The 288,358-nt window shown below is 42.2% G+C and overlaps 1 protein-coding gene across 1 annotated transcript; it reads left to right on the top strand.

Moving 5' to 3' along the window:
* The first annotated feature begins 135,508 nt into the window (after nt 1-135,508).
* On the top strand, nt 135,509-288,053 carry KCNT1 (potassium sodium-activated channel subfamily T member 1). The gene is made up of 24 exons (XM_033962267.1): nt 135,509-135,535; nt 148,925-148,999; nt 163,782-163,865; nt 169,893-169,987; nt 189,099-189,279; nt 193,871-194,035; nt 197,630-197,766; nt 206,318-206,381; nt 212,720-212,828; nt 217,807-217,915; nt 218,608-218,757; nt 222,102-222,340; nt 229,347-229,560; nt 236,086-236,191; nt 239,937-240,109; nt 245,441-245,575; nt 245,981-246,092; nt 247,809-247,910; nt 248,617-248,700; nt 258,949-259,077; nt 260,196-260,216; nt 261,596-261,896; nt 282,566-282,650; nt 285,618-288,053. The coding sequence occupies exons 1-24, from the start codon at nt 135,509-135,511 to the stop codon at nt 285,736-285,738; spliced, it is 3,018 nt and encodes a 1,005-aa protein (XP_033818158.1). The 3' UTR covers nt 285,739-288,053.
* Nucleotides 288,054-288,358: the final 305 nt, after the last annotated feature.

The raw sequence follows: 288,358 nt of genomic DNA, 5'->3' as shown, positions 1-288,358 counted from the left end.
TGCATTGGTTAATTTCAAAATTTCTCTTTGCAGTTTAGAAGTTGGATTAAATTTCAGTTTCTCGTACACTTCCACATTGTTTAATTGCTGACTAATCTCATTGTGGTATGATTTTTTATCAAGGACTACGACCGCGCCCCCTTTATCTGCCTTTTTAATGATGATATTTTCATCTTTTTGGAGGCTAAACAAAGCATTTCTTTGTCCAACAGATAAGTTGCCTTTAACTTTGTTTCTTTCATGGTTCCATGTATTTATGTCCCTAATTACACATTGTTTAAATGCATTAATAATAGGATCAATTGGTCCTGGGGGGACCCATACTGAATGGGGACTTACTACAGTACGATCAAAACCCACTTCTTTACCTGCAAAAAATGCTCGTAACTGTAGGTTTCTCAAGAATCTTTCAAAATCAACTAAAAATTGAAACAAATTAAAATGGGAAGATGGAACAAATGAAAGTCCTTTAGAAAGAAGGTCAACTTCATCAGCAGTTAAAGTTTTATTGGAAATGTTAATTACCACTGGTTTTGTTTCGACTGGGACCTCGTGTTCGGTCGTGTTCTCGGTGTTCCTCTCCTTCCTTTTGATCTTCCCCTTCTTTGTGGTTGGCCTGATCTTAAAAAAGACTGATTAGTACTCCCTGTGGATGATATCGAAGAAGAAGTGCCTTCAGAACTGCTAGCATCTCCTGTTGGTATCTTCTGTGTGTTATCAGTGTACATCCATGGATAAATCCTCTGATTGACATAATCGTTTTCATCTCGTATGCTGGAGACCCTCCATATGTGGCTGGAGCTCATCAGGGAAGAAGATAAGGCTTTGAGGGGGTGGGGCTGGGGCAAAATGGGGCAGGACTTGAGGCAGAACTGGGCAAGGCTAGAGGCAGAACAAGGCGGGGATGGGAGCGGAATGGGTTAGGGCCATGTGTTCGGGTTTATGAGGCTCCAAATATGGTAGCCCTATGCCTTCTCAACATGGCACAGAGTCTTTCAAAGGACCCTGAGATGCGGTTTACCTCAATGTGGCTTAACATATTAACAATTCACCGCAAACATTGGGTCCAAATGTTTGAGAGCCAAGAGATTCAGCCCTTCTGAAGGGATCCAGATATAGATTAGGAGGAGCTCAGAGGCATGCTAATTCTGATTCCATTGTGTCTGGAAGGTGTTAGTGAAGTATGTTCCTTTAAATTCAGGAAATAACCTCCTGCATTAAAACACTCTCTTTGAATTTCACAGGTTGCCATGGCTGCTTTGTACTTGTTACTTTCCTGTCCTCCCTTCACAAACACCCACTAATATGCATTTTTGTCTGAATAACTATTATACACAGCATCTGCAGTACTCCGTTACCACGGAAGAATTTTTTTATTGTACTGTATAAGTCTTTGGGTTGACATTGCCTTATCTTTTTCTACACCAGTCATTTGGGTTGAACACATTTCTCAGATAGTGAGAGGGAGAGGCTGACTCAGGAATAACGGTGAGGGTGATAGATGCCTGGAATGTCCTCCCAAAGGAGGTGGTGGAGAGGAAAACAGTAATGGAATTAAAAAATGCATTGGATAAACACAAAGGAATCTTGTACAGAAGGCATGGAACCAAACAAGCTTAGCAGTGATTAGATGGCAACACCAGTAATTGAAAAGTAAAACCAGCGCTTGGCAGATTTCTACAGTCTGTGCCCTGATCGTGGCCTAAGGGATCTGATCATGGCCTAAGTGATCTGGCCAATCAGAATCTTAGGCCATTCCCAGTGCATCCCAAAAAACACTGGGAGATAGGCCTAAGATTCTGGTTGGCTTAGGCACTTGGGCCAATCAGGGCCATAGGCTCCTCCCCAGTGCATCCCAGCCATTCTTTGGAGGCATGCCTGTCGGCTGGAGGAAGTAAGCATCCCTTTGGCAAGCCAGCGAAAATAGGTACTGGTGGGGTCCAGGTGGGCTTGGGGAGGGAGGGTTGGGGAGGTTCCGGCAGGAGGGACTGGGCATCCTTCCTGCCAGGGGATGTCTCGGGGGGGTGGGGGGATTTCCAGCAGGAGGGATTTGGCATTCCTCCTGCCGGGGGATTTATCAGGGTGGTAGCGGCAGGAGGAATTTGGCACTCCTCATGCTGCAGACAATTGGGGGGGGGGGGGCTTCGAGGATTCCATCAGGAGGGAGTGGGCATCTCTTCTGCTGGTCATCTTCGCAGGTGGGGGGTGCGGACGAATGGGTTCCCTGCCAAGGCCTCTAAACTGATTGTGGCAGGGAGATTCCCTTGCCGCGATTAGCTCAGCAGCAATGCAATTTTCTAACCGGTGTCTGTGACATGGACACCGGTTAGAGAATCAGGGTGGTTAGGCGGGGTTAGGCCACACAGACGTGATTCTATATAGGATGCCTGGGTGCGATTCTCAAAAGCTGCTTAGGAAGCTTCTGAGACTGGGCATCCTATATAGAATCTGGGCCAAACTGTCCAGAGAAAAAACCCAAAACAAGCCGTTGGCATGTAGGAGGGGCCAGCATTTGTAGTAGACTGGCCACACAGACATCCTAGCAGAGTAGTGGGGCACCTTAGGGGGCAATGCAGTGAATTTCACATAAAGGATCCCAAGTACACATCTCATCAAAAACCTCTTATGATGTATGGTGAGCCCCCCAAATCTTACCCAAAATTTACTGGACTCAACTGTGCACCAGAACAATAACCCTTAGCCTGCAGGTGTTACCTATATATGGGTACAGTAGGATTTGGGTGGGTTTTTGAAGGCTCACACTCTACCACAAGTGTAGTAGTTAGAGTAGGATATAAGTCTGGGTCCCCTTCTTTGGAGTCCACTGCACCAATCACCAGGCTACACCAGAGGCCTGCTCTGTGCTCTAATAGGATTTGTCATAACATCTGCAGCTGTCATACAGACAGGTACAATATGTACTGTTTCATTCACTTCTTTGTGGGGGGGGGGGTCATGCTTCCATCCCTCCAGTGATCTTCTGGTTAGTTTGGGCATCTTTTTGGCACTTATTGGCTTTAAAACAGGTCTAACCCAAAATGTCCAAATTGTGCCCTGGATGTTTTGTAAAATGTTTTGATTATGGCAGAAAAACATCCCAAGTCATAAACCCACCCTAGTCCCACCTGTAACATGCTCCCTTGTGATCTAGATGAACTACAGGGAAACAGCATAAAAATCTGTATAGAAAATAGGTTGCATAAATAGCGATTTGGACAGTTTGGCAAGAAAAACGTTTATCTGCCACTTTTGGTTTTTTTTTCCTTTGGTAAATGAGTCCCTATATCTATTTTGAGATACAGCATCCAGAATTGCATGCAATACTCAATAGAAATATGATGGCAGATAAAGGCCAAATGGCCTATCAAGTCTGACCATCTACAACAGTGGTCTCAAACCTGTGGCCCGGGGGCCACATGTGGCCCGCCAGGTACTATTTTGAGGCCCTCGGTATGTTTATCATAATCACAAAAGTAAAATAAAACAGTTTCTTGATCATATGTCTCTTTAGCTATAAATGACAATATTATTATTAAGACGTAGCCAAAAGGAGAGATTTATAAACTATAAAGAGTTTTACCTCATGCAAAATTGTCATTTCTTTAATAAAACATTAACTATTTTTTCTGAGGCCTTCCAAGCACCTACAAATCCAAAATGTGGCCCTGCAAAGGGTTTGAGTTTGAGACCACTGATCTACAGTAACCATTATTTCTTCCTCTCTCTAAGAGATCCCACATACCTATCTCACGCTTTCTTGAATTCAGACTCAGTCTCTGTCTCCATCACCTCTACCGGGAGACTGTTCCACGCATCTACCACCCTTTCTGTAAAAACAGTATTTCCTTAGATTACTCCTGAGCCTATCACCTCTTAACTTCATCCTATGCCCTCTCATTCCAGAGCTTCCTTTCAAATGAGACTAAATTCATGTGTTTTTACATCACGTAGGTATGTAAACATCTCTATCATATCTGCCCTCTACTGCCTTTCCTCCAAAGTATATAGATTGAGATCTTTAAGTCTGTCCCCATATGCCTTATGATGAAGACTACACACCATTTTAGTAGCCTTCCTCTGGACCTACTCCATCCTTTTAAAATCTTTTTGAAGGTGCTGTCTTCAGAATTGTATATTAGGTAAAGTTATTCTCCATGGAGTGTTACAGAGGCATTATAATATCCCATATCTTATTTTCTATCTTATTCCTAAAACTTGTTCTAGAGCAACCACCTGAAAATGTTCCTAGGTAACATCTGGTGGCACAAAAGATGTAGTGATCTTTTGGTTTTATTTTTAACTCTTCTTTTTTTGGGGGGGAAAAATAAGACACCATAAGAGTACATTCTTTGAAAGGATATCCTGCTCATAACATCCAGAAAAAAGTCCATCTCGCAGCCATTTTTGAACAGGAAATAAGTTGTGGTTACCTATTTGAGAATACTTGAGAATACCCAAAATGGGCAGCCATTTTACAAATTAAAACATCCAAATTAAGAGCGCTAAAAATTTAGGGACGAGGACGTCTTTCTGGCAGTATTTTTACGGAAATGGCCACACAGACATCCTTGCAGAGGATAGGGGCAGCCTAGTGGTTTTTGCACTGGATAGTAAACCTGAATACCCAGGTTCCTATCCCACTATAACTCTTTTATTTTAAATGCTGAGACCTATAAAAACAGGAAAATACCTGTACACCACCTCAAAAGCTTTCAGGCTTGCAGGTGTCATAAATAGACAATTAGACCCGGATCCAGTGGCGTAGTAAGGGTGAGCAGTGCCTGGAGAATTGGTGCCCCCCTCTGCCATGCTCGTGCCCCCTTCCCTTTCCCCATACCTTTTTTACTTCTCTGGCGTGAACAGCATGCCCACGTTAGTGTCGGCTTGCCCTTTGACGTCTCTTCCTAGGCATGGATCCTGGAAGTGATGTCAGAGCCCACTGATGCTGACGTAACCTCTAGCCGGAGAAGTAAAAATATGTACAGGGGAAGGCAAGGGGCATGCGCGGCATGGAGAGGAATGAGGGGGCAGAGAAAAGAAGGGGTGCCACACCCTTATGAAGACTGCGCCCGGGGCTTACTACTCTCCCCATATCCCCCTTACTACGCCACTGCCTGGATCCCCTTGTTTACAGTCCACTGCACAGATCACTAGGCTACACCTGAGACCTGCTTTTTGCTTTGCTCAGAATGCCCACAATACCTGATGGTGTCAAAAAGCCTGGTATTCCTTTTTGGTTTCATTTTCAGGGAAGAAGGAGGGGGGCAGCAACATCTGGGAGTTTCATAAAGGATCATGCTTTAAACCAGGGGTGGCCAAAAGGTCGATTGCGATCGATCAGTAGATCGCAAAGGCAACATGAGTCGATCGCGGAGCCCATCCCGGGCTCTGTGATAGACCCGTGTTGCCTTCATGTTCTCCCTGCTTCCCGACGCCGTAAACAGGATAGCAGAAGCGCCAGGCCCACCAGGCTTCCCCCGCCCTCCCCCCTCCCCTCCCGGATGTCAATTCTGATGTTGGAGAGGAAGTTCTGGGCCAGCCAATCGCTGCCTAGCTGGCCCAGAACTTCCTTTCCGATATCAGAATTGACGTCAAGGGGAAGGCTGGTGGGCCCGGCGCTTCTGCTGTTCTGTTTACGGCGTCAGCAAGCAGGGAGAGCTCAGAACTCAGCGGTGATGGCTTGGGGGGCCTGTTCCCCGTTGGCGGTTGCATTGGCTGTGAGGGCAGGGAAAAAGAAAGTCAAAGAAAGAAAGGTGGCAGGCAGGGAGACAGAAAGGGGAGGGGGCAGGGAGAGAGAAAGAAAGAAAGAAGGGGGCAGGGAGAGAGGAAGAAAAAGTTGGGGGAAGAATGAGGTCTGGAGAAGAGGAAGCATACAGGAGGCTGAAAGAAGGGAAGAAATATTGGATGAACAGTCAGAAGAAGAAAGTGCAACCAGAGACATGAAATCACCAGACAACAAAGGTAGGAAAAATGATTTTATTTTCAATTTAGTGATCAAAATGTGTCCGGTTTGAGAATTTATATCTGTTGTCTATATTTTGCACTATGGCCCCCTTTACTAAACCGTAATAGCGGTTTTTAGCGCAGGGAGCCTATGAGCGTCGAGAGCAGCGCGGGGCATTCAGCGCAGCTCCCTACACTAAAAACCACTATCGCGATTTAGTAAAAAGGGAGGGGGTAAATTTGTCTATTTTTGTGTAGTTGTAACTGAGGTGGCATTGCATAAAGTCATCTGCCTTGACTTCTTTGAAAAAAAACCCAGAATATAAATGATAATTTACATTTTCTCTGTGAACATGTGTGCTTTGTGTTTTTTAAAATTTTATTGTTGGTAGATCATTTTGACTTGGTCATTTTAAAAGTAGCTCGCAAGCCCAAAAAGTGTGGGCACCCCTGCTTTAATCTATCATAGCACCTTTTTGTACCCTGGACATGACTAAAACAGGTCTAAATAAATTTTTAAAAATCCTTCTTTTTGCACTTGAAGTTTCTTTCTGTTCAATTATTGCTGTTGGATATCCTAATTTTAGGCCATCCCTAGTCACACCCAAAACACACCCACTACACGCCCTCTTGCTTTATGGATGAATTACATGTGGAACAACCACATTCTGCCATTCCAAAATTGTAGATGGACTTTTTTTTGTCATTATGAGATGTCCATGTGCTTTGAAAATGAGTGCAATAGTTACTCAGGAACTTAAGTGTGTAAAGCACCCCCAACTTAAACATATGTCAACACTAAATGGTGCTTATGCAAATCTAATTATATATTAATTTCTCATATAATCATGTCTATATATTGTTGTTATTATAATCGTGAGTGTGCTTAGTACCCCAACACACACCGGTGTTGTTGACTTTGAAAATGAGTACCACAATCTTGTCAGCAAAATCCTGACTGTTAAGTGGCACGCAGGAATCTGCTTAACATTTCTATAGCGTTACTAAACATACGCAGCTCTGTACATTAGAACATTCAAGACACGGTTCTTGTTCAAGAGCTTACAATCTAATCAATAGAAAAACATGACAAGGTGGGGGTTGGGGAGTTCATCAGACATGAGTACCCTACAGCAGGGGTGTCAACGTCCCTCCTCGAGGGCCGCAATCCAGTCGGGTTTTCAGGATTTCCCCAATGAATATGCATGAGATCTATTTGCATGCACTGCTTTCATTGTATGCTAATAGATCTCATGCATAGTCATTGGGGAAATCCGGAAAACCCGACTGGATCGCGGCCGTCAAGGAGGGACTTTGACACCCCTGCCCTACAGCGAGTGGGGGTTAGGAGTTAAAAGCAACCTCGAAGAAGTGGGCCTTGAGCCTGGAATTGAATACAGCCAGGGACGAAGCTGAAGATTAATTATAATATATCAACTTTTTAGACTGTCAAATAAATAAAGTTCTTTAGGGTAATTAATGACCAGCTGAATCTCATTATAACAGTAACCTTTCCTGGCAGCTAATGGTAAACACTGGTAATGAGAAAGTGAGATAGACAGTCACAGTACTCTATGAAGGTATAAGCAGCAGGAGAAACCCTCCATTGCCTCCCCTTTTGTCAAAGTTGGTTTTATTTCCCTACAGCTGAGATGTGAACAAGGGAAGCTTTCCCCAAATTCTATAACGTTCGATCAAATTTAGGTTTCCTGCTTTGGGTGCAGATCCCAGAACTGTGTGCAAACTATTTAGTTAATGAACTGTTAACAGTCAATTGACATTATTTGGTACTAATTAAGATTTGTGCATTGAACTGCTAGGATTCATTTCAGTAATTCTGCATTCCTAAATTGTCTCATGCTCAACTCATAAGGGTGCCTGTAATAAGAAAGGAAATGGAATCTTATACCAGGTGTATGTCTAGGGCAGGGGTGGGCAACTCTGGTCCTTGAGGGCCGGAATCCAGTTGGGTTTTCAGAATTTCCCCAATGAATATGCATTGAAAGCAGTGCATGCAAATAGATCTCATGCATATTCATTGGGGAAAACCTGAAAACCTGACTGGATTCCGGCCCTCCCCTGGTCTAGGGAGTTGCCCACCCCTGGTCTAGGATTACCAGACATCCGGGAAAACCCGGATATGTCTTCATTTTAGAGTACTCTCCAGGCTTCCGGATGGACTTTCCAAAACCCAGCATTTGGCCGGGTTTTGGAAAGCCTTGACCAGCTCCGGCCGCATCTGGAGGACGTCACACACAGCTGCGCATGTTCCAGGCCCTCCAGACATGGGCAAAGCTCATCGGGGAAGAGAGGCTTTGTGGGGGTAGGTCTGGGGACGGAGATGAGGGGGGGGTAGAATGGGTCAGGTCTGGAGGCAGAACTGGGAGTGGCTGGGGCAGAACGGGGTAGGGCTGGAGGTGGAGCAGGGCGGGGTCATGTGTTCGGGGCTTTCTGGACTAAAATATGGTAACCCTATGTGTGTCTTCATATAATACTAGAGTGTATTATGTAATGGGGCCTGAGATATATAATATACATTATAACACAGTAATATAATCAGTACTGGCCTATTAGTAATGTATTGTGCCCCTCATTCCTCATGGAAGAAAGGCTCTTTGGATTATACATTAAATCTGATGTGCTAGTTTAATTGCTCCCATGTTGTATTTCGAAGATGATCTTTTATGGACCAACAGTAAAGTGTGTGTGTGTGTGTGTGTGTGTGTGTGAGATAAGGGCACAGATCAATTTATGATATGCATATATTTATTGCCTACTCATGCTTCATGTACTCTACTGACCCTTTAGCCAATTGTTTTCAGCTGAATGCAGTCTACGTTTTTAAAGCATTAACAAATTAATGTTTTCCCTGTCAGTGATTTAGCAGTAGAACTGGTCCACATTAAAGTTATTATCTCAGCTGAGTAGTAGCAGAGAAAGTCCCTCTTACAGTAATTACATTACATTTGCTCAAAGCAAGACAACAGAAAATCTATTAGGCCCATCACAGCTAAGAGCTCCAAAGTGTGGTGATAGGTGCCATCTACTCGTGCTCAAGTCCTAGTGACTTGATGAATTGCGGATCTAAAAAGAAATCAGTTTTGTGCTAGTCCGGAAAGGTCCTCCAGCCAGTGGCGTACTAAGGGTGAATGGCACCTGGGAGGTGGCGCTCCTTCATGCCCCCTTCCCTTTCCCTGTACCTTTTAAACTTCTCCGGCGTGAGAAACATGCACTTTGGTGTCATCTCGCCCTTTGAAGTCACTTCCTAGGCACGGGTCCCGGAAGTGATGTCAGAGGGTGCCAAAAAAATACTGGGAAGGCAAGGGACACGCACAGCAAGGAGAGGAGCGAATGGGCGGGAAAGCGGGCCGGCCGAAGAGGAGGGGTGCTGCCACGCCCTTAGATAGATCTCACTCAAGGTGGACCGCACCCTCCCCCCCCCCCCCCGTACTATGCCACTGCCACCAGCATCATCCCCATGGTTGTTTTCAACGTGCCAAGCCATCTAATTGCAGGTTGCCCTCTTTGCCCGGTTCCTTCGATCTTCCCAAACATAATGTCTTTCTCTAGTGATCTCTCGCTTCTGATGGTGTGATTAACTTTTTTTTCCAAACATAGTGTTTGGACTAAGCTTTACTTTTGACTATTTACTTATGAGAAGTCACTTGTTTTGGGATCGGCCAGCCCAGTCGGTGTTCCTCATTTTTTTTTTTTGTGAATCGCTGCCTGCCTGCATTTGCATGCCGTTCCCCCTCATTTGCATGCGCGGATCAGATCGGGCGCGGATATGCTCGGGAGAAAGGTTAGTGAATCGGGTCGGGATTGCAAAGGGGTCGCTAAGTGGTCGGGACATGATCGGTGGGCTTAGTGAATCTAGCCCATTGTATTCTAAACACTGCCATCGTAACTTGAATTGATTTGTGACTCTTTTCCCCAGCCCGCCCTATCAGCTGGTCAATCAGAGTACCATGCTGAGCATAGGATCACTGTTTAATCTCTTCAGGCCTTGAGCCGATTTGTGCATGCAACTTAATTGTTTAACAAAAGTAGTCAGTGCTGATAATTGGCAATTAACACCTCACAATTGACTCCTTTGCTTTTGAGTTAGAGAGTTGCGCGGGAACAGAAATCCCACCCATCCCCGACCGTCCCCGCTAGGATCCTCTCCGTCCCCACCCGTCCCTGTCAGAATCCTCTCCGTCCCCACCCATCCCCATAAAGAATTATCTCCATTCCCGCCCGTCCCCATAAAAAGCAGCAATTACTTCTGACAGGATCATCGATTCCACAGTTTCTTTTGTGTTTGCGCTGCTGTTTTCCTTGTGGAATTTCTTTGGTGGAACCCTTTTTTTTTTTCTGTTCAGGTAATTAACTTATAAACCCCCTCTTTTACTAAGGCTGATATGTCCATTATATTATATGGACGAACCCTGCTTCCAAAGCCTTCCATCCCCGTGGGAGTCCTGTGGGTTAGGTGGGATTCCCGCGATCCCCGTTCCCGTGCAGACCTCTATTTTGAGTCTCCATTGGCTCCCGGTTTATCTCGGAATCCAGTTTAAATGTATATGTATTATTTTTACAATTTTATATGGTATTTATTTTCCTCATGTTCCTCTTCTATGGAATGTTTATAGATTTTCATATGCGAGAGGCAATCGACGATTTAAATTTTCCCTCCCTTCTAGGAAAGGAATTAAAGGAGTCAAGAATTTCAGCCTTTCTCTGGCTTTTAAATTTCCCTAATTATGAAATGAACTTCCTTTAATTTTGAGGTGTCCCAGCTCTTTCCAATCTTTTCGTAAATCTTTAAAAACTTTTCTATTTGCTAAACATTTTGAAAATTAATCCCTTTGTATTTTAGCATATTTCTTAACTTATTGTTAACCGCGTCAAGCTTCCTCTGGTTGAAGACCCGGTATATAAAGTTAAGTTTTAGTTTAATTGGTTGGATCATTTTTATAGAGTAGTGAATGTCAGTTCTAGTGCGCGATTCTCAAAAGGATCTAGGGAGGAGCATGGGTGGATCATGGGTGTTCCTAAACGTTAAGCTCATGGTTATGGAATATACCTGATCCACGCCCAACTTAGGCCTGGTTTTTCTTGGCCTAAATGGGTGCACTTAAATGTTAATGATGCATACTGCTGCTAAGAATGATTCTATATATGGCATGTGTCTTCTATAAATTGTGCTAAGCAATGGTCTAATTGGTACCAATTTTTTAGGTGCTATATATAGAATCAGGCTCTATGTGCACATAGGTGGGAATTCTATAAATAGCTCAAAAATGGGCACCGAGTAAAATGAATGCTAAGCGCTATTCTGTAAATGCCAATTCTGTAAATGCTGTAGTGCCAATTCCCACACCCAAATTTGGGTACCAGACTTGTACCTGCTAAAACCTGGTGTAAATGAGAGCACCCAAGTTAGGTACGCTTACCTAGTATTCTAGAACTATTTGTGTAACCTTTTGGGAATGCCCCTGACATGCCCAAGCCCCTCCCCTTCCATGGCCATGCCCTCTTTTTTTGTATATGCATTATAGGGGTTAGTCACCCTGCTTTATACAATAGTGCGCAGTCAGGCATGACAATTTTTATTAGTGGTGTAGTGAGGGAGGTGGTACCTGGGTCAGTGGTGCCCGGCATTGCCATGCTATGTGCCCCTCACTCTTCCCCACTGCTTGGGGGGCCTCCTGCCCCCTGTGTACCTCTTGAAATGTTCACTGGCGCGATCAGCATCTTTCACTCACTGCTCGCGCCATCCTCTACTCACTTCTGATGTCACATCCTTGTCCTGTGACCAGGAAGCGACATCCAAAAGGAGCTGAGGCTGGCACGAGCAGCAAGTGGAAGATCCTGCTTGTGCCAGTGAAAATTTAAATAGGTACACGGGGGCAGAGAAGAGGTGAGGAACAGGCGCCCCCTGCAAAGACGGTGCCCGGAGTAGTCCGCCACCCCTTACTATGCCTCTGATTTTAATGAGTACCAATTAACATCAATTACATTGAGAGCTTGTTAGCCAATTAATATGCATGCGCATCTTGACAGAGTGCTCACATCAGGATGCCATCAATAGAATCCAGAAGATGGTGAACACTCTTTAAGAAGAGGGTGCGTTATTTCGGAGAACAACTCATTCTGAGTTAGTGATACATTAAGAATGACAATGGTCTTTTTTAAGAGGATGTTCTATGCCCACTAATAGTAACAGCTGTAGCAGTTTGGCATTTTCAGGGTATAGCATCACCCCCTAAAATGATGTAATAAGATAGATGTACAAAGGAGCCATAAACACTCATCTTCCAAAACCGTAATAATAATCTTTCAACCTTTCTAGCTACCAACTGATTGCTGCTACTTCGGTGGGGATCCTATTTTTTAATACAGCAATCTTGAGTTGAGCTTTTATTTCCTTTATTTATTTATTTATTTAATTCGTTTTATATCCCGTTGTCCCCAAATAGCTCAGAAAGGGTTATAGATTAATCTACATAATTTCAGTAGAAGTTAACAATACAAGTTTTTATCCTAGCCTGACACATACTAGGAGGGTCTAATATTAATATACGTGGAGGGGCATAATAAAAAAACACAAGTCTAAGTCCATTTGGGGCCTAGGGCACCAGTCACCCAAAGTCGGCAGCGTCTAAAGTTCATTCTCAAAAAATATGTCAAAAATATATATTTTTTTTCAAACATCATCTACAAATACATCCAGCCGTTAACCACCAAGTCGTCTGTCTTTATATCACATTCTCAACCAAAAATTTGTCCAAGTTCCAAACACTCAAAGCAAGACTTTTGGATGTGGGAGGGTCCAGCAAAGTGATGGACTGGGCACCCAGACATGGCAGCAGAGTAGTGGTGTACCTTACAGGGCACTGCTGTAAACTTCACAAAAAGGGTGCCACATAAACCTCTCACCACAACTCCCTTGCAGGTCATGATGACCCACCTCCAAAAAAAAAAACCCACCCCCCAAACCCCATATTCTGCCTCCCTAGGTGGACTTGGAGCCTCTCGATATAATTAAGTAGGTTTGGACTTTCTGGTTGATTTGGTCACCTTAATGGTGTATTTCTTTTGTTTTTTATATATTTGAAGCTGGTGCTTGTCTTTATTGTATAAGTATTATGACACTCATCATTTTTAGTTATATACTGTACATCTCACAAATACATTTTTAATGCTTGTTATTTTTACTAATTTGTAAACCGCCCTGTGATGGTCACGGGAAGGGCAGTATATTAAGTTTTAAATAAACCATACGTTATCTGCTATATTTACAAAATAGCATACATGAAATCAAACTCAATCAGAAAACATATCGGCAAAACGAAGTATCCAAAAAGTTCAAAAGCCTAATCTCTCATTTAAAAACTTGTCCAAAAATGATGCCTTCGATAATCTACAAGAAGTAAGCTTACTTCTCTGGCCTTAGATAGGTAGGATGGCATTAGGTCATAAAATGAAAATCTCGACTTCTTGTAATAGATTTTTATCCCCTTGTTTTAAAGAAAGGACAACCAATTTATTCTAAGAAAGAGACCTTCATCTGTGATCCTAATTTTGCAGTGTTAGCAGCAAGGCTCCTGCATATTGTATGAGACAATGAATAAATGAAAGACTCGTGCTGGCAACCCAATAGCTAACTGCTCTCAAAAGAGTGTGAGATTTAGCAAGTTGTCAAAGACTGGAGGTCAACAATGCTTTCTGCATGGTCACTGTGGAACAGCTTAGGAGGCTAGGGGAAGGAACCTGGAAATGCATTCATAATTTAGTTTTTGCCAAACAAGATTTAAGAACAGGAAACAATATATCTTTTGAAACAGGAATACACATTCATTGGCCCCTCTTCTTGATATTAGTTCCCTCAACATTCTGATCCATTCACTCGTTATATCAAAATTAGACTACTGTAACTCACTTTTAAAAGGAATCTATCATAAGGACTTAAAACATCTGCAGCTTATTCAAAACACGGCCATTAAGATAATCTTGGGAGCAAAGAAATATGATCATGTTACCCCTCTGCTTCAAAATGCCCACTGGTCTCACATAGGGTAACATATAAAATCGCCCTTCTGACATTCAAAACTATGCAGACTAATACCCCAGCTTTCATAGATAGATTATTGATTCCATACGACCCACCGAGGTCTTTAAGATCTATATCTCAATTTAATCTTAATATTCCTTCTCTAAAAATTATTGGTACACGCCGCACCTCCACTTTTTCTGTTACAGCCCCTACGATCTGGAATGCTCTTCCGCTTTACTTAAAAATGGAAAAAAACTTAAAAAATTTTAAAAGTAACTTAAAATGCTTTCTTTTTAAAGATGCTTTTAACTGAATTATTGTATTTTAGAGATTAATCTATATCTGTTCTTTAACCTACATCTACTTTCCCATTTCCTTTTGTGTTAACCTTAAATGTTTCTCTCATTTACTTTATCAATTGTATTTCTCCCCCCTTTCCCACTTGTGTTGATTGCTTGTTAGTCTATAATAACCTAGTACGTATTGTTGTCAGTCTCGTAGTTTATAGAAAGTATGTTTTAATTGTTACATTTTTTGTTGAACTGTTATTTTATATTCTGTACAACGCTTTGAAGAAACGAAAAAGCGTTTAATCAAAAACTAAATAAACTATAAACTATATAAACTATTATGTAAGAGCCTTGAACAAAGATTTAGCAGCCTTAATTGACACCTATACTTTCTGTCTGATAAATCTTTGTTTGTTTAAGATTGCTGTTTTAAACCTTTAAAAATATTGAATAACTGAAGGACCTGAAGTCATTATGCCACTGTATAGATCCATGGTGAGACCGCACCTGGAGTACTGTGTGCAATTCTGGAGGTCGCATTACCGCAAGGATGTGCTGAGACTGGAATCGGTCCAGAGAATGGCCACCAGAATGGTCTCGGGACTCAAGGAGCTCCCGTACGAGGAGCGGTTAGGGAAATTGCAGCTCTACTCACTCGAGGAACGTCGAGAGATGGGAGATATGATCGAGACATTCAAGTATCTCACGGGCCGCATCGAGGTGGAAGAAGACATCTTCTTCTTCAAGGGTCCCGCGGCAACAAGGGGGCATTCGTGAAAAATCAGGGGCGGGAAACTGCACAGTGTTCTTCTTCACTGAAAGGGTGGTTGATCACTGGAATAGTCTTCCACTTCAGGTTATTGAGGCCAGCAGTGTGCCAGATTTTAAGGCCAGATGGGATAGACATGTGGGATCTATCCGCAAAGATAGATAGGGAGGGTCACTGGAGTGGGCAGACTTGATGGGCCGTGGCCCTTATCTGCCGTCTATTTCTATGTTTCTATGTTTCTATGACCTCAGTACCTGAAGCACTATCTTTTAACAAAGAAGTTGCTAATAAGTGTGTCAAGAAAATTTCACCACCTGTACAGAGAAAACTAAGCTGCAAAGGTTCTCCTAGGATGTCACCTACATCTTCTGCCTTCTTGTCTCCTGCCTGCAGGGGGAGCACTCACTGGTGCCCTTTAGAACCTGCTGCCATTTCCCTTCAAATTGGTCCCGCGTGGGGTCAGCTGTTCTGTTGCCCAACCCATGGGCCCCTGCACAGCTCTAACTTCGTCAGGACACTTGTGTACTGTATAACGGTTGAGACTACAGGTACCAAGTTATTGCTCTTCAGAACAGAAAAATAGGATGGACCTTAATATACCAATTGTCTTAGATGAATGTAGACACAGCACAAGTAAACTGCAATGAATGGATAAAAACCTCAAGAATATACAGTACTGATATATGAAAAATATATACTGATGTTTAAAAAAATACTAAAAAAAAAAAACAATGAAACTCCACAATTCAAATCTTCATCAAAGCTTCATAGATATCACTCATTTGCAGTAAAGAAACTGTGACTGATGATATGGAAAATGACGAATTATGCCACAATATTATGATTCTAAAGCTCACAATAGGATATGCAAGATAATAATTTGTTTCAAAAATGCTCTATATGCCAGAAAAATGATGTTAAACATACATACTGACGCTTTAATGGTGAGATTCCTCCATTCAAATTAAGTGTCAGCAAAACCATATATAATTAAACGAATGAGTAAATAAATAAACAATCCTGTCATTGTAATACTAATACTATATTATTTGTGAGAAAACACTATCATTCCTCCTTAGTGGATTCAAATATAAAGTGCTGAACATTAAAACAATTTACCAGTATGAAATTGCACAGTTTCAAACATTAAAACTAAAAATATGCATTAGATATCATTAAAAAAATCTAACCTTTGTAATCAGACAATCTAAATTTGTATATGACTACCAAACAGCGTGCTACCGCCTTGGAATAAAAACTGCGCAGGTGTACCAAAGACTCTTTAGCAGGAGTAGAGATTGAACCAATAGTGTTGTGGAATAGATAACAGCGAAAGCGGAAATGATACATGTAGATAAACATGCCTAAAAAATGCCATCATAAGGATGCACACATGAACACCATAACTCACATTAGTGTTGACTCAGTGCTCGGGCATTTAATGATGTTGCACACTTAGCACTCTCATGCCCGCCTCCTGCATAGCGCAGGTTTTAGCGCCAGCAGCGGCGATAACTGCTCCAACGCTCATAGAATTCCTATGAGCGTTGAAGCAGTTATCGCCACTACTAAATCTCACGCTATGCATTAGTATAGGAGGGGGATAGGCATTTGCCGGGTCTTAATACTGTTCAGTAACTAGACCTCAAGACATAACATAACATAAAAATCAACTTCTAGACCGCATAATCTTGATCTATGCGGTTTACAAAAGATTACATTGACTTATAACCGAGCGATCATCACGGAATTTAATTACCCAAAAATCTGGAGAATAAGTAAGTTTTCAAACACCTTCTAAATTCCAGATATGAGAAAAACATAAAGAGATGATTGTTTGAATTCTTTGTCCCAAATGGCAGCATGATATGAAAGCATGCATTCATGGAATCTTTTGAACTTACAACCTTTCACTGATGGATAAACAAAAAAAGCATGAGCTTTACGTGAATGTTTTTGAGTAGCAAAAGAAAATGAATTAATCACATAAGATGGAGCTTGACCCAACAAGACTTTATAATAGACACAACCCAACTTAAAAATAATCCGTGCCTCAACCGGCAACCAATTCAATTCACGATAGAAGGGGATTGAAATGAGGAAAGACAATCCCTTGTGAATGTCCAAACGCAGAACATAAAAAATGGGTTCCAAAAAAGAGAATATCACAGTAACATTTTTTATTTCATCAGCTTCTACTAGAGCACAAATATAGGGTTCCTTTAACAAAGCCGTGGTAGCGGCTGCTGCTGTGGTAATTGCTCTGACGCCCATAGGGCTTTAATGGGTGGCGGAGCATTTGCCATGCAGCAGCCGCTACTGCTACTTTGTAAAAGGAGGGATAGTCATACGCGACACAGATCTGTGTTTTGGTGAATCTACGCCTGCTTCAGGAGTCACGACTTATTGAAGCAAAGACAGGATACAAATAAATTAACATATGAAATAACTAAACTGTGTATATACTTTTGAAAGTATAAAGAAACATGTGAGAGACAATCCCTGCTCAATAGAGCTTGCAATCTAATTAAAAAAGACAGTATATACGTAATATATACATTGAAAATATCACCATAATTGTTGTTATATGTTTCTGTTTTCTATGTTTAAGCTTATTAAGGGTACCACTACCAGATTTAGCACATTCAAAACACTAAGACACTCAGGAATAAAATGAGTTTCTTGGCATTTAACACAAGCACTAATGATTAATGTGCTAAGGGAGGGAATTCATCAAGGGGCACTAACTGATTTAGGGCTCCTTTTGCGAAGGTGCGTTAGGGCCTTAACGCGCGGAATAGCATGCACTAAAATGCTACGCACGCTAGCCGCTACCGCCTCCTCTTGAGCAGGCGATAGTTTTTCGGCTAGCGCGGGCTAATCCGGTGTGCTCTAAAAACGCTAGCGCACCTTCATAAAAGGAGCCCTTAGTGTTCGCTAAATGCTAAGACACTCATAGGAATGTAATGGCCATGGCAGCAATTCCCCTTTTACAAAACCACAAGAGCGATTTTTAGCGCCGGCTGGTGAACTGAATGCTCTGCGCTGCTCCTGATGCTCATAGAGTTCCTATGAGCATCGGGAGGAGCATAGAGTATTCAGCGCACTGGCCTGTGCTGAAAATTGCTTCTGCAGTTTTGTAAAAATGGGGGTTAGTGTGCAAGTGATAGGGTGATGTTCCTGTCACTAGGCAGCAGAGGGATGCCTCAGTAGTGGGAATGGAGCTCATTTACATATAAGGCAAAGGCACCTTGGAGCTGTCCACTTACCCTACGTGGAAAAGGGTGCTGAAAAGGACAGCTCCAGAACAAAGAGATGAGAAGAGCTTCTTCGGGAGCCAGGCAACCCTTGAGGGGAGAAATGCTGGCTTCAGCCTAACCCTCAGTAAGCCTGACCTAGACCGACCTGTCCAGTAGAGCTTGGAGTGACCAGAGAGGGCTCAAGCTTGACAGCTGGCAGAGGACCTGGTAGAGTGAGTCTGAGTGACAGAGGTCCTCAAGGAGAGTGAGTGATTGGGAAAGTCCTCACACAGAGCAGCTGAGGGACCGGAAGAGTCCTCGGGGATAGACTGAGCAACTGGGAGAGTCCTCAGGGAGCTGTGGAGTAGCTGGAGGGCTCGGTAGAGTGTCAGGCAGTGGCCCCAGAGTGACCCAGTGTATGGACAGAAGAAAGAAGCTAAAAGAGTTCAAGGGCCTGATCACAGTGTGCTAAATTGATTAGTGTCCCTTGATAAATTCCCTTCTAAATCTGTTAGCACACCTTAGTAAAAGGAACCCTAAATGAGAAAAGTGAACATGAATGCTTTAGGAAATCTAAATTGTGCAATCTTAAAAATACAACTTTGAAAAAAGTTTCACTAAGAGCACAGTGCTCAAAAAGACTTACATGTGCCACAGAATTGCATCATAGTGCTTTTTCAATGAGCTTGCAGTGTTTATGATTCTTGGACACCCCTGGTCCTTGGCAGAGAAGGACTAACTTCCTTCCTTCTCTCTGTTGTGTTCCCAGTGTTTGCCACAGAATTGCATCAATCATAAGTAACATAGTCCATTCAGTCTGCCCAACCGTACATGCTCCATAAATTAATCATTTAATTTAAATGGTCCTTTTTCTTAGATATTTCTGGGCCAGAAACCCAGAGCCCTGCCCGGTAGTTTGCTTAAATTCTATCTACTCCAGCCCATCTTAACCATCCCAGTCATCGAAGCTCTTCCCAGCCCGGCCTCAACTAAATGTCCATATACGGGACACAGACCGTGCAAGCCTGCCCAGTACTGGCCTTAGTTTCTTTAATTAATAACCATTATTTTCTGATTAGAGATCCTCTGTGTTCATGATGATGTATAAAAACAAGGATGAAGCTTTTTAGATTAAAGTGAATCTGCGAGCACTTAAATATATATTTCTTTAAATATGTATTATGTAACCTGATTTGAATGTATAAATGACTTTTTAGCCAAAAAGACTTTACTATAAATAGGCCTCATCATGGGCTCTCTTTTCAACTAGATTTGTTCATAGCAAGTTGAAATCTTTTCTGGTGTCATTTTTGGCACTATTTGACTAATTTTCAGCACCTCAATTCATTAATAAATTACTTATCCCTTATAGCACTTCGCATTCTCTTCGGTCCACTAATCAAAAGCTTATAGTGGTTCCCTCTTTGAAAGTTATTGGAACTCCACGACATGATATGTTTTCAGTGATGGCTCCACAACTTTGGAACACTTTGCCTCAACATTTAAGAAAGAAAAATGATTTGAATTGTTTTAACATTAACTTAAAAAGTTTCCTTTTTAAATATGCTTTTAATCTTTAAATTATGTCCAAATTTTATATTAGTTTTTTTCTTGGTTTCCACTTCTCTCTCCCCCCCCCAATGTTCTTTCCATTTATGGTTCTCCTCTGTTCTTTAAAGCATTAAATTTTAGTTCTTACCCTTTTTATCTTGTGTATCGATTGGTCTGTAAGTCTGTTTGTCCAACCCACTATTTTAAATTTTAAATGTTATGTCTCTCTCTCTCTCTCTCTTTATATATATAAATATATATATATATCTAATATAATAAAATGGTAGGACGCGCATGCGCACTAAAAAAATCGTGTTCCCTGATCTGTCGTGAAAACACGATAGCGCATGCGCGGGTTTTACGTCACCACTTGCTCGCGGCGGCTTTCAAATAATTAAAAAAAAATTACACAGCTGCGGCGGCCTTCCTCACCGTGAATGGTAACGGCTCCTCTCTCGAACTGCACCAGGATCGAGAGAGGAGCTGCAGCGCCGGCTTTCAACTTAAAACAAAAAAAAACCCAACTGGAGATCGGCGCTCTCACCCGCTCCCACTGTGCAAACCCCCCCCCCCCCCCCCATGGGAGGATGCGCCGCAGCAAAGTGCTGCACAGGTACTGGAGGGGGAGAGACATATCGCTTCTGCACCGGTACAAACATCCCTCCAGCGTTGGCAGTCGCTGCACGTTAAACAGGCTGCTTCGGGCTTTCTCCTGCAGTTGAGTCTCTTTGCCGCGTCACTGATGACGTCATCAATGACGCGACAGAGAGACTCAACGGCAGAAGAAAGCCGAAGCAGCCTATTTAGCGTGCTGGAGGGAGGTTTGATATTAAAGTCATCTTGCTGGGAGGGTCGCACAGTCACCGGGGGTTGGGCTGGGAAGGGAGAGAAGCGTCTGCCTCGGGTGCTTCAGGCAGCAGCAGCATTTACAATTCGCTGCTGTTGCTGGCTTCAGGCCTTCCTCTCTGGCCGGTCCTGCCTACTTCCTGTTTTCATGAAGACAGGACCGGCCAGAGAGAAAGACCTGAAGCCAGCAACAGCAATGAATTGTGAATGCTGCTGCTGCCCAATGAAGTAGTTAAATGAAAGGCAAAAGGAAGGAGGAGATGGAGAGAGGCCATATGGGAGAGAAAGAGAGAGATGGAAAGAGAAGAGAGGGCAGTGAATGGAAGGGGCAACATAGAAGGTGAACAGTATTCTAGCACCCGTTAATGTAACGGGCTTAAAGACTAGTATATATATATATGCTTATATTTTTTTTAAATGTTGTATCTCACTTAGTAAAACTAAGGGGTTGTTTTATCAAGCCGCGCTAGCGGGGTTAGCACGTCGGACATTTCATCGTGCGCTAACCCCCGCAGCCAGCTAAAAAACTAATGCCTGAGAAATGTAAAGTATTACATGTGGGAAACAGAAACCCGAGGTACAACTATACGATGGGAGGGATGTTATTAAATGAGAATACCCAAGAAAGGGACTTGGGAGTAATGACAATGAAGCCAACGGCACAGTGTGCAGCGGCCGCTAAGAAGGCAAACAGAATGCTAGACATAATCAAGAAGGGTATTACAACCAGAACGAAAGAAGTTATCCTGCCATTGTATCGGGCGATGGTGCATCCGCATCTGGAGTACTGCGTCCAGTATTTGTCGCCGTACGTTAAGAAGGACATGGCATTACTCGAGAGGGTTCAGAGGAGAGCGACGCGTCTGATAAAGGGGATGGAAAACCTTTCATACGCTGAGAGATCGGAGAAACTGGGTCTCTTTTCCCTGGAGAAGAGGAGACTTAGAGGGGATCTGATAGAGATTTATAAGATCATGAAGGGCATAGAGAGAGTAAAGAGGGAAAGATTCTTCAAACTTTCGAATAATAAAAGAACAAGAGGGCATTCAGAAAAGTTGAAAGGGGACAGATTCAAAACAAATGCTAGGAAGTTCTTCTTTACCCAACGTGTGGTGGACACCTGGATTGCGCTTCCAGAGAATGTAATAGGGCAGAGTACGGTACTGGGGTTCAAGAAAGGATTAGACAATTTCCTGCTGGAAAAGGGGATAGAGGGGTATAGATAGAGGATTACTGCACAGGTCCTGGACCTGTTGGGCCGCCGCGTGAGCGGACTGCTGGGCACGATGGACCTCGGGTCTGACCCAGCAGAGGCATTTCTTATGTTCTTATGTTCAATGCAGGCGTTAACGGCTAGCGTGGCAGGCGGTTTAACGTGCGGTATTACGCATGTTAAACCCCTACCCCAGCTTGATAAAAGGACCCCTAAATAAGCGATTCAGCAAACTAAAATAAAACTTGAAACTTGTACCACTAGAGGGGCAGTCAGTTTCTATTTCACGTGGTAGCAGTAGGTGTTCTCTCGTACCTGAGAGATGTAAGCTTGCTACTTGAATTTTATTCTGCAGGTAATGGTGAAATAGAACCAAGTAAGGAAAAACAGAACCACATGTAAAAAGATTTTTTTTTTTTTTAAAGTAGGGGCGGATCAAAGAAATTCCAGAGACCAAGGAATACAAAATAATTTTAATAACAAAGCACCAACTCTACAAGGACTCGACATTGGCTGTGTTTCGGCAGGGTTAGCGCCTGTCTGAGTGGTCAAACTATATTCTGCTAGATGTATAAATGAATGTGTATAAATGAATTGTAGCAATATCTAGTGTCCAATATCCAAAACAACTAGTAGGAATTGCCTAGAGATGTCTTTCAACAGAGTCAGAAAAGTACGGGAAAAGGTAATGGTGACTGCAACTGAGGATCTGTTATAGTCACGGCTGCGTATTAAAGAATCAATGCATATAGATCCTGTTCCTTCCCCTCAATTTTCATGCAAATACAAATTGGTGCTGTCAACAACACAATGCTTTAGAGCTTATAGACCCTACAGAGATTTTTCTTCCCAAATAGCAATTCATTTTCCTCCATGTTCATTGTTCAGGCCACTCATTAAAAACCTTTTAGGATTTCGTTATTTCATTTTCCTATTGTGCTGGTAGTTATTCAAGCGAATGATTTTCCTGAAATATATATTATCCATTCTTCTCTTTAACATGGATGCATTTCTCGCTTTGTCTTTCTGCATCTCCGTTTTCTTTTTTATTGTAACACAACCATTAGTGGATCCAAGCTTTGCTTGAATCAGAGAATCAGAATGTCTGCAAGCCTGTGTGGCTGGTTCTGGCTATGCCTTACAACAGAAACCGCAACCTTTTTACATACTCGAAAATCACAGGCTGCAGATTTCGAACCTTCGTAGACAGAACATTCAAGTTCCAAGCTGGTAGACAGCAAACTTGGCTAGGCTACCTCATTGATGCAGCCAGATTGACCTACAGTGTCTTTCGGAAAGAATTAAAAACCGCCTTATTTAAGAAATTCATGTCCTAGACAGATTTTTCCCTACACGATCAAAGCTACCACACCTCACCCATATTCCTTTATTCCTCTTAATTAGAAGCCCCATTTTTTTCCGTCTACTATTATGTCTTCCTCATAATTGTACCCAGCTTTCAGCTGATGCCCAATGTTTTTCAATGTAATATGAAAATTAAGATAACTCTTTTCAACAACCTATGTACATCTTTCTCCTAACCATTTGGCACCTTCTAATTCACTGATCGCTGAATGTTCTCACTTCTATCTATACTCTGTAATTCGCTGACTGTACAGCTTATCTTCATTGTGAACCGCCTAGAAGTCGCAAGATTATGGCGGTATAGAAAAATAAAGTTATTATTATTAAAGTTATTATTAAACTGTATGCCAAGGCACAGTGATGTGCCCTCAACAGATTCTTAGTGTGCCATGAGAGTCCAGAATTTTACTCTAATATTAAAAATTCCCTTCATAAGTAGAATAGATGATATATATGTATGTTGAATGCACAAGTCTGTCAATGTTATAAATGTCTGTGTGTGTGTAAGGATACAACCGCCCAGACAAGCATCATTCTTTAATGTGATTGGCCTTTGAAAACTAACGGCAAGTAATTTTAGTTTTATTTTGTATGCAGTAGTTATCCTAACTTGAGCAACAAAGCAATCAAGGCTTTGTTACTTTTTGGATCTTCTTATCTTTGCGAACTTGGATTTTCAGCTCTGACAGAAATTAAATTTAAAAAAAGAGAACTGCAGATGGTGGATGATGAAATGCGTGTTTGCTTGTCGACTATCAAGCTATGTTTTGAGGTAATTTGCACTCAAATCCAAGCACGTCCATCGCATTGATGAGCAATTCTATTCTACTTTAGTTTCACCGTTGTTACAATTACCCATACATAGCTTAAAGCACTTTAAATAAATATCTCTCAAATTTAGGGCTCCTGATACGAAGATGCGCTAGCGTTTTTAGCGCACGCACCGGATTAGCACGCGCTATAGTGCACGCTAGCCGAAAAACTACCACCTGCTCAAAAGGAGGAGGTAGCAGCTAGCGCGCAGCATTTTAGCACGCGCTGTTCGCGCATTAAGGCCCTAACGCACCTTCGTAAAAGGAGCCCTTCATTTTATGTTGGGTTTTGCAATCTTCAATTATAAAGGGCCGCGAAAAACATTTGCTCCGTTTAGTGTGCCAGAGGTAAAACAAAGTTTGAGACACTGCCCTACAACAATTGACACCTGCGAACTAAAGCTTCCATTTTTGAAAAAATTCAAAAGAAATCAAACCTCCGCTGTGGGTTAAAAGCTCTGGCACAAAGAGGACAAGGGTTATGGTAACGCCAAATGGGAAGTTCACTTTAGTTCAGTGGTTCTCAACCAGTGTTTCAAGAGGAGCAGGAGGTATGTCATCATAAATTTAAAATGGACAGTAAGGGCCATATTTTATATATAGGACCTAAACAAATGGTACCAACTAGAATGACACTAAGGCCTTCTTCTATCAAACTGCAATAGCTGAATGGCCCGCACTAAAAACTGCTGTCGCAGTTTGATAGAAGAGAGCCTTAGTGCGATTTTGCAAGGTGAATGGCCTTTTTACAGAATTGCGCTTAGCACCTATATACGTCACATAAGTTAGGTGCATCCATTTAGGCCAGCTAAAACCAGGTTTAAAGTTCCTGCACCTAAGTTATGTGCACATTGGGCATATTCTATAACAATATGTATAACTTTCAGGAAGGTCCACAATCTACCCCTGAACATGCCCCATATGCAAATTTGCAAACTGCAACTGGCGCATACTTTTTATAGAATCGTGCTTTCCCAGTTATGGGCATAACTTTTAATTAATGCCAATTAACCTCAATTACAAAGTGTTAGTTGCCAATTATCAGTGCCAATTAAGCCAGTCAATTAAGTTGTGCATGCACATGGGCTATGCACACCAATGTGTGCGCACACAGATGCCATATACAGAATTGGGGAGGGGGGGTAAAGCATGTATTTTCTTTTAACCACATGCCAGCAGGCTGAGGAGAGTCAGAGCAGGAAACCAGGTACTTGAACTCTCCATAACTACTCAATAGCTCTGTTTTCTCCCAAATCCACTAATCACTGTTTGCCGTCAACCCAAGCTGGAAAAGCTGCAGGTCTGCTTATCCCTTCCCTTCCATCAGCAACCAGTGACACTGTATTCTGAACCTCCGTGTGCTTCAAACAGTCACAGTTGGAATGCCGCTAGCCTAGTCCAGAAATATGGGCTTGTATTTCCTCCCCTGTGGCTACAATTAATGCTGCCAGCTTGGCCTAGAAATATGGAGTCTTGTTTTATCTCTTAACCATGGTCTCACCCCTTTGAACTTAATATACTACTAGAGGGAGAGGGAAGGAGAGAGAGATGCCAGACCAGGGAAGGAGGGGAGAGGTAGGTGAGAGGGGGAAGAGAATGACAGGGAGATGCAAGACCACAAAGGGGGAGGAGGGAAGAGAGATGCTAGATAGTGGGAAGGAGAGGAGAAAGATACCAGACCACCGGGAAGGGGGGAGGGAGAGGGGGGAAGAAGCTGCAAAGGGAAGGGAAGAGAAATGCAAGAAATGCTGTTTAAGAAAAGTTGGGAATAAGGGAGAAGAGGGAGGGAGGGAGGAAATGGTACATATGGATAGAGGAGAGGAGAGGTGAAGGGCAGAGGGAGGAGATGCACATTGATAGATGGGAAGGGAAAACATTACAGTAGATTTGAGAAGGAAGCAGAAAAACTGAAGGAATTTGAATATTAAAAGTTAATAGGCAAAAATTGAAGGAGAGAAAAACAGCAAATGGATAAGAAGGTCCTGAAAACACAGTTAAGAGCACAGAGAGAATTCAACCAGAGACTGGGGAAAGATGATTAGAAAAATAAAAATCATCAGACAAAGGTAGGAAAAATGACTTTATTTTCAATTTAGTGTTTGAAATATGGTGGTTTTGAGAATTTACATCAGCTGTCTATATTTTGCATTGTTCAGGAAGAAATGCATTTGTTTATGTTTCTCTAGTGTACTGTTTGCAGAGTCTGGCAACTTAGGGTTTCATTTGTGCATATTACAACTTTTAGTTTGTGGTCCTGTGTTTGCATAGCATTTACCTGTGTGACTAAGAACAGGTGTTCTGGTAGGAATGAATGTTGAGAAGCACCATTCAGTGTGCTTTGTGTAGTTTAATTTTGTGGTTAACCATTATGTATTGTTAATAAGATTATATTGTGTGTGTATATATGAAAAATGAATTGAAAAAAATGGCATTACAATTAGTACTATTATTGGGCAGGGTCTTGGGTGGAGTATGGGCAACCCCAGTCATTTTAAAAAGTTAGCTTCTATGTGTGTGAGCACAATGGATATTGTTATCCCCATAGAAACAAAGTAGGAAAAATCTGTACATCTGAATTTCCCAGGTTTTGTCACTCCATTGTCCTTTAGCTCTGTGTCCTAATGTAGTATTTTGTTAAGTGTGAACATAACATAAGAACATAAGCAATGCCTCTGCCGGGTCAGACCCGAGGTCCATCGCGCCCAGCAGTCCGCTCACGCGGCGGCCCAACAGGTCCAGGACCTGTGCAGTAATCCTCTATCTATACCCCTCTATCCCCTTTTCCAACAGGAAATTGTCCAATCATTTCTTAAACCCCAGTACCGTACTCTGCCCTATTACGTCCTATGGAAGCGCATTCCAGGTATCCACCACCCGCTGAGTAAAGAAAAACTTCCTAGCATTTGTTTTGAATCTATCGCCTTCCAATTTTTCCGAATGCCCTCTTGTTCTTTTATGTTTTGAAAATTTGAAGAATCTATCTCTCTCTACTTTCTCTATGCCCTTCATGATCTTGTAGGTTTCTATCATGTCTCCTCTGAGTCTCCGCTTTTCCAGGGAGAAGAGCTCCAGCCTCTCCAATCTTTCAGTGTATGAAAGGTTTTCCATGCCCTTAATCATTCGTGTCGCTCTCCTCTGGACCCTCTCAAGTATTGCCATATCCTTCTTAAGGTACGGTGACCAATACTGAACACAGTACTCCAGGTGCGGGCGCACCATTGCCCGAAACAACGGCAGGATGACTTCTTTTGTTCTGGTCGTAATACCATTTTTAATAATACCCAACATTCTGTTTGCCTTCTTCGCGGCTGCTGCGCATTGCGCCGTTGACTTCATTGTTGTATCCACCAGTACACCCAAATCTCTTTCAAGGTTACTTTCCTCTAATACTAATCCCCCCATTTGGTAGCTGAACATCGGGTTTTTTCTCCCTATATGCATGACCTTGCATTTCCCTACATTGAATTTCATCTGCCATTTATTCGCCCACTCCTCCAGTTTGTTTAGGTCCCTTTGTAGGTCCTCACACTCTTCCGTAGTTCTAACCCTTCTACAGAGTTTAGTATCGTCCGCAAATTTTATAACTTCACAATTCGTCCCCATTTCCAGGTCATTTATAAATATATTGAACAGCAGCGGTCCAAGTACAGACCCCTGCGGAACTCCGCTCGTGACTTTCCTCCAGCCCGAGTAGTGACCCTTCACTCCAACCCTCTGTCTCCTGCCTGCCAACCAGTGTTTGATCCATCTGTGTACGTCCCCTTCCACCCCGTGGTTCCACAGCTTCCTAAGTAGCCGCTCATGGGGTATCTTGTCAAAGGCCTTTTGGAAGTCAAGGTAAATGATGTCTACAGGTTCCCCTTTGTCCAACTGGCTGTTTACCCCCTCAAAGAAGTGCAGTAAGTTTGTTTGGCACGATCTTCCCTTGCAGAAGCCATGTTGGCTCGCTTTCATCAGCCCATTTTTTTTGATGTGCTCACAGATGCTGTCCTTTATCAGTGCTTCTACCATCTTGCCTGGAACCGATGTCAAACTTACCGGCCTATAGTTTCCCGGGTCTCCTCTTGACCCCTTTTTAAAGATAGGTGTAACATTTTCTATCTTCCAGTCCTCCGGAATCTCTCCAGTTTTCAAGGATAGGTTGCAAACTCGTTGGAGTATTCCCGCTATCTCATTTCTTAGTTATTTTAGTACCCTAGGGTGGATTCCGTCCGGGCCTGGTGATTTGTCGCTTTTCAATCTATCTATCTGTTGGAGGACATCCTCATGGCTCACCTCTATTGCTGACAGTTTTTCTTCTTGGTCACCATGGAAGATCACGTCGGGTTCCGGTACACTGGATGTGTCCTCGCTTGTGAAGACTGACGAAAAGAATTTGTTTAACCTGTCGGCTACCTCTTTTTGCTCCTTTATCACTCCCTTTTTGTCTCCATCATCCAACGGTCCTACTTCCTCCCTCGCTGGTTTCTTCCCCTTAACATATCTGAAGAATGATTTGAAGTTTTTTGCCTCCCTGGCCAGTCTCTCTTCGTATTCTCTTTTCGCTCTCCTAACCACTTGATGACATTCTCTTTGGCGTTTCCTGTGTTCATTCCAGTTTTCCCCAGTTTGGTCCTTTTTCCATTTCCGGAATGATTTTTTCTTGTCTCCTATCGCTTTCTTCACCTCATTGTTTATCCATGCGGGGTCTTTTGTTCGGTTTTTTTTGCACCCTTTTCTAAATCTGGGGATGTACATATGTTGTGCTTCTTGCACTGTGCCCTTGAATAGAGACCAGGCTTGCTCTACAGTTTCTGTTTTCCTTGAGCTGTTTCTAAGTTTTTTTCTTACCATTGCTCTCATAGCATCATAGTTCCCTTTCTTGAAGTTGAACGTTGTCACTGTGGTTCTCTTCCCTTTTGCTGTACTTACTCCTAATTTGTATTGGATCATGTTGTGATCGCTGTTTCCTAGTGGTCCTACTACTTCCACTTCTTTTGCAGGTCCCCCTATTCCATTGAGGATTAGGTCAAGAGTGGCATATCCTCTTGTTGGTTCCTTGACAAGCTGATCCATAAAGCAGTCCCTCACAGCCTCTAAGAATTCTGTTTCCCTCGCACAGTTTGAGTTTCCAATATTCCAGTTTATCCCGGGGTAGTTAAAATCTCCCATTACTGTCACATTCCTGTTGTTGCCTTCCCGCCTCAATTCTGCTGCCAGATCTTTGTCGTTTGCTTCAGTTTGTCCAGGTGGACGATAGTATAGACCCCACCCCGGATGAGGGAATGGAGTCTTTTATGTATAGTGCTATTCCTCCACCCTTCTTGTGGGTCCTGTCTCTTCTATAGAGTTTGTACCCTGGCAGCACTACGTCCCATTGGTTATCCTCATTCCACCATGTTTCCGTGATTCCAATGATGTCTAGGTTTTCTTTTTTGGCTATGGCTTCTAATTCTCCCATTTTGGTCTTTAGGCTCCTTGCATTAGCGTACAAGCAATTTAAGTCCTGGTCTTTTCTTTTCTCTGCTGGTTTTACATGTGTTTTGCTCCTCTTACCATCCCCTAGTTGGGCTGCCAGTCCCTCATTTCTGTTCCTTTCTTCCTCATTTTTTGGTGTATCTTTTCTGTTCCTTTCTTCCTCATTTTTTGGTGTATCTTTTTCGTCTGCAACCTGATTTCCTGATCTCTCCTGTTCCTCTAATTTTATCTGTTTGCCCTTTTTGTTGGTCAACAGCTTCTGTTGTTCGTCTCTTGCCTGTTCCCAGCATTTTTCCCGCTCAGTATCTTCTTTGGATACTCTTGTCCGAACCGTCGACGTCAGGTCGACTATCTGCTTTCCCCTTCTTCTCAGTTTAAAGCCTGCTCAATTCCTCTCTTGACGTTGTTTGCTAGCAGTCTCGTTCCTGCCTTGCTCAGGTGTAGTCCGTCCCTCCTGAAGAGCTTGTTCTTCCCCCAAAATGTTGTCCAGTTTCTTACAAAAAGGAATCCTTCTTCTTCGCACCATCTCCTCAACCAAGCGTTTATTGCTTGTAGCTCGGTCTGCCTCTTCACGTCTGCCCTCGGTACTGGCAGAATCTCTGAGAATGCTATCTTCTGTGTCCTCAGCTTCAGTTTCCTTCCTAGGATCTTAAACTGTTCAATTAGCGTAGTCCTGCTGTAATTTCTCCTGTTGACATCATTTGTTCCCACGTGGATTATCACTGCTGTCTCTTCTGCTTCCGCGCCATCCAGGATCCTCTCGATTCTGTCGGTGATGTCCTTCGTTCTTGCTCCTGGGAGACAGGTCACTAGCCGATCCTCTCTCCCTCCTGCTACGTGACTGTCCACTTCTCTCAGGATTGAGTCTCCCACGACGACTGCAGATTTCTCTTTCTTCAGCTTCCTCACTGGTCTCAAATCTGTATCCTCGGCGTGGTTCAGTCCTTCTCTTCCAGGGTACCCACCAGTCTTCACCCTCTCTGCTTGCATGAATCTTCCATGTGATCCTTCATCCTCGGCGTCCGTTGGCCCCTGTCTTCCATCTGTTGGCCCATGTCCTCCATCTTGTGTAGCCGTAGCTTCCTCGCTCCAGCGCTGCTGATGATCCTGCTCTTCTACCTGCCTGTAGGCCTCCTCGATGAATCTTTCGAGCTCCCTTACTTGCTCCTTGATGTGGCATTCTCCTGCAGGGTCTTCAGTTGTCTCGAAAAGTGCTTCTGAGATGTGGAGTCCCTCCAGCTCTTGAACCCTGCACTGCAGTCGACCAACTTCCTTCTTCAGGCTTTCCAGTTCCTGACACCGACTGCATATGTGCATTGAGCATGCAGGATATACTGTATCTTCTTGTGTTGGGGGATTACAAATTTTCAATGAATATTAATCACACCTTGAAAATCATTTTTTAAAGGCATTGGAATTTACACTACAAAACCTAGTTTAATGAGATGTTTGGTTTTTTTTAAACATTTCCTAGTATGAACTATCATTTACTTTAGAGAAATAATCTTGCTACTGACCTGTTTTATTAGAATATAATAGACCAGTAGCAAATCAGTCTGGGATTTTTTCACAATTCATAAGTCATTTCTTTTATGATGTCTTGTATTGTTGATTTTTTTTTTTTTTTTTGCAAGCAAGCAATTTATTTTCCTTTCAGAGACCCTGGGGGCCTGAAATTGAAAGCGAGTTACCGGTATGTTCTTGCTGGCAGGAAGTGCATGCTTGACTCGCTGATGTCTCTGTTTTCATCGCTTTGGTAGATAAAATCAGGCTCCTTAAAATGAATAAAAAGCAAACTTTCATCCATAGAAAACTGGACCAGAACTGAGGTGGGAGAAAGGACTTAGGGGCCCTTTTACTAAACTACTAAGCATTAACACATACCTAATGCAGCTACAAATAGAGTACCATGGGATATGCTCAGACATCCTGAGGTCACTGTGAAATCTGCATGTGCTAACTATGCATTAAAACATTTTTGAATTTTTATTTTTTATGAATGGGCATTCCTGCACTTACTACTTAGCGTATCTATATTACCATGCACTAACTGGTTAGTGCATGGATAATGCAGGATCCCTTACTGCCGCCAAATGGGGGGCGATAAATGGCCATGCACTAATGCCCCAAATAGTAAAGCTTCATTTTTATAGTGAAGGTAACAATGGCCTTAGCATACAGGAAAGAGTGCACTAAGTTAATTATTTACTCCAGCTTAATCATGTAGAGCCCCTTTTACAAAGCCACAGTAGCGATGCTTCCTCGGTAAATAATAATAATAGCTTTATTTATATCCCGTCAGACCTTTTCAGTTCAAGACGGTGTGCAATAAAGGAGAGGTACAATGTGGATAGGATACTGTGGGTGCACCAAAGCCCATTCAATTCCTGGATTTTTTAGATGGACACATTTTATATATATATATTTTGTAGATTGACACCTTTACCTCTGAGAAAGGGTTTTCATTTGAAGCCAAAACACGGACCGTGTTGGGTCCGGCAGCAAAGAAAATGGACTTTGTATTTGTGATATGTTTTAATACATAATTATATTTAATTAACCTCATTGTTCCTAAGGCTGATGTGCACACAATCCCTTCCCCACTTGTTTCTTTGTTCTGGTTAGTCTGACGGGGGGTTGTTTTTCCTGTTCTTGTGGATTATATTTACAGCGGCAGCATCACTACCATTTTGGCAGCATCACTACAGTGGCTTAGTAAAAGGGACACTCGGTGGTGATATTCAACCACTAAACTGATAAATTATTACTCCCTTCCCCCTCCTCCCCACACACACACACCAAGAAAGTCTGTGGTAGATGGCTGCATTTTTTTTAATGCCAGTCACCATGGACAAAACAATTTTGGATATTCAGTGGTAGTAGTGACTGCTGCTGAACATCTGGATACTGTGCTGGGTGTCCAGCCCTCCAGGTGGCATTCAGCCGCTATCCGGATTACTTATCTGAATACGCTAAGGACAATTTTGCTGCCCCAACTTATCCAGCTAGTTATCTGGGTACGGTGCTGAAAATCATCACCACGCAGCGACTCTGGTCTCCGTCCCAACCCCACCCACAGACCATCATTTTGATAAATGCTTCTAAATAGCGCCCCTTCGCATTTAAAGTTAGGCCAGATTCTAATGGATAAGCCTCTGCATGTTTCCGGGTCAGAGGTATGTTCAGTGGCATTGGTAAATGGATAGTGTCACTGAATACAGGATTAAAACTAAGCTGGTGCTGCCACTTAATTGTAGAGAGAGGCAACTGAAATGTCGAGCCCTAAATTTCTAACCTGACTTTTGCAGTCATTCTGACCCTTAATTTTCCTTGATCCGCAAATGTTTTGTTTGTTGGGGTTTTTTTGTTTTGGGGTTTTTTTTGTTTGTTTGTTTCCGTCTGCACTTTTCCATCATTGGTGTCTATCCTCCTCAATGTGTGATTATTGCTGTTTTGTCTTATCCCCCTCCCCCTCTTTGTCCATAGGCTGTTTGCAGAAGATTTCAGTGTGGATTCCTCCTATACACAGTAAGTTAGTCCTGCATGAACGCATGTGCTTCAAGCATACTCCTGGAGTTGGAGAAACGAGGGAAAACTTTTGCTCAACTATAAAACTTAAAGAGTCCTTTTACTAAGGCGTGCTAGCCACGTCCAAAGACTATAATGGACGCGTTAGCGTTTAGCGTGCGCTAAAATGGCTAGGGCGCCTTAGTAAAAGGACGCTTTAATGAGCTGGCTTAGGAGAACGTTCTTGCTACTGAAGCTGCATGAAGAGCTCTGCAAACAAAGCAGCTCAAACCAAAAGCAGAAAACAAGTCCCACATTCCATCAGCAAACCTTCAAGAGATAATCCACAGCTCACTTGGATACATATTTATATCACAAACTATTTAGTGGGGTTAGGACTAAAGAGGACTGTGAAGATTTACAAAGGGACCTGAACAAACTAGGGGAGTGGGCGACAAGATGGCAGATGAAGTTCAATGTAGAGAAATGTAAAGTCCTGCATGTAGGACACAGACACCCGAAGTACAGCTATACGATGGGAGGGTTGTTATTGGGTGAGAGTACCCAAGAAAGGGACTTGGGGGTAATGGTGGACGAGAAAATGAAGCCGTCGGCACAGTGCGCAGTGACCGCTAAGAAGGTGAATAGAATGCTAGGTATAATCAAGAAAGGAATTACAACCAGAACGAAAGAAGTTATCCTGCCGTTGTATCGGGCGATGGTACGTCCGCATCTGGAGTACTGCGTCCAATATTGGTCGCCGTACCTTAAAAAGGATATGGCGATACTCGAGAGGTTTCAGAAGAGAGCGACACATTTGATAAAAGGTATGGAAAACCTTACATACACTGAAAGATTGGAGAAACTGGGACTCTTTTCCCTGGAGAAGTGGAGACGTAGAGGGGATATGATTGAGACCTATAAGATCATGAAGGGCATAGAGAAAGTGGAGAGGGACAGATTCTTCAAACTTTTGAAAAATAAAAGAACAAGAGGGCACTCGGAAAAGTTGAAAGGGGACAGATTCAGAACGAATGCTAGGAAGTTCTTCTTTACCCAGCGTGTGGTGGACACCTGGAATGCGCTTCCAGAGGGTGTAATAGGGCAGAGTACGGTACTGGGGTTCAAGAAAGGATTGGACAATTTCCTGCTGGAAAAGGGGATAGAGGGGTATAGATAGAGGATTACTATTCAGGTCCTGGACCTGATGGGCCGCCGCGTAAGCGGACTGCTGGGCACGATGGACCCCTGGTCTGACCCAGCAGAGACACTGCTTATGTTCTTAACCCATTAAAAACATTAGTCTTTGAAAGTAAAATCCATGTAGCCAGACTAAGGGCTCCTTTTACTAAGCTGTGATAGCGTTTTTAGCACGTGCAGAATTTTAGCATATGCTAAACCCGCGCTACGCAGCTAGAACTAACGCCAGCTCAATGCTGGCGTTAGCATCTAGCATGCATGGCAATTTAGCGCACACTAAAACCGCTATCGCAGCTTAGTAAAAGGAGTCCTAAGAGATGTTGCAAGCCTCAATGGGGATTTTGCACTGAAGGAACTTGAATATGAATCTTAGAGAGATGCATACCCAGGGAGCATGTGATTGGCACATACTCTATGAAGCCAAATAAGTACTTTCCTTTATAGAATACTAGTGTAATTGAATATATAATCACGGCTTCAGGACAAAAACTCTTTTTTTTTTCTCTTTTTGTTATTTTTATATCAATATCATCAAATATTCTTCCACAAGTCTTCAAATATTCTTATTAACTTCACTTCACAATCTTTAGTCGTTTGTATAAGCAATATTCTTATGCAAAGATATTAATAGTGGAGGATTAACCTCAGTGGCTACACCTGAACTTACTATTTCATTTTAGTTCAGGCTTAATGTAGCTAGCCTCCTCATCAGTTGGCCTCCATCATCCATATCAGGGATCTCAAAGTCCCTCCTTGAGGGCCGCAATCCAGTCGGGTTTTCAGGATTTCCCCAATGAATATGCATTGAAAGCAGTGCATGCACATAGATCTCATGCATATTCATTGGGGAAATCCTGAAATCCCGACTGGATTGCGGCCCTCAAGGAGGGACTTTGAGACCCCTGATCCAAAGGACCCTCAGCCACAAGAGGGCATCCGCTCAAACTCAGGGGCGGGAAATTTCATGGCGACACCAGGAAATATTTCTTCACCGAGAGAGTGGTTGATCCTTGGAACGAGCTCCCGGTGCAGGTGATTGAGGCAAACAGCATGCAAGAATTTAACAGCAAATGGGATGCCCATGTGGGATCCCTTAGAGGGTTAAGCCAAGGGAACCTGTCACCAGGAGTGGGATCCCTAGGATAGTAGACTTGGGGGTGGGTCATTAGAGTGGGCAGACCTGATGGGCTATGGCCCTTATCTGCCGTCATCTTCTATGTTTCTATGTTACATACTTATTAATTTTTTTATATTATTTTTTAATCTTAAATAGTGAGAAAACTATAACTTATCTTTCATTTTATATATAAAAGCTGAAAGCTGCACTTATAAGGGAACACCTGCGCCAGCCATAAAGATGATGTATATGCTCATCAAAAAGAAATTTAGTGCAAAAAGGACTGGGACCGAGGACAAACACCTATTTCCTCTCTCTCAAAGTTTTAGAATATGACCTTAGGAAAGCCTCCTCCCCCCTCCCCCCCTTGAATCAGAACTGTCCCAGTTATATTTCCAGTGTCTTTCCCGCCAGAATTTAAAATTGTGGCCGACGGACTTCCTTGCCTCAGTCACCTCAAGCCCCAGCTAATCAGGTTTGAGGACCCACTATATATAAAGACAGACTGCAGACCTCACAGCACACTCCAAAGAAAGCCACAGCATGATGGCTGAAACATCGGTTCTACTTACCCAAACGCGGTTCAACTGCAATAATGATGTATATTCTTATGTTTATTTTCAGAGATAGATGCCTAACTTAGAGTATTTTATAAGCTCTCTCTCAGATTCTGTAGATAGCACCCAAACTGGGGTATGTTGCTGAGATGTGAATGCAAATTAATTGGTTAATGAGCTCCTAATCATTAATGAGTGGGTGCTGACAGCCAATTGTTGATGTTTAGAAACATAGAAGATGACGGCAGAAAAGGGCCATAGCCCAACAAGTCTGCCCACTCTATTGACCCACCCCCCTTGATTTTACCTCTTTAGAGAACCCACGTGTGTATCCCATTTCTTTTTAAAATCCGGCACACTGCTGGCCTCAATCACCTGAAGTGGAAGTTCATTCCAATGATCAACCACCCTTTCGGTGAAGAAATACTTCCTGGTGTCGCCGTGAAATTTCCCACCCTTGATTTTCAGTGGATGCCCTCTTGTGGCCGAGGGCCCTTTAAGAAAGAAGATATCATCTTCTACCTCGATACGGCCCGTGATATATTTAAACGTCTCTATCATGTCACCTCTCTCTCTCTACGTTCCTCGAGTGAGTATAGATGCAATTTATTCAGCCTTTCCTCATACTGGCACTCATTAAAATACTGGCACTCATTAAAATTTGAATGCATATCTGGCTGCACACTATTCTATGAGGCATGGCGCCTAACTCTAATAGCATATAACTCAAAAACGGGTGTAACCATGGGCAAGTTGGGGTGTTCTGAAAAGTTATGCATGTTGCCATATTGGAGCATCAAGCCCAGTATCCTGTTTCTAGCAGTGGTCATCCCGGGTCACAAGTACAAGGAGAAAAAAAAGATTTTATGTTGCTTATCTTAAGAATAAGCAGTGGATTTCCCAAGCCATCGTAATAATAGCTTATGGTCTTCTCTTTTAGGAAATTATCCAAACATTTTTAAAATCCTGCTAAGCTAACTGCTTTCACCACATTCGTTGGCAACAAATTACAGAGACAAGAAATATTTTCTCTGGTTTGTTTTAAATCTATTACTTTGCAGATTAATTGCATGCTCCCTAATTCTAATATTTGTAGAAAGAATAAAGAAGCAATCCCTGAACAGTAAAGCAAAACAATACCTGGTGGTCTAGTAGTGCCCAGTGCCCACCTCCCATCAACATACCAAAATCCCAGATGATTTAGTGCGTCCTCTCCCTTCCCCATCCCAACATCTCCACCTCTGACTGTAAAAGATACCTTCCTGGTGTTTAGTGGCACCCACTTCCCCAGGTCTGAAGGCAGGAGCAATGCCCACTCACTCCTACCTCTGGTGCCATCATCTTCAAAAGGGCGGTTCTCTGCCCCCATTGCAGGATATTGTGGGATGCATTGAGCAGGTCCAGTTACCCATATAAGGGAGGGATTTAATTCTAAAATGGAACCTTCAATATTTGGTTTGCATCCTCTTATTAAGCAAACTTCTGTTTATCCCACTGTTCAAAGGAGACATAACATAGTAACATAGTAGATGACAGCAGATAAAGACCCGAATGGTCCATCCAGTCTGCCCAACCTGATTCAATTTAAATTTTTTAATTTTTTTCTTAGCTATTTCTGGGCAAGAATCCAAAGCTCTACCCGGTTCTGTGCTTGGGTTCCAACTGCCGAAATCTCTGTTAAAACCTACTCCAGCCCATCTACTATGAATATTATGAATTTTTGGAAATCAATTTGGGACCAAATTAATAATTTATTAGAGAACCCAGTGGCATTATCCCATGATACTGTGATATTTGGTATGGAAATGAGAGCAAAAAGTCAGATTTCTGCTAACAACAATAAATTATTACTAATAATGACTGGGGTTGCAATTCAGCAAATTACATATAATTGGAAGGATTGGAAGAGATTAAATTATAACTTTTGGTGGAATTCTTTATGCCATATCTATAAAATGGAAAGATTTATTGCTTTACAAAGGGGATACTTTAAGAAATTTCAGGATGTGTGGAAACCATTAACAAAATATTGTAAGGATTAAGTAAAATTATTTCCCTTTTAATTATCAGTTCAGGATATAGGGAGGGGAGTATTTTTCTTATTACATATATTATATAATAATGGAAGATATGGATGGGAAAGGGGAAGGGATAAAATTTATATAATGTACCAATGATTGTTTATAAGTGATATATTTATTGTTACTGTGAATGAATATATTTTACACTTAATGTAATTTTGAAAATGAATAAAGAATATAAAAAAACAAAAATAAAACCTACTCCAGCCCATCTACACCCTCCCAGCCAATGAAGCCCTCCCCAGCCCATCCCCCACCAAACGGCCATACACAGACACAGACCGTGCAAGTCTGCCCAGTACTGGCCTTAGTTCAATATTTAATATTATTTTCTGATTCTAGATCCTCTGTGTTCATCCCACGCAGTTTTACTCTCCACCACCTCTCTCGGGAGCACTTTCCAGGCATCTACCACCCTCTCCGTAAATGGAGAAAGCTAGGGTCCAGTTTACAATGGAAGTCTTATGGCACCCATAGTTATGACTTGCCACACTCATTTTTCTAAGAAAGCAGTAGGCAGTGTGTGCATGCTTGCACTCAGGACAGCTTGCACATAGGAAAAATTTCATCTGAAACTGCAGTTAAAACCATGTTAAAAATGAGCTAGTACAGATGCCAATATGCAATCACAATAATGAATGACTTCTGCACTTCGTGAAATTAAAACTGTGTAAAATGTGGCTATGAGCAAACAAATATTGATTGGTACAGCACCGAATTTGCATGAAATTAATAGAGTTCTCTCTCCATGCTTGCAGCCAGATCAGAATTAAGGCATAGGCAAACTAGGCATGTGCCTAAGGCTTGGAGTTTTAGGATGAAACTTCTCAGATTCAGATATCAAGTTTCAAGTTTATTTATTCTTAATGAATCGCCTATTTTAAATCACTAAGCGATGTACAAAGCCTTAATACATACAAATTGATACCTTAACACATACAAAATAAATGTTATTGACAATATAAAGTAAAATTTTCTTAAATATTAAACATACTTAATTACATACATATATTAAAATGGCTTCCAAGTCAGATTGTTGCCTTAGTAAGTCTTTTGCTGGCAGAAAGAATTATGGGGAGGGGGCGCCAAAACCACTGCTGCCTATCTATCCCCCTCCCTTCCCCCTCATCGCCTGTGCATCGTCTTCCAGTTAACAGGAGGAGTTGGCAAGCACAGATTCTTGCCAAAGCTTCCTGCTTTACCAGTTTTTCTCTGTAGTGAGAACCATGCAGGTCTTCATTTGAGGACATTTTCAAATGTATTGATTGATTGATTAATTTTAATTCATTTTTATATCCCGTCCTCCCCAGAGAGCTCAGAACAGGTTACAAGGTAACATACGTAACAATTAAACAAAAGCGAGATAGAGAATTAAGGCAGTGTGGGCTACAGTGAAAATCGTCTAATATGCGCATGAGTCCAGTCTTTCATTTGAAAGGAAGCTCTGGAATGAGAGGGCATAGGATGAAGTTAAGAGGTGATAGGCTCAGGAGTAATCTAAGGAAATACTTTCTTACGGAAAGAGTGGTAGATGTGTGAAACAGTCTCCCGGAAGAAGTAGTAGAGACAAAGACTGTCTGAATTCAAGAAAGCGTGGAATAGGCACATGGGATCTCAGAGAACGAGATAATGGTTACTGCGGATGGGCAGACTGGATCTACCATTTGGCCTTTATTTGCCATCATGTTTCTATGTAATACAGTTGTTCATCGTAAATTAGCAAATACAGAACGACGAGGATTTTTAACATACAGATAGTTCATCTTACATTAGCGTGTTTATATTATGATGAGAGCGTAGCGTCACAAAAGGATTAATCCTGCTTTGCTTTACCACTGAGGTTTTGCAGACTGGGCTCAGTGCATGGGTTCTTACCATTATGCCCTGTTTTTTTTTGCCCATAAATGTTTTTCTGTTTTATTTCCTTCCTTATGCTCAGCTGCTAGAGCCAGCAGGCCAGAGGCATTTCACTCACATCAGAAAGCTGACTGTGGATTGTTCGACATTACAACAGTTAAAAGCTTTGAAATAATTTGTGATATTAGCATGACAATACAAGCTTGGGAAAAGGGATTGGAAAATGAAAAAAATAATGCTTTAACACTGTAGAGGTTTCACACCTGATGGATAATGAGCCTCTTTTGCTAAGCTGTCTGTGGGTTCCTTTCTACGTGCTTGAATCTGAAATATCTGGGGAGCAGGCACATAGCCAGACCTCCAATTTCAGGGGGCGGCAGAGCAAAAGGGGGGGTCACAAAATTTTGCCTCACCCTGCCACCTCTCTTTGTCCTCCTGCTGGTGAGAGTTCCCAACCCTGCCAACAGAAGTGGTGCTCCCACCTGCAACCTCTTCCCCCAGCGCATGAATGGCAGAACCCCTCCTCCTTTGCATGCTCAATTTAGCAAAAACTGAGCAAGTGTGGTGTAAGGGAAGCTTGTTGCAGTGGCAACAGTGGTTGTGAGCACTTCTACTGGAGAGGTATGGGGACCCCTGCTAGCCAAAGGTCCCAAATACAAGACCCCCTTCCCCCATGGTTGCACCTCTGCTGTGGAAAGTGCATCTACACACATTTCTGTATCCACGTATCTTCTAAAGGTAAAAATCATACACTCATGCTTATCACAAAATCTACAAGATAAAGCATGGGGTAAGGGAGACCCAGCAATGTTTTTCCTTTATATTTTCTCTAGGCTGTGATTTGTTTTATGTGTGTAACAATTAGCAAATAGAAGAGCAGGATTTATAATACATAATTCAAGGACTGGTATGATGCTTCAGAATTAATGAAAAACTCTTCACATTCACCTGGGATGTAGCTTGAATGAAATATTTTTCTGCTTTTGGAACTTATGGCTGTACTCAATATGTGTTTAATTCAGTGAAATCTGTTGTTATGCAGAATCTGGTTTGATTTGTTCATTATGGTTTAGAACTTACTTGCACAGAGAGAAATCTGAGAAGAAACCTTGCATTCTCCTATATCAAACAACAAAAGCCATGACTTTGATGTTCAAAAGGTTTGTCCCACTTACATTGGGAGTTGCCAGACAAACCTTGTCCTTTCAAATCTCCAGGTTGCTCAATGCTTAACTTTTGCCTGTACAAATTTATTCCTGGATAGGAAAGTGATTCTGGGGGGTCATTCCCAGCACATAATTCAACTTTGACATGTCAGTGCTAATAATAATAATAATAGCTTTATTTTGTATACCGCAATACCAGAAGCAGTTCAGAGTGGTTTACAGAGGAAGAGACTGTACACAGACAGAGAATGTTGTACACAGACAGAGAATATTGTCAATTACATTGGTAGAGTAGTCGGATATGCAATAAGTATGTTGGAGAACAACAAGGCAGGGAGGAGTCGGAGAAATTTGTCAGAGGTAGGTTTTGATTGATTTCTTGAAGGCTTGGTAGGACGGTGCATTAGGAATGAGGGTGGATAGACATTTGTTCCATTTGCCTGCTTGGAATGACAGTGTTCTATCAAGGAATCTTTTGTAGATACAGCCCTTCAGGGAGGGGAAGGCAAACAGGTAGGTATTACGTGTGCGGGAGGTGCCTGGAAATACAAAGTGGTGCGACAGGTAGATCGGGGATGAACCTGTAATCGTTTTGAAGCAAAGGCAGGCGAACTTGAAGATGACCCTTGCCTCCATTGGCAGCCAGTGAAGTTTTCTGTAGAATGGACTTACATGGTCCAATTTTTTTGAGCTAAATGCAATCAACCCAAGTGGTCAAACTATCCTGTACTCATATATAAAGTAATTACCACTTCATATGAGGAATACACTATGTATATAACATAATGCTATTCAGAAACATGGCCTCAGATTCGGAGCCTACGCATAGTCCTATCATGGACTGAGCGGTCAGCGTATTGTTACAGCTCCATACTCCAGTCATAGGCGTGCTTTAAGACTGCCAAATTTTCTCAATCACCAGTGAAATGGCGCCAGCGTTCGTTTTATACATCCAACAACATAATTAATCACGTGTTACTAAGACAGCACATCATAACGCATTAAAGAGACAACACATCAAATGTTCATAAAAAAAAGATAAATAAAACTATCTTATCAAAATCTACTGGCAAAAATGGGCATGGAATTTTTTCATTAAAAGTGATCATCATTGAGGTTGTTACCCAGAGCAGCAGAGGGGGTGATTTTAAACGTTATTTAGCCCAGCATGAACAACGCTGGATAAATCGTTTAGGCACTTTAGATCCTGAGGGCCTTAATATGAATTTAGAATGGCAACATTTTTGATAATTGTCTTGATTTACTCAATACTGATGCCCATTTTTGCCAGTAGATTTTGATAAGATAGTTTTATCTATCCTTTTTTATGAACATTTGATGTGTTGTCTCTTTAATGCGTTATGACGTGCTGTCTTAGTAACACGTGATTAATTACGTTGTCGGATGTATAAAACGAACGCTGGCGCCATTTTACTGGTGATTGAGAAAATTTGGCAGTCTTAAAGCACACAGTGAGTATCTTTCTGTTTTCTGCTCAAATTAAGTTTGGATGTAACACTAATTGCTTTATTTTGTTGTCGATGCCTTAATGCCTTTTTGCTAGTGGCCCTGACGCAGTGGACCTAAATTGGTGTCCACGAAACGCTGGCCGCGTCGGCTCAGATAGGCAATGGCTTATATAGGCAATATATCAACTAAAGAACGGGATGCTCAAGCTACAATGAAAACTGCTTGAGATAAGTAACTCAGTTGCCTATTAAGCGAGTAGTACACTTTGTATATGTTTCAAGCTAATAGTCTAAACTTTGTAAGATTGGATTTTTATCACTATATTTAAAGTGCACTTAAGAATAGTTTGGACTTTTAGTACAATATTTAAGCTTCACTTATAAAAAATTTTTTTTTTAAATTTAATCTGAGATGTGTGGCCTATGACTGGAGTATGGAGCTGTAACAATACGCTGACCGCTCAGTCCATGATAGGACTACGCGTAGGCTCCGAATCTGAGGCCATGTTTCTGAATAGCATTATGTTATATACATAGTGTATTCCTCATATGAAGTGCCAATTTTTTTGAGGCCAAAAATAAGGTTGACGGGAGTATTCTGTATGATTCTCAGACATTTGATGATTTTCTTAAGGGAACCCAAGTATATGATATTACAGTAGTCTAAGGTGCTTAGGATTAGTGACTGAACCAGCAATCGAAAGGAGAGGAAGTCGAAATAGTGTTTGATGGTGCGGAGTTTCCAGAGAATGCAAAATCATTTTTTAATCTAGGCATTGGTGTGCTCTTCAAATGTCAGGCATTGGTCCAAGATGACTCCTAGGATTTTGATGGTAGGGTTGATTGGGTAGGTTAGCCGTTTAATTTCAGAGAGGTATTCGTTAGTTTGTGATTGGGACTTGCCAGGAAAAGCTTAGTTTTTTCTGGATTTAGTTTTAGTTTGAATTGAGTGGTCCATTGTTCTACCTTAGTGAGAACAGAAGAGGTGAGTTGTTCAATCTCTTGTGTCAGTGAGGTTATGGGGATTATGATTGTAATGTCATCTGCATAAATGTATGATTTCAGATTTAGATCGGATAGCATATGTCCCAAAGATGCCATGTAGACGTTGAATAGAGAAGGAGAAAGAAGGGAGCCCTGTGGGACTCCGCAGGGGTTGCTCCAGGATTGGGAATAAGTTTCATTGCTGTAGACTTGGTAAGTGTGATTTTTTTTTAAGAAGCCTGTGAATCAGGTTAGTACCTGGCCCGAGATACCAATGGAATTGAGGCATCTGATCAGAATGTCATGATCAACAAGGTCAAAGGCACTGCTTAGGTCGAATTGGAGGTGATCAGTCAACGACGCTAAGACAGTTTTTGTGCTGTAATTTTTGCAAAATCCTGATTGAGAGTCATGAAGGATGTTAAACTTTTCTAGGTATTCCATAAGGTCAAGACCTTCCATTAGTTTAAGGAAGATAGGAATATTGGTGATGGGTCTATAGTTGGCAGCTGAGGAGGCAGGTTCTTTGGGGGTTTTGATGATAGGAGTCACAAGAATATGGCCGAGTTCCAACGGGAAGTAGTCAGTGGACAGGCAGAGAGAGATCCAGTTGAAGAGTTCAGCTTTGAATGGGAAGGGGGCTGTTGTCATGATAGTCGGTGGACAATTATCTAGTAGGCAGTTGGATTTTGCTTGAGGAATTGGTTCCAGTTTGGGTTTTTGAAATGATTCCAGATCATATCTGAAGCTGAGCCTTCGCTTTCAGGGGCAGATAGATTGATTGAAGGGTCAGTGCTTGTAGTTACGAGAGACATTTTCAGAGTGCGAATTTTTTTGGCGAAGTGGTCGGCTAGGTTTGCAGCAGAGGGTGGGAGATCTGTGTGGGAACATTTATGTAGATCAATATCACATAGGGAATTGACTATTTTGAAGAGTTCTTTGCTGTTCAGCGAAGGAGAATTGATTTTTTGGGAGTAATGTTTGCAATGCTTTTCTTTAAGTATTCTTTTGTACTCTTTAACTTTTAGATGCCAGTTGTACCTGTCATTGTCTTTTCCTGATTTGCACCATATTCTTTCTAATTTATGTACTTCACGTTTTAGAGCTAATAGGTTGGCATCAAACCAGTTGACTGATAAACGATGTCTTTTTTTTTACATGCTTTCAGTGGTGCAATGTCGTTGAGAACCTGATTACTGAAATTTTTCCAACCTAGGATGAAATTTGGGTCTGAATCAGAGATGGATATTAGGCTGTAGTGTGACCAAAATTCCACTGGGTTTAGTTGTCCTCTAGTCCATATCATTTTCTCTTTGTGATTGATCCTAGGGTTCATTTTGGTTAATTTTTTGCGCCACTGTAATTCAAAATTACATAGGAGGTGGTCTGACCAAGGAGTGTTGGCCCAGGTTACGCCATTAAAGCTTACACTGGGGGTGGTTTGGGCACTAGAAAGAAATGTGATCAAATCTAAGTGATGACCTTTCCTATGAGTTTTTGTCGGGGGCGGTTTGGAGAAACCTAGAGATGTGAGGAAGGAAAGTAGATCTGCAACATTGGTGTTTTCTTCCTGCTCGAGGTGTAGGTTGACATCACCGGCAAGAAGATTGTAGGCACCGGCTACAGAATTTGTAAGGAGGAATTCGTAGAAATCTTCTTTAGCTAGGTTCCATTTGTTGGGGGGGGTATAGAATATTGTGACGATCAATATTTAGTGATGACCAGAGTTACCTGCATAACTCCAGTTGGCCAGACTGCAGGCCTAAAATTAAACTTTAGACTGGATGCTCAGCATGAATTTATTGGAATAAATTAATTTTATCAGGGTAAAATTAATAGGAAATAGTTCTTGGTCTGACTTGAGGCCAGAACTCAAACAACAAGTCCATTAATCCCCAGAGAAACTGCATAAATGAACCCAAACTGACCTACAATGCATTCCGATAATCAATTACGGTAATTCGACAAATTAATTGACTAAAACAGATGACCCTCTCTCACTATGATATTCCCCGCTGTAAACGCTAATTCAGTTTCTCAGATAACTCCAATTTTCATGTATTCTTTACCCATGGAACTCCAATTAGTATGTTAACTTTTCAATTTTATGCTTCCCGTTATTCTCTGACTGGCCAGCCTTCTTTCAATGTGAACCGCCTAGAAGTCGCTTGACTATGACAATATAGAAAAATAAAGTTATAATTATTATTATTAGATATAAACACATGTCTGCACTATGGGCTCCTTTTACTAAGGTGCGCTAGCGTTTTTAGCGCGCGCTGCAGATTAGCGCGCGCTGCCCCCCGCGCTACACGTAAAAATCAATGGTGACGTTAGCATCTAGCGTACGCGGCAATGCAGCGCGCACTAAGCGCATGATAAAACCGCTAGCGCACCTTAGTAAAAGGAGCCTCTATGTCTCACAAAAAGATCTGAGGTAGAGAAAGCCACTATTGACGTAAGCTTCCTATAGGTATAAATCTACAGGGCCATTTATACTCATGGGACTGCTCTACAAAATGGGTGGAGATAGTGAATCAATAGGCTAAATCACAGCTTACTTTAAAAAAAATGCCATGTTGGGACTGCCAGATAGATGTTCCTGTCCTTGTTTGTTTTTTTTTGTTATTCAGAAACTGGACTTTGCAAAATATCCATCTCAGAGCCATAATTGAACAGGAAATCTAGACGTTTTTCTGTGATTATGCCTGGGGGTGGGGTTGGATATTATGAGCAAGAGGGTTTTTTGGGGGAGGAACTTCAATGTTTTTTTTGAAAATGCCCCCATAGTCGTCTTCTTTTTAACCTTATCTTGCCTTTCCTCTCTCATGTGATTTGACATTCTTTTCATCTATAAATATATTATTTATTGTACAAAACTGTAAACTGCTCTGCTGTCGTGGACTAAGGGTGGTATATACAGTAGCAGCCTTTACGCCATAAACCATGTGACGCTTCAAGATGCAAGAAAAGGAAAAGCTTGTTCCATAATATAGGGCCTACAACATAGAGTTCCAGAACTTATCGAACAAAACACGTCAAAATGATAGAATACTATGAGGTTCTGTTGAGATGAATGGAAAGTAGGTGAGGTAGAAGAGAGAATTAAGTAGCAAGAAAGAAAGAGTGGTAGTCCTGTGTGATGGATACAGCGTACTAGTATCAGTATCTTGTATATTACATGAAATTCAAAGGGCAACCAATGTTCTGCTTTTAAAAGTGGAGTGATATGGTCAGCCTTTTTTTTTTTTTTTGCATCAGCGATCATTTGGCAGCAATATTTTGCATCAGCTATAAGCACCTAATTTCTCTTGCACAAACTCCTTTGAACAAGGCATTGCAGTAGTGTACCATAAGTATTTGTTTATTAAAACTTGATATACCACCTTATCTTACAAAAGATAAAAGCGGTGTACAATATACAAGAAATACAAAATAAGTGGAAAGAAACTACAATTTAAAATAGGAAAGAAAACACTCATGCATTCAAAAGAAGCAGAGGGGGGATGGGGGAGAAGAGAATAAAGAAAAAGAAAATACTGAGAATTGTGGGCTCCTTTTACAAAGGTGCGCTAGGGCCTTAATGCGCAGAAAAGCGCACACTAAAATGCCGCCTGCGCTAGCCGCTACTGCCTCCTTTTGAGCAGGCGGTAGTTTTTCGGCTAGCGCGCGCTAATCCGGTGCGTGCGCTAAAAACGCTAGCGCACCTTTGTAAAAGGAGCCCTGTGTACCAGCTGAGCTTCACACAGGATCAGGCCCCATGAGGACACGAGATTAAAGCCCAAGCATAGAGAGTGGAATTTTAATTTCTTTTTAAAAACCGGGTCAGACATATCTACTAATGAATGTATGAGAATTTGTAAAGCCTTTGGTTTGAGTACATTTTCACATAAGTTTAAAAAAGCATTTTCGTACTACAAAGGAAAGGTGTGGAAGAAAGTTCAGTTTGGAATCTATAATGCCCAACATTTGAAGTTCTTCTTCACCCAGAGAGTGGTAGAAAGCTGGAACGCTCTTCCAGAGGCTGTTAGAGGGGAAAACACCCTCCAAGGATTCAAGACAAAGTTAGACAAGTTTCTGCTGAACAGGAACATGTGCTGGTGGGGCTTGTCTCAGTTAGGGGGCTTGTCTTAGATCAGAGGGCTGCCACGTGAGCGGACTGCTGTGCATGATGGACCACTGGTCTGACTCAGCAGTGGCATAAGAACATAAGAAGCGCCATCTCCGGATCAGACCTTCGGTCCATCAAGTCCGGCGATCCGCACACGCGGAGGCCCTGCCAGGTATACACCTGGCTTACCCTATAGCCAACCATATCTCTATATGCCTCTCTCAAGGAGATATGCATCTAGTTTGCCCTTGAAGCCTAGGACTGTCGATTCTGCAATAATCTCCCCTGGGAGCGTATTCCAGATGTCAACCACTCTCTGTGTGAAGCAGAACTTCCTGATATTAGTCCTGAACTTGCCCCCCCTTAGCTTCATTTCATGTCCTCTTGTCTGTGTCAAATTGGACAATGTAAATAATCTTCTCTGCTCTATTTTGTCGATTCCTTTCAGTATTTTGAAGGTCTCGATCATATCCCCACGCAGTCTCCTTTTCTCAAGGGAGAACAATCCCAGTGTTTTAAGTCGATCCTCATATTCCAGTTTCTCCATACCATATGTTCTTTCTGATGAGGATAGGGTCATGCGCAAGACTGACAAAGTCCAATACGAGTTCATTCCACCCTTTAGAGAATAATAAGGCCTTTGTTTTATTTAAATGTATTTGCATCTAATTAATGTTCAATCAATTGGCAATGAAAGACAATTTTGAGTTTGAGTGTTAGGTGCTGTGAGTTACTGGGATTTATAGTTGCCTGGGATCTGTAGGTGCCAAGATTTGTATATCAGCTGTGAGGATGTATAGAGTTAGTTCTAGTCTCTTGAAAAAAGAGAATGGGATATTCACTTTATGCCACAGTTTATTGCTGAAGTCAAATATCGAGGGCTGATTTTCAACCCCAGAATCTCGTGCACCACAGTTGAGGAAGTGGCTAATATGACCCAAATGTACTATATGAAAACATGAAGACGTGAAAGTGCATTTATAAAGAATATATTGGTGGCTCTGCTCTTCAAAACCTCAGGGTTACAACAGAGAATTTTTATTCCAACAGAAAATCCTTCTGGCCTATTTACTTACATAGCTCACAGCATTTTCAGTAGTACTAGCTCAAGATAAGTTACACATTCAGATATAAGTGGTACCTCGGAATCCGAACGCCCCAGAACTCGAACAATTTGGAATCCAAACCTTTTTTTTCCTTCATTTTTGCCCCGGAATCCGAACTGCAAGCAGTGCTCAGCCCAAAGCTTCCCCTCTGACACAGCTTCCTGTTTCTGCCTGGGAGGGAAGCTTTGAGATGAACACCACTTGCAGCTGCTGTTGCCGATCTTGCTGCCTCTGCTGCTGGGGATCCCCATCTGCTGTTTCTGCCAGGTAGGCCTGATCTTGCAGAGTTTGGAACGGATTAATCCAGTTTCTATTCTTTTCAATGGGAAAAATTGTCTGGGAACTCGAACGGGGTTCTGGAACGGATTAAGTTCGGATTCCAAAGTACCACTGTACTAGATATTTCACTGTCCCTATAGGACTAATAATCTGTTTGTATCTAAGGCAATGGAGGTTTAAGTGACTTGTTTAATATCACAGGAGCAACGGTGGGATTTGAACCCTGGCTACACCAGTGTGCAGCCCCACTGCTGTAACCTCTAGGCTACTCATCCACTCCTATTGTGAATTTGCTCATTTTAATATTGGGTTCAATTTTTGTTTCCTGAAGTAGAGATAAGCATTAAGGGCCTCTTCTATTGAACTGCGCTAGCAGATTTTAGCACAGAGAGCCTCGCTGAATGGCCCGCACTGCTCCTGATGCTCATAGAAACTCTATGAGCGTCGGGAGCAGCGCAGGCCATTCAGCGTGGTTCCCTGCGCTAAAAACTGCTAGCGCAGTTTGATACAAGAGGCCCTTAGTATAGCCTTTCTAAAATTATATTCCAGGGAGTGGGAGCTACTCAGGAGAATACTCATTGTCTGTTTGCTGTCATGTTTCTATTTTCTAAATGAAAAAAAACAAAACATGATGTCTTTTTTTCCTGCCTGTTTTCATTTGCCAATGACAAGAAATGTCATTGATGTTTCTTCTGTTATTGTCAATGATTGCCCATCCCTGGTAATCAATGGTTTTCTTTTCTCTACTGCAACCACAATAGAAGGAGCCTTGACCTATATAAAATTTCTACTGCAAATATCCTTGAATTCTTTTGAGTTAGACATATTAAGTTATACCTTCTCCATATGCAGTCTATTTAGATTTAGTATCTGTTTAGTAGTGAATATCACCACTTAGATCAGGGGTGTCCAATGTCGGTCCTCAAGGGCCGCAATCCAGTCGGGTTTTCAGGATTTCCCCAATAAATATGCATGAGATCTCTATATATGCTAATAGATCTCATGCATATTCATTGGGGAAATCCTAAAAACCCGACTGGATTGCAGCCCTCAAGGACCGACATTGGACAACCCTGACTTAGATGCATATAAGTTAAGGCAATGGTCTCAAACTCACGCCCTGGGGGCCATATGTGGCCCGCCAGGTACTATTTTGAGGCCCTAGGTATGTTTATCATAATCACAAAAGTAAAATACAACAGTTTCTTAATCATATGTCTCTTTAGCTATAAATTACAATAGTACTCTCGTATTATTAAGATTTAGCCAAAAGGAAAGATTTATAAATTATAAAGAGTTTTACCTCATGAAAAATTGTTATTTCTTTAATAAGACATTAATTATTTTTTTCTGAGGCCCTCCAAGTACCTACAAATCCAAAATGTGACCCTGCAAAAGGTTTGAGTTTGAGACCAATGAGGTAAGGTGATTGAGAGTCACCATCCCTGGAGTGCCCAAAATCTTATCCCTTTTAAAGGAAGACAGTTTTAGCTAATTTATACATGCAAAATTATCTATTCAACTGGCCTGAATTGTTTTAAATGCATTTACATGGTTGATATGTCAGCTGCATCATATGATTTCCTTTGGAGAGGGTGTAATTGGGGATATTCCTTGGGAAGACCTTAGCAAACTTCCAAGTGCATAAAGTGAGATCCTTTTCTTCAAGTACTCATGCTCCTTTCTTTCTAGGGCCTTGATGATCTCATGCATAGGTTTAAATTTAGCTCTGTATTGTACTGATGACCAGTAAAGGTTTTGCAGGAATGGTGTCATGTGATCATGTCACCTACAACCTTCTATCAATTATTATGCAGCATTTTGAATCAACTACTGTAATTGGAGCTGATGGAAACTCTTTGCAGTCACACCAGTGTAGAGTAAATTACAGTAATCCAACTTTGACAAAATGTGCCTTCTTGCTATAAGGAGAGAGACTACTTAGTTGTTGCAGATGAGGGAAGCATCTCTTGAAGGTTGCTTGGATTTTAGGGATCAGCATGTGTTGAGTTTAGCTGTTACCCAATGTTCCTGACCTGTGATTTAAGGAGTTCATAGCTTCCAAAAGGGATTTTGATGTTATGACTGCTTTGTTAGGGATCCACAGGAGCTCAGTTCAGACAAGTTTGGGGTTTTTTTTTAGCCATTCTTGAATTGGTTTTCAATGGGTCATCAGTAGGTACGGGCAGCCAAGAAATGTTTGTTTTGTTTCATTTCCAGGAACATTTGCTGTGTGCCCCCCCCCTCCCAATCATCATAGGAGATGACTTAAGCACAAATTTTCAGAGCCCCCTCCCCGCAACTCCCCTAACCCTCCATAGACTTCTAGCAATATCACAAGACTGTTACCAATGGAATTTAGAATTAAATTTAAAATCCTGATGCTGGCACATAGGGCATTATTTGAGTTACAACCATTGTATCTCTCCAATCTAGTGTTATTTTACATACCTAGTCGCTCGTTGAGATCTTTAAATGACAATAGAGTAGCTATTCCCCATATCTCAAAGGCTCACCTTGCCTCAACCAGAAATGGTGCATTTTTCTACTTGGTTCCAATATTGTGTAACAATTTACCAGTAGAGTTAAGGAAGGAAGACTCATTTCAAAATTTTAAGAGACATCTAAAAGCACATTTTTTTCAAATGACTCTCCCGAATTGAATAATGAATGGGGGCCGCAATCTGCCTTAATTTGTATTAATTTGTACTGATTCGTGTTGATTTGGGTTTATATATTTCATATAACAGTTTTAGTGGATATGTTTTAGAAATGTTAATTTCTTTGATGCTCTCAAGCTCTGCCAGTGACGGATCTTTGAAGTGTGCTATGCCTGCACTAAAATATGACTGTTTGCTATCAGGCCACTTCAGAGACTTTTCTATCTCTTAAATTTGTTTTATTTTATTTTTTTATCTTCTTTCAATATTTCTATTTCTTTGATATTTCATCTTGGAAATGTATTACATATTTTTATTTTAATCAGGTACTTTAACTAGATTGTGAGCCTTCGGGACAGATAGGGTAGTTTTTCTCAAGTACCTAATTTCATTTTAGTTTGAAACATTGTAAACATCTTAGGTCAGTAAAATGCAGGAGCGGTATATCAAATCTTAAATAAACATGAACATAAACTGTAGTGAAAGGCAGTATCTACCGTATTCGCTTCAGTATGGCCATGGATAGGCGTGAATGGACATCTCTAATGTTTCTTCCTGAATGGACTCCATTAGACCTCAAGGATATTCAAGTAGGCCTGGGGGGGGGGGGTCCTATGGAGAGGGGCAGGAGGGCTGGAAGGGGGACCTGAATCATGGGGATAATAGGTGCCCCTGGATCACAGGGGAGGGGGAGGGGTTGTCCCACATCTCACAACAGCTGATGCAGCTAAGACCACTGCTCAGTCCACCATGCACTGGTAGGCTGACTAGTGGCTGTGGCTACATTGTAAGGTGGCAGGCAGCCTCGTTTATTTGGCAAAACTGGCATAAGAGGGCATAGGATAAAGTTAAGAGGTCATAGTTTCAGGAGTAATCTAAGGAAATACTTTTTTACAGAAAGGGTGGCAGATGTGTGGAATAGTCTCCCGGTACAGGTGATGGAGACAAAAACTGTGTTTGCATTCAAGAAAATGTGGGACAGGCATGTGAGTTCTTTTAGGGAGAGGAGATAGACTGGATGGGCCATTTGGTCTTTATCTGCTGTCATGTTTCTAAATGAAAAAAACATGATATGGATTTTTTCCTGCCTGTCATTGATGTTTCTTCTGTTATTGTCAATGATTGCCCATCCTTAGTAATCAATGGCTTTCTTTTTTCCACTGGAACCACAATAGGAGGCAATCGTCATGAGCCTTGACCTATACAAAATTTCTACTGTCTATTTAGATGTCTAACTTATCTGTTTAGTGGTGAATATCACCACTTAGATGTATGTTAAGGTGATTAACCCCCTGTTTTACGAAGTCACTCTAGCAGCTGCCGCGTGGCAACTGCCCCGAAGCCCTTTAATTCTCTATGGGCTTCGGGGCCATTACCGCAGTGCAGCCACTAGCGTGGCTTCATAAAACAGGCCCTAAGTTTCACCATCCCTGGAGTGCCCCAAATCTCTTTTAAAGGAAAACGGTTTTAGCTAATAATTTATACATGCAAAATTATTTAATAATTTATACATGCAAAATTGGCCTGAATTATTTAAAATGCACGTACACGGTTTACCTGTCAGCTGCATACGTGTTTCTGAATAGCCATTTCAGTATGTTTTACCAACAGGGAATGGAATGGGATGGGGCAATATTCAACCGCTTTGGTCAGCATTAGGTTTTAATACTGGCTGAATGTCTAGATAAGGCAGTCAGCTCTGGGACTTATCCAGATATTGGCAATATTCAATCTACTATCCAGATAACTTAGCATAGGATAGGTGCCAAGACTAAGCTCTTCCTCCCTACCTCCATTCCTTATACAGAATCACTACTGTAATGTTTTCAGCCCTGGTTTAAAAGCTCTAAGGAAAATTAGAAAGGTGGGAAATTAGTTTTTCAGAACCCTATTTTGATGACAAGTTATTGGTAATCTACCTGGTATGGAACCCAATAAAGGAAGGGGAAGAAAGGGTAGAGAACGGAGAGTATCTCGCAGACACACCAGAACTATAAATTAACCTGTTGAGATTTCAGCTCAGAAGGACCTCCTATAATTTAGAAGACACATTGATATGGCTTTTCCAAAAAGCTTTAAAAAAAAAAAATATATATATATATATGGATTATGCCACTGACTCATGGGAACATGCACAGTGAGGATTTTTTTCATGGCAGAGTACAGGAGTAGTTTGCCATTGTCTTCTCCTGCTGCCCAAGATGGAAGCCCTTAGTTTCTGATAGGTGTGGCTATAGGCCCACTCTTACAATCAGAAGCTAAGTAGGGTCAGGCCTGGCTAGTTCCTGGATGGGAGACCAGCTGGGAATACCAGGTGCTGTAGGCTGAGGGGCCCCGTTTTGGACAGCAGCGACATAGGGCTAGATGCACTAAAGCCAGTGATCATCACTAAACCTGTTTTTAACAGCTTTAGCAATGATTACATTTGCTGACTCGATGCAGAAAATGGTTCACTACGTGGTTTTCTGCATGATCGCTCATTCCCTGATCTGACCATGCAAATAAGTTCTTTAATATTAAAATGTCATGTAAGCTAGTAGAGCGATTGATGCTCTAACAGGTCTTCCACTGATAATCTTTCCATTGTTAATAACTCATACATCTGATTATGCCATAGTATGAAACTAGTGTTGAGAGTGGGTGGAAGATCCCTAGCCCAGCAGAGGAACAGCATCATTTTGTTATCAGCATTGCTTTTCTTAAGAAAAGGCAAGACATCCGTGTTCCCTTAGCAATGTCTGTCAGTGTCCAAAAGACAATTTTGGGGTTTAGCCTGCCGTTGTTTATCATAAACTTGTCCAAAATTGTTCCATATTTGGTTCCAATAATTTTGTATGGGCTGCTATTCCCAGATGCAGTGTTTATAGGTCGCTTCCAACCATATTTTTGACAGATCCCATCTGTAGGTAAACCCATCTTTTTGGCTTGTGCAGGATGAATGTACATCCACGTGAGAAATTTATAATGTAAATCCTGGAGCGGAACACTTTCAGTAATACTAGGGCCCTCCCGCAAACTCTTGAGAAGGTTTTCCATTGTATAATTCCCAAAGTCTGTTACCCAGTGGGTTGCAATAGATGTTAAAGGTGTTTTGTGGATATTCAAAACCCTAAATGGAAACAGCCCAGCCTACCTAAACAATCGCCTCATCCAAGCAACCTCAACCAGACATAGAAAAACGCACTCCCCTTTCACACCTCCCCCGATCAAGGAAGTAAAACGGTCAAAACAATACGACGGCCTCCTAGCCACTCAAGCTGCAAGAATGGATAACCAAATCTCCAACCTACTGTTAACCACCCCAGACTACAAGATTTTCAGAAAACAAATAAAAACTATACTCTTCAAGAAAGCCCTGAAACAGTCCTAACCACACCCACCCTTAAAACCTCTTACTCTTAACAACACTTTTACCTATCAAATGCTTTACCTATCAAATGCTATCTAAAACCCATAATTTCACCATATTCTTACCTCCTAAAGACCTCCACTTCCCTTTGGTAACTCTTTATCCAATGTTTATTACCTTAAAAAATTCTATGTCATCGCTTATTCTACTCCTTTTAATTTGTATGTAATTCCTGTTTTTTAGTTGGAATGTAATCCGCCTTGAACCGCAAGGTAATGGCGGAATAGAAATCACTAATGTAATGTAATGTAATGGTTTCTTGAGTCCTTCATAATAATGTCCCACCAGGCCCTTAGTCGCTGCTGGTAAACGCCAATATGCATCACAAATTTTAGTTTAGTTAGATTGTGAGCCTTCGGGACAGTAAGGGAATTTCAAAGTACCCATTCTTTATTTATTTATCTTATGCTAATGTATCCTTTAATGTATATTTCTATATAAACCGCTTAGAACTTAAAGGATTTAGCGGTATATAAGAAATAAATAACATAACATAACATAACAAATAGATTCCTCAAAGCCCATGCAACATGTGCGAAACAGGAAATTCACATAATTTTATAGATGCAAATATGAGTACCAATCTCCTCATTCGTAACATATACTTTTTTTTTTTTTTTCAATATCTCATATTTGGGGGTTTGTCATTGTCCATCCCTTTTTTTTTTTTTTAGCCCACTAAGACTATCCTGTGCCCATAAAACCAGGAGTAAAAATGTTATTGACAAGGAAAAGGAGATATCGAAAGCAGTAGGCATGAAGACCAAAATATTTTTAAACTGATACCAGGCCCAGCAAACAGGCTGTATCAAAATAATATGTTTTATCAAATTGGTCCCAAAATGCTTTTAATGATAGCTTTTAATGTTACATTCTGAAAGATAAACAGCTGAAATGAATCTAACAATTTTTTTTTTTTAGCCAAAGATACTTATTGTGTATAATGGCAGTATTTATGAGTAGCTGTTTGTATGTTTTATTGACCTGATGTTTTAGTGTGTATTACGATATATTTTATTTTAATGAGAATGGCAAAAAAAACAACCCATTAAACATGTCAATTAAATTGCATACCTCTAGGAGTACCATAGAAATGATTAATGGTAGATCAGCAATAGCAGTTTGTGTGACATAGGGCTCCTTTTACTAAGCTGTGTTAGCGTTTTTAGTGCACGCAGCATTTTAGCATGCGCTAAACCCGCCCTACGCGGCTAGAACTCAATGGCCCTACGCGGCCAGCTCAATGCTGGCGTTAGCGTCTAGCATGCGGGGAAATTTAGCACGCGCTTTTCCGCGTGTTAATGCCCTAACGCGGCTTAGTAAAAGGAGCCCAAAGTATTTACGATACTCCCCTTTTCAGAGCATCTATTGTAGTGTTTCCTCTAGAAACAAATCAGAGGTTCAGTTTGTGGATGGCAGAAACTGCTGTTTGAGTCCTTTGTCACTCTCTCAGAAAGGGTGCAATGTGGACTGTTATGGTGAACTTGAGCAGCCCAGCAAGCACAGCTCGGTGGAGTTCTCAGCACCAACTTCTTTTCACCTGGAAGCAACACAAAGGTTTCTGAAAAGTAGTTTGTTTGGTTTTTTTTAATAAAATAGGTGATCGAAATACAAAATATTCACAAATCCATCTCATAAGAACATAAGAACATAAGAAGTTGCCTCCGCTGAGGCAAACCAGAGGTCCATCTCGCCCAGCGGTCCGCTCCCGCGGCGGCCCATTGCCTGAGCAATGGTCCCAGATTATCCCTATAACCTACCACTACTCCTATCTGTACCCCTCAATTCCTTTATCCTCTAGGAACCTATCCAAACCTTCTTTGAAGCCTTGTAACGTGCTCCGGCCTATCACAGCCTCCGGAAGCGCATTCCATGTGTCAACCACCCTCTGGGTGAAAAAGAACTTTCTGGCATTTGTTTTAAACCTGTCCCCTTTTAATTTCTCCGAGTGCCCCCTTGTACTTGTGGTTCCCCATAATCTGAAAAATCTGTCCCTGTCTACTTTTTCTATACCCTTCAGGATCTTGAAGGTTTCTATCATGTCTCATCTAAGTCTCTGCTTTTCCAGGGAGAACAGTCCCAGCTTTTTCAGTCTGTCAGTATATGAGAGGTTTTCCATACCTCTTATCAGTTTAGTTGCTCTTCTCTGGACTCCCTCAAGTACCGCCATGTCCTTCTTGAGGTACGGCGACCAATACTGGACACAGTACTCCAGATGCGGTCGCACCATTGCACGATACAGTGGCAGGATGACCTCCTTTGTCCTGGTCGTGATACCCTTCTTAATGATACCCAACATTTTGTTTGCTTTTCTTGAGGCTGTGGCGCACTGTGCCGACGCCTTCAAAGACGTGTCCACCATCACTCCCAGGTCTCTTTCAAGGTTACTTACCCCTAGCAGTGATCCTCCCATTTTGTAGCTGAACATTGGGTTCTTTTTCCCTACATGCATGACCTTGCATTTCCCTACGTTAAAGTTCATTTGCCAATTTTTGGCATGAGGTACACTATTAGTCTGAAATTTTCCAAAGTTGCAGCTTCTCAGCTACGTCCAGCAAGCATTGAGCTGTTAACCCCTTTAAGACCTTATTCAGCTGTCATTCTGATACATGTGAGAGTTCTACACTTCTCCCTCCGGATTCGCGGGGGATAGGGGCAGAGCCGGACCACGAATGGCGAAAAATTGCGAATATCGGCTCTGACCCACCCCCGCCTCCCTTCCGCCTTCCCGGTTTTACCTGGTGGTCTAGCGGGTTTTCGGGGCAGGAGCGATCTTCCTACACTCCTGCCCCGTGCAGATCGCCATTAGGAAATGGCTGCTGTGAGTTCCTGTATTCTCTCGAGACTACGACGGGAACTCCCTACAGCTATTTCCTAATGGCGATCTGCACGGGGCAGGAGCGTGGGAAGATCGCTCCTGCCCCGAAAGCCTGCCAGACCACCAGGTAAGGCCGGGATGCCGGGGGGAAGACTTAACAATGGTGTTTTTTTTCTTTTTTCCCCCTCCCCCAAAAATTGTGAATATGTGAAATCGCGATTACTGAAACTGCGAATGGGGAGGGGGAAGTGTACAGCCCAGACAGCTGAAAGGGAGATCTTGTACAGAGCCCCATGTGAACCTCGCACTGCTCTATGTTGAGCACAAATACAGGACAGACAAGTAAAGATCAGACTCTGCTGGGCACTTGTGTCCTAAAGCAAAACAAAAAAGAACCAACAAAACTTGCAGTGAAAGTGCACAACAAGAAAACAAAACAAAACTGCAGGAAAATGTACAGGGTACAGCAATTTATAAAAAAAAAAACCCCCACAAAAAATTCAAAATTAAGACAACTACATAAATGACATCCAAAGAACTGGTTCTAATGTTCATGTGGACCAGACCCGACAGGGTCCGTGTTTCGAAGAAACGCTTCTTCCTCAGGGGGTCTCAAATGTTGATTATAAGAGTATCAGAAAACCAGATAGGATGAAATAAACAAAATCAAAAATAAGCATGTTTCATAGTGCAGCGCCTTACACAGGAAATTTTCACGCTTATTTTTGATTTTATTTATTTCATCCTATCTGGTTTTCTGATACTCTTATAATCAACATTTGAGACCCCCTGAGGAGAAAGTGTCGGGTCCGGTCCACATGAACATTAGGACCAGTTCTTTGGATGTCATTTATGTCATTTATGTAGTTATCTTAATTTTCAACTTTTTGGTTTTTTAAAATAAATTCCTGTACCCTGTACATTTTCCTGCAGTTTTGTTTTGTTTTCTTGTTGGGCACTTGTGTCCTAGCTTGCTCCAGTCATAGACAGGATGTTGGGCTTGATGGATCTTTGGTGTATGTTTCAACATGGGAGTCCCTTTCTCCCCCCCCCCACCCCCCCAGATTTAATGTGGCACTCAGGAAAAGTTTTTAAAATTATTTTAATGTAGGTCGTATGCTAATGTTGTCATTAGCTTGCAGCACCTGCCTAGAGTTAATGTGGGAGCACTTACCGCCTCCTATTTAGAAGGTGCTAAGTGCGAAAGCAGCATTATTGGTACATTTTGGCCCAGATTCTATAAACGGCACCTACATTGGCTAGCACACGGCGCCGGCTGTCTGTCAATCACACTTGGGTGTCGTTAATAGAATTGTATCTACCGGCACCTAAGAAAGAACTTAGGTGCCGGTAGGCCAGGGGGTCTAACGGCCTACATTTCCAGTGCCTCCGTTTTTTGGGAGAATGGTGCAGAGCAGCACCTGGTGACGCCTAAGATCATCTCTGCTCCTAAACATGCCTACTTTGACCTTAGGCACAGCTAGGCACCATGCTATAGGCGCCATTGTGGCGCCTTAAATGTGTTGTTAATCGGTTTCCAAACGGTGCGTTCAATGGCCAAGCCAATTAAAGACAATGCAATTAATTTAGCCACCGGTAGGCGCGATCTAGGCACCTAACGTTCGGTACCATGTACAGAATTTGACTTTTTCAGTAATTGGTACCTAAAAAAGGCGCCCATTGCATGTCTGCCACACTTAGGCACCCATTACAGAATCATGCAGAGCAGGGGTTTTCAGGAACCTATAATGAATGTGCATTAGATTAAGTTTGCACAGACTATTTCCATTCTGTGCAAATCTATCTCATGCGTAATCATTGGGTGTCCTGAAAACCTGAGTGGCTGAGTGGATCCCAAGAACTGTGTTGAAAACCCCTGTTCTACCACCCTGCAGTCCCTACTTAGCTCTGGCAGGCTGAGAGCTATCACCGATCAATGCAAACTCTTGAGTGGCTTGCACAGAAGCAGTTAAAACAATTTAAGCCTGCACTTAAGGGAAGCCCATGAGAAGTATTCTCTAAGCTCACTCCGTCTTTGCCTTTTGCAGCATTAGGATGATAGCTAAAGTAAAGCGGCTCCTTCCAGCAAGGCTAGCTTATTCTCTTTATTTTCAGCAGTGATAGTTTTTGGAGCTTTGCAAACTTGCGGAACCTCAGGTTGTTTTCTGAATAGAAGGATCTTCAAATAAGGCTGTGAAGACGTGCCAATTCAAAATATAGTGCCCGAATCCACAGCCTGCTGCTCCAGTATTGCCTTGTTCTTCGGCATATCCTCTGTTCATTTTGGAATCATGTAAGTGTTGCATATCATTGCTAAAGAAGAGCTATCCATTTCAGAAGCTTCTTCTGGTCTTCATTTTCTGTCACTTGTATAACAATAGCAAGGTCTTTCTCTGCAGTCTTATCATTGGTAGGATCGCTAATTTTCTAGGTTTTGCAGAAACTCTTGAAATGGCTGGGTTTGTTGATGAATCTCCCCACAAAAAGCACCCCAATTCTTCTACAGATTACATCAAACTGCCTGTAGTAGCTAGATATTCTTTAAAAAAAAAAAAACCCAAACAAACTGGCTGTGAATTTTTCTAAAGAATTGCACCTTTCCTTATGTTCTGTTACATGCCCTGTATTGGGCTCTGCCTCTTACTGTCTCTTTTACCTTTAAGAGCATCACTTTTGGGATCTTTGAGTCAGCTCCTAGGCTAATTAAAAATAAATGATTTGAAAAGTAGAATTATTAAGGCACCTTGAAGTACTAACTAAATACAGTGGTGCCTCACACAACGAACTTAATTCGTTCCAGGAGCAAGTTTGTTATGCGAAAAGTTCGTTATGTGAAACGCGTTTGCCCATAACAATACATGTTAAAAAAAATAATTCATTCTGCAGCATAAAATATGCTAAGATGACATAAAAAAAGATACATTTTTTGTTATTATGTTTATTTAGATACATCTAAAAACATAATTGTTTTTTAAAACAACACACATTTTTTAAATTTAAAGACAGACTAAGTAGAGTCTAATTTTACAGTGAGAGAGGGCAGAGTCTCAGCGGCAAAAACTGGGACTTAACTGTTCATTTTTTAAATGCCTGCATGGTTGAAAATGTTGTCCATTTCCTTGGGCAGATCATTCTGTCTATAATACTAGTTTATACTTATTACAAAATGGTCTAAATGGATAAGCTTTTTTTTTTCCTGTTTCTTTCAATATGTAAACAGATTGCCAATGGTGAGAGAGAACAAAGCTGTTACTGTATTTTTCTAGCATCGGGGAAGCGGCGAGAGTAGCTCCGCCCCCCCCCCCCCAATGCATCAGCAGTAGGCGCCGGGCCCCTGCGAGCCGACGGTCCGCCACTGCACAGGGAGCCAGGCGGAGAGAGGGCAGTTAAGCGCAGTGCCTGCGCGGAAGGATGCAGCTCGGGCGACTTCGTTGTGTGAAACGAAGTTCGTTGTAGGAAGCAAGACCTGAAGTTCGTTGTGCGCAGCGTTCGCTGTGCGAGGCGTTCGTTATGCGAGGCACCACTGTACAATAACTTTGGTAGCTAGAAGAATGGTTTGAAGTTTGTATGTGACTGGCAAATAATTTTATTTCTAGAAAGAAGGAAATGCCTTTAATTGTATAGCATATGAAAGACAATTCATAGGGTTTTCTTTCTTCAAACATAAGCCACTATAAATGGAAATAACAAATTTAGAGCTCCTTTTACGAAGGTGCGCTAGCGTTTTTAGCGCGCGCACCGGATTAGTGCACGCTAGCCGAAAATCTAACGCCTGTTCAAAAGGAGGCGGTAGGAGCTAGCAAGCGCGGCAGTTTAGCATGCGCTATTCTGTACATTAAGGCCCTAGCGCAACTTCGTAAAAGGAGTCCTTAGTGGAGATCAGACATTGTCTCCCAGATTGACAGAAGGACTTTGCTAACCGAGGCTCATTACTCTCTTACCTGCCTGTACATTTATTTATTTTTAAAATTTATATACTGTTTTATTCCAAAACGGTTTACAAATAGTTACACACATAAAATATTATAAAATTCAGAAAAAGGTTAGAACAAAACAGACAGATTCAATCCTTACATAAAATCAATTCCTCAAAGAAATGCATCTATAAATAGTTGTGTTTTCAGCATTTTCTTAAATGAGCTCTTATCTCTACATTTTCGGATTTGACCAACCAGGCTGGCTATTTATAATCTAAAACATAGGTGAAATAGAGACCCTGTTAAGATTTTATCTACACCTGATAGAAGAGAAACCATCCTCGGTATACATTAGAACAGTGGTTCCCAAACATGTCCTGGGGGACCCCCAGCCAATCAGGTTTTCAAGATATCCCTAATGAATATGCATGAGAGAGATTTGCATACCTGTCACTTCCCTTATATGCAAATCTCGCTCATGCATATTCATTAGGGATATCTTGAAAACCTGACTGGCTGGGGGTCCCCCAGGACAGGTTTAGGAACCACTGCATTAGAATATCAACATATGAAGGAGTTCTATTCTGTGTGGGCTATAAGGAGGCAAAGAGGTAAAGCTCCAAATTGCAAGATAATGTAACCAACAGTTTGCATAAAAGAGTAAATCCTGTCAGGTTATGTTTAGCTTTGGACAAAATGGCGATGGAGAGTGTGTATCGAAAAAGTCCTAAATTGTCAATAAATATATGGCATGCATTGGAAACATTAGCTGTCCATAGACTGGGAAGGAGAAAGGCTGGGGGTATAGGATAGGGGTAGATTTAATTTGAACACTAACTTTGAAGCATTTCTTGGTTGCCACCTAGCTCCAGGTCAACTGAATGGGTTGCTCCATTCCTGGTTTTGACACTAGTAGTTCTGATTTTGATGAGGGAAATCTGTGGGAAAAATCAGAACTGGAGCAGTCTCTTCAGCTAACCTGGGTTGTGGAGGCAGCTGTGCCTGAAGTACCGGTGGCCCTGGATATCAGATAATTAGAGCAATGTGAGCAACATGATGACTAGTGCCAAACAAATGATTTTGTGTACCTGTTGTGTCTGTGACTTTGTCATGTTATCGGTTCGAAAGAAAAAGATCAACTATTTGCAAGTGAGGTCATTGTATTAGGCTTCTTTAATTTCTGATGAGCTTTTGAAAGGTGTACTTCATTCATGGTTTATTAAAATATTTTGATGAACTGCCTGTCCTCCACAACAGCTAATGGAGATGGTCCCTGAACATACAAGTAAATTGTAGATTGCATTATACCATTAGGGGTTTTTTTTAAAGGCTTTGTGCAAACAAGGTTGATATAGCACAAGTCAAAAACTTGGCAGCTGTTGTGTCAAGGCCTCAACACTAGCCAATGACTGCTTGAACATGTCTCAAATGCATTAACACGTCATTTACGTTAAAGTGCAAAATATTGATCCAAGCAATTGAATTTTTTTATGATCAATAAGATGAGGCGGGCCTGCTGATTCAGAACTCATTAAGGGCTCCTCTTACAAAGCTGTGGTAAGGACTGATAAGTATGGTCATTTTGCAACCTGTATGCACAAACTGTAGAGGCGGTGGGGCTGGGGCTAGAATGTGATCATTTTTGCAATAATCAGCGCATCTGTATTACCACATGCTAACTGATTAGCGCAGGATTAGCATGTGAGCCCTTACCACCTGCACAATGGGTGGCAGTAAGTGCTCACACACTATGTTTGGTTAATGGCCGCATGCTAGTGGAACATTAGAGCATGGCCATTAATTTGGAAAATGTAAAATCGTTATGTGCTTTGGCTGTGCTAAAAATGGCCTTGGTACTCAGGAAAGACCCACTTTTAGGAACTCCCCCTACTAAACTTGTGGAGCATAATATTAGGTTACTGGGATCACATAACTTTTTTGGGGGGGGGAGGGGGGTGGGGGGTGTAATCCCACTTATTTTTCTAAGGGAAGGGCTCCTGGCAGCTGGGAAACTGGCCAGGGCCTGCTTACCTAGACTGAGCTCTCAACGATCCAGAGTGTTCAGTGGGGTCCTTTACCTTCATCTGGCTTTAAGTGACAGAACCAACATAGTGGAAATGCTTGTTTAGGATAGTTGTTAAGGCATGGGAGGCTCACATGCATACATCATGAAGCAATATCTAAGTTTTAAACCATCCCACCACTGAGGCAATGCAGAATCAATGCATCTGTGTGACAGGACAGACAAGGGTTATGTTATCTATAGAGGCCATTACCTTTAATTTAGGCTTAGATTGTGGGACTGGAGTTTTGCAAGTTTCCTTTTAAACCATCATCCTGCTACAATAACTCTTCTTCAGTTCAAGGTATAAAGCAATTGATTTTTTTTAACTACCTGAAAACCTCCCACTAGCTCTTACTGGTGCTGTAGAAGAAGAACCTTCAGTTTCACCAAGGTGCAGAATCCCTGTCAAAAAATTCACAATACTTCAGAAGTTACCTTAAGGCAGGGGTGTCCAATGTCGGTCCTCGAGGGCCGCAATCCAGTCGGGTTTTCTGGATTTCCCCAATGAATATTCATTGAAAGCAGTGCATGCAAATAGATCTCATGCATATTCATTGGGGAAATCCTGAAAACCCGACTGGATTGCGGCCCTCGAGGACCGACATTGGACACCCCTGCCTTAAGGGGTACCAGTCTATTTGGCAGAGTTATGCTACTAATGGATCTAGCTTGAGACACAGTTGGATCTAAGTGTGTCTCAAACTGGATCCATTACCAGGAAGGGGAATACTGGGTAGAGAGGAGCAGCCTTTAAGTGTAGGTCTCCACGGTCTATAGCCAAGACTGCCAAATGTTGCTGAGCATTTTTTTCATAGTTGATTTGGGACTGTGAGTCCTGTTACACTCCCATCTTCATATTGTACCCCTGAGGCAGCCCATAAGGGGGTGAAACGTGAGCCAAGTTGGGTGTTTGTTTTAATAGAGTTTGATTTGGAGCATTCTGTTTGGATCTGCTTTTTTTTTGTCATTGAAAATTACAGAATCCACATATACCCCCAAATTCTGTATATGATACCTTAAGTTGTGCGCAGATTGGTACACAAAGCCAATTTGTGTGCATGACTTGTTTAATAAGCCTAATCAGTGCTGATAATTGGCAATTAAATGAAAACCTAGGCACTACAGTAATTAATTTGAATGAAGAATATTATCATATATCAGTCAGCATCAGCAAGATGTTATCTTACCGATTTGCCAAACTTCATTCTATCTGGCTTAACAATGTTTTCAGGTCCTCAGCGGGCCACCACACACTCAAACCATCTCATTGTGCGGGGCTTTACGCTCCCACTCGTCATCGGACCAAGTATAAGTATTATAGATAATTTAAAGAATTAAATTAAAAAATTCTTTAAATTATTTATAATACTTATACTTGGTCCGATGACGAGTGGGAGCGTAAAGCCCCGCACAATGAGATGGTTTGAGTGTGTGGTGGCCCGCTGAGGACCTGAAAACATTGTTAAGCCAGATAGAATGAAGTTTGGCAAATCGGTATGATAACATCTTGCTGATGCTGACTGATAATTGGCAATTAACATATCATAATTGATGCTAATTGACACTAATTAAAAGGTATGTGCACAACTTGGTAGGCGTATTCTATAAAGTGCTTTGTGCCAGTTCTAGTGCACGTCTCTGAAAAGGGAACATGGCCATGGGAGGAACATGAGTAGATCATGGGCATTCCTAGAATTTATGCACACTGTTATAGAATATGCTTGATGCACACACAAGTTAAGCATAGGGATTTAGGCATAGAGGTTTTCCTTTAGGCCTAAATGGGTGCGCCTAAAATTGTGATGCACACTGGCACTTAGCATGATTCTGTAAGGTGCATGTACCTTTTACAGAATCACACTAAGCACTGTTCTATTCATCAGCAATTTTTTTTTTGGGTGCCATATATAGAATCGGGTCCATAAGAACAAAAGAATAGCCTTATTGAGTCAGACCAATGGTCCATCTAGCCCAGTACCCTGTCCTCATAGTGGCCAATCCAGGTCACTAATACCTGGCCAAAACCCAAGGAGTAGCAACATTTCATGCTACCCAATCCAGGGCAAGCATTGGCTTCCCCCATGTCTGTCTCAATAACAGACTATGGACTTTTCCTCCCAGAAATTGTCCAAACTTTTCTTAAAACCAGCTACATTAACCGTTCTTACCACAATTTCTAGCAACGCATTCCAGAGCTTACCTATTTTCTGAGTGAAAAAAATATTTCCTCCTATTGGTTTTAAAAGTATTTCCCCGTAACTTCGAGTATCCCCCTAGTCTTTGTAATTTTTTAACGAAGTAAAAAATCAATCAAAGACTTCCCAGAACACACTTCCTTTAAATCTGTCCATGCCCTCTGCTTACTCATTAACAATCACCTCTTCTATAATCACTACTTACATGTTGTATCTACATGTATAAATAACCATTTTTTAAATGTGACCCTTCTGGAATTGCCTCCAAAATGATAGTAAAAATCTGTGTGTTGTGAAATGATGCATGTATTTTCAAACATATTGTGGGAAGGCAGTTTCTAGACAGCACACAAATCGTGGATTAAACACATTAATGGCTTTGAAAATTAATCACCCTAAGATGTGTCTTAACATTATATGCATTATATGCATTATATGCATTTCTTTTTTTAGTTCAAGCATTTTAGCTGCTAAATCCCAGTGGATAAAGCAGCAAATTTACCTATTTCAGGAGGGAAACTTTTTGGCCGGTCCTGGTTTAAAACTTACATCCCAAAGCAGTATTCATTGTTCAGTGTTGCAAGTCCCATAATGCACAAGGATGAGGTTGGCAGAAATTCAGGACTGGACATAAAGTCTCCCTCCTAGAATGGGTAACTTGGCAGCTCTGGGATTAGGAAGTGGATGAAAACAGAGCCAGATTTCACTTGTGAGTGCCCAAGTATTACATCAATAGTCAGCACACTGAAGACTGATGTTTGTCATAGAAAGATTATTGTTATAGGTGTTAAAAAATATCCCCCCCCCCCCACTTTGGTTGTTTGTTTTGAGTTGTTTAGTGGGGTTTGGCTCTTCTTTTTTTCTTATATGAATGTTCCTCTATGTTGCCTATTGTGATGCATTATTTCTACCCTGTTATATGATTGTTCTACTGTGCTGTTTTATTGTGTATATTTCTGACCTTAGTCCTATTATTAAGATTCAATTTGCCATTTCTAAGTTTACATCATTTATGCTTTTATTTGGTTATTGTAAGTTTTCAGTGAAACTGTACCTGTTGTATACTACCTTAGGGAAAACTTATCATGAAGGTGATTAATAAATTCTAATGAACAAATAACCAGCCTGTGAAGAATCGCTGTTCATCTCCTGTCTGGAACTCTGACAGACAAATGGCTCCATTCTTACTGTGTATCATTAATCCACCTCCCCCTCTCCCTACCTTTCCTTGTGAGGCTATCATTGGAATGCGTTTATTTTTCCACTTATATGATCTGATATTTGTCATTGTTTGCTTATTTCTGATCTGAAAAAGAAGGCATTGCCTTTGAAAACTAATCAAAAATATATTAAGTTAGTCTGATAAAAAGATTGTCATCTAATTTAATTTTTTGGTTCTGTTTTATTTCGACTTATTACCTTTAATCAGTGTAGTAACTCCTGTCTCCTTCCCTAAAATGGAGTATCTGGACCCTAGAATGTTGGCATTAAGGCCCAAATTCGGTATGCAACATGCTGAAGTTAGGCGGTGGTAGGTACCCTTCCACCGCTTAACTGACCAATCAGGGGGCATGTTTTTTTTAAAAAATTGAAGGCGCTTGTTTCGTGCTTACAGAGGCATATAGGGACACCTAAGGCCGGCAGGGGCATGATTTGCACCAGAAGTAGCTTTAGGCATCTGTAGGCGCGAGACTGGCACCTTAAAACGGCGCTTTCAGTTCTTTTAAAAAATGTGCCCCCTGATTGGTCAGTTAAGTGGTGGTAGGGTGCCAGCGCGTCGTGTGCAGAATTTGTGGCTCTCTGGGAGGAAGGTCTGTGGCTTACTGGTAAAGCTGCTGCCTCTGCACCCAGGGGTTGTGGGATCAAATCTCACTGCTGCTCCTTGTGATCCTGGGCAAGTCACTTAATCCTCCAGTGCCCACTGCTGTGAATATCAGCTTTGAAATGCCAAAGCAACAAAAAGACAGTATACAAGTCCCCATTCCCTTAATGCCAACAGATTACAGAAATGAAAAGAGATTGGGTGGTTCCAGGGTCCAGATACTCTGTTGTAGAGAAGGAGACAAGCCTACATTTAATGCGCTTGTGTTAAAAAAAGCAGCTGTGATTCTACAAACGGCACTAGTGCGTGATTCACACACGATCAGCAGCCATTTTATAGGCAGCCACTGATACCAGCACCATTTTTAGAATCCAGGCCTAAGTTGATTGTAATACTGGAGTGTGTGCCTCTGATGAGTTCCCAGTGAATTCCAGAGTATTGGTTGATTTTTGTATACTTAGGGTTGCCATTTTTCCTCTTTGAAAAAATAGGACGCCTGTCCTCGTCCCATTCTGCCTCCGGCTTCACACTATTCTTCTCCCAGCCCTGCCCCCACAAGAACCTCCCTTAGCTCAAAGGCTGAATCTGGAAGCCTTTGCGCATTTTCGGACATCGGCGCAACAACATCACAGGCATGTGTGCGTGCATATGATCACCAAAATAGCAAATCTCTTCCTCAGTTAGCATTGTAAATCAGCACAACAGCTTGGCAAGGGGATAAACTACATACAAGCTAAGTCATTTAATCTTATAAATTAAAAACTAAACTAAACTAAACCTTGGGTTTATATACCGCACCATCTCCACGAATGCGGAGCTCGGCACGGTTTACAGGAAGAAAGATGAAAGAGGAACTACAGTGGAGAGATTAAAGAGTTAGGTGTAAAGGGGGAAGGTGAGAGGCCTAAGAGGGGGGAAGTGTTACAGTTTTGAGAATAGCCAGGTTTTTAGGTGTTTGCGGAAGAGTTGGAGGGAGCTTGAGGTTCGGAGAGGGGAGGTGAGGTTATTCCAGATCTCAGTGATTCTAAAGGGGAGGGATGACCCAAGTTTGCCTACATGGGAAATACCTTTTATGGAAGGGAAGGATAGTTTAAAAATTTGGGAGGATCTGGAGGAAGTATAAAAAAGTTTAAAATGCCAACCTGGGAGTAATGAGGATCTCTACTACCATGAGATATGTTACTTGAGTGGACATCTGAACATCCCTTAAATGCTTGTGCATTGGTGCTTTTGTGCTGATTTACTACACTAACTGAGGAAGAGATTTGCTATTTTGATCCTTAATTGAAAGTGCATATTAGTAAGATGGCTCAAATGCGTGCATATGGTGTCATCACAGTGTTGTGGGTTTTCCCGGACGTCTGGTAACCCTATGGATACTCATGTAGAACCACTAATGAAGTAACTGGAGCTTGGGAATACAGACTTTTTATGCAGGAGTCCTCAACTCTTTCATCAATTGAACTGCCTGTTGGGCCTTCCTCTTTCTTTTTCATGAGAGCTTTCCTTCCCAAACGCCCATAACCTGTTTTCCTTCCCAATCTCTCTCTCTCTCTCTCTCTCTCTTCACCAGCCCCTCCCCCCTCAAACTGTACCCATTCCCTTCCCCATTTGACATTTTTATTTTCATTGTTTTTTGCTCTTTATTAGTAATATTGGCTATCTACCTTTCCCGTTTGCTCGTGTTTGAAATTCAACAGAGCCATTCTTTGCAGAAAGACCATTTTTCAGCACTCAGTGCTCTTCAGAAACAAGCTTTGCTGCTCTAATGCAATTGTCTTTCAGAATAATGGTGGTTGTAATTGGAAATCTTTGTCAGATGTCAAAGTTCTGTTGAAATCATTAAGCTTTTGTGTTTTCCAGAGTATACAACTGTAAAAGTGTAAATCTGGACAGTATGAAATGTTTCCTTCTAGAACAGTATTTATATTAATTTTAAGACCAGATGCATTAACCCTCCCCCCCTCCACCCGTGCTTTTTACAAAATCACAAAAGCAGTTTTTAGCGCAGGCCAACGCACTGAATGCTCTGCGCTGCTCCTGACACTCAAAGAGTTCCTATGAGTGGCGGGAGCAGTGCAGAGCATTCAGTATGCCAACCTGCACTAAATACCACTTACGGGAGGGGGGAGGGATAAATGTTAAAATGAGTCACATTAAAGGCTATGTTAACTTTATGTGGTGAGGCACCAGTTTGAATATAGGCTGGTGCCCAATTAACTTCCAATTTGCAGCACATGTGTTTCTGCATGTCCCCCTTTCCAATCCTCATTTTCTCCTTGAAAAAAATATCAGGAGGTCTGAGCTCTGCCATCCCTGTGGTCTGCCCCTCTCACAGACCTACCTTTGCTAGTTCCTGGTGGTCTAGGGGGAAAGCAGCAGGAGTGATGACTGGTGCTGCCACTCTTGAAAACAGCCTGTTTTGAAATTCGCCGAACTCCCAAGGGGGGGAGGATTGACCATCGATGTTATGTGGGGCTTTGGAAAGCGGCCTTGTTACTGTGCCCCGGGGACTCAAGGGCACGGCTGGACGATCTCTCTTGATTATGTTTTTTTTTCTCTTGTCTTTTCTTTCTTTCTTCTCTCTCTTTTTCTCTTTCTTCCCGTTTAGGGGCTTTGGTGCAGTTCGCAGCGGGGGTGCGTGTTTGTGTGAGTGTGTTGGCGTGTCTGTGGAGTGTATGTTGTGTTTTGTATGGAGTGTCTGTAGTCTGGATCCCTGTAGTATGCCTGGAGGGGTTGTTTTTGCTCTTTATATGAAAAATGTGCGGATTGCGACTGGAGGGTACGGCTTTACTCCGTCCCCTTAGTTATTTTATGTGCTTGCCAGTTCGTTTTACTGTTCGGTTCTGTGCTTACCTATCTTGGACATTGTGTCCTTGTACTGTTGGATTTCTGTACACTCTGAGTTGCATTCGCTAATAAAAATTATTACACACACAAAAAAGAAAACAGCTGCCATGACCTAAAGAACTTGAATTTCCGCAAGGCTACTTTCGGAGGCCACAGCAGCCATTTTCAATAGGAGTGAGGCCCAGGGACCAGCAAAGTTAGACTCAGGGAGAGTGGGGCTTAAGCTTTCTGATATTTTCTTTGAGGGGAAAGAGAAGGATGAGAAAGGAGGGAGGTCAAGATGTGGCCATGACCTAAATTAGACCTAGATATCTGATGCCATATCCAGACATGGCATTCAATGCCAGGCCATTTAATTCTGCCCATGATGGTCAGCATTTTTTTAAAAATGCTGACCGCTAATGGGCTGAATATCAGCTGGTGTAGTTCCAGTTCTTTTGCATGACCTAGAAAGCATTGGTAGACAGTGTATTACAATGTCTATAGGCTAGTAAATCTTTAGAGCTATGTGAGATGCAGTAGGTTTTAGGGAATAGGTAGGAATCGTACAGTGTCATTCTGAGTTCTTCCAGTTCTACTGAGCAGCTATACTCATAATGAAGACAAAGCAGTAGAGTTTGCAAGCAGCAAGTGGGGGGGAAAGAGCTGTATGATTTATGATGGCAAAGATAAAGAGCACTAGATGTCGGTCAGAATGTATGTACAGCTTTATGTACTGTGAATGTATGTAGAGCTTTATGTATTGTGAACATTGATTTCAACTGCATCAAAGCACATATTTTTTTAATGATTGAAGCCCAGTTTTTTAAAAAACAAACACTTCATTAATTCTGTACCTAAAAAAAAAAAATCTTTATTAAATAAGGCCTTTAGGATTCTGGCTTCTGAATTTTGGTTACTGAGTTGTTTGTATCCTATCTCAGTGGTTCTTAACCCTGTCCTGGTGAACCCCCAGCCAGTCGGGTTTTCAGGATATCCCTAATGAATATGCATGAGACATATTTGCATGCCTGGGAGAGGCACATGGAATCTCTTAGAGAGAAGAAGAGATAATGGTTACTGCAGATGGGCAGACTGGGTGGGCCATTTGGTCTTTATGGTCCATCATGTTTCTATGTTTCCTCCATTTTATGCAAATTTCTCTCATGCAATAGATTCAGTGGAATTCACTGGAGTGGTGACTATAAATAGTTACCTGCTCAGGAAGAAGAATAAAACAAAAATAAAGACCAGCTAAGCATTATGCTATGAACTGAAAGATTAATTCATGTGACAGCAGTTAAATTTATGGACTGGACTAGGAAGTATTCTGTCTAGTATTTTATATTGAAGAGTGTATGGGGTGTGTGTGTGGGAGGGGGGGTTAATGTCATGTAATATGGGGTGTGCATGTGTGTTATATTTGTTTGATGTCTGATAAATTATTGTTATTAATAAATTTGGTTGCATATAGAAAGTAGTACAAGTAGTACGATGGAATAACTTCTTTAATATATGGATTATTCCTATTTATTGGAGATATCCTGAAAACCTGAATGGCTGGGGGTCCCCCAGGACAGAGTTAGAAACCACTGCCCTAACTGATTTCAAAATGCTTTGCAGGATCGCAGATTTAAAAATCCTGAATGTGTAACATGGTAGGTGATGCGAGCCACACGGATGTTTGCTTGCTGTCCGTTGAAAAGAAAGCTGTACATCCACAGGAGTTCCAGTGATAGCAGGGGGGAAAATGAGACACGAACATTAAGGAGACCATAGAGCTCCTTGCCTAGGGGGAAAGATATAGCTTGTCTTAAGTTTACCTCGCTGCAGTGTCAGAGATCTTTCTTAAGAAACTGTAAATCCATGCCTACAGACTGAACTGAACTGAGGTATCCGGAGCAGCGGCTTACAATAATGCTCTTAACCCACTGGTTTAGCTGCAGTGATCCCTGGCTCATATAAATGAGCTTTGAATGTGCAAAAGAAGCTGTAGATGTGTAATCGGAGGCATTTCTTCACTACTGGGTCACACACAAAACACTTTTGTTGATGCATTAAATCAATATTTCCAGCGAAAATTAATTTTTCTCAGAATAACTCCTTATTGCCCATCTAGGTCACTTAGATCATTGTGACATCATGCAACAATCTATACGACATCATGCGACAATCTATGTTCTCAGTTCATGGTCCCAACCTCTGGAATTCATTATCTCAACTTCAACTTCACACATCCCAACCAAAATTTAAAACTGACTTGAAAACATTCATTTTTATTGATTCAGACTGGTTTTGAGCAGAACCCATACAATAGTTTGTTTGTGCCTTCTGTATTGCATAAAATTGTAACTTCCCTCCTATGTTCCCTCTAAGTGGAGCGTGTAAGCAATTGCTCATACATTTTTCATGGTCATTTATAAAAATGCTGGAATAAAGAGCCAACTTCATAGCAAAGTGCATTAAGCAGCTCCATAGTATCCTTTCTCCTCTCTTCCCACAATCCCCCGGGCACTCTGCTGAATGGATAAGTCTCTTATCTGTACCCTTCTTCTCTCTATGGCCAACTTCAGACTCCGTCCCTTCTACTTTGCTGCACCGCATGCCTGGAACAAACTGCCTGACTTGGTACATCAAGCTTCCTCTCTGGCAGTATTCAAAGCCTACTTCTTTGAAGATGCTTTCAGTTCCAAATTCCAACCCACTTTCTAGCACCAATATCTGTCTTATCATTCCCTCTATAATTTCCCCACCTGAACCCTGTGTATTGATGCACCTTCTCATCCAGTTTCTATCTTGACTAGATTATAAGTTCTTTTGAGCAGGGATTGTCTCTTTTATGTAGACTTTGTAGAGCATTACGTATGTCTAGTAGCACTATAGAAATATTTAGTAGTAGTAGTAGTAGGTGCATAATCTTCCCTTCTAGCTCAATAGGAATGTCAGTCTCGAACCAGTGGGATGTATCAAAGCAGTCCCTGGTATCTAGGGTAAGATATATGAGCCTGCTGATGGCACTGAAGCTCCAAAAGTGGTATCCAACTTTGCCACTACATCCACCCTGTAAAATTTTGTAAACATAAGGAGAGAGGACCATGAGCCCACTCTACAAATCTCTTCTTGGACACTGCCTTGGACTCCGCCCAGGAGGAAGCCACACTTCTAGTGGGGTGGGCCTTCAGGGAAGTCTGAGTTATCTTACCACTCCCAATATAAGCCAATGAAATAGCCTTTAAAATATTGACTGGAAATTTGCACACTGATTTTATAGTTGTACTTTTTAAGGAACATCTATCTATTTTTGCGAATGCATTTTATTTAATTATTGTATAATTTTAGTCATTTTTAGATTTCGTACTTTTATTTACTGTTTGTTTATTTGTAGTACTATATGTGAACTGCCTAGATCTATATGGCAGGGCAGTATATAAAAATAAAATTATTATTATTATTATCCGGAAATGGTCACCTTTGAAGCTGGATGTCCCGGGCGGCTAGTGCCTGCTAACATAAAAAGATGATCTGACAGCCGAAACTCATTAGTCACTTCTAGGTAATGTTGTAATACTCTGCGCACATCTAGCAATTTAATGGCCTTGTTTGTCTTTTTGGATCTCAAAGGCATACACACAGGCAACTGAACCTCCTGATTGACATGAAAACTGGACACTACACTCAGCAAGAACGATGGGACTGTACTGAGTACTATTTCTGTCTCCGATATTCTAAGAAAGGGTTCCCTGCAGGATAGAGCCTGCAACTCTGTTACTTGTCGTGCAGACATAATAGCCTCCAAAATGCTGCTTTCACAGTGACATCCATTTTGACACCTTCTCTAATGGCTCTGGCTAGAGTTCGCAGAATGAGATTCAGATTCCACTCTAGAAAAAGGTGCTGTATTGGTGGATACAGCTGTAATGCTCTCTTCAAGCTGCTGTTGTAACCATCGCCTTGATGAATATCCGTGATACTGTAGTCGGCCCAAATGACAGAGCAGAGAACTGGAAGTGTTGCTCCATAACGTGGAACCTCAAAATGTCCATTGGTCTGTAAAGATAGGAATATATAGATAGGCCTCTGTTAGATCCAGAGAGGCCAGAAACTCCCCCGGCATCACTGAGGCAGTGACCAACCTGACTGTTTCCATACAGAAGCGTGGGACCTTGAGGGTGGTGTTTACCGACTTCAGGTTCAGAATCGTCCTCCAATCCTCTGAGTCTCTTTTGGGTACAATTAAGTATATGGAGTATCTGCCCAATCCCGATTCTTTGCCTGGAACAGCTTCACTAGCTGCCAGATCTATGGACCTTGACCACTTTTTTCAGTCTTCCTGCTGGGCAGTCTACAAAGAGGTCTGGGAGGGGACAAAAGAACTTGAGCTTGTACCCAGTGGCGAAGGTAGGGAGTGCCCGGGGTGGAGGTGCACTTCTCCGCCCCCGCCACTTGCTCACCCCCCATTCCCAAACCCCATGCACCACCGAGAACCCTATGCAAATACATCGCTAGGAGCTCATTAATATTTAAATGACCTCTCCTAGCGATATACTAAAGGGAAACACCTCTCGTTTCCAGTCATTAATTACTGGCAGCTCTGGAGCTGTTGTGCGTGTGTTGTGCTGGAGGACCCTCCACCCCTGATACCACTCCCCATACTTTTTGTCAAAAATCTGGCAGGACGGATGCCCACTCCTTCCTGCCATGAAGGGCTGCCTCTTCAGAATGGTGGCCCTTCCCCCTCCCAGTGCATCACTGGCATGCACTGGATGGCCACCACAATTGTGGCGCTAAAAACAGCCCGTGGGAGCTACACTGGAGTTCTAAAAATAGAGATTTTAGGGGTTCCTTAGGTACAGGTGAGAAATTCCCTTTTTTCTGCAGTACATAATAGTTTCTGTCCATGGTTCCTAATAGGGTCCTGAAAAGGGAACTGAGGCTATCAGTTTTACAGTATTTCATGCAATCTGTGGTTGGTAGATATGATATATCCATAGATGTGTGGATGGGAATGACTAGGGTGTGGGGGAGAGAAGGGTGCAGTCATGGTGTCTTTCTGCCATTATATATTACTTTATTAATAGGCTGATACTCAAAAGATCAAAACAACTAACTTAAAGTTATACCTATGCAGGACATGCACACATACCTTCTTGACTGGCACAAATGAATACATTGATTTTGCATGTTATTGTGGCCTGACCTTTTCTAGAAAGGCACATGGTCTTGATGACACCAAAATGGAGCAAAATGGCTTCTCTGTTCTCTGTCTTCTGCTGCCTGGTATGGAGAAATTATGCAGAAAATGAGCTGGGGAGTGGTGATATACAGCTTGAAAACCAAGAAAATAAACATCCACTGCGTTCTTGTTAGTGATTTATGAAGAATAAAGCACCTTAAGCTTATATTTTTGGGTTTTCTAGGGTACAAGTAGAATTCTACGTAAATGAGAACACCTTCAAAGAGCGACTCAAGCTTTTCTTCATCAAAAACCAAAGATCAAGTAAGTATTTAAGTCCATATATTGCTTGCAGTCATGTGTTCTGTGCAAATGAAAGTGCCTGTGCTTTCACCTCTATGGCAAGTGCAACCTAAACCTTTTCCTGTGCAAACTTCAGTTTGATTTCTGTAGATTAGCACGTGACTCCATGGAGGATGGCTGACTGACTCAGAGACCTCTTTGCTAAGCTGCAGTAAAATAGTGCTGGAAGTGCCATTTTAAAGCTGACTTAATAATGCTGTGGGATTTGCTAAACTGGGGAACATGAGTATCTGGCAAAGTGTCAAGTGTAAAACAAATGTCACCAGGGTACTGTACGTTGCTATAGTTTAACCCTTATAATCAAAACAAATAATCTATATGTCAAACATTTGATTTGTTAAAACCCCCTTTATCGTCTCCTACTTTTTTTTTTTTTTTCCATTTTAGTCTGTAGCTAATATTTCAAAACATAATGCAATGGAAATGGAAGCATACTGCCATCTATTGATCTATAGCTATATCTGATATTTACGGTTCTTTCCTTAATGTGTGCTGCGTTTTATAGTATTGTGTGTGGGGGCGGGAGGGAATTTTACATTAGGTGCCATAACGGCAGCTGCCGAGCGACACCTAAGTTCAGGATCCGCATCCAATTTTTATTTTTGAATTGGCTTAATTGGCGCAGTAGTTCACCAAGCTGGTTTTCAGCCGATCAAAAAAACATACAAACATTAATTAATCAATTTGAGTTTGGCACTGAACTCTTAGGACATCTAGCAATGCCTAAGTGGAGTCGCCCTCCCACGCTTAAGGATACCTAACGATGCCTAAGTTTAAAAGTAGGTGTGGCTACGGGCAGAGAATAGGCATGGTTGACTTAGGCATCATTAGGTGACATAGTAACATAGTAGATGATTGCAGATAAAGACCCGAATAGTCGATCCAGTCTGCCCAACCTGATTTAATATAAATTTTTTTTTATAAATTTTTTCTTCTTAGCTATTTCTGGGCAAGAATCCAAAGCTCTACCTGGTACTGTGCTTGGGTTCCAACTGCCGAAATCTCTGCCTTACATAGGGCTCCTTTTACGAAGGTGCGTTAGGGCCTTAACTCGTGGAATAGCGCACATTAAATTGCCGTGCATGGTAGCCGCTACCGCCTCCTTTTAAGCAGGTGATAGATTTTCGGCTAGTGCACGCTAATCTTCTGCGTGCGCTTAAACTGGTAGCAGCCCCAAAATTTATAGATCGTTTAACTCCTGTCTCATTACAGCAAACAAAATGTCAATCCCTATGGTTGAACTCCAAGGTACTGATAGGCGATTCTAAAATCCTATGGAAACATTGGTTAAAGGCAGGCATTCAAACTTTAAATGATGTAATTTTGAATGGAAACATGGTTTCTTTATTGCAGTTACAACAATCGTTTGATATTTCAAGGTTATAAATGGTTGCAGTTGAAACAGGCCATTCAGAAAGGGTTCCCTGAATGGCGCAAGTTAAAAAGTCAGTATAAGAGCCAAATATCCTCAAAAAACAATAAACTTTTACTCATAATGACAGGAGTTGCCATTCAACATATTACAAAAAATTGGAAAAATTGTGATAGATTAAGTTATAGTTTTTGGTGGAATTCATTGTGCCATATTTTTAAAATGGAAAGAATATTAGCTATTCAGCAGGGACGTTATAAAAAGTTTAATGATGTTTGGGAGCCATTAACAAATTATTGTAAAAATTGATTATAACTAAGAATTTATTTCTTCCCCTTTAATTATTGAAGTATAGGGTGGGAGGAGGGTGGGCTTAATTTTTAAAGGTATATGAAACTAGGATGTTTATATGAGAGAAGAAATAGAGGGAGGAATTATTTTATGATTCAATATATATATATGTTTTACAAGTGTTATTAAAGGTGTATATGATTATTTTATAAATCACTTGTTGAAAATGTAAAAATGAATAAAGAATTTATATAAACGTCCTGGGTGGAGAGGAGGGTGGGGTTATTTTAATGTTATTTTGGGTTAAAGATTTATGATGGATATAAAGGAGGAAGGGATGGTATTGATGTGATTTAATTTTTGATGGGTTAATAAGTGATGTTAAAGTGTGTATGATTGTATTTTTGCCGCACTTATTGAAAGTTTAAAAATGAATAAAGAATTTGAAAAAAAAAAAGTCAGTATAGCTTGCCAGCCCTATGTTTCCAGGTAGATTTTCAAGGTCATCAGGCTGCCAAATGGTACAAATTCATATATGAATATATGGCGAAAAAAAACAAAAACAAGCTTAAGAGATATTTGGAATATAGAAACAAAGCAGAATATTTCTGCTACGCAATTGTCATGGATTTGGACTTGGAGGATGAGTTCTACAGCATCAGCATCTATGAGACAAACTTTATTTTTTATGTTATATAGAATATTTTCGACTCCAGTTCATTTGCAAAAATTGGACAACACAAAATCTAATAGATGCTGGCACTGTGAACTTGAAGTAGGGACACTGGATCATCTTTTATTTTATTGTCCGTTGATACTTTAGGGCCTGTTTTACAAAGCCACGCTAGCAACTGCCGCGCGGCAGCAGCCCCAAACCCTTTTACCGTATTTTCGCGGATATAACGTGCACCCGTGTAAAACGCGCACACGGTTATAGCACGCAGAAACCACAATATTATGTATAAAAACTTTTGTATACCGCGCTCATGGGTATAACGCGCATGCTGCCCGACTGTCCTTTCGCCCGCCCCGACTCTCCTCTGGCCACCCCGACTCTCCTTTCGCCCGCCCCGACTCTCCTCTGGCCACCCCGACTCTCCTTTCGCCCGCCCCGACTCTCCTCTGGCCACCCCGACTCTCCTTTCGCCCTCCCCGACTCTCCGTGCGCTGTCCCGACTCTCCGTTTACCTGCCCTGCCCCCCCCCGGCAGGACCACTCGCACCCCCACCCCGAAGGACCGCCGACTCCCCGACAATATCGGGCCAGAAGGGAGCCCAAACCCTCCTGGCCACGGCGACCCCCTACCCCCCCCCCCCCCGACGCCCGATTCACCCCCCCCCCCCAGCAGGACCGCTCGCACCCCCACCCCGAACGACCGCTCGCACGCGCTCCCACCCGCACCCGCGATCGGAGCAAGAGGGAGCCCAAGCCCTCTTGCCCGGCCGACTCCCCGACAATATCGGGCCAGGAGGGAGCCCAAACCCTCCTGGCCACGGCGACCCCCTACCCCCACCCCGCACTACATTACGGGCAGGAGGGATCCCAGGCCCTCCTGCCCTCGACGCAAACCCCCCTCCCTCCCTCCAACGACCGCCCCCCCCAAGAACCTCCGACCGCCCCCCCCAGCCGAACCGCGACCCCCCTGGCCGACCCCCACGACACCCCCACCCCCCTTCCCCGTACCTTTGCTAGTTGGCTGGACAGACGGGAGCCAAACCCGCCTGTCCGGCAGGCAGCCAACGACGGAATGAGGCCGGATTGGCCCATCCGTCCCAAAGCTCCGCCTACTGGTGGGGCCTAAGGCGCGTGGGCCAATCAGAATAGGCCCTGGAGCCTTAGGTCCCACCTGGGGGCGTGGCCTGAGGCACATGGGCTTTGTAAAAGAGGCCGTTTGTTTATATTATCGTTATGAAAGCATGTTAGCGGAACAATCTTGGAATAGTAAGATTTTTGAAGTTATTTGGAATCCATTGGAGTGATTTGTTAAACAATGGCATAATTAATAATTCAGTTACCAGAATTAATTTGGTTTCCACACACATCCAGGGGGGGAGGGGATGGGTAATTTGTTTCAGTAATTTGCAAGTAGGTAAGTGCTGTTTTTTGTATCTTTGAATGCATAATTGTTGCACTTTTTGTATGCTTATAAAATCAATAAAGAATTTAAAAAAAAAAAAAAAAATCTAATATCTTCTGAAAATGATTTGCAAATTTTTGGCAGGCTGGTGACAATAAAGACATACACTAACACGGGATTAGAGATTTTTTCCACAATAGCAAACAATTCTTTCAAACCAGTCAACAGAAATTAAGGGCTCCTTTTACGAAGGCGCGTTAGCTGTTTAACGCGCGTAATAGCATGCGCTAAACCGCCGGCCGCACTAGCCACTACCGCCTCTTCTTGAGCAAGTGGTAGTGTTTTGGCTAGCGCGGAGGTTAGCATGTGATTAAAAGTCGCACGCGCTAAAGCCGCTAACGCTAAATCATATTTAAAAAGTTTTCACATTTTTTACGAAACCTTAAGTAATTGATATCAATCCTAATGTAAACAGGTAGATTATTCCAAATTGTGATGGCAGCGTAAGCAAAAGAGGAGTTGAGCTGTTTACTCTGTACAAGTTTCGAGTTTCAAATTTTATTAGGATTTTATATACTGCCTAGCAAGGTTATCTAAGCGGTTTTACAATCAGGTACTCAAGCATTTTCCCTATCTGTCCTGGAGGGCTCACAATCTATCTAACATACCTGGCGCTATGGAGGATTAAGTGACTTGCCCAGGATCCCTCTAATCTGTGGAAAATATAGTAATAAAGTGCCAGATGTATAATTTGGTGGAAGAATAATGCAAATAAGAAAAAAGCAAAATCAGATTATCTGAAGAGTCAGGCTGTAATATACAATGAACTATGCAAGCTGAACATAAGAATTGCCACTGCTGGGTCAGACCAGTGGTCCATCCTGCCCTGCAGTCCACTCACGCGGCGGCCCCCAGGTCAAAGACCAGTGCTCTAAATGAGTCCAGCCTCACCTGCGTATGTCCCAGTTTAGCAGGAACTTGTCCAGCTTAGTCTTGAAACCCTGGAGGGTGTTTTCCCCTATAAAAGACTCTGGAAGAGCGTTCCAGCTCTCCACCACTCTCTGGGTAAAGAAGAACTTCCTTATGTTTGTATGGAATCTATCCCCTTTCAACTTTAGAGAGTGCCCTCTCGTTCTCCCTACCTTGGAAAGTGTGAACAGTCTGTCTTTATCTACTAAGTCTATTCCCTTCAATATTTTGAATGTTTCAATCATGTCTCCTTTCAGTCTCCTCTTTTCAAGGGAGAAGAAGCTCAGTTTCTCTAATCTCTCACTGTACGGCAACTCCTCCAGCTCCTTAACCATTTTAGTTGCTCTTCTCTGGACCCTTTCGAGTAGTACCGTGTCCTTATTCATGTATGGTGACCAGTGCTGGACGCAGTACTGCAGGTGAGGGTGCACCATGGCCCGATACAGCACCATGATAACAATAAGTTAGGCTTAAGTTAGGTTAAAGTTAGGCATAAGTTAGGCTTAAGTTAGGCATAAGTTAGGCTTATGTTATGCTAAAGTTAGGCTTAAGTTAGGTTAAAGTTAGGCATAAGTTAGGCTTAAGTTAGGCATATGTTAGGCTTAAATTAGGCAGACCCTGGGCTCTGCTTAAAGTGAAGGAAAAGCTGGTCTAAGTGTAGTTTTTTGCTTCATTTCAATGGAGATTCAGCTTTCTTAGTCGGAGACTTCCTACAGACACAGATTAGGCATGCTTTCAGCTTCCGCAATGATATTTCCTATAGTGAGTTTGAATATGGTTTTTTTTCTTCTTTTTTCCTAATAGATTTAATAAGCCACCATATCAATAGAGCACATCAATAAAAACATATTGCAAGGAAAACATAGTACTCTTCTGCTCAAACAGTAATATGATTTACTCATTACACCACCTTTGGCTTTCCTGCTTAAAAAGAACCCCCTTTTTTCTCAACAGTGCTGCAATCAGCTCTTTCTTGAAAGCAAAGAAAGAACATGAAAAACATATCATTATTGCACATATTACTTCATTTCTCAGCGCTTAAAAAGAGAAAAAACAGATACAGACCTTAACATGCATTTTCCTTCATTGCAAAATGGAGCTCTTCAGCTTCACAAAGCTGACCTCATTGTGAGATCATCAAGCTGCACCTTCAAGGTAGTATGCCACAATTAAAAGATGCGCTTGGTGTTGAACTCACAACCTCTATATGATCAGTACAGAACTTTAACTCATAGAGCTAAATCAGCTTCTACACAGGTGGATCTCAGTGCCCTTTCATATAATAGTTGACTGACTTGCATATGTCAAAAAACAATACAAAAACTGCAGACAATGTACAAGATGCAGGCACTGTTTATTGCAACATCAATGGTATATAACTTATTACAACCAGAGGACCCGACATGGTCCGTGTTTCGGACAACACACCTTCCTCAGGGGTCCATGGTAAATAAGGTATTGAGACTAACAGCAGTAAATAGGAGAAACAAGTGCCGATATAACTATGGTACTGAGTCCAGAAGTACGTCGGCACTTGTTTCTCCTGTTTACTGCTGTTAGTCTCAATACCTTATTTACCACGGACCCCTGAGGAAGGTGTGTTGTCCGAAACACGGACCGTGTCGGGTCCTCTAGTTGGTAATAAGGTTATATACCATTGATGTTGCAATAAACAGTGCCTGCATCTTGTACATTGCCTACAGTTTTTGTATTATTTTTTGCTTGCTGCTTGTCCTACTGCAGTTTTTGTTGGATTTTCTTTTTGTGTACCCTGACCTGCATATGTATCATCTGATTAGTTATCATATCACAACCACCACAAAGAAAGCATTTCTGGCTCACCAGGTTAATGTGCCTTGTTGCACTCTGTCCATCTCAAACTTCCTGCTTCAAATCCCAGCTTCCTATTAGCTGTTATAAGAGGGTCTAGATGGTGGACTTTGCCATTTTTAGCAGCACATTTCCCTTTCCAGGCAAACTTATTTTCTCCTTCCCATGGCTAGGTCATCCTAAGCTGTCATGGGAGGAAACATCTCCTCTGACAGAAAGATGCAATTTGTGGCTCACCAGGTTAATGCACCTTGTTGCACCTTGTCCATCTTCTGAAGCTCCCTGGTTCAAATCCCACCCTCACCTTTACTCATTTGAACAGCATCCTAACAGCTCTCATAAGTGATGGACTTTGCTGTTTTTCATCAGCATTCTGCAGTTTGAAGGCACAGGTGCATCAGATACATTCATCTTCTCTCTGCTACAAGCCATTGTGGTAGGAATGGATTTCTTTCTATGGAATATCTGCACAGGGCAACAGATATAAGAGTTTACTAAAACTTCAGAGGGCTTGGACAGGTATTGAAGGAAGGTACATGTTTTTGAGATGTACCCTAGAGACATTCTTGTTGGTATATTCAGCTTGGCTGTTTGTGGTTTCATGCTTGAGAAGTGTGTGTTGGGGTGGGGGAGGGGGATTTAGGAAGAGAGAACAGGCTGCTTCAGACATCTGAGAATTGCTACAGATCAGTTTAAAGATCAACTCAAATATGTTTAAGCAAAGGAATGGCCAAAGAGTTTAAAGGTTTTCTGGTAGAAAAATGAATATGAAATATTTGCTAACCGAACTCAAGACTTGAACCCCTGACCTATGGAAGATAAAAGTAGCCCCTTATGGCATAGAGCTATAGAGGGAACTTTGTTTAGAAGTTGGTAACAGTGCCTGTACAGACTAAACAGATGACAAATGGCTTCTAGTAAAAGCTTTGAGAAGGGAAGGAATTGATTAAAAGTCAGGACAGGTGTGTTTGCCCAAACCACACCTAAAGCACACCCAATCAGATTTGAAAGTTTTCTAGTGGGAAGTCCAAACAGTGCCTATGACATCAGACGCTACTTAGGCATGCTTAGTATAAAAAGGTCCATCAGAGCAGTGTTTTAGGACATGTATTCTGTGTTAATGCTTATTTTTGAGACTTTACTTTTCTTGATTATTTTTTAACCTTTTCATTCCTATAACTGCCACAACTCTCCATTTCATAGGACCATTAGCAGCTATAGTAATTTGCAATTTTGATGTTTGTCTAACCTTTTTCATCTTTCCAGGAACAAATCTAGATGAGAATGATATATTGCTAGCTATTTAGGTGTTTTTATTAGATAAGAGCTCAGGCAGAACTGATTTCATCTTTTGGACTCCTTTTGGACTTCTTTTGGTGATTCTCCATTAATTTTTTTCTCCCCCCTGAAATCTGCCACAATTCTCTCCATTCCACAGGGTCATTAGCAGGTCTGAGAATTAGTGATGATAATAATTGGTTCCAGGAATCTTGGCTGAAGAAAACCCCATGCTGTTTGAAACTTTGGTGCCAGCAAAATGGATATGCAAGTTACATGAATATATGGAACCTATAGCAGTGCTTTTCCTCATAGAGCTAAAGGTAAATCTTTTTAGAGTCATAATTGTTAGGTATCATTATAAAAAAGGCATTTTATTTCTGTTTATTCTAGCTGTTATTCTGAGATTGTGCTGCATTTTATTTTTCCATATATGTCTTGACCTTTTCCCCCTTTTCTCCTGATTTCCGGATCCCAGGTCTGTTCAAAATGGGTTCAGCACAAGAGCTTGCACCTTGACAAAGCTCAAATACTAAAACTAAAACTATCTACATTTTCACAATACTAACATGTTTCACACTTTTTTCCTTCAGAAGGGTGTAGTTATAGAAGATTTTCGGAGAAAACAGTCAATTGGTGAGTTTTACAAAGGTGCGCTAAATCCATGCATGCGCTAACTACTAACGTGTGCATAGGATAACGTGCATGCATTAACTTTTACCACACGCTAACAGCGCCTAAACGGTGCTGCTTCAGCACACGGTAAAAAAAAAATTATATCGCGCGCTGAAGCGGCACCATTTAGGCATGGTTTAGGCGCCGTTTATGTGTGGTAAAGGTTAACGCATGCATTTTATCCTATGCATACATTAGTAGTTAGTGCATGTGTGGATTTAGCGCACCTTTGTAAAAAACAGCTTAAAACTCACCAATCAACTCTTAATTTGTCTCAATCCATCTTCCTTTTTCTTTAGCCTGCCTTCTCCTACCAGGAGCAGATTTTGGGACCTTACCAATTCTACCACAGTAACAACTTGGACCTACAAGTGCCTTAATCTGCATGTCTGTCATCTGTCTCATTGAACTGCAGTTGCTGCGTTCCTGAACTGTGCAATAAAAATCTTATACCATTTTTCACCTTGTGCTTATTTCTATTGAGTAGCAGTCAGGCATTAGTGTTTCCTTAATAAGCACCACTTCACACTGGCCTTTGTCTTATCTAGTGTTCCATGAGGCCCAGGCTGTGAAGGGGGGGTGGCAAACAGGGTAGCTGGCATGTCTCCTGCTTCACAGCCTGCAACTAGCATAATATTTGAGAACATGAGATTAGATGAGAGGTGGAGAGGATGAACCAGGTGTCTTAACTTGGTGGCTTCTTTCAGTCAGTTTCCTACCCTGACAGCTTGAGATATGCTGAACTGCAGCCGATTCTGCATTCTTTGGGTGCCCAAAAGACGCCTAAACAGCACAGTATAATCCAATTAGAATTGCTATGATTTTATGACTCTGTAGCACATGGGTCAAAATGAAGGTTGGAGTGTGAGCCTGGTCTGGGTTCGACTCCCTCATGTCCTTCAGCTGACAAAATACTCATTTTAATAAAAATTACAAGCTACAGACCAATCACATCTAATTTTCATCTCAAACAGCACAACATTAGCAATACTAGAAACAATCTATTCCAAAAGTTAAGTTTGCATTTAATACCCATCTTGAGATTCTCGTTTTGGGACAATGAAAGCAGCACTTTAAGCCATTAAGCTACCAGTCTTTTGTTGCGACTATCTATGAGATGAAAGCTAAGCAGATTTTACCATAGTAGATCACTAAAGTATAATATGACAGGGGAGTCAGAGAAACTGGAGTGGAAGGTGCTGTAGCTCAATGAGTAAAAGTGCTGTCCTGATCTTCCAGAGGTTGTGAGTTCAACTCCCGGCCTGTCTTTTACCTTGTACAGGTGCACTTTGATGATGTCACAATGAGGTCATCATTGTGCAGCTCCATACCTCCATTTGCAATGAATTAGAAGCCACATTCAGGTCTGTTCTGTGTTTTATTCTGTTTTTAAGCTTGGCCAATTGAAGTTATGGGCTTTCTGTTTGCTTTGAAGAATGAGCTGATTGTAGCAATGTTTCATGACAAAGAGAGTATAATTTAGAGCAAGGAATCTCTTCTAAAAACCTCTCTCAAATAACACCTGTGGGATGCCCAGAGAAAGCTGATTGGATAACCTAAATAGCATGTATTGTGCTAAAGCCTTTCTGGAGCTTAAACCACGTCTATTTGAAGCCTATACGGAGCTCAAAATCCTATGCTTTACACTTCTTATAGGAGCTAATGATACCAGTGCTATACAAGTTTCTGTGTAGCACAGGAATGAACCTTCCCCCCTTCCATGCTGATGTTCTCAGATCAACTCTCACTGAAACTAATATATTATAAATATCCTTTTAAACATGGTATACTGTGTTTTTACTATCCTTTTAATGGTGGTATACGTTGGGTTAATTATATTAAAGCTTACAGTCCTGAAATAATGATAACAAATCAGTAAAAAGCACCTTTTTATATATAACATCGTAGGGACGTCTATCTGGCATCTATATGGGTTTTTTGGGAACGCGTGCCTAATAGACTCCTAAGATACGCTTAGTGCATTAGAAATGTCTATACAATGCCTAAATAGAGCCTAAATAACGCTGCTTGCCACTTGCCCCCACAAGAACGTCTAAAGCACTTTACAGTTAGGCGCACTTTACAGGCCTTGGAGCATTGAGACTAAACAGCAGATTTCTGCTTCTCAATGGCCACGAATTTGGTCTTGGAGAATGAGGTGTACAGCGTCAGAATCTATGAGACAAACTTGTTGTTTTTTTTTTTGTTGCATAGAAGTTTTTAGACCCCTGTTAGATTGCAAAAATGAGATAGTTCTAAGTCAAATAGGTGCTGGCATTGTCATCTCGATATAGGGACACTGGATCATCTGCTCTTCTTTTGTCCCTTGATATTTGAATTCTGGTGAACCATTTGGGGGTCAAATTAATAGAATACTAGACGTCCCATTGAAATTGACATATGATGTGGTGCTATTTGGCACGGTATTGATGGCTAAGAGCCCAATAACCTCCCATAGCAACAAACTTCTTTTTATAATGACGGGTGTTGCCATACAACTTATTTTAAAGACCTGGAAAAATTGGGACCGTTTAAATTATAGTTTCTGGTGGGAGTCTTTATGCCACACTTTTAAGCTGGAACGTATGATTGCACTACAAAAGGGATATTATCCCAGGACAAGCAGGCAGCATATTCTTAACGCATGGGTGACATCACCGACGGAGCCCCGGTACGGACACTTTTAACTAGAAAGTTCTAGATGGCCGCACCGCGCATGCGCGAGTGCCTTCCCGCCCGACGGAGGACAGCGTGGTCCCCAGTTTCTTCGTTTCCGCGGAGCGAAGAAGACGCATGTGCTTTCAACGGCTGTTGAAATCTCTGTTTTTGCCTTCCCGCTCACGCTATTTTCTTCCTTTTTTTGTTCTTTTTCCTTTGGATTTCGTTTTTCGTTCTAACTTGCAAAAAAACAAAACAAAAAAACTTTGTTTTTTCTTTATTTTTCGGGCCGGCCCCGGCGGGGCCTGTTGCCACCATACAGGCCTCCGGTTTTGATTTTGCGGAGGCCATGTTCCCCTTCATGCCCCCTCAGCCGGGCTTTAAGAAGTGCCAGCGGTGTGCACGCCCGATATCTCTCACTGACCCGCACAATTGGTGCCTACAGTGCCTGGGTCCAGAGCATCGGGCTGACACCTGCACCCGCTGTGCTACTCTTAAAAAACGTACTTTGAAAAATAGACAGATCCAACAGAATATCCTTTTCGGTACCGAATCTGCCATGGAAACGGCCGCGCTGTCAACGGCGCCGCAAAAGTCGGCACCGACTACTTCGACGATGCCTGATCCTTCCTCGGGGTCGCTGGCACCAGGTAAGCCGGCTAAGAAGCCTTCCACTTCCCTTGAGCGCCCTCCTGCCACACCGGCGACGCCGGTCCTCCCGGCATCACGCCGACCCCGCAAACGCTCCGCCCCGATTTCGGTGAGTGCCTCGTCATCGGCATCATCATCGCCGGGGCATGGAGCGGCACCTATGGTACCGACAAAGAAAAAAGCGGTACCGGTGCCCCCTCTGGACGACCGCATTGCGGCCATACTCCAAAGCCAATTGCAAGAGCAACTGCAACAGCAACTCCAGCACTTGTTGCCCGCAATTTTGGCCCCACTCCTTCCGGTACCAGACCGGCCCGAGCCTCGCACCATACCGCCGGTGTCGACACCATCGGTACCGTTGAACACCTCCATGCCGGTACTCGCGGCTGAACCACTTAATCCTCCAGTACAAACACGCTCTGATGCCGACCCTCCCCGACATCGAGACCGACACCAGTCCCCCCGAGACCAGGACCGGCATCGATCTTCCTCCCCCGGTACCGTCTCGATGCGCTCTGGCAAATCCCTCTCTAAGACTCGCCACACTGAGCCGTCCGCACCACCGTCCGTCCTGCGCACACCGACGTCAGGGACCCGGACTTATGGGAAGAATCCCCACCCGGTACCGATGATGAGGCTTCCTCAACGGACGAGGAACCATCGATGGTCGATACCAGTTCCAAACCTGAACAGTCCTCATTCACAAAATTTCTCAGGGAAATGTCGGCGGCTCTGTCGATCCCTTTGGAATCCGACTCTAAGAAGTCCCAGGCTTTCCTGGAAGCCCTGGACTTCGAACAACCTCCCAAAGAATTTTTAAAGTTACCCGTCCATGACATCTTACGGGAAACTTTTTACAAAAACTGGGAAAATCCTCTCACGGTACCGGGTGCCCCTCGAAAACTGGATAGTTTATACAGGGTCATTCCTATCCCGGGGTTCGACAAACCTGAACTACCCCATGAATCCCTTCTAGTGGAGTCCACCTTGAAGAAAACCCAGGGCTCCAGTGTTTATGCCTCCACCCCTCCTGGCAGAGAGGGCAGAACAATGGATAAATTTGGCAAGCGCCTTTATCAGAATTCCATGCTTGCCAACAGGGCTAATAATTACACCTTCCACTTCTCCTTCTATATGAAGCATTTGGTGCAACAACTCTCCTCCTTACAAAAGTACATCCCTGAGCGTAAGATCCCGGTTTTCCAACAACAAATCTCCAGTTTGCTCCAACTCCGGAAATTTATGGTGCGATCCATTTATGACTCTTTTGAGCTGACCTCTCGAGCATCTGCCATGGCTGTTGCCATGAGGCGCTTGGCCTGGCTGAGAGTTTCTGACCTCGACATTAATCACCAAGACCGCCTGGCTAACGCACCTTGTCTTGGTGATGAACTATTCGGGGAGTCCCTGGACTCAACTACCCAGAAACTATCAGCACACGAGACCAGGTGGGATACCCTAATCAAACCTAAAAAGAAGACTCCACCTGCTCGCCCCTACAAACAGCAGTCTTCCTACCAACGCAGGTTCTCGGCCAGACCTCTCAACCCGCCTCAGCAACAACAGCCTCGCCGGCCTCGTCAGCAGCATCAAACTCAGGCACGTTTACAGTCTCACCAACCTGCCAAGCCTCTCCCACAGTCAAAACCATCTCAGCCCTTTTGACTCTTTTCTCCAGGGCATAGCCAGTCTCCCGCCATCATTGCCTCTTCCTCAGCTGATAGGAGGCCGCCTTCAACTCTTCCTCAACCGTTGGGAGGTCATTACATCAGACCTGTGGGTCCTCAACATCATTCGCCACGGCTACTCTCTCAACTTCCAGACTCTTCCACCAGACAATCCTCCCATAGAGTCTATTTCTCACTCCTCTCAATCCCCCCTCCTCCTGAGGGAGGTCCAATCCCTTCTTCTTCTCAATGCCATCGAAGAGGTACCCCCAGACCAAAGGGCTCAGGGATTCTACTCCCGCTACTTCCTGGTTCCCAAGAAGACAGGAGACCTCCGTCCCATCCTCGATCTTCGGAACCTCAACAAGTGTCTGGTCAAGGAAAAATTCAGGATGCTCTCCCTTGCCACGCTTTACCCTCTTCTCTCTCATCACGACTGGCTATGTTCCCTAGACCTCAAAGAGGCCTACACTCACATTCCAATCCATCTGACTTCACGTCGCTACCTCCGATTTCAGGTACAGCACCACCACTATCAGTACAAAGTGCTACCCTTTTGCCTCGCATCATCGCCCAGGGTGTTCACCAAGTGCCTTATTGTGGTGGCGGCCTTCCTCAGGTCTCACAACCTCCAGGTGTTCCCATACTTGGACGATTGGTTGGTGAAAGCTCCTACGTCTCCGCTTGTGCTACAAGCCACTCAACACACCATCGCTTTCCTCCATCTCCTGGGATTCGAGATCAACTACCCCAAGTCACATCTCCTCCCCACACAGCGACTTCAGTTCATCGGTGCCGTCCTCGACACCACTCTGATGAGGGCGTTTCTCCCCTCAGACCGCCAACGAACCCTGCTCCATCTCTGCCGTCAGGTGCTCCTTTGTCGCTCTATTCCTGCTCGGCAAATGATGGTCCTCCTGGGCCACATGGCCTCGACAGTCCATGTGCTTCCTCTGGCACGACTCCACCTCAGGACACCTCAATGGACTCTAGCCAACCAATGGTCACAGACCACGGATCCTCTTTCTCATCCCATCTCTGTGACATCGTCTCTTCAGCAATCTCTTCAATGGTGGTTGAACTCCTCAAATCTTTCCAGGGGTCTACTCTTTCATCTACCCCCTCACTCCATGATCATAACCACAGATGCCTCCCCCTATGCATGGGGAGCTCACATGGGAGATCTTCACACCCAGGGACTCTGGACCCCTCAGGAGCGTCAACATCACATCAATTTCCTGGAACTCAGGGCCATGTTCTATGCTCTCAAGGCCTTCCAGCACCTTCTCTATCCTCAGGTTCTTCTCCTGTGCACAGACAACCAAGTCGCCATGTACTACATAAACAAGCAAGGCGGCACCGGATCTCCCCTCCTCTGTCAGGAGGCCATCCGCATCTGGACCTGGGCCACGGCCTGCAGTCTCTTCCTCAAGGCCGTCTATATTGTGACCAGCCAGGTATCCTCCCTGCCCCGGTCTCAGATAGGGGAAAAGAAAATGGAGCAGAAAAGAAATCTCGGAGAGGAATTGGGAAGGGACAGGTAGTTTCTGAGCTAAATAATGACATTGACCACCGGGGGAGCCCAAGAGGCCCTTGGAACACTGCCAGGGCTGACAAAGCAGGGTGTCGCCCTAAGGTATTTAAACCTGTCCCAGAGAACAGGCAGGGAAGCAAGCTAGGGAGGAGGTTTAATCCTTTTCTCCCTAGGGAGTCCTCTCAGCCAAGCAGGAGCAGCAAACCAGTTCCAATGGAGGTGTTGGAGGCGGGTCAGGCTGAGGAACCCATGTTTCCAGGAGAACAGCCCATGGAATTTGAAGAAGGTTTGGCAGAGTTTGCTCCTGAGGTTACTGAAGCCATGCAGGTGGACTTTGCTTCCACCCTCAAACAGTGAGTGGAGTTTGTTGGTGCTGGACTGTATGGGGAACATTTTGTTTGCAAGCTAGGGAGTGTTTTTGGGGTGAGGTTTTGCTGATATCTTGGGAGGGAATTGTGAAAGTCAAATTAAGGACTTTAGTGTGCAAAACCTGTCACTCCCCTTTTCCTGGCAGTGAGTGAAACTGGCCAGAGGCTTGGAGGAACTTTGAAACACTTGTGCTGTGAGATAAGTGCCTTGAACTGTTTGGTTTTTTTTTTTTGGTTTTTGAAACTGCCTGCTGTGGAGCAGTCAGTGCTAGTCCTGAGTTGGGCTGAAACCCTCAGACACAGCTGAGGTTGCAACATTGCTGGATGCAAGGCAAGAACTTTATTGTATGCTGGTTTTTGCTTGCTTGGTTTGCTATTTTCTTTTCTTTGTGCTGCTGTGTAGAACATTCTGACAAGCTTAGCAGCTATTTTGAAAAGACTACTTACCTGGATACAAAAAGGAATAAAACGATATTATTTCTTTGAATGGTAATTGTGGTGACTTTCTTTTGTTTTGATTCCGGTTTGGAATCCGGTCCTGCAGGGTGGTTCCATTTCGGGCCACACGTCAAAGTGCTATATTGGGGTTTCCACTGTAGGAGCTATAAAGTCCTGTTCTGCACTACAGTGGGCCACAATATCCAGGGCGAACAGAACTCCCTGGCCGACAACCTCAGCCGCATCCTTCAACCTCACGAGTGGACCTTGGATCCTCCCACACTCCACTCCATCTTTGCTCTCTGGGGCACTCCTCAGGTGGACCTCTTTGCAGCTCCTCACAACCATCAGCTGCCCCAGTTCTGCTCCAGACTCTACTCTCCTCATCGTCTGACCCCGGATGCATTCCTGCTCGACTGGACGGATTGGTTCCTCTATGCCTTTCCTCCACTGCCTCTAATGTTGCAGACGCTATTCAAACTCCGCAGGGACAGAGCCACCATGATTCTCATCGCTCCTCGGTGGCCTCGCCAACACTGGTTCTCCCTCCTGCTCCAGCTCAGCTCCAGGGAGCCCATTCCTCTTCCTGTGTTTCCTACTCTACTTACGCAGCAGCATCAGTCTCTACTACATCTGTCATCGCTCCACCTGACAGCTTGGTTTCTCTCGGGCTGACCTCTCCAGAGAATCTGTCTCAGCCTGTCCGTCGCATTTTGGATGCCTCCAGGAAACCGGCCACCCTCCAATGTTACCATCAAAAGTGGACCAGGTTCTCCTCTTGGTGTCTCCTGCATCACCACGACCCCACCTCGTTGGCAGTGGAAACTGTACTGGACTATTTGCTCTCTCTGTCCGAAGCTGGCCTCAAGTCTACCTCAATCAGAGTCCACCTCAGTGCCATCACTGCGTTTCATGAGCCTATCCTCGGAAAACCTCTCACGGCTCATCCACTGGTTTCCCGGTTCATGAGAGGCCTCTTCAATGTCAAACCACCTCTGAAGCCTCCTCCAGTCGTCTGGGACCTGAATGTGGTTTTATCAGCCCTCATGAAACCTCCGTTTGAGCCTCTTGCCACTACTTCACTCAAATTTCTGACGTGGAAGGTGCTTTTCCTCATTGCCATCACCTCTGCCAGGAGGGTTAGTGAGCTGCATGCACTGGTTGCCGACCCACCTTTTACTATTTTTCACCATGACAAGGTGGTTCTGCGTACCCACCCTAAATTCCTTCCCAAGGTGGTCTCGGACTTCCACCTCAACCAGTCCATTGTATTGCCTGTCTTTTTCCCTAAACCCCATGCTCATCCTGGGGAACAGGCGTTACACACGCTAGACTGTAAGCGGGCCCTTGCATACTACCTGGACCGTACCAGGGCTCACCGCTCTTCACCTCAACTCTTTTTGTCCTTTGACCCCAACCTTCTGGGGCACCCTGTTTCTAAACGGACGCTTTCTAACTGGCTTGCTGCCTGCATTGCGTTCTGTTATGCTCGGGCCGGTCTCTCATTGGAAGGTGCTGTCACGGCCCACAGGGTCAGAGCTATGGCTGCTTCTGTGGCTTTCCTCCGTTCCACGCCCATCGAGGAAATCTGCAAGGCTGCCACTTGGTCCTCAGTTCACACGTTCACTACTCACTATTGTCTGGATGCCTTCTCCAGACGGGATGGACACTTCGGCCAATCTGTGTTACAAAATTTATTTTCCTAATGGCCAACCATCCCTCCTCCCTCTCTGTTAGCTTGGAGATCACCCATGCATTAAGAATATGCTGCCTGCTTGTCCTGGGATAAAGCACAGTTACTTACCGTAACAGGTGTTATCCAGGGACAGCAGGCAGATATTCTTACGACCCACCCACCTCCCCGGGTTGGCTTCTTAGCTGGCTTATCTTAACTGGGGACCACGCTCTCCTCCGTCAGGCGGGAAGGCACTCGCGCATGCGCGGTGCGGCCATCTAGAACTTTCTAGTTAAAAGTGTCCATACCGGGGCTCCGTCGGTGACATCACCCATGCGTTAAGAATATCTGCCTGCTGTCCCTGGATAACACCTGTTACGGTAAGTAACTGTGCTTTATAGGAAATTTAAGGATGTCTGGGAACCATTGACAAAATTCTGTATGGAGTGACTATTGATTTTAATTTTAACACTTTGAGTATACACGTCTAGAGTGGGTGGAAGAGGGGTGGGGATATACCATTAATTTATATTGGGAAAGGTTATTGAAGGAATCTATGTATTTGTGTTTTTCTTGATTAGTCATTTGAGTGGGTGGGTGGGAGGGGTAAAATGATTGCTCATGTATTTCTGCAAGATGAATGTGCTTTTCTTGAATTATTATATGTACATCTACTTGTTTATTGCACTGTTGATAGTTGGAAAATCAATAAAGAACTTTAAATCAAATGACTTTTCAATAGCATCAAAAAGTTTAACTTATCTAAACATCCATGGCGGTATAGTGATAGCTCTGTTTCATCAGCACACCCTTGTGAAGATTATGGTGAAAATGACTCCCAAAGCTGATCTCATCAAGCCGGTCCCCCAACTCGAGTTTCGCCAACTACACGCTTCACCGGGAAGAGACGCTAAAGGAGTGAATAAACTAAAATCAACTAAAATATACACACTCTACACTCATACTATATTTAACCATCTTAAATCTATTTAGCAAACCTGAATTCTAAATAACTTTTCACAGCTTCTACTGCATGACGGGCTGGCAAACCAGCGTCCGACTGTTCTCTGCCAGAGAGCTTAATTAGCAACACGTTCAATCTGTTTAAATCTCCCTGTCAAAAATGACATCAAGAGCCATGTTCACCATCACTGAGATGCCCTGAAATTTCTTATTTGTGTTGCTTGCATCTTGACTGGATTCTAAGCTCTCTAGAGAAGGGACCCTCTCTTTTTTTTTTTTTTTTTTTTAATTATAATTTTGAATACATTACAATATCCAATAACTCAAAGGAAAAAAAGGAGTCTCATAAACAATATATAATCAATCATACATAATTCCTTTTTAAGCCCACATTATGGGGAGACATGTTACAATTTCAACAACAAATTTTTAAGAAAAGATGAAAGAAAATAACTCTCAGTTCATCCTAATGAACCTTGAATCATTCCTTACTTAATAGGGATTTTAGTTTTCTCCTCTTTTTTCTCAGCAATGAAACTTAAAAAAACAACACTCATTTCTGTTCTCTTGCAACTAAAAATTGTTGTAGTTGAATGTGATCCCAAAAAACATATTCAATATCCTGTAACTTGACTAAACATTTACATGGAAATTTCAAGTAAAAAGATGCCTCTAGAGCCAAAACTCTAACTTTTAATTTCAAAAACTCTTTCCTCCTTAATTGAGTAGCTCTAGAGACATCCGGAAAAATCCTAACCAAATACCTACAGAATTTCATTAACCTATTTTTAAAATAAAGTTTCATTATTAACATCTTATCTATCTCTCTCATGAGTGTTATCACCAGGGTGGACCGACTCTGGATCACATCCTGAGTGTCTTCCAGAAATTCAGTCAAATTAATTTCAGTTGTGACCAAATGGTCCACCTCCTGGGCCGATTCTATTTTTTTTTTTTGAGGAATATAATAGTAGTTATTTATTGGAAAATTCCCAGTATTTCTTTAAAGAATTTCCTTAGTAGAATTTCAGCTGATAGTAAATGAGTTACTGGCAAATTTCTCACTCTATGCATATTTTCCATAGATTCCATTTTAGAGTATATCGCTGTAGAATCTTTAAGAGCAGATATCGAGACAGCTTGAAGTGTATTACATTGAGTTTCCATAACATTTAATTGTTTATCCAAACAATTCAAGTTGGAATCCACATTTTCTAATTTATGAGAAACTGACTGAGAAAAATCTACCATTTGTTTCATCGTTGACCTGAGAATCCCTTCAACTTTAGAAATATCTAACCATAAATTTTTAAGAGTAATATCCTGTGTTTCCTCCGTTAGTGGGTTTTCCTCCCCTCCACCTGAAAAATTCAGTGATTTAGGTAATTCAATATAAACGAACTTATTAATCTGAGTGGAGGATACCACTTGTCTGTTGGAATTAGTAGGGTTTATATTCCTACTATCACTTGATACTGGGTGAAGGGGAGGAGTCCGTTCGAGGGGACTCATTGAAGCTCCTGACAAGGAGGAAATCATATTTAGTGGTATTACTGAAGGATTTTCAGTTAATAATGTTAAATGCATATCCATGGGGCCAGATACAGCTGGTGTTGATCTCTTTGGTTTAATTTTTCTTTTCCCCACATTTCAGTCTAAACCACAAATATAAAAATAATTAATACCAACTTGAATTCCGACTCCCCGGCTCCAAGGGGCTCCCAAGGGGCCTAGCGTGCCCCTTTGGGCAAGCCCTGCGGCCACACGGCTGCGGCTGCTACTGCGGCAGCGGATGAACTTTAAAAGTTGGAGACGGACCCGATGACGTCAGGGGTCCGTCTCTATCAGTGCCTGCCAGTTATACCAAAAGAAGAATGAACCGCTGCTGCAGGAGACCTGGGGACAGCCAAAAATTCTCCTCCGGTTTCCCTCCAGGTGAGTAGCAAGCTCCCAAGTTAGCAAAGGCAGCGGCTGTAGTTTAAACAATTGGAGACGGACCCGATGACGTCAGGGGTCCGTCTCTATCAGTGCCTGCCAGTTATACCAAAAGAACGAACCGCTGCTGCAGGAGACCTGGGGACCGCCAAAATGTCTCCTCCAGTTTCCCTCCAGGTGAGTAGCAAGCTCCCCGGGACCCTCTCTTATATTTTCCTGTGCAGTGCTGCGCATCTAGGAGTGCTATAGAGATAAATAAAAGTAGCTATAAAAATTCATGTTATCATCAGTGGCAAAGTAAGTGGGGTGTGGGGTGGAGGGGAGAGGTTAGCACCCCTCCTACACTCTGCCCTCCTGCTGCAAACACCCCTTACCTTTCCCCCCATACCTTTTTATCTTTGGCACGAGTAGCCATGAAGTTCTGCTTGCGTCGGCTTCGGCACTCTCTGACGTCGCTTCTGGGACCCATGCCTAGCCAGTGACATCAAAGAGCACCGAAGCTGACATGCTTGCATCAAAGATAAAAAGGTATGGTGAAGGGGCAAGCGTGCGCACGGTGGGGCGTAGGGAAGAGGGCAGGAAAGGGGTGCTACCACCCCAGGCACCGCTCACCCCCGCTAAGCCACTGCATACCATTCAGAAGATGTATTTCTAGTTCAACATCTTTGGAAAACTTTGATACTGCTTCAGTTAAATAAATCTCTACTCGCAGAATCCAGGTTAAATGAGACAGAAAGATTTTCACTTTATCAGAAGTGAACATGGTACATAACTGCCCAAACAGTGACCCTGGAGCACAGTTGATTCGCTAAAACTGAATGTGATCATACTTGGTTGGTTTAGACATATAATTGGTTGACCAGGACTGCAGCTTGTGCCTACTTGGTTGAATGGCTCTAAACGAACCAGATCATAAATTATTAATTTAAAAGTGAGTATGGCATGTCGTTGGTTGTCTATGTGACCTTGAGGCATCATTGGTTACGAATTAGGACCCGATTCTAAAAACAGTACCTGAAGTTAGGTGGTGGAAGGCACCCTACTACTGCCTAACTTAATTGGTTTAATTGGTATATTAATTAGTTGTGCCAATTAAAAACCAATTCAAACTCAATTAGAAAAATAAAATGGATGTACCTAATGGTGCCTTCGTTATCCCACCAACGGAGGCTCCTTACGACGCCTAACACCACTGTAGGCATCGTTAACACCGGAAGTGGCGTTAGGCATTGTAAGGCGCCTCTGTAGATGTGATACTCTAAAAAAGGTAGGCAACAGAAATGTAGGCCTTTAAAGCCCTGGCCTACATTTCTGGCACCTGCCTTTCACGTAGCCGTGATTCTACAAACGGCACCATTACGTGATTGACACGTGATCAGCGGCCACTGATAACGATGCCATATACAGAATCCGGGCCTTAATGTAGAGTATAAGGAGTAAGCAGGTCTGCTGAAAGTTTACAGATAGGCAGTAAGGATGTGCTATCCAAAATACTCCACAAGTTACATATAAATAAATATTTCAAATATACAGCCAAAGTGCGTCAAGTGCAATTAAAGTGCTCGGATCACCAATCATAAAGTGCTATAAAGTACAGATAAACGTACTAGTGCTGGTTGTTTGCCGGAACCATCATGGCACTTGAAAGCCCCGTGCACCACCCTCCGAGTAGTGAAAACTCACTTTAAATATATTCTGCTATGTAACATTTTAATTCAATCTCTTATCATGAATGAATGAAAGATGAATGGAAGATTTATAGGAGAAACGGTGTGGCCAAGAGGTCCTGTGCTGGTACACCTTCCAAATTAAACACCCCTTAATGACCCATTGTGATTACAACCGTCATGCCTCCCTTTGACTTGAGTTTCGCATTAGCGTCGGCAGGAAGGGGGCACTGTAAAAACATAAATTTTTATTAATAATACATATCACATTTGCCTTAAACAATAACAATACTATCTCACCTATCCCTCCATTGTTAATCTAAAAAACTTTAAAAATGATAGCATAGCATAGTAGGGCTATTGATTGTTTGAGGCAAATGTGATATGTATTATTGATAAAGATTTCTGTTGCTTTTACAGCGCCCCCCTTCCTGTCGACTCTAACGCAAAATTCGAGTCGAAGGGAGGCAAATTCCTTTTAAGCTAAAGTTCAGTATCCTAGCGCATTTGTACCTCCTCACACTTTGTGAAGGTTTATTGTTCCTCAGAAATGTCTGAGGCTTGAAAATGGAATACCATCTTTCTGTAGCACAAATACTTAAATTTTGCCTTTATTCTAGGTCTAAGAATACGGCTGTTCAACTTTTCTCTAAAGGTGCTGTCTTGTCTTTTGTACATGATGCGAGTCTTGCTGGATGATCCAACCGAGGGAATAGGATGGTGAGTCTGTAGACATATTCTTTATTTTGCAAAAAATGTTAGCAATATTTTTTCTCCAAGTTACAGTGGTGCTGCAATTATAAAACAATGCCAAAAAAAAAAGATATTCAGTCATTTGGACCAAATCAAGGAGCCCTATACTAAAGCTTAGGGCTCCTTTTACTCAGCTCAATGCTGGCGTTAAGGTCTAGCACGCTCAGCAATTTAGTGCACACTATTCCGCGCGTTAAGACCCTAACATACCTTAGTAGAAGGAGCCCTTAGTGTGTGCGAACCAGCATTAGGAAAAGTTATAGGCAGTGTCTCGCATCCAGAAGTGCGTGCACATTGACGTGATGACATCATGCATGTGCGTGACATCATCACGTCGACATCCGCAAATGCGCAGAGGCCCGCCAGTGGTGGGCACTGAAAAAGAAAAGGCGTGGAGAGGAAGAGAGACGCCAGAGAGGAGTAGAGGTGCCATCACCGACTGACTGCCTATAGGATGATCCAACACAGGAGAGTCAAATCCACAAACACAAAGCACAAACCACAAAAGAGTAGAATGGCCAAAGAAAACTGGTGAACTCAAATGTGTTCCACAAACTTCCTTTATTTCTTCAATAAAACATTTCAGTGACTTGACATGTACATGTTTTGGCCAGAATGGCCTACCTCAGGAGTCAACAATCATAGACAAACATATTAAAACACAATTCATGACAATGAATATTTAAAAACATGTAAAAAATTTTTAAAAATTTGTTAACCAAAAAGAAGAAAAAATGCAATCAGAGGAAGAGCATATCTATACAAAACATGTCATATGAAAAGAAAACCATCACATTACAAACCAACTAAAACCAACGCACCATAGCATGCACATGAACATTAACATTTCATAAAAAACTTTATATTAAATCATACAAATTCATCACAGCATGTATATTGGCGAAAATAATAACAATAAATTAATAACAAAAATTAATCTACATCCCTAGATTGCTGTAAACCAGGGGTCTCAAAGTCCCTCCTTGAGGGCCGCAATCCAGTCGGGTTTTCAGGATATGAATGAGATCTATGTGCATGCACTGCTTTCAATGCATATTCATTGGGGAAATCCTAAAAACCTGACTGGATTGCGGCCCTCAAGGAGGGACTTTGAGATCCCTACTGTAAACAATAAACACACTGTTATAGAAATGGTCCAATAAACCACAAACTAATATTGTAATAAAATTCCATAAACAAACTGAAAAACACATTTATATATCTCTAAAAACATGATAAATATTTATAAGTATGATTAAAAGAAAAAGTGCTGCTCTTTGCTGGCCCTACAACACACTAGTTGAGAACTGTTTTATAACCAAGCACACATGTAAATATTATACACGTGTTATTTCCTGTGTGGATAACAGTGAATTTTCACAACCTAAGTATATGTACCCTTCTACTTTGAAAATTACTCCAGAGTTTGTGTTTACATCATTACTGCACAATGTAAACATTAACCCTTCCCCACCTCTGCACTGGAAAATCCTGTACTCAGACCATATAAATTTATGCATATACATTTTATCACCTATCTGGTGAACCATTCTATACAGGATTATCAGATTTTCCAAATGGAAAATCTTGATGCCCTAGGCCTGCCCTCAGGCCTGCCCAGTTCCACCCAGCCCTGCCCCGTTATGCCCCCAATCACACCTTAGCCCCGCCCCAACCCTGCCCCCAGCTGCCTGCTCTCGTCAGGCATCTTCTGGTAACCCTAATTTTATAAATAATATTTTTGCAAATGTTGCACTGCTTTGCATGCAGAAATGCTTTTGAAAATGACCCTCCTTCTGTGTCTGAAGTGTGAGAAAGTTCTCAAGAAGGTTTATGAAAATTAATCTCAATGGCTCTCTGAAGAATAAGCTTATCCCATTTGTGGCTGTGTCACTAAAGGAGCAATTTATGAAAAGGGGGTTTTCTGCTGGTAAACACTCGCATAGCCATGTGAAAAACTCCTTTTCAAAACGATACCAGGCCCTGAGGAGGAGTGATATGTTTTTCAAGGATTTAACCTGCATATTTTGTACTTTCTAAATATGCAGAGTAAAAAAAGTTGACAGCAATGCTGCAGCCTGAGTAGGAGGTAGGTAATCAGAGAAAATGTTTTCTGGCAAAATTCACTGGCAATGTACCCTTAAGACTGCAAGTGCTTCCATATGAATGAAAACCCACCTCCCTATTCCTTAAAAATCAACTCCTTTGTAGCATACAATGTACCGCTCATAAATTCCCTAGAAGAAGGTTTTTTTTGTATACATTTTTCAGCTGAAAGATTTTTATGTAGAATTTATTTTCTAGTCAGTCTTGCTTAGGTTTATAATAATAATAATAATAATAATAGTTTATTCTTATATACCGCCATACCCATGCGAGTTCAAGGCGGTTTACATCGAGTTAGATTAGGGTCTGCGTAGACAGGCAGATTTACAATTATTTGTCAGAATTACAGATTTGTTATTAGAATTACAGAGTAACAGAATTTCAATTATTTATCAGCTTTATTTGAACTAGACCGAGGATGAGGAAAGTGGGGAAAAAGGGGGAAGGCCTCATGAGGGGGCCGGGTTGGGGAGGGGGGGAGTTATTGTCAGGAGGGGGAACAATTCGGGTCTTGTTTGCTGAGTAGGTAAGTTTTAAGTGATTTTCTGAACCCGAGGTAAGTGGGGGCCTCTAGTATCATTTGTGCTAGCCATGGGTTCAGCTTGGCTGCTTGGAAGGCGAAAGTTCTGTCAAGGAATCTTTTGAAGTGACAAAGTTTGGGTGAGGGGAAGGCGAACAACTGAATACGACGGGATTTCTTGTTGGTGCGGTAGAGGTTGAAGTGAGGGTTGATGTAACTTGGTGAGGAACCATTTACAGCCCTGTAACAGAAGCATGCGAATTTGTAAAGGACTCTAGACTCGAAAGGCAGCCAGTGGAGTTGGTGGTAGAATGGGGTGACGTGTTCCCATTTCTTTAGGCCAAAGATGAGGCGCACAGCGGTGTTCTGGATTATTTTTAGTCTCCTGGTTGTTTTCTTCGTGGCGTTAAGGTATATGATGTTGCAATAATCTAGAATGCTAAGGATGGAGGATTGTACCAGAAGGCGGAAGGAATGACTGCCATGTCTTTATTTTGGTCTGTTTCTCCCTGTTCTGTTTGTGGTATATCCCTAGATCGCTTTATTTTTTGCTTTGGTTAATATATGTAGTAAAGGAGATGCAAAGTGAAGGCTGAAAAATTTGTTCTAAAACATCAATGCTCACTAATTTTGGGAAAACAGAGGTTAGCAACGCAGGCAATCATGAAATCTCATTCAAACGTCACCAAAATGGAAATAGCTTTTCACACAGCAAAGGCTTATGTTTGGAAAGATGAGAGTCCATATGGTACATGCAGTTATGTTTTTGGACCGAAGACTAATCAGTCTAAAACTGCAGCTCTAGACTTGTTGAGCTGAATTTTATAATCATTGGGTTTTTCATTAGGATACAAAATTATCTTTGAAATGGTGAGTCAGGGCATCACAAAATAATTCAGGACACTAAGGGCCAGATTCTCTAAATGGCGCCGTGATCGGCAGTCGCCTTCAAAAGTGGCGCTGGCCACTTGTCAATCATTCAATGGCGCCATTTTGAGAATCATGGCTGCGTGAAAGGTAGATACCGGAAATGTAGGCCAGGCTTTTAAAGGCTTACCCTTCGGTTGCCTACCTTTCACGTGAATCGCATCTAAAGAGGTGCCTAAATGCGCCGAAGGCTACTTCTGGCGTTAACCATAAGAACATAAGAATTGCTGCTGCTGGGTCAGACCCGTGGTCCATTGTGCCCAGCAGTCCGCTCACGTGGCGGCCCTTAGGTCAAAGACCAGAGCCCTAACTGAGACTAGCCTTACCTGCGTACGTTCTGGTTCAGCCTACAGTGGCCTTAAGCGCCAAAAGGTGCCTCCTTAGACGGAAGAATGGTGCCATTTTTATAACAGTCAATTACTGTGCTGATTGAACTAATTAAACCAATTACATAGGGCACCTATTACCTAATGGCACCGTATTGAGAATCCAAGCCTAAATGCAGTGGCGTAGCGAAGGTGCAAGGTGCTTGGAGCAATGACCCCCCTCCCTCACCCTCTTCTCCGCCTCCCCATCCACTCCTTCTACGCCCCCTCCTGCCACGCACCCCCTTCTCTTCCCCTGTACCCTTTTAACCTATGTGGCACGGGCATCAACCCCCAGATTCCTCAGACGTCGCTTCCTAGGTGCGGGTCCAGGAAGTGATGTCAGAAGAAGAGCTGGCGTGAGCAGCAGGTTGGGGTTGCTGCTTGTGCCGCAAAGGTTAAAAAGGTACAGGGGAAGGGAAGCAACATGCGGGGGAGGGGTGGAAAGGAGAACGAGAGCTGGCGCCCCCACCAAGAGGGCACCCATGGCGCCCCCCCCCCTTACCATGCCTAAATGTCAGCCACACACCCTTTTCCCTCTCATCACCTACCCATCTCAATTATGTCCTTGTCTTGGCCTCAGTCCCCTCCCATTTTTTTAATTTCAATTTATTATTTTCTTTAAGCAATTTTAAAATATTTTAAATATCTTTTTAATTTCTATTATTGTAAACCGACCAGATACTTGTGATGATCGGTATATCAAGCTATAAATAAACTTGAAACTTGATCCAAGTTTCCTATATGAAAACCAAAGTTGAAAACAAGCTCCGAGCCACATAGGGAGGAGCGAAGACAAATCGGCCGAAGCCTTGGGGCCAATCGGCTAGGAGTGGGGGGGAGGGGAGGGGGCAGGATAGATTAGGGGTGAGCGGAGGGGAGGTCGGTCCTCTCGAGCCGGCATCCCACGAGGCGGACGCGGCTTCCCTCCCGCACACCAATTTTCTCCTCACCGGCTTTGGGTTCCTCCGGCGGCTGGAGCGGCTCTCCTGTTGCTGCCTACACGTGCGCCCCACATCGGACAGCGATGTTGGGCCCATTCCCGATGCTGACGCCCTGGGGACAGCCTTGCCGCTGCACCTTGGACTGCCCCATGTTCCTCCGGCCTGCAGAGGCTCGCCGGCAGGGAAGCGCTGGAACGCTCCTGTTCCCCTGCAGAGCTGGACCGCCCCACTGCAACAGCAGGTGAGCATGTGGGAGGCAGGTCACCATCGGCCACGTGGCGCATGAGCGATCAGCTTGGCCGCCGCTCTGCCTCCGATGCCGACGGCCACAGGAAGAGGCAGGCCGGCCGACCGCAGCAGCGCTCCCATGCGAGCGCGAGGGGCCACCCCGACTGGGTGTCCTTCGCTGCCGTCTGGGGCCGGCTTCTCGGCGCTGCCGGTCGGGCTACGGGGAAGGATCTTACTGGTTTTCCAACCAATTCCTCTTCCCCCCATGCCCACACACTCTCCACTCCCCACGCCTCACTCCCCACTCCCCAGTAGCAAATGAAAATCTCTTACAATGACTTTTTCATTTTCTACCAGCTTTTATTCTTCCTCACCCACAAAGGCAGGCGCTGCACTTTCATAACCCACTGCTTTTACAAGCCATCAGAAAGCTGCTGAATCTTTTCTGCAACAATAAATGATCAATTTTGCTTATTGCTGGGAGACAGTGGAACCATTCACAAGATGACTAATCGACGTGTTCTTCCGGCCCTAGAAAATGTTGGTCATTGAGGAGACACAATACAGGAATTCAGTCTTCGTTCGACAGTGTCATAGGCAGAAATGGGGTCCATATAATTACACAGTATTGCAGACCTGCTAATGTTAAATTTTCAAGGCTCAGCATCTCATCCTCCCTTCCTCCTGGAAGTTTGAAAATAAAGAACACCGAGGCAGCAACACAGAGGTCAAGAAATATCTTGGTTCTTGTGTAATATAAATTGCAAAAAAAAATTACCCACTACTAACTGTTGTAACACCACTTTCTCCAAAGTGTAAAATGTGCTCAGGACCAAATGGATGGTGGAAAGATCACAAGCGGGGTTGATACCCCATAAGCTGTACCTTTTTTATTCAGTCACTGCACTTTAGTCACTTGAGCGATCAATAAACGATCCAAACTTCAACAAATATATTAATAGTTGTACTCATCTAAAAAAAAAGTGTCTAATTCCTCCGGGTTCTGACGCGTTTCACCAGACCGGCTTCCTCAGAGAACCCACTTTGCTGATATCATGGTTCTTGTGTACCCGCAACAAGAAAAAACACCAAGTTCCACAGGAAGTCAAGGGAAGACCAAAAACAAAAGCAGAACTCTGTAAACGGCATCTAGTGGTTGAAAAAAGATAGGCTCCCAAATGTAAACGTCACAAGGAAGAGATGTCACCAGCCAGGAAGTAGTTCAATAGGTACCATATTTTTTGCTTTATAAGACGCACTTTTTTTCCACCCAAAAGTGGGTGGAAATGTCGGTGCATCTTAAACAGCAAAGATAACCCGACCCCCGACTGACTGACCACCCGCCCTTTTAAAATATCCCCGCCCCTGTAGTACCTTTTTTAACACCCCTTAAACCTGGTGGTCCAATAGTGTATCAGCCAGCAGGAGCATGCTTTCACAAAGTGGTGCAGGCCCAGGCAGGAACACAGAAAGCACACTCCTGCCGGCCGATACACCACTGGACCACCAGGTTTAAGGGGCGTTTAAAAAGTTACTAGGGGGCGGGGGGTGTTTTAAAAGGGCAGGCGGTCGGGTGGGAGGGGTTGTTTTAAAAAGGTACGGGACGATTAAAAAATTACTGGGGGGGGGGAGTGAGGGAGTAGGAAAAAATTGTTAGTGAGCTGGGATGGATCCTTCCTGTCCCAGCCTACCACTAGCCCACCAGAGGTGAGGGGGGGGCAGGTTACAGGGCAGGACAGTGGGACAGGGTACAGAGCCTGGCAAGGAAGGGGTGACAGGGTGCAGAGCCTGGCAGGGAGTGAGGGGGGCTGGGTGCACAATTTGGTTCCGAATGGGTTTTTTTTTTTTCTTGTTTTCCTCCTCTAAATTGTGTCTTAAGGTCAGGTGCGTCTTAAAGAGCAAAAAATACGGTATATCTTTATTGAATCTGCTATTGATCTAGACCAGTGTATTGCAAACTGTGTGCTGCCAAACACTGAGGAGGAGGAGAGGCGCCAGTGCTGGCTGACTGCCTACAGGACGTGCCTCTTGTGGTGAGAGGCATGTCCTGTAGGCAGTCAGCCGGTGCCAGCGCCTCTCCTCCTCCCTGGCATCTCTCCTCCTTTCCACGCTTTTCTTTTTCAGCACCCCCACCCCTACTGGCATTTCAGGGCCCTGCATGAAGGGCCGCCACACATGTGCGGATGTCGACACGATGACGTCATATACACGCATGATGTCATCGCGTCAACGTCCTGGACGCCCTCGAGCCACCTCCCCAATTTAGTGTGCCACCAGCTCACAAAGTTTGCAAGACACTTATCTAGACTCAACATAGCCAGTGTCTCTGCAGCACTTGCCTTTTTCGAGAGTTGCGTTCTTGTTTAGCAGGATCCACGATTGGTGTAGTTAAGCCACTACATAAATATCAGATATAACAAAACAGTGTACACTTCCCCCTCCCCATTCACGGTTTCTGCACTCGCGATTTCACATAATCGCAATTTTTTTCTGGGGAGGGGGAAAATTTTAAAAAACATATTTTTTACCTCCCAGCTGCCTTCCCGGCCTTACCTGGTGGTCTAGCGCGCTTTCGGGGCAGGAGCGGTCTTCCTACGCTCCTGCCCCGTGCAGATCGCCATGAGAAAATGGCTGTAGGGAGTTCCTGTCGTAGTCTCGAGAGACTACGGGAACTCACAGCAGCCATTTCCTGATGGCGATCTGCATGGGGCAGGAGCGTAGGAAGATTGCTCCTGCCCCGAAAGCCCTCTAGACCACCAGGTAAGGCCGGGAAGGCAGTAGGGAGGTGGGGCTGGGTCAGAGCCGGATAATCGTGGTTTTTCGCCATTCGTGGTCCAGCTCTTCCCGTATCCCCCACGAATAACGAGGGAGAAGTCACAATTGCTCCGAGTGCAATAAAAAAAATGTTTGGTGGTTTTTGGATTGTCCCATACTTCCCTATGGGTGGTCCTGTTGCATGACTGGCAGCTGAGGGTGATCCTTAGCAGCATGGCATGGATGGGAATAACAGATAGAATTACTCGCAGTCTTTTTCTGTCATCATCTACTATGCTTGCATCGATATTAATATTGCTTCTCCTCCCTTGCGCACAAGAAAACCAGCAGTTCTGAGCTATTTAATTATTTTTAAAAATGCTGCCTGCCAGTAAGAATGGTTTATGGTCTGAGGAAGTATGACCATGTTACCCCCTATTATTGTGAGCTGCATTGGCTTCCGAAAGAAGCGCGGGCAATCTTTAAGTTGGGATGCTTATATTATAAAGTTGCTTTTGGTGTTACCCCATTATATCTTGTTGACAGATTTGTTATCATGGCGCATGAGAATAGTAGAAAATCTCATGCCTTATTTACATTCCCTTCCGTTAAGGGTTGTAAAAGTAAGAAACATCATGGGCATTGTCTTTCCTGCCAAGCAGTTTACTATGACAAAGATTTCCGTCCATTATTGATTAGATCCACGTCTTATGAACATTTCAGAAAACTCTTGGAGACTTCCAAATTCTTGATCAATTAGATTTCGGTGTATCATATTATTCCTGTATTTTCTCAGAGCTAAACTAAACTAAACTAAACCTTGGGTTTATATACCGCACCATCTCCACGAATGCGGAGCTCGGCACGGTTTACAGGAAGAAGGATGAGAGAGGAACTCCAGTGGAGAGATTAAAGAGTTAGGTGTAAAGGGGGAAGGTGAGAGGCCTAAGAGGGGGGAAGTGTTACAGTTTTGAGAATAGCCAGGTTTTTAGGTGTTTGCGGAAGAGTTGGAGGGAGCTTGAGGTTCGGAGAGGGGAGGTGAGGTTATTCCAGATCACAGTGATTCTAAAGGGGAGGGATGACCCAAGTTTGCCTACATGGGAAATACCTTTTATGGAAGGGAAGGATAGTTTAAAAATTTGGGAGGATCTTTTGTTAACTGCATTGAACCTATGGCTATGCGGTCTAGAAATTTGCTATTATGTTATAGCAGTGTTTGGAGCACTGTCACAGTTACCCCACGTGGAACTGACAGGTGAATGTGTGTGCTGGTCACCCTGTAGAGATTCCCTTGCCAATGTCGGTAGACAGCTCTGTGCCAGCGCGACAGTTTGCTCTGTTGCCTGGTGGAGCTGTCCAGCAGTTACAGATTCAGCCGAGGGAGTTTCGCTTATAAACTGACAATGCTGGTGGTGCCTGGAAAGAGGGTGGGATCCTGGAGGTATTGTTACATTTCTCTCACATCAAAGAGTGTATCAATAAGTGAAGCAAAGCTAGCACAAGTCCCTTGTGATAATATAAATTGCCAGCATGTGACTGTGCCTTTCTGGCAAATTAACTTGCTGCGTACATACCCTGTTTAATAGCCATCCTGCCATTGCCTGATCTCCTACTACTACTATTAATTTTTTCTATAGCGCTACCAGATGCACGCAGCGCTGCACAGTCACAAAGAAGAAGAAACAGTCCCTGCTCGAAAGAGCTTACAATCTAAACAACCAAGACAGACAAACAGGATGTCATGGATACAGTTAAGGGGAACGGTTAATCAGCTGGCTGGGTTGAAGGGCAGAGGGGAGTATAGGACAATCAATCCATTGTGACATCAGTGATGAGGTTGGCTCTTATTGGTGGAATGAGGCATTATGACATCACAATCTCAGCTCTGCTTCTGAAAGACTGAAACTCTTCACACTACTCCCACTATTAATTATTTCTATAGCGCTACCAGATGCATGCAGCGCTGTACAGTCACTAAGAAGAAGAAAACAGCCGCTGCTCGAAAGAGCTTACAATCTAAACAGCCAAGACAGACAAATAGGATGTCATAGGTACAGTTAAGTGGAATGGTTAATCAGCAGGCTGGGTTGGAGGGCAGAGGAGTAGGGTTAAGGATTGAAGGCTATATCAAAAAGATGGGTTTCCAGTCTGCTTTTAAACAAGGGAAGGGAAGGTATAAGTACATAATAATGATTCTGAATCAAAGTTCTCAACTGAGTAGCATGCATTATATATTTTCACTTCTAGGCTGTAAATGATCAGCTTGGAGAAAAGTTGTTGCCTATTATATTTACTATTGTAACAAAAACAGACTGACTCAGTAATTAGCACTACCAAAGAGAGGAACCCGCTGTACAAAAACTCAGCTCAGAGAAATGAAACTCTGAAGAGGGGTGGTTGCACAAAAATTTTTTTCATCATTTTGACTGATCTTTTTTGAACTTTTCACGGTTGTTACTTCTCAGCGAATCTCAAATTACAGTGTGCGGGGTCTCCTGAAGTAGACACCGAAACGGGGCCGCGTCGGGACCCTGATGAATTTTCTTTCACAACCGAGTTAAGTGCATGTAGAAATTTTAGTGTCAACCTGAATGCAAAAGATTTGTGAACTGAATATATACAGTATTTCAATTAAGACATTCATACACAATTGAATAACCTTTTTCACACCATCGAGTTGGACTCGCTTTAAACATCAATCAAGCAATGATTGGAAGATAAACTCTTTCCCAAGAGGGGGTTACCCCTCCCTCTTCAGAGTTTCATTTCTCTGAGCTGAGTTTTTGTACAGCGGGTTCCTCTCTTTGGTAGTGCTAATTACTGAGTCAGTCTGTTTTTGTTACAATTTTACATTTTTCTGACTCTTTTGTTACTTTTCCCTGCTGAAGTGGAAACATATTATATTTACTAGCCACAACATAAAGTAAGTGAAAAGGCTTAGGTCCCAATTCCTGCCCCATACTTTCTCTGTCTCTGTCATTTGGAAGTCAGGTACCTGGGGACATATCTTAAAGACCAGAAATCATCTTCCAAAACATGTCCGCTTTATTATCAGCTTCACATCTCTTTTATATCATTCTAAATGAATCAGTGTTGTCAGCATGTGTCAGCATGTGACGTAAACACAAACCATATATGGACACAGGTCACATGAAACTTTAGACATCAGCATTTTCCTCTATCTCTGGCTGGAGTCCAAAAGGTCAGAAAAAGCCTTGACCAGCAGAGCTTCTTAACTAAAGCTGTCTGTAAATACGGCTTAACAAAACAATTGAATTCACTTCACAACATCTCTGTTCAAACATAAATGTCCTTGTAGTATTTTCAAAGAGAGAAAGACAAACAGGGTCTGGCTTTCTTACAGCTTGAAAACATGGCCTAAGGACTTGATACGTGTCCCTTCAATCCCCTCTTACGTCATGAAAATGACATCATATGTCTCTCGAGGAGGGGTTTTTTAGGAGCTGTAATACGAATAACACAGTACATGAGCAGTCAAAAACAAGAGTGCAGATAATAATAGAGATTATAACAATAAAAATGTCTTTTACCCAACCCTGCATTCAACTAAAGTGCTGATCCCAAGAATTAGATAAATCATAGTTACATTTGAGCTCAGCAAAGAGGTCTGCTAATTTCTGAATGGCCATAGGAGGACCTATATTGTCAGAAAGAAAAGTACAACAGCTTAAAGTACTGAGGAGAATTTAACAGAATTCTCAGCTAGAATCATATCTAGGGCCATATGATTTTGAAAACCATCTGAGAAGTGGAGCCTAATTGATCAGTAATACCTTGCAAGGCGTCCCTAGAATAGTTCACAAAGCGTTGCTGATTATAATAAATTTAATTAATCCGATCAACATTCTTATTAATAGTAATAAAGGGAATAAGGAACTCAAACCCAGCCTTAACCTGAGCTCGGGCCTTAAATTCATCTGGGACCCCTCTTGGGACCCCTATAGCATCTATGTATACATGCGATCAGATTTATATCGAGACAAATAAAAGGAAAAACCATGTGAATAGGAAGGATGCCTTTCAGAAAAATATGCAGGAGCATGGTAACCTTAACTAAAGTGCACTGGCCTATCCACTGGCTGGGTAGCTTAACAGGGAGCCAAAAGTCTCCATAAAGCCAGTAAATATCAAATCTGATGTAGCAACAATAGGGCATACCTATGAGCCAAGACAGAACAATAATCTGGGGGTAAATTACCTACAAAACTACCCTGTGTCAGATTAGAAACATGACATGTGTAATTACCCTTATAGATGGTAACGGCAATATCAAGCTTTTGCTGTCCTGGCAACAAAGGGTATTTAGAACACCACAGCGCACAAAGGGGATAGGTAAAATTAGAGGAGGTAGATAGATCCCATAAGAAAAACTAATGGGTCGGATAGCTAGACCCACCCTTAAACCACATGTCCATAATGTACATACCTTCATCAATAGGTCTAGGGTTGTCAATAGTAAGAGAAAGCTTAATAATTTGTGCAGGAACACTTTTCCTATAACAGTTTCCAACCTTATGAAGGGTCATACAAGTAAGCAGTGATTTACCATTTTGGTCCACTGTTTTTTTCAGAGTATTTTCTAGTTTATAAGCCCAGTCAGTATCAATATTCCACCCTACCGCTCCCCAGAATGCACACTTATCCCCCCAATGTGAGTCAGTAACACATATATATACATATGTCTTTAGTTTTTTAGGAATCTCTGAGGACCAATGGCACAGCCTTGGGATATCAATTGATGAACAGTCCACAATGTCACAATATTCAAAGGAGAAGGTGGCAACTTGCACACTGCTGGAATTATACCAAAGGGTAGCATACTGTCTGTCTTTCTGGATTCCAATTGAAGGACAGCCTTTGCGAGGGAGTAGTCCAGCTTAACGTGTGTTCGCAAAGAGGTGCCGGGGGTGCTGTTTACAGCAGGAGTATCATTTACAGATGGGTATGGGCAGAAAGTGTCGTGGACCCAGAACACATCATCCCTGTAGACCCGGTTAGAAATGATCCATACAGGGAGAAAAACTAGCAACAGCGTTGCCAGTAAGAGAATGATAAAGTTGGTAGAATGCTGCAATGAGATCATCATGTTGTTCCACTGGAGGAGGTGAAATCTGCGCAGGGAAGACTTGCTTCTGGGGTTTTAGGTTAACCCTCTTCAAGCGACATGCGTGGATCCAAACAGTAAACTCCTCAGTGAGTGCAGCGGGCCTGGTCACAGCGATCACAGTAGTGGGAAGGCCAAAGGGGAAATCCGTCTGCTTCCGATCCTTGGAAAGCTTCTGGACAATCACCAGGCTGGAAAAAATGGGTAGGAATCTGTGGAGAGAAAGGAGAAGTGCAAGACACGTTTCTTTGAACAAGCCCTAATATTTCAATTAGCTTTTGGACGTATTCCTCCTGTATCAAGGGAAAATCTACCCATGGGGCGGGGAAAGGTCATCCCGTGAGAACCTCAAAGGGAGAGCAGCCAGATGTCTGTGCATACAGAAAGAGATACTTGAAAAGAAATGCTTGAAAGGCATTCCAAATATCTTTCAGCAGCTGTACTCCAATGTGATCCAAATAAGAGATAGAAAACAAGAGAAACCATGTTGCATGTACTGAATGTGGCAACATGTAACAATACCAATTCATTTACTTGATATAGCTATGGCAAAAGAGAGACAATACTCAGTTACTTAAGGTTCTTAATTGAACAATCCAAAAAGATATGTTTTTGCGTGCTGCATATAACTATTATGCACTTCAGAGAGACCATACTGATGTACTGAATGTATTCAGAAATGTATACTGAATGGATCATATGTAGGGAACACCACGAAATAAACGCTGTATAAAGTAAAACTTTTTCTTAAACATATAACCCTTAACTAAACTATATTCAGAATATAAAAGCTATAAGTAAAAGAACATTGCGCAGTTAGACTAGTAAGAAGTGGAAAAAGAGCTCTAGAAATGGCCAATGTTATGTATCCTGGGGTACCCACTAAACTAAAACAAATAGACATGACACAGACAAAACATAAAATTTTAAGCGTGGAGCCATTACTCCATCTGTCAAGTGTGCAGGGCTGAATTTAACTCTGCAAATAAACACATTGATATAAAAAACCAAAACAAAGAAACAATAATATATATCATAACCATCTCATATTTGGAAAAAGGCATAAAGCTTTGGAGCATCTCTATCTCTGCAGTGATAAAGAGGACCCTTGGAAAACATTAGAAATATCTGTGCCAAAACTGATCTGGGATGGCTATGTATACATCCGGAAAAAACATTTTAAATTAGCAACATCCTAATTTCAGCTAAAACAATAGAAAGGAATTGTATTTTCCAATTTGTTTTCAATTCACAAACGTGCCAGCTGTAATTATCGAGCTATATATATCTGTATCAAGGAGCAAAAGGTCAAGAATGAAAATATCACTAGCAAGAAGTTAAAATGTCGAGCGAGCACTACGATAACCAATACCATGATATTGGGCAATTGAATAAGGGAGAGCTAGCAGCTGGTATCCAGGGTTTCCCCTCTTTGCACCAAAGTCCGTCCAAAAGGGCGGCTTTGGGCACCTGCCAAACGCCAGGCATCAAATTCAGAGGGGGGTAACAAAGGACTGAAGGGAAGAGAATCCTGTTCACCCGTGAGACCCAGGAGCCCATTTAAAAGAAGGGCTTGGACATCGTGAAAAGTGTGAAGGGTAATGGGGTGACCTAGGGTCAGAGGAGTAACCATCTCTACCACCATAGCACAAGCAGCCAGGGCTTTCTTGAACAGGAGTGACTATAGAAAAAAAGGCAACAGAGCGTAACTTACCGCCATGTTCTCCCTTCATGGTGTTAGAATAGTCCCAAACAAAGAGATAAAACATGTGGGCATAAGCAGGAGAACCCAAACTTGAGCTAGAAACCAAAGCACATTTCATGAGTCCATCTGATAAGAGCAGTCATTTCAGAAACCAGGGTCTGTCTCAGAATCTGGTCATAGAAGGAACAAGCAGAGATCCATTGGCGGCAGTGACCAATCATAGCAAGAAAAGTAAGCATGTCTTTCTTGGTAGCTGGGCGGGGCAGACCCAGAACAGCAGCAGTGCGGAAAGTGCAGATTTTCCTCTGACCATGAGACAGGACAAAACCCAGGTATTTCACTTCAGATTTACACCAGTGCAGTTTATTTCGTGACACCTTGTGACCACACACAGACAACCATTATAAAAGGTGCAAACTATCAGCCTGACAGGTCTCCTGAATTATGGAACACAAAAAGTTGTACAAAATGAGGGCAGGACCATGAGGGGCAGTGCATGACTGTAGAATAGCCCGAAGGACAATGGAGTCAACATAGCCCTGGGGCATTCCACACAAGATATACTGTTGCTTAAAGGTGAAGGCAAAAAAGAGCTGAAAAGCCTCACCAACAGGGACAAAAATAAAACATTCTTTAGGACAATGACAGAAAAAAAAAATCATTGGCTGCCGGTGAAATGGTGGAAGAAACATAAGTGCAATGAGAATTACCAAAACACTAACAGCCCTAAAGTCTAGGACGAAACGGGGAATGCCATCATCTTTAACAGTAACAAGCAGTGGAATCATGATTCTCACCGTACTGCTTGATAAAAACAAGAATGAGTAACTTCAAAGAAGCACTATAGGGGGTCAGTGTAAGCCCAAACTGAGAAGTCTGGGGGAAGGGGCAAAAGCATTCATGCACGGACCCTGATAATGAAAGCTGCTTGTATACAAGCTGCAAAGGAAAGATCTTAGACTGATTCAAACAGCGCTTGCAATTCATTCCACATAACAGCACGTCCTACCTCAGTGTTAAACATTGGTGACACAGAAAGATGTGAGCTGAAGGAAGAATGTCATACACACACAGCCGTACAAGTCTCATTTGTCTAGGAGAATCTTAAGTGCCTTTATGACTCATTACAAAAACAATATAACAATGCAAAAATATTCGCTTATCTTACCTTATAAGCGAGGTACAGTAATAAGAGACAATAAAATCTTATACTCTATAAAAGTTTTAACCTTACAAATGACAGAGTGGGCAGGGGGGTTCTATAAATAATTTCATTCTACCCGAAAGAATGGCAGATGCTTATATTCACGAGGGGCGCTTACCGAAAGTACCCCGAGAATTTTCCCCCCAAAAAACTCCATAATAGAACCCAAAGCTTGAACTTAAAAATAAGGGGTGGGTACAGGTCACCACTACCCAGTGAGTATTAAAGAACAGAAAAAATTCAGAAATACTCACAAAATATTGGTGATATCATCTGCCCATCGCGGACGTGCCCCCAACTGAAAAGGCTTAGGTCCCAATTCCTGCCCCATACTTTCTCTGTCTCTGTCATTTGGAAGTCAGGTACCTGGGGACATATCTTAAAGACCAGAAATCATCTTCCAAAACATGTCCGCTTTATTATCAGCTTCACATCTCTTTTATATCATTCTAAATGAATCAGTGTTGTCAGCATGTGTCAGCATGTGACGTAAACACAAACCATATATGGACACAGGTCACATGAAACTTTAGACATCAGCATTTTCCTCTATCTCTGGCTGGAGTCCAAAAGGTCAGAAAAAGCCTTGACCAGCAGAGTTTCTTAACTAAAGCTGACTGTAAATACGGCTTAACAAAACAATTGAATTCACTTCACAACATCTCTGTTCAAACATAAATGTCCTTGTAGTATTTTCAAAGAGAGAAAGACAAACAGGGTCTGGCTTTCTTACAGCTTGAAAACATGGCCTAAGGACTTGATATGTGTCCCTTCAGTAAGCTATAATTTTTCCAATGATAAGGCCCTGCCCTTTGTGTTTTCAGGAAGACAGTTATAAGAACATAAGAATTTGCCGCTGCTGGGTCAGACCAGTGGTCCATCGTGCCCAGCAGTCCGCTCCCGCAGTGGCCCCCAGGTCAAAGACCAGTGCCCTCAGATAAGCCCTACCTGCTTACATACTGGTTCAATAGGAACCCGTCCAACTTTGTCTTAAATCCCTGGAGGGTGTTTTCCCCTATAACAGCCTCCAGAAGAGTGTTCCAGTTTTCCACCACTCTCTGGGTGAAGAAGAACTTCCTTACGTTTGTACGGAATCCCCTTTCAACTTTAGAGAGTGCCCTCTCGTTCTCCCTACCTTGGAGAGGGTGAACAACCTGTCTTTATCTGCTAAGTCTATTCCCCTTCAGTATTTTGAATGTTTCGATCATGTCCCCTATCTGTCTCCTCTTTTCAAGGGAGAAGAGGCCCAGTTTCTCCATTCTCTCACTGTACGGCAACTCCTCCAGCCCCTTAACCATTTTAGTCACTCTTCTCTGGACCCTTTTGAGTAGTATTGTGTCCTTCTTCATGTACAGTGACCAGTGCTGGATGCAGTATTCCAGGTGAGGGCGCACCATGGTCCGGTACAGTGGCATGATAATTTTCTCCAATCTGTTCATGATCCCCTTCTTAATCATTCCTAGCATTCTGTTTGTCCTTTTCGCCGCCGCTGCACATTGCGCGAACGGCTTCATTGTCTTGTCAACCAGTACTCCCAAGTCTCTTTCCTGGGGGGGTCTCTCCAAGTACCGCCCCTGACATCCTGTATTCGTGCATAAGATTTTTCTTACCGACATGCATCACCACTTACACTTATCCACGTTGAAGCTCATCTGCCATGTCGCGGCCCATTTCTCGAGCGTGTTTATGCCACGTTGCAGATCTTCGCAATCCTCCTGCGTCTTTCTTCACTACTCTGAATAACTTCCTATCATCCGCAAATTTAATCACCTCACTCGTCGTACTAATTTCCAGATCATTTATAAATATGCTGGGGCTGAATACAGTGAGTTCACATGGTCAGCCCCTTGGAAGTCCTTCTCGTGCTGTCAGGCTAGCAGATAAATACATAGAATAGAACTGATTAAGTAAGCACAGTGCTCATCACAGCTATTTCTGGGCTGGGGCTTCATTATAATTGCTAGTTCGCACCATATTTTTATACATTTTCTTTTAGGTACAGGGTGCCTCTGCAGCTTTATACTAGCGTGGTAACATCAGCACCCAATTCTGATCTTTCAACAAAGGCTGTTATTTGCCCTTGCTGCAAAAAAAAAAGGTGAACTCGACCCTTGGCCGAAGATTTTTTTTTTTTCATAACCCCTTGCAAATGGAAAGCTATTCATGCATTAAAGCCATATTTTTGTAATTTTAGTATTTTATTGAATTTTACAATGCATACAAATATTAATTGCATATATTGTAACATATCTACAACCTGTTCATAACAATTATTGTGTCACAGATATAAACCTTCCTTATTAACAATTCTACAAGACATGTTCCCCTCTGCATCCCTACCTATCCCCAACTATATTATTTTAACAGATGAGCTTGCTGCAGAGGGTTCAGTTATTATAGGAAATAGATATTTATATAATTCATATCAATGTAAGATTCCTCATGACCAGAGGAAGCAATGGTTCATGCGAGCTGGCCCCTGACCCATATGTATCCAGTGACCCATGATCCCCACAGAATATATTGAATATATGATCTATTCTGTAACTGCTTAATAAGGAGAACCCCATTCCCATGCATTCTGCCACCCTTAGAACACCGTGCCCATGCATTGCCCCTCAAAATGAGCAATGTCATAGATAATTGTGAGGTAAATTACTTCATAAAAGCAATTAATAAAGTCCAAAAAATAAATAAAATGCACAACATTGATACGCCGTTACTTTTAAAAGAGGGGTCACGTTATAAATATACAGACCCAAGACCCATCTTACCACCCATTTTTGTGACTCATTGACAGCTCTGCTCAAAATGGCATTCTTTTCAACTCAAGAGAATATTGAAGCATAGCTGCACTATGAGTAAGTTAATGGGCAAAACTGCAGACCTCAAACATTACTCTGAAGAAAACCACAGCATGATGGCTGAAATGTCAGTTCCACCTACCCAGAAAACAGCCGCGGCCATCTAAGAAAACAAGTTGACGGGCTGCTTCCTTATTTTACAGGACAGGCTGGATGAGAGAGCTGGCTTAACTTGTATTGTATGCATGGGGGGTATAGTTTGGGTTTCCTGATAATAATGTCCATAAATGCAAATAGGGCAACACCAGGACTAGCTCAACCTGCTGCTGGTGACTGGAGTCATTTAATAACCCTACCGTAGGCAGAAACTGTAGGAAAAGATCTCAGTCTCCTAGGAACCATATTAAAAGTCAAAATGCAGCTGTGAGGCAGCAGCTTAGCTGGATCTTGAGAAATCATCAGAAAGTTTCAGTCTGGGTCCCTCAGAAAAGTACCAGTACTTTCCAGCATCTTTTTGTGGTCATTGTTAGGGAGAAGATTGGGTTAAATCCAGGATTGGATCTATTTGATATAACTTTATTTTCTGTCTTGAAAATAATACCATGTTTCCTCAAAAATAAGACCTACCCCGAAAATAAGCCCTAGCATGATTTTCGGGGTAGGTCTTAATATAAGCCCTACCCCAAAAATAAGCCCTAGTCCCTGGACTCGCTGCCAGCAGTGCCCTGTAAGGTGCCCCACTACTCTGGGTGTACAGTTCATCACTTTGCTGGACCCTCCCACTTCCAAAAGGTCTTGTTCTATCATTTTTGACTTGGATGACATTATGGATGAGAATGGATATAAAGATAGATGACTTAGCAGTCTGGACAATCAAATGGCTGGACGTAGAAGTAGATGCTTTCTTGGGAAAAAAAATATTTTGGGCATATTTTTCAAGAACGGACTTTGGACATGTCTGACTTTGGTCGACTAGCGACTTAGGCCCACAATGGACTTAGGCATTTTTGGATTTTTTTATTATGCCACTCTAAGTGGATTACAGTAAAACAGATGCAAAATTACATATCAACCTGACAACAATAATTACAAATCCCACAACTTCTTCCAAGTCTGTCTACACAATTTCACTTCCAAAAATCACCTTAAATCTAATAGAATGCTTGCACAAACAAATGAGTTTTGAGATCTTTCCTAAAGTATTTTGCATCCCTACCAGGCAAGCAATTCCATAGCCGTGGACCTGCCACTGATATTGCTGTCACCTGTGTTCTCTTATAATGTGTTTCTCCAAAACCCAGGCAAGTGCTTAAGGTTAAGGCATCTACTGATGCGTAAGTCTAGTTTAGGCACTATTCTTTAAATAACAACTCACAAACAATAAGCGATAAGCATACCTATGTTTTAGGTGTTGTTTATAGAATCAGGGTCTGAGATCCCATTTCTACACTGAAAGTTGGGCATTTGGTATACATGCCAGCTAAAACCTGATGTAGGTGCTAGTACCCAACTCCTCAAAAACAATAAAACTCAAAAGCCACTAGAACAGCTCAAAAATAATAACAATAAGAGTTCTAGAATATCACTGTTTTGCAGCTGTGTAGCACATAAACTGTGAATGATATAAAGTTGGATAAATAATTTAATAATTTAGTGAGATGACCTCAGTGTGGATTGATAAGTCAAGCGAACGTGAAACGTCCAATCTTACAATCCGTGTGCGGGTAACAGCCCAGCGTACTACACCATCATGGAGTCTTCTCATGTGTGGTGAAAATCAAATAAATAGTGCAAACACACTTAGACCCAAATTCTGTAACCAGCGCCTAAAGTTAGGCACCTATTTCGGAGGCGCCCAACTAGATATGCGCCTATCTAAACTGAATAACAAGCTCAATTAAGCTTTTTAATCAGCACTAATTGAAACATAAGAAGGTGGGATTCCTAGAAGAAAAAGGGATTGAGGGGTATAGATAGATATAGACCACTACTCAGGCAATGGGCTTGATGGGCCGCCGCGGGAGCGGACCGCTGAGCAGGATGGACCTATGGTCTGCCTCAGCGGAGGCAACTTCTTATGTTCTTATGTTCTTAAGGCGCCTCTAAAAATTTAGGCGGCCTTCAAAAAAATAGGCGCTATGCATGTTAGTCATGGGCGTGGTTGTATTTTTTCCAGCTCAGCAGTTACCAGGATTTGATTGGTGCATCACGTCGGAGCACCAACGGTTTTTCACCGCTGTTTCCAGTTTTTATTCAGTTGTTATCCACAAGGTCACTCAGTTCTGCTAAGCGTTAGGACCCCTGAGGAAGGAGTGTTTCTCCGAAACACGGACCATCTCGGGTCCGGTCCTATCAGTCCTTTTGGAAGCAAACTGTTTTACATTTTTTATGAATAAAGTCTTGGCATCCTGTACACCACCACTGCAGTTTTTAGTTTTTTTTTCTTTTTGGTTCTTCATTTATGTCAAGCATTTGAGAAATGCCTGTGCTGTATTCTCTTTTCCTTGAAATATTACATATATTTAACCTCTGTCACATTTATTTTTTGTACATTATTTCTGTAGCTGATGGTGATGCAATTTATTGCATTCTTCCATTCTTTCTCCATCACCCGAAACTTTTATTGATCGGGCAGAACCCAGCACATTATGGCCCTCCTTTACGAAGCTGTCCTAGGGCTCCTTTTACAAAGGTGCGTTAGGGCCTTAACGCGCGGAATAGCGCGCGCTAGCCGCTACTGCCTCCTCTTGAGCAGGCGGTAGTTTTTCGGGTAGCACGCACTAATCCGATGCGTGCGCTAAAAACGCTAGCGCACCTTTGTAAAAAGAGCCCCTAGTGTTTTGAGTGCCAGCTACGGCGATAACTCCGATGCTCATAGGCTTTCCTTGAGCACTGGAGTTCTTACCACCGCGGCCAGCGCTAAAAACACTAGCATGGCTTTGTAAAGGAGGTGGTATGTGTAGGATCTGGAAGCATTCATGCACCAAAATTCCTCTACTACTATTTCTAGAGAAATAATGTATGTAACAATGTTGGACTTTTGAATTCAGAAGTACTGACCCTAGCCTGGTTAAAATCAAAAACAGAATAAAGTTCTAAAATGTTCAGGAAATGTCAAGTGGAATGTAAGGATGACCAAACATTTTCTTACCTTTATCTGATTTGTTTTAAAATTTCCAACTTGCTAATTTACTTAGCATGTCTTTCTCTATGAATGTAGCAGTAAATTGAAATCACATGAATAATATCTTCCAGCATAGGTTCTTCACTGGCAAGGGTATAATTCAAAATATCTCAGCATTTACTCCTGAACGGCAAAGTAAAAATTGCCTAAAGAGAATTCCCCTGGGTCAGATACATCAAAAATGAAGCAAAAGGTTTTGCTATCCACAAGACCCATTGAAATTATGATCCCTGCAGAAAGCAGCAGTTCTTCCACATTCTGTGACATGAAGAGAAAGAGAAAGGTGATGGATCTTGATATACTGACTTTCTGTGATTGCAATCAAAGCAGTTTGCATATTATATGCAGGTACTTATTTTGTACTTGGGGTAACAGAGGTTTGAGAGTAGATTTACCAGACATTTGGATTTCCCTGGATGGCTTTTCAGAATCCAGCACTTTGTCCGGTTTTTGAAAAGCCTCCTCTAAATCTTGTCGGGTAGTAGGAAGTCCGCAGATGCCACGCATGCGCATACGTGTGATGTCATCACATGGCATCTGCGGATTTTCTCCTGCCCGACGAGAGCAGGCAGCGGGGATGGGGCTAGAGCAGGATTGGGGGAGGGACTGGGACATAACGGAGCGGGGATGGGTGAAACTGGGCAGGCCTGGGGGCGGGTCTATAGTAAAATCTGGCAACCCTAGTTAAGAAAAAGACAAAAGAACACCTCACCTTAGAGTACAGACAGTCAGATAAAAAAGGCTTATATACACTGTCAATCTATGGACTCCTTATACAAAGGTGCGTTAGGGCCTTAACGTGCGGAATAGCGCATGCTAGCCGGTGCGTGCGCTAAAAACGCTAGCATACCTTTGTAAAAGGAGCCCTATGTTTCAAATACGGCATTTTATATTTTATCAGAAATGGCTCCATTTTAGCATGTATTCATGTTTTAGCCTATTTGACATTATTTGTTTGATTTGGTGATATGTTTTATTTTAACATAATTTGTATGGTGATGCCATTCTCTTTGGTTCAGTGTACTATATGTTTTAAAAGCTGTCTTTTATTTAATATACTAGTCTTATAGCCCGTTACATTAACGGGTGCTAGAATATGTGTGTGCGAGTGTGTGGTTTTATTTTTTTTTTCTCTCTCCTTAGCCGCTTTCTGTATTTATGTCTTTATTTTTTTTTCCTTGGCTGTCCACCACCACCCTTTCTCTCTTCCTTTTTCCTCCCCTGTGTCCTCCACCACCCCATCGCTGCTCACCTTATTCAGCAGCAGCCCTTTAATTGATCTTGTTATTTTTTATTTCATTCTTATTTCTGTTTCCGGGTTCAACTCTTAGTTTCCATTCTTTCTTCTCCAACCACGCTTTCTGCGATTACATTCTTTTCTCCTTCTAAAAATGCATTTCCTGTTGCCTGTCTCCATTCTTTTAATATTCACACCAGACCGTCTTCCTTCCAAAATCCTATTCAATTTTTACCCCTCCTTCTAGTTTTTTCATTGCTGTCTCCTAGTTCCATTTCTGCCTTTTTCCTTCGGCCTCACCATCTAATTTCTCATCCCTTCCTCATTTCTCCTTATCTGACCCTTTATCCTGGTCTTTCCTTTCCCCTACTTCATTGCTTTTTCCTTTTTCTCCATCTTATTTCTCTGCCCCTTTCCTTACCTCATCATCATTATTACCCCCAAGCCAATTCTCTTCCTCCCTTCCCAGATCGGATCCCCAATGAAGCGTAAGAGTGCTTTATTACATGTCTGCCTTTTACAGCTGCCCAGGCCAGAATTTCACTTTAACCCTAACCCTAACCCTTCTCGAGGGGGCGGGACAGGCTGGTGAGGAGCTTCGGGGGCTGCTACTGTTAGCCCCGGCAGAGACGGAGCGGCCAAGCTGAGCTAGCGGCAGAGCCCTCGTATGTGTCCCCTCCCCTCCCTCCTCAGTGCCAGCGCCGCTCTCCCTCTCAGCGGGCCGGCCCAGACCGCGGCTTCTTTGCTCCAGAGTTTGGTAGTGGGGCGGAGAGCGGGCGCAAGGGGATTGGGGCCATGCTGCCAGCGGGACAGCCCCAGCCCTCTGCCTCCTCCCCTCGCGGGCTTGTGGAGGCAATCGGCGGCTGTGGAGCTGCTGCAGGCCGGAGGTTTGTGTCACGGTGGGAGGGTGGGCAGCACGGATCAGACGCGCACGGGGCTCTCCTTGACTTGGGGCTTCGGCGGCTTCGACGGAGGGAAAGAGGCGATCGGCGGCTGGCTGCGGTCCCGGCTTGTGGAGTCGATCATGGCGACCGGGCCCTTTGAAAGCAGCGGTAGGTGGAGAGCAGGGAGGCTGTTGTGAGGTAATAAGCGCGCATGCGCACTCGTGCGGCCACATCCCGACAGAAAAGGGATCAGGGAACACGCGTCGCGAGTGCGCATGCGCGGGCTAGCATTTTATTATTTAAGATAAGCCTTATGAAATAAAATTTTAAATGTTTTTATGTGTTATATATTTCTTAATAGTGTCCCCTGAGGAAGGCATTTTCTTACACGCTGAAACAGGGATCCTTGTTGGGACCACCATTTCAAATAAAGACACCTTCCTTTCCTTTTTCACCCGACCAACCCTAGTTAAGAGTCACAAGGAGCTGTAGTGGGAATTAAACCCAGTTCCCCAGGTTCACAGGGCAGTGCACTAACCACTAAGCTACTCTGTGCTGTCACTAGGTTAGATAAGCCACTGGGGCCATGGCCTAACCAATATTTTGCTTTACACAGCAACAGCATATAGATTTTTTTTTTGGTAGGGGGCAGTAATTCCTTTGTTTGGGCCCCTCAGTCAAACTGGTGATCTATTGTCCCTAAGTTAAGGTAATAATAAGTATATATGTGCCACTAGGTGGTCTGCCTGCCCTTCTGGACCTACTGTATTGATGGCCACTAAAAGGGCACAAATATTATGTCTTATTGCCCTATTCTAGAGGTAAGGATATAAATCATTTTTCTTATTTTGCATGCAAACCATGTTTTCTTAAAAGGAAGTGTCTTGCATAGGTGAATTATTATATTAGGTACATATGTTGGCTCTGATTTTATAAAACGCGCCTACCAATATAGGCGCCTAACTTACCCCCCACCCCTTTTACAAAACCGTGATAGCGGTTTTAGCGCAGGCCACTGAACGCTCTGCACTGCTCCTGAACTCTATGAGGGTCAGGAGAAGCACAGAGAATTCAGCATGCCGGCCTGCACTAAATACCACTATCACGGTTTTGTTAAAGGGGGGCGATAATTTTTAAATCAGTGGACGGAGTGACCTAGTGGTTAGAGCAGCTGCCTCGGCACCACTGAGGTTGTGAGCTTGATTCCCACTGCCGCTCCTTGTGACTCTGGGTAAGTCACTTAACAGTTCATTCCCCCTCAGGTACAAAATGAGTACCTATCTAAAATATGTAAACCACTTTGATTGTAACCACTCTCAGAAAAAAAAAGTATATAAGTCCCATTTCCTTTATTGATACTGATAATTGAAAGCGCCATTAAACACCAATTTAAAAAAAATTAATTTACAGTAGGACATAACTCAGTTGTTGTCTATCCTGAGGTGCATACCTAATCTAATCTAATCTAATCTAAACCTTAAGTTTATATACCGCATCATCTCCATGAGAATGGAGCTCGACACGGTTTACAAGAACTTAAAATAGTGGGTAGAGAAGAAGAAAAAGGATTACATGAACTTATGTGTAGAAGGGGGGAGAGAAAGGGGGGAAGGATAGAGCTACAATTTGCTGAAAAGCCAGGTTTTCAGTTGTTTGCGGAATAACTGAAGGGAGCTCAGGTTCCGCAGCGGGGTGGTGAGGTCGTTCCAAAGACCTGTGATTTTGAAGAGAAGGGATTTTCCCAGTTTGCCTGAATAGTGGATGCCGCGTGGAGAGGGGAAGGCTAGTGTAAGCCTTTGGGCAGTTCTGGAGGAGTCGGGACTGGAGGAGTTGAAAGACAGTGGGATAAGAGGAGGCAGGATTCCGTGAATGATCTTGAAAGCCAGGCAGGAACATTTGAAATGGATTCTGGAGATTATTGGGAGCCAATGAAGTTTGGCAAGGAGTGGGGAGGCATGGTCAGACTTGCGTTTTATGAAGATCAGTTTGGCTGCAGTATTCTGGATTAGCTGGAGTCTTAGAATACTTTTTTTTGATAGATTTAAGTAGATGGCGTTGCAGTAATCTAGTTTGGAGAGGATGATGGATTGGACAAGGATGGCAAAGTGTTGTTGGCTGAAGTAGGATCTAGCTTTCCTCAGCATGTGAAGGCTGAAAAAGCATGATTTTGCCAAGGAGTTAAGGTGGTCATTGAGGGAGAGAGAGGAATCGATAGTGATACCAAGAACCTTGCATGAGAACTCGAGCTGTAGTGTATCGCCTGTGGGTAGTGTGAAAAGTGTGGGCAGGTGTTCGAATTTTGGGCCGAGCCAGAGTAGTTTTGTTTTAGATTCATTTAGTTTCATCTGTACCGAGAGGGACCAGGCACGGAGTCTCATTATGCAAGCTGTAATGTTTTCGTGGAGGTTGGTGAGGTTCTGGTCAGTCTCAAGGAGGACAAGGATGTCATCTGCATAAGTGTAGATTGTTTCCAGGGGGGATAGTTGAAAGAGTTTCAGGGAGGACATGTAGATGTTAAAGAGAATAGGGGAAAGGGGAAAGTAGGTGTGGTTAGGGGGAGGACTCTGGGCACGGATTGAGTTAGGCACTGGTAGGCATCTACCTTAGATGCCAGTATATTAGGCCAAGAAAACCCTGGTTTAATATACCAGCACCTAATATGACACCTACCAGCACCTAAGTTAGGTGCTACTAGACATGATTTTACAAACGGCGCCTAGTGGTTGATTGACAACCATGCCTAACATTGCCTAGCCAGTTGGTGCCATGTATAGAATCAAACCCATTGGGTGTAAATGTTTCCAAGAGCATAATTTGGATTAAAAAATGGTTGGAGTTGAGATGTGTGTGCATATTTTATAAAACATATGAACATAGCATCCATACTAGGTCAGACCACTATCCTGTTTCCAACAGTGGCCAATCCAGAACACAAGTACCTGGCAGACATCCAAATAGTAAAAAAAACATTCCATGCTACCAGTCCAAGCAGTAGCTTCCCCCTTGTCTGTCTCAATAGCAGACTGTGGGCTTTTCCTCCAGGAACTTGTCCAAACCTTTTTTTTAAAACCCAGCTATGCTAACTGCTGTTACTACATCCTCCGCAACGAGAGGTACACTATATAGGCAGTCAGGCTGGTGCCTCTCCTCCTCCCCGGCATCTTGCAGCACACCTGAAATCTCGTGGGGCACACTAATGTGCTGCAGCACACAGTTTGTGATACACTGGTGTATGCGAATCTCTGGCAGTCTGATTTGAAAACCCATGAACAAAATCAGTGAACTCTTATAAAGCCAAAGAAAGGTAAAATCTGCTCTGGGCTTAGGGGAAATATGATGCAGACTTTCCTCAGATTGGAAAATTGGTATTTGGATTTCTGGGGATGAGTAGAGGGAAATTCTGACTGATTCTTCTAGTAGATCTCATTATCTCATGCTGAAACCAAGACAGCCACTGAATATCCACACTTCCCAATTATGGAGACATTTGGGGGAGCTAATTTTAAAAGTGACTTGATTTTAAATGTTCAGGTAGGAGATGATATAATTGCCCTGGTGCATCAAAATAGAAACTAGAAAAGCACAATATGGACTTTTATTCATCAAACTTTTGGGGGTTCCTAGGAGTAGAGAATGAGTGGAGAAGGTGACAGAATCAGCATTTATGCTCCTATTTAATAAGAAATGATACAAAATGAGTATGTATTACAGAAAAAGAGAGACAAAGTTCTGTGCTTCAATGAGTACAATGTTTCAGCCATGGGTTGCTTCAGGGGTATTATGTATCATTATTATACATTATGGGGGAGGGATTCTAAAAATTATGCTCAAAAATGGACACCGGAAAAGATTGGCACTAAGCACTGTTCTATAAAGGATGCACTTAAGGCCAGATTCTAAAAGTGGCACCCTAGTTAGGTGCCACTAGGCATCCTAATTGCGGACACCTAGCGACTAACTCCTAACTAAAATCCGTGCATAACCCAAATTGTTTCAATTAGCTTAAATGGCGTGGTAATGGACCGTGTTATTGAAGCTAATTGATCAATTTTTAAAAATGATTAGGAGTTCCACATGGAACTCAAAGTAGCACCTAGCAATGCTTAAGTTGAGACGCCCTCCGACACCTACCTGAAAAGCAGGCATGGTTAGGGGTGGAGAATAGGTGTGGTTGACTTAGGCATTGCTAGGTGTCTGTGTTGTGTGCCTGTAAATTAGGCCTGGTAAAACCTGGCCTAATGTACCAGCGCCTACCTCTACAGTGCCTAATGCCGCTAGGCATGATTCTATATGTGACGCCTGGTGGTTGATTGACAACTGCATGGAGCGGTGCTTGCAATGTAGGTGCACCTAGGAGCCTTTTATAGAATCGGGCCCTTAGTGCTGGTTCCCATGCCCAATGAAGGGAGCCAAACTTATACCTGATGAAACCTGATGTAAATCCCAGCACCCAGGTTAAATATGGAGACCCATTATTCTATAACACAGCTTTTTGGAACACTCATGACCCGCTCATGCCCCTCCCATGGCCAGGCCCGCTCACTATAGTTCCTCTTGATGTATTCAGGCTCCATTTCCTCTCATGAGCATTTCTGCCATACATCTGTCAATGCGTCCGGATTTCCCAGACAAGAATTTGATTTGTTATCTTCATTCAGTACTTGCTTACCTGCTGGCACCATAGAAAATTAGAAGCAGCAGTAGTAGTAGGAACTTTGCCACCTATTAAGGCTGGCGCATGGCATTCCAGATAATAGATTTTATCTTTGTGAATAGATTATGTATCTGTAGCACACTGAGAAATTCTATTTTCTTCTGGGCAAGCGGTAAAGCTGTGTAATGACCGTAGAGGGATGTGAAAGCTGGAGATATGGACTTAAAGTGCCTCTGCATCTTTCCATTTGGATTACTAAGAAGTCATTTATAATGCAAGTGTCTACTGAAAGGCAGTTTTTGGCCTGTGTTTTTTGTGTAAAGTAATGACATCAATTGCAATATGGTCTGATTTACAGTGCCATCCACCCCCACCTCATGTTTCTCTTGGGGATAATTGTGTAATAGGCTGTCTGTGTGGAAAGTCCATAAAGGTTCCTGTGTAATGCCTGTTTTATAAACGCGATATAATCAACATACTGGGTTGGAGTATCAAAAGTGTATATTTCTTCAATAGGATACCTCAGCCCCACCACTCCACCGCTATGCCAACTCAAGAAAGCGGGAGATTTATGTGGTGCCTCATCATAGGTAATCATCCATAGGTCATCCATGATGAGGCACCACATAAATCTCCCGCTTTCTTGAGTTGGCATAGCGGTGGAGTGGTGGGGCTGAGGTATCCTATTGAAGAAATATACACTTTTGATACTCCAACCCAGTATGTTGATTATATCTAGTTGATTTGAGAGGGTTGGTATTAACATTTTATATTGGCCATTGTTCTATAAGCTAGTAGTGATGTTTTATAAATGCAACATAGATGCTTATATGCCTTTATACATCAGCCATCCAGACACCCCAATATTGTGAAAATTCACATGCATACATTCATTTCTGCACCAAAGAAGGTGTAAGTATGTGTATACTTTGTGTATATATCTTAATGCTGCTTACACTTTGACCTTGGGAAAGCTTATGTATGATAAAGATCATCTCAACACCTCCATGCTTGTATGGCCACACGTGGACATATCATTTTAAGAAAGCTGTTTTCCTCATGTAATTCTGGCTTTCCACACAGAAAATGCCCTACAAAGTTATCCCCTTGGAATGCAGAAACTTATAAGCAGCTCCTGCTGTTTTTAACCCAAGACTAACTCACCTTGCCATTGTCTTGGGTAGACAGAGCAGGGCCTTGGAAGTTGACTGGCAGCTGATAACTTTTGTTTCATGTGCCTTATCTTTTAGCTGGGAATGTCCAAAGCAGAATTACACCAAATTTGATAAGAATTTAGAGGAAATCTATTGGTAAGTGTCTGATAGAGTAATTCCATTAAAGCTTTACAATCTTTACAGTCTGTTATTTCTGTCCATATTTTAAAGTTAACTTTGTACAAAAGATTGCTTATATTCTTCTATTATCCAAACTAAATGGTTCTATATGGATTACAACAGCAAGAAACTAGAACATCTCTAAGAAGTTTCAATTTAAAAAAAGTAAGCTTACATTATAAAATTATCTCTAGCCCATTGAAAATTTCAGAAAAATATGTTTTCAGCTTCTTTTGAAAGGGCAAAATGTTCCAAAAGTTAGGGATTTAGAACTGTAAGTCTGGGAAACATTCTTTTCAGGTGCAGCCCTTTTACTAAGGGGAAACCAAATGATCAGTTGCTCATGAGGATGTGAGGTTCTGTTCAAGGAGAGAGAGGGGTCGGAAGATGACTCATACAATCTGGAGATAGGCCATATATAATCCTAAAGACTATTATACATAACTTGAACATTATATGTTTGTTTTAGGAGTCAAAGCAATTACGCAAGAGATAGGTATTTTCTCAGGATTTTCACAGCTGGCATTGTGCTTGTTGCAGGTTTCTGGATCTTGCTGCATCTTTGTCAGATAGAAACCGATGTTTCAGCCATCGTGCTGTGGCTTTCTTCAGGGTATGCTCTGAAGTCTGCAGTGTGACTTTGGAAATAGTGAGATCACTGACCTGATTGGGAACAGGGCAGTCCACCAATTTGAATTTTGGCGGGAAAGTCAGTTGGTCAGAAACACCCTGAAGAGAGCCACAGCATGTTGGCTGAAACGTCGGTTTCTACCTGACAAAGACGCAGCGAGATCTGGAAACCTGTAACAAGCAGAAGAGATAGGTAGCTCAATCACATTTTTTTGCCATTACAAAGTAGACAGGCCATAGCATAGGTGCTTTTTCAATCTCTCTGAGCAACCTATATACTGTATAAGACATAACAGTAGTCCAGCTGAATCATTATATAACCTTAAATAATTAATTTAAAGTCTTTTAGATAATTATGAATCTGGGGCATTGGTCTTTGTTTATAAAAGACTTTGCATATATTTTTAATTAACTTGTATTTCCGGAGTTAAAATGAGATCAAGAGTTATACTTAAATCCTTTTCAAAATGGTTCTAACAAGTCACACTAATCTTGTGCGTGCGCTAAAAACGCTAGCGCCCCTTTGTACAAGGAGCCCTAAGTGTCAGGAACTTTATCTTATCTTTATTATACTTCAGTGGCCCATTGTTCTACCTCAGTATGACACTCCTAAATAACCAAGATACAATTGCCCTTCTATGTGACCACTGGGATGAGAGAGCAATATTATCAGCATAGGTGAAAACCTGACCTCTAACTGTACCAGTTTTCTTCCAAAGAAACTCATTATTGTATTGAAAAGATTAGAAGGACAAAGGAGAGTCTGCTGGCTAGGAATCCCAAAACACAAGTCCACGAGTTCCTATATCAAAATTTGGAGTCCGGTCAACTCTTATTGCAATATAGACTGATAACATTCAGTTACTGTGCTAGGAAATAGATATCATAGCTCATTTCTCGCATTCCTATAGGTGTATGGTTCCGGCGTCTCTCTGTGCTTTGGATTCTACTTATGATTATGGCGGCATGTTGTGCTGATACTCTCCTAGATAGGCATAAGTCAGCTTGCTGTATTATATTATAATGATAATATCTTATGACTCCTTGCTTTTGTATAGCTTGTATGTATCTTGTCTTGATAACATTTATTGTACTTTGTATATGTTAAAATCAATAAAAAAATCTTTGAACTAAAAGAAGGAATCCAAAATTAATAGGCTTATGGAGCTGAAAGCTGCTTTATGTTTTTCTGGGGGGTTTTTCGCAAGCCCGTTGTTTTAACCCGCTTTAAACACGCAGGTTAAAACCACGGGCTCGCAGTGCGGGGGAAGGGCAGGAGAGTTGGGCGGCGAGCCGGGGTGCAGGGCGGTAAGAGGAGAGTTGGGGCTGAAGTTGGGCTGAAAAGGGCAAGAGAAGTCGGGCTGAAAAGGGCAGGATAGGCAGAGGAGAGTCAGGGCTGAAGGGCTGAAAAAGGGCAGGAGAAGTCAGGCTGGAAAGGGCAGGACAGGCAGAGAAGAGTCGGGGCTGAAGTCGGGCTGAAAAGGGCAGAAGTTGGGCTGAAAAGGGCATGAAAAGTCGGGTTGAAAAGGGCAGGACAGGCCAAAGAGAGTTGGGGCTGAAGTCGGGCTGAAAAGGGCAGGAGAAGTTGGCAGAGAGCAGGAAAGGTCGTGAGCGACTGGTCCCCACCAGTTGCTTCTTTTTGGATCAGCCAGCCCAGTCGGTGTTCTTTGAAAATTTTAGTGAATCGTGTCCCTGCCTACTTTGCATGCTGTTTTCCCTCATTTGCATGCACAGATTGGAATTGGATCAGAGGAGAAGTTAGTGAATCAGGTTGGAGGGAAATCTGGTCACAAAGGGCTCGCAAACCGATCGGTACACGATCGGTTTGCTTAGTGAATCTAGCCCTGTGTTTTGTGTGCCAAATCAGCTCTGCACACTGATTTGCCCATGCAACTTAAGGGGGTATCTGGATAACGGTGCAGCTGTCACTAGCCATCATCATATAACTGGGGAGGAGCCTCTCTTGATTTTTTAAATAATTTTCATTATCGGCCTCATTAAATTTAAGCAAAACAATAGAGTGTGTATAGTTCACACAATTAATATCATGGCATTTTACAACTTCTGGTCTATGGCAAACAAAACACACAAGGGATGAACAGGTAATAAAAAAAACATTATATTCCATTTTAGGCTCTCTTCTCTCTTATAGGGCTCCTATCATATGGGTAGATAGAAGAATGCCACTATGGGCAATACAGGTGAGTCATTCAATGAGTTTAACGCTGACTGAGTTGTGGTCTTTAAGGACTAAGTTTTGGGAACTTCTGCGTAGAATGCTGTGCTTAAGAAAGCTGTCAGATTGAAGGGAGCATTCAACAAAGTTGAAATGAATAGGGCTTGGATTAAAGGAGGTAGTGGTCAGGGGTCCTCTAATCAATTTCTTTTTTTCTTTAATATCTTTATTCATTTTAAAGCCAAAAATAAGTGCAAGATATTTTACAGACATTTTAGACTATAACAGCACTTAAATTCAATCAAAATTATATTCTATGACAAATACATATATCACCCCCCTCCCCCGTCTACATATCCAAAAATTGCACTCAAAATTTAAAAAATATCTTTCCACCCCCCCCCTCCCAATTTCTTAAGGTCTACAACCCAGCCAGGTTTTCAGGATTTCCGCAATGAATACGTATGAGATCTATATGCATTCACCGTTGCATTCAAAAAGACCTCATATATTTTCATTGTGGAAATCCAGAAAATCAGGCTGGTTTGTGGACCTGGATCTGAGGACTTAAAAGTTAGAGAAGGTAGATGAAATCCAGTGAAGTCAGGTTTCAAATTCTACTCCCACTGACACTTTTTGTGACTTTGGGCAGGTCACATCTTCAGTTTCCTCATTTACAGCTTAGATCAGGGGTGTCAAAGTCCCTCCTCGAGGGCCGCAATCCAGTTGGGTTTTCAGGATTTCCCTAATGAATATGCAGGAGATCTATTAGCATACAATGAAAGCAGTGCATGCACATAGAACTCATGCATATTCATTGGGGAAATCCTGAAAACCCGACTGGATTGCGGCCCTGGCTTAGACTGTGAACTTCCTGGAAGCATGGAATTCCATGTGTACTGGAATCTAACCTGCCTGGAGAATGGGATAAAGAATGAAATTAATGTAATTCACCTACAGCATGGATACTTCAGTTTTGATGCTGCCGACTTGATGGAGTAAAGCAAGATAGCTTGCCCATTAGTTCTGTTTTCTTAGAAAGTATCAGAAGGTAGGCCTCCTTTCAGGCCTGAGTTAAAACTGGTTACATTTTACTCCAAGCCCCTCTTTTTCCCTGTGACTTCACCAGATGGCTGGAAGAGAAGCATCCCTCAAAGGCGTTTTCCTTCCATGACCTACTGCCAGCAGAAGTCACACTCCTATAGGGAAAAAAAATCTCAGTTCTCTCTTAGGTGGGTGGTGCATGCTTAAAACCCCAAAGGACAGGTCGTGGTAGCATTTTCCTGAAAACTAGTGAAGTGCTTACAAAAAAACAAAGAAGACAAAACCGCTGTCAATTATTTTGTAAACACTTTGGGCTGGATTCTCTAACCAGCGCCATTGTCAGTGGCTGCCTTAACAGCAGCCGCTGATCGCATGTTAATCACGTGACATCGCCAGTTACTGAACCACGCCTCTGGTAAAGGTAAGCACTAGAAATGTAGGCCAGGTTTTCCCAGGCCTACATTTCTGGCATCTACCTTAGATGTGAATCATGCCTCTATAAACGCTTTAGGCCGCCTAATGCCACTTCTAGCATTACAATCTTCACATTGCAATACCGTAAAGCAACCACTCACGGACCTCGGCGGTACTGCTGTGTGTATTTTATTTTCACACACAGACTGCTTGTACCAAAATCGTTATTGGTCCCAAAAGATTTTTTTCAAAAGTATACTGTAATTAAATTGGTTTTAGTTTAAATAGATACTCATCTTATTGTCAACACAGCCAGGGGATCATATTCCAATATAGGACTTTGTTTTGCCAAAGCTGTTTCGAGGAAATTCCCCCTTAGTCTGCCGGTTCAATATTTCCCACGTCTCTATATTAAATCCTGTTTGAAAAGTTTAGTGCCTTGAATACATATACTTCTGGTGTTAGCCACACCTAAAGTGGCATCTAAAACACCTATGGAGGTGCAATTCAAGTGCAGATATTTTAGGCACCAGTGGGCACCTTGAAACTCAGTTAAAAACGTTGTTTAAGTGGCATTTTATACTGAGCTCGGGCGCCATTTAGAGAATACGGGCCTTTATTAAAATTCAAGAGAATAAAACACTCATTACGGCTATGTCTCATTCACAAGACTGATCTGTTCAATGTTATTTTTCAAAAAAATTGTTCTAATTAAGGAACGGTCTTGTTTATATACCATATTGTTTTTTTAATAAATGCCCAGGCTATTATTAGAAACAATATGTTTTCTAAAGCCCAGGGTGGGCTATTAATGAAGGCATTAATTTTCTCTTCCACCACCTCCTCCCTGCAATGACCACCATTTCTCTACTCTCCTTTATGCTCCCTCCCTCCTGTGATGACTGGATTTCTCTCCTTACTGAAGGCCCCACACTGGCCCAATGCCATAACCGTGAGAAAAGGTAAGAGAGATCCAGTCATTAAAAAGCTTCCGCAATATATACGACAGCAAGAGAATATGGCGACATTTAAAAGATAGCTGAAAAAGCCATCTTTTCTGTAAAATGAAATACGGCTGAAGAGCAGATATCTCTGTGGTTGTAGGGAGGATGTTGTAGATGTTGAATATGATCGCTGTTAAACTGTTTTATGTTTTTATTATATTTTTGTATGGTTTGATGTTTGAAATTGTATTTATTATGTCTGTTCATTTGTCCTTCGCTTTGTATAAGGCGAATAATAAATGAGTAAATAAATTGGCGGATGGAGGAGACCAATCTTAGTTACTGTGAATTTGGGGGGAATCTAAATTTAGCTTTAAGACAAATTTTTATAGTTTTTTTTGGTGCTGAAATGAGGAGGGGGCATTTTTAGAGGTGGGCTGCTATTAGAAAAAATACAGTATAGAAAATTTGTTGATCAAATGTTCAACTTTTTTATTTGTTCATGGGTATTTATAGTTGTGGTTATTGGATTATGTATATGGTTTGTCGATTCATTTACGTACAGGTCTCCCTCCATATTCGCGGGTTTAACATTTGCGTGTTTAGTTATTCACGGGTGTTCCATCAGATGGCAAGGAGCAGGGTTTATCCAAGCAAACATCACTTCGGGGGCTGGATTTCAACTCCTGTACCCAATTAGAAAGTAGATGATGCTGATATCGCTTCTGGGGGGGGAGGGGGAGCGACTGATGTTCAACTCCTGTGCCCAATCAGATAGTGGATGCTGCTGACATTACTCTGGGAGCTAGAGTTATTCATGAATTTATAGTATTTACGAGAGGGCTGTGTACCTAATCCCTACAAATATGGTGGGGGTGCTGTATTTATGTATAAATCCTTTTATTAATAGCCCAAACTGTGGAAATACAAACACAAGTAGTCTTTTGCAAATTCCAAAAATGAGCAACCCCCCTCCCTTACTTGCAGAAAAGAAAGCATTTATGTGTTTATAATTGGTTTGATGCTTTATTGACTTTATGTTGTTTGTTTTACAGTTTTGTTAACCCTGATGCAGCAATTTGGCTAAAACATGGCCATGTTGAGTGTTTTATTCTCTTGAATTATAATAACCTGTTCACAAAATAATTGACAGTGGTTTTACTTTCTTTGCTTTTTCAGACCACTCCATTTTCCTTTTGTTTCATTATGGTGTATTATTTCTCCATTTTCTTGTGCATTAATTTAAAAATGTAAATCCTCATCTTAAATTTTATGTACAGGTTACAGTGGCCTTAATCAGTTTTCTTGAGACGATGCTTCTCATCTATCTCAGTTATAAGGTAAGAGCTTGTTCCACCTAAAAATCTCTTTCATTGCTTAAGTTTTAATGGTATTGAGTTTCAGTGGATCATCTTCAAACTTAAATGCTGCCCATTCTATGGTTTTCTGGGTTATTCATAAGTATCGGAGCGGGGGAGGCCACAAGGGCCATAGCCTGCCCCAGGCTCTACTCTCCCACCCACCTCCTTCCGGCTGCTGCAATTTTATATCTTCCGGCAGCCACCATGCACCATCACTGAAGAATGAAGACTTCCGGGGCAGGCCTGCTTGTTGAGGCCGTGCAGTGGCTGCCAGAAGGTTTACAATTACAGCGACCAGGGAAGGTAGGTGGGGGAGTCGGAAGCTGAAGAGAGAGGTTGTGCCACAGGATTCTGCTGGTGGAGCCTTTGGGTCCCCCTTAACAAAAAGCGTTCCGCTGCCTATGGGATTGTGTGTCTGCAGGATGAAAATATCATATATGTGCAACACTAGAAAGTCGTATAAAAGTAAGTGCATGCATCAATCAATAAATATAAAGATAAAACCAAGAAAAAAGCAGCTAAAACTACATTTATTAACATAGCTATAAATAAACCCAAAGTGTGAAAAAAGCAGCCATGTTTTACCATCATGACTGTATTAAGGGGCATATGTATGTTTATATGCTCATACACACACACGCATATATATATATGTTATATTACATTACATTAGTGATTTCTATTCCGCGGTTCAAGGCGGATTACAAAAAGGATCTCTCTGGCCATTTCCAGAGGAATTATAAAATAGTTAGGGAGTAGTCAACTTGGTTCATAGGAGAAGCCGTAAACACTTGTTTATACCTCAGGCTGCTCCCCGGTGCATCTCAGGATGCACCAGGGAAAGGAAGGCCTGCCATTTTGAAGAGGCGAGCCCAGCTGACCAGATTGATAGACATCCCTCTGGCCAGCCATCTGAAAGTAAGGTAAGGGAGCAGAGGGCGGGGCCATCGGAGGCACAGGAGGTGTTGCATGACGGCAGGAGAGCATGGGCATTTCTCCCGCTGCCAAAGGGGAGGGTTGAGGGGTGTGTCAGTTGGCAGCGGGAGAGATTGGGTATCTCTCCCGCTACCAGGGGGTGTATTGGTTTCAACGGGAGAGATTGGGCATCTCTCCCGCTAGCAGGGGGGGGTGTCAGTTGGCGTTGGAAGAAATTGGGCATCTCTCCCGCTGTCGGGTGGAGGGTTACTTGCGGCTCAATTTTTTGTTGGGGGGTTTTTTTGTACCTTTATTCTGTGCACCAGCGATGGGCACATGCAAATTTAGCAAATCTTTGCTATTCTCCACCAACCTCATTTGCATGAGCATTTTTTTTTGAGAATGACTTGCTTTTTTAAAATTGCTGCTATAATGGCTGCAATAGCAGCCCACTGGTTTTTAGTGCGAGTTTTAGAAAATCTAGGCCTAAGTGTGTAGCCCTTGATGGAGACTGCCCCAACTTTGCTGGTTGGGCTGAGAACTTTTCAGCGGCCCCTTGTATGTTGAATTATACCTGCTGTACACTGCTTTGGGTGAATCTCTTCATAAAGGCTGTTAATAAATCTCAATAAATAGATAAATAAATGCCACTTTTCTGTGTACTTATGCATGCAAGATATGTATAACTACAAGCATCTAGGTATAGAGTTGTACCTTACTGAACAGCTGGGTGGGGTTTTTTTAATAGTGAAGCATAATACATTTAAGACTAAATTCAGTAAATGGTGTCCAAATTTGGGACCCAAAAATGAGTGCTATTCTATAAATGGTGCACTTAGTTGGGATCTATGTATAAAATACAATGTAGTACCAAGATCTGTGCCCAACTTTTAGGCACAAGGATTTACACCAACTGAACTCTGGTGTAAACCCCTGTTCATCAATTCTATAATAGTGCATGCATCTTAAATGAATGACCCTGACATGCCCATATTCCTCCCATGGCCACACACCCTTTTCAGTTGCATGCTAATGGATTTACGTGCACATCTTTATAGAATAGTGCTTAGCAAGGTGCATGTTTAAATCCAAATGTTTGCCATTTAGCACCAATAATTGTTAGTGCCCAATTATTGGCGCTAAAAGACTCGTTAAATTGCATGCCCAGATTTATGCACGCAATAGTAAGTCCCACTTATAGAATTCCCCTAAATTTTCTGGGGTCAAGTGAGGGCACTGGGCTGTTCTCCTAGTTGATGAGCTTTGTGAGCGCAGACGGGAGATGTCTGCCGCTCCCTGTTGCTGATTTCTTGGACTGGGGAGTTGGTTTTGTTCTATAGCCTCACCCATTTCTTGCTTGTTTTAGTTTTTTTGATTTTATATCATGTACTTTCTATGCCAGTATTAGGTTCTATGCTGATGCGACTGCTTGTTATGTAATGTTTTTGTACTATTCCAGGCTGATTGTACTTTTATGGATGTATATTACTCGGCTGCATTTGTATTTCTTGTATGCCCTTTGTTCCTTTGGTTGACCTTAATAAGCATGATTTACAAAAAAAAAAGAATTTCCCTGATAGTCAAAGACAGAGCAACATATATAGCCTATTACCCAGATTCTATATATGGCATCCAATCATGTTCATACAAATTAATTGAACAAAAGCCCTTTACTATCAATAATTGAATGCTAACAATCAATTATTGATATTAATTGGCACTCATTAAAATGTGCAAGGATCAAGTTTAAATTACGCATCACTGCCTTTAAGATCCTGAGAGAATGCCCCTGACTACGGTACGGGTTGGGCCCATGTGCCTAAGGCCCTGCCAACAGGAGGAGCCTAAGGCTCCTGGGCCTATTCTGGTTGGCCCAGGTGCCTCAGGCCCCACCTGTGGGCGGGGTTTAAGCCGCCTTGGCCAATCTGGCCCCATTCTGGAGCCGGTTGGCCTGCCGGATGAGCGGGCTTGGCACCCGTCCGGCTGGCCAACGTTGACAAGGTATGAAGGGTGGGATTGGGGTAGGGGGGGTCGTGGGGTCGGCGGGAGGGGGTCACGGGTAGGCGGGGGGGCCGATCAGGGGTTTGGGGGGGTGCGGTCGTGGGGGGAGCGATTCGAGGGCAGGAGGGCCTGGGATCCCTCCTGCCCATATTTTAGTGGGGGGTAGGGGGTCCACCTGGGCAGGAGGAGTTGGGCTCCCTCCTGACCAATCTTGTAGGGGGTGGGGATCGCATGGCCAGGAGGGCTTGGGCTCCCTCCTGGCCCCATCGGACTCAGGGGAGGATTAGAAATTGCGGGGCAGGAGTGCTTGGGCTCCCTCCTGCCCCAAATGTAATCGGGGGGGGGGCATGGGGCAGGAGGGCTCGGGCTCCCTCCTGCCCCGAATGTAATCGGAGGTTCGGGGGAGGGTGCAGGGCTTGAGGGCTTGGGCTCCCTTCTGTCCCGATAGTGTATGTGTGTGTGTGTGTGTGGGGGGGGGTGATGTATCGCGGCAGGAGAGATTGGCCATCTTCCCTGCCATGAAGTCGCGGCAGTGTGGGTAGAGGGGTGATCGCATCGTGGTATGGGAGATGAGGCATCTCTCCTGCCGCGATGGTTGCGGTGGGGGGGGTAGGTTGCCGGGCCACTGAACTGATCGCACCAACCACGATCAGCTCAGCAGCCCCTTTTCGGCACTTATACCTGTTTTGACTTGGTCTAAGTCAAAATGTATAAGTGCCAACTAGGCAACCTGCCTAAAGTTTTGGTTATACCTGCTGCACGCCTAGGTGTAGGTCGGCCCACCGCCCGCCCTTTCCCCTCCTCCAAAAACGCCTCTTTTCTCTCTGTGCATTTAGAGGCAGGGGAAAGGCCTAAGCTGGTTTTAGATACATCTAAAACCAGCTTTGATTATGGGTACATGGACGATCAGGCTTTTTGATCGTCCAAGTAGCCATTTAGGCCACTTTTTAGATGTTTTTTTCTTTTGATTATGAGCCCCATAGTTTATAGATTTGGCTTGGGTGCGGAAAATTCAGGTATAACTAGAGCATCCAGGCCAAGTATATAAGCTCTACTTATAGAAGGTACTTTTATAAGGTGGTGCCTAGTGTTTATAGGTGTCTATTTTAAGTCAAATTTTTAAAAACACAAGTAGATGACTGCTTGCCTTTATTAAATATGAATGTGTTTTTTTCTAGTAGAGCAAGGCTTTACAAACAGAAAAAGGCTCTTTTTTTAAACTGTATGTTTGTACATATGTACAGTAGAGTCTTGGTTAATTGAGTCTCAGTTATCCAGGACTTTCACACAACTGGCAAAAAAAAATTCCCCCGAAGCACCAGTGGCAGCGTCCTCCCTCCCTCAAGTCCCAAGCAGCTACGAACCCCCCTTCCTCCCACCTGGAAGCACCAGTGCGGCAATGGTCCTTAGCCATAAAGCCCTCCTCCCTCCCTCAAGCCCCGAAGTGGCAGAATCAGGTGGTGGTCCTGAGCCACGAATCCCCTTTGCTTCCTCTCTTACCCAAAGCACAGCGGTCAGCAGGAGGCAGCTGCAAAACAGGCTACTCACGGCCAGCCCTGGTAGGAATTTTCCTCTGACACGTCACTTCCGCGGCACCAGAGGAAAGATCTGCAGAGCTGGCCACAATCAGCCTGTTGTGCAGCTGCCTCCTGCTGACTGCTGTGCGTTAGTTAAGGAAGAGAGGGAGAGGGAGGGAGGGGGCTCGTGGCTCAGGACTGCTTCCTGCTTCTTCTGCTTCAGGGCTTGAGGGAGGGCTGGAGGAGGGCTTTGTGGCTTAGGATCGCTCCCACACTGGTGCTTCAGGGCAGGAGGGAGGGGGGGGGGGAGAATTGAGAATGAGTTAGACAAGGTTTCTAATACACTTAATTAACCAGAAAAATATTTATTCAGTATCCACCAAACCCCGTGGGTGCCAGATAACTAAGATTCTACTGTATAATGTTCAAGTGTTCAGGCTTGGAAAAGCATTGTACTACTATGTGATCGGTGGCCAGGCATTCCCAGAGGCATAGTGTAGGTATAATGGGGACATAGTTGCAGTATGCATTAAAAAAATTTTTAGGTTCTGTATGTGCATACCTCCATAGAGTAACTGAATCACTTTCAGAGCAGGTGTACATTTGTGGAAGAGAATTTGTGCACTAGGGAGAATTGATCCTGGGAGCCTACTCTATTTTCTAAAGGCAACAGACACCTATATTAGCTTTATGAAACAGGACCTACATTGGAAATTTCACTTAGGTCCACGTTATGTACTGTATTTACTCAACTTGTCAGTGATTTAAAGAGCCTGCTGTATGCAAATGCTTTAAAGCTGCTGCATTTCTCTGCCTGGATTTCTCTACCAAATGGCCTCTGGCAGAAAGTCAAATTAGCATTTAAATGTGCAAACAAGGAGATTTTTCAGGACCATTTTTTTTCTAAAAAGTTGAATTTATATTCAACCTCTGAGAATTAAAAATCGCCTCTGTCATGAGATACTGCATAAAAGTAAGTAGTTGATTTGAATATGAAAAACACTGCAATTATTTTTGCCTTTCTGATTTCACAATGCTCATTGTCTATTGTTTAAATCTGTTTATGGAATTTTAATCAAGTCCTTTTTTTCTGCATTACTGATCCAGAAATTTTTAATTTGATGACTTGTACAGAAAACAGCCTCTCCACCTATCCCTCTTCCATCAACCCTAGTGGCAGCTGTAGTTTTATGGATTATTTGTGGGATAAAATCCCTTTCAGTTTATTTAATTTAGTTAAAACTAGCTGACACCCATAAAAATTCCCTGCAAGTTCCATTTGTCCTCTGTCCTCAAACCATCTCTCCTAGCACTCTCATTGCTCCTCTCTTGACTTAACATGACTCAAGTGGCTGTCACTTTTTTCCTTCTTACTTGACACTTTTTCTGATTAGGTCCTCTGATCCTATGGCCCTGTAACTTCCTCTGGCCTGCACTGCCCCAAGGCCTACACATTCATGGGTGGGTGCACATAGTTGCTGAAGTACAACACTTAACATCAATTAAAATATATATATATATATATATATACAAAAAAAAAAAATCAAACAATTTCACAGTCTTATAAATATTCCACAGGTTAGTCAGATTGGGTTGACCAAATCTTTTTTTGGGGGGAAAAAAAAAAATATATATATATATAACATTTTGTTGTACTGGTGGATCAATTTTTGATTAGTTTGAAAATTCAAACCACAGTTTTCTAATGTCTTGCTAAATTTCCCTAAATCTCTGCTGGTAAAAAGCCAACACATTTCTTGGGAAAACCTGGGCAAATTCCTCCTCCTGCCCATAAAATTAACTACCCAACTGTAAACCAGGCTGACATCGTCTAGTTAAAGTCCACCCTTAAAGGCTGATTTTTCCATTTCCTGACCCAAAAACACCTCTGTGAAAACCCATTATTTTCTATGGTTAACTGTGATCATATGTATCTCCCTGTCATGTGCCCGCACAGAGTTCTGTCTCTGGGATTAAGGCACCTATCTCCATGGCCTCCTCTAAGCCTTGAGGAGGTTTGGTGCACTTATAACAATTTCCTGAAACTTGTGTTTTCTGCTGGAAGTTATTACTGCTTTACAGAGATAAGGATAAAGTGAACAGAAAATATCTGCCTTGCTTCCAGCCCACAGATTCTCCCAAAAAGCTATTAACTTTCCTTTTTATCAAGCGTGACACATACAGTTTTCTTATTGTCAAGTAATGGCTTTCCCTTGATTCGTTCATTTTTATGTTTCAGCAATCTGGTCACCTCTGCATCTGCTTACATCTAGGCTGACGTTGACTATAATGAACAAGTTGGGGGTTTATGTATTTTTTAATCAGTGAGTTATAGTACATTTACAATGAACCCTTGTGTTGTAATGAATACATAAGGCTCCTTTTACAAAGGTGCGTTAGGGCCTTAATGCACAAAATAGCGTGCGCTAGCCGCTACTGCGGTAGTTTATCGGCTAGCGCGCGCTAATCCGGTGCGTGCACTAAAAACACTAGCACTCCTTTGTAAAATGAGCCCATAATCTTTGAGAAACAGGAGGGATTAGCCCAGTCTTCATGCCGACTCTTGTAGTAATCCTCAACCTGATTCTTTCCTCAAGGTATTCTGATCTAATGCACTTCCCTCCTTACTAGTGTGATTTTTAGAATATTCACAGTGAATATGCTTGAGAGACATTTGCTCTGCTTCCATGGTACGCAAACCAACCTCGTACATGTTCATTATATATGAAATTGAATTGTGTTTCACAGCTTCAGGAGTTTTAATGTACTATGTATGCATGTTTGCCCAGCTGTTGGGACCCATGCTGACCCAGCCACGCTTATACAGATAAGTCCTTTTTGACTATGTTCTCCATCTATGGTTGAATTTCAGTGGCAGTAGGAAAAGTGTATGTGGTGATGGTCCGCTTGGGCAGTCTATGCTTTGTTCACTTCACGTTGAACACTAATAGGTTGTGGGTCTGAGCACTACACATAATTGAATATTAATATTTGGGCTGTGATTTTTTTTATTTTTTTTTTGATGGTTCATTATATAGGGTTTAGACAACAAAGAAGACAAACTACTTGATTTTCATCAAAAGACAAACATCAAAATAGTGGAGTGGGCATATAAATTCACATAATATTTCGCAGTGGAGACCCCAACTGTAGGGACAGAAGCCACAAGAGACATCGAGGAGCAGCGAGAGTTGGAAGAGAGTGTTGGAACGCCTTCCCAACTGGTAAAACACGTGGTGATGACATTAGAGAGCATCTGGGAGGCTCTCTTGAAGCTCAACACCTCTGTTGATAAATCTTCCCAGGAAATCGCAAGGTCTGGGCAGGCTTTGGACGGGCTTGCAGCTATAATCAAACCTTTCCAAAGACGTCCTGGACAGAACTTATTTCATACTAGACCTGTTTTACAAGCGTCTAAATGCCCAAAAGGTGCCCAAAATGACCAGATGACCACTGGAGGGATAAAGTAATGAACTCCCCCTCCCCCCACCAAAAAAAAAAAAAAAATCAGAATGAAACAGTACATATCTGTCTGAAGAACAACAGCATCTACTATGGGGAAGTCTACTAGAGCATCTCACAGGTGTCTTAAGGTGTGTGGGCTACTGAGCTAAAGAGAGGAGATGCCAGGCCCATAATCCACTCTAGCTACAAGATTTATGATGGAAAGTGTGAGGCCACCCAAACCTACCGAAACCCTATTATACTGCCATATAGGTGTCACCTGCACCCATAAGGGGTTTTGGGGGGGAGTTGTGGTGGTCTCGCCTTAAATTTATAAGGGGTTTATAGTGAGATGTACATGTATGAGATATATTTGCATATACTGGATCTCTAATATATGCAAATTTATCTAATACATATTCTTTCTGCATATACTGAAAACCTAATTGGCTGTGGGATCATGTGCACAGATGCAGGAAGCCCTAGTTGAGATTATATAAATAAAGTATGTGGGTGGTAACTTTCTCTTTCTCAGTGTTCTCCCTCACCTTTTATTTGATCTTGAGCCCTAGAGAATGATCCTTTCTATTTCTCTATAGTCCCCTGGGAAGGAAACGTCAGTGCCTCAACCTTCTGCTGAGCCATGGTTTACATGCTAGGCAATGGAGTACAATTTTAGATTTATCTTGAATGAAAAGTCTTTCTGTGTGGGCAGGATAAAGGAACAAGGCTGCAATTAGAAATAACTAGAATGTGGATGGCATTGTCTGACTGATTTCTCTAGGAGTGCTCTGGTTTCTCCTTGCACATTAGAAACTTTCATATTTCCTTGCTGCAATAAGGCAACTGAATGTATTCCCATAATACTTCATGCAGATTTTAGTACATTTGGAATGGAAGAAATCGGATTAGTTCCTTAGATACACAAGATAATATAATTAACACCAAAAGAAAGAAACACATGCAGAAGACATATTAACATTAATAATTTATTCTTATATACCGCCAAACCGTCAGTTCAAGGCGGTTTACAATAAGAAAAGGCTGGACAAGCAATACAAATAGCAAATGTTTCTCAGAAAAATACAAATTGCAATTGGATCAAATATTTCTCAAAGGCGGTTCAGAGTAAGAAAAGACTGGACCAACAATAAATAGCAACCATAAGTATCAGATGTTTCTTTAAAAAATACAAATTGCAATTAAGTCAAATATTTTTCAGACAATAAGTTTTAAGAGTTTTTGGGGTTTTTTTTTTTTTTTTTTTAATAGATAGGATTGTTTGGGGAATAAGAATATTCCAACATGAATTCATTACACTAGCCTGAAAAGCCAAGGTTTTTTCTAAGAATATCTTATTACGATATGCTTTTACTGATGGAAACATAAACCTGCAGGTTCGTCGTGTACAGTATTCTTGTTTGAATTACAGAATTCAAAGTGGGAAGAGAGGTAGGTTGGGGTCAGTCCAAATAAAACTTTAAAACAAATACAACCAAATTTGAACGAAGCTCGAATGGCAACCAATGGAGCTTTAAATAGTAAGGACTTACGTGATCATATTTTTTAAGGCCAAAAATCAGGCGGACTGCTGTATTCTATACTATTCTAAGCCTACTAAGACAAAGCACAGATACCATACACACATACATAACCACAAATCAGATTAACATACAAAACAGTTATATACTATATATTCACCCAGAGACAAAGCACATATATACATAGAGGAGTTGGAAAGAATTCCATATGTCGTGCTCTGCATGCTTTCCCCACTTGTTTTTTAAGCAGTAGAAAGAGCACTGGGAGAAAGATACCTACAAAAGCTCATGTGTGTCTCCTCTTTGGCAGCAGTAAATGAGAAGTTCAGCATTTCTATAATGCTATTTTTTTTTTAAAAAAAAAGTTCAGTGGTTGATCCAGGCATATACTTTACCCCAATGGCCACCAGGATGGTCTCAGGACTCAAGGATCTCCTGTATGAGGAACGGCTGGGTAAGTTGCAGCTATACTCACTCGAGGAACGCAGAGAGAGGGGAGACATGATTGAGACATTCAAATATGTCACCGTCTGTATTGAGGTAGAAGAAGATATCTTTTTCCTTAAAGGACCTACGGCAACAAGAGGGTATCCATTGAAAATCAGGGGTGGGAGATTTCATAGCGCACCAGGAAGTATTTCTTCACTGAAAGGGTGGTTGATCATTGGAATGATCTTCCACTGCAGGTAATTGAGGCCAGCAGCGTGCTAGATTTTAAGAAAAAATGGAATAAGCATGTGGGATCACTTCAAGGAAGAACTTAGGGGGGTGGGTCATTAGAGTGGGCAGACTTGATGGGCCGTGGCCCTTTTCTGCCGTCATATTCTAGGTTTCTAAAGTTAAGCACCTACATTGGCATGCCTAGTCACTGTAGGTGCTTAATTGAGTAATAGGCTAAATCGGCGCTAATAATCGGCACTCGACATCTCTTAAGACTTTAAGAATAAATGGGATACCCATGTGGGATCCATACGAGGGTCAAGATTAGGAAATTGGGTCATTAGGGCATAGACAGGGGGTGGGTAAGCAGAGTGGGCAGACTTGATGGGCTGTAGCCCTTTTCTGCCGTCATCTTCTATGTTTCTATGTTTAATTGGCACTAAGTGGAGTTAATTGAAAGTTAGGTGCCTGACTTATTAGGCGTGATTCTACAACAGTTAGGCTCCTAGTGCAAAGTGCATAGTTAAAGATGGGCCTGGTTAGGGGCAGATGATGGGTGTGTCTATTTAATTTGAGATAGGCTACCTGCTTTTGAGTTAGGAGCGTTGGATGCCTAACTCAGATGTTCATTCCCAACACTTCAGCGCGACATGATAGTATTTTAAATAATGTTGCCAATACAATTAGTGCTTGCAGGGATCCTCAGACCACCATCCGAGTAATGTAACTCAAAGCGGTTATCAATCCTAATCGATCCCTAAAATATGGCTGCATATTCCTTATTTGTGTATTTTATGCGTTTTATATATATTTAATAATTTTAGTTAATTTTAGTTCATCCCCTTGCCTTGAAGTGTTGGGAATGAACATTGAGTGAAGAGTGCCGAGTGACTAAGTTTGCAGAGTTAGTGTTATCACTTAGGCCAAGAAAGCCCTTGCATAAATGGGTGTGCCTAAATGTTAGAATGGGTGCCTACCTTTTACAGAATCGCACTTAGCAATATACTAGGCGGTGCCGATTTTTTTAGATGACATATATAGAATCAGGCCCATAGAGAATATAGGGCTTGATTCTATTAATGGCACCTAACTGCGACTAACTTATACACACCGGTCCACGCTGTTGTCAATCAACTGCTAGGAATCCTTTACAGAATTATGCTTAGTGGCACCTAGGTATCTTTAGGCATTGCTATGCATCATTGAGGTAGGCATCGGCATATTAGACCAGGTTTTACCTGGCCTAATTTACAGGTGCCTAACTCGCTCTCATTGTGACGCCTAAGTGAGGGAGAGTGTGGCGCAGTGGTTAAAGCTACAACCTCAACACCCTGAGGTTGTGGGTTCAAACCCATGCTGTTCCTTGTGACCCTGGGCAAGTCACTTAATCCCCCCATTGCCCAAGGTACATTAGATAGATTGTGAGCCCACCGGGACAGACACGGAAAAATGCTTGAGTACCTGAATAAGTTAATGTAAACCATTCTGAGCTCCCCTGGGAAAACAGTATAGAAAACTGAATAAATAACAAAGTTTACCTTGTATATTCTCCACCCCTAACCATGTCTACTTTTCAGGTAGGTACCGGATAGCTGCACGAATCTCAATTACCCTTCTTTTTACGAACATGTACCTCGGATTTTAGTGGTAACTGCTCCGACACTCATAGAATTCCTATGAGCGTTGGAGCAATTACCGCCACTGCCGGCGCTAAAACCCAAGCTATGTGTTCGGAAAAGGAGGGGTTAGTAATTTTTAAAAAAAATTGTTTTTATTTGCATTTTTATGGCGTGGTCAATTAACACAACTTTTTTTTAAATCTTTATTGATTTTGAAACTTTGGTAGTGCAATACAATTGGTAAATCAGAAATACTGCATAAAACGCACTATTAACTATACAATTATTACATTAAACAGTCATTTTCTCCCATCCTCATCTTAATTATTAATACAATAATACATATGATGTGATTACAATATTATAATTAAATAATTTAACTCCTCAAAGTACATTTCCCTCCCTGGATTAACACATTTAACCAATTAAAAAACAATTTAGGGCCTCTTCTATCAAATTGCACTAGCAGTTTGTAGCGTGGTGAGCCGCGCTGAATGACCTGTCCTGCTCCCGACGCTCAGAGTTCCTATGAGCATTGGGAGCAGCGCGAGCCATTCAGCGCGGCTCTCTGTGCTAAAAAACTGCTAGCGCAGTTTGATAGAAGAGGCCCTTAGTTGCGCACGGATTTTAGGGCTTCTTTTACTAAGCTGCGGTAGCATTTTTAATGCGTGCTTTAGATTAGCGTGTGCTAACCCCCATGCTATGTGGAAAAACTAATGCCAGCTCTAAGGAAGCGTTAGCATCTTGCACGCGCGGCATTGTAGTGCGAGCTAAGCATGCGCTAAAACCGCTAGCGTAGCTTAGTAAAAGGAGCCCTTAGTTAGGAGTCTTTAGGTGTCTGCCATTAAAGTCCTAGCTGCACCTAACTTAGGTGCCATTTATAGGATTAGGCCTACAGTGCTTATTGAGATCTTTCCATGTAATGCAGATAAAACCCATTGCAATTCATAACTTTTCAGTATAAGAGTGAAAGGTCACTTGGACACACAAAGTCAGAGGCGTGAAGAAAGTACAAGAGGTTTATTACAGCATGCTGGACTCTAGTGCAGTTAACAGCCTGCCTACTAGAGTGTTAGAATCAGGAAATGCATGGACTTTTATGCCCTTTTCACTAAGCATACGCAAACTAATATATGCAAAAACTACAATTTTCATTTGTTATTTTTATAACTTTTCTACAATTATTATTGGTCCTAAGCCAGCACTTATGATAGGTTCAGGGATACAACTTATAGTCCTATAGGAAACTAGCTCATTTCTCTGCTTATCTAAATCTTACAGGTCTAAATGTTACATGTACAGAAGGGCAGGGCACATCATGGCCAAACTCATCTATTTAGCTTACAATGTGGTAAGGTAGGGACATACATACATTTTAGGCAGTTGAGGTCAATAGATTGTACACTATTTTCAGCTATGTAGGCCAGAGCAATATTTTAAACAACAGTTAACCATTTCATGACCCTACAAGAGGACTGGGTTATTTTCTTTTTAATAACCAAAAGCTATTAAACAGATGCAGAGTTAAGAAGGTTGTGCAAGTCAGGCCCGATATAACTAGGTTTGTTTCATCTATTTAATTTCTTTGGAAGATTTATCAGAACTTTTCTTACAACAGTGTGATTTTTTTTTTTTTTTTTGGTAACATTTTACCCGTTTCTTGTTTTGCAGGGAAATGTTTGTGAACAGATTTTTCGAATCTCATTTATCCTCGAGATGATCAACACGGTGCCCTTTATTATAACAGTAAGGAGCTTGGTTTTATTTGACTTTGCTTTTTGTTGTTTATGAAAGTAAACATTATTCATTGTGGATATTTTCTGTTCCATTTTTGTTTGGGGGTTTTGGGTTTTTATTTTGTTTTGTTTTTTGCATTCAATCTCTTGATCCATTTTTGGTTTGCCTCCTTTTTGTTTTCTGTAAATATAGGTGCTGTGGATTTTTCTTTAGCTGTCTTGAAAGCTGTTATTTCTTCTTGTCTTTACCATTTCCCTTGGGAGGCTGCAGAAGAGGGATTTCTTTAAACAACTGTCTGTTCTCAGGTCCTGAGATACTCATGACAGCTCTCAGTGAAAGGCAAAGCTCTTGAATAATGATTGCGGAAGACTGAAGCTGTCACTGTGGTAGCATTAAAGTGAAGTTGTGCAACAAGCCCCCATCAATGAAAACTACCTAGAGTCTGACTTGTTTCTGATTAAACAATATCAAATGGGCTTTCCAAAAATCCTACCTATCACAAAGAGTAAAAATATAGAACAAATGGGCAAGCAAAGGATTAAACAAATTTATTTTATATTTTTATTTATTTATACATGTCTATATTGAGATTTTTGTAGATAAAGATATTAGAAAGGTGGGAAAACTTTTGTTGAGAAGAGCGACTAAAATGGTTAAGGGGCTGGAGGAGTTGCCGTACAGTGAGAGATTTGAGAAACTGGGCCTCTTCTCCCTTGAAAAGAGGAGACTGAGAGGGGACATGATCGAAACATTCAAGATAATGAAGGGAATAGACTTAGTAGAGAAAGAGAGATTGTTCACCCTCTCAAAGGTAGAGAGAATGAGAGGGAACTCTTTAAAGTTAGGAAGTTCTTCTTCACCCAGAGAGTGGTAGAAAACTGGAACTGGAACACTCTTCCGGAGGCTGTTATAGGAGAAAACACCCTTCAGGGATTCAAGACAAAGTTAGACAAATTTATGCTGAACCAGAACGTACGCAGGTAAGGTTAGTCTCAGTTAGGGCACTGGTCTTTGACCTAAGGGGCGCTGTGTGAGCGGATTGCTGGGCACGATGGATCACTGGTCTGACCCAGCAGCGGCAATTCTTATGTTCTTATTTTTGATACAATTGTGGTGAATGTTTTTCATTACTGATTTTGCAATTTTGTTGCTTTTGATTTGGTTATAAGTTGCTAATTTATTTACCCCCCTCTTCTATTAAACTGCGCTAACAGTTTATAGCACAGAGAGCTGCGCTGATTGGCCCGCACTGCTCCCGACAGTCATAGAAACTCTATGAGCATTGGGAGCAGTGCGGGCCATTTAGCGCGACTCACCACGCTAAAAACTGCTATCGCAGTTTTGTAGAAGAGGGGGTTATTTAATCCTTTGCTTGCCCATTTGTTCTATATTTTTGTTTCTGATTGAAAGCATTTGGGGGGCTTGGTGTGCTTTGCCATATGAATATTATTCATTACCATATTATGTCAGCATTTTGATCTCCAATGCACTGCCTGCTTTCGGTGTGCTTCAAAGGTAATTGTATGAAAAGCAGCAACTACGTGTAAATTGTTTTGTTATCTGAAGTGTGATGGTTGTGCTCACCAGATTTTAAAAGCACCAAATGTGGAACACAGTAGGGAAGTCTCATAACCCAGTTAAGAACATAAGAATAGCCTTACTGGGTCAGACCAATGGTCCATCAAGCCCAGTAGCCCGTTCTCACCGTGGCCAATCCAGGTCACTAATACCTGGCCAAAACCCAAGGAGTAGCAACATTCCATGCTATTGATTCAGGGCAAGCAGAGGCTTCCCCCATGTCTTTCCCAATAACAGACTATGGACTTTTCCTCCAGGAAATTGTTCCAACCTTTAATAAAACCAGCTACGCTATCCGCTCTTACCACAACCTCTAGCAACGTGTTCCAGAGCTTAATTATTCTCCTGAGTTAAAAAAAATTTCCTCCTGTTGGTTTTAAATCTCTGTTGGGGCTGCCTAAGGTTCAGGTGGAGGTGATATGTCTACTGGAGGGACCTTTGCTGAGATAAGAGCAGTGCTAAGGGGTACCACGTACAAGGAAGTGAGGTAAAGAGTACAATGTAAGATATCTAATCTAAGGGAGAGTTGGTTAATGGATATATATGTAACCCTGATCTCTCACTAGTTGTCCTGGGCACCAGCTAAGAAGCTCTTCAAGTAGGATACTCTGACCAGGATATAGAAAACAGAGTTCTATCTTCAAGCTTGGTGTAGACCGGGGCTGGACTAACTCCCAGTAGGCCGAAGGGTATTTCCCCCTTTCCAAATCCCCTTCCCTCAGTTTTTTCTTAGAAATAATTTAGGGTTGAGACTGATGAATGTTAAACAATCTTAACTTTATTGAAGTTTCCAGGTCACAACCATAAACATCCAAACAATATACAGGTTGTCATTCAGATAGATTTGCAGTCATATTTTCAACACATGTCTTTAAATTCAGACCATCTCTATGTTCCCAATCTCAATATAACAATTCACCTTCCAATGTCTGCAGCGAGATGCTCTAGGTCTCACTCTCGTTCCACAACCCAGGGCCATTTCTTCCCTGCCAAGCTGATTTCTTTCTTTCCTGGACCTGTTGAGGAACAGGGTTGTATCCATTTCTTTTCTCCAAATGAGATTGCTTTCCACACAGTCTTATACCTGTCCCCTCCTGGCAGGGCCGGATTTAGATGAAAAGAGGCCCTAGGCTATTCCACTTATGAGGCCCTTTCACCTCCCATTTTTAAGTTTGTAAATTACATGAGAGATAATAAAATACATCATTACTGTGATATATATCAATATGTTAAATGAAACATGTTGTTATTGGTACTAACCTTTTATAAAAAATGTGACACGGATAATAAATAAAAAAAAGTCGAGAACACTTATTTGGACATTTATTCTCAGCACCATAAATAGTACTTGTAACAATAACTAATCAAACATAACACACAACATTGCCCCTTCCTATGTCCCCCAGTGCGTCCTTCCTCACCTCACCCCCTATCCGATGCCTGCCTGCCTCCCATCCCCCTTCCACTGAAACACCCCACCCCACCCCACCCCGATGCCAGTATGGGCCACCCTGTCCTGACGGATCCACGTTTTGCCTCTCTCCCCGCGGGGCTGGACTTTGCCCTTCCAGGGCGAGAAAAAGAAAGAGAGAAGCTGAATCGGCGCCCCGTTGCGACCGGAGCTGGTTCCAATCCCGAAGCGTAGAATTTCTCCTTATTTTCAGTTCAGTGTTTTAGTGTTCACTGTTTTTAGAATAGTGTAATTTTAATTTTGCTAACAATTTGAATGTAGGCCCCTCTTGATCTTGAGGCCCTAGGCTGAAGCCTAGTTAGCCTATAGGAAAATCCGGCCCTGCCTCCTGGTAACAGTCGCAGGGTATGAGATCCCCCCTTAACTTCCTCTCTAGTAAGCCACTTCAGGTTCCACTCTCTTTCCTCATCCCTGGGCCATATCTTCCCCCACCAAGCACCAAGCTGAATTTGCACTACACAATCCTGTTACTTAGCAGAGATCTGTGATTACACTATGTTCCTTATCCCACAGGCTGTTATCCCTAGGAGTCCCCCTTGGTACTTGGGCTCTGGCAAGAGTTAGGATAGCCAAAAGCCCCCTTTTTTCCCCTTTCACACCCCGCCTCTTCAGGACAGGTCCTCCAAACTTAGGGTTACCATATGGCTCCAGAAAAAGGAGGACAGATTGAGACATCCGGATTTTACTTCCATTGCTTTCAATGGAAGGAAAACCCGGATGTTTCAATCCATCCTCCTTTTTCTGGAACCATATGGTAATCCTATCCCAATTCAACCCTCTTAGAGATTTGATCTGTTGTTCATTTTCATGTGACTCTCAGGAGAATCTTCCACCTCCTTCTCTGCAACCAAGGCATTCTTCTGCAGGTCACATATAGGTTAATTGAATGGACATCTTTCAAAGAACAGTATATGCCATGCTATTAACTTTCATACTAACAACTGAATTTGAGAGAATGCTAGATTGTTTAGCTGTCCAAGTGGGACTCTAAATATTCAAATCCCCGTGGTTCAGATTTAATGTCAGCTGCGTTTTCTAGTTTTAAGCAATCCACTGTGTATTCCTTATATCGCACCAATGAGACTTCAATCCAATTTGCAAGCCTGCAGAAGAGGAACATTGCTTTCTGTGCTGTGTAAACAACTGAAAAGTTTAGGGGTGATTTAGCCTGCAAAATAATTTTCACTCAAAGTAAATTCAGCCCACTTTGGAGGTTATTCAGTTCTGTTCCACTGAGATTTTGTGCTTTTACACAATTTTTTGCACACTTCAGAATTTGGCAAAACAAAAGAACCCTGCTGTTATGGCAGAAGCACAGATAGAAAGGAAATTATGGAGTCATAGAAACATAGAAACATAGAAATAGACGGCAGATAAGGGCCACAGCCCATCCAGTCTGCCCACCCTAATGTCCCTCCCCTACCTTTGCCCTGTGAATAGATCCCATGTGCCGATCCCATTTGGCCTTAAAATCAGGCATGCTGCTGGCCTCAATCACCTGCAGTGGAAGACTATTCCAACGATCAACCACCCTTTCAGTGAAAAAGAATTTCCTGGTGTCAGCTCGTAGTTTCCCGCCCCTGATTTTCCATGGATGCCCTCTTGTTGTCGTGGGGCCCCTGAAAAAGAAGATATCTTCCTCCGTCTCGATGCGGCCCGTAAGATATTTGAACGTCTCGATCATGTCCCCCCTCTCCCTGCGCTCCTCGAGCGAGTAAAGCTGCAATTTGTCAAGCCTTTCTTCGTATGGGAGATCCTTGAGTCCCGAGACCATCCGGGTGGCCATTCTCTGCACTGACTCCAGCCTCAGTACATCCTTTCGATAATGCGGCCTCCAGAATTGCACACAGTATTCCAGGTGGGGCCTCACCATGGATCTATACAATGGCATAATGACTGATCTGATGTTTATTCCACCACAGTGCCTTAAAGACATTGTGAAAACTTGTTGCAAGATTTACTCATAGTCGAGTTTAAACACCTTCTATATAACCTCTGGGATTTGCAATTATAAGTGATACGGGGATTTTTTGTGAGGGAAAATTGGAATGTCAGAATGGCCAAGGAAGGGTCAGAAGGAGAGTACTGTGTGCCAAGCTCAGGACTGGAAATGCCTTGGAGGTCTTATTAAGACAGCTCATGCTTCAGTAATAATTTTTTTTTCTATAAGCCCAGAATGGGATAAAGTCCTTTTTGAAAAAGGCCCTATGTTTGTTTTTATAATTAACTAAAGGCTGTGGTGATTTGTAGCAGTCCGTTAGGAGCACGAAGTTGCATCATATCCAGTTGTTGGGGTTTTTTTGTAAACTCCAAGCCCTAATAAATGTATAAACAGAGCAATAGAAAAATATTATTAAGGGGAAAGGGAATGGGGACTTGTATCCCACCTTTTTGTCACTTTAGCATTTCAAAGCAGTGGGCACTGCCCAGAGTCACAAGGAGCAGCAACAGGATTTGATCTCACAACCTTTGGGGCAGAGGCAGTAGCTCAACCAGTAAGCCACATCCCTTCCTTACAATGTAGGCAAACTGATGTACACATGATGCTTCTTTTAGATATTAAAGGGTCTTATTCCTAAAATTTTTCTGATTAACTTAGGGAGTTAGTGGACAAAGCATTGGTTTTAAAATGCCCCCTTCCTCTACAGCCTGCAGATCATTTAAATGTGCCAGAATTTAGGGGGAAGTTGTCAAGGTGCAGTATATGAAAAACCTTCTCTGTACCTTGATTTACCATATGATTCAGCAGCCTGCAGTATCTCAGTATTGCAGGTTGTTGAGTCCCATAATAAAAAAAATAATGCTGCTGTTAAGACCCCTCCATCTTGCAAACAACGGGATGGTTGGATAGGCTGGAGTGAGCTTAGATGGCAACTTCAGCAGTTGGAACTTAGGACAATACTAGGAGGACTTTAGTCTATGGCCCAGAAATATCAAAGAAGAGACAAGTTAATTTAATTATGTATTTTACTGGATGGACTGGTCAGGTCTTTATCTGCCGTCATTTACTATGTTACAGTCTTAGATATGAAAGTTGGGAGGGACTCAACCTGCTCTCTATGTCCCATTAGTCTCTCTCTCTCTCTCTCTCTCTCTCTCTTACAATTAGTCAAACTCTCGTCAATATGACTGTTAAACTACAAAATGCCGTTATTCCTTGCTATATGGTTACATTTAACCTCAGAAAAATAATAGAATCTGGCTAATTTTAATTGGCTATCCAGTGGCACTGGCTTAACTGGTAATTTGGTTTAAGATAACCAAATATTTTACCCAACAATGGCGGAATCATTAACTATAGTCTTGTCAAAGCCAAATAAAGATCCCACTCTGGTTTCAAATTACAGGCCTATTTCTTTAATTAATGTTGATGGAAAACTTTTAACTAAAACTTTAGCAATACGTTTGGCTAAAGCTCTCCCTTTTATTATTGGGATGCACCAAACTGGATTCGTTGCTCAAACACATTCTTCTAATAAAACCAGGCTTGCCTTGCATATGTTGAATTTATCAAAAGCCTTAAATGATCCAGCTTTTTCTGTATCCCTTGATGCAGAGAAGGCCTTTGATCGTGTAGAATGGACCTTCATGTATCAAGCGTTGGAATGGTTTGGCATTGGTTCAGGATTTATACAAATGATTCAAACATTGTATAGCTCCCCTGTTGCTATATTGTATATTAATAATAATTTCTCAGATGGCTTTAGGTTGCAGAGGGGGGTTAAACGAGGCTGTCCTTTATCTCCTCTGCTTTTTGATATTGTATTGGAACCCCTGTTACTAGCTATTCAGCAAGCAGATGAGATTCAGGGTATTCCTCGTAGAGATCAGGAATATAAGGTCTCGGCTTACGCAGATATATTGCTCTATTTGAGAAATCCTGAGACAATCATTCCTTGCTTACTTGAAATGATTGAGAAATTTGGAAAATTTTCAGGTTATAAGATAAATTGGAGTAAAACAGAAATTCTTCCACTCAATGTCCATTGTACAAAAGGTTTGTTTGATTCATTTCCCTTTCTATAGAGGGAAGATGGAATAAAATATTTAGGCATTTGGATTAAAAATACAATGGAAGAAACAATAACATTAATTGAAAAATCGTTATTACAGAAGGTCACAGAAATGTGTGACCAATGGAATCCTTTACATCTTTCATAGTGGGGGAGAGTCCAAACTATTAAGATGATGATCTTGCCTGTGGTTTGTTATCAGATGGGTATGTTGCCGGTTTATTTTCAAGGGTCCTTTTCTAAAAAATTAAAAAGACCAATTTCAGAGGGAGGGGTAAATTTTCCCAATTTTTATAGGTATCATCAAGCCTATATTTTGTGTCAGAGTATGTATTGGGTCCTCCCAGAGCTCATGGAAAAACTCCCAGATTGGTTGTGGCTTGAATGGCAACTCATGTCTCCTTTATGCCTTTGTCATGTGCTCAGTATCAAAATGCCTAGTTACAGTAAAGAAACAGAATATTAGCTGATACATGGAAAACATTGCGTTATGTAAGTAATTTAACAACAATTCCAATTCACAAATCTACAAATCAATCTATATGGCTGAACTCCAAGATTCAAACTGGCGGAGAAAGGCTCGCCTGGAAGCATTGGATGATAGCAGGAATATGTTTATTAGATGATGTTATCTCTAATGGTAAAATGCTTGAATTTTCACAGTTGCAACATAAATATGGTCTTAATAAATCAGAATGTTTTAGATGGTTGCAACTGAAGCAAGCCATTCAGGCGGGGTTCCCTGAATGGAAAAACCTTGGTAATCATTTTAGTATGGAGTTCTTATGCTTTCAGGCGGACTTCTTAGGTCACCAGGCCGCCCAGTGATATAAATTGCTGACTGGATTTATTAAAAAGAAACTAAACACTGGTCTGAGAAACATTTGGAGTATTGAGATTAAGCACCAAATTACTGCGTCTCAATGGCCACAAATTTGGACTTGGAGGATGAGATGTACAGTGTCGGCATCTATGAGACAAACTTATTTTTTTCTGTTACATAGAGCATTATGGACCCCTATTCGATTACAAAAATTGGATAGCTCTAAGTCTAATAAATGTTGGCACTGTCATCTCGAAGCAGGGACTTTAGATCATTTATTATTCTATTGTCCATTTATTATGAATTTCTGGAAATCAATTTGGGACCAAATTAACTGTTTATTAGATAACCTAGTGGCATTATCATATGATACTGTGCTATTTGGTATGGCAATGAGAGCAAAAAGTCAAATTTCTACAAATAATAACAAATTATTACTTATGACTGGGGTTGCCATTCAACAAATTACGTATAATTGGAAAAATTGGAGTAGATTAAATTATAATTTCTGGTGGAATTCCTTATGTCATGTTTATAAAATGGAAAGATTTATTGCAATACAGCGCGTTTTTTTCAGGAAATTTCAGGATGTGTGGGAGCCATTTACAAAGTATTGTACCGATTAGATGAAATTTTTTTTTTCCCCCTTAAATTTACAAGTTTGATTGTGAGGGGGGAGGGTAAATTTATTGTTACATATTGTATAAGGTATTGATTATATGATAAGAAAGGGTGGGAAGGGTGGGAGATAAGAGCATATTATTTGTACCATTGATGATTATTAAGTGTTATATTTATTGTTAATTTGTTTGGATATATTGTTACACTTATTGTAAATTTGAAAATGAATAAAGAATTTAAAAAAAAACCCCAAAAACAATGGGAGTAGTGCATGTAAAATTTTTAGCGTACAATTGATAAAAGGGCATGCTCATGGGAGGGGTAAGAGTAGTTTGGGGCATTCACTAAAGAACGGGCCCTATTATAGAAGCTGGTGGTTCTGTGTCTAATTTAGGTATGGGGATTTACACTAGGGTTCAGCTGGTGTAAATCCTCGCACCTAAAATTGGGTGCGCATTTTGTTATATCTCTTGCAAATTTATTGGGGAAATCCCGAAAACCTAACTGGATTGAGGCTCTCAAGGACCGACGTGGACAACCCTGATTCTAATCTGAGGTAGCAGTCGGCAATGGTTTCCAATGTGACATGGACAAAAGGACATGGACTGAAGCTAAGGGGGGACAAGTCCAGGATAAATACAGGAAGTTCTGCTTCACGTAATGAATGGTGGACACCTGGAATGCTCTCCCAGAGGAGGTTATTGCGGAATCCACCGTTCTAGGATTTAAAAGCAAACTAGATGCACATCTCCTTATGAGAGGCATAGAGGGATATGGGTGACTAAAATTACGCCAGGTGTACACCTGACTGGGCCTCCACGTGTGCGGATCGCCGGACTTGATGGACCGAAGGTTTGATCCGGAGATGGAAGTTCTTATGTTCTTATTAAAAAGGCAGAACCTGTCAAAAGCTTGTGCTATCAGCAGGAGGAGCAATGGTTGATATATTCTGCTAGCTAGTGCAGAAAGAAGCCAAACAAAGAACAGCAGATGGCTTTTATAACATCACTAATATTTTTATTTATAATACCACTTATATACCGCAAGGGGATCCTAAGCGGTTTACATTGAATGGCGATAAGTACTCTTAAGTGTTTATCCCTAATGTTGTGGATTATTCCCTGTTCACGGTGGTGGTGATGGTTGGGGGGCCTGCAGTCAGCAGAAGCATTTTGTTAACTGAAGACATTCAAGGCCCAGCATTTGAAAGTTATTTTTGTATGGCGGTACTAACCCTAAGCCACAGAAACAATGAGCAGAAGCCTGAAATGGATAGGGTTATGTTTTCTCTTTGTTTAAAAACTCTGGGCCCTTTTTTATGCAAGACTTAATCATATTTGGGCACTATGTCAAGAAAATTCTTAGGGTCTGTAATGTAAATAGGATTAGAAAGAAATTGAAACTTTTGATATGCAGGGGCCTGTGTTATTGTGAAAAACTTACTCTCGATCCTCCCAAATTTGAATGCGCAGTTTACGGTAAGTAACAAGCCAGTTAGTGCCAGTAATTGGGCACTAATTAATTATTGGCACTAATTGATGCCAATTTGTATTTATGCGCACATACTTCTAGGTAGTATTCCATTCAGGTACATATGTAAAATTTTTAGCGTACAATTGATAAAAGGACATGCTCATGGGAGGGGTAAGAGTAGTTTGGGGCATTCACTAAAGAACGGGCCCTATTATAGAAGCTGGTGGTTCTGTGTCTAATTTAGGTATGGGGATTTACACTAGGGTTCAGCTGGTGTAAATCCTCGCACCTAAAATTGGGTGCGCATTTTGTTGCTAAGCACTGTTTTATAGCGATCAGCATTCTTGAATCTAATCCCATGTGTGTAATCCATGTTGACTAGATGGGAGGGCAAGTAAGGGCCTGTTTGGGCCTAGTTAATAAAGATACACAAGTGCATATGCCTTGTAATAAAATTGCCTCACAAAATCTGTAAAAATTATCGTAACAATTCCTGTCTAAAATTTGCATGCAACTTGGGCATGCTTAGGGGTGGAGAATAAGCGTGGTAAGCTTGGGTGTGCAAATTAGGCCAGGTAAAGCCTGGCCTAATATACCAGCACCTACCTCAATGACACCTTTCTAGTGGTTCCCTCACTACAACTGTCTTTGATATACTTATCTTTCCTTTTTACTCTTCCTCTTCTTTTTTTGTTTTCTACCTTTCCATTGTGGCAGGGAATAGGGTGCTAAGGTGCTGTCCTGGCCCACACACACACACACACACTGTCCAGCTGAGCGGTTCATTGGAGTGGCTAAGCAAGCCTTGCCCTCAATAAAGCACTGCAAACTTTGGATTCAAAACAAAGGCTTCGTTTATTTTTCTTTTGACCCTTGCATTCCAAAATAATCAAATGACACAGGCAAACATTGTTCCATATCATGTTGTAGAAGGTAATTCAGAAGACAAACCAAAATGATGCCACAGAATACTTTCTGGAAAATCAAAACATTTGCAGAGTGCTTCTCGTACACAGTGCTGAGCACCTGCAATTGCATCAGCTGTTCAATCAGCTCCCTGATGCTGTGTTTTGAAATGCACAATACTTACTATAGCCTTTGTAACTTTGCTACAGTACAGTGCTTTTACAGTTCTAGATATTACCAGTTCCTTGAGATTCCCTCCAAAGGTTTGTACAATTCTTGGTTTTCAAATAAACAGTGGTTTCTTTAGGAAGATTTAACTATGAGGTCAGGGACGTGGCCTACCCCCTTCTTCACAGAAATGCAGAGAAAACGTTAGCATTCAGCTTCAGCTTCACAGCAGACTTTTAGGCAAAGAGATATGTTTCTTCCCATACCATCTCATTCTCTGGCTCTGCAGTGTTTTTGTATTCTCAAGCCTTGTGAATTCTGAGGACATTTCACTATCCTGGCTTACATTTTCTTTTTCTGACTGGCAATCTCAGCTGCTCTCATTAGCCTCCCTCTCTAGCTGGGAATAAGCTATCTGAGCCCCTATTCCTACACCCCTAGCAGGCAGATAATATTTTACCTTGCCAGTGGTTTGGGGTGCTGGATTCCCTTGATAATAGCCTTCAACTTGGTAAGGGTTTGGGCAGCTAGGAGTCCCCACTTGCCTTGAGTCTTGCTCCTGTCTGGCAAGTAGCCAAGGTATGTCTGGTCCAAAGTCAGGCAGGAGTTTTCTCCCATCTTTCTTCCCCTCTGGGAGTTCCTGCTGGGGTGATCTCCTGCTGTGTGAGTCAGCTCCCTGTGATTCCTCCTTCTGTGTGAATCAGCTCCCTGTTTAACCAGGTGAGCTGAGCCACTCAGCTCTCTAATTGGCTGCCTAGTCAATTATTCCCTGAGGTCTGACGTTACTCTATGTGAAACTTGCACCCTTCCCCCACTGCTTACTGCAGCTTTGAAAGTGGATGTAAAACATTTTGTTGCCTATTGCACACTGCCTTGCTTATTCAAAGGCAAATAAATCTCTGTTCCTGCACTTTCTAAGTTTACAGGAACTGCCTCTGTATGGTCAAGGTTTGCAATGCTAGTATTGCAATTAGTGGCAGCGCTGTCATTGACTGGAATACTGTATGTCTTAGAGTTTGGCCCCTATTGCCTGCCACACCACCCACTAAAATTTCACCCTTTTTACTTTTCAACTACCTACCAACTTTCCATCTCCCTTTCTCATGCTCTAGCTCTCCCATTTCCCATCTCCCATCCCAGCCTTCGTAAGCCTCCTATTCCCTTCTATCTTCCATCTATTGCTTATTACTACATTTCTACCACTGTATTCACTATCCTCCTCTTATTCATCTCCTTGCCACTCCTCCCCCACCTCAGCCTCTCTCACATGATTCCACAATTTCCAGTATATTTTCTCCCTCCATTCTTGTAACCCAGCATCTCCCATCCCGCTCCCCTCATGGCCTGCCATCTCCCTCTCCTTTTTCCTCCACCATCTCTTTAGCCCATCTGTCTTCCTTCCTGTCTCTCCCCCCACAATTCATCATCTCACCTCCTCTCTCTTCTCCTTCTCATGGTCCAACATTGCTCCTGCTCTATTTCCTGCTATTCTTTCCTCCAACATCTCTTCAGTCCCCCTCCTAGGTCCAACGTTTCTCCTTCTCTCCCTCCCTTTCATCCCATGCTTCAACATATTTCTTGCTCTTCCCAACTGCCCTTCCATCCAGCATCTTTCCCTCCTCAGGCCTACCTGCCTGCTAACTGCCTGCTTACCTCCCCTGGGTTCAGAATCTCTGCCATTCTCTTGTCTTCTTCCATTCCATTGTCCACCATCTCTCTCTCCCTCCTCTCCCTTTCATAATTCAAGTTTCAAGTTTATTTTAATTTGATGAATTGCTTATTCAAATTTACTAAGCGAGTTACAATAAAAAACAAACAAACATATTTAGACATATCGTTTAAAATTTAAAAATAATGGGTTAGACCGACAGACTTACAGACTAATCGATACATAAGGAATTCATTTTTCTAGTCCCTCCCCACTCCACACCTGGGCTAACTGAAAACAGCTCCAGGGGGCCTCATGGTCCAAGCAACTATCCCCCTTCTCAGTCCATCTCTTTCCCTTCTTTTCACCTTCAAATCTTCTTTCAAAAATCAACATTTCCCTTTTTCAAATGGCCCCAGTACGGCAGCTTTTCTTTCAAGCTGATGGCAGCAGCCCCGAAGCTTTTCTTCTGCTGCAACCTGCCTAGGTGGAAACAGGAAGTTGCATCAAAGGGGCAGATTGTAGCAGAGGGAAAGCTTCAGGGCTTCTGCTAGTAGTTTGTAAGAATGACTGCCATACTAGGGCCCCCTAAAAAAGGAAAGTCTTGATTTTTGAAAGAAGATCAGAAGGTGAGAGAAAGGGAGAAAGATGGACTGAGAAGGGGAAGAGTTGCCCGGGCCACAGGACCCACTGGAGCTGTGGGATCCAGGGCAGTTGCCCTGTTTGACACACCCACCCCTCAACACCAGCCCTGGCTGTGTGATTGAAGGACTGTGATAGATATATCCAATCTGGCTTTGGCATGTGCAGGAAGCAGGAGCCTTGCCAAGCTATGGGCCTAAGGGACTGAGCTGCAAATCTGTAACAAGGTGTTTCAAATGTTGACAAGTTGCGCCTTTAAATACACGTGTCCCCCTTTTGAAATGCCCAAATTACATTATCACCATGCCTCCTTTACATCTGTAGTAGAGGCTTTCCTAAAACTACCACTTAAATGTGCATTCCTATTTACTCCTGCAAACCCCACTAACCCTTCCCAAATGATCTCCATACTGCTAGTGCTCATCGCAGTACTTGTGAGTTGCCGAAGAGCCACCTATTGTGGTTCATATGACAGCAAGATGCGTTTGGAAACTCTTTCAATCAGGTTGTGCATCACCCAGGACTAAAAGGTGCCCACAAGAGAATGACACAGGAACAAATTTTTCCCTGTCCATCAGGAACTTATTTTCCCGTACTGTCCCTGTGAGTTTTTTTCCTGTCCTTGCCCCATTCCTGCAAGCCCCGTCCTCATCTGCACAAGCCTGAAATGCTTTCAAATCATAAGTGTTCGAGGCTTGTGCGGTTAAGGCAAGGACAGCGGCAAAAGTTGTGGGGACAGGACGGAGAAATTGAGTTCCTGCAGGGACGGGGAAAAATTTGTCCCCATGTCATTCTCTAGTGCCCACCTAGCTTAAACCCTGGAGCCAGGGCAGGATTAATTCATCGAGGGCCCCTAGGCACACAAGTACACTGCCCCTCCCCCCCCCCGACCTGCCCCACCCCACCTTGCGCCCAGGCGGAAACAGGAAGCTGCGTCAGAGGGAAGCTTTGAGCAAGCAGCACCACTTGCACAATTACAGTTCCCGTTGCCTTTCTTACCCGCGTTGCTTGCTTGTCTTACTTTCCGTCAATGGGGGGGGGGGGGGGCTGCGTTGCCGATCGGGGTGGGGCCTGCTTGCCAATCGATGCTGGAGGGGTCCATCGCCATTTGGAAAAAACAATGTCGATGCCCTCCTTCATCGGGCCCCCCCTGACCATTTCAGGCCCTAGGCATGTGCCTACTTAGCCTATTGGTTAATCCTGCCCTGCCTGGGGCAGATGATGGTGAGAGTGGTGGTGCAGGACCTTCAGGAGGAGATACTTAGCATCCCAAGATTTCTATACACCCAGGCGAACCCATCGCAGCAGGAGGTAAACCACAGAAGCTGCGAAGATACATGATCATTTAAGTGGATGCCCTGCAGATGGAGAGGAGTTGATGTGCTGCTGCTCTGTATGATGCATCCAGGAACTAAATTGCAACATTTTTTGTGTTTCTTCTCCCTCAGATATTCTGGCCTCCGCTGCGGAATCTCTTCATTCCAGTGTTTTTGAACTGCTGGCTGGCTAAATGTGCCCTGGAAAACATGATTGTAAGTAGCCAAGAAACCAAGCATTTATTTATGTTTTGAATATTTACTTCAAGTTTTATTTAAAATTTGATTAATCGCATAATCATACTTCTAAGCGATGAACAAAAATAAAAATTTTAAAACATTCAGGGTGTACAATATATGGGTCATAGACTTGGCATACAGGACTTACAGTGTCAATGAGGAAGGGGGGTAAGAAATACAGTATAAAATAGGAAAGAAACGAGTAGGGAAAAAGCATAAGATAGGGTTTGAGGGGGGGGGGGGGAAAGAAGAGGAGAAACAGAAAAGAAAAGAGGAAAGGTGATAGAGTTGGAATAAGATAGTTGGAAGCTTGTCCTTGCATAGGGAATCAGAGATCAAGGGTTGAAGGCTTAACCTGACTTGAAGAGTCAGAGGTCAAAAATGTCCTTAAAAAGAAAGCATTTTAACTTGCTCCACATTATGTGGTTGTCTCTGTCCTTAAATCCCTGGAAAGTTTGCACTTGCACAGTCTTCTTTTTTTTTTTAATATCTTTATTCATTTTAAAGCCAAAAATAAGTGCAACATATTATACAGACATTTTACACTTTAACAGCACTCAAATTATATTTATGACAAATACATATATCACCCTCCTCCCTTTCTACATAGCCAACAAGTGCACTCAAATTAAAAGGATCTCCCCACCCACCCACCCACCCTGTACGTGTATGATCAAAGGGCAAAATCAACAATCACTCCTTACAGAATTTTGTCAATGGCTCCCAAACCTCCATAAATTTCCTATAATGTCCCTCCTGTATAGCAATCACACGTTCCATTTTAAAAGTGTGGCATAGAGATTCCCACCAGAAAGTATAATTTAACCGATCCCAGTTTTTCCAGTTCCTCAAAATAAGTTGTATGACAACCCCTGTCATAATAAAGAGAAGTTTATTATTATGGGAAGATATTTGGCTTTTAGCCCTCATTAGTGTGCCAAATAGCACGGTATTGTACGTCAATGCCACTGGATTTTCCAAAAATTAATTCACTTGACCCCAAATGGATCTCCAAAATTTAAGTATCAAGGGATAATAGAACAGTAGATGATCCAATGGTCCCTACATCGAGATGACAGTGCCACTTGTAAATTTAAGGGAAACAAGATTTTTCTAATCATTACAATACTTTGTTAATGGCTCCCAAATATCTTGAAATTTCCTGAAAGAACCCCGTTGTATTGCAATGTCTCTCCATTTTATAAATATGACATAAGGAGTTCCACCAAAAATTATAATTTAATCTATTCCAATTTTTTCAATTATATGTAATTTGTTGAATGGCAACCCCAGTCATTAAAAGTAATAATTCAATAGTTCAATTATGGGGTGGGAGGGAGGGTATTTTTATTGTTACATGTTGTATAAGTATTGATTATATGATAGATAAGGGTGGGGAGGGGGGGAGATAAGAGAATATTATATGTATCATTGTTGATTATTAAGTGATATATTTATGGTTATTTGTATGGATATATTATCACACTTATTATAAGTTTAAAAATGAATAAAGATTTAAAAAAAAAAATAAAAAGAGATGACAGTGCCAGCATCTATTAGACTTAGAACTATCCAATTTCTGTAAACGAACAGGGGTCCAAAAAGATCTATGTAACAAGAAAAACCATGTTTATCTGATAGATGCAGACGCCTTTCATCTCATCTCACGGTCTTCTTGTCTTGAGAGTCTTATCTTCAATTATTTGCAAGTTTAAGTCCAGATATCTGAAGATCAGACTGTAACAAGCTTCGTTCTGCTTTGTTAATAACTAGAGGCACTTGAGGTGTTTGGTACATTTAACTAAGTCTTATTTCATTTATTTGCTAATATCTCTAGGTTTCCTCTATTCTCGCACAGAGGTCAATAAACCTTAAAAGAACATAAAAGTGCATAAATCAAATCCTAGCTCCACTTGGGACTACTTGTAGAAACTTCTCTATCACAATATAGGGCTCAGCTAAACGGAGCTCCTAGGGACAAATCTAATTTATAACTCAAGGAAGCTGTTTAGCAGCTGTAGCAGCATACATAAGCACAGCCAACAAACTGAACAGCAACCTTTCTCTGAAAGCTTCCTACTGACGCCTCCATTCTTTCGGACCCATCTGTGATTTTTTTTTCTCCTAAACCAGCACGTTAGTGGTTATGCAAAGAGCATCACCCTGCCTCCCTCTGCCTTTCCTACCTATCTGGCAATTCTCTTGCTGGTGCTGTGCCATCTCAACTCCAAGATTTGTGTTCTATCCCATGGGCAGGCTGCCATTTTAGTCAGTCCAAGATCAGCTCGCTCTCTCTCTACGGTAGGACCCAGAAACTCATATGATAATCCGTTCTCTTATGTAATAACAGGTATCACAACCTGCATAGACTCCACATTCATCCTGGAAGAATGCTGGATATCCATCCCCACAAAGAGTCAACCTCAAAAAGGGAAAACAGCTTTTCAGTGAAGGATTAGTTTCTCACATCTCAAACCTGTCTCAGGCTCGCTAGTCAGGGTTACAGAATATCCACAATGAGGATGCAGGAGATCAATCTAAATATACTGGAGACCCAATATATGTAAATGTATCTTTTCCCAAATTTTATAAAAAGTGCTAAAAATTGCATGTGCAATTAAATTGCATTTCAAGCTAATTAGCACCGATAATTGGTATTTTAACAAGCAATTATTGGTGCTAATTAAAATGTAGGAATCATTTTTGATAGTAAACTCTCCTTTGAACAGCAGATAGGTCAGGTATTAAAAAAAAGTCTATTACTGGCTTAGACGTAGTCGTTCAGTCAGCAAGACCTTAGATTTTGACTTCATTCACACATTTATTCATGCCTTTGTAATATCAAGGTTAGATTATAGTAATTCAATATATTGTGGAATCAATGCAGCACTTTTACGTAGGTTACAGATATTACAAAATTCAGCAGCTAGGCTTCTATTCAAAGCTAAAGTATATAATCATATCACTCCTCTGTTGATAGGTTTACACTGGTTGCCTGTACATTATAGATCTAAACTTAAAATTCTTTCTCAGACTTTTTTAAAGCTCTACATTATGTAGCTCCATCATACTTGGCTGCAGTAACCATTCCGTATAGCCCAACACGTACATTACGGTCAGTTGACTCTCATAGACTCGTACTTCCTTCACCAAGATTGGCTCATTATAAATCAACTCATAGTTCAGCTTTTTTTTTTTTAATCTCCATTCTTATGAAACGGCCTTCCACAAATTATTCAAAGTTAATTTTCATTTCTAAAAATTTTAGTCTATGTTGAAAACTCATTTCTTCAATTCGGCATTTAATTTGAGGTGATTTTTAGATTGTCAGTGGACATGAGAAGGCTGCATTCACAAGACCACAACAAAAAGAGGGGGGGTCCTCTCCTTAATATTTAGGTTAGGTCTTTCCTATTGATAATGACGTTCTTTTCTTGGTTTAACTGATTTTATTAGGTTTTGTAAGCCGCATTGATCTGTTCTAAAGTGTGGGATACCAAATTTTAATAAACGTAAACCATTATGTTATGCACGTAAATTTAGTAGCAGGATCCATGCCTATATTTTACGCACAAGTCAAAAAAAGTTGGCGCATTAATGGGCAGATCAGGGATGTATCTTTTAAGATACATATGTAATTGTAATTATATTCATAGAATAAGAGCCTGGGGAGATTCTGTAAATGGTGCTCAGAAATGCACACTGAAAAATATAGGTGCTATTCTATAAAGGGTGCCCATTGCACCGATTTCTGTGACTTGCTTTGGGTGCTAGACTTATGCTTGCTGAAACCCAGTGTAAATGCTGGTGCCCAAGGTAGGTACACCGAGGCAGTATTCTATAACTACCTGTGCAGATTTCAGAACACCCCTGACATGCCAATCTAGGAGCCTAACTTAATTATTTTAAAAGCTTTAATTGGCACTGTTAATTGAAAATTGCAACTGAATCACAATCATATGGTAGATGCCTAAGTTGGTAGGCGCCTACCACTTTGAGGTAAGCATCTACGCCAAGGCTCCTACCAGAAAATAGGCATGGCCAAGGTGCATGGGTGTGCTTTGCATTGAAGGGGCAGATTATGGGTGTGTCATGACTTAGGCGCTGGCCTAACTTAAGTGCGCTGATTTAGGCCTGGTATAGAGTTCGCCTAAAGTTTCAACGCTGCTGGTGCCTAAGACTGCTTAGGTGCCACAAGACGCAATTCTTTAAATGGTATCTTAACTTATGATTGACGCCTGCACTCCTTGTCCGCCTGCATGTTAGGTGCTGTTTATAGAATCAGGGCCTGTGCCTTATAGAACTGTGCGCAGCCAGATGTGCATGCAAATTTTAATGAGTACCAGTCAACTTCAATAACATTACATTGCATTAGTGATTTCTATTCCGCCATTATCTTGCGGTTCGAGGCGGATTACATCCAAACTAAAACAAGAATTACATTCAAAATTTGAAGGAATAGAATAAGCGATGACATAAAAAAAAATTTTTAAGGTAATAAAAATGTCGGGTAAAAGAGTTACCAATGGGAAGTAGAAGTCTTTAGGAGATTGGAATAGGGTGAATTATGGGGTTTTAGATAACGTTTGGTAAATAGAAGAATATTAGAAAGTATTAAGGGTATAGAGAGTGTTGGATGTTGGGTTGGGATTGGTCGTGTTGGCTGATAGCACCCAATTATCAATAGTTAAGGGCATGTTAATTAATGTGTACATGCATCTTGGGTGCATGTGCAAATTTGGATGCTATATATAGAATCCAGGGAATTGTGGATATCCTGAAATCCCGACTGGCTGTGAGATCCCCAGGACAGGATTGGGAAACCCTGCTGTAGTGACATGCATTCTTTAGATTTAAGACCACCCTACTGCCTGCTAGCCTGTATGCTGGTAAGGGAATAGAACATACTTTGGAGGAATTTCAAGCTATCTGACATTTGAACTAACCAAGCTGAAGCCCCTCATTAATATATATTTGATTATGCACTATTAGTGGGGAAGGAGAGTGAAGGGAGTGTGCATTACTTAATATTACCATATCTGGAAACTAGAAGACTCGCTCTTATGGAGGGTTGTCCTTCAAATCATGAAAGGGCCCTTTCACTAAGTGGCAGTAAGCACAAACGTGTGCTTACCACTGCTTAAAAATGGCACTAGTGGGCTGCACTCAGGAGCCACATGCTAACTGCAGGCTCGGTGCACACCACTATTTTATTTTTTTTAGCACAGAGGGTATGTTTGGGGGCAGAGAATAGACATGTCTTGCGCTAATCAATTACCATATGGGCATTGGCACAGGCTGAGCAATTTGTGCAGGATTAGCATGGGAGCCCTTACTGCCAGGCTCATGTGCTAATTTCAAAATTAGCTTGTGACCATTAATAGGGTAACCCATATGCTAAAAATAGTGCAGGCCACTTTTTAGCACAGCTTAGTAGTTGTGGGTTTAAAAAAATATATATATATATATATATTTTGTACTGAAGTTATCAGAGCTCAAATGTAATCATTTTAACAGAATGTATTGCTAACAAATTTCTAATTAGGAATTCTGAATTCAGCCCCAAGGAGACACACCAGTGTGATCTAGCTTGTGACTGAATTTGTCATCTTCTGTCAGACAAACAATAGACATAGAAATAGTGAAACAAAAAGTGACTTTCCCACGCACACTCTACCCATTGCATCTTTATGCTTTATAATCATTGTAGCGTGGCACCGGAGCCATGGTGACTTGGAATGTTGCTACTATTTGGGTTTCTGCCAGGTACTTGCGACCTGGATTGGCTGTTGTTGGAAACAGGATACTGGGCTAGAGGGACTATTTGTCTGACCCAGTATGGCTATTCTTGTGTTCTTATGACTTAGATGACTCACACAAGCTAAGCATAAAAGTGTCTGGCTATGCATGTTGGAACATGGTTGACACCCTCATAGAGTAAATGGTGCTCAATGCTTCTTTAATTTTAGTCAGGACTGGCTCCACTTTTTTTCTCCTTTCCAGAATGATCTGCACCGAGCTATCCAGAGGACACAGTCGGCCATGTTTAACCAGGTTCTGATCCTCATTTGCACCCTCCTGTGTCTCGTTTTTACTGGGTAAGCTAAGACACCTTCTAATCCAGGGGTCTCAAAGTCCCTCCTTGAGGGCCGCAATCCAGTCTGGTTTTCAGGATTTCCCCAATGAATATGCATGAGATCTATGTGCACGCACTGCTTTCAATGCATATTCATTGGGGGAAATCCTGAAAACCCAACTGGATTGCGGCCCTCGAGAAGGGACTTTGAGATCCCTGTTCTAATCTCACTACAGGTTTAATTTTGTGCAGTGTAATATCTCTCAATATTTATTTATTCTGTATTTAATGGATTGCTATTAGAAATCAAACATGTTAGCAAAAATCAGTAAAAACTAAATTTTAAAACTAAAAACACATGATGTAGGCACATAAGGAGGAGATTTGCATAGAGTAAGAATAAAAATTGGAAAAAAACAAAAGAACAGATAACTGAATACATTAAGGAGGGGGACTAGGAGGTCAATAATTATCACTACCCATGTGCAAAAAATATTTTTAATTTTTTGGTTGAGGAAGCATGTCTGCACTAATCAGTTAGCACATCTATATTATTGCTTCCTCATCAGCCCTCATTGTCTACAAAATGGGTAGCGGTAAGTGTTTACGAGGTAATTGTTTCTAATGGATATCTTGCGGCTAAAATCAAACCTTTTGCAAGACATCCTGGAGAGAACTTGGACGTTCTAAGTGCCTAAAAAGTACCCAAACTGACTAGATGACAATTGAGGGGTTAAGTAATGACCCCCCCCCCCCACCACCACCACGATACACACACACTCTTCCAGTGGTCATTAACCCCTTCCCACTCACCCCCAAAATATGAATAAAACAGTATATACCTGTCTCTAGAATAGCAGCATCTGATATAGAGAAACCAAGTAGAGCATCACACAGGTGTCTTAAGAAGCCAGGTGGGTGGGCTAGTGAACCATAGAGAGAAGGAGCTAGGCCCATAAGCCATTCTAATCGCCACATTTATGGTGGAAACTATGAGCCCTCCAAAACTCACCAAAATCCTATATATATATTGCCATATAGGTGCCACATAAGGGCTATTGGGTTGGTAGGTAGGTGGATATAGTAGGTTTTGAGCTCAGCATAAATTGTAAGGGGGTTATGGTGAGATGTATATCTGGTACCCTTTCAGTGAAGTTCACAGCAGTGCCCTCTAAGGTGCCCCACTGCTCTGTTGGTATGTCTATATGGCCACTCCATTACAATGCTGGCCCCTCCCACATCTAAATGATGCTGATTTGGACATTTCTGGCTTGGATGGTCTTGAGGTAAAAAATGGGGTATAAAGTTAAACATCCTGATGGTCTAGATGTTCTGGTGGCCAAGTCGTCCACATAGACTATTTTCAAAAAAATATATATTTGGCTGTCCAGTTTGAAAATGGCCTTCTTTTGCCCTCGACTGTGGACATTTAGCTGAAAACATCCAAATCAGACTTAGACATTCTGTTCAAAAATGGCCCTCTTCATCTCTTTGACTACTTTACACATTTATGCAGCTTGAACTCCCCATGTTTGCCTTGTAATCAAGCAAAACATTGTAGTTGAATTATCATTTAAATTAATGTATTATACACCAGGGAAATATGGTGACTATTGTTACAGTTATTGTTACAGGTAGACAGGCAGGCAGGCTGGCTTCGGGGGCGGGGGGACGGGACAAAGTGTGGAAGGCAGTGAGAGGGACATAGGAAGGAGGCACTGGGGGCACTAAGGACATGGGAAGGAGGCACTGGGGGTACTATAGACATGGGAAGGAAGCACTGGGGGCACTAAAGACAGGAAGGGGCACTAAGGACATGGGAAGGAGGCACCGGGGGCACTAAGAACATAGGAAGGAAAGAGGGAGGGAATAGAAAGGGACAATTCTTGGGCCTGAGTACAGAAAGAAAGAAATGAAAGAAAGGATACACAGACAGAAGGAAACGCAACCAGAGACTCATGAAATCACCAGACAGCAAAGATAGGAAAAATGATTTTATTTTCAATTTAGTGATCATAATACAAAATTAAAATGGTGTTACTCTTAAAGGCTTTATTAAACAGTATTCTTCTTGCTCTCTGAATGCTGTGCATGATTGCTTATACCCTGTAGTGGCCACTCATACTTCGTGAATTTTTGTTCAATAATAGTAGTTCCTTGTTTTGTTTTCAAATGGCACAAAAATAGCTTAAACATAGACATCTACTTTATCCCCTTCATTCTATAGCTAGCACCTAAAATTGAATGCCGAAATTTGGCACACCGGGCATAAGCTATAATTGCAAGCGCAACCCAATTGACAAATGAAAGTTTCTTGACAATGATTATTTATTTATTCAATTTTTCTATACTGTTCTCCCAAAGGAGCTCAGAACAGTTTAAATTAATTTATTCCCTGTCTGTCCTGGTGGGCTCACAATCTATCTAATGTACCTGGGGCGATTAAGTGACTTGCCCAGGGTCACAAGGATCAGCGTGGGTTTGAACCCACAACCTCAGGGTGCTGAGGCTGTAGCTTTCACCACTCCTAACAATCAATTATTGGTAATAATTGGCAACAAATAAAATTTACATGCGCATCATCCTAGTCAGGATTCTGTAAAGATGTGTACATAAATTTTCTGTGTGAATCCAAAAGAGGAAGTCGTCACAGGAGGGGCATGGGGGAATCAGGGGTGTTCCTAAAAGTTGCCTGCAGTGTTATAGAATATAGCATAGGGGTGCCCACACTTTTTGGGCTTGCGAGCTACTTTTAAAATGACCTAGTCAAAATGATCTACCAACAATAAAATTAAAAAAAAAAACACAAAGCACACTGTACGAGAGAAAATGTTAATTATCTGGGGTTTTTTTTCAAAGAGATCAAGGCAGATGACTTTATGCAATGTAACTTCAATAACAACTATACAAAAATAGACAAATATACCCCCTCTCTTTTTACTAAACCGCAATAGCGGTTTTTAGCGCAGGGAACTACGCTGAATGCCCTGTGCTGCTCTCGTTGCTCATAGGCTCCCTGCGCTAAAAAACGCTATTGCGGTTTAGTAAAAGGGGGCCATAGTGCAAAATATAAACAGATATAAATTCTCAAACCGGACACATTTTGATCACTAAATTGAAAATAAAATCATTTTTCCTACCTTTGTTGTCTAGTCATTATTCAAATTTTGTTGGTCCCAGGCTCTGGTTGTCTTCTGATAACTTGCTTGCCAGGGTCTCCTTCTTTCTTCTTTCTCCATGCTAACCATCCATCTTCTATCTCTGTCCTCCCCTTCCATTTCCCTTCCCTCCCCTGGAGGTCTGGAATCTTTCCTTTTTTTTGTCCCCCATCCACAGATCCACCTTTTCTCAACTATCCTCTTATCCAGTATCTCTATCCCTCTCCATACCATCCCTTATGTCCAACTTCTTCCCCTTTCTGTTCCTTCCCTCCCTAAATCCCATTGTCCACCATCTCTCTCCCCCATCTCTTCCTCCCCAAAGTCCGACATATGCACATCTCTTTGAGCCCCCCCTTCCCTCCCTCCCTCCCTTCCTTCTACTTCAGGGCCCTCCCCCCCCCTGAAGGCCTGCACCACACCCCTGAAGGCCTGCACTACCCCCCTGAAGGTCTGCATCCCACCCCTGAAGGCCTGCCTGTCTCCCCTGGAGGCCTGCACTACCCCCCTGAAAGTCTGCATCCCACCCATGAAGGCCTGCACTCCCCCCCCCAAAGGCCTGCACCACCACCCCTGAAGACCTGCAGCCCCCAAAGGCCTGCACCACCACCCCTGAAGGCCTGTTCCCCCACCGAAGGACTACCTCCCTCCCCCCCCCAGAAGGCCTGTGTGTTCCTCCATGACGTCTCGTGCATCCCTTTACTTAAATTTTAGCAGGGAGCAGCCAGCAGAGATGATCACCAGTACTTTAGCAATCCTTGTAGGTTGCCATAGGCCTCAGGAGCTGTCGCCCCTCTGCCGCGGTCCCACCCCTCCTCTGACGTCAAAGGCAGAATCGCGGCAGAGGGAAGACAGTTCCTTAGCCTATGGCAACCTGCAAGGATCGCTAAAGTACTGGCAATCGTCTCTGCAGGCTGCTCCCTACTAAAATTAAGTAAAGGGATGCGCGGGAGGCTAGAGAGAAAGCCGTACAGCACAGAAAGGAAACCGCATGGCTCAGCGACCAGTCAATCGCAAATTGACGTATTGGACACCCCTGATATAGCACATCTGCACCCTAATTTAGGCTTGAGAATTTATTCCAGGTTTCAGCTGGTGTAAATCCTCATGCCCAAAATTGGATGTGTACCCAGACGCTAAGTGCCATTCTATAAATGGTGCCCATATTCAGCTGCTGTTTATTGAATCGTGCTTGATGCCGTTTTCTCGACCAAATTTGGGCACCATTTACAGAATCCAGTCCTAAATTATGCATTTTGAAAAACATAATGAAGAAAAAAAAAACCAATCCCAATGCAGGGGTAAGACAACTGAGCTTTCTTGAGTGTGTTGTGCAGTCCGAAAGGACTCCATCTGCTGTGAATACTCTGTGCCCATCTTTTTGGCATATATCAAATACTGTGACAGATTGGACGGTGGTGTGTCCATGATGTATTGTGGCTGGTCTGCGGAGCTGCCAAAACTAATATTCCTGGCTAGCTCTCAGGCATAAAAACCACTAAAAACAAACACGCTCCCATTGATGACAGCTACCACCAACTTGGTACTTCTTGTCAAGGATATTTGGCACTTTGTTGCACCCAAGCAATAGCATCACGGTGTGTGCTGCCAGTGAGCCACAGAAAAGGAAGACTGCTTTTTCCATCAGTGGGAATTTTAGAGTCGCATGGAAGACTATAATGAAATAGAGGGTTAAATATGTTCAGAGCACCCTACATGTTAGTACACAGCAGATGCTGTTTTTATTTAGTCGGATTTCTGGCACCAGGAAGATAAATTGTAGCTCAAATTTGTCAGGTTTCACACTTTTTGACGATGTTATGTTATTCATCCATTCCATACTAAATAGACAGATAAACCAATTAGAATATAAATTTTGTCCAAGAATTTCATAGAATAGGACCAAGTTCTCTTAACTGTCAATATTATACGTATGAATGGTGGCCTAACAAATGGGCGAAACATGTTGGCATCATCAGTCCCTTATATAAAAAAACCACAAGCTGAGTACAAATTATCTTTAAAGTTTATAAAACTTATCTTTAACATTTATAAAAATAATCTAAGAATCGTTGGGCATTTTTGGGAGGCACGTTATGGGCAGGCTTTGGGTGGGTTAGTCTTGGACATCGTGCGGCAATAACCAAACATTTCACAGGACCTCCTAGACAGAACTTAGACATTTTGGGCTAGACCTGTTTTAGAAGCATCTAAGTCAGGGGTCTCCAAAGTCCCTCCTTGAGGGCCGAATCCAGTCGGATTTTCAGGATTTCCCCAATGAATATTACATTACATTAGAGATTTACCTTGGGGTTCAAGGCGGATTACAAAAGAGATTTTAAAAAATGCATTGAAAGCAGTGCATCACATAGATCTCATGCATATTCATTGAGGAAATCTTGAAAACCCGACTGGATTCGGCCCTCAAGGAGGGACTTTGGAGACCCCTGATTTAAGTGCTACGAAGGTACCCAAACTGACCAGGTGACCACTGAAAGAATTAAGTAATGATCCCCCAGTGGTCACTAATCCCCTCCAACCCCACAAAGTTCTAAATGAAATAGTGCATACCTGTCTTTAGAACATCAGCACAACAGCCTAGTAGAGCACCACACAGGTTTCTTAAGTAACCTGATGAATGGACTAGTGATCCATAGAGAGGAGGAGCCAGGCCCATAAGTCACTAAAACCACTACATTTCTGGTGGAAAGTGTGAGCCCAACAAAACTCTACTCTGCTGTCATAGAGGTGCCACCTGTAGCCATAAGGGCTATTGGGATGGTAGGTTTTGGGGGAATTTTGAGGGGTGCTCCATAAATTATAAAGTGTTACGGTGAGATGTATATCTGGCGACCTTTATATGAAATTCGCAGCACTGCCCTCTAAGGTGTCCCACTTTCTCTGTTGGGATGTCTGTGTGGCCAGTCCAATACAATGCTGGCCCCTTCCATGTCCAAATGGTCTGCGTTTGGATGGTTAGGACTTGGACGTTTCTGAGGTTGAAAATGGGTTATAAAGTTAGGCATCCTAAGGTCTGACGTCCTTCGGACATCATGGGTGCCAAAATGTCCAAGTAGGTAATTTTATTTTTTGGACTCCTAGTGGTTCACCTTTTGCAAATAGACATTTCTGAGCCTTTGAATTTTGATGTTTTGCAAGAAATGTCCAAATTGGACTTAGATGTCCTTTTTGAAAATGGCCCTCCACGTGGGCGCTGGCCCTGAATAGTGCTGGTTTCTTTCTTCCAGACTCCACCCCTGTAATGCCCCTGTGCAACCCATTTCCAAAATAGCCAGTTGATGCTGATATTTAGTGGCATTGCCCAGTTAAATGCCACTTAATATCACTGGTTAGCTGGTCCCAAGTGATTTTAGCCTCCCCTGCCTGCTTAAATCACTTTCAATATCAACCCGCATGCCGTCATTTATACAAGCCCTCTTCGCATTTGATACAATATAAACCAGCATTTAAACACTTATCTGGCATACAATGCGTCTATCCTTAGAAGGGACACAGGAAGTGAAATATGCTAGTACTAGGTCTATAGTCATTTCTGTTGCAGGAGTAATTTTGTGGAATACCTTGGTAGGACACTTGAGGATGATTAATAATATACAGATTTTTTTTAATGTTTGAAAACATCCTTTTTTATTGAGGCTCTTTGAATGAATACTAAACAGTAACTTAAATAATTATTTTGTTTGAAAGTGTTATAAGGATTGTTTTATGTTAGAATTTTGTTGATTTTTATGTTATAAATGTGTATGTATTTTTGTAACCAGCTTAGTTTTAAACGGGATATAAGCTTTTAAAATAATAAATAAGTAAAATAAATGTCTAAATCCCCATATTATAAAGCTGGAACATGCATGTGTTAAAACCCAAATGCATGCAAATGGCAAGGGGATGTGATCTGGGCATGTTTGGGCAAGATGTTTATTTTCCATTTCAGAAAGGGACTAAACTTTTATGTCCTAAAAAAAATCAACATCGAGAGTTACACCTAAGGTGACCATACGTCCCATTTTGAACGGGACCGTCCCTTTTTCTTATCCCTTGTCCCGTTGTCCAAATGCACAGCTTCGGCGTCCCGAAGATGTGTGTGGGGACAACGGGACAGGGGATCGTGGGAGAATGGGCCCTCTCCCTGCTTACTTGCCCGCAGCCACAACAACAGCTGGAAGGCATGTCCCCAGCGCCAGCCCAGAAGCCTTCTCCCCGACGTCAATTCTGACGTCAGAGAGGATGTTCCGGGCAAGCAAATCACTGCCTGGCTGGCCCGGAACTTCCTCTCTGATGTCAGAATTAACGTCAGGGATTAGGCTTCTGGGCCAGCGCCGGGACATGTCTTTCCTGCGGTTGTTGCGGCAAGGGCAGGAAGTAGCAGCAAGCGGCAGCGTCAGACTGGGGAGGGGGGAGCAGAAGAATCGGGTAGGCTTCGGAGGGAGGGAGGCAGGCTTCGGAGGGAGGGAAGCAGACAGATAGGCAGAAGTCCTGCAGTTCAGCTTCTCATATTCGGTGCGGCAGGGAGGAAGGCTGGCTGGCTGGCTTCGGGGGAGGGGCTGGAAGGCAGTGAGGGGGAAGCAGGTAGGCAGGCCGGCTTTGGAAAAGAAGGGGCACAAAGACATAGGAAGGAGGCACAGTGGGCACTAAGGACATAGAAAGGAACACTGGGGGCACTAAGGACATGGGAAGAGGTACTAAGGACATAGGAAGGACATAGGAAGGAGGCACTGGGGGCACTAAGGACACAGGAAGGGGCATTAAGGAAGGAAAGAGGCACTGGGGGCACTAAAGACATAGGATGGAAGGAGAGAGGGAATAGAAAGGGACAATTGTTGGGCCTGAGTGCAGAAAGGAAGAAATGAAAGAAAGGATGCACAGTCAGAAGGAAACGCAACCAGAGACTCATGAAATCACCAGACAGCAAAGGTAGGAAAAATGATTTTATTTTCAATTTAGTGATCAAAATATGTCAGTGTTGAGAATTTATATCTGTTGTCTATATTTTGCACTATATTTGTCTATTTTTCTATAGTTAACATAAGAACATAAGAATTGCCACTGCTGAGTCAGACCAGTGGTCCATCATGCCCAGCAGTCCGCTCACGCGGTGGCCCTCTGGTCTAAGACCAGCACCCTAACTGAGACTAGCCCTACCAGCGCACGTTCTTGTTCAGCAGAAACTTGTCTAACTTTGTCTTGAATCCTTGGAGGGTGTTTTCCCCTATAACAGCCTCTGAAAGAGCATTCCAGCTTTCTACCACTCTCTGGGTGAAGAAGAACTTCCTTATGTTTGTACGGAATCTATTCTCTTTCAACTTTAGAGAGTGCCCTCTTGTTCTCCCTACCTTGGAGAGGGTGAACAACCTGTCCTTATCTACTAAGTCTATCCCCTTCAGTACCTTGAATGTTTCGATCATGTCCCCTCTCAATCTCCTCTGTTCGAGGGAGAAGAGGCCCAGTTTCTCTAATCTTTCGCTGTACGGCAGCTCCTCCAGTCCCTTAACCATCTTAGTTGCTCTTCTCTGGACCCTTTCAAGTAGTACCGTATCCTTCTTCATATTTTAAAGTCATCTGCCTTGACATCTTTGAAAATCCCTCCAAATATAAATGATAATTAACATTTTCTCTGCGTATAGTGTGCTTTGTGGTTTTTTTTAATATCTTTATTTATTTTAAAGCTAACAATAAGTGCAACATATTATACAAACATTTTACACTTTAAACAGCACTTAAATTCTATCAAATTATATTTCATAACAAATACATGTCTCTTCCTCCCCTTTTATACACACAAAAATTGCAATCAACAATAAATTAAATTAAAGGTATTTCCCCACACCCTCCCACCCACCCTGGACGTGTATAATCAAAGGGCAAAATCAATAATCCCCCCTTACAGAATTTTGTCAATGGTTCCCAAACGTCCTTAAATTTCCTATAATGTGCCAGTTGTTTGGCAATCATACATTCCAGTTTAAAAGTGTGGCATAAAGATTCCCACCAGAAATTTATAATTTAATCAATCCCAGTTTTTCCAGTTCTTCAAAATAAGTTGTATGGCAACTCCTGGACAAATAATATTTTTGAATCTTTATAAATCAGGTTTCTTTTCTCTCTTGCCAGTCTTAATACAATAAACAAAATATCAATGGCCTGGGGCCCTTCTGACTGTTGGATCTTTTTCCTGGGATTCTATGTGCCCTTTCAATTTCTAACGGCACTTTTAAATTAAGGGGGAGCATCTGTGGTATAAATTCTGATAATCACAGTATCCTCACATTGTTCCTCCGAGACTGATTTTCAAATTCTACCAACTGTTTTTCCGTGTCCTGGAGAGCTCTGTGATCTTTTTTAAACGCAACTGCTCCATTTCCACATTCTCAACTCGAGATTCTATCTTTTCCACTCTAGTATGTACCATCTCCATCTTCTGTGCCAGGTTAGCCACTTCCTCTCTCACTGCTGCCAACTGCTCTGAGTTACCTTGTAGCAGTAATTTGATTTTTCTCAGCTCTTCAACTAACTCTGCCACGTCCATAGCATCAACAACAACACACTCCTGATTTGCCAAACAAATCCTAAACTAGAAAAAACAAGGAAGGCAACCAAGTCACATCAAGGTCTGCGTGGGGGAAGCTCAAAGTGCCAACCTTGGCTCACAACTTACAAACCAAATACAGCGTAACATGTCAAAAAGCATGTCGCACTGTATAGTGTTGTAGGGCGCTCACAGTGTGAACCCTCAGTGATAGGAGCGCAGCTCCGACACTTCACTTCTGGGTCAAGGCAATAAGCCTCCACCCGCACACCATCATCAAGCGCCCTGTGTGTGCAAGAATCAAACCAATCAACAATCAAAGTGAGTAAATGAAACTCAACACAAACAACCTGAGCGACCCCCACACAAACCCTGCCAGCCAAACCCCCTCAAAAAGCACGCACAAAATCACAAACAAAATCAAAAACCATACCAAAAAGTGAAAAACATATCCAAAAATAAGCAGTACTTATCCAAAACTGTCACACAAACGGAAAAACCGCGCCAGGAGGAAAGGTTCAACCGCGCTGGTTTCGGGAGGAGCCCTTCTTCAGGAACCTGGCCTCCAACAGAACACGAGCAGAGAGGACGGCTGGAGGGTGGGGTGCCCGGGAGGAAGAGCACACCGGCTAAAACAGATCCACAGGTGACATCATGCACGAACCAACCAATTATGCTGTGCGCCCTACAACACTATCATGCTGTGCGCCCTACAACCAATCATGCTGAGCGCCCTACAACACTATACAGTGCGACATGCTTTTTGACATGTTACGCTGTATTTGGTTTGTAAGTTGTGAGCCAAGGTTTGCACTTTAAGCTTCCCCCACGCAGACCTTGATGTGACGTCCATAGCATCAGCAGGCAGGGAAATCTTGGAAGGTGTGGGCGGATCTGCTTTCAATCTTTTTGGCTTTCCTCCTGCATTAAAGGCCGTTTCCAGTTTGGTTTGCTTGGTAGAAGCCATTAATAAGTAATTTTAAGCTTTCTCTTCCTATGGGGAAAATTTTTAAAAGCTGAAAAGTCACTAAAAAGTATGCCTGGGGATGGGAGCTTCACAGCTACACAGCCATTTCTGCTGCCTCCAAGTTCCGGAATCACTTTGTGTTTGTTTGGTTTTTGTTTTATGGTTACCATTATGAATTAATAAGATATTATGTGTACATGAAAAATGAATGGAATAAATTGGGGGCGGAGCTAGGGTGGGATTGGGGGTGGGACTGACAATTAATAGATGTCCCGTTTTGATGAAAAAAATGTAATGGTCATGTTAGTTACACCTGCTATCAAGAATGTATGGGCTTTAGTAAACAGCTGCTATTGAGAAGCACTCCACTGAAAGGATTTGGAGGGGGATTGCCCCCTTAATCCCTCAGTGGTTCCCCTCCCCCACAAATGCCACACGGGTAGGGGGAAACTGATCACAGAGACAGCATCAGGATTCAGGATAATACTTGGTTTATCTCTCTCTTTTTGAGATCATTGGTATTAGCTCATCATTTGGCCAGGAGTGACCAAGGATTACTCCTGCTCCATGAAGAACTTGCTAGCCCACAAGGGGAATTGCGAAGACAGACATTAATAGGTTTTTATTTATTTTTATGGTTTCTTTAGCTGTGGAAGCTTACAAGTTTTACAATTTTACTTGTTTTCATTGTATTTTAAATAAATGAACCTAAAGAAACAACAAGCAAAATGGAAGGATGAAATCAAAAAAGTCTGGTTATTTGCACCCTCAAACATGCTTCCAGGGATTGCTGTGGAAACAGTTCTCCAATAGGGCAGAGGAAGGCATTTTACAGCTAAGCTGTTCTACCTTTGTAAAGTAGGTTTAGAAGTCTTCATAAAAATGTCTTTTCCCAAACTTTCCTTATGGCCTCAGTCTCAGATAAGGAAGAATGAGGTTCAATGTTAGTTTTTTTTTATTTCTGACAGTCCTTCACCAGTTAAAACTGAGAGATCTTCCTCCTACAGTCATTCCATTGTCCTAGCCCCAGTTTGGGGAACCAATATATTGCTGATATGGTTTTCTCAGCAGTGGGACAGGCTGCTGCTGTACTCCCAAAAAAATGTTACAGGAAGTGCTTTTCGTTTCACTTTTGTTCCAGTGCAGCCTCCTTCTATTGTACGGGGTATAGATGAACACTTGCCTCTCTTCTGAGCAGGGTTATGCTCTGTCCGTAAAGCCACACTGGAGGCCTTGAACCAGTAGCTACTTCCTGTGCTTTGTGTATCCTCCTCAGTACTGTTTAATTTCTCCATTTAGTTGGAGGAATGAAAACATGGTTTCTGTGAAGAAGAAAAAATAGAGGGTTCCATCCTAAGGTCTCTTTTTCTTTTGTAAGTTGCTGTTTTGAGCCCTGAAGAGTTGACGGTATTTAAGGATTATGAATGAAGGCTTCTAAGCCTATTCTATTGATTCAGTTCAGTATCTGCAGTCTTTGTGCACTGGGCCCCATTGAGAGATGTGCCCTAGATACAACAGATTCAATCTCTGTGTATAAATGGCCTTCTGAAGGCCTAGAACCTACACTTGCATCTTTTATTCTGTTGAGGGAATGCACATGGAAGTGCACCAAGCCTAATTATTGTTTCTCAAAGACCTGAGCAGGAAAGGGTTGCGGTATTATTGGTGTTCATAGCTGGGTTGGCTTTTTATCTTTGTTCCCATATATCGCTTCATAACACTGCCATTTTTGTCCTTGCTTTAGTGGCTAGAAGTTTTAGGTGATGGTCACGGCGGGGATTTTAGGGCAGTGGGAGAGTATGAATATCTTTTCTACTGTTTGGTTTGGGGTGGTTTTTTTTACTTGACAATTTTTTCTGCGCATGTGCCCATCGTTATCACCAGCAATGGGCCCAGGCAAATTTAGCGAATGTTCCCTGCTATCTGACAACCTCATTTGCATGCGTGATTTTTTTGAGAATGTGTCGGTTTTTTAGTATCACTATCAAAACGGCTGCGTTAGCAGACCATTGCTTTTTAACGCAGGTTTTTGAGAATCCTGGCCCGAGTCCCGTCCTTCTGACTCAGCAGTGAGCTCTAAAGTGCAAGGCACTCTGGGATCTGTAGTCTTTTCCCAATTACCCAAAGCCCTCTGTTGCCCAGTAGCATAACTGCACTCTTAAAGAGGGAAAACCCCTGAATCTATCACAGGCGCCAAAGTATGATTGGCATGCAAAAAGCACCTAACTTTAGACGCCTATCTTTTTTTAGGCACCAAATACAGAATCTGGCTCTTTATGCCCGTCTCCTTCTAAATATTACCCTCCAACAGCCTTCTTTTGGGAATACTCATTGAATTTGCTGCAACCATCCTCTTCTCCTGTTTCAATAACCCTTATCCCTGCAGCACTTCCTAAAGAAGCTCTTTAACACTGGGACTATTATATTGGAATGCTGTTCCCTATGTCATGCATGTGAAATATCCTGAAGACTAAACTAGGGAGCGCTCCAGGACTAGATTGAGAAACATTGTTACGGGGAGCATTTTCAAAAATACTTATTTAAGTAAATGTGAGTTTGCCCACAGGGAAAAAGCCTTTGAAAATCATCCCCCTTGGATTTGGGGAAGGGGCATCACCAAGTTGGAAGTTAAGGAAGACCCATGGAAGTACAAGCAAGATTTTAATGTTTAAATCCCCATACCTGCTTTATCCCTCATGGTTGCAAAGCATACCAGTAAAGATTCCCTATGACACTGGATTTTCAAAGAGTTTCCCTTTGAAAATCTGCTTTGTGCCCATTTAGTATATTCTATGTGATTGTACTTGCGCTGATTGTACAGCATCTCTTGGTGTAAACCGCCTAGAACTACTGGTGATGGTGGTATAGAAGAATAATGTTGTTATTAGTAGTAGTAGTAGTAGTAGTAGTAGTAGTAGTAGTAATAGAAGCACTGTGAAAAGTTTGCAATACTTTGTTCATTGTAACATTATCCCATTGATGGTAACTGAATGAGAACTGATACTACGGGCTCCTTTTATCAAGGTGCGCTAGCGGGGTTAGCGTGTCGGACATTTAATCACGCGCTAACCCCCGCGGCAAGCCCAAAAACTAACGCCTCGTCAATGGAGGTATTAGCGACTAGCGCGACAGGCGGTTTAACGCGCGGTATTCCGTGCGTTAAACCCCTACCGCGTCTTGATAAAAGGACCCCCTAAGAGTTTCCATTTCATCCAGGTCAAGCCAGACCAACTTATTTAATACTTTTTTTCCGATTGCATGTACAGTATACAGTAGAGATGTAGTTCTAATTGTTTTCCTAATAGAGCAGATCTATTTTAGAGTAGAAATGAATGATTCTTTCCTTATACTAACCCCCTCTTTTACCACGGCGCGCTAGTTGATTTAGCGCACGCTAAATGCTAACATGTCCATAGAATATAATGGGCGCGTTAGCATTTAGCGTGCGTTAATATTTAGCACGCGCTGAATCGGCTAGCACGCCTTAGTAAAAGGACCCCTAAGTGAAATGGTGTGGTGGCTGTTGTAGTCCAATTTCCAAAGTAATATATAAAAATAAAACAAAAACCAAAGGAAATAAGGTAACACCTTTTTTTATTAGACTAACGCAATGCATTTTATGATGAGCCTTTGAAGGTAACCCTTTTTCTTCAGATCAGAAAATAAGCAACATAGAAACATAGAAATAGACGGCAGATAAGGGCCCACGGCCCATCTAGTCTGCCCACCTTAATGTCCCTCCCCTACCTTTGCCCTGTGAATAGATCCCATGTGCCGATCCCATTTGGCCTTAAAATCAGGCACGCTGCTGGCCTCAATCACCTGTAGTGGAAGACTATTCCAGCGATCAACCACTCTTTCAGTGAAAAAGAATTTCCTGGTGTCACCTCGTAGTTTCCCGCCCCTGATTTTCAACGGATGCCCTCTTGTTGTCGTGGGACCCTTGAAAAAGAAGATATCTTCCTCTGCCTCGATGCGGCCCGTAAGATACTTGAACGTCTCGATCATGTCCCCTCTCTCTCTGCACTCCTCGAGCGAGTATAGCTGTAATTTGTCAAGCCGTTTTTCGTATGGTAGATCCTTGAGTCCCGAGACCATCCGGGTGGCCATTCTTTGCACCGACTCCAGTCTCAGCACATCCTTGCGATAATGCGGCCTCCAGAATTGCACACAGTATTCCAGGTGGGGCCTCACCATGGATCTATACAATGGCATAATGACTTCCGCCTTACGACTGACAAAACCCCTTCGTATGCAGCCCATGATTTGTCTTGCCTTGGACGAAGCCTGCTCCACTTGATTGGCAGACTTCATGTCCTCACTGACGATTACCCCCAAGTCTCGTTCTGCTACCGTTTTTGCTAGGATCTCGCCATTAAGGGTATAAGACTTGCATGGATTTTGGCTGCCCAGGTGCATAACTTTGCATTTTTTGGCATTGAAGTTGAGTTGCCATGTCCTAGACCATCGCTCCAGTAGGAGTAGGTCGTGCATCATGTTGTCGGGCACTGAATCTTCATCTGTTGTGCATTTGCCCACTACATTACTCAGTTTGGCGTCATCGGCGAATAATGTTATTTTACCTCGAAGCCCTTCTGCCAAGTCTCTTATAAAGATGTTGAATAGGATTGGGCCCAAGACTGAGCCCTGTGGTACTCCACTAATCACCTCCGTCATTTCGGAGGAGGTGTCGTTCACCACCACCCTTTGGAGCCTACCTCCAAGCCAGCTCCCAACCCATTTCGTCAATGTGTTACCTAATCCTATAGAACTCATCTTGCTCAGTAACCTGCGGTGTGGTACGCTATCAAATGCTTTGCTAAAGTCCAGGTACACGATGTCCAGGGACTCCCCAATATCCAGCTTCCCCGTTACCCAGTCAAAGAAGCTGATCAGGTTGGATTGGCAGGATCTCCCCTTAGTAAATCCATGTTGTCGGGGATCCCGTAGATTCTCCTCATCCAGGATCTTATCTAATCGGTGTTTGATTAGAGTTTCCATTAGTTTGCTCACTATCGATGTTAGACTCACTGGTCTGTAGTTTGCTGTCTCCATCTTTGAGCCTTTCTTGTGGAGTGGAATGACGTTAGCCGTCCTCCAGTCCAACGGGACGCTGCCTGTACTAAGGGAGAGGTTGAAGAGCGCGGACAGTGGCTCCGCCAAGACATCACTCAGCTCCCTAAGCACCCTGGGGTGCAGGTTGTCCGGCCCCATTGCTTTGTTAACCTTGAGCTTTGACAGCTCACCGTAGACACTGCTGGGCGTAAACTCAAAGTTACTAAACGGGTCAACTGAGCCAACCCTTGTCTGTAGCTGAGGGCCGAGCCCTGGCGCTTCTCGGGTGAAGACTGAGCAGAAGTATTCATTTAATAGTTGGGCTTTTTCTGAATCCTTTTCCACATAGTCTCCATCTGGTTTCCTAAGACGTACAATCCCGCCTGAGTTTTTTCTTCTATCACTGATATACCTGAAGCAAATGTTGACAAATATCAGTATATATAAGGGAAACAGGAAAGCGTTTCAGGGATAGTTTGGACACTTTGGAAATCTAGCCACTGTACCAATGATTTTATGGTAAGAATACTACAAGGAATTTTAAGACAATCCAAGAACTGAGGGCTAGATTCTCAAAACTTTGCGTTAAAAACAGATGGGCCACTGTTGCAGCCATTATTGTAGCGATCTAAAAAAAGTGAGTCATTCTCCAAATAATGCTCATGCAAATGAGGTTGGCGGAGAGTAGAAAAGGTTTGCTAAATTTGCATGTGTCCATCACTGATGATAGCGATGCAAAAAAATAAAATAAAATTGAGCCACCGAAGTCGAGTGACTCCTCCACTCAATACCCTCACAGCAGCAGGAGAGATGCCCACTCCATCCTGCTGCCAAGCAATGCACCCCCACCCGGCAGCAGGAGTGATGCCCACTCTCTCTCCTGCTTCCAAGCAATGCATCCCCTGAAACCCAACTCGGCAGTGGGAGAGATGCCCACTCCCTCCCGCTGCTGCCGTAAAGCGTCCACCCCCCCCAGCCCCCAGCGGCAGCAGGATTGATGCCCACTCTCGGCACCACCTCTCTTGATACCTTCATTATCAAGTTTCAAGTTTATTAAAAATTTTGATTAAATCACTTTTTCAGAATTTCAAAACGTACAATAAAATGGGAAAGACAGACAAATTGTTTGGGAGACAATAACCCGAACACGGACACACTAAATGGTGAAACCTTGTCCAGGACCACGGCAGAACGTGATTTAGGAGTGATCATTAGTGATGATATGAAGGCTGCCAATCAGGTGGAGAAGGCTTCATCCAAGGCAAGACAAATGATGGGCTGCATCCGTAGGGGTTTTGTCAGCAGAAAACCTGAAGTCATAATGCCGTTGTACAGATCCATGGTGAGACCTCATCTGGAGTATTGTGTTCAATTCTGGAGACCGCACTACCGGAAAGATGTGTTGAGAATTGAGTCGGTTCAGTGAATGGCTACCAGGATGGTCTTGGGGCTCAGGGAACTCACGTACGAAGAAAGGCTAAAAAACCTGCGGATGTACTCGCTGGAAGAACGAAGAGAGAGGGGAGACATGATTGAGACCTTTAAGTATATTACGGGATGAATAGAGGTCAAAGATGCTATCTTCTGTCTTACAGGGCCCTCGGTTACAAGAGGGCACTCGCTGAAAGTCAGGGGAGGGAAATTTCATGGTGATACCAGGAAGTACTTCTTCACCGAAAGGGTAATCGATCATTGGAACGAGCTACCTCAGCAGGTGACTGAGGCCAACAACGTGTCAGATTTTAAGAGAAAATGGGATATTCACGTGGGATCTCTAGGGGAATAAAAGTCAGGGAGTGGGTCATTGGTGTGGGCAGACTTGATGGGCTAAGGCCCTTTTCTGCCGTCAATTTCTATGTTTCTATGTTTCTATGACTGTAAAACAAAAAGGAAATGGAAAGAACTACAATCAATATAGGAAAGAAAAATATAAGGGTTGCATGAATTGAGGTTCCAAAAGCAAATTAAACTCGGAAGGGGTTATTATTCGAAGGCATCCCTAAATAGGTGGCTTTTTAATTTCCCTTTGAATTTATCTAGGAATTTTTTTCTTCCATGTAAGAAATAAGGAAAAGAAAACCGAAATGAAACCTAGAAATGAACTGGATAACTGTGAAATTATAAATAGAAAAAAATAAAACAATAGACAGGAAAAATAATAGCATACATAAGCAAAATCAAAATGGTCAGTAGGGTTGTTCCCATTTATGCAAGTTGTTTTCATTTATGCGAGGTGTGACCACCAAGACATTTAAGGTAGGAATGCTTATGTCTGTATTGGCCTTTTAGGGCTGCCCACTGCTTAGATCAGGGGTGTCCAATGTCAGTCCTCGAGGGCCGCAATCCAGTCAGGTTTTCAGGATTTCCCCAATGAATATGCATGAGATCTATTAGCATACAATGAAAGCAGTGCATGCAAATAGACCTCATGTATATTCATTGGGGAAATCCTGAAAATCCAACTGGACTGCGGCCCTCGAGGACCGACATTGGACACCCCTGGCTTAGATACATCACCATTTGAGACTTGGGGCATCTTTTACTAAGCTGCACTAGCGTTTTTAGCGCGCACAGAATTTTAGCGCGCGTTATGCAGCTAGAACTAACGCCAGCTCAATGCTGGTGCTAAAACCGCTATTGCAGTTTAGTAAAAGGAGCCCTTGGTGAGATGGCAGTCATAAGACCCAACATTATGGGTGAATAAAGCAAATGAAAGACAGATGGAGAGCCCCAAGCAACTCATGCACATAAAGTGACTTTTAGCTTTGTAGAAGCACTGTAATATCTTGAGCTGTTTTTCTGGGGCATAATTGCAATGACTAATCATACTGTTACAAGAATTTTAAACTGGCATTTGAAAAGGATCACAGCTAGTAGGCATAGTGCTTTTCTGTAAATGTTATGGCCTGCAGAGAGAGTAATTGCTATGATGTCAGAAACAAAGCTGATAGCCATGGTAGAATAAGCACTTTTTGAAAAACAGTTCAGAATTTAAGAGTTGCACATGCCACAGCAAGCTGTTCTTTCTGCATGTGGGTGGGTCTTACTGATCTAAGGAGGTTACCATGACGGCAGGATGGCAGGTTTGCTTACTACAGTAGTTAAAGTAGTACTTTAGCCTGGCAGGCCCAAAAGTTGGCAAAGTTTGAATACTTCCCTGCTGGTGTATAGCATTGAAATCTAGCAGTATTTACTTGCAAGAAGAAATGTTTTATGTTTCATAATTTGAGCTGAGGTAGGAAAAGCTCTCAACACGTCCACCTGCCATCCAGTCTTCCTGATTGGTTTCAGTAGAGAGGGAGCCCTGAGAAAACTCCAGTTGAGTTAATGCTCTTGAATAATTTTTGTGTCTCCTTCTGCAGCCTTTGCCCTTGTGTTACAGTTGCAGTATATCATTTCTGTTTTTCAGAACTTGTGGTATTCAGCACTTGGAAAGAGCAGGCGACAATCTTTCCCTCTTCAAGTCCTTCTATTTCTGCATTGTTACCTTCTCTACTGTGGGCTATGGGGATGTGACTCCTAAGATTTGGCCTTCTCAACTGCTGGTGGTTATTATGATTTGTGTTGCACTTGTGGTGCTGCCTCTACAGGTAAGGTGGATGCATTGCAGGTAGATAGAAATGTTATGTTGTTGAATTTTTGGACCAGTCATTGTATATTTTGTATTCCAGGTCTATTTTTGTGCAATTTGGCTGTTAGATTTGAGAGAATTAGGATATGTTGGGGATGGTCATGTACTTCTCATAGCTGTACAAAGTAATTTCCAGTTAACTTGTTTGACAACTGAGCAGACATAGCATGAAAAACTTAAATACCACATATAGACAGGACTTTGAAATACCTGTTGTTGGCTACAGCCATATAACAAAAGACCACCCACCCACTCACAAGGTGTGACTCAGAGCACATTCAAATGGGATTTTCTTCATGATTGAGTTGACAATCTGATGGTTAACATCTTCCTTTCTGGGATATTTTCAGTGTAGTGCTAAAATGAGCATCACAAACTGTATGATTCCCATTGCCTAGCAGTTGAAACTGTCATGTGTGTCTAATATTTCTATAGTGAATCAAAAACAAATGCTGGCTGATTAGAGATAATATCTTGATGAGCTTTGTGAATGCTTGTTTTCATGATGATAATTCAGTATACACACATTAGAGGTGTGCAGAACAAATATTTTTGTTTTGTTTTTTACTTTCCCATGTTGCTTCGAGGATTTTTCATTGTGTTTGGTTTAAATTATTTTTTTCATTTCAGGACAATGTTGTCAGTAGTGAGCCCTATAGCTCAAATAGTGTGCTGTATTCTTTAATATTGCACTTATTGATAAATAGTGTCAAATTAATCTCCTCTGTATGTCATATTTGTGCTACCCAGGCCATCAAGTTTTCATTCATTCACTCATAATTACCCAACTAGATTATTGTAATAATCTATTAAATGACATCATATTAAAAGAAAAACATTGCTTTCAATTAGTCCAAAACACTGCCATAAAACTTATATAACAGGCACAAAAAGAAATACAACCATGTGACACCTCTTCTTTGGGTCAAATACTGGCTCCCCATTTCTCACAGAATTTCATTTAAAATTCTCTCCTTAGTACACAAAACTCTTCATAATTGCAACCCTTTATATCTCTCCCGATACGTCCTCCAGAATTTTACGATCTTCTCAATTGAATCTATTATATGTACCATCCCTACGTCAAATAGTTCATGATTTCACCCAAACAAAAATCTTAAGCATCACAGCCCCCACTTTATGGAACTCTCTACCCTTGCATCTCAAATCCATTGATTCGTATCCTGACTTCTGTGGTTTGCTTAAAGTTTTTCCCTTTCATGACACTTTCCCTGATTTAACTCCACTGCTTCCATAATCGAATCCTCCTCCACAACACTCATTTTCCACCATTAACCTTCTCTGCCTTGGAACCTGCATTGCGACACTCCATCTACTCATCTACCCTTTCCTATAATTAATGGATTTCTCCGTACTTAGATTCTTCCTATATCTTTTCTTAACTATTTCTCTCCCATGGAATGTATACTACTCTACTATGTCATTTTATTATAATATAAACCACTTAGATGGCTGGCACCCTAAGCAGTATATCATATTCCAATAAAAACATGAAACTATTGATGACACAGAAAAAAGCAGAATGTTGTCCTGTTATTTGGAGTTAAAAATGACTTGAAAGAATCTGGGAAATGTTGTTGGCATCTCCTCTGTCATATAATCAAATGGTGATGACATCATTAAGACTATGAGCCAGATTCTATAAATGATGCCTAGTATCTAGGCGCCATTCAGCACAGTTATCAATCAACCACTAGGCACCATTTGTAGAATCGCACCTAATAGCACCTAACTCAGCTTAGACATTGGTATATTGGCCTTATTTACCAGCACCTAAGGCAATTCACATTTGGTAGTGAATGACCAGACTGTATCTAAACGTCAAGAACAGGGCGTGTAATGCGGACAGATCAAAAGATAGGGTCCTGCCACTCTCTCTTCCCCCTCACAACTTGTCAGCATCATACTTAGGTATCTGAGGCCCAGGTGAATTAGGCCAAGTAAAGGCGCATCACTAGGCCAGATTCTATAAAGGATGCTGTGGTTGATTGACAAACGCACAGAACAGCGCTTACAATGTTGGCACTCGTAGGCACTCCTGTATAGAATCTGACCCTTACTGCATGTTTTTTTCAGCATCCAGATTTGGGCTTCATTTACAGAATCTAGTTCATAATGCTTAAATGCAAGGGAACGTGCATGTGTAGGGCTTGGACAAGGCTTAGGTAGGTTACAGAGTATTGTCATTTATGCAGTAAGTGTGTGGGGGGTGGAATTCTATAAATGGTGCTCAAAATTTGGTGCTGGAAAACATTGGCGCTAAGTGCAATTATACAAAGAGTACACACCCTTTATAGAATAGTGCATATCGCCATTGCCCATACCTAACTTTAGACGCCTGAAGTATGCCTGCTGAAACCCAGTGTAAATGCTGGTGCCCAATTTAAGTGCACTGAGGCAATATTCTGTAACCATGCACACAACTTTTTGGAACACCCCTTAAACGCCCATGTCCATAACCCCCTTATGAGCTATGCACCTGTAGAATTAGGTGGCATGCTTTAAAGAGTACTAACATACAAAACAGCTTATGCCAAATTCTGTATCAGACATCTTATATAAATTTTTGTTAAGTCTTCAGAATGTGCTGTCCACCAGCCAATTGATTCCTGGCTTAGGTCTCTTTTTGGCAAGTTCATCCTCATCAGACCTGTTTTACTTAAAATTTTCAAAATAATAATTATGATTGTAAGTGTTTATAAAGAGCTTCTAGTGCAATAAAGAACTTTCCAAAATAGTAAAATGACTTAAATATTTTGTAGAAACTTTATAGAAATTTCATGCATGCTGGTTACATGAATCGCTATTAGTCGAATCTTAAGACGTCGGGTAGGGACTTGTCTGCTCTGATATGTTTTGCCAAAGGCTGTTTCAAGAGTGAAAAAACAAGTAGATGAAACCCATTGGCTAATAATTCTTTAAACAAGTAAATGGGTTATCAAATGGGTTGTCAAAGGACAATAGAATAACAGATGATCCAGTGTTTCAATATCTAGATGACTGTGCCAGCATCTATTAGATTTAGAACTATCTAACTTATGCAACCTAACAGGGGTCCAAAAAGATCTATGTAATAAGAAAAACCATGTTTGTCTCAATTGCTGACGCTGTACATCTCATCCTCCAAATCTAAATTTGTGGCCATCGAGATGCAGAAATATACTGCTTTATCTCAATGCTCCAAATGTCACGAAGACCATTTTGGGGGTTTTTAATTCAAGAAATCAGATATTTTATACCACCTGGCAGCCTGATGTCCTATAAAATCTATCTGGAAGGAAAGGATCTGCAGACTATAATAATTTTTAGATTTTGCCAATCAGGGAATCCCTTCTGAATGGCTTGCTTCAACTGCAACTAATTATAATTTTGAGAGTTAGCTATACCAAATTTTTGTTGCAGTCGTGAAGTGCACGCAAATATTAATGCTAATGAATTTCAATAACTGGCTGTTAACCCCCATTAATGATGATAATTGACTTGATAGCCAATTAATTTGCACATCCATCTTGGGGGCGCTCCCAAATTTTGGCATACAAATCTAGGTGCCAAATACAAAATCTGAAAATGCATTCAATTGATCACGAGTAACTGGAAAAAACATGACAGAATAAGTTACACTTTTTGGTGGGTGAATGTGTGTACTACGTACAGATATGAAAGAATTAATGCAGAATGTAGGGGAGTTAGTGGTGTATTCAATAAAATTTAGAGCCCATTGACTAAATTTGTGAAATTATAATGTTTATTTATTTTGTCTTTCCTTTTGTTCATTTACCTTTACACATCCATGGAGGGAGGAAGGGAAGGGATTAAATATTGATGATGACATTTGGGTAACTTTACTCCTCATTTATATTATATATACTATGTTATATTATGTTATTATTATATGTAGAAAACTGAAAATCTCGAATGATAAAAATGTTACCTATATAGAAATTAGTGCAATGTTCTGTTCTTTTATTTATATAGCACTGTTTTTAGATTAAAAATCAATAAAGATTTTTTTTTAAATCTGAAAATGCTACATTTAGGCGTGCACATATATACCTGATATTGACATGATATTAGTGAACGTGTTTAAATGTTAGCACATAAATGCAGACTTAAAACTAATATTCTATAATGGCATCTGGGCACCCAGATGCCAATATAAATATTGCGCTTAGCGCACTGCATTATGGCACACTTTTTTAGAATTACTTCCTAATTGTTTAGGATTGCCCACTGCTTTGAAATCTTCAGAACATCCAGTCCAGTTCTAGTTTTACTACTCTGCCTTTAAGGGCTGCTGGTTTTGGTATCCTTTTTGATTTCTATAAGAAAAGAAAGGCTAAAAGTCCCTACAAACAATGGGGTAAAACCAGGCCTGAATGAACCTGTCCTGAAATCTGAAGCCACTTGGTGACCCCATAGGTGCCATATGACAGAGCTTTAGCTATCTTCCATAGGCCCTGTGTTCTGGTGCTACCATATTGGCCTTTTTCTGTGTCTTATCTACTTAGTGAGACAGTGTTTGCTTTCAGTTTGAGGAGCTGGTGTATTTATGGATGGAGCGTCAGAAATCCGGGGGGAATTACAGTCGCCACCGTGCCCAGACAGAGAAGCACGTTGTCCTTTGTGTCAGTTCCCTCAAAATTGACCTCCTTATGGATTTTCTGAATGAATTTTATGCACACCCCCGACTCCAGGTAAGGACTCTTAGGCTTTCTCTCTAGAAACATTGGGGTTTCCAGAATTTAGGAACAGGTCCCTGCTCCAACTCTCCTCCTTCCCTGTAGTCTGTGAAATAGCAGAAGACTAGCCTTCTCTTTGACTTTCCTTTTCAATAACTTCGCTAAAAATAGATAATGATGTGAAGATCTAGAAGGAAGACATTCCTGTCTATATTGCTGGCTGTACTTATAGGGGAAAAAAAATCACTTGAAAAAATTACTATCGGTGTTGTAAGAGTTGTTGGGCTTTCATACATTCATTCAGTTACTCCACTGTATCAAGAGCTGCATTGACTCCCAGTGAAGGCGCTTATTGTATTTAAGCTGGGTTGATTCTATTATAAAGTCACTACTGGTCAATCTCCACAATATTTGACCAATCAAGTGGAGCAAGCTTCATCCAAGCTTCATCCAAACAAGTCATAGGTTGCATACGCAGGGGTTTCGTCAGCCGAAAGCCGGAAGTCATTATGCCATTGTATAGATCCATGGTGAGGCCCCATCTGGAATACTGTGTGCAATTCTGGAGGCCGCATTATCGCAAGGATGTGCTGAGACTGGAGTCGGTTCAGAGAATGGCCACCCGGATGGTCTCAGGACTCAAGGATCTCCCATACGAGGAATGGCTAAACAAATTGCAGCTATACTCACTCGAGGAGCGCAGAGAGAGGGGGGACATGATCGAGACGTTCAAGTATCTCTCGGGCCGCATAGAGATGGAGGAAGGATATCTTCCTTTTCAAGGGTCCCACGACAACAAGAGGGCACCCATGGAAAATTAGGGGAGGGAAACTACGAGCTGACACCAGGAAATTCTTTTTCACAGAAAGGGTGGTTGATCGCTGGAATAGTCTTCCACTGCATGTGATCGAGGCCAGCAGCATGCCTGATTTTAAGGCCAAATGGGATCGTCACATGGGATCTATTCACAGGGCGAAGGTAGGGGAGGGATCTATTCACAGGGCGAAGGTAGGGGAGGGACATTAGGGTGGGCAGACTAGATGGGCCTTGGCCCTTATCTGCCGTCTATTTCTATGTTTCTATGATTCATTTGTCTTTTCAACTCAGAAAAATCCAAGAAAAATTCACGCTTTATTTGTTTTCTCTTCAGTTAGTGGATGCAAGTACAAAAAATTTCATGAGCGACCACTTTCTTTTCAAGTTGCATTACATGATAGTGACTTTAAGAATCTGTTCCTAACATCTTACTCTTATCTTCAATTTAGGAACCAGTTGAAAACTCATCTTTTCAAAAATATCCATAGGCAACTAATTCTTTAACTATTTCATCCTGTACGTATTACTAATCTTTTGTAAACCGCTTTGAACTACCTGGTTATGTGGTCTAGAAATTGATTTATTATATTGTATTATTGTACAAAAGAAAATCTTAAAGTGAAATGTGGAGAAAAACAGACCTCAATACAAGGCCCCTGAACTTAAAAAATATTCAATAGAGCACAGACCATCACAGGTCTGAAATAAAACTCCACTAACATCAAAAACAAAATCATTCATCCATAGTTTCAGTCTGTGCTCTATAATGAGTCCACAAAGTAACTTGTAAATATATATTGGCAACAGCTATACGTTCTTCAATCTAAGTAGATAAAAAAGTGCAAAAAGCTGTAATGTAGCCTTCCAACAGTGTTCTATCAAACTGAGCAGCATACAAGTAGAAAAATTAAATTGCTTACCTTCATTCTTAACTTGTGCCGTAATTTCAGGAGCCGTGTGTTAAGGTCTGTTTTTCTCCACATTTCACTTTATGATTTTCTTTTCTTTTCAGTCTTTTGTATGAATGTATGAAAGCCCAACAACTCTTACAACACAGATAGTAATTTTTCCAAGTGATTTTTTGTTATATACATCTGGGTCCAATTGTCTGGGTCCAATTGTCTGGGTCCAATTGTCTGGGGTCATTTGCAATTCTGAATAAGAGATCAAATGCCTTATTAAAAGAGAAAAAGCTTCTTCAGTGCTGTGATTCTTAAATATTCCAGAGCAGAGAGCAGTTCCCCTTCATTCTTTTGTGGTGCAGTGGAGACAGGGTCTTCAGAGCCAAAATTCAGATTTGCTGTGAGAAAGATTTTATAAAGACCTCACATTGCAAGAAAATATGTCCTTTGGCCATAAAGAATGGGACAGTAGAGTTCTCTTTATAAGATGATCTGACAGAGGCCATGTTTCAGCAGAGTTGTCTGCCCCAAATATTTCCAAAACAATCAGTAATGTCACATTAATCAGGAGATAATAAAGGTTAAACAAATTCAAGAAACTTTAATTAAAGACAACACTAATCTTAGAAGGAAGTTTGAATTTTTGGAAAACTTTTTCCACAGTAATAATTTAAGATTGATTAACTTCCCTAGGATTCAGACGGTAACTCCTAGGGAAATGTTGAAAAAATATATGATAGAAATTTTGGGAATATCAGAGGAGATGATACCTCCACTTACTATTATCTCCCTAATAATCAACAGAAACAAAAACAACAAGAAATTACACAGGGGGAAAATTTGAATGTATCTAATTTATTGGAAATGTCTGATAAGGAATCGTTTACTCCTGGAACTTTATTACTAACAGTTGCTTTGGCACCAGATAAAAATTGGTTATTAAGACTCTTCTTTCAAAATAAACAGAAACAATTTCATGGGATGAAAATACAAATGTATCCAGACTTGGTGAAAGATACCCAGAGGCATTGTAGAGAATTTTTACTTTTAAAACCTGGAGTCTTAGCCTTAGGGGTAACGTTTTATCTTCGTCACCCATGCAAATGTATAGTGAATTATTCTTCTCAAAAATATGTTTTCTTTGAGCCCTTTCAGTTCACAACTTTTTTATCGCTGTCACGCTTGGAAAAAGAAAAAGATAAGAGCTAAGCCCTAGATTGGTTATATTATGGGGTAACCTGCCTCAGCTTAATTAGCAGTCCTATACTTCTTTAAGACATATTGTTAATTAATCTTGCATTTGGCTATATTTTGGATCCAATGAGGACTTGAGCTGAAATTTAAGCATAATTGTTTTCTTCTTTTTTACTGATTATATGTTTCTTAGATTGATGTAATTAATTCTTGGCTTGGATTTTGCTTTCTGTACAAGTTTTATGCTTGATATGTATTGTAAAATGATAGATAAATAATAATAATAAAAAAAAGTCATGTCACATTAAAAGAGAGAGCTCTCAAAACAATCTTTATGAAACTCCTATGAACTGAAATTTTAAAATGCCGCTCGGGACGCAAATGTGAACCTTGTCGGAGTGCAGCGGCAGCTCAAGACGAGCGGCATTTTGATGTGACATTACTGATCGTTTGGAAATATTTGACCCCTGAAGCAGGCAACTCTACCAAAACACAGCCCATGTTGGGTCATCTAATTAAGAGAACTCTACCGTCCCATTCTGTGAGGTACTTGGTGCTTCTTTCATGTCACTATTTGTTGTGTACGTTGACTCCCTCTCTTTGCTGCTTTGGCCATATAAGAAATATCTTTGATACAATCTCAGGAAATGCAGTCTGGCTCCAAATTATGACTTGGCTGTGTGGCTTCCTATTTCAGGATTATTATGTAGTAATACTGTGCCCAACAGAGATGGACATTCAAGTTCGAAGAGTCCTTCAGATTCCTCTGTGGTCCCAGAGGGTTATCTACCTACAAGGGTCTGCACTGAAAGATCAAGATCTCATGAGAGCAAAGTGAGTCCATGTTTTTCTTTCACATTTCCTAGACATTTATAGATGCACTTGCTTTTCCAACACACAATAATGCAGGAGATGAGTATTTGGAGAGTGAATGAGGTAGCAATGACCACCAAACAGGATAGGAAATGAGAAATAACCAAACCTGGTGACTTCAAGTTGACTAAGAAGGAAAACTTCTAATATCACAAAATAATTTTGTCAGCCCTCATTTCTTTGTGCTTTTTCTTGGATACTTTGTCATATAATTCTTTCAGCAAAAGTTCACCTAGCTTGCAAAAAATAGTGGTGAAAATTATGAGGCATTAATGCAAAACCATTTCAAAAACTTTAAAACCATTGGCTCTTTTAAAACACACTGTTTCACTTAAGAAATCATTTACAAAGACTATAATCCCACTTTCATGGACATTGCAGCTCAGAAGAATTGCTTTTTGCTAGAATTAGAAAAAGCAGTTGTTTATTACATAATCACAAGGAAAAATGATGTGCACCACTATAAAATATCCTTAATATATTCCAAAATCTTTCATCTAGCAACTTAATAACAGTGATCAGTTATGGACTGAAGACAAATCTAAAATGTTGGCATTTATACTTGATTCTTTGTCTAGAACCCCACATTAATAACTTATATAAAAAGAGGTTTATAAATTGCAACATCTTAGGATTATTCATCCCTATTTTTATGAACATCAATTTTCCTTACTGGTACAATCAACCATTTTGTCCCAATTGGATTTTGGTAACTCTGCATATGTAGGAATAACTGGTATACTTGAGAAAAAAGTTCAACTCTGGCAAGCAACCACAGCCAGATTAATCTTTTAAAATGAAAACGTTTGACCAACTAAAGCCCAAATCATTTTCAAACTTGCCTGTTTCCTGAAGACTTCCTTTCTCTGATTTTTTTTTCCTCCTGTTAAGAAAGAGTTCTAGATCAACCCAGTCCTCGAGGCACATCTAATCGCATCAAGTTTTCAGGATATCCACAATGAATATGCATAAGATAGATTTGGATGTGCTGCCTCCTTGGTAATTAAATCTGTCTCATGCTTACTCATTGTGGATATCCTGAAAACCTGATGGGATTTGGTGTGCCTCAAGGATTGGGTTGAAAAGCACTGTTTTAGATTGAAAAGTTGCCGGCTGCTGAATCTTCTTTTTTTTTAATTAGTTCGCTACAGGAAACTGCTGGAATCATCTTTTTCATATCAGGCAGTCCTGGCTTGAAATAATATACCCCTGCAGATTAAGTAGTCTCTTTCTTATGTGACTTATTTGTAAATATTTAAAAACTTGTTACAAAAATTCTTGCTTATTTCTGATAATCGCTGAAGTGATTGCCATTTGTCTGTCCACTTTTTTTTTCTATTGTAAATTACCTTGGATCCTAACCAATGGGGATAAGGCAGTCTATAAACACTGAGATTAGATGTATAACAAAAGTGGCTGGCTGTTCATAGCTGCCCAAAATTTAAAGGAATTAAAAAACAGATTACAGAGGAAAAACTCTTATCAGTCAGCACACAGAGGTACATTTCATTTATGCTGCTTTGTTTTACTAGAAATGAAGGGTTAGTCATCCTGTGTTTCATTCTCTTAATTAGAAGTGATTACTGCTGTTCTCTGAGGAATAATGCTCACTGATAAATACTGGTTTTTATTACATATTGTATAGTTATTATGCAGGAAATAAAAGCCCTTTGATTGCTGCTTGGAAGTAAAAAGAATGTAATACCTTGCTGTTTGGTGTGCTTTTGTTTCACAAGTAATCATATGTAGCTAATGTCTACTGGTATTTTTGGAGCGAATGTGAAATATGTTATATAAGGTGCCCACTGGAAGTAATATTAGGGTCATTCTCTTTGCTAAAAATTAACACCCCCCTCCCCCTTTTACAAAGCTGAGTTAGGGTTTTTATCGCCGGCCACAGTGAAATTAGCTCCGACGCTCAGGAATTCTATGAGTGTCGGAGCTAATACATCATCAGTGACGCGGCAGAGAGAAGGCCCCGGCAGAGAAGGCCACAAAGTAGCCCATTCAGAGCTGCTGCTGTTGCCGCCATTGTTTTGGAGACTTTGGAGTTGGAAGTATGTCAGGCTTACGGTGGGAGGGTCGGTGGAGTTCCACTGCACAGAAGGATGGGAGAAAGGGATAGAAAGACATTGCAGAGGGAAGGCCCATTCAGAGCACCGCCATTCATTTTGGAGACCTCAGAGCTGCTGCACAAGGGGATGAGTGAGAGGTGAGGAAAGATGCTGCACATGGGAGGAGAGGAAGGAAAGAAGAAGAATTGGGGTGGAGGAGAGGAAGGGAGAGATGATTGTTGTACTTGAAAAAAAAAAAAGACATTCCCGAAAATAAGCCCTACTGCGTTTTATGGAGCACAAATTAATATAAGACCCTGTCTTATTTTCGGGGAAACACAGTAGCTTAGAACTGAAAACCCAGAGAACAGCAGAATTCACTTAATTGTGCTAGTCCATTTTCTTAGCCTTGCATAAAAATTATTCTTACATGTTGTGAATATGCACGAACCTCATCCAGAATGTTATGAAGACTGTACTTCCAAGAGGACATGAGCAGTGCAGAGGCAGTTCAGAAAAAGGTTTCAAAATTGGTGGAAAACCTTCTCCAAAAGTTATTCGAAATGTGATTTAAAGGCCTAAGGGGTCAATTCTATAACTGGGTTTTTGAGGTAGGCATGCTGATGCTGAGTGCTATTTCTAGGTGTGTACCAAGGTGCCATTATAGAATAAGTTGCCATGGATGTATCTATAGTTAAGCAGTCAAAGTTAAGTGGGAACTGAGACAGGCACTCAAAAGGGACAGTGTTCAGTTGAATTGGCTCTTTATTAAGAAGATAGAACAAGCTCCGATCCCGTATAGGGAGGAGCGAGGCCAAATCGGCCGAAGCGAGAAGAGGGGAGGGGGGAAGGGGAAGGGAGGAGGAGAAGGAAACACCAATCAGCGAGGGAAGCCGGGGGGGGGGATTAGGAGAAGAAGGGGAAGCGGAAGGGAGGTCGCCCCTTTTCCTACGGCGATCCAGGGAGACCGACGCAACTTCTCTTACCTGCAGGAATTTTCCTATAGTACTCAGCATCAGCCCACCCCCAGCGACTTCACCTACCCTTGTTACACAGCACATCTCCAGCATATTCAGCTGAGCGGCTGACTAGCGTCTCCAAGACGCCCTTCCCGTGTGCTGCCGAGCCTTATCCGCCTCTCTGTGCCGGTAAGTGAGCGAGTGGCAGGCGCTGCACTCGCGGCCACAACAAAAATAAAAATTACCTCCTTTTATCGATCCGCTGTTTCGATCCCTCATGCAGGGATCGGGGGGTGGGTGGGGGCCGCCGCGAAGGAGCGAGTGCGGCACCACATGGCCGGCCTTTATGCCCCATGCCTTGATCTCCGTTGCTACGGAGGCCCCCTACGGGGCTTCCTGTACGCCGCCCGCATCGACACAAAAACTCCTTCTTTTCGCCGACCTGACTTTCGATCCCTCATGCCAGTTGGTGGGGGCGGCTGCGAAGGAGCGAGTGCGGCGCCACGTGGGCCGGCGCCGGACTCTATCCCCCATGCCCTGATCTCCGTGTGCTACGGCGGCCCAAGCTGTGTTTCGGCAAAAGCCTTCATCAGGAATCCATCAAATATAAAATAATATAGTCCAATCCAAAATGACATCATACACTACACTGCTGTGCACAATCAGCTGTTATGAAAGTTGGTTGGTGGTTGCGCTTCTAGCTTTTTTTCATTTCAGAAGCATTGAGAGGATGTCGTTCTAATACACTTCAGTAACAGCTGATGAAGGCTTTCGCCGAAACACAGCTTGTTTTGAATCTTATTTTGTGAACTGAGTCCTGCTTATGTATCTTCTTTTTTTTTTTCTTCTTTTTTATTTATGTTTTGAACATATTATCAAGAATAAACTTCTTGTACAGAATATGATTGAGTCAGCATAATATAAAACAAATGAAGTAACAACTATATAACAAAATTACTATTTACTCATCAAAATTAAAGTCCCAAAATTTGAGATCCAAGGTGTTCCTGAGAGAGAAACTATTAAAAGAAAAAGAATAATTCAAATTGCAATTAGGCGGTCAGATGAGAATGGACCAAGAGTAAATTTATACATTGAGATTTTCTTTATCCCCTTCAAGGCCCCTCCTGGAGAGAAATCCTGTCAACTGAGAGGGTTCGAAGAAAATATAATTACAAGATTTGTACTTTACAATGCATTTGCAAGGATATCGTAAAAGAAATGATGCCCCCATTGCAGTGACCCCAGGCTTAAGAAGCAAAAATTCCTTCCTTCGTTTCTGAGACTCCCTTGTCACATCCGGAAATATTTGAACTTTATGTCCAAGAAATTCTTTATGTCTATTCTTAAAATAAAGCTGTAATATCCAATTTTTATCTGGTGATAAAACCACCGTAGCCAATAGGGTAGCTGGAATAGCTACCTCCCTCATTGAAGATTCCAATAATAATGTTATATCCATTTGTTTACCCTGACCTTGTTGTTCTAGTGGACGATGTTCTTCCGAATTTTTTGATGTTGGCAAATTTGGAAAAAGGAGGAAAGGCATCATTAGGAACATTAAGAACTTCACAAAAGTACTTTTTCAAAACTTCTTTTGCTGATAGAGAAGGAATCTTTGGGAATTTCAAAACTTCTTTTGCTGATAGAGAAGGAATCTTTGGGAATATGTATCTTCTTAATAAATATGCAAGTCAACTAGACACTATCCCTTTTAAGTGCCTGTCTTGGTTCCCGCTTCACTTTGACTGCTTGGCTTGCTTTTGTGGGATTCCAGTATCTTCTTTGTCTTGTATATATCTAAAGTTAGGCATGAACAGTTTCGCCAGGTCAATAGAACATAAGAACAGCTCTACTGGGTCAGACCAATGGTCCATCAAGCCCAGCAGCTTGCTCTAACGGTAGTCAATCTAGGTCCCCAGTACTTGGCCAAAACCCTAGGATTTGCAACATTCTATGCTACCGATCTAGGGCAGTCAAATAAACAAAAATAGGGCAAGAAACCTCTCTAAATAATCGAGAGTGGAGTGATTGAAAATGATATTTAAAGTCACTATGAAATAATCACTCAGGTGTTCATAATCACATACTTTCAACTGTATACAATGCACCAATGCAAGCATTTTCAACAGTGACAAGTTTTACAACTAGTTTTTGAATATGCGATGATTGGGCGGTGAGGTGGTAGTGTTGGGGTTCCCCCTATTATCACCTCCATTTCTCTGAGCATAAAAACTCATTAACAGTTGTATACAGTTGAAAGTATGTGATTATGAACACCTGAGTGGCTACCGATCCAGGGCAAGCAGTGGCTTCCCCCATGTCTTTCTCAATAACAGATTATGGACTTTTCCTCCAGAAAATTGTCCAAACCTTTCTTAAAACCAGCTACACAATCCACTCTTACCACAACCTCTGGCAATGCGTTCCCGAGCTTAACTATTCTCTGAGTGATAAAATATTTCCTTCTATTGGTTTTAAAAGTATTTCCCTGTAACTTGTCCCCTAGTCTTTGTAATTTTTGATGTAGTGAAAAATCAATTCACTTGTACCCGTTCTACTCCACTCAGGATTTTCTAGACTTCAATTATATCTCCCCTCAGCTGTCTCTTTTCCATGCTGAAGAGCCCTAACCTTTTTAGTCTTTCCTCATACGTTCCATCCTTTTTATCATCTTGGTCACTCTTCTTTAAACCTTTTCTAGTGCTGCTATGTCTTTCTTGAGATAAGGAGACCAGAATTGAACGCAATACTCTAGTTGAGGTCACACAGTGGAGCGATACAGGGGCATTATAACATTCTTAGTCTTGTTAACCATCTGTTTTTTTAATAACTAGCATTCTGTTTGCTTTTTTGGCTGCCGCTACACATTGGGCAGAAGGTTCCATTGTATTGTCTACGATGACACCCAGCTCCTTTTCTTTGGTGCTAACCCACAAGGTAGACCCTAGCATCCGGCAACTGTGATTTGGGTTATTATTCCCAATGTGTACCACTTTGCATTTGTCCACATTAAATTTCTGCCACTTGGACGCCCCCCATCTTCCAATCTCCTAAGGTCTGCCTGCAATTTTTCACAATCTGCATGCGTTTTAACAACTTTGAATAGTTTAGTGTCATTTGCAAATTTAAGTTCCTCACTTATTGTTCCAATTTCCAGATCATTTATTAATAAGTTAAATAGCACCGGTCCCAGTACAGATCCCTGTGGCACTCCACTGTTTATTCCCCTCCATTAAGAAAAATGTCATACATGTTTGTGCCTAGGTGTTTAGAATTTGTATGTTACATGTGGAGGGACATTTTAGAAGGATGTCTTACTCAGAATGTAGATGCCCCAGGCAGTACATCACAAATGGATGTCCATCTCTCATGTATTTTAGAACAGCGTCCATTTTTCGGTTTTTGCTTTACAGCAAGTAGCGACACGACGGCGTTCTGACATAAACGGTATTTTTTATAGTGGTCCATACTCGTGGTTATATATACCCAAAGATCTCCAAGACTCCTGACGCAGGCCGTAGGGCCGAAACATGTACATGTCGGGTCAAGTATTTTTGGAAGAATAAAGAATAACCAGATTAAACAGATGAGTTAAAAGCCACTTTTATTTTGTGCACCTTTTCTTATTGGACAATTCCACTTGTTTCTACTATTCCATATGCTGAAAACATCCAGCATGAACATCCATTATTCAAAGGTCCAAATTGTGAATGGGGTAAAAGGAGTGACATGGCCATCTGTGTGGCAGCAGAGAAACATCCATATTATAAAATGGCCACACAGACATCCATGTACAGGAATAGCCTAGTGGTTAAAGCAGCCAGCAGAGATCCAGAGGTTGCTAGTTCAATTTGCACTGCAGCTTCTGGTAATTTTTTTATTTTTTTTTTTTTATTCCTAGTACTCTAGGATCAGAAAAATGCCTACTGTACTTTCCTTTATCTCCATTCAGTGCACATGCCAAGTCCCACATCTAAATAGGGACGCCCATTTTTTTCAAATGTGGACATCTCTTCCCCTTCTGCAATCAGAATTGAACCTCCATCTTTTGGCCCCTCCCTAATTTCATCCAAAACAACCATTCCCCTGTGTCATATGGATATACTTCAGGATTAGACACCCATATTCTGGTCTTATAAAATCAGCATTTGGACGTCCATGTAATATGGATATCTAAATGATGGTTTGCAGACATCCAGAATCTGGACAGAGCTTCCAAAATAAACATCATGATATAGAATAGTCAATGGAAATACACCTATGCCCCTTTCATGCTTTGCCCATGTGTATACCCCCCTTGCAACTGTGCACTAATGCATCTTTCTTTTATTGATTAATAAGCATGCACATACTTATGTGTATAAGTGGCAATTATCTCAGCACTTATAGGCACAATTATAGAATTGCCCTTTATATCTCTGTACATGAAAGAGTGGAGAGCTGATGATATGATAAAGACATTTAAATATCTCAAAGCATTAATAAACAAGAACATAAGAATTGCCGCTGCTGGGTCAGACCAGTGGTCCATCATGCCCAGCAGTCTGCTCACGCGGCGGCCCTCTGGTCAAAGACCAGTACCCTGACTGAGACTATCCCTATCAGGGTACATCCTTGTTCAGCAGGAACTTGTCTAACTTTGTCTTGAATTCCTGGAGGGTGTTTTCCCCTATGACAGACTTCAGAAGAGCGATCCAGTTTTCTACCACTCTCTGGGTGAAGAAGTAAACATTTTTTAAAGGAAAGAATGCTGTAGCAATTGAGGTCATGGCTTCAGGCTCCAAGGTATAGATTCAGGAAATTTTGTTCTCAGAAAGGTGGTGGATATATGGAATAGCCTTCCAGGAGTAGACCAAAGCAATAACAAAATTCCAGAAAACCCTTGCATAGGTAGAGGATTCCTGGTTGTGGCAAAGTGTAAAGAAAGCCTAAGCACTTCTCCAGGAATGTAATTGGAGAGATTGGATGGACCTTATGATCCCAATCTTCCATTATATTCAATTAATTTTATTCACATTATTATCTTTGGATAAATTTTATATTGGCATAGGTTTGATCCCAGCCTATACAGAACCCAGGACTCAGAGGAGTTGGGGAAATCTCAGCCACCTAAATTTTGCTTCTTGTGAGATATTCCAATTTCTGGATGTTGAATTTTATCTGCCTCCTTGGTGACCTATACTTTTTTTTTAAAAAAATTATTAAATATAGCCTGCATTCCTGAAAGTTATCGAAGCATCGAAGTGTACATTCAGATACAATAGGTACTTTTCTGCTCCTGAAGGGCTCACAATCTATTTTTACCAAACCATTAATTTTGGAGTGTATTGTGTTTTTCCAGGGGTAATTGTATGATTATATCTAGAGCATTTTTTTGCAGTAGATGTCTTGGTTATTCCAGATTCTATTTTTGCTCTTACTCTGAAAGAAACCATTTTTGGTTGCTCGTTGCTCTCTGATGGCTATGTCTGATGTACAACCCTTGTGTTTTTGTAGGATGGATGATGCAGAGGCCTGTTTTATTCTCAGCAGCCGGAACGAGGTGGATCGCACGGCAGCAGTAAGACCTCAGTATAGTGCTTTCTGATGGTGGCTCCCCCGCCTCTGGGTCAGCACCCACGGTGGGTCATGAAAAGCCCGCAGTCAGTGCCAAGATGAAGCAGTCCCCTTTAAGAGACGAGAGAAAAATGCAAGAAAGCTAGAATCCAATATGCTAATGCTTCTCGCACCGAATGAATAGGATTACCAGATTTTACTTGTGTACAATCTGAACCCATAGCCCCGCCCTATCACGCCCAAGTCACACCCCATTCCTTCCCAGCCTCGCCCCCCCCAGCCCCGCCCCTCAACCTGTTCTCATCCTCAGGACCATGTTGGGAGGGCATCTGCACATGTGCGGATGCAAATCTATGACATCATACGCATGCACAAACAAAAACAAACTGCAGATGTGTACAAGATGCAGGCAGAATTTATTGTGACAAATATAAATATATAAAAACCTTTTTACCAAACAAGGGACCCAACCCGAGACGCTTTACCGCAGTTGGCGATTCTCGGCGCATCGGACCTTTTGGTTTATGATTTTTTATTTTATTTTATGTGGCATATTTTTCAAACCTTTTTGCATATTGGACCCCCGACGAAGGTTTGTCCGAAACACGAACCGTGTCGGGTCCCTTGTTTGGTAAAAAGGTTTTTATATATTTATATTTGTCACAATAAATTCTGCCTGCATCTTGTACACATCTGCAGTTTGTTTTTGTTTGTTCCTGGTTGGTTTTTTCTGCAGACAAGGTTGGACCCCTCCTTCCTTTTTTGTTGCTCCATCATACGCATGCATGCACGTGACATCACCGTGTTGCATCCGCAGATGCCCTCCTGACACGGTCTCGAGGTGGAAGCTTTTCAAAACCCAGACAAAGTGCTGGGTTTTGAAAAGCTGTCCGGACGTCCGGACATGTCCTCTAAAAAAAGAATATCTCCGGGTAAATCCGGATGTCTAGTAACCCTACTTATGACAAATGGTTATGAATGTCTTTCAAAATCATTATTTTGGCATTTAAAACCAAACCTAATCATTGTGATAAAATTCCAGAGGATAGAATTCAGAAGAAGAACTACTGCACACTAGTCCCAACGTTACAACTGTAAGAAGAATGAGATCAGAGCCGGACCTATTCTCATCAGAACCCCATACAGGCATCATTCTGATAGGTTCATAGACAAAATCACGCGAGACAACGGCGCGCCGACAACTGAGCACAAGGTTGATGGCGCGCCGAAGAAAAGCACTATATTAAAGGGTTCCGACGGGGGGTGTTGGTTGGGAACCCCCCTATTTTACTTAACAGACATCGCACTGGCATTGTGGGGGGTTTGGGGGGTTGTAACCCCCCTCATTATACTTGAAACCGAACTTTTTGCCTGTTTTTTAGGGAAAAAGTTCAGTTTTAAGTATAATGTGGGGGGTTACAACCCCAAACTCCCCACAACGCCAGCGCAATGTCTGTTAAGTAAAGTGGGGGGTTCCCCCCCCCCACACCCCTCATCGGAGCCCTTTAAAATAGTGCTTTTCTTCGGCGCGCCATCAACCTTGCGCTCAGTTGTCGGCGCGCCGTTGTCTCGCGCGATTTAGTCCCGTCACCATTCTGATATGCACAAAAGGACTTGTAATCATCTCGGGGAAAAGATGACTAAAGCCACCAGAAAAAAATGAGCTTTTTTTTTGTTGTTGTTAATTCTTTATTAATTTTCAAATCAAATACAAAGCTCAAAGAATATCCAAACAAATAATAATACAAAATACATCCCCCCACCCTCCCATGATGTGTGTGAAAATTAATTAGGAAAATGAGCTTTTAATAAATTCTGGTCGAACAATTTGTAATGCAACAGTCCAGACTCCATTCTTTTATGTGGAAACAAACAATAAAAGTTACAGAAGTTCAAACATGTAACTTTTGCAGACTCTCTGTGGACCCATGTCATGAAAAATTGGCCATTCTCCACATTTTGGCTCGACTACTTTAGTCACCTTTTCCCAGAGATGGTCACATTTTCAAGTTTCAAGTTTATTTAAGCTTGATATACCGCTTTAATTACCAAAGTGGTGTACACAAAACATTTGAAAACCAGCCTCTTTGGGGGGAATGAGTGGAATTTGGAGCAAGTATGGGGAGGGGGGGTGGCTTACAATCAATGACGTAGTAAGGGGAGTGGGGAGGCAAACCACCCCGGATACCGTCTTCGCAGGGGGGGCACCATTGCCTCTCCTCCTCTATGCCCCCATATCTCTTTAAATGTATCTTCCACCTGCCCTTCTGACATCACTTCCTGGTCGTGGGACCAGAATGTGATGTCAGAAGTGAGCTGAGGCCTGTGCTAGCGGCAGGTGGAATATGCTGCTCGTGACGGTGAACATTTCAAGAGGTATGGCACGGTAGGGAAGATTTGGGGGTGCATGGCATGGCGCTAACCTCCCTTGCTATGTAACTGCTTATATTCTAAGGGATCCTTTTACAAAGCTGCAATAAGAATGGACCTTAGTGTGCCCTTGTATGGGTTTTTCCAGTGCAAGCCATTTTTACTGTGGCCATAAAAAACTCCTTTTTCATTTATGACCTTCCATTAATGGTAATAAGGCTTCTAACTAACAAGAGAGAAAAAAACCTCAGTGTTTCACAGAACCTGTGAAGGCTTAAATTAGACCTCCACTGCTTCCCACCTACTGATAATCATAAAATCAGAAGAAGGAAACACATCACTGGTCAAAAATAAATGCCCTTATGTTCTTGTAAATAAAGTTGCTACTTATCACAATTCTTTCTAAACAGCCGTACCTCAGTCCTTTTGATCAATACTTTCAACTATATAAATAAATAAAAAAAAATAATAATAATTTTTTTTAATTTACTGATCTTCACAAGAGGAAATTGAAGTCTTCAGTCGATCAAAATCAAAAGTGGCAGATCAACAGCATACAAGGTCCTTCATCCAGCTAATTTTCAACGTGCTTCAAAATGATAAAGGGCTCCAAATCCCAATGTTCAATCATATGTCCACTCCGGGTTCCTCTCTGGGTTCAAGAGAGTAGATAATGTTTTATTGATTATGTATATGTACATGACAATGTATGTTTACTTTGTAAGCTGCTTAGTTCTTAGGCGGTGTAGAAAATTTTAAAATAAATAAAGATAAGTACATTAAAACTAATTTTATTTTTCATTTTTTTTCTATTTATATAGTTGAAAGTATTGATCAAAAGGACTGAGGTGCATCTGTTTAGAAAGAATTGTGATAAGTAGCAACTTCATTTAAAAAGAACATAAGGGTGTTTTTTTGACCAGTGATGTGTTTGCTTCTTCTGATTGTATGATTATCAGAAGTAGGTGGCAAGCAGTGGAGGTCTAATTTAGACCTTTGACCTGGTTATACATATATACAATATTTTTTTCTGAATGGTTTTTTGTGGAAGATTATTTTGATCCATTCGGCCACTGGTTAAGGAGAGTAATTCTTCCATTAATGGTATCATTAGTGAGCAGCCATTTAAAAAAAAAAAGATTGCTTGAGCACTTAAGCCCCGATTCTATAAAAGGCACCTAAAATGTTGCTGCTGAGGAACACGTTGCATAGCGCTTGTCAATCTTCAACTAGGGGTCATTTCTAGAATCATGCCTAGTAGGAACTAAACTTGACTTAGGTGCTGGTAGGCATCAAAATCTTTAAGCCAGGGTTTTCTTGGCCTAAATACCAGCACCTAAGTCCTAGATGGCAAACATGCCCAAGATCTGCACACAATTTACTCCAACCGTGTCCACTTTCTGGTAGGTGCCTACAGAGTTAGACGTCTACCACGCAATTAAGTGTAATGACCGTCAATTATGAGCTCATTTTTGCTCGTTAACAGCATCAATTAAGCTAAGCTGATCTAGGCGCTTAACTTCAGACACCATTTATAGAATCTGGACTTCATTGCCACCTGTGTGAGCCATGCGCTAACCAATTAGTTGAAGAAAATGTAGATGTACCAACTGGATAGCATAGGAATGCCCACTCTCTGTCTCTGACACATCCCCTCAAAAAATACTAGAAAACAATTAACGCACAGTTAGCATGCACACATGCAAAAATTAACATAGGATGCTTTAGCATGTCCTGCATTAGGCATTTTTGTTGTGTTAAGTAAGTAGTTTAATAAAAGAACCCCTAGGTTTGTACTTGAGGAAGTAGAGTGTTAAGTGACTTGTCCACGGGTACAAAGTGTGTCGGTGGAATTTTAATCCTAGTCTCTCTGGTTCAGAGCCTGATGCTGAAATCACTAGGCTACTCTTCCATTCAAAGGAGATTTAGTTTTGAAATCCCTATGTCTTGTTTAACCATTAGATAAATACAGCATGAGCAGTTGAAGAATGGACTTGGAGCAGAAAACTAAAAAAAAAAAAACCCCACCAAGTTATGGCCATGATTTATAAATATATTTTCATAAGAAATACAAAAGAACTAGGCAAAAAGAAAGAATATGTAGGAAGAAGATCAAAATATCCCATGATATTTTGGCCATTTGGACCTCTATGGCTACTATCTTAAAAAGGGGTAAATCCTATCCTGTGCCTTCACCAAAATTATTTTTCTAAATGGGACCTGAAGCATATATTAGCAGTAATAAACTCTGGGGAGAAGTTTGGAGTGCTTTCATTTTGTTGTATGCAATGCTTTGATGTTTTTCAAAGCAAACCTTGAAATAGATGAGTGGAGGAACCCTGAGATATGTGGAAAAGCAGGTGAATTGGCCTGAGACTAAAGAAACCCATTTTGCTGTTTGGGGGGCCTCTGTGTGGCTGTGAGGAGTATCCTAGAAGTCCCTTGGTCCTGTCCGCTGCAGTCTGCTCCTAGCTCCTAGCTGATTTTCCATTTGCAATGGGAATGATTTCTTTTAGATGCAGTATCTGGCAGAGTCAAAAGGCATTCTTCGCTTGATAAATTGCCAAAAGATTAGTTTTCCGTTTGCTTATTTTGATAAAAGTTGCAATCGGCGAAATGTAGACATACAACATTCTCTGGCTGTTGGGAAATGTATGTCATACAGTGAAAGATGAACTCACCCAGGATGACCATCTCATATTCTGTATGCCAAGTTATGCATACCTAGGTCTTATTAAAAATTAAGGCTAATTTAACACTGTGTGTCACTGATGTTGAGGTGGTGGGTTTTCATTATCAATATTTAATGCATGCCCTACGCAAAGCAGCTGGAACAATGGGCTCCTTTTACAAAGCTGCGATAGCAGTTTCAGCACACGCTTAGCGCGTGCTGAATTGGCCACGTGCGCTAGACACTAACGCCAGCATTGAGCTGGCATTAATTCTAGCCGCATGGCGCGGGTTCAGTGCGCGCTAAAATGCTGCGTACGCTAAAAACGCTATCATAGCTTAGTAAAAGGAGCCCAATGTTTTTCACCTCTGATACTTGAGGGCCACAAGAAGCTTTATTCAAGATATCTATGGTGCATTTTGTTACTGACAAGCCTGATTAGAGCACGAGCCAGGATAATTTGCTTGTTTTTCTCATGCCTTAAACCAGACCTGTTTGTATCGCTGCATGTGAATCCTAGCTCTCAGGCTGCAACACATTAGCAAGATTATCAAAGCAAAGTAAACCAATGTGACATGTAAAAAAGGAATCATTCGGTTTCTAGACATGATGGACAGATGATCTTGAGCGGAGCCTCTTATAAAAGAAGAGGAAGCCCAACTACCTGACAGAGAGAGCAAGAACTTGAGCTGCGGTACCATTCCCAGTAGACATGCACCATGCATTGTGCTATTACAAATCATTTTTCTCTTGTGCAAACTATAAAAGTTCTGACAAAATCTAAAGGCCGGTTATAGATTTCTGTTTTATATAAACAGTGTAAATAATTAAACTATCAATTTTATGGCTAGACATTATGTTATCTCAGGCTTAATCCCCGGGTCTTGAGTGAGTAACCCGTGGAATGTACTAAGCGTCACAAAAGGGGCATAACATTTCAGAAGACAAACCCTGAGAAGTTTAATGTTGCAATATTGAAAATGAAACTGAAAAAACTGAGTGCATGTGAATGATTTAGTTATTTGATGCCGTGGCCATGCAATAAGCAGTTAGCCACATAGGAGGTTGTATTCAAGTGTCAGCCCATCGTAATGAACTTTGAACTGGGAATCAAATAATAGTGTGCAATTTGAGGGAACAGCAGAGAAAACTTACATGGTTCATATTTGCCAGAGATCATTTTTAGACAAAATGTGAGTGGAATTTGGGACGTTGCTATTGTACTTTCTATTCTTACTGTCCTACACACTCAGTAGACTCTGCTAATAAATGACCTTACACAACTTGTCTTTTGTCACCAGGACCATCAGACTATCCTGAGAGCCTGGGCTGTAAAGGATTTTGCTCCAAACTGCCCCCTCTATGTCCAAATTTTAAAGCCTGAAAATAAGTTCCATGTCAAATTTGCTGGTGAGTTCTTTGTCCTTGTTTTCTAATTAGCAACTTGCTAGCTCATGGCAGTTCCTTGCTGAAATTATTGGTTTTGTACTCTGAATTAGACCCCTAGAGACTTCTTTGGCAGCCCAGTCAATGGGAATGCTAAAGGGTTGCACATCCACAAGCTGGAGAGAAGACCTGGTGTATTATGTTATGCTACTATACAACCTTGGCAGAGGTTATAGTTTAATCCTTAGACTAGGTAATCGAAAAATATCTGAGAATGTTGGTTTCCCTTACAGAAGTGCAATCATGATGTATTCTCTGTTTGATGCTGTGAATTTGGAAGCTGTATCTAAATGGTGAGAACATCTGGAATTACATTATGCAAACTGTAAAGCATAGACCCTGTGAAATATATGGAAATGATTAAAGTCTTCAGGGCTTTGGTTGGACTTAGAGAGGTGCTGCTTGTGTTACTGGATAAAAGACTCTGCTGAGTGTATTTGATTGGTTGTTGATGGGATTGTTAAAGATTGTGTGAAAGTGCTGTGTGCCACTGTGTAAGAGTCGAGGGTTTTCCTGAACTCTATAAAGTTAGTATTCACAGACTCTGGGGTATTAGGAGAAAGAGAGGGGAGAAAAGAATCTGTCATTCTTCAAGATAGTGAAGAAGTAAGGGGGATAAGGGTGGGAGATAGTAAGGGGGGTAGGGGTGGGGGGGCAGTTCGCCCCGGGCGCCATGTTGGTGAGAGCGCCTGCACCCCTCCTTCTCTCTGCCCCACCTCTTTCCACTCCTCCCCTCGCATGCATCCCCCTTCCCTGCCACGAGCAACAGCTTTAATTTTTTCCTCGTGACCCCGTCGTCTCTCCCACTTCCGCGTGCTACGCATAGGAAGTGACGTCAGTGGGAGAAACGATGGGGTCGCGAGGAGCACGTTAAAGTGCTTGTTGCTCATGGCCTTGAACAACTAGAGGTACGGGGGAAGGGGCGCACGTGCAAGAGGGATTGGAAAAGGAGCAGGGGGGGCACCACCGCCCCAGGCGCCTCTCACCCTCGCTACGCCACTGGTTCAAGAGTAACACATTAACAAAGAGAGAGAGTACTTGTGACAGGTTCTGGAAGGGACAAGGTTTCATGCTTAATCTAAAGCAACCTTTAAGTCTACCTGGATAGGTTGTCTGTACACGTTTCATCATATGGACTCCAGAAGGAAGCTCTCTTGGGGTGGTCGAAGGACTATGGTGAGCATTATCAGTAAATTAGAGACTGAAATCAAACTCTACATACTGTGGGGCTCATAATAAAAAATCTAAAACGTTTTAAAAAAAACTGTCTAAGACGGCACATGGACGTTCTAATCGTTAGGATGTCCAAGTGCCGATAATCAAAACCCTTTTCCTAGACATTTAGTGACATGTTTCTCTCACTGTGTGCCCAGGTTTCAGGAAGTGTTCTGGGAGGCGTATTATGGGTATGTTGTGGGTGGGATTTGGGCGTGCTTAACTTGGACATCCTTAAGGGGATAAACCTTTTCCAAGATGTCCTGGATGGAAGTTAGACGTTTGGAGTTAGACCTATTTTAAAAGCGTCCAAGTGCTACAAAATTACCCAAACTCCCCCACTGCTAACACCCCCCCCAAAAAAAAAAATCTGAATAAAAGAGTACATACCTGTCTCTAGAACAGCAGCACTTGGTATGGGAAATCCTAGTAGAGCTTCACACAGGTGTCAAGTAACATGGTGGATGGGGTAGTGAGCAGAAAACAAACAACGAAGGTGACTGATCGATGTTCGATTTCCTTTATTGAATGAAATGACTCGACACGATTGTGTTTCAGCCCCAAGGATCCTGCCTTGGGGAGGCCAGGGAGAAAGCCGGACACCACACAGCACTTCCCAACTGACCCTCGCCCTCTAAAGCAGGAGCGACAGCGGCCGGCCAGCAAGATCCTGCTTTAGGGGGTGAGGGGGGAGGGTCACTCACTGAATTGGGAGGCTGATTTTTTTGTGGGGGAGATTTAAATCGTATCGATTCACCCGATGTTAATCAATTCGAATCGGGCAGCACTAAGTCCTTGGCTTTATACCTCAACAGGTGCTTCTGTCTCCTGTAGGAGGGCGCTAAGCTCCATCCTCCGCCAACCTTCTAACCCTGCCCTGCCAGCACTCTGATTGGCCGGTGTTCTTCAAGAGGCAGATTAATTGGATGCCAGTCAGGAGAGGAAAAAAAGAGAAGGGAACCGCATGGTTCCGCGATCGACCGGTCAATCGCAATTGACATATTGGGCACACCTGTTATAATGCCTCTGTATTTCTCACCTCGAGTATTGTATTCAATTCTGGTCTCCTTATCTCAAAAAAAGATATAGCAGCACTAGAAAAGGTTCAAAGAAGAGCGATCAAGATGATAAAGGGGATGGAACTCCTCTCGTATGAGGAAAAACTAGGGTTAGGGCTCTTCAGCTTGGAAAAGAGATGGCTGAGGGGAGATATGATTGAAGTCTACAAAATCCTGAGTGGTGTAGAATGGGTGCATGTAGATCAATTTACCAAGACTAGGGGACACTCAATGAAGTTAGAGTAATACTTTTAAAACCAATAGGAGGAAATATTTTTTCACTCGGAAAATAGTTAAGCTCTGGAATGCATTGCCAGAGGATGTCGTAAGAGCGGTTAATGTAGCTGGTTTTAAAAAGGGGTTGGACAAGTTCCTGGAGGAAAAGTCCATAATCTGCTGTTGAGACAGACATGGGGAAGCCACTGCTTGCTCTGGATCGGTGGCATGGAATGCTGTTACTATTTGGGGTTTTACCAGGTACTTGTAACTTGGATTGGCCTCCGTGAAGACGGGCTACTGGGCTTAATAGACCATTGATCTGACCCAATAAGGCTATTCTTATATTCAGGTCACCAATAAAAGGATGATGATACTTTCTAAATAGAGGCTTGAGAGATTAATTAGAGTTATTCTCTCTAAAGTGTATGTGCAAAATGAACCCATTTGAAGACATTACCTGCAAAATCATCTCACTGTGATGGGAGAAGTTAAAAAAAACAACCCAAAACTGATTTGTTATCATACAGTGACTGCTGACATTGTAGCCCTAGTACTAGCTGGGTTTGTTTGAACTGGAAGCCCAAAGATGCAAGAGGAAACCACCAGGCCATACAATATTACCGTATTTTCACGCATATAACGCGCGCGTTATACACGATTTTACAAACCGTGCATAACCATGCACGTTATACGCATGAGCGCGTTTTATAACTTTTTTTTTACATAGTTCCCCCCCCCCCCGACGTCCGATTCACCCCGCAGGACCGCTCGCACCCCCACCGCGAAGGACCGCTCGCACGCACTCTCACCCGCACCCCCACCCCGAAGGACCGCTCGCACGCACTCGCACCCGCACCCCCACCCCGAAGGACCGCTCGCACCCCCACAGCCTCCCGACCCCCCCCCCATCATGTAGAAGCTCCTACCATTGTCCTGCTGCTTCCTCTGCCAGCGGTCCCGGCCCTTCTGTGAACCCTGCGTCTGCGCTGCTTCCTCTTACGTGGGTCCTGCCCTTTCTCTGACCTCCACTTATTATTTATTGTATTCTGACATTCTCATTCGTCCAGTTTAAGTTATTCAACTATTGCTGGCTGTTCACCATTGTTGCCTGGGCTGACCTCTGTTTAAAAATTCAGGCCTCCAAAAAAAAAAAAGAGAGAAAACACACTCCCACAAAATACCAAATGAAGAGCAAAAAGGAGTGGGCTGATGTTCCAGGAATAATTATCAAAAGTCCTTTATTAGCAAGCACGTAGTCACCAGTTCTAATCCCACTCTAACCTTCAATAATTTTAACAACATCCTAACAGCTTCTTATTAGCTCTCATAAGACAGTCTACAGCGTGTACCCTACTGTACCGAGGTTGTGAGTTCAACACCCACATGTAACCTAATAAACTGTAACTACACATGTAAGTTGTAACCTAATAAATCTCTACAAGTGTACCCCTAGTAAACATATTTTTTCTTCCATTAGCTTGAATATTCTGTCAGAGGAGAAGTTTCCTCCCATGACAGCTTAGGATGTCCTAGCTATGGGAAGGTATAAGTTTGCCTGGAAAGGGAAATGTGCTGATGAAAAATGGAAAAGTCTACCATCTAGAGTAAACTGTCTTATGAGAGCTAATAAGAAGCTGTTAGGATGTTGTTAAAATTTTTGAAGGTGAGAGTGGGATTAGAACTGTTGACCTGGAGAGAATAGAGGAGGTATGTGTTTTTCATGTGCTGTAATTAGTTACTTATATTGCTGTTTGGGCTGAAATGTACTATGTTTTGCATGCAATATGTTTGTATTGATGTGCCCTATTGATATGGTGGCTTATTAAATGTATTATGAGTGAAAAAAAGAGGGGAAAACATATTCTTTAACTCTATTTAGAAAATATCATTTCGAAAGCCCAAAGGACACCTATGTTTCGCCCATAGGAAGTTGCATCCAGCTGAAGCTGAAATTACACTGAGCTGAAGCTAAAACTTAGACCAGCTTTTCATTCGCCTACAAGTTCAGCGCTATATGGATGCCCAAATAGCGCCTATATCAAGCCTAAACTTAACAACGCCCAGGTTATGGCCACATCTACATAGGTAGATGTTACATAGACGCCAGTTTTTGTTGAGGACGCCTACAAATAGATAGGGGGCCCCTCGGAACTCGTGTCTACCTTCTAAAGATGCCTAAGTGGCACCTACCTCCGTCTAAGTCCAAATTAGTTCTTGTTAAAGCCCTTAAAACACTCATTAACCACTTGATTATGATGCCTAAATAATAGGTGTCACTTAAGCACGCCGTTAGGCGCAATTTGCTGAATTGGGGCTCTCCAGCATCAGACCTTTTACCGCGGCGGCCAGTGCTAAAAACGCTAGCACGGCTTTATAAAGGAGGAGGTTAGATCTTTTGTTCTATATTTTCTGCTAAACTGCTATTCCCTATTTTGATTTTTGGATTACAGACCATGTCGTATGTGAGGAAGAATTTAAATATGCCATGTTAGCCTTGAACTGTGTCTGCCCAGCCACCTCGACCCTTATCACTCTTTTGGTCCATACATCCAGAGGGCAGTAAGTATGATTTTATGAACTGTAGTAGCTGGGTTGACATTCTACTTGCTTATAGTTCTGTGTTTATTGTGATAAATCTTAGAGGAAGGAGGTACGGTCTAGTTATGCAGTAAAGAATGGATCTCTTCTTGGGATCCTGCCGGGTATTTGTGACCTGGACTGGCCACAGTTGGAGTCAGGATGTGGGGTTGAAATTGAATGCATTTTTTTATCTTAATCCAATTGGCAAATGGGAGGGCTCCTAAGATGCAGTCTGTTCTCCCCCCACCACCTGTTCTCTCTCACCTTGAGAAAGCCACTTTGCTGCATCTTCCTGGAATGAGGTAATCATATATTCTAATCTTTTGAATTCTCTTCCTTTTTTCTATCTGCTTTGGTGGCTTTTACAGAGCATAGTTATCAGAAATGTGCTACTAAGCTGCCCACTTGAGAGATAGCTGTCTATGGGCTCTGAAGTGCTTCTTTTAAATTATAAGGCAACTTATGATCCTTTTTTTAGATGAATAATGTGGTGTAGATAGAAGTCATTCATTTTCCTTGCAAATGCCAGTGAGCCAGCTATTCCTCAACTGCTCTGCTGATAAGAATTATTACAGTGGCTATACAACACACGGTGATTTTTTCAGAAAGTGCCTGTAGAACAGTCAGTCTCCTTCTGTGAAGTTAATCAGTTCTGTTTCTCGTGGCTGCAGGGAAGGCCAGCAGTCTCCAGAGCAGTGGCAAAGGATGTACGGCCGCTGCTCAGGAAATGAAGTCTACCATATCCGAATGGGAGACAGCAAATTCTTTATGGAGCATGAGGGCAAAAGCTTCACCTATGCCGCTTTCCATGCACACAAGAAGTAAGAATACTTTATAGGGCTAATATTTCCAGAATGTTGCATAACATTTGAATATTTAACCTTTGTACTTTGAAAATCTACCAGTTTTTCTAGTTAATGCAAACTATTCTGGTCATGTGTTTAAGCATCCTAGCCACTTTAGGCCAGATTCTATTTAGGTGCAACTCGGCATGGTTGTCAATCGACTGCTAGGCGTTGCTTATAGAATCCGTCCTAGCACTGCCTAGGCATTCTTAGGCATCACTAGTCATCCTGGAGGCAAATGCTGGTATATTATGGTATATTAAGTACATTAGATAGATTGTGAGCCCGCCGGGACAGATAGGGAAAATGCTTGAGAACCTGATTGTAAAACCGCTTAGATAACCTTGATAGGCAGCATATAAAATCCTAATAAACTTGAAACTTGAAACTATATTAGGTTTTACTTGACCTAATTTAACAGAGCTTAACTCAGATGTCTGGCGATGCCTAAGTCAACCACAACTATTTTCTGCCCCTAACCATGCCTACTTTTCAGATAGGCATTGTTAGGTTTTGGAGGGTGCCTTAACTTAGGTGTTGCTAGGTGTCCTAAGAGTTCAGTGCCAAACACTTAAATGTTAATGTAAATTTTTTTGATTGGCTGAAAACTGGCATGGTCCATTGCCATGCTGTGATAGATTCAGGGTTTTTCCCTCACTGAAGCTGCAGTTATACTCCTGGGCAGAAAGGGCCGGTAGACAAATCTGCGGGATCTACTTGTCCCAGCTTTGCTTGTCTCAGCTTTGCAGCTCAGGGCTAAAATCCATTAAGGAAATAATGCAGCCCTGCTGAGTGAGAGGGAAAGGACTCGGGCAGGGAGAAAGATATATGCCTAGCTCAGAGTTTTTCAGGAGAGGTCCTTCAGAAAGAGATCCCCAAGAGAGAAAGACTTCCACTTTTCCTAGCTGTAGGCTGAGAAGGAGCCCTGGAAAGGACTGGAGAGTATGAGAATATCAAGATGACTATGGTAAACCATCCTCATATATTGAATATATTGTGGAACTCAGTGTTGGGATACAGGAGAGTCCTGTGATAAATGAAGACTGAAGTGTAGAACTGAATTAATAGTCCAAGAATTAAGAGACTGTTTTGCCTTCCCCTGAACCTATGAGAAAACAGGCTCAGGTCTGCTTATGCTTAGATTGGGGGACGGGGGAGGGAGATTTTAGCACCAAGACATCTGGAGATCTTTAAACAAATTCTCTGTTATAAGCCCCAAAAATGATGGGGTAATTTTATAAAACCCTGGGTCTGTATAAAGTTCACAGGTAACTTCTTCTATGGGCATGACATTAATGAATTATATTAAAGCATTCGAGTATAGTATTTTCATATTTAAATTGCCCCAGGAAAAGTACCCACACACACGTACATCTACAACCTTGTAAAGTTGGTAGATTCAGACCCTTTACCGAGGAAGTCTCTGGTCATTGCAGGTAAAAATCTCTTGTTAGGGATATTATGTGTACAGGGGGAATTCTGTAAAATTTTGCATCATTGTTTCATTCATAGTAATAATACAGTCGATTAGTGGTAAGACTGCTCCTGCCTTATAGTCAGATATTCCACCCCAGTGACTGAAGCTAAGCTATTGGATACATAACTTTGCCATTCTCCTGACTCTTCTGGGTTAACTAATGCACAGTCCAACTGTAAAGCAGAAACAAAAATAACCCCTTAAAATAACTCCTTAAATTTCTTACAATCTCAACATGGAGCAGCTTCATTAATTTGGGTGGCTGTGTGGAATAATTGGTATGGCACAGAAAAGAACTTGATGTGCAGTGGTGCATCTTAGCCTGGTATTCTGCAATTTTGGGATGGTAGACTGAATTTTAAGAAAATGTTTTAATAATGATACTGTTAGTGAATGTTTTTATTATGGTTGTTCTGTCAAAACATGCTTTAGTATTTTTAACATGTATGCATGTAATTTTGTAAACTGCATAGTTTTTATGCGGTATATAAATTTTTAAATAAATATATATTACTATGGATAAAACAATGATCCAAAATTATCACAACTCAGTTATTGTAATTCTTTGTATTTGAATTTAAACTTAAAAATGATTTTTTTTTTTAACCCTCTAAAATGGTTTAAAAAAATGGAAAAAAATGGTAAAAAAAGCTGATTCAAAATATTGCAGTGAGGCCGATATATGGCCTGTGGAGATACAATAGTGTTTCTATATTCTATAAGAAATTTCATTGGCTGCCTATAGAGAAATGTAAAGTTTAAAACTGTTTGACTGATTCATCATATTATACAGATCATCTCACTTTGTTCATTTCACGTTTGCATTATTCATCTAATAGACTGAGCAGTGCATTTTTTTTGCAGTTTCCCCCTTTTAGAGGTATATGTTTTAAGCGTCAATTTAACTCCTTTTTTTTTTACATATGCTGCCATTGTTGTTTGGAATGATTTACCTAGGCAAATAAGGACAGAAATTAGTTATTGGAGATTTTGTAAAATGCTTAAAACATTTTTAGATGATAGATTGTAAAGTTAGCATTTCTATCTAAAGAACTATAAGGATATCTTTTTATCCAAAGAATTGTATTTTTCCATAGAATTATTATGGCTTCTTTCTGATGTAAATTGCCTTGCTTTAATGGTATTAGAGTGATTCAGAAAACTTGTATTAGATTAGATTGATTATGAAATTTTTTTTTTGCATTGATTTTTGAGCACTGTTTATTGAATGTAGCTCCAACGCAGCGGTACCCTAACCACATTATACATATCTTCAGCTCTGCTGACATCAACTTTGGCAGACAGTAATGAAAGGCATTTTCCTAGTAATATTAAGAACATAAGAATTGCTGCTGCTGGGTCAGACCAGTGATCCATCGTGCCCAGCAATCCGCTCCTGCGGTGGCCCTTAGGTCAAAGACCAGTGCCCTAATTGAGTCTAGCCTTGAATGTAATATCTTATATTTGACTGCATTTTATTCTAGTATGTTTTGCATGTCATCATATGTTTTTGCACCCCTTTTTAATCTTTTTTTTCACTAATTTTGTTTTTGATGATTTGCTTCTGTACATCATCTCGATAGGATATTTGTTCACAAAAGGCAGTTAAGTTAGTTTATATAAATAAATGTGACGCAGATGGCAATGTTAGCACACTGTATTGTTTAATTTTTATGTAAGAAGCAGCATCAGGCTTTTGAAACTAAACATGTTCTACCATTAAGCTTAGAGATGAGGGTCTTTGTTGCTTTTATTGCCCCTGAGACTGTCTTACGAGTGATTTTGGGATTTTCTTTAGAATGAGCAGCATTAACTTTGCACGTGTGATGTGACTTTGCACTAGGTATGGCGTGTGCTTGATAGGCGTGAGAAGAGAAGATAATAAGAGTATCCTGCTAAATCCAGGGCCCAGACATATCATGGCTGCAGCGGACACCTGCTTTTACATCAACATCACTAAAGAGGAAAACTCAGCTTTTATATTCAAACAGGAGGAAAAGCAGAAGAAGAAAGGATTTTCTGGGCGGGGATGGTATGACGGGCCTTCCAGGCTGCCTGTTCATAGTATCATTGCCAGCATGGGTGAGTACCACAGGAATGAAAGATTTGAATTGTAGATGTAAACACCTTTCTGAATCCAAAGTGAGATACAAATTCAAGTAGTCCAGTAGGTACCTGCCCTGGAGAGCTGCCATCTAAGGATGTTAATTCAAAGGCAAACAAATAATAAACTAAACTAAACTAATGTGTGCTAATGTAAGCAAATACAACACACAAAGAAAGGGAATTCCAAGTACACAACAAACCAAATATCACCCAATAAAGAATGATTTAACTATTTTCAGCGATTCACGACAGAGGATCTTGTCCTCCTTCTCTATTCAAACTTTCCAAAAGAAAAATTGTATGATTGCTCAGAAGGCCCCTGAGGCAGGCTACGAGCCGAAACACTGACAGTGTGGGGTCTCTTTCTTCTGGAATAAAGAAATATATATCCCAGCTCTTCAAGCATCTACTACACTAATGTAAGCAAAGGCACATGAAATATGATTTAATGCATGTGTTTTATTACAAGCACTATAACTACCAAAAAACATAGGGCTAAAGTGACCAACAATATGTGAAATAACCCAACAAATATGATCTCTAACAAAAGTCAATAGTTTTGAGAGAGAGGAAAAGGATCTCAGCATCCCTTGTGACCAGTCAGACTCTGTGCCTGACTTGTTCCCAACTAGAAACCCCAGGAGAGGTAGAGACAGGGCTAGGAAAGTTGTTCCAAAGCCCCGCAGAGCCCAGCAGCCTAGGTTCCCTGTTTACACTAGGGAGGATTTGACAGAAGATGAATTTCTTTCTGACCATTCAGAAGCTGAGGATATGGAAACTAAGCCCAGCTCTGCAAGGTTTGTCTCCAAACCTGTGAATATTAGGTTTAGGCAAAATGCCCCTAAGAGAAAGCACTGCATTTACCTGACCATCCACAGGGGGAGCCCAAGAGAGCCTCAGAGCAGTGCAGGTACACTGAGAGCAGGGCCTGGCTCTCACACTGAAAAGCCAGTTGATTTCCCTTCAGAATCAGAGAGGACTAGGAAGGGAAGAGGTCCTCTCTCCTGGGCTCAGCAGCCAGCCAGACCAGAGCAAGTAGATAGCCTGGAGCCAATGGAAGTAGGGAATGGAGCTCCTTACCAGGAAGCTGAGGCCACACTTCAGGTGAAGGAAATGGAGGTTGGTGAACAGATATTTCCAGAACATGAAGCAATGGAAATAGGTATTTCCTGCAAGACTACTAACTAAAAAAACCTGTGTGGGTTTTTTGGAAGTTTTCCAAACTAGCCATTGCTTTGAAGTGAACTGTTTTTCTATGCTGTTGTGAAGTTTTGTATGGACAATTTCCAGGGCTTGTGTTACAGCCTGCAGCTTAGTGAGAAAGAGGTTTTTATTTTTGCTTTTTGCTTTTTGCTCACAGCACTGCTGAGCCCAAATGCAAGGCCCCAGGCGGGGGCAGGGCTCTTTAGCTGCATTGTCATAAAGGACTATGGCTGGTACTTTCACAGTTTGTTTTGCTGGTCAAATGCTTTGTTTTGTTTTTTGAACTGCATTGCTTTTGGTTTGAATACATCAATGTACAGGGACTGAGAACTGTTTTAAGAGGGAGAAGTTTGTCAAGACCTGGGTGGGAATATTTGAATAGTTGTATGAAGACAAACTTGGCAGTTCTCCTGCCCCAGCTCCGGAGCAGAGAGTTGAGGGCCTCCTGAACATTTACTTTTTGCTTTGGTGTTTTGTGGAAGTGGTGCACTGTGATAGTTGGACTTAACTCTCTTTTGAGAAAGGCCCAGTTTTAGGGCCAGAACAAGGCCTAGGCCCAGGTGAGGCCTAGTTGCAGAAAGCTGTGCTGTACTGTACTGTACTGTTGAGACACCAGAGTGTTTGTATATCCTGATTTGCTGACCAGGATTTGTGCTTTGAATTTTCCCTTTTTGTTGCTTGTTTGCCATTCTGATTTTGTTTTGGAGAAATAAAGAACCCTGGATAGGATTTTGATTAATTACCTGGTTTCCACTTGACTGTTTTATCTGATATTTGGTTTGTGGGGACTGTCTCTAGTTTGAGCAGCACGCCAGCGCAATATACCTGTGGTCCACCCGAGGCGCTATTCGCCTAGTCCAGGGCCCGGTGGCCACACCCTACAGACAATCCTGTTGGATAATAAAGTCTATTTTGAACAGTGTTCTGTTCTCTTTCATTGATCCTCAAAAACCTCTCTTTTGAATGCCCAATTAGGTTCTTTATACGGATATTTGTTTTAGTTATTTTTTTCATAATTTTTCACCAAACAACCAAGGCTCTATTAAAACTTAAATATGTTGTTTTTTATTGTGAGTTCAAAAATGCCACTTAGCTTAGAATGGAAATTCCCTCATTATTATTGGAGGAAATGTCTTTAGAGACAAGAGGAAGGAAAGGAAGATGTTCCTAGTTCTGTGATCAACGGAATATGTGTGAAATGGGATGAGGTACAAAGTTTTGTGGAAAGATATCATCCTGTGGCAAACCATATCATAACCTTTTCAATGACAATGCCATGTCTCACTTCAGAAACATTTTAAAACACAGGCAAAAGCAAATCTCATTGGACAGGTTTTAGTGTTGAGTAGTACCAAGAGTCGAGTAGCACCAAGAGACAGAAAAGAGAAAGAGAACTCCCCCCTGAAAGACAGTTACCTGATGTTCTTATGGAAGGAGACTCCCCTTTCAAGCAAAAACATCTCTCCTCTTCCTCACCACCTTCCACTTACGCCATCGACTCTCCTCTGTACAGGTAAGTGAAGTTAAATTTTTGTCTATATTTTATCTATTTATTGTGTTTATTCATTTCATCTAAGATTTTATGCACTTTCGCTGTTTTTGTATACGATCTTATGCATGAAGTGCTGTTATAAAGGTTTAAATAAGCAATCATCTGGGGTTCAGGAACGGATTAATCCATTTTACATTCATTCTTATGAGAAAATGGTTTCAGTTTTCAAACAAATCGGTTTCTGAACAGCCTTTAGGTACAAATTATGTTCGACAACCGAGGTTCTGCTGTATTTTGAGACTGAAAAAGAAAACGTCATTGAAATTTATTTATAAAAACTGTGTTTTGGCAAATTAATGGACTGATGACAATTATTATGGTGACTACTCGGTAAAAAGTTCTTAATTCCGGGTTGCCCCTCTTGGTGGTCCAGTGTACACTATGAAAGTATTTCTTTAGTGAGATGTCCTTTAGTATTGGAGCATATGAACAGTATGGCTGGGGCAACAGAGTGTTTCCTTGATAGCTGACAAACAGTAGCATAGTAAATGACAGCAGATAAAGACCTGAACAGTCCATCCAGTCTGCCCAATAGTCACACTCATTATATAGTATATTCATGGTTAAATTGCTTTTTCTTGAATATTTCTGGGCAATAGACCATAAAAGTCCACCCAGTACTGTCTTTAGGTTCCCACCACTGGAGTTTCCATTGAAACCCACTCCAACCTATCCTAACCATATGTAGAACAGAGGTCATTAATCTAATCTAATCTAAACCTTAGGTTTGTATACCGCATCATCTCTACATTCGTAAAGCTCGACACGGTTAACAAGAGTTAGGGTAGAAAGGAACTCCAGTGGAGGGAAGAGGCAAAATGAAGAGAAAATTTAGAGGACTAGAATAACCAGAGAGGGAGGAGGAGTTACATTTTTTAGAATAACCAGGTTTTCAGATGTTTACGGAAGAGTTGGAGGGAGCTCAGATTCCTAAGAGGGGAGGTAAGGTTGTTCCAGAGCTGAGTGATTCTGAAAGGGAGGGAAGAACCTAGTTTTCCTACAAGAGAAACGCCTTTTAGAGAGGGAAAGGAAAGTTTCAGTTTTTGGGTGGATCTGGCAGAATTGGGGTTAGAGGAGTTCCAAGAAAGAGGAATGAAGGGAGGGAGGATACCATGTAGGATCTTGAAAGTGAGGCAGGCACATTTGAAGTGGACTCTGGAGATAATCGGAAGCCAGTGGAGCTTGGATAAAAGCGGTGAGACATGGCAAAAGCATTTAGGCAAAAGCATTAATGGGAGTAGCACTGTGGGCAGCCACATAGATTTTTTTATTTTTTATAACGGCAAAGTAATTTTGCATATCTTACTGTTTTATCTGCAAAACCACCAGTTATATATGCAGAAACATAGAAACGTGATGGCAGATAAAGGCCAAATGGCTCATCTGCCCATCCACTATCTCCTCCTCTTCTTAAAAGATCCCATCAGCACTTGGATGCAGAACTTTAAAGTAGCATCAGTTTCAAAGTCATCACTTTATAGCTTTTAACACCCAACCTACACATTGAAACAGTGGTTACGCTGCTGAAGATTTAAATCGACACAGTTCATTGTTTATTTCATCGATGTCCAGTAGCAGTTTGTATGAATAGCAAAATATATTGGTTTGACAAGCACATACATTAAGCATGCTTTATAATGCTGCATTAGTTCCTGCATCGACCAGTCTCTCTGCTTTTTTCAGCAAACTGTATGTTCGGAGGTGCTGCTGGGCTTAAAATGAATTCTCTGGTTGCTAACAGCTATTTTCTGATATGTTTCTAGTTTTGTGGTGACATTTGGACAATATGTGCACCTTAATTGGAAATAAAGTAAGTCGCTCTTCTATGCCCTCTGCCTATTTTTGTTCTCTTTTCAATTACTCTCTAAAATGAAGAGAACAAAAGAAAGAGGGAGAAAGGAAAAAAAAAAAAATCCAAAGGCTGCACTGTAATAACAGTTATCATAGAAATAGTCTAATGCAGTGGTTCCCAACCCTGTCCTGGAGGACCACCAGGCCAATCGGGTTTTCAGGCTAGCCCTAATGAATTTGCATGAGAAAGATTTACATATAATGGAAGTTAGAGGCATGCAAATCTGCTCCATGCATATTCATTAGGGCTATCCTGAAAACCCGATTGGCCTGGTGGTCCTCCAGGACAGGGTTGGGAACCACTGGTCTAATGCACTAGCCTTGAATTCTATGGGTTCTGTTGTATTGATATATCACCGCTTTCCATGGCACTCGGTCACAGTGTTCTAGGCCTCTACTTACCTTGTGTAGCAAAACATAAGAACATAAGAAGTTGTCTCCGCTGAGTCAGGCCAGAGGTCCATCCTGCCCAGCGGTCCGCTCCCGCGGCGGCCCATCAGGCCTAATTGCCTGAACAGTGTCCATGACTAATTTTGTAACTGCCTCTAATCCTCTAATTCTATCCCTATTACCTACCTCTACTCCTATCTGTACCCCTCAATCCCTTTGTCCTCCAGGTACCTTTAGTATCTGACTAATTTGTGCATGTAAAAAATACCTTTTTATGTTTTGATAAATGGTTATAGATATTCACAACCAAACATGTGCAGTATAAGATATTCTGTCATACTCATAATCAGGGTTGGAATGAAGATAGATAATATCCATTTTCTGTGCTTTCTTAAATTCAGATACGGTCTTCATCTCCACCACCTCTAATGGGAGACTATTCCACGCATCTACCACCCTTTCTGTAAAGAAGTATTTCCTTAGATTACTCCTGAACCTATCACCTCTTAATTTCATCCTTTGCCCTCTCCTTCCGGAACTTTCCTTCCTTTGAAAAAGACTTACCTCCTGTACATTAACACCACAGAGATATTTAAACATCTCTGTCATATCCCTCTATCCTGTCTTTCTTTCAGAGTATACACATTAAGGTCTCTAAGTATGTCCCCATACAATTTATGACAAAAACCACTAACCAATTTTGTAGCAGCCCTCTAGAATGACTTGATCCTATTTATATCTTTTTGAAGGTGCAGTCTCCCAAATTGTACACAGTATTCCAAATGGGGCCTCACCAGAGACTTATACAACAGCATTATCACCTCCCTTTTCCTACTGGCCATTCCTCTCCTTATGCACCCAAGCATCTTCCTGGCTTTGCCAGTCACCTTTTCTACTTGTTTTGCCTGTTTCTACCATTTTGTCCTGAACTGGGAGGTGGATGACTTACAATCCAGGTTTGGGGATCCCATTCCTGATGCTGCCATTGATAGAATTAATATTGGAATGAATTAAGAAAGAGGAGCCCTTTCCTGCCTAAGCTCCTGAAGACGCTTATTAGCGAAACACAGTCTTGTGTCAGGCATGGCTGATCAAAGAACTGCTTCCAGAGCTTGGCTGATTACTAAACTACCTTTCAGCATGAGAATTGTAAAGAATAACAGCTTATCTGATGAACAGAGTGATCTGCGACAAGTTATTATGAATGACTTTTAAAATGGTGGCATATTTAGTGAAAAGAAGACTGGATATCTAATTGGACACTTTAGGGTGAATTTATAATTATAGAGAGACAGGGAGGGTGTCTTGATATTTGTACGTTTGGTGATAGAAAAATTTGTACTACTGTACTTGATTGATATTTATAATACGATTGTATGCAAAGTTTGTAATAAAAATTTTTAATTGAAGTAATAGCTTTTTGTATTGTGTATAAATTCTGTTTTGTCACCCTGAGATCATCAGACACAATCAATCCCAGGTCCCGCTCTTTCATAGACAGGCACATAAGGAAGATGGAGGGAATGTGGAAGGATGCAATGTGGATGTCTAAATGCCAGTTTTCAGACATCTAAAATACGAATAAGGGCCTTAAAATGTCTGCTATTAGCATGGTATAAGTGGCAGTGCCTAAATGGTGCATTACTAGTAGCTTACGTTAGTATTCTATAATGGATATAGCGTGCAAATTTACCATTATAGAATATTTGTTTAGCGCTCAGATTTTTGGCGCCTTTTATAAAATTGCCCTCTTCTCCAACTAGAAATTTACTTTTCTTTATAAGAATTGCCTCTTGAATTTTAATAGCACTTTTGCTTTGTTGCCTCTACCTACCATCTATTCAATAAAAACAGTATTTCTTTAGAACTGGAAGGGATAAGGTTCAGTCGTATTATAAACTCCATTTAAGATGTAGATAGTTTCTGATTATTACAAAAATATATTTTGATTCTCTTGCTCATGCACTCCTTTCTTTGTTTATTCAGGTACAGTTGCAATGGACCTACAGAACACAGAATGTCGGCCCATTAGCAGTAGTAAATTAACATTACCATCTGAAAATGGCTCAAGCAGAAGACCCAGCATTGGACCTGTTTTGGAAATAGCAGACAGTTCTACAGTCCTACCATGTGACTTGCTCAGTGACCAATCAGAAGATGAGATGACTCAATCAGATGATGAAGCATTTCCTGTTCAGGAGTAAGTACGCTTTGTACCGAATTTTCATTACATAGGAATATAAGGGAAGTCATGTTGAGTCAGATCAAAGTTAACAGTACCAGCATCTGGTCTCCAACAGTGGCTCATTTGGTTTGCAAGTACTTGGCAGATCTCAAAAATAAGTGATGGTTTTTCGACTGCAAATCTACACAACTAATCAGTTTTATTGACTTTTTCTCTAGGAACTTGTCCAAACCTCTTTACAACTCTATTTTAGTCATTTTGATCACATCTGCCAACAACACAGATTACACAGTTTCATTGTGTGCTGTGTGAAAACAATTCTCTCTACAATTTGTTCTCGGTCTGCTGCTCCTTAATTTCACGGAGCATCCTCTTGAAAAGTTAAACAACCATTACCCATTGAACTGTGCCATCTCACTCATGCATCATCATGTTTTCAAACTGGAGAGCTCAAACTTCTTAAACCTTTCTTTATAAGGGACGTGTTCCATCCTCTTTATTATTTTTGTCATCCTTTTCATGTTCTACCATATCGTTTTTGAGATGGGAAAAGGCAGCTGGTGACTCACTTCAGTTGGGGAGCATAGCCTCATCAATCTCCTGCTTCCTCTTTTCTATGCTCCCACTTTCACTCATTCCGTTTTCTCCTGTTGGGCCTCCTCCATGCAGCTAGGGCCACCTTAACATTTGTGGACAGGTCCCCATTTATTTTAACCAAACTGACCCTTTCAGTAAATTATGCATCTAATAAATATTGAATTATCTTCCAAATCTTTACTTTGTTATACCAAACATCTCGAGAAGTTACCCAGTCTAAAGGTTACAAGCAGCCAAAACAAATCTGCTCTGAAGCATTAAGTATTTTTATTTATCCCAGGACAAGCAGGCAGCATATTCTCACATGTGGGTGACATCATCCACGTAACCCCGATACAGACACTTTAAAAGCGCATTGATACTTTAAGATTTTTATAAAGTTTGCGATAGCCTGCACCTTTCATACGCAAGTGCCTTCCCGCCCGACATAGGCTCGTGGCTCCTCAGTTCTGTTTTCTGCAGAGCTAAGAAGGCTTTCCTGTACCAGATCTGAATAACCATAAACCCACTACTGCCTGTCACTTTACTTTCTCCTTTAGCATACATAAGAACATAAGAAGTTGCCTCCGCTGAGGCAGACTAGAGGTCCATCTTGCCCAGCGGTCCGCACCCGCGGCTGCCCATCAGGCCTAATTGCCCGAACAGTGCCCCTGTCTAATTTTTCTACTGCCTCTAATCCTCTCCCTATAACTTACCTCTACTCTTTAGTTCTCATCTTCATATACAGTCAAACCTTGGTTTGCGAGTAATCCGGTTTGCAAGTGTTTTGCAAGACGATTGTTGACTCGATTTGCGAGCCACCCTCCCCCCCCCCGATAACCGGCATCGCTCCCCCCCCACTCGCAAAGGCCCCCTCGCTCCAACCGGCACCCCCTCCCGCCCAAACAACTTAAACTTACCCCCCTCCCCCCCCCCGTCTAGCGCAGGCACAGATCGTATGCCTAGAAGATCTTCCGGCTTCTGCCTGCCTGCCTTAAGCATGCATCTGCACATGCTCAAGGACTTCTAATTCTCCCTCTCGCTGAGATTCTCGGCGAGAGGGAGAATTAGAAGTCCTTGAGCATGCGCAGATGCATGCTCGATGCAGGCAGGCAGGCAGAAGCCGGAAGATCTTCTAGGCTCACAATCTGTGCCTGCGCTAGATGGGGGGGAGTAAGTTTAAGTTGTTCGAGCAGGGAGGCCGGTTCGCGCAGGGGGGGGTGCCGGTTGGAGCGAGGGGGCCTTTGCGAGCGGGGGGAGCGATGCCGGTTATCGGGGGTGGGGGGGGGAACGTAGCAAAGCGAGTTTCCATTATTTTCTATGGGGAAACTCGCTTTGATAAACGAGCATTTTGGATTACGAGCATGCTCCTGGAACGGATTATGCTCATAATCCAAGGTACCACTGTATTTTTTTTTTTTTTGCGTTCCTTTCTTCTGATTCCACTCGGATTCTTTTGTCTCTTCATACTTTATACAGTATTTTCATTTTCCATTTTTCTGTATTTCCTCTCATCTGATTTGTTTCCTTTTTTTTCTTACCTAGTCTGTGTTGTTAGACCTTCTTTAAATGTCTCCCACCTGCTACCTCATGCTATCTCAAACCTCACTTTCTATTTCTTGTCTATAATTTATTTTATTTTTCACTTTTATTTTTTTAATCCTTTTATGGTGATTTACCAGGCTTTCCTTCCCACTATCTTACACATACACTCCTCTTTCTCACAGACACCTTTTCCTTTTCCAAGTCTCATATATTCACCATATAACACATTGCATCCTTCCACATTCCCTCCATCTTCCTTATGTGCCTCCTCATGTCTTCCCCAGCCCCCGTTCTTCAGTCATCCCTCTTTTCTTCCTCTCCATTAATATTCTCTCTTCCATCCTTTCTTCCTTTGACTTCCTTTCATCATTTTCCTCTATCCCTTCCTTCACTGATGTTCAGCAGTAGTAGTGCAAGGCAGAGGGGCCTTGACCATATGCAGCATGATGGAGAAAAAGTAAGGTTGTTTGAACAGTTTGAAAGGTATACTCAGAAAAGGATATTTTCTCCAGGTCTGTTAAATAAATCCACTATAGTTTGCAGCAGGCCAGGGGAAAATACAAAGTGGATCCATAGATTCAAAAAATCCACTCAGGATTTCCTTAGATCCACTTTGAATTTCTTGACAATTTGGCAACCTGAAAGAGATTTTATTGCAAGCACGAGGAAGTGCTAAAAGCATCCCTTCCTAGACACACAACATTACTGTTTTCCAAACAACTTGAGGGCTCCCCTTTGAAGAGGTCTGTGGTTCCTGTTGCCTCTCTCAATCCTAGGGCTTCCTATTCAGAAGTAGTCTGTGGGATCTCAAACCATTTGCAGCACCTGCTTTCCCCTGTGGCCCTCCTTTGAACAGGAAGTGTCAAGACTGGGGGAGGAGTCAAGCCAAAGGAGGAAGAGGCAACACTGCACATGCTCAAAGATCCTGCGGCCTGTACTCCTTTCGTTGCTCTGAACAGTACCATCAAATAGGCAGAGCATCGTAGAGCTGGGACAAAGATTGGCCTGATGTGGCTGTGGTAACCCTGCCCTCTGACATCACTTTCTGAGAATTTCCATCAGTGGCCAAGTTTCAACTGGGGAATGGGAAGAGTTAAGACTAGTAATCAATGAGAGCAGGTGGCCTTTTCTATAACATGTGCACCTAATTGTCATACTACAGAACTCCAAAAGGGGCGTGGCCATGGGAGAGGCATGGGTTGGCCAGGGACATTCCCAAAATTTAGGTGCTGTGTTATGGAATACCTACATTTGCACACCTAACTGCCATTAGTTGAGTGTGAATAGTTAAGGTCTGTCCGATCAATTTTATAGCATTATTTCCTTTGATTTCATTACCTTTGTAAATTATTTGACTACCTTTAAGATACAGTGGTATAGCAAATTCTGTATAATAAACAATAAACCAGTCTTTGGCAGGTGTAACTGCCTACATCCAAAGTGAGGTGCAAAATGCAAGCTAAACCTTTATAGAGCTCACACTTAGTGCAGATCATCCCGGTGCCTAACTTTGAACAATCTATACAGAATTCCCCTGTAAGTGACCAGAATTGCACAGTAGAGAATGACATGGGGACAAATTTTTCCCCGTCCCCGCGGGAACAAATTTTCTCATCCCATCCCCGCAGGTTCTTTTCCTGTCCCTGCCCCATCCCTGCAAGCTCTGTCCTCATCTGCACAAGCCTCAAATACATTAAAATCATAAGTGTTTAAGGCTTGTGCGGTTAAGGCAGAGCGTACAGGAATGGGGCAGAGACAGCAACAAAACTCGCAGGGATGGGGAAAATTTTCCTGCTGAGACGGGGAAAATTTTGTCCCCGTGTCATTCTCTACTGTACAGAATGCTTAGGTTGATAGGAAATAGTGTGAACACATGTTAATTTTTGTAAGACTGTAGGGTAACATGTAGCTAACTTTAGTATTCATACATGTAATGGAAATTCATGTCAACAAATAAACAACTGTTTTCACAAATAAATGCACATGGTCTAAGTTTCATTCATTCAATACATCACATCGTTATGTTTACATATGTACACGGGCCAATCAAACATAAAAGGAGGAAAAAGCCTCAGACCACGTAGCACAAGCAAGTTGTGATCACAGCTTTAAGGCAAGGCTAAACGCCACCTTATAGGCATAAAAAAAAAATCTCCTTTATTTTGCTCAAAATACTCTGTGCAATGTAGACTAAGATGTCTGATTGGCCCATGTATATGTAAACATAATGATGTGATGTATTGAATAATAGCGAAACTTAGACCTTGTGCATTTATTTGTGAAAACAGTTGTTTATTGTTTACTGAGTGGTTTTCACTTTACTGTGTTTTGGGGGATAAATAATTTTCAACCTACAAAAGACTTGGCTTGGATTTTTAGTGACTAGCAGGAATAACATAGATATAGTGAAATTCCAATAATATCAACACTTTCATACAGACAGTGCAAGGTAAAAAGCAGTGTTTATACACAGGCCAGAACTGGTATATCAAGGGTGGAAAAAGCCTCCCACCATCCACAGAAAGGGATTTAAGGTGTTCAGGCTAAACCTCATAGGCATAAAAACCCACCCCTGACATTATTAAACTGGCTCTGTGCAGTGCAGAAAAGAAGTGAAGCTTTAAAGATAGATGAAAAAAAATCAACTTATCTCACAAGACCAACCGGTACACCCACGGTGGCCAGCGTATCGCATTAATGCTGCCTCAGGTTGTAACCGTTCCGATCGATAACTTCAAACCGGGACTCTCCAAAGTGTCTCCAAGCACAAAGATGGATTTTAAGTGATGCTTTTCATTAGATTCGTCATTTCAAAAAACCCTCTGAAGAACGCTGCCATCAGTCTCAAACAAATGAATATAGTTCTATGCAATCATACTGAGGGATCCCTTCAGGGATTCAAGACTAAGTTAAACAAGTTCCTACTGAACAAGGACGTACACTGGTAGGGCTAGTCTCAATTAGGGCGGTGGCCTTTGACCAAAAGGGCTGCCGCGTGAGCGGACTGCTGGGCATGATGGACCACTGGTCTGACCCAGCAGCGGCAACTCTTATGTTCTTAGGACCTCCTGTTTCAAAAATATTAATATTTATTGTTGTGCTATTTAAAATTGTTTAGACGAAAGTGTGCCCTTTCACCACCGTTTCCTTTCATTACTACTACTCCTACTATTAATTATTTCTATAGCGCTGCCAGACACACACAGCGCTGCACAGAGTCACAAAGAGTAAGAAAACAGTCCCTGCTCGAAAGAGCTTACAATCTAAACAGGCAAGACAGACAAATAGCTTTCAGAGTCTCCATGCATGAGCTGGAGGTAGTGCATGCAAATCCCTCTCATAAATATTCTGAATATCCCAAAAAGCCATCTGCAATGGAGTCCCCCAGGACAGGCTTGAAACTTCTGTCACCATTTAGTTGTCCTCTCTGAATTACCAAATCATCCCCTTTCTACTTTCTTAGTCAACTAATTTATAGACTGCAAATCTTTACAGTAAACATAAATAATCATAAAACCACATAGATGTGTACATGGGTTAAGGGACCGGGTTGGAAGGCAGAGGAGTAGGGTTAAGGATTGAAGCTATATCAAAAAGCTGGGTTTTCAGTCTGCTTTTAAACAAGGGAAGAGAAGGGTCTTGACGGACAAACTTGGCTAATTAGATTCAGATATTCCAAAAAATATGATTATTGTGCAGATCTGTTGATTTTAAATCACTAGACACCGTAGATTGATTGTTTTGTTTAGTTGTGATGTATACTTAGCATTCTGAATGTTTTAACAGATGTTTTATCTATGTGGTTTTATGATTATTTATGTTTACTGTAAAGATTTGCAGTCTATAAATTAGTTGACTAAGAAAGTAGAAAGGGGATGATTTGGTAATTCAGAGAGGACAACTAGATGGTGACAGAAGTTTCAAGCCTGTCCTGGGGGATCCATTGCAGATGGCTTTTTGGGATATTCAGAATATTTATGAGAGGGATTTGCATGCACTACCTCCAGCTCATGCATGGAGACTCTGAAAGCTGAGATGGCTGGGGGGAGGGGGGTCTCTCAGGACATGTTTGGGAATGTCTGCTCTAGGAATGATAAGAGTTTAACCACTGTAACATGGGTTTTAAAGCTGAAGCTGGTTCTTGGGAGCACAAGGGAATATTAGGATCCTCAACAGACTTGCCATTTCTATGTATTTCATAATTTATACCAATTTAATCACATTGACAATCCGTGTCATGTCCTCCCAGGGCTAGGAAAGCTGTTATAATGCAAATGGGTGTACCAGAATTAACAATTTCTCCAACGGAAAACAAAAACCAATCAAAATAAAACTAAAATCAGTACCATTGTATGTAAAAGTTGACTGAATAGAAAGCAGGAATATCTTTAACTGGGCAATGAATTTTGTTTGTTTAAGGTACGTGAAGGGTTATCCTCCTAACTCTCCCTACATTGGAAGCTCCCCAACGCTTTGTCATCTCCTGCCACTGAAAGCCTCTTTCTGCTGCCTTAGGCTGGATAAGGTACAGTATGCCAGCTCTGTGTTCATATCTTAAAGACTGGGCTGAGCCTGTGCTGTGTGAGAGTCATCTTGCAGTGTCATTGTTGAAGAGATGAATGGCCCCCTGAGCTGAAAGCAAAAGGCCTCCGCACAGCAACTCCAGTACCTCATCAGAAATGGAAGGGCATTCATGCTGGTCCTTTGTGCCTCAATTCTCAGTGGAATATGATGATTCAGAGCTCTTGTTCCAGCTTCTTATTATTTCATCCCAGTGGCAAATCTTTAAGGGGAACATTTTGTTGCCATTGCTGAAATCATTTAAATTAGAGGGAGAGTGAATATGATTCATATTAAATAATATGCAGTCTCTTGCTGCTGTTTTGTCCAATACAGCGATACAAAAAAGTATTTACCCCTACTGATTTTATCTGTTATTACATATACAGTATGGTATGTCATATCAGTTATTACATATTACATATACAGTTTACATATACATATACAGTATGTCATATTGAATGTCATGATTTCTGATCTTTAAACAAAATGTAATATTAGACGAAGGGAAGCTGAGTACACACATAACACAGTTTTTAAAATATTACTTCATTTATTTAAGGAGCAAAAATTGCCCAACACCAATGTCACCCATTTGAAAAGTAACAGCCCCCTTTATCAATTAAATTTGGTCAATTGGATGATTATTAGATTTGACTGAACACAGCCAGGGTTGATAGCAGCCAGCTCTGTTGATTCCAAACCTCACTAAATATTGAGTCACCAGCAAAAGACATTTCAACAACTTTGTTCTCATCTCTTCAAATGTATCACATTGGAAAGGGTTGCAAAACCATTTCTAAAGATTTGGGATGCCATCAAACCACGTTCTCTCCAAATGGAGAAGATTTGGAATGGTGGTGAATCTTCCATGGAGTGACCAGCCTGCCAAAATTACTCCAAGGGTGTAGAGACAGCTCATCTAGGAAGTCATAATATATTCCAGAAGAACATGCAAAGAACTGCAGGCCTCTGTATCCTCAGCTGAGGTCAGTGTTCATGCCTCTACAATAAGCAGAACTGAGAAAAAATTGGATTTGTGGGAGAGTAACAAGGTAGAAATTGCTGCTGTCCAAGAGTAACATCAGTGCTTGTCTCATATTTGCAAAATGTGCCTGGATGATCCCCGTAGTCTCTGGGGATTGTGTTCTTTGAACAGAAAAGTCAAAAGTGGAACACAGCTCTGGAGTAAAGCAAATACAACATTCCACAGTAAGATCATAACTTTAAGGCCAGGTAGTGGTGGTAGCTGACTGAATTTCGGCTTCAGATTTGGCACGAAAACCCGGGTTTGGGTTTTGGTCAAAAAGCCTATGCATTTTCAGCTGAAACTGAACCTCGCTCCCCAGCCCCTGCAATTGCTATTCTGTGTCCCAACCCATAGGCCCTCCCTAGATCTACCTTAGTGAAGGTCTCAGAAAGCAAAGAGTCAAACGGTCCACAAGAGCCAGACCAGGAAGGGATAAGGAACAGATCAGGAAAAAGACCAAAAAGTCTAGAAGTAAAGGCCAAACAACTTTTATTAGCAACATTAAAAACTGGGCAGGAATGAGTCCTCTGCCTATGCTGGTTCCAATCAGAAAATGGCTGCCAGGACCTTCTGCATCAGTCTTGGCAGCCATTTGGATTGGAGCAGCGAATGGGGTAGGAATGAGTGCAGTTTGTTCCTGCTCTCCAAAGAGGCCACTACACCACCAGGGTTTCATAAAAGTAAGCCAAGAGAGAGTCTATGGGTGATGGGGCAGGAAGGGGAGATGCAGGAGGGAGGCAGTCACTGCTGGAAGAGTCAGGAGTGATAGAGTAGGGAGCAGTTTCATATACGGTTTAAAGTCATAGAAAGCGAAGATCCTGAGTTTGTTCTGATTTTAGTGGTAGTGTGGTGGTAGAGAGAAGCTTTGCTGCTTCAAGAACTAGAAACTACCATTATTGAAACAGCCATGAATTCCGCACTGTACCAGAAAATTCTTAAGGAGAATGTTTGGTCATCTGCCCATGAGCAGAAGCCGAAGTGTAATTAGGTTATGCAGCAAGACAATGATCCAAAACACAAAAGCATGTCTGCATCTGAATGAGGAGCAAAAAAAATTGTTTTGGACTGGCCTAGTGAAAGTCCTGACATGATCCCAAAAGAGATGCTGTGGCAGTTCATGGACAAAAACCTATGAACGTGTCCAATTACAGCAGCAATGTAAAAGATTATGCATGAGAAATCTGCATGCAAGGGAGGTAATTCATGCAAATTTATCTCATGCATATTCATTGTGGTTATCCTGAAAACCTGACTAGCTAGGTGTATCACGAGAACTGGGTTGAGAACCCCTGCAATAGATCAAGTAGGTGTTTTAAAATTGTTTTGTGAACTGCGTTGAGCAGCTTCTGTGGCTTGGAGTGCAGTAAATAAAACCAAAATGAAATCTACTACATGATTCTCAGCTGAAGCAACTACTATTTTACTCTTCACACCCATAGATTTTACCTCCATTTTATACACATCTTTCTCATACATATTCATTAATAACCCAATACATAATAATTGGGACCAATCACTAATAAATTTTGGCTTCAATTAATTATATCAATCACAAACAAAGAAGCCACTAAAACTGTAATACTAATTATGTTATTTATTATGCTTTAATTTTTTTTTTAATCTTCCATTCAAAACATCATTAACTACTTATGAATACTTCCAAAAGACATTTGCATAAAACATTGTCATTTATCACTCAAACAACCAGCCAACGGCTTTTGTCATAGATCTTCCAATGTTCATGCCCAATGGCTATATGGCTTGAGTGATAAATGACAATGTTTTATGTCAATGTCTTTTAATGTTATGGGGGAAGGGAAGGGCTTCTAATGTGATTATATTTGGTGTTGGAAGTATTCATAAGTAGTTAATGATGTTTTGAATGGAAGATTGAAAAAAAATTAAATTGTAATAAATGATGTAATTAGTATTACAGTTTTAGTGGCTTCTTTGTTTGTGATTGATGCATATTCATTAGAGGTGTTCTAAAAACCTGACTTGTTGAGCTTGAAGACCAAGCACCTTCAAGATGGATAAGCTTATGGGAACCTCTTGGTCAAATATGTCCATCTTCCATTGATTTATTATTTATTGAATCCTGAATTCCTTAAATTGCAATTGTGTCTCTACACTGCTAAGTCTGTGCCCAGGTTCAGATTTATATGCATGAGCAATGAATGATATAAATCAGTGGTCTCAAACTCATGGCCCAGGGGCCAAATGCGGCCTGCCAGGTACTATTTTGAGGCCCTCGGTATGTTTATCATAATCACAAAAGTAAAATAAAACAGTTTCTTGATCATATGTCTCTTTAGCTATAAATTACAATAGTATTATTAAGACTTAGTCAAAAGGAAAGATTTATAAACTATAAAGAGTTCTACCTCATGCAAAATTGTCATTTCTTCAATAAGACATTAACTATTTTTTCTGAGGCCCTCCAAGTACCTACAAAACCGAAATGTGGCTCTGCAAAGGGTTTGAATTTGAGACCACTGATATAAACCTAGTTATGTGACTTTCAATGCATCTGGAGATCCCATTTCCTCCCCCAAGAGAATTCACTGACATCTTGTTTGCAGCTTTACACCATTCCTCAACTGTGCAACTCTAAAAGAAATTATATAGTGACAGCGCTTCCCCCCCCCCTTCCCCCACTGCCTTGGCTCTTTCCCTGCAGGGATGCCAGCACAACAGTTTTGAAGATGCAAAGGCCTATGGTTTCAAAAACAAGTTGATTATTGTGTCTGCAGAGACGGCTGGCAACGGGTTGTATAATTTCATTGTTCCTCTCCGAGCCTACTACAGATCTAGGAAAGAACTCAACCCGATTGTTCTGCTGCTTGATAACCCGTGAGTTCCTTTTAGGCTAAATATTGTGTTTATTAAAAAATCCCAGCTCTGACTGTTTATTAATAAGGAGGGAGGGGGTGGGGTAATTTTACAAATGAGAAGCATGTAGAACAGCGGTATTTTATATGCTCACTTGCTTTTATGCAATGGACCCGTAGGTGTGTGTGGAGGTGGAAATTGAGTGGAATGAGGCAGGTTTGGCACTTATGCAAATGTTTTTCTTTTCAAGTACATGCATCGATTGCTACTAGTGTGTACACACACACTTACTCTTAACTTGCTTCAGAGTGGTGGACTAATTTGTGCAGCAGTAATCAGGTGGGGGCTGTTCTATGAAGGCACATAGCTGCCTGCCCCTGCCTAGATGGTTACTTCTAAATAACTGCTAAGGGTCACATGCTTTTAAGTATTCCAGTAAGGGCAATGTGGTCTTAAGAACAGAGAGATAAATAAAACGCAGAAGTAAATGCAACCAGCACAGGAAAAGAGGGATGAACCCCTGACTGGGCCTTCAGTTATTCACAATATGTAGGATATTTTCCAAATCCAGAATAAAGAGAACAAAAGATGGCAAAATGATCTCCTAAGACTGTTCATATTTATGTTAAAAAAAAAATTGTAATAAAATATAGAAGGGGACCTAGTATTTTATGAATCAAAAGTGAAGATGGCAGGCCTGAAATGGCCTACCACTGAAGGCACCAAAGACCAGTCAGCACTTTTAACAGATTCTGGGTCTGCTTACATAGGCATGAAAAAAAACAAAAAACATTTTTGAATTTCTAGTCTATTGCCTTCACAGTTCTAGTTGTGGAAGATCAGAACTGTGATTAACCTGGCCTTTAATGCTCATTACAAAGCATGTAAAAGTCAAGAAGAAAGCTTGTTTAACCAAAAGTAAACCTATACAGGACAAAGTTTGACCAATATTTTTATTTAGAAATCTGGTTGAGTACTACATATAGAAATGTGTTGTCTTTTTTTATTAACTATGGAATGGGCCATCCTTTTCTGTGGCAGCATTCCCAAACTGAGGGAGAAAGGCCCAACTGTCACTCAGTAGCAGGCATTCTTAACCCAGTCAATCAGGATGCCCACAATTTGCATACACTACCTCCATTGTTTGTGAATCTTCTCTCATGTATATTCATTGTGGGTATTCTGAAATCCTGACTGGCTGGGTATTTCCCTAAGGTCTGGGTTGAGAACCACTGCTCTGTAGTGGTGCCTAGTGCTTAGCTAAGAGCATATATATGCAGGGCAGGATTAAAGGGTAGGTCAAGTAGGTATGTGCCTCGGGCCCAAAGAGTTCAGGTGGGGCCTGGAATGCTGCCTTCTCAATACTGTTGGTGTACCTGCCTCCAGGCCCGGCTCCAGATGTCCAAGTACTGCCTCCTCCTACCTTCTTCATTATTCAGTGCAGCTGAATTTGCAGTCTTTAAAAGGTAGTGGACAGCAGTTCCTACACGCTACCTGAGGCTGTCCCAGAAGCTTTTTCCTTTGATGCTGGGATTTTGCATCAGTGGGAAGGCTTCTGGGTCTGCTGGACTTCTGGAGCTAGGCCCGGATGTGCACTCTCACAGGAGGGGGGCAGGGGGGGAAGCAGCAGGGCCATGGAGGGACTGGTCCAGAGGGCCTAGAATACTTGGGTCCACCGAAGAATTAATTATGTCTGCACATATGCCAGATTCCAGAGGGAATCCATCGTCTGTACTCACAGCTGCAGGATAATTATGGGAGGTGGTTACAAGTCAGGGAAAAAAATTTACATGCAGTCCCAATAGAAACCAGTTCCACTTGATGAGGAAGTCCAAAATAATGGGAGAAAAGGGCAGCCTAAAACTGGTTACTTTGTGTCTCCTGCAGGCCCGATAACCACTTTTTGGAGGCAATCAGTTGTTTTCCAATGGTGTACTTCATGGTTGGCACAATTGATAAGTAAGTTACTTTTCTACAAATTTACCATATTTCCAAAAGAAGGCTGAGATAAAAGTTAAAGGAAGCAGTGTAGCTATGGCGTATTTTATTCCCACTCTAGCAAAAAAATGCAGGTCAGAGGCATAGCCAGACCTCAAATTTTGGCTGGGCCACTTGGCGGGCACGTATGGTCCCCACATCCCCTCCCCCCAAGCTAACTCAAAGCATTAAAAATACCTGAGCTGGTAGGGTTTCCCCAAGCCCCACCAGCTGTAAGAGTCCTCCAGTGGCAAGAACGCCTGCCTCGCTCACTTACTCCAGCTTACCCATGGCTACACCACTGATGCAGATATTAAAATCATGGGCTTTTATCTCAGAATTTAGACACTGACATATGTATAATTACACCAGACAACACATTTTTCTAAAAGTTTTGCTTCCTTAAACTGGTGATTATGATAGGCCCCTTTAAAATAAACACAAATATAATTTCCCACTGACTGTATCACGTAGGAATTTTGAGAAACACAATGGTATCTTTAATTAACTATAACATGTAATACACAAAGTTTCTGATAGTTCGCCATGGCTAAAAATGTTTTCCTGCTGATTTTCATTTGTATTCAGTGTCTGGTGTATCTTGTTGCAGTGTCTAACAATAGTCAGCCAGCATTGATGGATTCCAGTTGCCCTGATATCTTTTCCATAGTGGCAATGTCCTGATGAAACCTTTTGCCATGTTCGTCACTGACTTCACTAAGATTTACAGGGAAGAAGTCCAAGTGTGAATGTAGAAAGTGCATCTTCAATGACATGTTGCACTTCATGGTTTTGTATGCTCTAAGAAGTTTGTCAACCAGTTGAATATAGTTTGGTGTTCTATAACTGCCAAGAAAATTCTCAGCGACATCCTTGAATGCTTTCCAGGCGATTTTATCTGGCTCGACTTAACAGATCTTCAAACCTCTCATCATTGCTGATGTGTTTGATCTGTGGACTTTCCTTAATCTTGGCATCAGTTATTTTTAGAAACATCTGTCTTAGATAAAGAAATCCTTTGCCTTCCTTGTTCATTGCTTTTACAAAAGTTTTCATCAGTCCAAGTTTTATGTGAAGAGGCGGCAAAAATATCTATGTCAGGTCAACAATTGGCTCATACCACATTTTTCTGTCCTGAAATCAAATTCTTATGGAGTGGCCAGTTATTTTGAATGTATTGTAACTCCTTAGCACAGCTGTCCCATTCACAAATAAAACAACAGTACTTGGTATATCCAAGCTGCATTCCAAGTAGCAAAGCTACTACTTTAAGATCACCGTAGATGTTCCAGTTGTACTTTGTGTACTGGATATGCTTTAACAGCAGTTCCATGTTTTCATATGCTTTTATATAGCCTTTTCATGCAGCATCCATCAAGCCCATTTACAAGCATGCCGAGGCATGCCCAGACTGCATCATTTCCATGGAATAACCTGCCAGAAATGATCAGAAAAGAAACTAAACATACAACATTCCGGCAAAAACTGAAAACCTTCCACATTGATAGCTGAACCTACTTGACTTTTCAGAAATTAATCTTTCTACCTCTTTCGCTAGATGAGCTCCTAGACAACTATGATTTCTAGCCCCCCTCTTACCCTTCCCCCCTTTCAAGGCCCCTTTTAGTCCCTCCTCCTGATCCTCTTTCAACCCCTCTCTGAATGTCGTCTAGAGCCTGAATAGGTATGCGCAACACACAAATAGAAGATTAGATTAGATTAGACGTTATGCAACCTGCCCTGAATGTATGTCTGGATATGCCCATACTATATCCAGCAAGGTATAACGTGAGCAATAGACCTATGTTAATAATTAGGCTAAGAATTAATTACATGAATAGCATTAGCCTGAAAGTATAACAAGAAACTGTAAAATTGTACTTTTTTGTTAAAACAATACATGATATATAATTTTAAACGTGATTTTCATGATCAGCGGCCAAAAATCTGTAAAATACACCCAAAAGTGTTGAAGAAGCAAAAATATTGTTGTCCAATGTTATTGTTTTTCCTCTGGACCAAATAAAATAACATTTTATCAATGAGTTGAGTAATTTAAGGATAACTTCTGGTTTAGAAAGTCTTTTCCAGTGGTTGCATTTCAATCTTTGTTCATGAGCTGTGGAGAGACTATTCCAGGGATCCCCCTAGTGGCCAATATGAAGCTCATCTAGGTTTTCTTGAAGAAGGTAATTTGCAAGAAGGCTCTCACAGTGCCCATTTGACATGTTCTCTATTAATACTGCTCAGGTCTCCTTGTTTGTGGAAGCTGGTAATGCAGTTCCATGCCTTAGGCTCTTAAGATCTACATGGATCGCAGTATGATTAGGAACCTTTAAAAAGTTGTACACATCTGAATGATTATAGAACCAGGTGCTTCAAGACATTCTCAGCTGCTAGGTTTCTGTAATTATGTCTTCCATATTGATAGCTGATAGCCTGAAAACAAGGTAGAATCTGGGATATCCATAACCCATTCAGGAAGCTCTGAATTAATTTTAACTGGTTGATACCAAACAATTAAATCTTTGACTTCATAACCTCAAAGGCTATATATTATTATTTGACAATTCTATTAAACTTCAAAAATGCATTGCTTCCCCCAAGCCCCTACCCCAATAATTTATTCTTGCCTGTTTTTTGTTGGTATTTTTGATACCCTTGGAAAGACTAAGGACTTAGGCCCAGATGCTCAAAAGCTTTCTGGGCCAGTAAGACTCATTAAATAATCTTACTGGCATGGAAACTCTCCTCCCAATGTTCAAAAGTGTTCTCGGGGGACTGCTACCAATCCACGTAGCAGCCACCAAGAACCCTATGCAAATGCTCAGTAGTATTTAAATAAGCTCTCCTTGTGATACACAAAAGGGCTCTTTTTACAGAGCAAAAATTTCCAGCATGCCTGAACCTGCTGGCAGCTGTTGTGCATGTGTTCTGTGAGGCATGCAACACATGCACAACAGCTGCGACCATTTTAAAAAAAGTCCCTAGCTGAGCCTGCAGACCTTGCTCTCCCTGCCAGATCAGCTGATTGCTGCTCTAGAGCCATGATCAGCTGAGCTGGCAGGGGAAGCCCCGATCAACCGAGCCACAGGACTCCCCGAAGCTGCCAGTGGTTTCAGGGCTTCCCCTGCCTCTCGGCTGATCGTGGCTTCATGACCATGATCAGCTGAGCTGGCAGGGGAAGCGGCAATCAAATGAGCTGGCAGGACTGCCCAAATCCACCGATTAGTGCATATGATTTTCATGATATTTGTGTGTGCAGAGGTCTTTAAAAGAAAATCGCTCCCTACCCAGATTTTTTTTACCGGCATGACAGAGTATATTGTACATCTGACACTTAGTCCTTTCTGTTCTGTCCATCTTTGCCTTCAGCTTAGATAACCTGCTCCAGTGTGGAATCATTTACGCTGACAATCTGGTGGTTGTGGATAAGGAAAGCACAATGAGCGCTGAAGAGGACTACATGGCTGATGCAAAAACCATAGTCAATGTTCAGACAATGTTCAGGTAAGTACCTTTTTCTTTTTGGAGTCAGTTTGAGTTCTTTCCATATAACTAGGAAATCCACAGGACCTGAGTGATGAATACAAGTGGAAAAAGAAGTCAGAGTTAATTTAATAGATTTGGTTTTACCTTACAGCAACAAACAAAATAGATAAACTGACAGAGAGAAAACCCTGATTGTGATTTGGTCTCTAATAGCAGAGTCCTTTTAAATTAGGCCACTGGATTGGCAGAAAAGTAGGTAGAGCCCCAAGCATGAAGTCAGATAAACTCGGATGAAATGTTTGAACAATTCAGGCCAAGTAATAAAAGGTTCCCAACAAATATCATCTAGGGCTCAACGTTTTTGGAAAAGTAATGATCTATCTTCTTTTGTGTCTAGAATTAAGCATCTGTTTTACTTTTTAGATTGTTTCCAAGTCTTAGCATAACAACGGAGCTGACGCATCCCTCCAACATGAGGTTTATGCAGTTCAGAGCTAAAGACTGTTACTCACTGGCACTTTCTAAGTTAGAAAAAGTAAGTCATCTTCAAGAGCTCGCCCTACTTTTCCATTTGAGGTTTGGAAATTCAAGCAAATATCTATGGGCGTGTCAATTTGAAAATATGACCATGTTCAGGAGGGTAAATTCTAAACTGGATGATCCCAATTTCACAAATATAGCACCACTATTCCATTGACTTCCAAAAACTATTATAGTTCTCTGATTTAATTTTGCCAAATGTAATGTTTTTTTTTTTTACTTCAGTGGAGATAAATTCATGTTATGGTAAAAATGGTACCAGCCAAAAGAGGACACTTGAATGGAGCATGCTGCTTCTACACTGTGTTTGCTATAATATAATCAAACATCTAATCTGGACTTCTTTATTTTTTTAAGCGCTGCTTCTTACTAGCATATACACGGAAACACACACACTTAGGGTAGAGTTACCAGATTTTGTATTAAAAAAAGAGGACATTTTGCCTCATTTTGCCCTTGTCCCGCCCCATTCCACCCACAGCCCCACCCTGTTCTGCCCCCCAGCCCCACACAAACCTAATCTTTTCGGGGCCACCTCTAGAGGGTACTACTACAATGTGATGATGTGTGATATCATTGTGTCGCATCCGCACATACGCAGATGCCCTCCAGACGCGGCTCTGAGTTCAATGTTTTTCAAAACTTTGACAAATTGCTGGGTTTTGAAAACCCATCCAGATGCCTGGTCAGTCCTCTAAAAAGAGGACATGTCCAGATAAATCCAGACATAAAGTAACCCTAACTTAAGAGCTTTTTTGACTAAGCTGTGCAAGTAAATGGGCTTAGTGTGTCCTAGCATGGGACTATCCCACATGCTAATCCCATTTCTAGTGCAGGCTTTTGCCTTGCCGACCCGCTGACTCTAGACTGCACGGGTCCCTGAAGAAGGGGCTGTCGCCCTGAAACCCAGGTTGGTAGGACCGCGATTGGACATAGAACTTATTATATCACATGGAACTGCCATTGAATGCTGTTAGTGTTCTTTCCAGCTAAGTACCAATAAATATTTTCATTGTTATGTACTTTTTCACCTGTGGGTCTTGGGTCTAGCAGTAGAGGGGCTTGTATGACTCATTGAATTTGTGTGCTGTTACTGCTAGTAGATCTAAAAGTTTATGCACGAGTTTGATTTATTGCACATATCACACACTTGGAACGTTCCCGTGATGATGTGTGGCTGATAGCTATTTAGTCTCGGTCGTTGTTATCCTGAGCATTAGAACCTCTTTACTGAGTGTTTCTCAGAGCTCATAACCTCACACTGATGACTCTCCTCCACTATTTCATTGATAATATATTCATATAATGAGTCAAAATGTGTGATCGTGGCACCGAGGTACCCCTCTCTTCAAACCCAATATGCACCCAAAAAGAGGAAGAAAAATCCTTAGACTAATGTAGCAGTATAGAATCAAAAGGTACAAATCAAAACTGCTTTTGATACTTTCACTGGCAAAAAAAACTCCCTCACAGAACAGCTCAGGTTTAGAAAAGGGCAAAGTCACCCGGAGGCATGTTCAAGGATTTAGCTAACAAAAGACGACTTGAGCTCCAACGCTGCCACGTCTTCTCCGATCTTCCCAATGTTTGGCTCATCAGGGGAACAAACAATACAGCCTTGAAAAGTGCCCCAGGACAGGGTTGAGAACCACTGCACTACAGCAAAGAAAGTGTTCCAACTGACATAATCAGTGTTTGTCTCTATCCACAGAAAGAACGGGAAAATGGGTCCAACTTGGCCTTCATGTTTCGCCTCCCTTTTGCTGCTGGCAGGGTGTTTAGTATCAGTATGCTGGATACGTTGCTATACCAGGTAAGAATAAACATATTACTTATTCTCTCAACTTGTAATCTAATTCTAGAGTACTGCAGCTGTTTGTAAGACCTGTTTGTAAAAGAGAGGGGGGGGATGGTTATAGATTTCAGGCTCATTTTCCCATTCTGCTTTCAAAGGTATTTACCAATTAATTAATTTTTCCTAAAATATCCTATGATTGTGACTTAGCATTTAGGATGCGCTAATCGTCTGTATGCGGTAAATTGGTTAGCGTGCCTTAGTAAAAGGACCCCAAAATGTGGCTGTTTTGCGAGTATGGGTGGACTGCTTAACTATGTAGAAGAAGGACCTTCTTAAAACGTATAGTTTGGACTTTGAAATTTGCCTTCTTAATAAGGAAAAACAGACATGGTCAAACTAGTCATGTTTGAAAACTTTATTTGTAGTAAGTTAATTCTATCTCTTTTGCAAAGCCTGCATTAGAAATTTCCCTTCAGCAAATTCAATTCTAAGCTCCCCAAATTCAATTCTAAGCCCTCAACAATAGCACTTCCCAAAAACTCAAGACAAGGAATATGATGTTTGTACAGTATAAAATGTGAAGCTCATAATATGAACTTTATCCTCAGTCATCACATTTTTCCAGATTAGAAGAAGATGGTTTAGATAATCTCTGAAAATATCTGTAGAATGGATAGAAGTAGATTCAGGCAAACTTATTACACTCTCTAATTTCTTCTAGTCATTTGTTAAAGACTACATGATCACCATAACCAGACTGCTGCTAGGCCTCGACACCACGCCAGGCTCTGGCTACCTCTGTGCCGTAAGTACTATGTCTATATACTAACTCCAAACCCCCTAAAAACAACATACCCTAATCTTTTTAGTATTTTAATTCATTTTATATTTCAATTTTAATTTCAGTGTTGTCTTTGAAATGATGCACTAATAATTCTACTCTTAGGCTTTCTTTCATAGGCTTACTCTTATGTCATTCTAATTTAATCAATTGTGAACCGAGTCGAGCTGCTTCAGGAGATGACCCGGTATATAAACTGAAGATTAGATTAGATACGAGTACAGAAGAAATGTGTCCACATAGTATGCTAAGAGTTTTGGCCTGTATAAATGACTAACCTATGAAGGGTGATCAAACAAATTTATAAAGAAGCTCAGAGATTCGAAACTCTGAAGGGAAGGTTGTGAGACCTCCCTTGGAGAGAGAGTTTACCTTCCAGTCATTGTCCTTTTGTAAAAAATCTTTGATCACTTCCTTCAAAGGTATATGTGAAAACTATTACTAAAAGCTTCAAAAAATTGTCCAAACAAAGTACTGCCTTTGAAATTGCAAATGTCACTGCACCTGTGACAGATTCTAAAAAGTTTTGTAAGCAGGATTGAGGGGGTCCCAACGCGGCCCCGTTTCGATCCCTGCTTCAGGGGACCCGATTATTGATTCTCTAAACAGGTTCCTATAGTCGATTTCATGCTGGAAAAGTTTTCTTTCGTGACATGCAGCTGAAGATTCGCTGCTGAAACGTTGCTGACTTCTAAATCTTCAAACCGCCAGACTGGAAGGTAAACTCTCTCTCCAAGGGAAGTCTCACAACCTTCCCTTCAGAGTTTCGAATCTCTGAGCTTTTTTATAAATTTGTTTGATCACCCTTCATAGGTTAGTCATTTATACAGGCCAGTTCCTTTTTGGTGTTCATAAGAGTTTTGGTCAGGCATTCATTCTTTGGTGAGATAATAGTGGACATGTTCATTGAATCTTTATTAAAACTAAATTAAGATTCAGGGCTCCTTTTACAAAGTCGCTTTAGCGCACACAACTTTTTAGCGCGCGCTAACCCCCCGCGCTAGCTGAAAAACTACCGCCTGCTCAAGAGGAGGCGGTAGCGGGTAGCGCGGCTGGCAAATTAGCACGCGCTATTACGCGCATTAAGCCATTAGCGCGGCTTCGTAAAAGGAGCCCTCAGTTTTGCTGCTTAGTTACATCCATACGAAACCTTCTGCACTTCTAACACAGGCAAATATTGCTGAAACACAGCTGTGTTGGGACATTGGAACTGTTACATGCTTCAAATGAAGGGGTCCTTTTATTAAGGTACGCTAAAGATTAGTGCGTACTAAATGCTAAGGAGCCCATAGAATACAATTAGCAATTAGCATGTGCTAATCTTTAGCCTGCGCTAAATCAGTTAGCATACCTTAATAAAAGGACCCCAGAGTTTATAATGTTCTGGAGAGCTCAAGTCTTCTCATCTTTGTTGTCCCTGCTTTTCCTGTGTGCTGCTTATATTTGCAATGTTAGATTTAATTCAGACAAAGAAGAACCAACCTATTTATTTATTTTAATTTATTTTTTTATCTGCCCAATCTTACATCTTTGGCAGAGTAAAAATAGCACATACAAAAAAACATCACCTCAAACATTCCTTAAATATTCAATTCTTCTAGATAAAAATAAAGCTCAGTAAAATCTGTATTAAATTCCCACATCTGCTCCTGCCATAAATTCACATTTCTCCATAAGCCTGCTGGAAAAGCAAAGTTTTTCATCCTTTTTTAAAGAACTTCAAATTCTGCTTCATTCTTGCCAATATGGTAAGGTGTTCCACAGCTTAGGACCAATTACATAAAAGACTGAGGATCGACATTCCTCTATCCTTGATACATGAAAAGATGGTACTTCCAACAATGCCAAATTAGCATAAGAACATAAGAATTGCCGCTGCTGGGTCAGACCAGTGGTCCATCGTGCCCAGCAGTCCGCTCACGCGGCAGCCCTTAGGTCAAAAACCAGTGCCCTAACTGGGACTAACCTTACCTGCGTACGTTCTGGTTCAGCAGGAACTTGTCTAACTTTGTCTTGAATCCCTGGAGGGTGTTTTCCCCTATAACAGCCTCCAGAAGAGCGTTCCAGTTTTCTACCACTCTTTGGATGAAGAAGAACTTCTTTACGTTTGTACGGAATCTATCCCCTTTCAATTTTAGAGAGTGCCCTCTCATTCTCCCTACCTTGGAGAGGGTGAACAACCTGGCCTTATCTACTAAGTCTATTCCCTTCATTATAATAATAATAATAATAATAACTTTATTCTTGTATACCGCATTACCGTGGAAGTTCTATGCGGTTAACATATGAAGAGACTGTACATTTACAGCAAAGTTACAATTTCGTTAATATTAGACGATACATATTCAGTCAACTTTACATTCTGGACAATAAATATACAGTGAAGTTGTTTTGGCAGCTGGGTTATATGTTCGGAGTGGTTACATTTGCTGTAAGCTCGATACAGCGGTGTTATAAATGTCAGTATCACATGAGGTGGTAAGGGTCAAGGGGAAAGAGGTCAGAAGGAGGGAGGGGGGGGAGGAGGAGGGAGGATAAATCAGAGAAATTTGTCAAAAAGGTAGGTTTTAGTTAGCTTCCTGAATGTTTGATAGTGGGGGGAATTGGAGATGAGAGTAGAGAGGCATTTGTTCCATTTGCCCGCTTGGAATGCTAGTGATCAGTCAAGGAATTTTTTGTAGAGGCAGCCCTTCAGGGAGGGGAATGAGAACAGATAGGTATTTCGGGTACGAGAGGGGCCAGTAATTTCAAGGTGCTCAGATAGGTAGATTGGTGAAGAGCCTGCTAAGGTTTTGAAGCACAGGCAAGCGAATTTGAAGGTGATTCTTGCCTCCACCGGCAGCCAGTGAAGTTTGGCGTAGTAGGGGCTAACGTGGTCATATTTTTTGAGGCCGAAGATGAGGCGGACGGCGGCATTTTGTACTATTCTTAGACGTTTGATGATGTTTTTATAGGCTCCTAGGTATATGATATTACAGTAGTCCAGTATGCTTAAGATTAATGATTGGACCAGTAAGCGGAAGGAGAGGTGGTCAAAGTGGTGTTTGATGGTGCGAAGTTTCCAGAGGGTGCAGAAGCATTTTTTGACCTGGGCACTGGTGTGGTCTTCGAAGGTTAAGCATCTATCTAGGATGACTCCGAGTATTTTTATGGAGGGGTTGATAGGATAATCAAGGCCGTTCAGTTTCATGGAGGTGTTTGTTATTTTGTGGTTAGGGCTAGCCAGGAAGATTTTGGTTTTTTCAGAGTTCAATTTTAATTTAAATTGTGAGGTCCATAGTTCTAACTTGGTGAGGATGGAGGATGTGAGTTGTTCCGTTTGTTGGGTGAGAGAAGTTAGGGGGATTATGATGGTGATGTCATCGGCGTAAATGAATGATTTGAGGTTTAGGTCAGCTAGTGTCCATGCAAGAGGTGCCAAGTAGATATTAAAGAGGGAGGGGGATAGTGGGGAGCCTTGTGGGACTCCGCAGGGATTACGCCATTGATGGGAGAAGGTTCCGTTACTGTGGACCTGATATGTACGGCTAGTTAGGAAGCATGAGAACCAGTGTATCACTTGGCCGGAAATGCCGATGGAGTCCAGGCAGCGGAGCATGATGTCGTGGTCGACCAGATCGAAAGCGCTACTTAGGTCGAATTGGAGTACTAGGGCGCTTTTGCCCAGTGAGAATAGTTGGAGGAGGTAATTGGTTAGGGCGGCTAAGACCGTTTCTGTGCTGTGGTTTGAGCAGAAGCCGGATTGGGAATCGTGAAGGATGTTGAACTTTTTTAGGTAGTTCATTAGGTCATGGTTGATGAGGCCTTCCATGAGTTTTAGGAAGAATGGTATGTTGGCGATGGGTCTATAGTTAGCGGCAGAGGAGATGGGTTCTTTGTTGTTTTTGAGGTGGGGGGATACGAGAATGTGGCCCAGTTCAGTCGGGAAGAGACCGGTGGACAGGCATAGTGAGACCCAATTGAAGAGTTCAGTTTTGAATTGGGGGGGGGCGGATTTAATAATAGTGGGTGGGCAGTTATCTAATAGGCAGTTGGAGTTGGCGTATTTTGAGAAGAGTTTGAGGAAGAGGTTCCAGTCAGGGCTTTCGAAAGAGCTCCAGGTCATGTCGGCCCTGGAACCTGTTGTGTCTACTGCTGGTAGGGAGAATGTTGTCTCAGTGTTGGGAATAGTAAGTGATGATTTTAAGGTCTGGATTTTAATGGCAAAGTGGTCAGCTAGGATTATTGCGGGGGGCGGGAGTTCTGAGCTAGAGCGTTTGTGGGAATCAATGTCTAAAAGGGAGTTGACTAATCTAAAAAGTGCTTTACTGTTTAGAGAGGGGGTGTTAATGAGTCGGGAGTAATATTTACTGCGTTTTTCAGCTATCAGTTTTTTGTATTCGCTGACTTTATTTCGCCAGTTATGTCTGTCGTTGTCGTTCCCTGATTTGCGCCATGTTCGTTCTAGTTTCCTAACTTCGCGTTTTATGGCTAAGAGATCCGCATCAAACCATTTGTTTGAGGGCCGAGGGGTTTTTTTGCGGAGTCTTGGGGGGGCGATGGTATTAAGGACTTGGTCATTGAAGTGTTTCCAGTCGAGGTGGAAGTTGGGGTTGGGGTCGGGGTTGGAAATGGGGGTATAGTGGGACCAGAAATCTACGGGATTAATTTTTTCTCTTGTCCAGGTCATCTTCTTTGTTTGGTTAGGTGTATATTTCCTGTCTAGTTGTTTTTTTTTCCAGGATAGTTCAAAGTGACATAGGAGATGGTCGGACCAAGGGGTGTTAGACCAATTTTGATTTATAAGATTTATGTTTGGAGTGGTGGGGGAGTTGGAAAGGAAGGTGACCATGTCAAGCTGGTGTCCTTTGTTGTGTGTTGTGGTAGGAGGGGGCTTGGCGAAGCCTAGTGATGTGAGGAAGGAGTGTAGGTCTGCAACATTGGGGTTTTCTTCTTGCTCAAGATGAAGGTTAATGTCTCCTGCTAAGAGGTTGTGGGTGCCAGCTGCTGAGTTTGTGAGAAGGAATTCAAAGTAATCTTCTTTTGCAAGGTTCCATTTATTCGGGGGGATGTAGAATAGTGTGACGTTGAGGTTATCGATGAGGTCAGTTTTAGAGATTTTGCAGGTGAGGATTTCTAGATCATTGGTTGATTTGGAATCTAGGATTTGGAAGTGAAAGTGGTCGCGTAGTATGATGGCCAGACCTCCTCCCCTTTTGGAGTTTCTTGAGAGAGGGATAATTTTGTAGTGTGGTGGGAGAATGTCTGCTATAATGGCATCCTGGTCGGAGATGAGCCATGTTTCTGTTAGAAGTACAAAGTCTAGATGAGTTTCCTCTAGCCAATCTTTGAAGAGTTGGGCTTTATTTCTAACCGAGCGGATGTTCAGGTAGGCGCCAGGAAGAATGGATTGTTCTAGGGGGGGGCGAGGGTTCCATGCGTTGTAAATTTTTTAGGGATCGCTTTCTGTTTTGTGTTGGTCTGGATGTTTCGATATCTTATTGCATCAAGTCTGCAAATTTATCAGTCCTCAAGGGCTCTAACAGCTGATAGTGTATACTGTTATTTCAAACTGAGATTTTATTTTTGGCTTTTAAATTTAATTCTTCATTCAAAAGACAATCAGTGCAATTGTTTCAGCACCAGAGGAAAGTGTACAAATTGTGACTATCCAGTCAGAATCCTAGCATTCTGAGCGACCTGTAGTGCCTTTCATGGTTCTGCAATATTGAGTTACTAGTAATTTGTTGCTGTAATTCCAGTGCAAAAAGCACATGAGTCCTGAACCTGTGGGTATTGCATCTTCTCCCGCAAGGGATGCAGAAGGTATCATCTTACATGTTCAACACGCCTCTCTGCATCATCGGGTAGTGCTCTCTCTGTTCAGTTGTTTTTTTTCCTTCTGCAAGTGAGGAGAATGTGTCTTTTTCATCTGCTCTGATTAATATTTATTATTTTGGGGTATTAATAGAAGTTTTTTCAAGGCTTTGGGTGATTTAGAGCAGTGTTTCTCAACCTTTTCAAGCCAAGTAGCCCCGTGACTCTCAAACCTTTTTAGCTCCAGCACACTAAACGGAGCAAATGTTCAAATATTTTTCATGGCACATTATAATTTAAATTATAAAATTGCAAAACCAAGAAAAAATTAAAAACTTAAAAAATCAGTATAGCTTGCTGGGCCTATGCTTCCAGACAGATTTGCTGGGGCATCAGGCAGCCAAGTGGTATAAATTAATATCTGTTTATATGAATAAGAAACCAAAAACAAGTTTGAGAGACATTTGGAGCATTAAGATTAAGCAGCAGATTTCTGCTACTCAATGGCCACAAATTTGGACTTGGAGGATGAGATGTACAGCGTCAGCATCTATGAGACAAACTTGTTTTTTGTTGTTGCATAGAACTTTCTGGACCCCAGTTCATTTACAGAAGTTAGATAGTTCTAAGTCTAATAGATGCTGGCACTGTCATCTTGATATAGGGACACTGGATCATATGTTGTTCTATTGTCCCTTGATACTTAATTTTTGGAGGTCAATTTGGGGACAAATTAATATCATTCTGGAGTCGTCAATTCCATTGACATATGAGGTTGTCATATGTGGGACGTTATTGTGTCCTAAGCTCTCATTAGACAGATTTAAGAACATAAGCAGTGCCTCTGCCGGGTCAGACCACAGGTCCATCCTGCCCAGCAGTCCGCTCCCGCGGTGGCCCAAAAACAGGTCAAGACTTGTCTGAATCATCAGAAGGGGCTCCCTTGCCACCTTGGTTTCTCATTTAAGTCCTGCCTTCCTATCGAAGTCCTAGCCCTCCGGTCTTGCACATGCACGACCAGGTTGGTTTATACTCATTACCTGGTTAACTTCCTATACTTTAAATGCCGACTTTTCCTGATTATGACCGAAATGGCCATACAAATGGTTACTTGTAATTGGAAAAATTATGATCACCTCAATTTTCCTTTTTGGTGGGCGAATTTATGCTTATGCTACAGGTACGAGAAAATGAACACAGACATGTTGGGGCATAGTAATTCATTTAAATTGGTTTGGGGCCCATTGACATCTTTTATTACTTCATTATAGTTGCCTTTTATCTTTACTTTTTGTTTATTTGCACACACATCTGGGGAGGGGGTGTGGGAAGGGGTGGTGGTTATCTCTTTGCTTTGTTTTATTCCTTGTTGAAAATGTAATGGAAGGGAAAGGGGGGAGGTTTATTCTTTATGCATCGTTATTGATTATGATTATAAGTGCTTACCCTGATGATTACTGTGTATATATATATATATATATATATATATATATACATATATATATATATATATATACATACATATATATATATATATCTATATAATAAAACCGTAGGCGGCGCATGCGCAGTCTTATCGCCGTGCTTCCATGATCCGTATGTCCGTGGCCGCCAAGACTGCAGCATGCCCCGCGCTTACTACGGCCCCACGCGCAGCTCAGTTCGGCACGGCGGTTTCCCCAGATAGGGGAAGCCGAAAAACTCAATCCCGCCTCATGGTCCTGCCGCCGCTCACGAATTCCCCCCCCCCCCAATCCTCCTGCAACAGCCGCTACCGCTCCTGTTCAAAGCGGCCTGCTGAGGTTCGCGGCCGCTGTAACGAACCTCGCAGGCCGCTCTCCACATGGTAGCACGTTCCCTCTGACGCAATCGCGTCAGAGGGAACATGCTACCGAGTTGGAGAGCGGCCTGCGAGGTTCGTTACAGCGGCCGCGAACCTCAGCAGGCCGCTTTGAACAGGAGCGGTTGCGGGAGGGGGGGGAGTTTTAACAGGAGGAGTCGCAGAAAAAAACCTTCAGCCGCAGCAGGCCAGCACACGGGAAGGGAAGGGGGAGGGGCCGAACGGAGCAGGGCAGCTCAAGGTAAGAAGGGAATGGGGGGTGGGGGAAAATGTTTCTACTACTCAGCAGGGACCTGGAGGGGAAGGGAAAACCGCTGCTGCTTCTGCAAAGGAAAGTGGTGGTAGGGGAGAGAAGGGAATGGGGGGTGGGTGGGGGAAAATGCTGCTACTACTTCTCAGAGATCTGGAGGGGAAGGGAAATATCACAGCTGCTTCTGCAAAATAAAGTGGGGGGGGAGAGAAGGGAATGGGGGGTGGGGGAAAATGCTGCTACTGCTTCAGCAAGGACCTGGAGGGAAAGAGAAATACCGCTGCTGCTTCTGCAAAGGAAAGTGTGGGGGGGAGAGAAGGGAATGGGGGGGTGGGTGGGGGGAAATGCTGCTACTACTTCACAGGGATCTGGAGGGGAAGGGAAATAGCACTGCTGCTTCTGCAAAGGAAAGTGGGGGGGGAGAGAAGGGAATGGGGGGTGGGTGGGGGGAAATGCTACTACTACTTCACAGGGATCTGGAGGGGAAGGGAAATAGCACTGCTGCTTCTGCAAAGGAAAGTGGGGGGGGGGGGAGAGACACAGAAAGAAATACAGACAGACAAAGGAGGCTAGGGAGAGAGACAGACAGAAATAAAGACAGACAGGGGACTAGAGAGACACAGAAATAAAGACAGACAGGCAAAGGGTGCCAGGGAGAGAGAGAAAAAAATTGCAGGAGGGAGAAAGACAGAAAGAAAGGAAGAAAGAAACAGGAGCAGGGAGAGAGACATAAAGAAAGAAAGACAGACAGCCATATATTCTAGCACCCGTTAATGTAACGGGCTTAAACACTAGTATATATATATATATATATACACGGTTCTGCACTTTTGTTGGCCTTAAAACTTAATAAAGAATTTAAAAAAAAAAGAATAAAGACACTGAAGTTCTTTAAGCTATGTATGGATAATTGTAAGAACAATGAAACTAAACAGATAGAATAGAATTGCTAATCAATGCAATGGATGTGCTTATTTTTGAGTGCAAATTAACTCAAAATGCGGTTTGATAGTCAACAAGCAAACACATATTTTATCATCCACCATCTGCAATCATTCTCTTTTTTTTTTTAATTTAATTTCTGTCAGAGCTGAAAATCAGAGTTTGTAAAGGTAAGAAGATCCAAATGGTAACAAAGCCTTGATTGCTTTGTTGCTCAAGTTAGGATAATTACCTCATAAAAATATAATTACTTGCCTTTAGTTTTCAAGGACCAATCACGTCAATGAATGATGCTTGTCTGGGTGGTTGTATCCTTACTCAAACAGAAGCTCATAATATTGATAGACTCTTGCATACATGATGTACATGGCATTTATTCTAGTGTCAAGGCAGATGACTTTAAAATAAGCAATGTCACCTCAGTAACAACTATAGAAAAATAGACAAATATAGTGCAAAATATAGACAAAAGATATAAATTCTCAAAACTGACACATTTTGATCACTAAACTGAAAATAAAAATCATTTTTCCTACCTTTGTTGTCTGGTGATTTCATGAGTCTCTGGTTGCACTTCCTTCTGACTGTGCATCCAATATTCTTTCTTTATTTCTGCCTCCTGCATGTTTCCTCTCCTCCAGGCCTCATTCCATTCCCCAACCAACCAATATCTCTCTTTGTCCCTCCATGAGTCCAACCTTTCTTCCTCTCTCATCCCTCAGATCAGTTTTCACCACTGCCCATTTCTCCTTCTATCACTCCTCTTGTAACTTAGGAGTTAAATTACTATTTAACATTTTCTCCAAAATTTTTAAGCCAGACTCAAACATAGAATTGAGGTTTCCTATTCTAAATATGTTGTCATTCTAACCTATCTTGGTTTTATCTTTATTCATTTTCAACAGGTGTCCTTGAATCCAGCGAGCTAATATATGAAAACAATTATTCTTGTACTAGTTGCTCCACAGATTGTAGAACAAGAATGAATATAGTAATGGCATCAGCATATATTGATTGATTGCTTTTATTTATTAATCACCTTTTCATGAAGAGATTTACTCCAAATGGTTTACAATACATTGAATAGTAATCAGGTACTCTTACTTATGTTCCCAATCTGTCCTGGCAGGCTTACAATCTAAATGTGGTACCTGGGGCAATGGAGAGGTAAGTGACTTGCCCAGAGTCACAAGGAACTGGCTGGGATCGAACTCACAACCTCAGGGTGCTAAGACAGCAGCTCTAATCACTAGGCTATTTTCTGTCCAAAGAGCTCATATGTATGACAAAGAGTTGATGACAGTGGGGATACCTGAGGAATCCTACATTTTGCCTTCCAGAACATTGCACCTGTTTTAAAAAAGGCATTTTTCTTGTCCTTCAGATGAAAATTAATGAAGATGACCTCTGGATCCGAACATATGGCAGACTATTCCAGAAGCTCTGTTCCTCCAGTGCAGAAATACCTATAGGGATCTACAGAACCCAGTCACATATGTTTTCTACATCTGATGTAAGACTTATAGAAACAGATATGATGACACGTAATAATCATATAGCCTGTTTACCCTACTGGCACCCCCCCCCCCAAAAGTTACCATATTTGTGATGACAAAAAAAGAGGATACATACTTTACCCACAACCTCACCCACACTCAACCCATTTCCTTGGTCCCTCTTCCCATCCTCTGTACTCTTTTAGTGCTTCTCTCTCTAACTCTCCCTCCCTTTCTCCAACCCTCCTCCCCTTGGGCGTTTCTCTCTCGCTCCTTCCAACCCCCCTCTCCTTTGGGTGCTTCTTTCTCTCTCTCCTTCCAAACCCCCCAACAACCCCCCTCCCCATGGCTACCCCTGTCTCCCTTCTGCTGTTTCGGTCTTTCTCCTCCCATCCAGCACTACCCTACTCCATGCTCCACCAGGTCCTCCAGATGCTACAGAGCAGAGACAACACTAAAGGCTGCCTTTCTGGCCAGCAGGGCCTTTCTTCCCGCCCACAGAAAGTTGCATCAGAGCAGTGGCATGTGGCATACGAAAGGCTCCGCTGGTCAGAGAGGCAGCCTTTAGTGCTGTCTCTGCTGCTTTAGTGTCTGGAGTACCCTTGTAGATGGGTAAGCAGCTGGACGTTGGGGGAAGGTGTGTCAACCAGAACTCAAAAGGAGAGTTCAGCTGCAGGCAAGCCCTACCATCAGGTGGCACTGGGCATTTTGCTGGGCTTACTCAATGGTAGCTACGTCCATGGTCCAAAACTAATGGCACAGCTCGCACCAGCAGTTATTGTCAGCATGTACCTGTTACTAACATCTTTCTGGGTCGCTGCTGTTGTATTGCTAGGCTGTGCCTGATCCAGAGAGTATGTGTTCATTCTCTGTGTTTGAACCATGGTCTCAGGGAGACAGATGCTCATGAGTCATGCTGCTGTCTTCCCAAAATGTTTGGTTTTAGACCTTGCACAGAGACCACTCATACCACTAGTACACCTAGCAGAATCACACAACTCTCCCTTTCAATCCTTTGTGACATGGTTCCCTGTTTTAATGGTGAAATATTTCCTTGAAAGTTTTCAGATTCTTTCAAGATATTTTCTAGCAGAAAAAAAATGAACTAATGCTCTTTCTTGTTTACCTTACACAGCCCCATGACATCAGAACGCAGGTGAGTACCTATTTAACTACTGTTAATGTACATTTTATTGACCCAAAACAGGCAGTAATATTTGAACACAGAAAAACTAGCGAGTAGACAAAACTAACTATAGCATTCTTTTCTTATTGTGGACAATCACATCGCCAAAAATACTGCAGTATTAAATAAGGAATAAACAGCAGCAAACAGGCTTTGTTTTCGACTTACCTAATGAACACTTGAAAGCTAGTCGTGAGTGTAACTAACCTTTAACTGATGCAGTGTCTTACAAGCACCTGGCTCTTCAAAAGTGATCATTTCTAAGAGTAAAAACAAGGAAAAAAAACTGCAGATGCGATGTACACTTCTCCCTCAATATTCACGGGGGTTAGGGGCAGAGCCGGCCCGCGAATGTTGAAAATTCGCAAATAATTTTATGGTCAGCTCTGACCCATCCCCACCTCCCTCCTGCCTTCCCCCCAGCACCTTATCTGGTGGTCTAGCGAGCTTTTGGGGCAGGAGCGACCTTCCTTTGCTCCTGCACCGTGCAGATCACTGAGACAAAATGGCTGCAGGGAGTTCCTGTAGTCTCTCAAAACTACAATGGGAACTCCCCGCAGCCATTTTGTCTCAGTGACCTGCACGGGGCAGGAGCGTAGGAAGATCGCTCCTGCCCCGAAAGCCTGCTAGACCACCAGGTAAAGTCCGGGGAGGTCCGGAATGAAGCGTTTCCTGTAAAAAAAAAAAAAAAAAATTGTGAATAACCAAATCCGCAGATACTGAAACCGCAGATTCGGAGGGAGAAGTGTACAAGGTGCAAAATCAGAAAACCATCCTTCATCAGGAGTCCTAGGGGAAGATTGAACTAGAATGACATGTGGGGATGTAATGGGTGCAGAAAGTGTTCACTATTTCATTTTCAATAACCACATTTTTTAAATCAATCTTGTCACTCATCTTCACATTCACCTTGTTGTGTTTGCACACTTTCTGCACCCATATTACATCCCCACATGCCATCCTAGTTCAGTCTTCCCCTAAGACCCCTGAGGAAGGAGTGTTTTCCGAAACACGGACCGTGTCAAGTCCTGTTTCTTCATAAATGAGAACCACCCTTTTTTTTGGACTGCTACATTGTATTTTCTCCAATAAAGATTTTGCCCCTTGCATATCACATCTGCAGGGTTTTTTTTCCTTGTTTTCGTCATTTGATTCTTCACTGCAAATTTGTTTTCATTTCTAAGAGTAAGTCAGTGAAGAGCAGTCCCCTGTAATTCTTGTGGCCATTCCTGTCCATATCGCCAAATGGAGTAATGCAGTAGTAGCTGCATGCCTGTGCAAACATTTATTTGGAAGATTTTGAGTCTTCAGCAAATGGGTCATACCTTGCATTTTCTCAATTCTTGCAGTCTCAAATTTCAATCAATGTTGAGGAATGTGAAGATACTAAAGAGGTGAAAGAGCACTGGAATGTGAAACCGAGTCACAGGAATTCAACCTCAAGTGACCAGTCAGAGCACCCCTTATTGCGGCGGAAAAGCATGCAGTGGGCACGCAGGCTGAGCCGAAAAGGGAACAAGCACATGCCCAAGACAGCAGAATGGATCAGCCAGCAGCGACTAAGCTTATACAGGAGATCAGAAAGGCAAGAACTGTCAGAGCTGGTGAAAAACCGAATGAAACACCTGGGCTTACCCACTACTGGCTATGGTAAGGGGTCATTTGATTATAGCTAGGTTGTCAATATATGTGCGGGTTGTTTTAAATATGAGTTTACAATTTATTTTTGCTTCAAGTTGATCCTTTATTATTTTTTTTTTAAGCATGTGAAGTAACTTCATGCAATAGACTTTTGACACTGGCATGTCACTAGGTGAATAAAGTCACTTAAATCTATTTACTCCTCCTATGGGAATCAACCCCAGCCATGAGTCAATAGATCTAAAACGAAAGCAGACATAGAATTCATCTTCCATGCTTAACCTAGCACTGCAGGTCTTCTAGAAGCCTATGCGAGCAGCATCATTCGGGTCCATTCATTTCTCATCATGCCATTGGCATTTTTAATCTAAGGATGTTCCTCATGCATTAACAGAACACTGCTCATTTTCAGGGGATCTATTCATACAGGGACAGTAAATAAGATGATACCAAGTGTTTGCTCAAAAACACTCCTCGATTTTAAATGGTTACAAAACCAAACTTTATTGGAATATTCTTTCACCTTTGAGGCCACAGTTTCATCAGCTCCTAAAGTTTCATATGGTATCTGTTGATTACATACACTTGATGTGCGCCCTACCTGTTGCTCGGCAAACATCAATGCGATAATCGAGCTCGGACCCGACTCTCCGAAGCATATCCAGCGTGATCACATTTATAGCTTCAGTGATGCGTTCCTGCAGATCATCCATAGATGCAGGTAGAGGAGGTACGTACCCACAAAGGAAGTAGTCACAAACAGTAATGTCCAGTGATCTCGGGGGGGCCACTTGAGGAACACCTGACCATTTTGTTGCATTGCATTGTCTGAAGGTTGTAACTTCTGTATCAATTGCAGCTTATAAGGGGTGAAAGTGCACGCGATTGTGTAAGATCTTGATAACCGTGCTTTTTGGGACTTGTAGTTGCTGTCATCTTATTTATAAACATATTCCAATACGTTTTGAGTTTTAACCATTTAAAATCAAGGAATGTTTCTGTATACTTCAGAAATATGCACTGTCTAAGGCAGTGTATCACAAACTGTGTGCCCCAAGATGTCAACGAGGAGGAGAGGCGTGGGGTGCACTACTTACAGGATGTGTCTCTTGTGGCGAGAGGCACGCCCTATAGTCAGTCAGCCGGTACCTGCGCCTCTCCTCCTTCTCCTCACCTCTCCTTTTGCAGCTCTCCCCCTCCCCCCACAGGAGGTTCAGGGCCGCAGCCGGACATCCGTGCATGCATGTGACATCATCGCGTCAATGCCCAAGTATTTCCGGGTGCCCTCAAGCCACAGTCCAAGATTAGTGTGCTGCAGTTTAAAAGGTTTGCGACACACTGGTCTAAGGGGTGCAGCACTATGTTATCTACAAGTTCACTGGAGTTAGCATACTCGGGCCCAGATTCTCTAACTGGTGCCAATTTTGTAGGCATTGGCAGGTACCCAAGCTCAGTAAAAAAATGCCATTTATACATTTTTAACTGAGTTTTAAAGCGCCTATTGGCACCGGAATCATGCCTCCGTAGGTGCTTTAGGCCGCCTAATGCCACTGTGGACGTGGTTAACACCTGAAATGGCATTAGGCGGCCTAAAGAGCCTATAGAGGCATGATTCACATCAAAGGTAAGCACCGGAAATGTAGGCCTGGAAAACCCCCGGCCTACATTTCCGGCTCCTACCTTTGCTGAAAGAGCGGTTCTGAACTCAGCGCAGTCGCACGATTGACACGCGATCAGCAGCCGCCAGCACCTGCGCCGGTTACAGAATCCGGGTCTCAGTGAATAACTCCAAAGCTGGCTCAAGGGATTTTGGCACCCTCAGCTAACTTTGCTGTGGTGCTGTCATCTTGGAGCCTAATCTTGTGGTATGAACTGGTCTGTTATCATGGCTCTGGCAGTTCAAGACAACCTGCCGACCGAGGGATAAGCTGAAATCCCCCCATCCCCTAACCCAGGGGTAGGCAATTCCGGTCCTCGAGAGCCGGAGCCAGGTCAGGTTTTCAGGATATCCACAATGAATATGTATGAGATGGATTTGCATGTACTGCCTCCTTGAGTTGCAAATCTATCTCATGCATATTTATTGTGGATATCCTGAAAACCTGACCTGGCTCCGGCTCTCGAGGACCAGAATTGCCTACCCCTGCCCTAACCAATGCACTTAGGGAGCAGGGGGAATCTCCTCATTTAAAACACAAGAACAGAAAATCCAACATATTTCCAAGCTACATACTGAGCACCTTTAGGTATAGCTTATACATTACGTCTGGACGTGACAAAGCCAGGTACAGTCTGGAGCATCAAAGGCCAAATGTATAAGCTACACCTAGAGGTGCAGAATATTAGGACCTACATGTGTAGAGTATGCACATAAGTATTCATTTAGCTTATGGGTGTATTTTCAGTTGCACAAAATACATGTGCAGCATCACTGATGATATGGCTAAGCTACACCTGTGTATATTGACCTCAGTTTTTCTTTGAAAAAAAAACCCTCTACAAAGCTGTTTGTACGCATCAGACATGGTGGCAGTTTAATTCTGTAGTACTGGACATAAAGCCTTCCATACACCGCATTCTGAACCACGATGCTCACATACCGAGGAACAAAATGAAATGGCAAGAACCACAGCACCGTGTGTAGCAGCAAAATAAAATAACTACTTTTAGCTGGTGTTATACACTGCATTGTGGTTCTCGCTTTTTCTTTTTTTTTAATATATGATCTATGTCCACAGAAACCCGTCCTCCACCGAATGCACAGCAGATATTTCTCATAGAACACTATTGTGGTGTCATTCCACTAACAGTACCAGGGCATCCTGTGAAGGAACACAAAATCCTACAGCGTCATCCAGGAACTACGGAGCCGCTTTCTTATACCATAATAGCATCCATTTCCAAAACTCACACCAGGAACTAATCCAGAAAAGGCAGCGTCATAATTATTGTAGTGGGCTCTAGGACATCAATACAGCTACTGGGAAAACAAAATCACCAGATTACTGAAGATACCGCACACACATACCCCCTGAAGTTAGATTCCTACATTGGCACACCTAGCCGCTAGAGACGCCTAGCTTATGCTGGGTTTTACTAAATGGCGGTAGAAGTTTCTACTTCAGGACCAGTGAGTTAAATGCGCCAAGGTTCATAGAATGCCTATGAACATCAAAGCATATAACTCACCAACCCACGGTAGAAACCTTCACTGCCATTTGGTAAAAGGAGCCCTTAATTAATAGGCTTAATCGGCACCCATAATTGGCACTTCTCATAAATGATACATTAATTGAAGTTAATCAAGTGTTAGGCACACAACTGGGTAGGCACGATTCTATAAAAGTTAGCCACCTTGTCCAAACCGCCTATCTAAAAATGGGCATGGTTAGGGGGGGCGGATTGTGTGCAGTTTGAGTTTTGTGCACAGTTATAGAATATGGGCTGCAACTAAGTTAGGTGCAGCCATTTATGCCCCCCAAAGAACCTGGCATGAATACGGTGTGCCTAAATGTTAGGACACTTAGCAACGCCTAAGGACGCTTCGGAGGCGCCAAGAGCAATCCTATACAATGCCCCATACTCTTATAAAGGAGAGTAAGTGGTGGAGTGCCACAGGGATCTGTACTGGGACCGGGGTGCTATTTAACTTATTTATAAATGATCTGGCAATTGGGTGATTACATTGGCAGATGACACCAAACTGTTCAAAGTTGATAAAAAACGCATGCAGATTGTGAAAAATTGCAGGCAGATCTTAGGAAATTGGAAAACTGGGTATCCGAGTGGCAGATGAAATTTAATGTGGACAAATGCAAAGTGATGCACATTGGGAAGAATAACCCAAATCACAATTACCAGATGATAGGGTCCACCTTGGGGGTTAGCGCCCAAGAAAAAGATCTGGGCGTCGTTGTAGACAATACGATGAAACTTTATGCCCAATGTGTGGCGGCGGCCAAACAAGCAAACAAGATGCTAGGAATTATTATAAAAGGGATGGTTAACAAGACTAAGAATGTTATAATGCCTCTGTATCGCTCCATGGTGCGACCTCACCTGGAGTATTCAACGAAGAGTGACCAATATGATAAAGGGGATGGATCAACTCTCGTATGAGGAAAGACTAAAAAGGTTAGGGTTTCTTCAGCTTGGAAAAGAGATGGCTGAAGGGAGATATAATTGAAGTCTACAAAATCCTGAGTGGAGTAGAACTGATACAAGTGGATCGATTTTTCACTCTGTCGGAAGTTACAAAAACGATGAAGTTTCAGGAAAATACTTTTAAAACCAGCAGGAGGAAATATTTTTTCACTGAGGGAATAGTAACGCTCTGGAACGCATTGCTAGAGGTTGTGCTAAGATCAGATAGCGTAGCTGGTTTTAAGAAAGGTTTGGACAATTTCCTGGAGAAAAAGTCCATAGTCTGTTATTGAGACAGACATGGGGGGAAGCCACTGCTTGCCCTGGATTGGTAGCATGGAATGTTGCTACTCTTTGGGTTTTTGCCAGGTACTAGTGACCTGGATTGGCCTCTGAAAGAACAGGCTACTGGGCCAGATAGACCATTGGTATGACCCAGTAAAGCTATTCTTATGCTCTTATACTTAGTGCTCATTAGTCGGCGCCATAAATAGAATCGGGGCCTTAGAACATAGATACACCCTCAGAGAATAGAGGATAAGTGACCGCAGTCTAAATATAGGATTATATACGGTATATATAACCTGGAACTGAACCCCCAGGCAGCCATAGTTTGTATGCAGTCTGACACCATGCCGCGCCTATGTGTCATCCAACTACTGAACAGGATTACAAGCAAATATGCTAGGTTTCAAACAATGATGGAAATTGGAAAGAATAAAAAACAAAAAAAATTGAACAGATTAAATTAAAAATTCAAGCATCCAAAACAAGGAACATTCTATAATTATTAGTTACTCTGGAATTCATGCCACATGGACTCAGCACTTCCCACACACATGTTTCTTGCAGGCTCCACAAACATTCGCAGTTTTGTTTCCATTGCCCTTCACAATCTGACATTTGCAACTCCCTCTAGGCTCCTCTTGGTCAAGAGGTACTTCCAGCCTCACTTTCAAGGAGTTCTGATGCAGTAGAAACTCCAAAGGTAACTGAAAGACAAACCCCACATTAATATGTCATGCAGGTAAAAAGTACTGCGCAATACTGTTACAAGGGTTAACCTCTGATTTTGTGTAGTAAAAGGCTCCTGTCTCGGGCATCTTCTTTTGGTCACTTCCAAGGTAGACATCTGCATGGAGGATGCTCAGTAGCCAAACTTTAAAAAAAAAAAAAAATCTTTACAGTAAGAATGCAGTCTCCAATGCTTCATCACCACCACGGTATCATAGAGATTCACTTGGGAGTTTTCACCACTGGTAGAACCTCTCCTTCATGATAGATCTTCTTTCCCCACAATGCTTGCACTCTTGATTTTTAACAAAAGTGATCCGTAGTAACATTTCTTCCCTTGCTCAAGAAAGTGTCTAGAAGGTTGAGGACAAAATGTTCTAAAAGAAAATGGTCAGCAAGTTGGGGATTGTCTTTACTTATATATGAGAAGCCATTCAAAAGTATTTAATTTTAGAATCAAATTCTGGCTCACAGCAGATACCGCAACCATTTGTACTGGATAAATAGACATCTTGCTTTAGTAGGAAAAAAACAACTATTGACTATCAAATTTGCTCCAGGCTTGCAAGGAGCAATTCAGATTCTCAATAGAATGGTTCCAGACTTCTGAAAAGTTATCTGTCTTCAGATTAACTTATCTTGTCAATTTTTTATCAAACCCTATATCAAGTGGCATAGTAAGAGGGGGGAGAGTGGACTGCCCCAGGCGTTGTCTTGGTGGGTTTGCTGGCCCCTCTTCTCCTTTCTTCCCCCCCTTTCACACTTTCACTTCCCCCCACCCACCCACCCACCCACCATACTTCTAGCTCTTCATCAGCACGCCGGCCTTGGTGCTCCCCTCTGACATTACTCCCACGACTAGGAAGTGACATTAGAGGGAGAGCCGATGCCGGTAGCAAGTTGGAGATGCTGCTCATGCTGGGGGAGCTCCAAAAGTATTGGGGAAGGGAAGGAGCGCATATGCAGCAGGAGGGAGTAGGGGAAGGTGAGGGGGGCATCACCACCATGGGCACCTCCCACAATCGCTACACCAGTGCCTAAATATCATAAAAATTTGCTGGGATCAATTAGGCAACATTATGGCAGTAAAATGCCTGGGTCCTCATACAGTTGGCCAAAGACTTTTCATGGAAAAGCTGTTTGCACTGTAGGCGCCAGGAGCATATAAAATCATAATGCAGGCATCTTGTTCCAATTGTCATCTTGGAGCTGTGTCCTTGCCTCAGACGATAGTTCCGCCGATAAGCAACTGCTGTGTGCTTTCCATGCTGTCTCTGGAGGTGTTAAATTTATTAGAGATCAACAAACTTTCCTACATCCTACGTACCATCCAGAGTGAGAAGTATTACAGAGATCAGCCCCACAGACTCTAGTACTTCACTCTGAAGAAAGCCACCATAAGATGGTTGAAATCTCAACAGGATCAATTTGATGCCTTGTTTTCTAGGTGTGAGTGCTTACCCCTTGGAAAGTATAATAGTTAGCCTCTTGAAACTTACATGATATGTGAAACACCAAAGAGCAAGAAAAGTCAGCTAAACAAAATAATGGACTCATAAATTAATTAAAAGTAAATCATCTAATTTTGTTAGGGGTCAAAATGACCCCCATGATAGTTCTAGCTTAAGAGGCTAAACGTTGCACAATTTCTGCATGGCCTCAATGAAATCCTGTGAGCAAAGATATGATTATTTATTTATTCAATTTTCTATACCATTCCCCCAAGGAACTCAGAATGGTTCACATGAATTTATTCTGGTACTCAAGTATGTCCCGGCGGGCCCACAGTCTGTCCAAAGCACCTGGGACAATGGGGGGAACCAAGTGACCTACACTATAGAAAAAGTCAGTCCACCCTATCCTCAGGACCCTACAATATGATTAACGGTCTTTGCCTCTCTCCTTCAAGAATTCTGAATTCTAAACTCCAAGCTTATGTTGAAAGAGTAGAAGAATGGGTATAAAAAAATACTACTACTACTATTTTATTAATTATTTTTAGAGTGCTACCAGACGTATGCAGCACTGTACAGAATCACACAAAGGAGACAGTTCATACTCAAATGAGCTGACAATATAAACAATCAAGACAGACAAACAGGGTGCTAGGGTAGGCGTTAAAGTTAGAGGGGATGGTTAAATTGCTAGCTAGGGTGGTGAGTAGAGGGCAGAGGGGAGTACGGTTATGTCTTGAAGGCTGTCATCCAAGTCACAGCAGCATGAGGTTTTCCCAGAACCTCTCTAGCACTATCAAGTATATGATATGAATTCTGTGTGCGTCTATCTTATTTGATGCCTTATCTGGAATATGCGGTACATACATTTTGCATGTAATCTGTGTATAGTATCTACTGAATATATGGTGATGATTCGCCAATTTAGACACATATGGCCTACAACTAGAGGATGGTGCATGAGTTAATCCATAATGAATATGCATGAGATTGATTTGCATACATTGTAAGCAAATCTCTTTCTGCATATTCATTAGGGATTGTAGAGGTAGACTAGGAAAAGTGTGCAGGGAGTATTTGTGGGTGTAGAGTATAAGAGTGCTATTTGAGTGGGGATTGTGTGGAACAGTGATTAGAGTCACAGCCTCAGCACCCTGAGTTTGTGTGTTCAAATCCAATGCTGCTCCTTGTGACCCTGGGCAAGTCACCTAATCCCCCATTGCCCCAGGTACATTAGAGAGAGTGTGTGCCCACAGGACACAGGGAAAAATGCTTGAGTACCTGAATGTAAACAACTTAGGCTATAAGTGGTATATAAATAAATTAAAGCTTAACTTTGTATACCGAGTCATCATTCTGATAAGGCTCGACTCGGTTTACAGCAATTAAATAAACAGGGAATGATTTACAAATGATAAATAGAAGATAATAGCAAAATTTCAAAATAATTAATTTTCAAAATGTTTGGCAAATAGAGTAGTTTTTAAAGATTTATGGAAAAATTGAAATGACCTGGAACTTCTTAAAAAAAAAAAAAAGGGGGAGATCATCCTACAGTTGAGAGAGTTTAAAGACCAAAGATTGACTGAAGATCTCGACTCCTTTAATCCCTTTTTTAGAAGGAAGGGAGAGTTTAAATAGAATTTGTAAGACATTACAGACAGGAGAAACTGTGGTGTAAATAAAATGGAGGAGGAGCAGACAAAGACGGAAGAAAAGCTGAGACTAATATTGAGAATGCTAAGATGGAAGAGGAACAAGCTGGTGGAAAATTCAAACTAAGGGAAGACCTGGAAAGGACTAGGTCAAACTGAGAAGTGCAGGGAACAGAATACTGTATATGAAGAGTAAGGGGACAATGAATTGAGAGAATAGAGCTATAGAAACATACTGGGAGGTGTAAGAATAACTCAGACCTGCACAGCCCAGTGAGTCACTCCTGCTTCTAAAAGGCACATCGCAAGTGGTTATATTAAGGCTCGTGGTTAATGACTGACGTAGATCACCCCAGTGACATTAAAGAAAAAAAGGGAATTTTAATCTGCTATAGCTAATGTACAAGCTAAAAGGATTCCAGTGTTCAGCAAATTAAAATGACTTTGAATGATACTTCACCATGAGCACAGCCACATGGAGCATGCATTACTCTGTTGCAGACAGGTTTTCATCAACCTACACATCACATTGAAAAAGCATGCTGCCTTTCTTAGTCATGGCCATACCCAGAGAGTGTATGCATACATATGAAATCATTGATAGAACATTAGCCTGCTTTTCTCTGTTGTTTTGCTCATCAACCACAGCAGCTTATCAGCCTGTCTCCTTTACTGCTTAAATCGCTGCTTGCTGATGTTTCTCTTTCTTTCTCTCTATCTCTCTTTTTCTCTGTCTGTGCCCTTTTTTCTGTATGTTCTGTAGAGGATGTAGCAAATTTAACAGCCAGTGATGTGATGAATCGGGTAAACCTGGGATATTTGCAAGGTAAATTCTTCTCCCTGGGAGTCAAGCGTGCACACAGCATTACGAGAACATGCCAGTTGAATCAAACTCCCTTGAACACTACTACTCTGTTTTCTTTAAAAAAAAAAAAAAAGAAAAAAGTAGTCTTCAGAGTTTCAACAATTTTAGCCCAATTAATGTATCCCCAGATTATTTAGAAGGCAAAACGCAGATAAAGTGAAGGGTTTTTAAAATATTTCATCAGAACAAGTGCTTCAGCTGCTAGAAAATAATCTGTACTGAATCAGAGCAATCTACCGTATTTTCACGCAAATAACACGCACCCGTATAAAACGCGCACACGTGTATAGCGCGCAGAAATCACGATGATAAGCACAAAAACTTTGGTATAACGCGCTCACGATTATACCGCGCATGCTGCCCGACTCTCCGTTCACCCCCCTGACTTCCGTGCACTGCCCCGCCTCTCCGTGCGCTGTCCCGACTCTCCGTTCACCCCCCCCTGACTTCCGTGCACTGCCCCGCCTCTCCGTGCGCTGTCCCGACTCTCCGTTCACCCCCCCTGACTTCCGTGCACTGCCCCGCCTCTCCGTGCGCTGTCCCGACTCTCCGTTCACCCCCCCCTGACTTCCGTGCACTGCCCTGACTTTCCGTGCGCTGTCCCGACTCTCCGTTCACCCCCCCTGACTTCCGTGCACTGCCCCGCCTCTCCGTGCGCTGTCCCGACTCTCCGTTCACCCCCCCCTGACTTCCATGCACTGCCCTGACTTTCCGTGCGCTGTCCCGACTCTCCGTTCACCCCCCCTGACTTCCGTGCACTGCCCTGACTTTCCGTGCGCTGTCCCCCCCCTCCGTTCACCCCCCCCCCGACGTCCGATTCATCCCCCCCCCCGGCAGGACCATTCGCACCCCCACCCCGAAGGACCGCCGACTCCCCGACAATATCGGGCCAGGAGGGAGCCCAAACCCTCCTGGCCACGGCGACCCCCTACCCCCACCCCGCACTACATTACGGGCAGGAGGGATCCCAGGCCCTCCTGCCCTCGACGCAAACCCCCCTCCCCCCCAACGACCGCCCCCCCCAAGAACCTCCGACCGCCCCCCCAGCCGACCCGCGACCCCCCTGGCGACCCCCACGACGCCCCCACCCCCCTTCCCCGTACCTTTGGTAGTTGGGCCAGAAGGGAGCCCAAACCCTCCTGGCCACGGCGACCCCCTAACCCCACCCCGCACTACATTACGGGCAGGAGGGATCCCAGGCCCTCCTGCCCTCGACGCAAACCCCCCTCCCCCCCAACGACCGCCCCCCCCAAGAACCTCCGACCGCCCCCCCAGCCGACCCGCGACCCCCCTGGCGACCCCCACGACCCCCCCACCCCCCTTCCCCGTACCTTTGGTAGTTGGCCGGACAGACGGGAGCCAAACCCGCCTGTCCGGCAGGCAGCCAACGAAGGAATGAGGCCGGATTGGCCCATCCGTCCTAAAGCTCCGCCTACTGGTGGGGCCTAAGGCGCGTGGGCCAATCAGAATAGGCCCTGGAGCCTTAGGTCCCACCTGGGGGCGCGGCCTGAGGCACATGGGCCCAACCCGACCATGTGCCTCAGGCCGCGCCCCCAGGTGGGACCTAAGGCTCCAGGGCCTATTCTGATTGGCCCACGCGCCTTAGGCCCCACCAGTAGGCGGAGCTTTAGGACGGATGGGCCAATCCGGCCTCATTCCTTCGTTGGCTGCCTGCCGGACAGGCGGGTTTGGCTCCCGTCTGTCCGGCCAACTTCCAAAGGTACGGGGAAGGGGGGTGGGGGGGTCGTGGGGGTCGGCCAGGGGGGTCGCGGGTCGGCTGGGGGGGCGGTCGGAGGTTCTTGGGGGGGGACGGTCGTTGGGGGGGAGGGGGGTTTGCGTCGAGGGCAGGAGGGCCTGGGATCCCTCCTGCCCGTAATGTAGTGCGGGGTGGGGTTAGGGGGTCGCCGTGGCCAGGAGGGTTTGGGCTCCCTTCTGGCCCGATATTGTCGGGAAGTCGGCGGTCCTTTGGGGTGGGGGTGCGAGTGGTCCTGCCGGGGGGGGGGATGTATCGGACGTTGGGGAGTCGGCCGGGCAAGAGGGCTTGGGCTCCCTCTTGCTCCGATTGTGGATGCGGGTGCGGGTGGGAGCGCGTGCGAGTGGTCGTTTGGGGTGGGGGTGCGAGTGGTCCTGCTGGGGGGGTGAATCGGGCGTCGGGCGGGGTGGGAACTATGTTTTAAAACTTTCGTATACCGCGCTCACGCATATAACGCGCGAGGGGTATGCGCGGTAGGTAAAAACGCGTATAACGCGCGCGTTATATGCGTGAAAATACGGTAAGTTATCCTACTTTACGATGCCTTTGTGGACTACAAAAAGGGCTTTTCCTTTTTGCTCCTCTCTGAGTCACTCAAAACATTCTGATAACCTTGGAGACAATCCCCTCCCACTCTCCCTCGGCTAATCCAAGGCCCTAAACTATTATCCTTTTGTGTTATAGCTCTTTTAATTCAGCCTATAAGCCTATTAGCATAGTATAGTGAATCCTGCAGTAGCATCGGAACATACATTACCACAGCATAAAAAATAATACATGTCACTGGATACAGTAATATGTATTTCCAGCAGTATAAGAGCCCCTGTCTCAATTTAGGCACAAAATACCCTCCAGATCTTCTTGCCCTTCTGCACCAAAATCCAAAATGACACCAGATGACTCTCAGCTTTCCTTTGGCCTAAAGGAGTCAATCTATAAAGGGTCAGAACACTAAAACATGTTCTGTGTTAAATCATGGCTGGGATCTTCATTTCAAGTCGGCATTGCAGATTTTACTGCCTTGCTACTTAAATTGTAAGCTGAGATTTGAACATGACAACATCAAAGTTCCTGCAGTTAGTGCAAACCCCTGTAATGTTCCGAGAGGGCTCTGAAAAGCTGCCCTTTTCACGGGCAAATCCTCAAAAGACTCTCTACATATTAACAACACGCTTCTGCTTGAAAAGGAAACATTTATCTAAATTTGACAAATATTTTTGAATGACTATCCATTTAAACTTATGAATAAGAAAATTTAAAGATGAAAAACAAACCCCTGTTTCATTTCAAATCCTTAATAGGCAACAATTAAGGTGAAAGAAAAAAATTAAATGAAACATTTGAATTTAAGATCTTTGACAGGCCAGAATTAAGGTGACAAGTTGGCATTTTCGTATGGCTGTGTGCTTCTTTAATCAAGGCAGGCCTTGAAATGTGGATTCGTGGAAGTCCCACAGAGACATGGGCCAAATGCACTAAAGGATTTTTCCCATCTTGTGTCTGTAGGAAAAATGCTTAGTGCTTAGAGCCCTATCGTATATTGCCGACTGGTTTATCCTTTATGTAAGGGTCAGATGTACTAAACATGTTTCCCATAGACATTAAATGGGACAAAAACTTTTAGTTCATCTGGCTGTTGACCTTTCAAGTAGGCGAATCATGCTACTTTAAATGTATCTGATTTCCTTGGACTCACAAAAGTAGTTTTACTTTAACTATCTTTATGTGGTATATATATATTAAAAAATCTAATTCCACTTGCATTTAATAGTTGGATCAGGAATGTGGATATTCTTAATACATTAATGGTGCCCAGCTTCAACAATTGGGTATACTCTGGGCCAGGGTATTTAAAACTATTACCTAAGGCAATATACTGAGTGGGAACAAGTGTTTTCTTTCAGTGCATGGTTTCAGCTGACCAGGGGCTTCTATCATACAAAGGAATGTTTGCAACAAGTATGGGCCTTGCCCAGACCATTCCACAGTCATCCTGTTTAAATTCATATCACTGTCATGACAATCATATAGTTATAAATGTTCCTGCATTCATTTCACAGGTAAGCTGAGTTAAAAGACAACAGTTTTTTTTACAGAATATGAAAAAAAATTCTGCTATCTTAATGTGAACAGTACCCTGTTTTATTCCACATTCATCCCACTGTCGTCTCTTCATGTGTAAGAGCAACTCCAGTAGCAGGAAGCAGCCAGCTTGTTTAACAAGCATCATCATTTTTCCATATTAACACTGAACAGCAAGTATCTTAAATCTGCATACTCTAGACTAGCAGGAGAGGCATTTACAAGAAAACACACAGTGAGCTACAAATTAATTTAGAAGTTTTTGATAAAGATCTACAGTATAGGGCTGGTTCTGCATAGGACGCCGGTCTCAGCAGCCGCCCAAGAAACGGCTAAGAATCACATACCAGATTTGTGTCTGTCTTTAAAATCGGACGCCTTACCCCCCAATTCTGTAACTGATGCCCATGTCACTGGTTACAGAATCATGCCTGTCTGATTGAAGGATCCCTTGTCTCAGCTGATTGTGGCAAGGGAATCCCTGATCAGCTGAGCCGGCAGGCCTCCCTGAAGCCACAGCTCAGGTGATCAGGGGGAAAATACCCCTGCTGTGATCAGCTGAGCCATCGGCAGGAAACTGCAGTACACTTATTACAAAATCGGCAGGAGGGTACCTATTCCCTCCTGCTGACACCTCCCCGAAACCCCCCCCCTACCTTTTGGAAAAAAAAGTCTAGCTGGAGGGATGCTTACTCCCTCCAGTCGGCTGGCCTGCCTCTTCAAAATGGTGGCCCTTCCCCTTCCCGATGCATCCTGGGATGCACCGGGGAGGGGCCTATAGCCCTGATTGGTTCAGGGTCCTTAGGCACCTGGGCCAATCAGGGCCTTAGGCTTTCTTCTCAGTGCATCCTGGGATGCATTGGGAGTGGCCTAAGACTCCAATTGGCCAGATGCCTACAGCACCTGAGCCAATCAGGACCTTAGGTTCCTCCACCGGGAATGACCACCATTTTGAAGAGGCGGTTCTGGGGGTGGTGTCAGCTGCAAGGAGTGGGCATCCCTCCTGTCGGTCTTCATTTGGGGTGGTGTCACTGCTTTGTGGGGGTAAGCGGCAGGAGGGAATGGACATCCCTCCTGCCAATTGCAATGGAGGGGTCAGCGTAAGGAAGGAATGGGCAACTCTCTTGCCGATTTCACAGTATGTGTCAGGGTGTCCACTGCCAAAGCTGACTTGGCTGATCGTGACAGGGGTATTTTCCCCTGATCAGCTGAGTCAGAAACTCCCTGAAGCCATGGCTTCAGGAAGGCCTGCCGCCTTATTTGATCGGGGATTCCCTTGCCACAATCAGCTCAGCCAGTCATGTCTACTTATAACTTTGGAAATGTAGGCCAGCATTTTTCTGGCCTACATTTCAGGCATCTGTCACAGTCCTAGAGAGACATCTGGTGCTGCTTAAGTTCACCCAAGGCCACTTCTGGGTGCCCAGCCTTGAGTAAGCTTAAGTGTCCCTAAGCGTTTCCCTAGACCAGGGGTGGGCAACGAGGGCCGGAATCCAGTCGGGTTTTCAGGATTTCCCCAATGAATATGCATGAGATTTATTTGCATGCGCTGCTTCCCATTGTATGCAAATGGATCTCATGCATATTCATTGGGGAAATCCTAAAAATCCCAACTGGATTCCGGCCCTCGTTGCCCACCCCTGCCCTAGACCCACAACAAATGCCTACAGTGTGGGCATCCTGCCTCTGTTTTTGGTTTTTTTTCAAATGTGCATCCCAATTGGCTGTCAGATGGTGGTAGGACGCCTACTGCCACCTGCAGTCAGGATGCCTGTTTATAGAATCTGTCCCTATATTTCTGGATCAGGGGTGCCCACACTTTTATGGCTTGCAAGCTACTTTTAATATGATCAAGTCAAAATGATCTACCAACAATAAAATTTTAAAAAACACAAAGCACACTGTACGCAGAGAAAATGTTAATTATCATTTATATTTGGGGGTTTTTTTCAAAGAGGTCAAGGCAGATGACTTTAAAAATTGCAATGTCACCTCAGTAACAACTATACAAAAATAGACAAATATACCCCCTCCCTTTTTACTAAACCACGATAGTTGTTTTTAGCGCAGGGAGCTGTGCTGAATGCCCCATGCTGCTCTCAACGCTCATAGGCTCCCTGCGTTAAAATCCGCTACTACCGTTTAGCAAAAGGGGCCATAGTGCAAAATATAGACAGAAGATATAAATTCTCAAAACGGACAAATTTTGATCACTAAATTGAAAATAAAATCATTCTTCCTACCTTTGTTGTCTGGTGATTTCATGAGTCTCTGGTTGCACTTTCTTCTTCTGACTGTACTTCCAATATTTCTTCCCTTCCTTCTGCCTCCAGCATGCTTCCTCTCTTCCAGACCTCATTCCATTCCCCAACCAACATCTGTCCTTCCATGAGTCCAACTTTTTCTTCCTCTCTGCCTGCCCCTTGCCACCCGACACACTCCATTCCCTCCCTATTTTAGACTTTTTTATGTTTAGTTCATCTTTCGTTAAGAGCCATGTCAAACACAAATCATCCAAGATAAAAATGCAGAAAATAAGTCATTGGAATGTGTGTGAGTGTCGTTGGGGGGGGGGGGGGGGAGGGGAGAGGGCAGGAGTTAGAAGGGCCACACAGACATCCCAGCAGCCTAATGGGCACTGAAGTGAACTTCACATAAAAAGTCTCAGGTCCACATCATATCATGAAACCTATGTTATAATAATAAAAATGGCTGACATATATTTTCAAAAATAGTGAAGAGGACCATGGGTCAGTATGCAAGACTGCAACTATTGCAATTATCTGTATTATCATCAATTTGTCCCAGTAATTCAAATTATGCAACATAAATGTCCAAACTTTCAAGCATATACTACTTGAAAAGTCTTTTAACAACAAAGAGGGACATTTTCAATAGGACGCCTAAGTTCAGCTTTGGACATTTTGAGAAAAACACCCAAAATTTAGATGGAGAAAATGTCCATTTTTGAACCTGCAAGATATCTTTTTTTTTTTTTTTTTTTTTTTAATGGTCCAGCTAAATGTCTAATTTTTTTTGCCATTATCGAAAAAAATAATGTCCAAATTAAAAATGTCCAAAACAATCCATTTGCATGTAGGAAGGGGCCAGCATTTTTAATAAACTAGCCAAACAGACATGCCAGCAAAGTAGTGGGGCAACCTAGGGGCTATTGCTGTGAACTTCACGTTAAGGGTACCAGGTACACATCTCACTATAACCCCCATACATTATATGTTGAGCCCTCCAAAACTGCCCCAAAACCTACTGTACCCACCTGTCTACCATACCAACTCTTATGCCTGTAGGTGTCGCCTATATGGCAGTTCAGTGGGGTTTTTGTGTACTAGTTAGGGCAGCCATTTGTACTTCCCACCAGGCTACTCCAGAGATCTGCTTGCAGTTGTACTAGGACTGTCCATAGTATTTTCAGCGATCATAGAGACAGATATGTACTGATTTGTGCAGATATTTGGGAGGGGGGGGGGTCGGTGACCACTGGGGGTGTTTGGTGGCCATATTTTTTAGCCCTCCAGTGGTCATCTGATCTGTCTGGGAACCTTTTAGGCCTTTATTCATTTTGAAAACAGGTCTAGCTCAAAACATCCAAATTGTGCCCTGGAATTTTTGTAAAATGTTTATCGCTGTAAAACGTCCAAGTGCTAAGCCTGTCCTAATCCCAGCCACAACATGCCTCCTTAAGATTTAGATGCACTGGAGACAAAATGACCAGAAAGAAATCAAAAAGGTCAGTTCTGAAAATGTCCACTTGGATGTTTTGACTAGTAAGATGTCCAAATGCCAGCTTATGCTCTCTTTTAGATGTCTGTCTTTTTTAAATAGGAGCCCCAAAGTCTGTGCTTAACTAGGCATATTTCCACTTTGAAAAATGTTTATAAAGGCAGAAACATGCAATACTATTTAGATGGCTTACGTTGAATGATGACCCAAGGACCAGCATCTGACCTTCTGTTTGCCTAACCTTCACTGTTGACTCAGCATTTTGAAAATTAATTTGGATTCTCTCCATAGCTGAATGGTATAACCAACATTCATGTCGTATTTAGTAGATGCTAATCCAAAAATTAGTTCCAATTTTCAGAATCTTTACCCAGTGGAACAATTATCTGTGTGCTCATGGATGGTTGTTTACTTTCTTTTAGGGTTATCACAAAGAAATAATTGCCTAAATGAATATTGAGCTCAAAACTACTAGGTTCTTTTCAATTAATTACCTACTTGAAACTGCTCACATTTATTTATTTGGATTTATTGACCTCCTTTAAGAAGTGATTCACTCAAGGTGGTGTACTGTAAGGTTTTTTTGTTTTTTTAAAAAATCAGGTACCGTATATACTCGAATATAAGTCGAGACCCCTATTTTTCCCCCCCAAAAAAGGAGGAAAAATGGTTGACACGAATATAAGACAGGGGCTTAATATTCAAGTGCCATGCTTTGCATCCAGTGTCCTCTCCCTCACGCCCTCCCCTGCCAGGCTCTGAACTCAGCCCCCCTCCCTGCCAAATTCTGTACCCAGTCCCCGTCCCTCTCTGCCCTGCAAGGCTCTGTACCCAGCCCCCTTCCTTACCAGGCTCTGCACCCAGCCCCCTTCCCTCCCTGCCTATGCAGCCAGCCCCCCTCCCTGCCAGGCTATGCAGCCAGCCCCCCTCACTAGTTGCCAGGCTCTGCACTGCACCCTGTCCCCTCTCCCTGCTAGGCTCTGCACCCTGTCCCATGTTCTCTTCCACCTCTGGTGGTCTAGTGGTAGGCCGGGCCAGGACAGGAGAGATCCCTCCCATCTTCTTTCCTGGCCCGGCCAAAGCAAATAATTTTTTACCTCTCCCCCCCCCCCCCCCCCTCCGTGTACCTTTTTAGTTTTCCCAGGTGGTCCAGCAGTCACACCTGCTTTGAATCACCGATCAGGGCTCGGGGCTTGCGGTGCACAGGCACACAGGAGTGAGCTTCTTGAGCTCCCGCTTGGCCCTACTTCGCTTTGCGAGAACAGGTGTCAGCCATTCTGCTAGTGACACAAGGCCGCGCAGGAGCTTGAGAAGCTTGCTCCTGCGTGCCTATGCGCCACGAGCCCCAATCGGCAAGTCAAAGGAGGTGCGCAGGGCAGGAGCATGGTCCTGTACATACACCTCTGGACCACCAGGGATAACTAAAAAGGTACCGGGGAGGGGGGAGGGCGGGTTAAAAAATGATTTGTATCAGCTGGGCCGGGAGCCAGGAGGGATCTCTCCTGTCCCAGCCTATTAGAAGCCTGCATCAAGTTGGGGAGGGGGTTGGGTGATGACCCGAATATAGGACGAGACCCAAAAATCTCATCTTATATTCGAGTATATACGGTACTCAAGTATTTTCCCTATCTGTCCCGGTGGGCTCACAATCTAACTATAATAGTATCTGGAGCAATGGAGGGTTAAGTGACTTTCCCAAAGTCACAAGCAGCAGTGTTGGGATCATACCCAAAAGCTCAGGGTGCTGAGACAGCAGCTGTAACCCTGAGGACACTCCTACTCTCATTGCCAAAATCCTCCAGAAATATCATGAAGTTATTATTTTTGAAAATGGAGTTATAGTTATAGTTTTTATTTTTAGTCCGCCTTATACAAAGCAGATTACAAATAAACATACATAGATAAAATGCAAATATAGATAAAACTCATTCTTCTAAGCAGTGTGTTGGCTGCCACATAAAAAGTGTCCTATAGCAGTAAGGAATTAGCCCCTCTCCCCCTGGCTATCACCGGAGATCCATACAGTATAACATAATTCCTCTCTCTCTTTCATCTTTTTTTCTTATTGTATTTTTTCAGTGGTTACTTTCCTCTTGAATTCATACTCCTTTCCATTTAATCATACTATTATTTTATATGTGAATGGCTTTGATCTGTGTACCAGTGTATCAAGCATAAACAAACTAAACCAAACTGGTTTTCTTTTTGATGGTTAGGCATTATACTCTAAAATCCATCTGAGGACAACAGCCTTTCTCTCATCCTCTGTTACTTCTCTTATCTTTGTATTTAATCACATCAGTCAGTGCTCCTGACTTTCTGTCGCATCAATGACCAACACAACAGAAACGTAGCTTAAAATAACCGTCTCACACTAACTAGTTATGAGAATATTATTTAATGATTAGGCCTTTAAAATACTCTTGAAGGAACTGGCAGTGTGCAGTAACACCCATTAACTCCATTCACTTGATTTTCATCATTCTGACATAGGCCTCTACTTGCTTCATGGTCGTCATAAGAGGGTTCTTCAAAAAGTTTCCATATTTTCATGGGAAATGGTTAGGGCGGGAGAAGTGGTAATTGGGCGTGTCATGTGACTAGTCAAGTCAGGCAAGCTGGCACACCTTGTCATTTGCTTTTGAGATATTTAAAAAATAGTGTTTAAAAAATATAAGGGCTGAAACTTTTTGAAGATTCCTTGTATACGTGCAGCAAGAACATATGAAAATAAGCTTGACTTTGGGAGCGTTAATATCCAAAGACGCATCCGTGTTCAGCCCAGAGCAGGTTAAAATGCTTTACAATAAGAATGCCAAGTTTCCTTATGATCATATGACCATTACTGCTTCCATTATTTCTTATGCAAACAATTTCTTCTGATTTTTCTTCTCTGCCAGCATGACATTTATGTATTGTAGAGCATGCCATCTTATAGGGAGAGACGAGCTGAACAGCATGATGTGACTTTAGAGTTAAAATCACATCAAAACTAGACTCAAAAGATAAATCTCAAAAATGTTGGCATAGGAGATAGTAGCATTCCTGTCTCCTCTTCTCATAAACCAACGTTCTTCATCAAAACTCTTTCAACACTAGAGCCATCAGAAGCGACCCTAAAGAACTAGTTTAATGGAGGTTTTCTGTCGCTGGGCTTCCTCATCGGCTCACGTGTTGATAACTGAAAATATTTTTGAAAAATTTTTAGTCTCGGCAAATGCCCTCACAATGCTTACTTTTTCTTCCTAAAGTGCTTAAAGTGTTGAATATTTAGATAGATTTAGGAGGGACCCTTGTTTTGGGTGTTTGGGACTTAGGCTTTTTTTTGGTTTATTATATGTCTTAAGTGTAGATGTAGTGGTGGTCTGGGCGTTTAAACAGTTGAATGTAGAGGCAGGCCATTATAAATAAAAAAAAACAACCTCCTTTTGGACGTTTTTTTTGATAATGGACATTTTCCTTGCTTCTACTTTCAACGTTTAGGGCCTTAGGCCAAAAGGGGACTTAGACGTTTTTTTTTTTATTATGCCCCTCCACTTATCCATTTAGATAAGTTATACGCTATTTATCTATCTAAATATTCAGCACTTTAGGAAGAAAAAGTAAGCATTGTGAGGGCATTTGCCGAGAATAAAAGTTAAAAATTATTTTAAAAAATTAAAAATATTTCAGTTATCAACATGTGAGCCGATGAGGAAGCCCAGCGACAGAAAACCTCCATTAAACTAGTTCTTTGGAGGGTCACTTCTGATGGCTCTAGTGTTGAAAGAGTTTTGATGAAGAACGCTGATTTATGAGAAGAGGAGACAGGAATGCTACTATCTCTTATGCCAACATTTTTGAGATTTATCTTTTGAGTCTAGTTTTGATGTGATTTGGACTAATTGGACTCAGACTTAATTAATTTGGCCAGTTAAAGTGACCTTAGAGTTGGCATACCTTAGACAATTGTTTTTTTGCCTCTTTTGCAGATGAAATGAATGACCATCAGAACACGTTGTCCTATGTCCTCATCAATCCACCCCCAGACACACGGTTGGAAGTCAATGACATTGTGTATGTATTTAAAGGGGGAGAAAAGTTGCAGCATAGAATGAAGTGTAGCTTAATAAATTAAAAGCCACATTTCCTAGGTCTCTTCCCCCACCACAGTGGTGTAGCGAGGGTGAGAGGCGCCCAGGGCGGTGATGCCCTCCCCACCCTCTTCTCTACCCCCCCACCTCCACACGTTCCTTCCCCACCCCCTCCTGTCGCACACGCGCCACTTCCCTTCCCCCGTACCTCTGTAACATTCCTGGCGCGAGCAGCAACCCCCAACCTGCTGTGGCGTCAGCGTCGACACTTCCTCTGATGTTACTTCCTAGGTGCGGGTCCAGGAAGTGACATCAGAGGAAGAGCTGACGCTGGTGCAACAGCAGGTTGGAGGTTGCTGCTCACGCCAGGAACATTACAGAGGTACGGGGGAAGAGAAGCAGCGTGCGTGTGCGACAGTGGGGGGGGGGGCATGAGGAAGGTGGGTGCCTGCACCCTCACCAAGATGGCACCTGGGGTGGACCGCCCCCCCCTTACTACGCCACTGCTGCGATAACACAAAATGGGAGAAAAGTCTAAGATTGATCCCTCAGATTCTTACCTTCTAAATTTCTCCTCACAAGCAGTAGAATATGCAGAAGAACTCAAGTTATATACAAGTCTACTTTTACTGTTCATTTAAAATAGCTGTTTGGAGTAATGGGCAGTTATGCTGAGCATTTTTTCTCAGAGATACAAAGTGGAATAGATCATTTGGTTACAGCAGTGCCCCACAAACTTTCTCGAGACACGGCACACTAAAGCGAGGAGCCGCGGCTCAAGGCACCCGGAAGTGCCTAGATGTTGCCATGACGATGTCATGTGCATGCATGACATCATCACATCGACATCCGCACATGCACGAAGGTCCTCTAGATGGGCCCTGAGATGCCAGTGGGGGGAGGGGTGCCAGTAGGGAAAAGAACCAGAGAGAAGGAGAGGTGCTGGCGCCCGTCGATTGCCTACAGGATGTGCCTCTCACCGCGAGAGGCATGTCCTATAGGCAGTGTTGGCGCCGGCGCCGCTCCTCCTCCCCAGTGTGCTGCGGCACGTCTGAACCTCAGGAGCACTACTCAGTTTGCGATACATTGGGTTACAGTCTACCTTATGCCATTATTCCGCTCCCTTCATATAACTGATAGAGAGCAGAATTTGTTAGAACAGCCATTCCCAACCCGCCACGGGGGGGGAGGGAGAGAGCGAGATTCAGGCGGCCAGCAGCCACCGCAGCCGACATCCGCCTCGGGCCGCCGACAGCTGCCGCGGCTGACATCCGCCTCGGGGGGGGGGAGGGAGAGAGAGAGCTTCGCGCGCAAGCACACTCCTACCTGCGGTGCCCTACAGCTCACAGAAAACGGGCGCACGCAGGTGGGAGTGCGCATGCGTGGCTTAGCGTTTTATTATATTAGATGCTAGATGTACGCAGCACTACACATTAAAACATTAAAGTAGTAGGGCTTACAATCTAATCAGACAGACAAACAGGATAAGTAGGTGTCAGGGAGTTTCTCAGGCATGGGTGCTTTACAAGCGAGTTGGGGGTGAAAGTTAAAAGCAACTTTGAAAAAGGGAGTTTTTAGCCTGGATTTGAATACTGCCAGACAGAGGTTGATGTACTGACTCAGGCAGTCTGTTCCAAGCTATGGTCCAACAAGAGAGAAGGAACGTAGTCTGGAGTTGGCAGTAGAGGAGAAGGGTACAGATAAGAGAGAGATTTGCCTGATGAACAGAGTTCCCAAACTAAGGCCCACTTTTTTGAAACTTCTTTCAACTCTTAACTCCCCCTCACTGCTGTCAGATATGTATGCCTACTATAACCTCCCCAACCCTGAAATGTCCTGTCTAAGTTCGATTGTAAGCTCTTCTGAGTAGGGACTGTCTATTGTATGTTGAAATGCACAGCGCTGCTTACGCCTTTCAGCACTATCCTCTATAATAAAACCCTAAGCGCGCATGCGCACTTAGGGTCTTGTGATCCTTGACAGCGTGCTGTGTCCTTCCATGGCCGTATTCTATTTATGGCACACGGCGGCTTGAGGCACGCATGTGAAGGCTTGAGGCGGCTTGCGCCGGCTGTCGGCGATGCAGGCATTTGAGCGGCGGTTTCACTGCTGATAGCTGGCGCCTAGAGGAATGGCTGGAGGGTGTCATGAGGTGTCCCATGCTGGTAAACATTCTCAAATACTCAGGGAAGTGGAGGGGGAGCATGGAAGAGGTGCTGCTGGACGGGGGTTGGGTGTTAAAAGGAAGGGAGAAGGCCTACTGCTGGACAGAGGAAGCAGGGAAGAGGTGCTGCTGGACACAGGGGAGGTAAAAGGAAGGAGGCCAATGCTGGAAAGGGGGAGCAGGGAAGAGGTGCTGCTGGACACGGGGGAGGTAAAAGGAAGGAAGAAGGGCTGCTGCTGGACAGGGGGAGCAGGCAAGGGGTGGTGGTGGACAGCCAAAGAAAGAGAGAGACAGAAAGAAAGAAAGACAGACACACACATCTATTCTAGCACCCGTTAATGTAATGGGCTTAAAGACTAGTAGAAATAATAAATAGGAGGAGGAGAAGGAGTCTAGGGAGAGAGAAGAGATATTGAGCAGCTGCAGAGTGAATGCACTTGTAAATCAATAAGATGAGTTTGAATAGTGTGCGAAAATGGATAGGGAGTCAATGAAGTGACTTGAGGAGAGGGATGATGCAAGTATAGCAATTCTAGCGGAATATAAGTCGTACTATTAAGAGATGACCTCGGAAAATGACTTTTATACATGTAATTGAGCATAAACAGTAAAACAACTTGAATACTGCTTGTCTAGTGCAGTCAAAGAAATATTGGAGGAACATTTCCCATAAGCAATCCTTCAAACCTTAAGGATCTAAAGAATATGGAATAAAAATTCTTTAGTCATAAGTGGAACCAGGTGCTCTAATTATTACTTTTTTCTCTCCTTTGTATTTCTCTCTAGGTATTTAATACGTTCCGACCCTTTGGCTCATGTGTCCAATTCTCAGAGTCGGAAAAGCAGCTCCAGCTGCAAAATAAACATGGTGGCCAACCCTGAAACTAGAGATGAGACACAGTTATAAAGGAAAGTGAGCCAGGCAATTCCTCTTATTGGAACTAATGCACGGAACTCACCAAAAACAACGTTCAAGCATAAAGATTATTTGTCAAAGACAAGCATGAAGGCAAGAAGGAAACGTGAACTTCAAAAGGCTGAAAGAGAAGAAAATTTTATTTTTACTTGATGTTGCACTGAGAAACTATGATCTCCCTCTGCAAAGCGAGCTACTTCGTCAATTTGAAAGGCAAAGCCTAAGAAACCTTTTGTGGGACAAGTTACGTACATCAGCGGAGTATACAATTTCTAGCTTTCAAATCCATCATCATCACTGGGTAAAGACCTTCACTAGAAGAACCAGTAAACCTGAAACTGCACTAAATATGAAACTGGGATTGACGATGATGAATTTTAAATACATCAGCTGTATATTTAAGCTGGAGTTTTGATCAGTGAAAGGATGACAGGTGAAACTCTGTGCTTTGCTTTCTCTTTATCATATTGTTCTAGCCAATGGGCAGTCATAATGACTGAATTCAAATACCTTGAATGTCAATTCATAGCTAATTTATGTTCTGGCGGAAGGACTAGTGAGGGAATTGTGAACTCAAGGATACAAGTTTCACAACCTATAGTTAATAGTATTCTTCATTTTCAAATTATTTTTGAAAATAAGAATGCACCTATCTTAACAGCAAAATCCATACCATAGAATTCTCAAGAAATTGGTAAAAGTACACACAAAGTCTCTGCTACTGTAACATTATCAGATTACTACATTCTGATCTCACCTTCCACAAATAAGCATTTCTTCAGCAATTAGTGTTTGCACTTATGGCACTTTCAACATTTCTAAATGACTAGAAAACATAGCTAAAGGTCCTTACTTTTTAGCCGTCCAGCTTACTCTCATAACCTGTAGACTTAAAACAGCCTCTGTTGGTCTTGTCACTTTTCATTCTCTCACTGTTCACATTCTTCAGTCTTTTTGGGCCAATCAAACTCAAGTTTAGATGTCCATTGATCCTTGCCACATATTCAGCCATTGTTAGCTCAAGTTTCCCTCTATCCCCTGCCCAGCAACTTTAAACTGCACCAAGGTCAATTTTCAAAGAGTGTGGCAGGCCTTCTTCAATAATGTGTCTAAGTCCGATTTGGACGTCATGAGGAATGCATTACAAAAATTGGGCGGAGAAAATGTCCATTTTCAAAACCACTAGATGTCTTATCTTTTTTTTTCCCCCCCCGAAAATGACCTATTTAGATGTTTTGGTCTTTAGGACGTCTTTTTTGGCCATTTTCAAAAACAAAAATATCCACGTTAAAAATGTCTAAAACCAAGTCATTTGGACATAGGTGGGGACACCATTTATACTACACTGGCTACAGAGACATGCTAGCAGAGCAGTGGGACACCTTAGAGGGCACTGCTGTGAACCTTACATAAAGGGTGTCAGATGTACATCTCACCATAACTCCTTTATAATGTATGGTGAGCCCTTCAACCCTACTGTTCCCACTTCTTTACCACTCCAATGCCTGCAGGTGTCACCTATAGGGCAGTACAGTACATGTTTGGTGGGCTCACACTTTCTACCATTTATGGTTAGAGTGTGATATGGGCCTGAGTTCCCCTCTCTATTGTTCACTATACTGCCCACCAGGCTACTCCAGACACCTGCTTGCTGCTCTACTAGGATTTCCCATACCTGTCTCTACTTGGTGTATACAGTTTCATTCAGATCTTTGGGGGGTTGGATGTCAGTGACCACTGGGCGAGTGTGGGGGAGTCATGGCTTAATCCCTCTAGTAATCATCTGGTAAGTTTTGGTACCTTTTTGGCCCTTAGATGCTTTTAAAACAGGTCTAGCTCTGGACATCTAAATGGCATTTTGGATTGCCCTGGTAAATGTTTGATTATTGCCGCAAATGTCCAAGCACTAAGCCCGCCCATAAAACGCTTCCAACATGCTCCCTTGAACTTTAGACACATTGCAGACAAAAAGCCTAGCAAGATATCTAGGAAGTAAGTTTCAAAATTGGGTACTTGGACATTTTGTGATTAAAACGTCCAAGTGCCGGTTTATGTAGTCTTTTGGACGTCTTTCTTTTTTGAAAATGAGCCCCTTAGGATTATAAATCAATGTCTTCAAAAATTGATTACCCAGGGTTAAGCACCAAAATTTAGAATCCTAAGTTAGGAAAGCTCCCAGTGAACACTTGGGCCCAAATTCTGTAACCAGCAGCTAAAGTTAGGCACCTATTATAATTTTGGAGGTGCCCACCTACATAGGCGCCTATCTAAATTGAATAAAAAGCTTAATTGAGCTTGTTATTCATCAGCACTGATTGAAACATAGGCGTCTATCAAGAAAGCGTAATTCTGTAACAAGGCGCCTCTAACACTTTAGGCGGCCTTCAAAAAAATAGGCGCTATGCATGTTAGGCGTGGGTGTGGCTATGTGTTAGGTGCCTTCTTACAGAATCACTGCTCTTAAGCGTGCTTAAACGCTCGCATGGGCGCCTAACTTTTAGTTGTAACTAGAGCTGGCCTATTTATTAGGCGCCTCCAAAATAGGTGCCGCTCAGCGTGATTCACTAAACAGCACCCAATTTTACTTGAATCACGCTGAACAATGCCTATA

The sequence above is a fragment of the Geotrypetes seraphini genome, chromosome 10 (assembly GCF_902459505.1).
Source record: "Geotrypetes seraphini chromosome 10, aGeoSer1.1, whole genome shotgun sequence".
In the NCBI taxonomy this organism is placed as follows: domain Eukaryota; kingdom Metazoa; phylum Chordata; class Amphibia; order Gymnophiona; family Dermophiidae; genus Geotrypetes; species Geotrypetes seraphini.
Note: the sequence above shows the minus strand (reverse complement) of the source record. Positions and strands in the feature narration are given on the sequence as shown.

What these genes read in the sequence shown, in the direction of transcription:
- KCNT1 (XM_033962267.1), top strand. Translation starts at nt 135,509, where the DNA reads ATGCTTCTCATCTATCTCAGTTATAAG. An exon ending in AGGTGGATCGCACGGCAGCA is followed by an intron (nt 206,382 to 212,719) that starts GTAAGACCTCAG and finishes TTTTGTCACCAG; the next exon opens with GACCATCAGACTATCCTGAG. An exon ending in GTCCATACATCCAGAGGGCA is followed by an intron (nt 217,916 to 218,607) that starts GTAAGTATGATT and finishes TCGTGGCTGCAG; the next exon opens with GGAAGGCCAGCAGTCTCCAG.